This window comes from Staurois parvus, unplaced genomic scaffold (assembly GCF_062004578.1).
Source record: "Staurois parvus isolate SC_StPar_1 unplaced genomic scaffold, SC_StPar_1.0 ptg000818l, whole genome shotgun sequence".
NCBI classification, from domain to species: domain Eukaryota; kingdom Metazoa; phylum Chordata; class Amphibia; order Anura; family Ranidae; genus Staurois; species Staurois parvus.
Window position 1 is genome coordinate 12,498,714 of NW_028318614.1, and position 272,712 is coordinate 12,771,425.

The 272,712-nt window shown below is 43.3% G+C and overlaps 2 protein-coding genes across 5 annotated transcripts; both read right to left on the reverse strand.

Annotated features, from left to right (window-relative positions):
• Nucleotides 1–55,651: 55,651 nt before the first annotated feature.
• On the reverse strand, nt 55,652–133,650 carry INS (insulin). Of its 4 annotated transcripts, XM_089655083.1 has the most exons (5): nt 133,495–133,641; nt 100,367–100,458; nt 61,123–61,363; nt 57,577–57,782; nt 55,652–56,590 (listed from the first exon to the last, which is right to left on the reverse strand). In XM_089655083.1, exons 3-5 carry the CDS (start codon nt 61,200–61,202, stop codon nt 56,454–56,456), a joined length of 423 nt encoding a protein of 140 aa, XP_089511209.1. In that variant the 5' UTR covers nt 61,203–61,363; nt 100,367–100,458; nt 133,495–133,641; the 3' UTR covers nt 55,652–56,453. The 4 variants fall into 4 exon arrangements, with proteins under 4 accessions (XP_089511209.1, XP_089511211.1, XP_089511208.1 ...); XM_089655085.1 differs by lacking the exon at nt 100,367–100,458 and having other exon boundaries at nt 61,236–61,363; nt 133,495–133,650; XM_089655082.1 differs by lacking the exon at nt 100,367–100,458 and having other exon boundaries at nt 133,495–133,650.
• Nucleotides 133,651–149,707: 16,057 nt separating this feature from the next.
• On the reverse strand, nt 149,708–243,011 carry TH (tyrosine hydroxylase). Its single transcript, XM_089654951.1, has 13 exons — nt 242,900–243,011; nt 229,557–229,760; nt 202,213–202,387; nt 201,164–201,252; nt 199,097–199,164; nt 176,070–176,120; nt 173,483–173,628; nt 169,273–169,408; nt 160,256–160,325; nt 159,000–159,056; nt 157,483–157,578; nt 154,390–154,523; nt 149,708–150,100 (listed from the first exon to the last, which is right to left on the reverse strand). The coding sequence occupies exons 1-13, from the start codon at nt 242,987–242,989 to the stop codon at nt 149,941–149,943; spliced, it is 1,476 nt and encodes a 491-aa protein (XP_089511077.1). The 5' UTR covers nt 242,990–243,011; the 3' UTR covers nt 149,708–149,940.
• Nucleotides 243,012–272,712: the final 29,701 nt, after the last annotated feature.

Below are 272,712 nucleotides of genomic sequence, written 5' to 3' on the forward strand. Positions count from 1 at the left end.
TGGCACTCACCAACTGGTAAGTAGGGAGTTTAAAAAGAAAACAATGATGGGGGAGGGTGAAAATCCGCTTTAAGATTCACCTGTCTAAAAAAAAAATATACCTACAAAGTTCATTCATAGATGAAAAGCACAAAAATTGTAATCTGTGGAGCAGGAATATTGATAAACAATCTTTTCTCAAGTTTGTATTTTTATTTTAAGATAATTAAATAATTGTACACAGGGGCGGACTGAAAACTCATGGGGCCCCCGGGCAATAGGGGATCATGGGGCCCCTATGTCCTTGCCTAAATTTAAAAAAGCCTATGAAAAAGGTACCAGGAGAATCTCATGGGGCTCCCTACTGACCCCGGGCCCTCGGGAAGTGCCGAAGTTTCCAAATGGTCAGTCCACCCCTGATTCTACACACTTAGAACTGATTCACACATGTGTGGTTCGGATTGAAGCTCAGGTTTCAAAGATAATTGACACAGTAGTTGTTCACAGGTTCACGTCAGGTTTAGTTCAGGTTCAGGACAGGACTAGCTCAGGATCATATCTTATTCATACATATGCAGTTTAGAAATGGTTCCCATAGAAGTCAATAGCCTGTAGTCCGTACCTGAACCTGACCGCATTGCTCAGAAATCAGACATGACTCTTTTCTGAATCCACACCGCCAGTGCACAGGACATATGTGAACAGGCACAATAGGAATCATTTTTACATCATCCAGCATGTGCCATTCTACAAGGACATTTCTGTGTCATTAGAGCCAATTTTAACTTTCAATGTACCAAAATCTTTATTATTTGGTTCGTGTGTTACAGATGTAAGTCAATTCACCATATCGTATACTAGACTTAATACACAATACTCTATATTGATCAGGTAGAGGGCAGAATGTAGTGTCCCTATCTCAAAATGATTCCATTACCACTGATACAAATCTTGGTAAGAACTAAAACTGCCACAAAAGGTAGGCAAAAAACCCTCAAATCACAGCTTTGTCAAAGCCTATAGTTCCACATGCTAAGAAGGATGCTGGTTTAGATAAATGGCAGTACATCACATGCAGTGGAGCTAATGCACCCCTCCCTCCCTCTCTATTTTAGTGGGGGGGGGGAGATTTTCAAATACCCAGTGGCATGTCCCATGTGATTTGGAAAATGTCACTTCTAAATGAATTGGCTGGGGATCTGTCCTTATGAATTGGACAGAATTTACTTATTGAAATGTGAACTATGTGTGATCATAGCCAAATGAATGAGAAAAATGTAAGTTCTATATCAGTAACTAATTGCACAGCTGCAATGCTATCCATCAACCAGCACTGTTAGAAACCTAATACAGTCTTCATGGGATTTCATTATATGTCACACTGTAATAATCCCATGGTTTGGTGACCAGACAGTACTATATGTATGCAAAAGAAAATAAGACTGCAATCCACATGTATCAGAAAAAGCTGAACTCCAGATAAACAGCTGAATACAGATAGATGAAACACAGTAATACAGAGTATGCAAGCTTTTTTTATCTGTCTAAGGATATGTACAGTATTTCATTTTATCCAGTCCTGAGATTTATACAGTCCTACCACACAACAAAGCCCTGTCTGACTAGGCAGGGCTACCAATTTGATACTGCTGCAGTTATGTAACCTGTATAAGTCTTGTCCCTCCCTCTGCCTGTGACTAGACAGTAGAAGGAGAGGCATCAGACTGATGAGCCCATCTCCCTGTGTCAGGGCTCCGGGTATGACCAGAGGTGTGTGGACTGACACAGGGAAACGCAGGCTTCAGGTATAGAGTAAACTAGACAATTTATTAAAGACTAAACAACACAAATGCAGTGCAAGGTAAACATAACACAGTGCAAACATCCCAACCTCCAACAGATAACCATATATACAAATTAAACATAGTCGGGCAGGCCGGGTCGGTAGCAAACGGGCAAACAGGGTACCAGGAGCAAGCGGAGGAGTGGTCAGGAATAGCCAAGATCAGGACAGGTGGAGTTCGTTCAGAGTCAGGATCAAAGCAGAGTCAGGATCAGGCAGGAAGCAGACAGGATGCATGTACAGGGGCTCATGGGAAACATACACCAAGGCACTGACTGTAGGTCTGACCATTCCTTAAATACACCTCCTGCAATCAGCCTCAGGTGATGGCTGATTGCAGGAGTGAGCTTCTGGTTGCTGAGAGCACCCGCTGGCCAGCCCTGGTACTACAGCCCACACGGCAGATGAGTCCCACCACTAATGGTGAGTCCATTAGTGACACCCTGTTACTTTGCTCTCTCCACCTACATTCTGAGTCAGACAGCGGAGGGGGACATCCAGTGTGCTGAGGACCAGAGCAGCTCTGTGTGGATACAGAAGCAGACCAATAGTGGGACTAAAGTGACTGTATTGCTGAGACTGGTGAGAGGGAACTACTGCCATTAACCTGTTTCTGTTAGTAGAGACTCAGCACACCGGGAAGAGACATTTGGATAGCAGCCTTTACCACTGCATGCAGACTGTACTAGAACTGTAATTATGTGCACCACGAGAAAGATTGGGCCCCAATACTATCCAGCTGAAGAACAAGGACAAAGGACTGTCTCCTTAGATAGCTGCTCTACAAAAACTTCACAGGCTGCCTATAGACAGGGTTACCTCTGCAATAAGGTCTGGGTCTTATCATAGTCATTCATACAGAGTGCACTCTAGCAGTTTAGTATACTGGCCCCAGAAAAGTTATGACAGCACTGATTACCATTGTTGTTAATGTTATCTGTGCCATTGTTTAATGCTTACAGATTGTCAGGTATAGGTTAATCTAACCATATAGGTCCTTAATCTAATCTCCTACAGTATAGTAACTCCTTTGCCTATGGAATTTTGTTTGACTCCCACTCTACATATGTACATATTGCCTTCTGCTTTGATCTGCTACAGTACGACCCATTTCTTTATTCCTAACCAGTCTGGTGTTTGCTTCCTGATACTGAACTGCAGACTGTGCAGGATATGTATACTTGTGCTAGTAATAGTAGTGCACTATCCTCATTGTGTAACCTCGTGTGTGAGAGTGGCTGAAGTCATTTACTGAGTGGAGACAAAGAAAAGAGGACCCAGTTTAGCAAGCTGCTCCTGCTGGGGTAGCACTACACCAGTCACATAGCATAACTTTCAAAAACATTTAAAAGTTGATGCTTACTTTATTAGTTGCTTTTCTTTGCTGAAAAAACTGTAGCTTTCCCGTCTATGAAGCATTAAAATGGGGGCTGTGGGAAATTATGTTTACAATAATTAACCCTATCTGTACTGTGCTGGCAGATTTCACTATCATTTATATTTTTAAGTATGCTCTATGAATAGGAACACGTATCAGGCATACAGTATAGAGTGGGTTTCTCAAATTTCACTGCAAAATTTCAGTTTGGTGGAAATACCTCTGTTTGGTTTTAATTTATGCCTATCTTCCCAGCAGAGAGATTTACCCTCACCTGTCAATGATAGGAAATCATTCCACTTGCAACACACAAAACACTTAGTAGAGTGGGAAAGGTTAGAATTACCTGTAATATTTTTGTTGCTCTCTGCCTTCCTGTTGTGGTGAGGGATAAGAAGTGAGGAAACATCTCCCCAATGGAGCTACAGATAGAAATACATACCTGACAGAAATTGAACTCTTACTGTATTAAAAAAAGAAAACAATTAATGTATCTATACAGGATTACAAAGTAAGGGCACAGTATAAAAAATTAATAAAAGTCCAAGTTGTGCCATATAAAATGTCCTAAACTGGTCTTCCCCATATCTATCAGAGCACAGAGTTTTCTCCTAGGTGGGTGTGTACCTGCCTAAATGTACTTGGCCTCATGGTTCTGAACCAGGCAGGTTCTATTCTGGTTCTGCTGTGGGTTTCTTTTCAACCCGTACACTGGAAAGCCCCTTATCTAGCTGTTGACAGTTCCCACTAATTTTCAATAACATACCAAGGTTTTCAGTATTTGTTTCTTACAGTTTTTGTCCCTGACAATGGCCTTGCTTAATATTTGCCACAAACAAATCTGTTTTTGTTATATGCAACATCAAGAGCAGACCTTGCATGAAAATTTGAAATTCTTACACCATGACTTACATTCTTCCACTCACTATAGTAAGCAAAATGTGTGAAAAAAAATCACTTTTGTGATGATTCTGGGGTAAAGGGCCTTTCTTAACCCATTGTTGCTGATGGTAGTTAATAAAACTCTATGCTGATCTGTTAGCCAGGGTTCCTGGTCTGCTGGTCATGTGATGAGTGGCTAATCTAACTACCCGGATAAGGTGCAGTATGTGTGCAAAAGCTCATTTTATTGTGATTTTCATATTTTTGCATGCATAATTCCTTTACCATATTTTCATAACCATTTTCATATGCAATTCATCCCTTTATTTGCTTGCTGTGTGTCAGGCATCTTATCTGCCAAATGTCTGCTATAAGAAAACTAAATACATGATAACCCAATTTCATATTTTTTTTTCTATACGTCTACTAATAAATATATATCTGCAGAGTTAAGGTGCAATTAAAGGTAGTTCAAGCAGAACCCCATGTGGACAATTCCCTACTTTCCCCAAGGTAATTCAATAAAAAGAAGATGCATGTCTTTAATCCAGCAATTTTCTGGCTAGTCTGATGTCAAGGGTCTTTCCTATTTTCCCACAATGGCTGTGGGTCATCCTTACTGCTGATCAAAATGGAACTGATGCAATCAGGTGTGAGTGCCATTTATTGCAGTAGTACCATAGAACCAGGCCACCATGATGATGCACCCCCAGGAGGTGGGTCCATAACACCCTGGGCTCAAAGGATGCAGCTTTAATGATGCTGGCTACCATTTAACTCAGAAGAAAGGCAACATCTAGTGGCAGAGAAGACTTATTGTCAGGGACAACGCTAGATGAAGGTGCTTATTACAACACTAACTGCTTATTTTGTACTTTAATGGGATTTCAAAGCTGAATTAAAGGCAATCCCAGAAATATCAATGCATAGTAGATGTATTAAATATATTAAATGTATTAAAATGTATTAACAAATCAATAAATGCATTTTTAAATGTGACTACTATAAGACTGTTAAGACTTGTAGACTTAAACAACCCCCACACAACAACATAACATCCCAGTAAGCTTTGTTACAATCTACATGTGCCGTCAGTGAAGCTGCCAACAGGAAGTGAGAGAACAAATATTACCCCACCATCTTAATTGTCTAATCAGACTAAAGGCTGTGTTCTTGATCAATCTGAATTGTTGTAACAGTGGGGTTAAGAACCTGGATGTGTTTTCTAGCTAAGGGGGTGGTTTACAAGATTGGCTGAGCATCTGACAAATGGGGAATAGCCTGTAAACACCATTTCCTGTATTCTGTTTTATGCTGTATAAAATTATGAGATATTCATCCTACTAAACCTTGAGAAAGCCTCACTGTCTTTATTTTGAATACATGGATTAAAAACATGGCCTACAAAACAAAATTAGTAGCCAATCAGGCTATACAGTTAGACTAATGTTAGAAAGCTGCTGCAGGTATGACTTTTGGCAGTCAAGATGATGCGGGACAAATGGTTGATACCTTCTTATTTTACTGGAAACACAACAGAAAGTTCTCAGGCATGTGTACAACATCATCTTGACTGGTAAGTGTCATACCTGCAACAGCTTTCCATCAGGTACAGCCAAAGTACCATATACAGTTGCAAGAAAAAGTATGTGAACCCCTTGGGATTACGTGGAGTTTTGCATGAATTGGGCATAAAATGTGCTCTGAACGTCATCTAAGTCACAACAATAGAAGAACACAGTCTGCTGAACATAATACTACACAAACATTAGATGTTGCCATGGTTTAATTGCACATAACATGTAAACATTCACAGTGCAGGGAGGAAAAAGTATGTGAACCTTTGGACTTAATAACTGGTTGACCCTCCTTTGGCAGCAATAACCTCAACCAAACGTTTCCTGTAGTTGCAGATCAGACCTGCACAACGATCTGGAGTAATTTTGGACCACTCCTCTTCACAAAACTGTTTCAGTGTAGCAATATTCTTGGGATGTCTGGTGTGAATCGCTCTCTTAAGGTCATGCCACAGCATTTCAATCGGGTTGAGGTCAGGACTCTGACTGGGCCACTCCAGAAGGTGTATTCTGTGCTGTTGCAGCCATTGTTTTGTTGAATTACCTGTATGCTTTGGGTCATTGTCCTGTTGCATCACCCATCCTCTGCGGAGCTTCAGTTGGCGGACAGATGGTCGTACGTTTTCCTGCAAAATGTCTTGATAAACTCTGGAATTCATTTTCCCATCAATGACAACAATCCGTCCAGGCCCTGAGGCAGCAAAGCAGCCCCAAACCATGATGCTCCCTCCACCATGTTTTACAGTGGGGATGAGGTTTTGATGTTGGTGTGCTGTGCCTTTTTTCCTCCACACATAGTGTTGTGTGTTCACCCAAACAACTCAATCTTGGTTTCATCTGTCCACAGTATATTTTGCCAGTAGTGCTGTGGAACATCCAGGTGCTCTTTTGCAAACTTCAAACGTGCTGCAATATTCTTTTTGGACAGCAATGGCTTCCTCCGTGGTGTCCTCCCATGTACTCTATTCTTGTTTAATGTTTTCCTTATTGTAGATGTGTCAACAAAAATGTTAGCATGTGCCAGAGATTTCTGTAGGTCTTTAGCTGACACTCTGGGATTCTTCTTTACCTCATGCAGCATTCTGTGCTGTGCTCTTGCAGTCATTTTTATAGGACGACCACGCCTAGGGAGAGTAGCAACAGTGCTAAACTTTCTCCATTTGTAGACAGTCTGTCTTACCGTGGACACATGAACATCAAGGCTTTTGGAGATACCTTTGTAACCCTTTCCAGCTTCATGCAAGTCAACAATTCTTGATGGTAGGTCTTCTGAGAGCTCTTTTCTGCGAGGCATGGTTCACATCAGACAGTGCTTCTTGAAACCAGTAAACCCAAAACAGGTGTGTTTTTTTTAAGGGCAGGACAGCTGTCAGCAACACATCCAATATCATCACACTGATTGGAGTCAAGGTTGGCTCACTCCTGGCTCCAATTAGCTCTGGGAGAAGTCATTAAGCTAGGGCCTCACATACTTTTTCCTCCCTGCACTGTGAATGTTTACATGTTATGTGCAAATAAACCATGGCAACATCTAATGTTTGTGTAGTATTATGTTCAGCAGACTGTGTTCTTCTATTGTTGTGACTTAGATGACGTTCAGAGCACATTTTATGCCCAATTCATGCAAAACTCCACGTAATCCCAAGGGGTTCACATACTTTTTCTTGCAACTGTACTGCTGCAGATACAAATACATTCCTTGAAAAAAAGAAAAAAGACAGAATGCATATATGATGACTATTAACAGAGTTTCATCAACATTTCCAGTTGGTTATTTGCAAACCAGAACAACCAGTCCTGGAAATTTCAAATGAAGATGCTGTGGATAAGAGAGGGTGTATAGAAGTGTATGCAAAAGCCAAGGCCAAACCACCTTCAGATGAATGAACAGAGAAAGATCAAAAAGCTCAAAGTACTATATCCTGAGCATGGACGATGATCAAATTGTGCACATATGCAAGTGTGAAAATGGAAAAGAAATAAGGTAGGAGCTACAGAACAAGAACAAGAAAGAAAATCTTGTGTAAACAAGAAAGAAAATCTTAAAAATAAATTATACTTAAGTAGGAATCTATACCAGATTAATGAAAGATCAGCACATGCAGGACTGAATATATAAGATGTATTTTAAAAATGGGGGAATGTCTGAAGGCTAAAGAAGAAAAAATAAAAGACTTTCATATAGCAGCATTGCTATTTTGTGGTTTCCCTGACAGCTTTGAAACACTTGTTACTCCACTGGATGCTTGCCCAGATAATGAGCTTACCCTGGAATATGTTAAAGGCAAACTTGGCTGTGATAATATTAATGTAATGCTTACCCCCACAGGAGCTGCTGGTGATGATGGGTTCTCTGTTTTTCCATGATTCAGTAAACTGCTCATTCTCCACTGACAAGCTTGGTTATAGCTTGAGGCATATTCACACCTGAGTGACTTAAGCATTGGTATACCTGTACTCTATATTAGCACACAGAAAGCAAGCAACAACAAATGAAAGGTATATTAATTAAAGGTATTATATACAGACAGTTAAACAGTGTATAAATTGGCAAACAAAACAAAACTTCTAAACAGAACGCTTTCAAAGCTGCAAAAGCTAGATAGGTGAACACTAGCCTATAACAGTGAGAGCTAACCAAACTGTGGAACTGTTAAATCAAGTTCAACTGATGTAATTAGAGATGAGCGAATCGAACCAGGCGAACCGGAATTCGAGTCGAATTTCAGGAAATATTCGATTCGCGGCGAAACCGAAATTTTGCCTACTTCGGGTGCGCGAATCGAACATTTCCCAATCAGCCGGCAAAAGTGTCCCTGCAGTGAGCTCCGCTATTTCTGACAGTTCTCTGACAGAAGGAACACATGTTTAGCGGTTGAAACATTGTATCTATTAGTTTACATTTAGGATACAGATGTTTCAACCACTGTACATGTGAAGAAGCTGTGAGAGAACTGTCAGAAATAGAGGAACTCTGCACATACACTTTTTGCCGGCTTGGAATTATTCTTCTTTTCATCCTACTTCTTCTTCTTCTTCATCTTCATCCTCAGAAGAAGAGGATGAGGATGAAGAAGAAGAAGAAGAAGTAGGATGAAAAGAAGAATAATTCCAAGCCGGCAAAAAGTGTATGTGCAGAGTTCCTCTATTTCTGACAGTTCTCTCACAGCTTCTTCACATGTACAGCGGTTGAAACATCTGTATCCTAAATGGAAACTAATAGATACAATTTGTATCTATTAGTTTCCATTTAGGATACAGATGTTTCAACCGCTGTACATGTGAAGAAGCTGTGAGAGAACTGTCAGAAATAGAGGAACTCTGCACATACACTTTATGCCGGCTTGGAATTATTCTTCTTTTCATCCTACTTCTTCTTCTTCTTCTTCTTCTTCTTCATCCTCATCCTCATCCTCTTCTTCTGAGGATGAGGATGAAGAAGAAGAAGAAGCAGTAGGATGAAAATAAGAATAATTCCAAGCCGGCAAAAAGTGTATGTGCAGAGTTCCTCTATTCTGCAGATACACTTAGAGGAGCTCTGCACATACACTTTTTGCCTGTTTGGAATTAATCTTATTTTCATCCTACTTCTTCTTCTTCTTTATCCTCATCCTCAGAAGAAGAAGAAGAGGATGAAGAAGAAGAAGAAGAAGTAGGATGAAAATAAGAATAATTGCAAGCCGGCAAAAAGTGTATGTGCAGAGTTCCTCTATTCTGCAGATACACTTAGAGGAGCTCTGCAGATACACTTAGAGGAGCTCTGCACATACACTTTTTGCCGGCTTGGAATTAATCTTATTTTCATCCTACTTCTTCTTCTTCTTCTTCATCCTCATCCTCATCCTCAGAAGAAGAAGAAGAGGATGAGGATGAGGATGAAGAAGAAGAAGAAGAAGAAGAAGAAGAAGTAGGATGAAAATAAGAATAATTCCAAGCCGGCAAAAAGTGTATGTGCAGAGCTCCTCTAAGTGTATCTGCAGAATAGAGGAACTCTGCACATACACTTTTTGCCGGAAACCGCTGTATGGAGGGAATGTCCCAGAACTGTCATAAATAGTCTATTTCTGACAGTTCTGGGACATTCACTCCATACAGCTGTTTCAACCGCTGTATGGAGGGAATGTCATAGAACTGTCAGAAATAGACTATTAATGACAGTTCTGGGACTGTCCTTCCATACAGCGGTTGAAACATTGTATCTATTTGTTTCCATAAATGGATCCATTTATGGAAACAAATAGATACAATGTTTCAACCGCTGTATGGAAGGACAGTCCCAGAACTGTCATTAATAGTCTATTTCTGACAGTTCTATGACATTCCCTCCATACAGCGGTTGAAACAGCTGTATGGAGTGAATGTCCCAGAACTGTCAGAAATAGACTATTTATGACAGTTCTGGGACATTCACTCCATACAGCGGTTGAAACATTGTATCTATTTTTTTCCATAAATGACATTCTGCAGATACACTTAGAGGAGCGCTGCAGATACACTTTTTGCCGGCTTGGAATTATTCTTATTTTCATCCTACTTCTTCTTTTTCTTCTTATGAGGATGAGGATGAAGAAGAAGAAGTAGGATGAAAATAAGATTAATTCCAAGCTGGCAAAAAGTGTATCTGCAGCGCTCCTCTAAGTGTATTTGCAGAATGTCATTTATGGAAAAAAATAGATACAATGTTTCAACCGCTGTATGGAAGGACAGTCCCAGAACTGTCATAAATAGTCTATTTCTGACAGTTCTGGGACATTCACTCCATACAGCTGTTTCATCCTTCTCCTTCTTCTCATCCTTCTCCTTCTTCTCATTCTTCTCCTTCTCCTTCTTCTCATCCTTCTCCTTCTTCTCATCCTTCTTCTCATCCTTCTCCTCTTCTCATCCTTCTCCTTCTCCTTCTTCTCATCCTTCTCCTTCTCCTTCTTCTCATCCTTCTCCTTCTTCTCATCCTTCTCCTTCTCCTTCTTCTCATCCTTCTCCTTCTCCATCTTCTCATCCTTCTCCTTCTCCTTCTTCTCATCCTTCTCCTTCTCCTTCTTCTCATCCTTCTCCTTCTCCATCTTCTCATCCTTCTCCTTTTCCTTCTTCTCATCCTTCTCCTTCTGCTTCTCCTTCTCCTTCTCCTTCTTCTCATCCTTCTCCTTCTTCTCATCCTTCTCCTTCTTCTCATCCTTCTCCTTCTCCTTCTTCTCATCCTTCTCCTTCTTCTCATCCTTCTCCTTCTTCTCATCCTTCTCCTTCTTCTCATCCTTCTCCTTCTCCTCATCCTTCTCCTTCTTCTCATCCTTCTCCTTCTCCTTCTTCTCATCCTTCTCCTTCTCCTTCTTCTCATCCTTCTCCTTCTCCATCTTCTCATCCTTCTCCTTCTCCTTCTTCTCATCCTTCTCCTTCTTCTCATCCTTCTCCTTCTCCTTCTTCTCATCCTTCTCCTTCTTCTCATCCTTCTCCTTCTCCTCATCCTTCTCCTTCTCCTTCTTCTCATCCTTCTCCTTCTCCTTCTTCTCATCCTTCTCCTTCTTCTCATCCTTCTCCTTCTCCTCATCCTTCTCCTTCTCCTTCTTCTCATCCTTCTCCTTCTCCTTCTTCTCATCCTTCTCCTTCTCCTTCTTCTCATCCTTCTCCTTCTTCTCATCCTTCTCCTTCTTCTCATCCTTCTCCTTCTCCTTCTTCTCATCCTTCTTCTCCTCATCCTTCTCCTTCTTCTCATCCTTCTCCTTCTCCTTCTTCTCATCCTTCTCCTTCTTCTCATCCTTCTCCTTCTTCTCATCCTTCTTCTCATCCTTCTCCTTCTCCTTCTTCTCATCCTTCTCCTTCTCCTTCTTCTCATCCTTCTCCTTCTCCATCTTCCCATCCTTCTCCTTTTCCTTCTTCTCATCCTTCTCCTTCTGCTTCTCCTTCTCCGTCTTCTCATCCTTCTCCTTCTCATCTTTCTCCTTCTTCTCATCCTTCTCCTTCTTCTCATCCTTCTTCTCATCCTTCTCCTTCTTCTCATCCTTCTCCTTCTTCTCATCCTTCTCCTTCTCCTTCTTCTCATCCTTCTCCTTCTTCTCATCCTTCTTCTCATCCTTCTCCTTCTTCTCATCCTTCTTCTCATCCTTCTCCTTCTTCTCATCCTTCTCCTTCTCCTTCTTCTCATCCTTCTCCTTCTTCTCATCCTTCTCCTTCTCCTTCTTCTCATCCTTCTCCTTCTCCTTCTTCTCATCCTTCTCCTTCTTCTCATCCTTCTCCTTCTCCTTCTTCTCATCCTTCTCCTTCTTCTCATCCTTCTTCTCATCCTTCTCCTTCTTCTCATCCTTCTCCTTCTCCTTCTTCTCATCCTTCTCCTTCTCCTTCTTCTCATCTTCTCCTTCTCATCCTTCTCTTTCTTCTCATCCTTCTCCTTTCTTCTCATGCTTCTCCTTCTTCTCATCCTTCTCCTTCTTCTTCTCATCCTTCTTCTCCTCATCCTTCTCCTTCTTCTCATCCTTCTCCTTCTTCTCATCCTTTCTCCTTCTTCTCATCCTTCTCCTTCTCCTTCTTCTCATCCTTCTCCTTCTTCTCATCCTTCTCCTTCTCCTTCTTCTCATCCTTCTCCTTCTTCTCATCCTTCTCCTTCTTCTTCTCATCCTTCTCCTCTTCTTCTCATCCTTCTCCTTCTTCTCATCCTTCTCCTTCTTCTCATCCTTCTCCTTCTTCTCATCCTTCTCCTTCTCCTTCTTCTCATCCTTCTCCTTCTCCTTCTTCTCATCCTTCTCCTTCTCCTTCTTCTCATCCTTCTCCTTCTCCATCTTCTCATCCTTCTCCTTTTCCTTCTTCTCATCCTTCTCCTTCTGCTTCTCCTTCTCCTTCTCCGTCTTCTCATCCTTCTCCTTCTCATCCTTCTCCTTCTTCTCATCCTTCTCCTTCTTCTCATCCTTCTTCTCATCCTTCTCCTTCTTCTCATCCTTTTCCTTCTTCTCATCCTTCTCCTTCTTCTCATCCTTCTCCTTCTTCTCATCCTTCTTCTCATCCTTCTCCTTCTTCTCATCCTTCTCCTTCTCCTTCTTCTCATCCTTCTCCTTCTCCTCTTCTCATCCTTCTCCTTCTTCTCATCCTTCTCCTTCTTCTCATCCTTCTCCTTCTCCTTCTTCTCATCCTTCTCCTTCTTCTCATCCTTCTTCTCATCCTTCTCCTTCTTCTCATCCTTCTCCTTCTCCTTCTTCTCATCCTTCTCCTTCTTCTCATCCTTCTTCTCATCCTTCTCCTTCTTCTCATCCTTCTCCTTCTCCTTCTTCTCATCCTTCTCCTTCTCCTTCTTCTCATCCTTCTCCTTCTCATCCTTCTCTTTCTTCTCATCCTTCTCTTTCTTCTCATCCTTCTCCTTCTTCTCATCCTTCTCCTTCTTCTCATCCTTCTCCTTCTTCTCATCCTTCTCCTTCTCCTTCTTCTCATCCTTCTTCTCCTCATCCTTCTCCTTCTTCTCATCCTTCTCCTTCTCCTTCTTCTCATCCTTCTCCTTCTTCTCATCCTTCTCCTTCTCCTTCTTCTCATCCTTCTCCTTCTCCTTCTTCTCATCCTTCTCCTTCTCCTTCTTCTCATCCTTCTCCTTCTTCTCATCCTTCTCCTTCTCCTTCTCCTTCTCTTTCCTCATCTCCAAGGGCATTTAAATAAAGGTACAGTGTTCTGCACTAATTTAAAGGCTCTCTGAAGCCTAGAAACCCTTTTTATAAGTCATCTTCGTAGCGAAGAAATTCGCATCGAATCGAATTTCACACTGGAATTCGCCGAATCAGCCGAATCGAATTTTTGAGAAATTCGCTCATCTCTAGATGTAATCAGTAACTGGTCAGAATCAGCTAACTCAATAATAGTGATCTTGGGTGCACCCTGAGCTTACAGCGCTTTAATGGATGGGTTCGCAGTGCCTAATAAGGGGTATTCCGTAAGTTGACTAAAGTACAAGGTGCCTGATTAGTCAATAGCAGTCAGCTTTCAGTGGGGCCCTTCTATTGGTGGTGCACTGTCCCTTTAAGAATGTGGGTGATGAGTGACAGATGAGCTGCTAGGTAAGAGTAGTCTCTATAGTTTAAAACTGTGTGCGGAAAGAGTTTAGGATAGTTAAGCGCACCACTCACAATAAGCAGTAGGTCTGGCCCCATGCACTTGGTTGTCAGCTATTCCAGAAGTCCCCATAACCACTCCAGTGAATGCAGTCAATTGATCGCTCAGTTTTCTGGGCACAGCTGCAGAATAACAGCAATATTGCAGCATGGAAGCAAGTATGTAAGTTAGTTTATTTGAAAACCTATTCTCCTTTAAGAAAGGCATGTCTGTGGCATAAAAATTGACCAATGCAGTCAAATAATGAGGTATAAACATTGCATAAATGACTAGGAAATAATTTCCCAAAAGTAGCAACTGCAGATCCCGAGGGCGCCTGGACTTTATTCACTTAGATCTTTGTGACCCTGTAAAAGCTCAGGCCCCAAGAAAGAAAATGCATTTTTTTCACATCAACTGATGACTATTCAAGGTATACTGTTCTCTGCCCCTTACATAGCAAAGATGAAGTCCCAGATACATTTGAACAATATCTTGCCTAAGTAAGCAACACATTTTGCTTCTAAAAAAAAATCAATTTCACAACCCATACATGAATAAATCTATCCCCCACCAACCTAAATTAAACAACTCTCCAAACAACATAAATAGGTAGGAAATGTGAGCGCTCTAAAAATGGTAAAAGCCGCTATGCACAAAGGTAACCAAAATAATCCTTAATAAATACAATATAAAAGGAGGTGCAGCGCTAATTGTATAAAATAAACTAAATATATATATATATATTCAAGTGCGAAGTTCATAAGTGAAAACAGTTCAAAGTGACTCTAGTGCTCTTTAAGTGCTTGTTTTTCTGTTGATTGTGGTGGCTCCTTGCAGAAAGACACCCTGCCATAGGACAAGACCCATTCCTAATCCAGAGAGGGAATCTCTCATCCAGGGAGCAACGCCTGCTTAACCCCTTAAGGAGAACTCTGGTTGATGTGGATCACCATTAAAGCACCAGGATCCTGTTTGATGACCATCCATCCCTTAGTGGGAAGACATCTTAGTTTCTGACTTACCTTGATGACTTCTGGAGTAATATTTACAGGCGCATTTTATATGCGCGTCCGGTGAGTGCGCATTACTTACACAACTATTGCACGGACACCGGTTTCCAGAAAAACAAGGACTTAAAGAGCACTAGAGTCACTTTGAACTGTTTTTACTTATGAATTTCGCACTTGAATATATTTATTTTTAGTTGATTTTATACAATTAGCGCTGCACCTCCTTTTATATTGTAACTCTCCAAACAAGGTAATAGATCAGCACTTTTATTAGCCAGTATGACATACTCGATGCATGGAGGGATCTTAAGAGATTATTCTCATTACCCATATGTCCACAAAAGTAATGTGGTATATCAACCATTCAGAAAGCAACTTGCATTTTAACCAATGAACACAAGGCATTGTCTGATTGGCTGAGGTGAAGAGGCAGGATGAAATTGTCACAAGCTCTGCCTCCTCCAATCAGACAATGCCTTGAATTCAGTGATAAATATACAAGACCGACTGTCATGTGATATCTCAGTCATAGTTATAGGAAGAATAGAGTTATGGTTGAATGACAAGATTTTAACATTTTAACAATTAGGCAGCACATAAAGTAACTTTTCATGGTAAAACGATACACTTGGCCTCCAGAATTGAAAAAGAATGCCTAGCAGCTATTCAACAAAAAGAATATATTGTTTAAGAGAACGTAGCAATACATGTAAGAGGGGAAAATAACAAAAATGGGGGTTTAAGTACCACTTTAAATCACTGCTAAAATTTGCAGAAAATTTATGCGATGCAACAGGCAAAAATGTAATGCCCAAGGAGGTAGGCCAGGTAAACGACTAGTTCGAAAAATTTAATCCTAGGCCTACTAATGCAGCACTTCCCAAACTATGTCTTCCTAATGGAATTCTAACACAAAACCTCCAATCTGTTACCAAAGTATTTTAGATTTTCTACATGATATTTTACTTAAAACCAGAAAAAAATACTACACAATCAGCTGAAAAATGGTTTACACAATTGAATAAACCAGTCGTATCCTCTTCTTATAAATCACTGGTTGATAGTCCATTTACAAATGAAGAAATCAAAACAGCAATAAAACAAAACCTTCCAAAGCTCCAGGATTTTCTGGCACACAGTATGTTATGTACTAGTTATACACCTTTCTGATTACTTCAACAGCTTTAGAAAAGTGAATTCCGTTCATCCAATAGAAAACTTAGTTTATATATACTCTCTTCCAATGAAAAAAGGGATTCAGCATGTTTTCATTACCAGTCTAATTCCCTTATAAACAATGAAATTAAATTAATGACTAAAATATTAGCTAGAAGGATTCATCTTTCTTTACCACGATATTGACATCCAGATCAGATTAGTTTTCTTCCTGGCCACTGAGCATCTAATCAAGCCAAGTGAATATTTGACCTCAAATCTGTTATTCAATCAAATTAGTACAAGGAAAATAATAGACAAGGTATGCTATTATCACTCTACCTACAAAAAACATCTGATTTTATTTCATGGGACTACCCCTTCTTCCCTTTGGAAATTTTTGATTTGGTCCCAAATTTATTACGATTTGAAAATGCCTTTACAGTAATCCCCCGGATATTTTATCCATTAAAGGCCACAATTCTCAAATGAGTTCTATCCAGAGATGTATCTGTCCAGGGTACTATCTCCTATCCTTCCTATACAATACAGGCCAGAGAACTGTTGGCATACATGAGAATCCTAACATGAAAGTATTTGTACAAAAGGCAAGAGCACACATGAGCGTTTTTTGCAGATGGCATCTTGATGCTCCTCACTTCCCCTATGAAATCTATCATAAACGTATTGAAATTATCGAACAAATTATATATCATCTTCAAACTAAGTGAAGTAGAGATTTTAAATCACTTGTAAGGCTGCTAGATAAAAAAAAAATAGTGTTGGTTCCATTGTAGTTAATGTAGCAGTGACTTTATCTAACAAATTACTGGGACTATACTGCCAGTGTGCAATATTGGGGGCTACGCTAGTCCTAAAGCGACTGGGTAGGTACTGTTCATAAATATTCTCCCAAGGAAGTAGGGAACAAAGGGGACCTGCATGATGTTTTTTATTGGAGGGGCAGTCCTTTATGTTGTTCTTCTGCTGGTCATGGTTGGAGCCCTTTAGGAAGTGTTGGTCCATTTAAGGACAGTTTAATAAACCAGCATGCAGTATAAGTGTGGTAAAGATGCAGCATAGGTGCAGTATACCTAATGTCCTGCCACTAGTAACTTACTCCCTACTAGCAGTGTGAACAATGGGCAGTGAGCCTTCTCACCAGTCCCTGTTGTGCAGCTGTGAACTCTTGCTGTAGATGGGAGCCCCCCCTCAGTCTCTCCACAGAATGCCTCTGGTGATATGCAGTTGGAAGTATGGGGTGAGAGGATGCTCTGTTCTCCTTGTGGCAGTGGTGCAGATGTGATCACTGTAGTCTGTGCTGCACTGCCCCAGGTGCCTTCACCTCCAGGTCTCAGTCACTGGCTCTGGTCACTGGTCCCATGGATGATCTGTGTGTACCAGGACTAATGTGCACATCTCAGCTCTCGCGCTGCAAAGAGGAAGAGGTTTCCAGTGCATTCTGGTAAAAGCTGTTCCACCACTCCTTATCCTCCCTAAAGTCCTATGTATTGTATAAGTCCATAAGCCCCATTCTGTGATTGATATTTCAGACTACATTTCCCATGATCCTCAGTGTCCTGCGTAGACTGCCATATGCTTTCCAGGCTATAGTTCTCCCAGTGCTCACTGGAGGGGATAGTGCAACACAACATCCAGCATAGCAGTAGAAAGTGAAGGTAAAACTGACATGTCTCCTCCATGTTTCTGTATTCCATCACCTGTCTACATTTTCAATCCAAACAATTTACATTTACAGTTGCAAGAAAAAGTATGTGAACCCCTTGGGATTACATGGAGTTTTGCATGAATTGGGCATAAAATGTGCTCTGAACGTCATCTAAGTCACAACAATAGAAGAACACAGTCTGCTGAACATAATACTACACAAACATTAGATGTTGCCATGGTTTAATTGCACATAACATGTAAACATTCACAGTGCAGGGAGGAAAAAGTATGTGAGGCCCTAGCTTAATGACTTCTCCCAGAGCTAATTGGAGCCAGGAGTGAGCCAACCTTGACTCCAATCAGTGTGATGATATTGGATGTGTTGCTGACAGCTGTCCTGCCCTTAAAAAACACACACCTGTTTTGGGTTTACTGGTTTCAAGAAGCACTGTCTGATGTGAACCATGCCTCGCAGAAAAGAGCTCTCAGAAGACCTACCATCAAGAATTGTTGACTTGCATGAAGCTGGAAAGGGTTACAAAGGTATCTCCAAAAGCCTTGATGTTCATGTGTCCACGGTAAGACAGACTGTCTACAAATGGAGAAAGTTTAGCACTGTTGCTACTCTCCCTAGGCGTGGTCGTCCTATAAAAATGACTGCAAGAGCACAGCACAGAATGCTGCATGAGGTAAAGAAGAATCCCAGAGTGTCAGCTAAAGACCTACAGAAATCTCTGGCACATGCTAACATTTTTGTTGACACATCTACAATAAGGAAAACATTAAACAAGAATAGAGTACATGGGAGGACACCACGGAGGAAGCCATTGCTGTCCAAAAAGAATATTGCAGCACGTTTGAAGTTTGCAAAAGAGCACCTGGATGTTCCACAGCACTACTGGCAAAATATACTGTGGACAGATGAAACCAAGATTGAGTTGTTTGGGTGAACACACAACACTATGTGTGGAGGAAAAAAGGCACAGCACACCAACATCAAAACCTCATCCCCACTGTAAAACATGGTGGAGGGAGCATCATGGTTTGGGGCTGCTTTGCTGCCTCAGGGCCTGGACGGATTGTTGTCATTGATGGGAAAATGAATTCCAGAGTTTATCAAGACATTTTGCAGGAAAACGTACGACCATCTGTCCGCCAACTGAAGCTCCGCAGAGGATGGGTGATGCAACAGGACAATGACCCAAAGCATACAGGTAATTCAACAAAACAATGGCTGCAACAGCACAGAATACACCTTCTGGAGTGGCCCAGTCAGAGTCCTGACCTCAACCCGATTGAAATGCTGTGGCATGACCTTAAGAGAGCGATTCACACCAGACATCCCAAGAATATTGCTACACTGAAACAGTTTTGTGAAGAGGAGTGGTCCAAAATTACTCCAGATCGTTGTGCAGGTCTGATCTGCAACTACAGGAAACGTTTGGTTGAGGTTATTGCTGCCAAAGGAGGGTCAACCAGTTATTAAGTCCAAAGGTTCACATACTTTTTCCTCCCTGCACTGTGAATGTTTACATGTTATGTGCAATTAAACCATGGCAACATCTAATGTTTGTGTAGTATTATGTTCAGCAGACTGTGTTCTTCTATTGTTGTGACTTAGATGACGTTCAGAGCACATTTTATGCCCAATTCATGCAAAACTCCACGTAATCCCAAGGGGTTCACATACTTTTTCTTGCAACTGTAAATGGGGTAAATTGTAACCGACAGCTAACAGGCTAACCTTATACAGTATACTCTTAAATCTAAAAGAGAACAAGTGGAACACCCTTCCTAAACTTGTTTACCGCTACTAATATATCATCACATAGACCAAGCCTAAGCTTAGACCTCTCTTTCTCAATCTCTTGCATTAGTCCCTTCATTCTTCATTGGCCCTTATACTTTAAAATTCTCATTTTATTTAAGGACGCTGTCTTAGTGAGTTTGAATGGTGGACAAATAAAGGCCTACTAAGAATTGCCACTTTCTACACAGATAGTGTAATATTATTTGATATCTTATAAAATAAATATAAATCACCACAGGAAAAAATGATGATGTAATCAAATTCTAAATTTTATTAATTCACTCTTATCTTGTGATTCAAGGGTAAAAAAGTCTAACTTTGAATATTTAAATAATCTTGACATATTTCTTCCTCCTTTAAAATCTTATCTTCTTCTAATGAAAAATTACCTATATGAATAAGTGGGAATTGAACCTGGAAGAAACTATACTTACTGGCTTGTAATAACAAAAGGAACTTACTCAATATCCATCAGTACTAAAATTATTGAATCTCTAGTTAATTTCGGGTGTTTTATGGTTCCAACTTGCTTAGATAAATGTATAGCAAATGCATCTCTTTATGCTTCAGACAATGCAATCACCCTGGTACAATCTTGGTTGTCTTGTCCAATGAATTCTGGATGAAAATTTAGAAGCTGCTATATTCTCTTCCTAATATATCATTGTCTGAATCAGCTTCTATAGTTACTGCACTATTTCCAGCGTTTCTGAACATTCTGGTAAACTAATTCCCTAAGTCTTCCTTGCAGCCAAAATTACAATAGCTAGGTCATGGATCTCACTGTCAATTATCTTTGACTAGACTGTTTAAAAACTGAACTGGCTAATGATTAATGACCTCTTAGCTATCCTAAATAATAAAAAAATTATTTTTGCAAAGTTTGGGATGCTTGGGATTACGTATACATTCAATTGAGAATTTTGTTTTTTTAGGTTTTTTTTTTACTCATGATAGATAACCATCACAATGATAGATAAGGAATACAATTGCTTTACTTTCCCACTTTATCTTCTTCTTTATCTTATCCCATTATATATTTGTAATAATATTATAATAAGACTATAGCCTTTTGTCACATTTATGTAATACACATTTATTTTTCTCTGTATTTTTACCTGAAATTGTAATAAAAATGATTGAATTTGGAATTATGTTTCAACCTACGGTACTATACAATCCAGAACAAAATGGTGTTTCAGAGAGAATGATGCACACATTATGTGAAAGTGGCAAGCCTTAAAGTGGTTCTAGAGGTTCAAATTTTTCTTATTTAAAAAATAAACACATCGTACTTACCTGCTCTGTGCAATGGCCTTGCACAGAGCAGCCCAAATCCTCCTCTTTTCGGGTCAACGGGAAATGCTTCTGGCCCCTCCCCCTTGCCGAGTGCCCCCAGAGCACTCATGCTTGCTCACTCCTGAGTTGACTCTGTGTATCTATGGGACACTCAGAGCATGACTCAGTCCTCCCCCCTCCCCCGCACTCCCTCCTCACTGGCTGTGGTTGACAGATTGACAGCAGTGGGAGCCAATGGCTTCTGCTGCTGTGTCTCAGCCAGTGAGGAGAGGGAGACCTGGGAGAGCCACTGCTCTCATGCACATCACTAGATCGAGATCAGGCTCAAGTAAGTATTAGGGGGAACTGCACAGGGAGCTTCAAGCATAGTTTTTAGAACCACTTTCAGCATACTGGAGAAAGGTAAATATTGCAGCCTGCTATCTACAAAATTTCTTACCTGAAAAATCTTCATGTGAATTACGGAATGGAAAGAAGCTTGAGCTGAAACACATCAAAATCTTTGGAAACAAATCATTCTTACACATATCAAACAAAAACTCATTCAAAATGGGAAACTTGTGCTAAGGAAGGAATTTTCGTAAGCTACTGTGAGTCTCCTAGTGTAGAATGCTAAGTGAATCTAGTTTTTGGCTCCTTCTGTAATCAAGGAAGCAGTTAACACTTGTTCTGGCCCATCCAGGGTTTCACAGGTTGGGAGTTTGATTGCTTCCCACTGCCTAACCAGCCTGAATATGTATCATGTCCCAGCCAATTCCTGGAGAGGAGTGTCCAGAAGAGGGCTGGAAGGGTAATAAATAGTCTGAGCCGCTGGACAGCTGGGTTCCTTCTCCCCAGGAGGGTTGTAGAGCCTGAGGGGCTGTTGCCTTTAGGCTGCCAATGGACTGTATAGCCATTCCAGTGTCCTTAGCAGTGTCAGAGCTGAGGGCTTGGATGCATCTGCTTAGAAGCTGATTTCAGGACCTTACCTCAAGGCATCTGGTGTGGAGAAGGACTGTGTCTTGGGCGGGTTGGAAGGTGGCAGCTGTGCTGGGGACTTTTGAGTAAAGACCCTAAGCTGATCCCTGTGACTGTTCTGGATATTGCATTGGCTCCCAGTAGTTGTGCATAAAAAAACTTGCCTCATGGTTTTCTGCTGTGAGGCCTTAAATTGCTCAGAAACTTGCCTCATAGTCCCCAGCTGTGAGATCCTAGCCTGTTCAGAAAAGTTACCTCATGTACTTCAGCTGTGGGGGTTTTGATTGTCCAACATTAACATCTACTAAAAGAGAAGATTGTCCTCTAGATACTATGTGTGAATCGTTGTGAAGTATCCTATGCCCTAACCCCTCTCCTGTTAAAGTCTCTTTAAGCAATATTCATTAAAAATACATCAGACTGTGTTATTGGAGCCGATGTGAATGAACTGATGCTTGTGGTGGTGGGCAGCCTCTGTACTTTTAGAGAAAAAACTGCTATCACCAGCGGCCCCCTCAGGGCTAGTGCTACATTAATAAGACACCTATCTCTTAGATTGTAAGCTCCAAGGAGCAGGGCCCTCCTGACACTTTTGTATTGAACTGTATTGTTGCTGTATTGTCTCCCATTTTATATTGTAAAGCGCTGAGCAAACTGTTGGCGCTATATAAATCCTTTATAATAATAATAATAAAATAATAATAATAATGTGTCAAAAATCTCATGAATTGAAACAGTCAGCACTGTCTGAACAACAACCTGAACAAGAAGCCCGGCAGTACTGCACGAACAGGCAGACAACCTCATTGATATTGGGCCCAGTAATTTATCCTCCAAAAAAAAAGAAGCTGAACCGCCTGTGACCTCTGTCAGAAAACCTGCATGACCCAGCATGGACATCCCAGCTAGATGCTCATCATATATGGTTTGTACAGCCCCTCAGTGTGAGCCAGAACCATTTGAAGAAATGTAAAAGCTACCTGTTCATAAGAAGCAATTGTGGATTAAAGCTGCAGATGACAAAGTTACATCTCTCAACAAGCTCCAAGTTTTCAACCGACAAATTGGAAAGGTGTAGGCACACCATTGGAAACAGCTTACCAAAAGTTGGAAGAAGATCTTCTACCTAACAAAGAACAAACAGGCACGCAGTAGAGGCACTTTTATAATTTGCAGCCACTACACATCCTGTAGGAGCTGGCATGTCACTTCTCAAGAGATGTGTAATTAAACCTTGGCAAAGAGACTGGAATGCAATTAAAAGAAGATGGGTCTTACATGAGAAGCAGTTGTTTAATGAGGGTGTTAGCATACTGTATATACAGACATATGTGCAACAACGTTTCCTATATGAATCAGAGTAACTTGCGAGCCACAGGTGTGATAATTACTAGTGGATCACAAACATGAAACACATAACTACAACTGTGTTGGAAATATCTACAAATATATGTTGCGCTCCTAAATACTTCTCAATAAATAATAATTAAATTATTACCATTAAATTAATTCAAATTATGATACAAATAACTAATAAAAGTGTATAAATACCAAAAAATATTTAAATAAATAGTTTCAAATAATCAATCTCCTCCAAATAAATATCAAAATAATTCCACAAGAAATACTCCTCTAAAAAAAATTTTTTACCAAGTGCTCATAAATCATCTATTAGTGACATGATGTACTTACTAATACCCTCAATTTCATTTATATTCATAATACCCTCATTTAATATAATAAAAATAGTAAACCAACTAATAACCCTCAACTAAAACGCATTTAGATGATCCCCCATAAATAAAAATAACCAAATGCTCATAAATAATTAATAGTGATTAGTATGAATCCAAATATCATCAAAATAATAGTCCCATTGAATAAACAATTGTTTATATATAGTGACTTGGTGCTTGTTGTTCTTCAATTTGTGACTTTTGTGAATCCTTCAAATAGTGAAGATGTGCGCTCACCTCCTTTGATTACATTATTACATTACATTACATTGAGTTTATATAGCGCCAAAGGGTTTGCTCAGCGCTGTACAATAGAGGGGGGGACAATACATGAAACATTACAGCAGCTACGAACAGGACACGAGGGGTAAGAGGGCCCTACTCTTTCGAGCTTACAATCTGGGAGGGAGGGGGTAGTGGTACAGGAGGAAGTGGCTGTGGGGGATGGAGTGGTAGGAGGAATGAAGGAGAGCAGCAGTTAGGTGAGGGTGGGGTAGGCTTCCCTGAAGAGGTGGGTTTTCAGGGAGCGCCTGAAGGTGAGGAGGGAAGGTGACAGTCTGATGGATTGGGGTAGTGAGTTCCAGAGGATGGGGGAGGACCTGGAGAAGTCTTGCAGACGTGCGTGTGAGGAGGAGACCAGGGAGCAAGATAGAAGGAGGTCCTGTGAAGAGCGAAGGGTACGGGTAGGGTGGTACTTGGGAATCAGGTCGGTGAGGTAGTTAGGGGCAGTGTTGTGAATGGCTTTGTAGGTCAGAGTGAGTAGTTTGAATTTGATGCGTTGGGCGATAGGGAGCCAGTGGAGGGAGAGGCAGAGGGGGGTGGCAGAGGTGGAGCTGCTGGTGAGGTGGATGAGTCTGGCAGCTGAGTTCAGGATGGTCTGAAGCGGGGATAGTTTGCACTGGGGTAGGCCGGTGAGGAGGGAGTTGCAGTAGTCAAGGCGTGAGATAATCAGGGAGTGCACAAGTAGTTTAGCGGTGTCTGGGGTAAGGAAGGTGCGTATTTTGGCGATATTGCGGAGGTGGAGCCTGCATGTGTTTGTCAGTGATTTGACATGAGGTTGGAAGGAGAGGTTAGAGTCCAGAATGACCCCAAGGACTTTGGCTTGCGGGGCGGGATTGATGGTGGTGATGTTAGTAGTGATGGATAGGATGGGGGGGGGGGCGCGGGCAGGAGGGAAGACGAGAAGCTCGGTTTTGGAGAGGTTGAGTTTGAGGAAATGGAGCGACATCCAGTCAGAGATGTCGTTTAGGAGGTGAGTGATGCGGGCGGAGAAAGTGGAGGTGAGGTGAGGGGTGGAGAGGTAAATTTGAGTGTCATCAGCATAGAGATGGTAGTTGAAGCCGTGGGAGTGTATGAGTTTGCCAAGGGAGGAGGTGTAGATGGAGAAGAGAAGGGGTCCAAGGACAGAGCCCTGGGGGACCCCAACAGAGAGGGGGAGGGAAGGGGAGGTGGCACCATTGTAGGAAACGCTGAAGGAGCGTCGGGATAGGTAAGAGGAGAACCAGGAGAGAGCGGTGTCTCTGACGCCAAGGGAGAATAGTTTATTAAGGAGGAGGGGGTGGTCAACTGTGTTGAAGGCCGCGGAGAGGTCCAGGAGGAGGAGGACAGAGTAGTCTCCTTTGGCTTTGGCGGTAAGTAGGTCGTTGGTGATTTTGAGGAGGGCGGTTTCGGTGGAGTGTAGGGGACGGAAGCCGGACTGTAGTGGATCAAGGAGGTTGTTGTCAGTTAGGTGGGCGCTTAGGCGGTTGTAGACTAAGCGCTCCAGGAGTTTGGAAGTGAGTGGCAGCAGGGAGATGGGTCTGAGGTTGTTTGGGTCAGAGGGGTCCAGGGAGGGCTTTTTGAGTATGGGGGTGATGTGCGCATGCTTTAGGGGGGAGGGGAATACGCCGGTAGAGAGGGAGAGATTGAAGATGTGGGTGAGGGAGCAGATGAGGGAAGAGGGGGGTGACTGGAGGAGTCGAGAGGGGATAGGGTCTAGGGGGCAGGTAGTGAGGCGGGCTTCAGAGAAGACCCTGGTGACTTCCTCAGTGGTAGCGGGACTGAAGGAGTGCAGAGCTGGTGGGGTTACGGTAAGCGGGGTCTTGGGTGTGGAGGGGCGCAGTGCGGTTGCGAGGTCAGAGGAGGGAAGAGATGAGGGGGAGATGGGGGGGGGAGGCTAGGTGGGGAGGTAGATTGCGAGTTGACTATGTCCTGACGGATAGCATCAATTTTATTGTGGAAATGAGTGGCAATCTCGTGGGCGGTGAGTGAGGTACTGAGTGGAGGAGGGGGGGGAGAGAGCAGGGAGTTGAAGGTGGAGAAGAGTCGGCGAGGGCAGGAGGAGAGGGTGTTAATCAGGTTTACGAAGTAAGCCTGCTTGGCGGCGTGGAGGGAGGAGGTGTAAGTGAGGAAGGCAGATTTGTAGAGGGAGAATGAACGGGGGGACCTGGTTTTGCGCCATAGTCTCTCCAGCGCACGACATGCCTGCAATTAGGCTATACAAGCTTTCGGTTCACTTTCCCTGGAACCTGCTAGACATATATATAATTATTATTTGTTTAATGGTATCATTATTTGTTATTTATGCCATTTTTTAATTGGCACACTTATTTTAAATCGTTATATGTATTATTAAAAAGATTGTAATGCATAGTAAAAGAAGAGGTTGTTCAAATCCAGGCAGTCCAATGAGTCATATGCAAAGTATCTTTCCAAGATAGTAGCTTAGTAATTGAAACAAATGTGTCAAAAGGAAGGAGAGTTTGTGCTTCCAATTGACCCCAAAAACATGGCCGCCTCCAGTACATCTACGGGAAAATGGAGGACGGGATATATATAAGCTGGCAATGGATGAGTGATTGACCTATCACAACCCCCTGATGAAGCCACGTGATTGGAGGCGTAACGTGTAGGGGAGGGGCTACGTCATCACTCGGAAAGGAGCCGCACAACACGATAGACGGCAGGTGTATGACTCAGAGGCCAGCAGAGGATTTCCAATGGGATATTGCGTTACTTAAACCTGTGTAATGTGAGTTTAATACTTGGATGGTGGGAATAAAAAGTTTTAAAAGGTAAAGCACTATGTCCTCTATTTCTTCCTGCATGCGGAGTAACACAAGGAGAGGATAATTAAGAGGTCTGAGATAACAAAAGGAGTGTGTAATCCCTGAGGGGATAATCAGCCACCAGAGGATACATCCATTACTCCTAAAGGAAGGATCTCCCTATTTCACCAGAAAAAGTATATGTCTAGCAGGTTCCAGGGAAAGTGAACCGAAAGCGTGTATAGCCTAATTGCAGGCATCAAAGGAGGTGAGCGCACATCTTCACTATTTGAAGGATTCACAAAAGTCACAAATTGAAGAACAACAAGCACCAAGTCACTATATATAAATAATTGTTTATTCAATGGGACTATTATTTTGATGATATTTGGATTCATACTAATCACTATTAATTATTTATGAGCATTTGGTTATTTTTATTTATGGGGGATCATCTAAATGCGTTTTAGTTGAGGGTTATTAGTTGGTTTACTATTTTTATTATATTAAATGAGGGTATTATGAATATAAATGAAATTGAGGGTATTAGTAAGTACATCATGTCACTAATAGATGATTTATGAGCACTTGGTAAAAAAATTTTTTAGAGGAGTATTTCATGTGGAATTATTTTGATATTTATTTGGAGGAGATTGATTAGTTGAAACTATTTATTTAAATATGTTTTGGTATTTATACACTTTTATTAGTTATTTGTATCATAATTTGAATTAATTTAATGGTAATAATTTAATTATTATTTATTGAGAAGTATTTAGGAGCTCAACATATATTTGTAAACGTTTCCTATATATTATGCTATGATCACTGGCTCTGCCACTAGGTAGCAGGGGGAGTTATGTTTAGTCCTAATGTATTTAATGTTCTTTCTGTTGGAACTATATGGTTATGATGTCATTTCCTGTTTCTCTGCAATCCTTCAACTTTCCATTACAACAGACATCTCTGCAAATAGACATTTCTGCAGCAGCTTTCTAACACCAAGGTTAAGATTCGTTGACAATTTTCAAAATTGCCACTTTTCCATTGCTCCAGTTTTTACATGGCGAGGTATGCTACGGATATCATTGTAGATACATATGAGCAGGCAGCTGTCAGCTACATTCAGACGTTGACAGCTGTGTGTGTTTATACAGGCTTTTCTGTGATATTTTTATAGATTAAGTATGTGTATATAAATGTAAGCAATAACATGAGATATTTGGGGGAACCTGGACCAAATTTAAAGAAATTCACTTTTTTGAAATGGTCACATATTCTAAAACTGTTTCTCTGGTGACAAGACAAAACAACATGATAAGTAGCCTTAACCTCTAGTAGTCAGGTACAAGAGACCAGCCAGGTTTTTTTTCTGTGACCACTCTTCTGTCCCCAGCATGTCATGGATAAGTACCAGGAAAGCCGCACAACTCATGATCTAATGGAAAGTTTCATTGGATCTGCTCATGCATAATCTTTGCGTTTATTCAACATATAGGAGTGGATCAAGTACTGGAGTTAAAGTACTGGAGCTTTGCTTTTATACTTTTCCATAGGAGGGGATATAACTAGACACATAACTAAGTTTATTCAGTGATTTCAATTATCGGTTGGGGAGATCCTTTAACACAACGGCTACAATAAGAACAAAGGAGAGGGAGTGCCAGCCTCATGCATTACCATAAAAATGATTTATAAAAATATAACAAATTTCAATATACTGACAAAGGTAGGTACAATCAGGCACATCAATAAAATACAGTACAGCAGCTATTGCTTTCCGTCCTTTCGTTCCCCCAGCACTCCATTCAGCAATGAAAGTAAAATAAAATACCTACAGTTGTGTTCAAAATAATAGCAGTCAGACATCACTAACCTGATCAATCACTGTTTTTGGTAGAAATTATATTTCTACATGGCAAATAATTTACTAGCAGGTGTAGTAGAGTAATAGAAATCCAACAGACCCAACAGTCATGACATGCATGCTGCTGATTCTGTGTAATTGAATCACTAATTGAAAGGGGCATGTTCAAAATAATAGCAGTGTGGAGTTCTATTAGTGAGGTCATTCATTCTTTGAAAAACATTTGGCAATTATTGCCCTTATTTAAGGAAGGAAGGCAGCAAATGTTGTACATGCTGGTTACAGTGCATTTCTCTCTGAAATTCTGAGGAAAATGGGTCGTTCCAGACATTGTTCAGAAGAACAGCGTACCTTGATTAAAAAGTTGATTGGAGAGGGGAAAACATATAAAGAAGTGCAGAAAATGATAGGCTGCTCAACTAAAATGATCGCAAATGCTTTAAAATGGCAACCAAAACCTGAAAGACGTGGAAGAAAGCGAAAAACTACCATTCGAATGGATAGAAGAATAGCCAAAATGGCAAGGACTCAGCCAACAATCAGCTCCAGGAAGATCAAAGAAGGTCTAAAGTTACCTGTGAGTACTGTTACAATTAGAAGACGCCTATGTGAAGCCAAAATATCTACAAGAAGCCCCCGCAAAGTCCCACTGTTAAAAAAAAGACATGTGCTGAAGAGGTTACAATTTGCCAAAGAGCTCATTGACTGGCCTAAAGAGAAATGGCGCAACATTTTGTGGACTGATGAAAGTAAGATTGTTCTTTTTGGGTCTAGTGGGCAGAGACAGTTTGTCAGACGATCCCCAAACACTGAATTCAAGCCACAGTACACTGTGAAGACAGTGAAGCATGGTTGCGCAAGCATCATGATATGGGGATGTTTCTCATACTACGGTGTTGGGCCTATTTATCGCATACCAGGGATCATGGATCAGTTTGAATACATCAGAATACTTGAAGAGGTCATGCTGCCTTATGCTGAAGAGGAAATGCCCTTGAAATGGGTGTTCCAACAAGACAATGACCCCAAACACACCAGTAAACCTGCAACATCTTGGTTCCAGACCAACAAGATTGACGTTATGGAGTGGCCAGCCCAATCCCCGCATCCTAATCCAATAGAAAACTTGTGGGTTGACATCAAAAATGCAGTTTCTGAGGCAAAACCAAGAAATAGAGAGGAACTGTGGAATGTAGTCCAATCATCCTGGGCTGGAATATATGTTCACAGGTGCCAGAAGTTGGTTGACTCCATGCAACACAGATGTACAGCAGTTCTCAGAAACAGTGCTTATACAACTAAATATTAATCTTCAAACATTTTTCAATTTATATAGTGAATGTTTGAGTTTGTAAAGAAGAATACAAACACTGCTATTTTTTTGAACAGTCTAATATTCACTTTTATTCAATTTTTTTAGAGGAACAACACACATTTTATATATTTTTCTTCATGTTTTGATTTGGAATAGAATGTGTAGTGTTCCCAATGTATTTGTGTGTATGGAAATAAAAGCTATTAGAAGGATTTTGAGCTTTGTTCACTTTTTCAACACACTGCCATTATTTTGAACACAACTGTATGTAGCATTCCCTGGCCCATGCTCATTCATAGCTTGATGTCCCATTGAAAGATATGAAATAAAAGTAAATGGAATATAAATAAATGTTTGGTGCATATGAGTAAAACAAACCTGAATAGGCAAAACACAGATTTGCCTAAAAACAGGAGTTTTTGTTTTTATTTGCTCCTTTGTACCTGCTAAAATCATAAAAACAGCTTTTGTCGCAGTACTTGCCTTCTATCAGGAGCTTCCTCCTGCAGTACTTCACCTCTACCACTATGTGCCATTGTCTTCCAGACTGAATGACATACGAAACTATTCCATGGAATTTCTGTGAGCCCAGGCTTTCTTGGAACCGCCTTTTAAGCCAGCATCATGAAGAAGCCTTGACTCACAGAACTTCTAGACTGATCAGTGCTCACATGTTATTACATGAGAGCTGCTCAGCTCAAGAAAAGTGATGAGACAAATATACCCGAGTTTGGTTTAGGTAGAGTTTGCTGATTATTACTGAAGATTGGGTGATGAATCCAAACCACACCGAAGTCAAAGGGAGTTGAATCTCAGAAAACAGTATGGTCCTTTTTTAAGCTAATAGGCAAGGAATTGTCCAACAAATGGCATGGGAGGATGGGTATCACCCTGGGGAACATGTGCCAAAGCAAAAAAAAAAAGTTAAACCTTTTGTTTGGTTGAGAGCAGAAACATTAATAATGCCTAAAGGGAAACATACATACTATAAATACTAAATACCATTCGCAGCCACGGCTGACAATCACAAGGTCCCAGCCACTGATTGCCCGCTGGCACCCGGCGAGTTCCGAGGATACAGATCTCTCCCCTGTCAGCTCCTTCACACTGCTTTGTATGGCTCTGCATAGCAGAGCCATACAAAGCAGTGTGCTTACAGTGAAACACACACACAGCCCCCATAGTAAAACAGCACACAGCACACAGTTAACCCTTTGATCGCCCCATATGTTAACCCCTTTCTGTCCAGTGCCATTAGTACAGTATCAGTGCTTATTATTAGCACTGATCACTGCATTGGTGTTTATGGAGATTTCAGTGACAGTCAGTTCCCCCCCAGTGTCAGAATGCCTGCCGCAGTCCCGCAGTCCCACTATAAGTCACTGATTGCCGCCATTAGTAGTAAAAAAAATATTTTTTTAAAATTCCGTATATATACCGCCATTTCTAAATGCCATAACTATTGCGTAAACCATTTAATTTACACATATTGGAATTTTTTTTTGCAAAGACATGTACCAGAATACATTTTGGACTAAATTTATGACGAAATTTGATTTTTTAAAATTTTTTACTGGACATGTTTAATAGCAAAAAGTAAAAAATATTGTTTTTTCTTACAATTGTTGGTCTTTTTTTTTTAATAGTGCATAAAATAAAAAACGCACAGGTGATCAAATATCACCACGAAGCAAACAGAGGGCACACATGCCCTATTTATTTATGTTGCTGAGCCTGCAGCTACCACCCGGTTACAATAAATCTACTGTGACCAGGCAGCAAGTGGTTAAATTGCTAGTAAATTACAACAATCAGCTGCTTCCTTCTGTTTGTAAACAAAGTAGTGGGGAATTCCTTCTATCTATACCAGACCCTTGTCCTAGATGAGGGTCTTGTATAGATGTTAATGGAGGACCCCACAAAAAATAGGCCCCTAAAATACATACCAGACCTTTATCATTGGTTAGGTCTGTGATAGGTGTCAAGGGGAAACCCACACAATAAAAGAAAACAAAAAAAGTTTGGGGTCCCCTTAAATTACACACCACATCCTTCACGGACCCCACTTAATTCAGCCATTCGCTGAACCTGCAGACAAGCAAAATTAGTTCCAAAATGGGTTTGGACCGAATGGACAGCTTATCCCTACCCAAAAGAAAAGACTGTCCCCTGCTGCCACCGAGGAAGAAAAGGAAGGACCCTTGTGTCACCGTACCTGCTTGAAGACTAAAGAACAGAAATGTTTTTTTTTAAGGGTCTTTAGGGAGCTGAAATGGTAGTGAATACCCAGAATGTTGTTGACCTGAAATGTTTTTGGTTGGATTGGGTGGAAATATTAGGTGGATTATTGGTTCGCTGCACGATAAGACAGCCTGCGCATGGTCGAATTGCCCTAGAAATTCTATGGCTGACCTTAACACATGGGAGTTGATTTACTAAAACTGGACAGTGTAACATCTGGTGCAGCTGTGCATGGTAACCAATCAGCTTCTAACTTCAGCTCTTTTAATTAAGCTTTGGAAAAAAATCTGGAAGCTGATTGGTTCCTATGCAGAGCTGCACCAGATTTTGCACTCTCCAGTTTTAGAAAATCAACCCCAATTTCTTATTGGTTGTCAGACATTGGTGCTGCTACTCATTGTTCCCTGTTTTAACAGGAGATAATTTGTTTTGTCTATGCACATGTTACTTTCACTTTTCATAGTAACTATGTTTTGAATATAAATATCTCTGACCAGCTATAGAAAGATGATGATGTTTTTAAATGTATATTGGCGTGTAATAATCTCAGTTGTTTTACTAACAGTAAATAACCCTATTGCACTCGGGAGATCAGTAATAAAGAATACAGCTGCTGCAGATTCTCTTGGGTTGCATAGTTTTTAATTACGGTTCTGCTTCGTGAGTTTGTAAGGCATGGGTCCAGAAAGCAGAGTATGATGGACAGCTTGCTTCCCCAAGAGATTCTGCTGATATACTCACCCGAGTCATAGTTCAAGAGTGATTCCTAGGCCCTGCCTGTGTAAATAATGGGAAGATTATTGGCTACCTTGGACCAGTTAGAACAATTCTTTCCACCCTGATATAATGCCAGCATAAAAATAACAAAAACACATTTTTTTGTGTGTGGTAAGTTTATGCAAGGACTGACAATCAGGGGATAGACTCTGTTTAACTTGCCAGTATACATTAATTAGTTTCAGGGTTAGAATCTGAGTCACACCAGTATTGTATGGTGAGCCAGTGATGAGTGCAGCCACATTATAGGGTTGGGGTGCAGGACCGGACTCTGGTGAGATTATTATCTTTGAAGTTTTTATATTCTTGCATTTTCTTGATCAGTTTTTCTACAAATTCTCTAATATCTTCCCACGCACTAAGCACATTCTACACATCTTGGTGCAGCTGTTTAAATTGGTAACCCGTCCCAGATGTTTCCACCCTTCTTCTCTTGGTTTTCTAAGGTGAGGATGTAGTAGGGAATCTCTCCAGTTATGTCACAGACAGCAGTAAAAACTTGATAGAAGTTCTTTAGGTCAAAAGGTAGCATTCTGTAGTCCATAGGTTAATCGCAATCTACCTTTTGATCGTGGCTGGGTAGATCGCAACTCCATGTGCCAGCTGACCCTACTTGCCACCTCTCAGACCTCAAATAAGAAAAGCAAGAGGTATTGCAGAGCTGAGGGAAGCCCTAGGCTCCTCCTCAGCTTGGATGTGTCATTTAACAAAGTTGAGGCAAGATCTAGCAGAAATTTTCTCACTTTGCTGGGTCTAGTGAGTAAATTGTACAGGGAGGGGTGGGGGGGACTTGAGCTGTGAGTGATTTTATCTTTGGGGATAAATGTTTGTACTGGAAGAGGGTTATTTTTGGTTGTTGGGGAAATGTGTCTTAGTTACTCCTTACCTCTTCACTGTATGTTACATACTACTGACCTCTGCACTGTGCGTTATACAGTACTGACCTCTGCACTGTGCATTACATACCACTAACCCCTGCACTTTGCATGACATACTACAGACCTCTAAACTCTGTGTTTTCACTACTGACCCCTACATGTTGCATTACTTACTTCTGACCACTGAACTGTGCATTACATACTACTGACCCCTGCATTCTTCATTTGTCCTAAACGAGGGGCGGACTGACAACTCATGGGGCCGCCAGGAAATAGGGGATCATGGGGCCCCTGTGTCCTTGCCCAAACTAAAAAAAGCCTATGAAAGGTACCAGGGGCATCTCATGGGGCCTCCTACTGACCCCGGGCCCTCGGGCAGTGCCCGAGTTTCCAAATGGTTAGTCCGCCCCTGTCCTAAACCCTTCACTATGCATTACATACTACTGACCTCCGCACTCTGTGTTACTTACTGCTGACCCCTGCACTCAGTGTTACAGACTATTGATCTCTCCACTCTGTGTTACATGCTACTGATCTCTGCACTCTGTGTTATTACTCATAACCCCTGCACTCTTACGCCTTAAAGACACAGCTCTATTACTTAATTTTCTTACTTGAGCTTCCTATGAATATGCTGAAGAAAGAAAGAAAAGCCAAATTACCTCATCAGTGTTTTTCTAGCCCTTTATAGTCTAGTTAGTAGGCTGGTAATGGACTGGTGACCAAACTGCATTACCTAACTGCAGAAGAGATAGGTGAGGTCACCATACTAACTATTTTGTCTGGTGGGGAAGTCTAGGTCTCAAGACCGGATAAACAGAAATACTGTACAAATCTTTGTGCAAGTAAGGCACCTCAAATAAATGCAATTCAACTGTGTATTTAGCTTTTTGCCTGGCTTTCACCATTAAATTATTATTGAAGAAGATATTTATCTTGTTTAAGTTCAGTTCATGATCGCTGTGTGGTAATTAGGCTTCAAACTACTCAAAACCGCTGCTCAAAACCAGGGTGAATAATTGTTTGCTAAATGAAGCCTGATGTTACATTATACACATTAGAAACACAAGTCTGGCTCTGTGTTCCGGCATGCAGGTGAATAGAGTCCTGTTGCTTACACTTTGGGGTTGATGCATGGAAGTTTTGCTCAGTGATTTCATTGCAGGCGCCGGGGAAGCCATCACTGAGCTCAGACTTGGGAGAGAAGTGGATCTCCTGGATAAACAATAATGTTTATGCGAATTTAGTTTACATTATGGATAAAAACAATCTCCCTCTGCTTCTCCTCCCCGTCTCTGCTCTCTCCAACATGTGTTGTTTTGGACTTTCAGAGGCTGACAGATGGGATGTGTCACGTTAGGAGGGGTGGGAGGGCATCTTAAGTTTTAAACTTTCTCAATGAAATGAGGAGGTCTCCATCCCAGTGCAATGCACTGAAAAACACATATGATTGTACTATATTAACCATTTCATGGGCAGCGCCCTTTACATCTGCCTGCAAGTGTGCAATCCAAGCGCACTGTTCCTGTGTTAAAAATGGCTGTGTGTTCGATATTAGATATTATATTTGTTCAGGAAACCCATTTTAAACAGGAAGGCTCTTTTCCTTTAGCTTCTAAGAACTTTTCACAGTCATATTCATCTTCTGACCCCTCCGGGAAAGCCAGAGTGGTTATATTGATTCAGAAAAACTGCTCCCTATGGGTCTCCTCCTCCAGGGTTGACCCACTGGGTCGCTACGTTTTATTGGAATGTATGTACGAGGGATCCCCACTTGTCCTTTTGAACCTGTATGCACCTAATTCTGGTAAGCTGACATTTCTCTCTCAAACGCTAGATAAACTATATTTGCTATCCACCCTACACATGATTTTCGGAGGAGATCTTAACTTGATTATGTCTGCTCACAAGGATAGGAAGGTTCTCTTTGCATCTACTCCCTCGAAAAGGCAATGCTCCTCTTCAAAAACTTTCTATAAACTGATATGGGAGCATTGCCTTTTTGACGCCTGGCGGGTTAGGCATCCTCTCCATAGACAGTTCACATTTTACTCTACTCCACATCGCGTATTCTCGCGATTGGATAATTTTTTTGTCACCGCCCTCCTGCTCACCTTTTTGGTTTCTTCCAAGATCAACCCTATGACTTGGTCAGATCATGCTTTTCTAGCGCTTAATCTTCTTTTCCCTACCTCCCCCCCTAAAGTCTGTCACCGGTGCCTCAATGAGAGTTTTCTGCACTCAGACCACCTTCGAGAGGAACTCTCTCAGGGGCTGGATGCATATTTCCAGTGCAATATTGGTTTAATTGCCTCCTCTTCAACCCTTTGGGAGGATCGCAAGGCTGTCTTTAGAGGACTTTATATCTCTATGGGCGCTCGTTTGAAGAAGACCTCGGTAAGCACCAGACAATCTCTTTTAAGACAACTGTCTTTAGCTGAAGGACGGTTCCTAAACAAACAGTCTATCGCTCGGCTTCAGAAAGTAGCCCACCTACGCCACCAAATCAAAGCCCTTGATCTCCATAAAACTGCCCAGTCCCTTGCCTGGGCTAAGCAGAAATTCTATGAATTCTCTAACAAACCACATTGCATGCCTGATTCCCCCCCCCCCCCAACCTCCAGAAGGCAGCTTTTGACGCTTTCTTCGAACCCTTGCGTCTTCCAGGTTTGTCACCAACCGATGTCTTGTCTCTAAATGAGGACATCTCCCCTGAATAATTACTAGATGTTGTCAAACACCTCCCTAGACACAAATCTCCAGGGCCGGATGGTTTTCCTTACTCGTACTACAAGACTTTTATAGGCACCCTGGCCCCCCCATCTTCTGTCCTTGTTCCAAGATCTTTTGAAAGGTTTTCCCCGTATGATGATTTTACACATGCATACATCTCGGTGATTCCTAAGCCAGACAAGGACCTCTCCCTCCCGGATAACTACCGCCCTATAGCTTTATTAAACTCTGACTACAAGATATTCACAAAAATATTGGCTAATAGGTTGGCCAGATGTATATCCAAACTTATACACAGAGACTAGGTGGGTTTTGTACCGGCTAGAGATGCCGCAGATAACACAAGGAGGACTATCGATTTGATCAATCTTGTTAATAAGTCCTTGACTCCCGCTCTCTTGTTGAGCTTGGACACCCAAAAAGCATTTGACCGACTTAGCTGGCCTTATATGTTTCTGGTCCTGGAGAGATTTGGGTTTAGTGGCCCATTTATGGCAGCCCTGAAAGCTTTATATTCCACCCCTACCTCCCAGTTCAAATTAGCATAATGTCAAACGGTACGCGCCAGGGATGCCTGCCTTACCCTCTGCTGTTTATCCTCTGTTTGGAACCCCTGGCCATCGCCATTAGATCCAACCCGGATATACAGGGGATACGCACTCATGACTGTGATTTTAAATTGTCCCTGTTCGCTGATGGTATCTTGCTGACACTGATGGAGCCCCATACTTCCTTACCTGTTTTGCACCGTACTTTACAACTCTTTGGTGCCTTGCCAGGATATAAAGTTAATGCGTTTAAAACTGAAGCACTACCACTCCATATCTCACCTACAGTCCTATCCTCCCTTCAGTTAAACTATCCTTACAGGTGGTGTCCTCACTCCCTGAAATATTTGGGTACCAACCTTACTTCCTCATATCACTCAATTTATGCTGCTAACTTCCCTCCTCTGTTCCATGCAATTTCCCAATCCTTATAATCCTGGGACACCCTTCCCATTTCTTTCCTTGGATGGATCAACATACTGAAAATGACTATATTGCCCAAGCTTCTGTATCTGTTTGAGACACTTCCTGTCCCTATCCCCATGCCCAAATCTTCAGAAGTCGTTTCTCCATTTCATCTGGCATAACAAAACGCTGACATCTCCTCTTACAAACGTTTCCTACTGGGACCCATGCAGTTCACGTTATCTATATGGAGGAGGTGTAGGCTCCAAGTGTTCCCCCATGACCAATGTAATTTTTAATCCAAGCCTCTTGGATAGTCTGGCCATGGCTCGTGTGCGCCATTGGGCCGAGGCTAACCTATTCCAATTGCGACATTTGGTCAATCCAGCAACTCGCAAGCTTAAATCCTTCCCTGACATTCAAAAAGTCACTCATATGCCAACCCACCAGAAATTTTGTTTATCAGATATGTAATTCTTTTTCTCCTGCAAAGCCTCTTCTCTGAGCCTACCCCTTTTAAGAGTATCTGCATCCAAGGCCCATACCAAAGGGGTATAATTTCCTCTGCATATAAACTGCTTTTAGAGTCCTGCCCCCTTTCTATTGATACTCACCTTTATATGCATAAATGGCCCCCGATTCCTCCAATGCGATATTGGTTTGGATCAATGGAACAGGATTTGGGAAGTCGCCTCTAAATCTTCTATATGTGTAGAATATAAAGAAAATACTTATAAAATCCTGATGTTTTGGTAAAGGACCCCTGAGGTTCTCCATGCTCGTAACCCAAATGTTTCTTCTGTCTGCTGGCATTGTGGCAAGGAAACTGGCACTCTTTTCCACATTTTCTGGGATTGCTGGTCCATTGCGTCATTTTGGAGAGAGGTCCTTATCCTATTGCGGTTACTTTTGCAGGCTCCTGTCCCTTTTGAGTTCATTTACTTTTTGCGGGGCCTACGTTTTTCGGGCCTCTCCAAATATGCACAGAAACTTTCCACTCACATTTTAACAGCAGCCAGAAGAACCATTCCCATACACTGGCTTTCTTCTATACCCCCCACGTTGCTGGAATTGATGAAGGGTATAGCAGAGATTAGAAGGATGAAGTACCTAACTGCTTTACACGCTGATTCTGTTCCTGCGTTTGAGGCAGTTTGGGACCCATGGGACACTTATAACACTGACATGTCTGCTCAGATTGTTTGTGATTGATTGCCATTTCACTGATCTGTATTGATATTGTATGTACTTATGCACCTCTCATCGATGAGCCTGTTTTTTCAGCTTTCTCTCTTTTTCTTCTTTTACTTTATGTTTATCTATGCGACTTGTTTGTTGTAAATGTTTGCAAATCAATAAAAAGTTATTTACAAAAAAAAAAATAGCTGTGTGTATAAGTGGGTGCTACAGCGACCGTTGGCTGGAACTGAACAGAATCTGCAAGGGAGAATGTCACCAGCACACAAAGGATCACCAATATGGGTCCAAACGTTTTAATGAACGATCACATAGTTACAGCAAGGCAACGTTTTGGAGTCTTGCACGACCCTTCATCACATGCCTGATGAAGGGGTCCTGCGAGACTCCAAAATGTTGCCTTGCTGTAACTATGTGATCGTTCATTAAAACTTTTGGACCCATATTGGTGATCCTTTGTGTGCTGGTGACATTCTTCCTTGCTTTACTTCTGCCTTATGCATTCTATGCATTAAACTTCTGTGAGCTGATCCAGCAGCTGCTTTTGATTCCAGCTGAATAAGCCTCATTGCTTGTGGATTTATAGAAATGTCTTTTGCAGAGATTTTTCTCATCCCTGCTGTCAGTACTTTAAGATACACATTTGTATGTGTCTACAGCCTCCATACCTCACTAGTAAACACAAGCTGTTATGCACACAGAAAGCAGGCAATTGTACACAAGCACACATTTGTGCATATTTTGCATGGTGACGAGATGGTCTCTCTTGCTATGACTCATATAACATGTGCATTACAAGTGACATTTACTATAGATGAAAAGGCAAGCTGTTGGCTGGGGAATAAATAGAAATAGTAGTGCTGAAATTAGTTTAGAAGGTCCTTGGAACTAAATACTTACAGATGTAGTGGGGGGAAAAAAAGCACCATTAAAAATTAAAACTGTAGCCAGAATTTATTAAAAAAAAATTCTTGCAAGTGCCTTAAAGTGTAAGTAAACCTACAATATGTGTTTCAGTGTGCTTGACATCATGCCTTGCTGTATACAGTTTAATAAAAGCAGAAATCTGGTCAAAACTTTTATTTTCCCATGCAGTGGGGCTGTGCCCACACTGCATGGGTTAACTGCTCATTTTGTACAAGGGCTTAGGGAAAAGCTGTACTTACCCATTTCTCCGATCCTCCAGAAAACCGCTCTCCCCCATGTCTAGTGTTTCTGCCTCCCTTACATCTTTGTGCATGGGTGTGATGATGTCAGAAACAGCCCATTCACAAGACCGCTAGCGTATGGGTGGGCAGGAGCAGGGGTCTTGCGTTTGGAGGAACAGCAGTTGGGTAAGTATATCTTTGCTTTCCGAGCCCCTAGACAAAAACTAGCATTAAATCTATGCAATGTGGTCACAGCCCCACTGCATGGGAAATAATAATTTTGCCCTGAATTCTTTAAACAAATCATTTTTATTTATTACAGGCATTTAAATAGCTGCAGCAATTTACACAGTCTTTACATACTGTACATTCACACAAGTCCTTTCTCTCAAGGAGCTTACAATGTAAGGTCCCTACCTCACATGCAGACATAGAAAGGCCAATTAAGAAAGCAGTCAATTATTGCAAATAATGCAAACTCCACGTATTTTGGCTGGGATTTGAACTTAGTACCCTAATACCTCAAGTGCACAAGGCAGAAGTGGTCACTAAGTCACTTCTAATTAAACAAATCATTGTTGTGACTGTTTCCTGCCTGTAAATTCTGCCAGTAACATGACTGTTGGACTTGCAGAATGCCGAGGGTAATACTTACCCCTAAGCCATAAAAACCACCACCACCCTTCAAAAACCTTCCCCACCCAAATGACCACGCGACTCTCTTTCTGGTGTAAAAACCGGCCATAGCAGCCATTTATTTAACATAACTCAACATAACACTTCTTACAGTAAACTTAATAATACCTGACAGTAAAATCCCAACCAGGTCCAAGGTCTTCGAAGGCACCATTACTCCCATCACAAACTTGGCTGTATCTGACACCCAATGAAAGGCCCCCAGCCGCTACTACACCGCCTCAGGGACAATACTACAGTTACGTAGTCTCAGATACAGCCAATGAACTCCCACATTACCAACCTGACCTTATAATTGGGAAGGGACACCCATACCTACGATGGGCCCAACCCATAATTCACCAAATTGTCACTCCAACACCGCCTTCAAAGACCCATCGACCCCTGCCGGCTGCCATGACAAAAACAAACAAACGAACACCTCGGGACAGAAACAGCTGTCCTGAACAATGAACAAACTCAATAAACCCACACAAAACAAACACCACGAACAAACCAAAAACCAAACAGCAAAACCAACACCAGGACAAACACAAAGGACAAACCATGACCAACACATCCAACAAAATACAAAAACAGCTCCAGGGAGGGAGGACGGGAGAAACCACCCCGTGATGGCACAAGCTCCGACTGAACTCCGACAAGACCCAACCCCCCTTTTCAAATCCTGGCAAGACCACCCTTCAATGCTGCGTACTCCAATCAAGTAAGCAACCACCCCCCCCCCCCCCCTTTTTCTCTTGCATAGACTCCCACCCAAAATACACGCTCCGCCTCGTCTGCACGCCCCAGTCATGCTGGCCCTCACTTTTAGCTTCGCTCAGTCCAGGCCCTGACTGCACTTGCTGTTTCAGGCTGACAACACTAAGCTGCTGTCTTGCAATCAGCAGCAACGTTGACCAATTATGTGATAGTATTTTGCTATGACAGGTTCTCTTCAATTAGACATTAGGGGTCTGTTAGACCACTGACATCCTTTTTGTCCTCTACTCTGAGTTAATTGAGCACAGATCGTACTCCATTAGCTTCTTTTCCGGCCACAGTGGCCAGGGAAACTAACAGCAGAAACCGGGTTCTTACTAGTTAGTGGTGAACATACATTCGCAGGTCTCTTTCCCCTTACCTGGTGATGCCTGCAGGTGGGATAGCTGAGCCCAGTATACTTGGAGATGACAACACTTTCAGGGGTCCATGGAAGCGATCAGGTGACTGTACAGCCACCAGATTGCTTTCATCTAAAAGCTGACAGTTGGCTTTTCAATTGTATCTGCATTGCTACAACAGCTGTAAAAAAAAAAGATGTGTGTAAAACCTCTACTGATGCTGACAAAAGGCTTATGTCAGTGACAGCAAAAGGGTTAGACATACAATACGGAAACCGACATAACAATAATGCTGGATGCTCTGGCCTTTTCCTGCTTTACTAAGAAAAAAAAACATTTCTGTATCATTCAGTCCGTGTTGTTGAAGGAGATTTACCTTCAGTTTGTGTCTGGTAAAATTTTTTATTCTGTACAAAGTGTACAGAAATCTCTCCATTAGAGAAGCAGTAAAACTCACTGTGTTCTAACCCATCCTTTCTTTATTCAAAACTAAAACTAAAAATCATTTGGTGGGTGTACACTTTAGTTTGGGTTCCTGTCCTACACTTTGAAACTAGATTGTCCAACTATTGACTGGTACTACAAACTATGCCATTTAAGTTCTCAGGGGCACCAATAAGGACATTGAAGGTAAACATATTTAGCCCCCTCCTAGATAGGTGCTAGGATTCGTTAGATTTAGTGCTGGCTCACTGTGCTCAGTGGAACTGCATTTTTGTTTGCTAGGTAAATTTAGCTTGTCTCATTGTTACCAGAGTTGCTGTAATTGGTAAATTTAGCTGTGCTCATTGTAATCAGTGCAGCTGCATGTGATTAGTAAGGTCTGCTCAGTGTTTCAGCTGCTGCTGGTTTACCTGCTCCCTCTGCTTTCTATAGAGCAGTAGAATCCTCTGTAACAGATGTAGAGCAATGAAAATAGAAGTATGAATTTTTATACAGCCCTGGCTTAGGGAGGGTGGCTCTGAAGGCTGTTGGTAGTATATAAATTCTCTGGGATACTGAGCTTCTAGGTCTTTCCCTGCAGGGGTCTTGCTCTGCCCTCGGGGCAGAGCTGCTATGTGCTTGCTGTTTGTGGGGCCTCAGGTGAGCACTGGAGGATGTGGATGCTGACACTACAGAGAGTTGACTGAGGGACTGTCATCTGAAGATCTAGTCTGGTATTACAGAAGAAAGGTGCTGCATGGATGTTGGAAGGAGGCAACCAACTTTCCCTGGACATTTTGTGAGTACAGACTGCTGTGAGAGATCTTAGAGACTTTTGGGCTGCTTCTACCCCTCTTGTGCTAGAGACTCAGCATTTGTTTGTCTAAAGGGGAAATCGGCTGGTGTCCTGAAGAGCTCAGTCTATCTACTACAAAGCCAAGTCCACAGTTTGCTATTGCAAGGACTTCTCCTTCAGTTTTCAGAAGGGAGTTTACTGCCCTCGACCTGTACATAGCTCTCTTTTTGGAGTATCCCACTCAATACCCTCAACTCTATCCCAGCTACTCCAAAATTAAAAACAACAAACATAACACCCCTAGACTTGTTATTGAGGCAAAGAGTGATTGTGATCGTGTGCCTGGCTGTGTGGGCAATCTACAGGGAAAAGAACATGGGCAAATTTCCAGAGGCTCCTTCTGGGGTAGCGCTACAGTAGTGCATTCCTCTCTCACTTCTTACATCATTTACACAGAAATACTGCAAAAGAAAAGGACATTATAGATAGCACACTTAATCCTTACACACTTTTCTTTGTTTCAGCACAAAATTTTTCTTCACTGTATAAAAGTAGAAAATTTAAAAAATGGTGGAAAATAGACAGAGCAGTAAAAAAAACACTGGCCAAATTGAAAAGCTAATTACACTACTAGTACTTCTTTTCCTAGAAGTTTTCATTCATTGACAGTAATGGGTTACACCTAGTTTGGGTAAAGAAAAACATCAGGACTATTTTATGCCTAAAGTACCTGCAAAATACCTTGAGACATGCACAGCAATAAATAAATTAAAGGCAAGTATGCTTGGAGGTAACCCATTTCTAATTAAAGGTACAAAGAAAAACCAGAAGCCCAGCACAGCATAAATGCAGCTGAAGACCTCCAGTGTGTCTCAGCAATCAATAAGTATTTTTTTAAGTAAGAATAATGTTAGTCACTTTGGCTGTGACTGTCACTAACATCCCTAAATAGGCACACTATCCACTCTTGGGACATTTATGCATAGTGCTGGTGGGGGACCTCAGAAGAGGAGGTTCAGGGCCGCTCTGCACAATACCATTGCACAGATCAGGTAAGTATACCATGCTTATTATTTTGATAAGAATAATATATTTTACAACTACTTTAAGTAAACAGAGTTCATGAAAAAGGAGAAGTTGTCCAATGCTTCTTACTTGAAAAGGGGCATCAACTGTCTTCTTGGTATATCTTAAGAACTGGGAAGTTATGAGTAAAAGTCACAGTTAAACCTCCACGTTATGTGTAAAAGAGTGAACATTACAGTTAACCTTTATGGTTAAGAAGAAGTGACCGGAGAGAAGGAGAAGCAGACAGCTGGGAGTGGAAGCAGTAGTGGGTGATGGGGTTTCTGGCAGTGAGCAGTAGCTTGGTACTTCGTGCACATCAATGAGTGGCAGTGTCTCTTATCAATGAGCCTGCTGTGGAGCAGAACCCTCTCAGGGACCAAGCCTGGAAGCCCCAATGTGCAAGGCCTGCGAGATGACGTATGGTGACTTCCCTCTGTACCTTCAGGAAAACTATAGTTTATGGTGCAGTGAAATGAGTCAGGACAAAGTGGTTGAGATAAGTAAGTGCTTTGTGCTACATTCTCAAAACGATTTTGTAGACAGGTAGGAATAGACCATGTCGCCGGCTGAAGAGGAGACGTCCTTCTAGACATGTGCAAAGGGCTCTGAAGTATAATGTGACGTGTGAGTGCCACCAACCCACACTGAAGTGAATTAATGGTGCATTATAATGGCTTGCAGTACTCCTCAGGACCCCCTAGGGCTGATCTGGTTAAACCTGCTAACACACTGGAGGTCTTCATCTGCATTTTGGCTGTGCTGGGCTTCTGGTAATTCTTACCTCCATGCATATCTGCCTACAATTTATTTTTTGCCCTGCATTTTCTGAAATAGGTTTTTTTTTTAGTTAGATGGCTGAGAAGCAGCCTAGGTGATAGTCAGAGGGTCGAATTTGGGTCAGGGCTGAGGGGCTCTGCAGATCAGCTCTCTGATACCTCTCCCAGATCAAGATACTTAGAGCAGTCTCTAGAACTCAGTGGGCTTGGGCAAGGAGGAGCTGGTCAGGACTTTTAAGGCATCCTCACCAATCCCCAAGCAGGAGCCTTGCATAGGGTCAGGACAGTCCTTAAGAGTGGCTGAGCCTGCTGAGAGTCAGGAGAGTTTGGGTGGAAGAGGGAGTGTGAGGAAGAGCTGTAGGAGCCTGGGAGAGGGTTTAGTGGGAAGAGGCCTACCTAGGCAGAAAGCTTGAACGGAGGATCATTCAGACCTCACCGGCCCCCAGAGCAAGGACCACCTGTGCAGCAGGGAAGGAGCCAACCCACCAGCTCACAGGAAACTGAGTGAGTAATCCTAAACCCCCTGGGCTAGTTAAGGGGAAAGGGGCATTTGGGTGGGAAACCTGAATCGCTCTATACCTGTTTCATCTGAAAGTGGCAGGCACTAGATCTCCTTGTCCAGGGATTCCCTCAGGTGGCTGAAGAGGAGATTTCATCTGGGGTCTGGGGAGGTACACCAGGAGAGGCTGGAGAGCTCTCCCAGAAGAGATTGTCTAAAAAACCTGTACATAGTTGTTAAGGAGTTTGTCCTCAGTTCACAGTTCCCTTGGGCATCGCATGCATCCCTCAACCCTATCCAAGTTCAATACCCCTTAATTAAACCTAAAAAAACAGGCTCAAGGACTGTTTACTGTCTCCTGTGTGCAAGATCTCAAGAAAATGCATGCTGCCTGGCTGTGCAGGACTATAGGGGGACCCAAATCTGCAACTCCTACGGGTGTAGTGCTACATTTGCAAAAGTATAAAACTAATGCCTCCATGACATGTGCATTTGCCTGCATACACCGGATTGCAGTGGTAAAAATCAGCAGATTTGTTTGGCTGGAAAGACAAGTGCATGTGAATAGCAGCAGCTGTTCAGCCTGTAAAATGTAATGACAGTCTGAAAGCAGCCATCACTGTAGCCTTTTTCCAAGTGGTTACCTGCATTTAGGGACAGGTGTCCAAGCTTGGAAGGAGTCAGATTCACCCATAACTGCAGGTAACTGCTTGGTGTGCAGCTACATGCAAACAGTGACAGCTGCTGTCAACTTGTCATCATTTTGTACAGGCACCTGTCATTCCAGCTGCAAGAATCTGCTGATTCTTACAGCTGGAATCCAGTGTATGTGGATAAATGCCCATGTGTTTTTAAAGTGATTGTAAATGCAATTTTATTTTTAAATAACAAACAGGTTTAAACTTACCTTCTCTGTGCAATGGAACCTTCTTTTCTTGGGGTCCCCCACCGGCACGTATATTTCCTCCTCTCCGGCAAGTCCACCCATAGGAAGCCACTGCCTATGGGGGCACTGGTGTGGGCTCGCTCTTGAGCTCTGCTGCCTTTCTCTACCCCTTTCTCTTGTCACTGGCTTTGATTGACAGCACCAGGAGTTAATGGCTCCCACTGCCTTAGCAAAGCTTGTGAGACCAGAAAGTGAGGAGAGCTGCAGATGGGCACAGTGCTGGATCGAATGAAGACTCAGGTAAGTATAAGGGGGTGTGAGGGGGGATACTACCTAAATATTTTTTAACTTAATGCAAGAAATGCATTAAGGTAAAAAATGTTAGACTTTATAACCACTTTATTCTCTTGCTGACCATGTTATTTGAGGTGGCAAGTTGGGTGGGCCCCAACACCCACACACCACACATATATGTCCATGGCAGCTGAGGTTTCTGTGCTGAGAGCATGCTTACTGCGAACGCCCAACACAGTGACTGAGATGCCACTAACAGCTTCAGGTCTCTAGTTATGATCGGGAGCCACCAGGACAGGTTCCTGATCCTGTGTCCACTGTGACAGCCAACCACAGTGGCCACATGATAAGGAAGTCCACCACACCCCTCACCTCAAGACCTACTTAAAGGGCATGGCTGCCGAGTGTGATGGAATTCATATTGGAGTGTCTATTTCTTTGATATTACCAATTAAAACGTAACAAACGTTCTTCTAACTGTTCCTCATTTTATAAAAAAAATAAAATGGTTTGCCTGCCATTGGATTTTATTAGACAACAACTTTCATAAAAGCCTTTACCCATGAAAAAAAAACAGCATTTGTATTTAAACGTCACCTCCTAGCATTACTATCAATGGTTAATTTAGTTACGCTTAAAAAAAATTGCTGTTATCCCATCCACAGCACTGCCGACCTGGGGTGATAAAGAGCTTTGCAATGTTCTGCTTATTGTTAATGGCAGTCCACTTAGCTGTCTTCCTCAGAAAAAACAGATGAAAGATCTAGAGAGTGGAGCAGAGGGGATTTGCTGTAGATTTCTGGCTTGATAACTAAAGGAGTTGTCCCAGCACAGTGCAGATCTGTGGAATGGAAGGGGTTCATTGAGTAATGTCTGTCTGTGGTCTCTCTGCATGGTAGGGAAATAGACCTCATCTGAAAGTCAGAAGGAAAGGTCAGACGTAATATAAGGAGGCAAATTCCAGATACATTCTCGCCCCCTCACCCCTGTATTTTTCCCTAAACCTTCCCCAGCTCTACATTTCTCCTCAGCCCAACTACCTCACCCCTGCAGCGCCACCCCCATACTCCATCTCTCCACTACTCCTTACAGGCTCCTCTTAATATAAACAAGAACATTGACTTAACTTAAGAAATCAACAGAATGTGAGCAAATAGAGAGGAGAGAAACTAAGAGACTAGACGATATGTTATTGTATGGCTGAAAAGCAAGATAAGAATGCAGACCAGCTTTGCTTTGCTGTGCTTGCTAGACAACAGAAGGTCCAATATTTTCCTATTCTATGGATGCTTTTTGATCACCAGTAATAAATCTTACTTAGTCCCATGGTATGTTATTATAGGTTTTTTTTTTCAGTCCCTTCGGGCTTTATCCAAAATGATTTGCCAAGGACTTCTAAACCTTGAATAAATTGTTATTCAGCAAGCTAGAGAACCATAGAAAAATGTCTGCTGTGCATAAGTGTGATAGCCCGGTACAGGTGTAGAAGAAGACTTCACGTCAAAGGGATATAACTTTAAGCTTTGATGCCCTCTAGGACTGGAGGTGTCCTGAAGCCATCACAAGAAACTAACAAATAAGGGGGGGACCCTCCTAGGGCAGACACTGAATATACATACAGGGTGACCTTGCTGGTGTCCAAACTGGCTTACACATTTCGAAGGCTGCACCTTCTTTGGCTCTGTTGAAGAAGGTGAAGCCTTTGAAATGCATCAGCAATCATCAAGGTACCCCTGTACTCTGAATTATACTTTGTCTAGAACTTTAGAGCTATGAACAAGTAGCTCGATTAGCGATTTTAATTCACATGTTTATGAGTCTAATTTATAGCAATTTCTTATTAAATGTGGAATAATGCACTAGGTTTATGCTCCCTCTTTTGTTCATTATTCAGCAAGCCAGTAATGCCTCTTTTGTTTTTACGAACCATAATGGTAGCATGTTCTTCGACATTTATAAATACTATACTAGTACTTTGCTAATATAGGTTGGGCTACCACTACATGGGGCAGGTTCCCTACACTAGCATTCTGAAGTGGATCTACTTCAAAGCTTAGCAAAATGTTTTGTCAAGTGGATTTCTAGTTAGACACACTGGGAGTTATTTACTAAAACTGGAGAGTGCAAAATCTGGTGCAACTCTGCACAGAAACCAATCAGCTTCAAGATTTCATTGTCAAAGCTTAATTGAACAAACTAAATTTAGAAGCTGATTGGCACAGCTGCACCAGATTCTGAGTGCACCAGTTTTAGTAAATCCCCCCCCCCCTTAATGTTTCTCCATTGTAGAGCACCTGTGCAATGTAAGACCTAAAAAGTTGGTACAGCCCAATGCAGGCGGTCTCTTAAATAGCTTTCTATTCTTAGCTCCTCAGTCATTTGCAGTGGTTAACAAAACCATGTTAAATAAATAGGGTTTTTGATCATGATAATTGCTGTTTCTGTATTTGCACAATGGTGGAGTGTGGAGGACAAGCACAGAATGTTGCAGGCAACAATAAACCTTGTATTTTTAAAGGCAGATATCCTAAACACTTACTGAATTGTCATATTGTCAAATACGTCTGTAACACCCTGCTGTAATGTCAGCTGCAGGATGTTAGAACCAACACAAGATGGCAGTGTCCTGCAATTCAGTGGCACTCACACTCTGTAGAGTAGCCCCATGGACCTTGTATGCTGAACCGCAGGTCTTTGCTTGGGAGCAGTGTGTCAGAGGACAACTGTTCCGAGAAAAGCTGGTGTGTGGGTGGGGGCAGATACAGGATATACAGAAGCCACACTGGACAGGAAGTGAGAGGGGAAAACATAGCTGGTAGGCCAAGAGAGCAGTCTCTCCAGTGTTGGCACTCAGCAATCTGCACATCATCCTGTTGGCAGTCAATCACGTAACACACAGCATGGTTACCGATTGCAGGATGTTAATTTCCACAAGATGGCAGTGTTCTGCAGTTTTGTTATTATAGACTTGAATCATTTGTGGACCACGACATACCCGTACATCGCTGGACTTCAAGTGGCTATAACGAAGTGATGCCTGCAGGTATCACCCCGCTACTGTTTTTTAGAGACCGTGGTCAGCTCTCTTGTCTAAGCAGTTGGAACACTAACTAGCTGCTCCATTGCTTGTACAAGGAGGAGGAGGGGACGCCCCCCCCTCCTTCCATGGTTCTCTTGGGATCTCCCATTCCATTGGGAGACCTGAGCAACCAGCTGGCACGTCCACCAAAGAAGACAGACAAATAAAGCTGGCTTTGATCAGCTCTCCCTTATAGTAAACCAGAAGCAATGACCTGACATCACTTTCAGTTTACTTGGAAGCTATCAGTGCCATTTTTAAAAAACTGAAAGCATTCAAACACTTATCTCAATATTTTTAATGCTTTCAAGTGCAGAGGAGGGACTTGGGGTCTTACAGACCCCAGATCCCTTCATAAAGAGTACCTGTGATGTGTCTATTGTCACAAGGGATGTTTACATTCCTTGCAATAGCAATAAAGTGATAAATACATAACAGTGCAAAAAAAAATAAAATGCCCCCGTCCCCCTGAACTCAAAGGCGAAAGCGTCAGTCCCACATGCACATAAACAGAGATTGGCCCACACATGGGAGGTATTGCCGTGAACGTCAGATCATGGGCAGTAATTCTAGCACTACACATTCTCTGTAAATCTAAAGTGGTAATATGTAAAGGTTTTTAAATCGTCGCCTGTAAATAGTTACATTTTAGGCCGCTGCATGGGCATGAACAGTTTTAGAGCGTGACATGTTTGGTTTCTATTTGCTCAGTGTAACATCATATTTTATATTTTACAAAAAATGGGTTATGTTTTGTGTTTTTTTTGTACTTAAATTCAAAAAAGTATATTTTTTACCAAAAAAAATTGCATTTGAAAAACCACTGCACAAATACCGTGTGAAATAAAAAAAAAGGCAAAAACCACCAATTTATTCTCTATGGCCCCTGTTTTAAAAAAATAATATATTTGGGAGTTCTAAGACATTTTCTAGCTAAATATTTTAACATGATAGCAGGACTTCTGTACCCGGACAAGTTAAAACAGACTACAATTCCCAGAACAACTGGGAAAAGGGGCAGGTGAGGATATGTGTAAGAAGCTAGTGCAGAACTCAGAGGACCCAGGCCAGATCAGATCACACCAGAAAGCTGGAAAGAGGGTCTACAGATTGTTGGTATTGCCGACAAGCAGGAGAGTTGATCATGCAGACAGGTGGATCGTGGTATCATGAACGTCATTGCATCTTCCTCAGAGGGAATAAGGGCATCCCCAACTGAGAGACCATCCTTCACTCTGCTAAGACTGCAGATCAGGTGAGAGGGTTCCATAACCCAGACCATCACAAGTTACAAGTGATTCTAATGTTTTCAGTTGCTTCAGTTCAGTACACCTTGCATCACAGTTTGCCATTTTGAGACACAGACTTCCTAGCCCGGGTGTCGGCAACCCGCGGCTCCGGAGCCGCATGCGGCTCTTTTTCACCTTTCCTGCGGCTCCGGAGCACACTGCCCACCAGGTGACAGGCAATAGGGTCGGCAAGCCGCGGCTCTTTTAATGCAGATCTTCTGTGTGCCGGGCGCCCGCTGGCAAACATTGGCTGTCAGGATGTAGGCGGGGCAGCCCGGATGTAGGCGGGGCAGCGTGACGAACTCCTCTCCTCTCACAGTCCGCCCTGAAGACCAGAACGGCGCGGGAACCCAGCGAGAGGAACGCGCGGAGCAAAGGTAAATGAATTCACACAATATGGGGAATGAATTACTATGGGGGATGAATTACTATAGGGGGGATGAATTACTATAGGGGGGATGAATTACTATAGGGGGGATGAATTACTATGGGGGATGAATTACTACGGGGGATGAATTACTATAGGGGGGATGAATTACTATGGGGGATGAATTACTATATGGGGTATGAATTACTATAGGGGGGATGAATTACTATGGGGGATGAATTACTATATGAGGGATGAATTACTATATGGGGGATGAATTACTATGGGGGATGAATTACTATGGGGGATGAATTACTATGGGGGATGAATTACTATAGGGGGGATGAATTACTATAGGGGGGATGAATTACTATATGGGGGATGAATTACTATAGGGGGGATGAATTACTATAGGGGGGATGAATTACTATATGGGGGATGAATTACTATATGGGGGATGAATTACTATAGGGGGGATGAATTACTATGGGGGATGAATTACTACGGGGGATGAATTACTATATGGGGGATGAATTACTATATGGGGGATGAATTACTATAGGGGGGATGAATTACTATGGGGGATGAATTACTATATGGGGGATGAATTACTATAGGGGGGATGAATTACTATGGGGGATGAATTACTATATGAGGGATGAATTACTATGGGGGATGAATTACTATATGAGGGATGAATTACTATATGGGGGATGAATTACTATGGGGGATGAATTACTATGGGGGATGAATTACTATATGGGGGATGAATTACTATATGGGGGATGAATTACTATATGGGGGATGTATTTTCAGTTTTAAAAATGTTTCTCTCAAAATAAATTTCAATCGTGGTTTTGGCGAGATTTGGCTCAGTCGAAAAAAAAGGTTGCCCACCACTGACCTAAGGCTATGATTGTGATTATGACGATACACTGTGGCCCTGATTAACCCTTTGCTTACTGGGCCCTTAAACCCCCTTCATGACCAGAGCATTTTTTGCAATATATGCAGTGTCGGATTTGTTTTAAATGTTGCAATGGTTTTGCGGCTCCCAGTCTTTTTTTCCCTCTCGGAAACGGGTCCAAGTGGCTCTTTATGTCTTAAAGGTTGCAGACCCCTGTCCTAGCCCATTCAATACTGTGGCCTACTGTTTTAGTGTCTCCCCCATTGCTCTGAGCACAGGACTTTTGCTGCTGCACGTGTATCCTTGCAACCAGGAATACTGTTAGTATCTCATCTTAAACCTCTTCCAGCTGTTAAACTTTTTTCATCAGGCCAGTTCCCCATTCAATTCCAGTGAAGTCTACTCCCACCCCTTTCTCAACTTTAACAATTCTTGCCTTCATCTTCTGTGTTAAAGGGACCTTCCCCAGTTTCTAACCGTCAGTCTAGGGGGAGCTTTTCCTACTACAGTACCCTTTTTAGGAGAACCTGTTTCCATCCAAAAGAATTCCAATTCTAATGTTTACTGACAAGGGCCCTATTAAGCGCGCAGAAGAATCTGTTCCTATGCTTGGGGCTGATACTAAAAAGGGTGTTATTACATGTAAATCCATTTTGAGAGTTAAACCTGTTTCTAGACATTGAGATCCCATAAGTGACTTAGCCTGACTTCCCGTTCTTCTCTATTTCAGCTCACTTTGGGAAAGAAACATCTCAGTGCTGGAATTAGTGTTTAAACTCCTGCAGATCCTGCAGGACAATTGGGTCTATTTCAGGTGATACTGTATATGTTCCTTTTGACTAAGTTTCCAGAGTGATTATATTTTGTACACACCTAACATTGTTTCTTTTGTGCTTGCAATACTTTTACTCTAACTTCAATACAATCAACACATTGGTTCACTTTAAACTGTGTGATTATTTTGTGTTTCACAGCTAGGGGGTTCTCCTGGTCAAGGGTATACAGTGGTGTCAGCAGGGGTTGTGCTCTAAAATAGGCTCAGAGCAAACAGGGGACCCAAAATACAAAGCGGCTGTTAAAGTGGTAGCACTACACACAGATACTTATGTGTAATAAACATTTCCAGCTTGCTCCTCTGTCCTCCAGTTTCACCTTTACTGACACTATCCCTATATTGGTAGTGCAGTTTTTTTGGTGACATAATAACCTAGCCAGGGGAGGATGCAATTTATGAGTATAAATTGTTAATTGTGTATATACAGTAAATAACTGGCAGGTTCATTTTAAGGTTCCCATAAACACTGGAGGATATGTGCCTGGTTTTCACTTAAATCAACAATTTAAAATGTATGTCCAGCCAAAATGTTTCTTTAAGCGTTGATAGAGAGGTGTAGTTTTAGGAACCCTGTCAGGTTTTTACTGCCATCTCTGGTCCAGTGAAAAAGATTTCCCCTCACTTACTGTCCTGGGTACAACTGTTTCCCAAGAGAGTAAGTCAAGAAAATACTCCAACTGCAAAGCAGATGTAAGTAGGGGAAGGCTAGAACTATCTTTCTGCTTCTCAATGTTACAAATTTTCTCTCACTTTCAAAGCTAAAAAAAAAAAAACGTTTTTGACTGGATTAACATTTTTAAGCACATTTGAACTCTGAATTTAAATCAGGGGTGTCCAACCCACGGGCCACGGGCCACCTGCTGCCTGAGACGGCTATGAATTCAGCCCAACATAAAATTGTAAACTTACTTAAAAATTCCGTTTTTTATTATTTTTTTTGTAAAAATGCATTTACACTTAGTAAACATAAGTGGCCGAAGAAATATTTGACAGTATCGCCTCACTGCACTTTTATAAATGTTATCTTCCGAAAAAAATATCCACTCTTCATAATCATACCTTATCCATGTCATAAGTTTTCGACAGCACCTACATTTCTGAGCAACTATTTTCAAGGATGAAGCAAACAAGGGGAAAATTCGAACCAAAATATCTGATGAGTACCTAAAGAATTCATTAAGAATTGCTACTACATCCATCAAACCAGATACTGATGTGTTCATTTGTCAAAAAGAGTGTCACATATCGCACTAGTTTTATGTTTCCCTCTTTAAAAATGAAGTTTTAATATAAATACCAATTATCACTACCTTGTGGTCTGCCTGACTTTTTTGCTCATAAGCTATCCTTACTCCTCTTCCACAATTCCTCTTCTTTCAATGTGACCCAGGAAAGTCAAAAGGTTGGACACCCCTGCTTTAAATGCACCAAAGGAGCATCAAAATAAAGATATTCAAAGTCATACAGTTATTTCTTTATAAAACAGCTACAGCCTAAGGAAATAATCCTGTCCCCTGCAGAGTATGACCCTTGCTCTCTGTGGGGAAGCAGTAATCTCTCTGTAAAGGTCCGGCATGCCCACTACTGTGTCCGAGCCAGAGATTTCCAATCAGCAGGGAGCATACAGTAAACTTTGCTGATTGCAGATCTCTAGAACTGACTCAGTGGGGGTAGTGGCAGAACTCTGCAGAAAAACCACTGCTTCCACATACAGATCAAGGCTATAACTGCTTTAAAGGTAAAATAAAATATAATTATTGACCCCTTTTGTTTTGATGCAGCTGAAATGCATTTAACTTATTTAAATTGAAAGTTCAATTGGGCTTCAAATTTAGACATCAGTAAACAACCCTGGTTGATAGATTTTGGAGAAAGATCACAAAAGTGACATCAGAGCTGTCAACTATATAGTCAGAACTGTATGATCTTGCAAGATGAGTCTAAATATCTATGAGTCTGATTGTATAGCATTGGGATTGTTTGCAAAGTACTTGCTGTAGTCTGACAGACAGCCTTGCATCTCCAGCATATCTCTGAAATATTAAATATTTTAAAGATCTGCCACATGCTGGTTCACTATACACTGTTTCTACACAGCTGCATTTTATTATTCTTTTATACAAACTCTAAAATATATCATTACTCCAATAAGTAGAGTTTTATCAAGATTTACAAAATATGTTTCTATAAAATAACCCTTGCAGAGTATTGTGTTATTAATCATTTCCTTACCATATGCCGGCAGAAGCATATTTCATATTTCATTAATCAGTTTCCTACAAAGGACAAGCAGAGCACTGCTCTAGTCACCAAATACCTGCAGAACATTGCACTGTTAGCTCTTTCCATCAGAGGCATGCAGAGCGTTCTTCATTAACCCTACTTCGAGGGCCTGCAGAGTGTTGCTCCCCTAACCTTTCAACCCCTCTCCCCCTCCTTCAGCACCAGAGACAAAGCACAGAGCTCCCAGCTGCCTCGGAGCAGGAAGCCCCCCGTCTCGCAGAGAGGGGGGCCATCAGACTGGGGCGTTCAGTCTCAGGGCTTTCCGAAGGGCTCGAGGTTTTCTTTTTTGGAAGAGAGCCAAACAGGGGTTCAGCTCAGGATAAGAACGCGGGGGGCGGAGAGGAATAGGGGGGTTTGGGGGTCTGGGGGTAGGCAACAGCGAGTGGATTCAAGCCAACAGTCAAGACACCCCCTCCCCTTCAAGCCATAACTTCTTCTTTAATAGAAAGCAGCACAGCTTATCTTACAATAGGATATAAGGTCTTTTGGCTTTGTCTACCCCCTTGTCCCCTTATACACCCCTTTGAAAATCCCAGAGATTGCATGCCCTGTTTCACCGCCAAGTTAACCTCCGCTTTGCTGAGTGAAATGCTTGCAATTCTATACATAAGATACTTTAATAGTGGTTTTAGCCTGAAAAAAATGTGAAGTAGCTACGATGTGGATTTTTTTCTCTTTCTTTCTACACAATGTATTTTTCCCTCTCTTATTTCCCGTTGGTTGGATGTAAAAACCGCCAGCTAATCACAGCATCTGGGAGCTTGATGACAGCCTCACAGCATATAAATCTCAACTTAATGCATGTATAAATCAAATGTATTACACACAGTAGCACAAGGAAATAATACAAAGAGAAATGCTTTATCTCTTCCATTTATTTGCATTCAGGCAGGGAGAGAGGATGGATAGGTACAGGACACTTACATTATGAAAAGAGGCTTTGTAGGACATTAAGGGCAATTCACCCCATTCAGTGTCAGGAAAGCACTGGGCACACATAATAGTTCTCACCACTGTATTCTTTCTATGTGCTTTTTCACTGTCACCCTGTTCCCCTTTCTCAGGAAACGTGATACCCTTATATGAACCCACACTACAAAATAAATCACTTTTTTTTTTTAAGTCTTGCCCACCTATCCTTCAGTATTCCACTCATGTCTATTTACAGTCATTGCATAGTAACACTGTGGGGCTTGTTTATTAACACAGTACAAAGAGCAACCAAGAAAAGCACTATGTAGTAATCCAAAGCAACCGATCACCTTTCTTGTTTCATCAGTTAAAAAAAAAGATGACTGCTGATTGGTTGGCACGAGTTACTGCTCCAGAGCATTGACCTTTGCCTTGTTAAAAAAAGCCTGCATCTGCTGTTGCTTAAAAAACTATAGAGTTTAATTTGTTGTACAGTTCAGCAAACAACAGTACAAGATAAAAACCGCAGACAAAATACCATTCTGGGCATACTGGGGGTAACTATACTGTATATATACTGTATGTGTCTATCCCATGCGGGTGTTATTTTGCATGAAGTAAACATATATAGTCATGAAAACAGAGAATAATTTACTTAGAAAGGTCAAGTGGCCTTGATATTGGTTTCATAGATTTGTACAGAAGTCATGTATGTAAGTGCCCTGTTGGCCGTCACAGAGTTGCTTCTTAGTTGCAGTAATTCTCCAGTTCATACAAAGAGCATGTGCTGTGACAGCATTGTTCCACAATGCCTCTCTTCCTCATCTGGTACTCCTGTGATTGGACCTGCATTCCGTCCAGCTCGCTGCCCTGGGGGCCATTTACTGTAGGCAGAGAAAAACAAATATAAAGGTTGTTTACTTCATAACATGTCTATCACCAAACTTGAAGTTGCAATAAAAGAGTGAATGCGAAGGACTGTGAACCTTTAGGCTAGGGGCTAATGCAGCAAGGTGGCCCTTTCACGCCATACACGGATTTCTGTGGCCTAAAGAAAGTGCACAATACAAAGCGTGATATAGTGCTACAGTGATTAGGGGACATGGTGAATGTTGGGTGTTAATAAAGTCATGATTAATTGTGGCATACCTTATTACATCATCCAGAATCAGCTTCTTTTGTGGCCCTTGGTATTTGGTCACATGGCATTGCAGAATCACCAAAGAAGTTGGCGTGGAAGACTCTCCTCTGCCAGACACTAATTGAAGGCCTGAACAGATTGCTATAAAATGCACAGTGTCTATCACTGACTGAAGGTCCTGCCCTGAACAATGTCTAAATGGTGAAGTATCTCCAGAGCCATCAGCAAAAGATATCTTTTTAATTATCCCTAGGTGAGAAATCGTGCCCTTAGGTCTCTTCCAAAAACTGACAGTTCTAAGAGTGTCCATCTCCTGGTCCCATATTAAGGTCAGTGATTCCTCCTCCCACAGACCCCTACATCACTACAGGAAACAATGAGAACAAGAAGGGACTACCTAGAGCAGCAAGAAACTAGGAGATTGACACTCTAGGAAGTGTCAGTTTTTAAAGAGTCTTCATGGGGCAACTTCTCTGTGTTAGAGCAGCATTCAGATGTGTACCAGAAGAGATAAGAATTAGTATTTCCCATGTTATAGCAAAAGTGGACATGTTTTTCCAAATCTAGGCTGTAACAACATTTTCTATATTCATTATATTTTTCATATTCCTGGACAACTTTAATTGGCAATGTCAGGACTGCAAGCAAAGTGTGTGTGACATATTTAAGTATGTCACCTCCTACTATGCAAGACTGAAGGTTTGGCTGAAGATACATTTTAAGGCTTACCTGAAGGCTGCTCCAGATCCCTTCTACTCTTGGGATAGTAGAAGAAGCCTCTCTCTCCACACACCATATACAAGGCTTCCACAAGGTGAGACCCACAGAGGTGTTGGTTGGCTAAGGCTTGAGTGTTGGGAGTGAATAGGCTGAGAAGGATTGCAAGAGGGAGACACTGAATCCACAGGGCCATGATGAGGAGGTGGATGGTAAACCTATGGGCACAGAATACCGGGGGGAATGACATTAGAAACGAATGTATCAGGTAGCTCAAACAAATATGGCAATGTGTTATTTTTGGAGAAAAAAAAGTGACAATCTCAACTGATTTACTAACAACACAACAGTGTACTATAGAGCCGTAAAGATAAAGCAAAACACTAATAAATCACATTTAAAGTAGAAGATAGCGCTAATACAAAATATTCGTAAAAATGTTCCCTCCCCACTCCTCCAACCTTTGCTGCATGTCTTCTATAAAAAAAATTTGTGTACTTATCTATTTTTACTCCAGTTTGATTCGGTCATGTGATACTGCAACGCCGATACCCCTTTGTCAGTGAGCAGCTGCTGCGGGAAGAGAAGGGAGCACTCACAACAGCTGCTCCATGGGAGCCTATGGGTCTCATCCTGGCTCCTGGAATTCACAGCCGTTGTCAAACGCTTCCTTAGGCTAGGTTCACACCTTTGCATGTTGCATTTGAGCCATTTATGCATTGCATTTTGCACCTGTGTTTTTGATGTGGTTTTTTTTCATTTTTTTTTCTTGTTGCTAGTCAGATTTAAAACACAAAACCCAGCAAAAATGCAGCAAAAACACAATACATGCTTTTCAGCAGTGTTTCCATTGAAGTCTATAAAACCCAAAACGTAGACGCGTGAAAAAAAAGTCCCTGACCCTTTCCAGAAAAACACACTGGGTGAAACGCACAGATGTGAACATGTTCCATAGGAAATCATGTTAAATGGACTGTACTGCGTTTCTGCAAAACGCTGCAGAAAACGCTTAGGTGTGAACCTAGAGTTACACAGGGGAGCTAGAGCTTTAGGATCACGTAACTGGCAGGATCATGTGACTGGACAGGACTGGAATAAAAATAGATAAGTACTCTGATCCTTTTTACACAGGATATGCAGGATAGGTGGGAGGAGGGAACATTTTTCAGAACCACTTTACTACCACTTTAAACATAGTAAATCCCCCCAGAATATAAAATATTACAGTTTACCAGTCCTTAGAGTAGATGGCTGCATTTGTTTTCTTTTTCAATCTACTCTTTCTTTATTTCTGTGTAATAATTTTTATTTAATTTTCAGAGGATAACAAGCTTAAGATTGCCAATGCAGGGGACAACACAATTACACAGGATATTAATCAGAGTAGTAAGTAGTAGAAATTCTGAAGTGCACAGAAGATACCTGGAAGGCTGATAACATTGTTTAAGATTTCAGTTCTGTGCACAGGAACTGGACGAGGACACTGAATTTTTGACAGGATCAACCAGAATTTTTCTGTACTTGCAGAAAACATACTCAGCAATCTAGCCATCACATCTAAGGACTGGTAAGCTTCAATATGTAAATATGTTATTTACATATGATAAGGCACAATTCCTCCCCTGATACCAAAGATGGGGCATTTTTCCTCTCACTGACACCAATGATGGAGCAGTATTCCTCCTCCCAGTGACACCAATGATGGGCTACTATTTCTCCCACTGACACCAGCAATGGAACACTGTTCCTCTCCTAGTACCAAAGAATGGGCATTATTTCTCCCAGTGACACCAACAATGGGGCACTATTCCTGCCAATGACACCAATGTTGGGGCACTATTCATCCTAGTGATTACAAGGATGGAGCACTATTCTTCCCAGTGACACCAGCAATGGGGCATGCAGCACTATTCCTCCTCCACTACCAATGATGTGGCACTATTCCTCCCCTAAAACCAAAAATGGGGATTTATTTCTCCCACTGACACTATCGCATTTTCTTCTGACTTGCCACAGCCTGGCCCCTTTAAGGTCTCCATGGACAATAAAAAGGCCCTTTGTTTAGAATGTTTGGAGACCCGGTGGTAGAGGATAGTCTTTGAAGAAGAGAACTCCTCCTGGAGCATGTGGGAGGAATGGGACATGTGGAGGCCTAAGGCCTGGACAGAGCAGCATGGATGGAAATAGTGAGTAGGCATAACAGCACCCTTCCTGTTAGTAGTGGTGAAATCACTTTGGGAATACCTGAACTTTGGAGTTTTCTGCATTGTTAGCAGTAATTGCAAGCTGTGTATGTTGTGTAGGGGGAAGATTATATTAAGATCTGGGCTGTTGCAATCTGTTCAGTAAAGTTAAAAGCATCAAACGACCTTGCCTCATCCTTGTCTCAGCCAAGGGAACAGTATTTATTGGATGTTGTGGGTTTAGCATCTGGCGAAGATGAGTTAATGTGCTATTTACTGGTGTAAGTCTGGTTGACTCTGGAGTGGGTTGTGGTTAGGGAAAAGAAGTCACTGTTCTGGCAATGAGAGAGAACCTCCCTCATGGAACACACACCAGGTGGTCTAGGCCTCAGTTTACCAATGGCTCTTGGTGCTCAGTTGGCCTCCTCTAGCCCCAATCTGGACAACGCCAAAGTACAGGCTTGTGGATGGAGTGTTCTAGATGTTAATGGGTTAACAGGAACTGTGACCAGAAGGATGAGTTATAGTGGCCTCAGGTCAGCATCCTTGCATGTGAACTTGTTGTGAGTTTGGGCTCTGAAACTAATGGGTGGCCCTGAATCTGAATGTCTGTAAGTGGGGGCTCAGGTGCATGTTTAGGCCACATGTATGGAAAATGGGCAGCTTGTCTACAACTGTACCATGAAGACATAAATGCTTCCAAGGCACTTTACTAGTGGGTTGAGTCAGGTTTTTATACTGTAGGTTCTGGTTACTCAAAGAGATTCAGGTTTTATGTGGACATGGACTACTTGGACTGTTTGGACTGTTTCTATCTTGAGACTACTTTTACGATGAAATTTGCATGAATAGCAGTAACAGTCAAGTCAGTTATATTTCTATACTCACAGGGCCATCTATGTGTAAAGTTGGGGTGGCAGTACAGCAAAATAAAACATATTTATATAGAGAGAGAAAAGGTAGATGCACCAAAAGAACATAAAGCAAGGAATCTTTGTGAAAGATCGAATAGCTAAAAAAAAGTAATCATGAGTTTATATAAGCCTTAAAATTCTACTTCTGCAACAGAAATTTCAGATTTTAAATAGTGTGATGGTAGAAATCATGGGTGGTTGAAATCGGAGAAGTATTTACACATGGGTCCCATGAACTCACAGGTCCTAATGGGGGCACTGTCTATACCACCAAATACTGTTGTCGACAGCTAGAAAATGCTATTTTACCTCCTAGATAGATCAAGTATTTAATTAACAAAAAAATAGAGAATTCCTCTCCTGAAAACTGACTTTTGAATTCTAAACCTATTTAATCCAGCAAAGCTGCCAATTTCTACCTAGAGGTCATCTAGCCATTACAAAATTGCTGCTGTACTCACCTGGAGAAGTAGGAAGAGGGACTGTGTGCACAGGAGAGATGACAGATGTCAGAGTGACCGTTATGAGCCTGCTCGCACATTTTATATTTTACAAAATCACCTTAGCTAAGCACCTTGCCAAAATTCTGCCGGCTCATTAGCTGCTCCTCCTCCCAACTCAAAGTACAGGTCTCATCATCAATTTATCTGCTCAGCATCACTTCTTGCTTGTTGATGGCCTGAACACCTGTGCACATTATTCCTGGAAAATCAGAGGCAAAATAAAGTAAAATAAAATTGTGCCATTTCTTTTAAGAAATTACTTAACTTTCCATGTATTAAAAACAATTAACGAAAGGGCAATTCGATTTTCTGTGGAAACTCTAACAAGCAAAACATTTTCACTGAAGCATCTACCAATTAAATGTCATATATCCTGAACATGTATCTCACATGTATAGTGGTGACTGGTGATTAGTGAATAAAGGCTAATGCAAATACAACATAGGCACAGACACCTTATATGTGAAATCTTAAAATACAGTACAGCGCACATAAAAAAAAAATAAAATAATGAAATGCAATATTGATTACAGATAGAAAAAAGAAACGTTAAGAGCAATTTTTCTAAAAGCAGCCTAGGAGCACCTGAAATCTGGAAAATAACCCCCTTCCACAACTAATTATTATGTTATTAAAAATAAAAATTAAGCTAAACCCTTTTTTCCAAACCTAAAGCTGTGGTCATGTAGTGCACCAGATCCTGAGTTTTCTATATTCTCTACTGCAGCAGATTAGGGTCCTTCTTCCAGTTTCACCCAGAAACCAGGTTTCACCAACATCACTGTCTTGGTGACTTAGACATTTCTACACATGTGCATTTTGTTTCGTTACGATTTGTTTTTTTGGACGTAAATGTCATTTTCGGAGATTCAGATGTATACAAATCTCCGAATTGACAAAGTAACAAATGTCAACGAATCTGAAAACAATTTATAATGAAATTAAGACATCCATTTGTTTCATTCATTTCATTCAGACGACATCACATAATGCAATAGTAGGTCGGACCCATGAGTTAACGAATACATTCTTTAATTTGTTTGATAATTCAGATAACAAATGGATACAAATTTTGTTCCATTCGTTAATTCGGATGCACATGACGCCAGTCAATATTGTCCAATTAACTCGTGCCATTTCTGGACTGGTATCCAAAAATATAAAATCCTTACGATTCAAATGGGTCCAATTCGATAATATATTGAATATATAGCAATCTGCCAGAAAACGTGAAAATTTTTTCAAATCCACCCAGAGCAAAGTATATATACGAAACTAATGTCAAAGATACTAAACAAATTCTGAAAACAAATTAGTATAACATAATATGATGAAATTAAATTCTTCAATGAGCAAATGCATTCAAAACTAAATGAAAATTTCCAGAGTGCACATGTCTAGACACTTCCTAATGGCTTAACAGAAGCAGAGTACTCTCAGGTTCCAAAAGACTGCACAGCGTGATGACATCATTAAGAGGCAATCAGTCAGTGATTGCATGGACTGCAGCAATACATCATCAGTCATGGAAGCTGTGCAGGTGAGGGATTTAGGTGAGTAAAGAAAAATCTAGGGAATGGATGGAAGAATAGTAGGAGGGATGAATGCTAGAGGGGAGACCTTTGTCTTGAGATGGGTTTAAAGCAGGGGAGGACTGACAATTCATGGGGCACCCGGGCAATAGGGGATCATAAGGCCCCTGTGTCCTTGCCCAAACTCAGAAAGGTACCAGGGGCATCTCATGGGGCCCCCTACTAACCCCGGGCCCTCGGGCAGTGCCCAAGTTTCCAAATGGTCAGTCCGCCCCTGGTTTAAAGCAAATCTAACTATATGAAAAAAATTTGCTGTCCGGTGTGAAGCACACGCACCTAGAGATACATATACCTGCAGCAATTTTCAATTCCCCATCATTACTCTGATGGAGAATTCTTTACAGATGCAACGTTTAAGAATCTTTGGAATTGGACACTTTCTGGAATGTGGGATGCCTGTGCTTCCCACCAGGTGCCATGATTCTTTCCTTTCACCCCTGGATTCCTAAAGAACTCAGCAGGGATGTAGAGGAAAAACATAGTGAGGGACACTAGCATCTGAAACTCCAGAAAGTGTTGAATGCCAGTCCTACAGAAGCTACAGCTATGGAATGGAGTAGATGTCTTTTGTAATCTGACAGGGTCATTTCAAAGCATTGTTATCAACCTGTTGCTATCTTGAGAGTACTGGTATAAAGGCTCATATTTTTTTTTATTCCATAAAAGTTTATTTAGAAGTGACAACATGTTACAGGAAAATATAAAGAAATGCACACGCAGCATCAATCAGGTCATAGACACAGCTTAAACCAAAATACAGGAAGAAACAACATGGTAGAGTGCGACACTGTGGATAACATAAGCATGGCAAATTACGGCAGAGATATGCCTGTAGTACTCAAGGTTCAAAAATGTACAATATAGAAGGTAATAACAGCTTACTTCCACCAAGTGAATATTGGCGTACTGGCCTAAGCATGGAGGAGATGAACCTTCAGAGCCTAAACCAAAAGCAGTACGCTATCATGAGGCTAAGTGAGCATCGCAGTATAAGAGAAGATGTCGTGAGTACCATTGACTATCCTAGAGGAGATAAGCTAACCATATACCAAGTAATCCTGGATAAAATGAAGACTAAGCCTGATCGAAGACTAAGAGGTTGTCGAGAAAGAAAAGAAAAAAGGGGAATAGAAAGAAAGAAAAGGATAAGAAAAGGAAAGGAATGGGAGTCATAGTAGAGAGAGAGAAGAGAAAGAGGGGGAGAGAAAAAAAAAAAAAGGGGGGGGGGAAGAGTAAGGGGAGAGGGAGAAGGGGGGATAAGAGGCAAAAAAAAAAAAAAAAAAAAAAAAGGGAAGCAAGGGAAGCGAAAGGTCCGGGCTGCGAAGTTTGTGTCAACAGTGTTATTGGAGATCATAAATGAGAGTGTCAAGAATTTAAACACTCACCAAAGCTAAGCAGGCAAATATAAATTACCGGAAAAGAGGTCATAACCACACAGATTATGAGAGAACCAAGGGCATAACCAGAGGTAGGGCTGAGCTCAATCAGGTATCCCGACCCATGAGAGATCCGAATTCAGGGGTAGTTACAAAGTGGGTCCAGCAGGCCCAAACATGTGAGTATTTAGTTGGCAGATCAAGTGCAGTCGCAATCAGTTCCAAAAAAAGGCTCATATTTAACACCTATCATGGTTGGGAAGGATTACCGTGCATCCTGTACAAGCAAATAGAGCCCTTCACATGGGGGTATGCATAGGTACATCCATTCAAATGAGGGTTTATTCAGAGGGTATATGTGCTAGTTCCTCTGTTATTAATATCTTGTGATCTTGGAAAGTCGGTCCAGTGCACAGAGCTTACTAGATCTGATGAGGCTGGCCTCATGCAAATAGTAAAAAGTCCAAAAAATAAAAGATCTAATACAAACGGTATACTAATAGTCAGAGTCCATATAAGCTTTAATTAGTTCATATTGGGGCTCTGTTAAACAGCTTGGATTTTGCTTGAATTTGATATGAGAGCACTCATTTTAGAAAACTATTGAGCAAGATAGCCAGGCTGACACTCGCCAGGTGCTGTTTTATAGTACGTATTAAAGCAGCATATGACAAATAAGTAGCTTAGTTTACACTGAGCAGCAGTTTAACACATCAACATACAAGCATTTATGATGCATTGCAGTGAGTTTTTATGTGAAGTATGGTGTGAAAGCACCAAAATCTAGGACTCATCTGTACACTTGTTTTTGATTCATGCCTCAAACTATTGAACCAAGCCAACATACCATATTTTGCGCTCCATAAAACACACCTAACCATAAGACGCACCTAGGTTTTAGAGGTGAAAAAAAAAATATTCTGAACCAATGGACTGCAGACACAGTACAGATGACCAGAGACTGCAGACACAGTACAGATGACCAGAGACTGCGGACACAGTACAGGAGATGACCAGAGACTGCGGACATAGTACAGGGAATGACCAGAGACTGCGGACACAGTACAGGGAATGACCAGAGACTGCGGACACAGTACAGGAGATGACCAGAGACTGTGGACACAGTACAGGAGATGACCAGAGACTGCGGACATAGTACAGGGAATGACCAGAGACTGCGGACACAGTACAGGGAATGACCAGAGACTGCGGACACAGTACAAGAGATGACCAGAGACTGCGGACACAGTACAGGAGATGACCAGAGACTGCGGACAGTACAGGAGATGACCAGAGACTGCGGACACAGTACAGGAGATGACCAGAGACTGCAGACACAGTACAGGAGATGACCAGAGACTGCGGACACAGTACAGGGAATGACCAGAGACTGCAGACATAGTACAGGAGATGACCAGAGACTGCGGACACAGTACAGTAGATGACCAGCGACTGCGGACACAGTACAGGGGATGACCAGAGACTGCAGACACAGTACAGGAGATGACCAGAGACTGCAGACACAGTACAGGAGATGACCAGAGACTGCGGACATAGTACAGGATTTGACCAGAGACTGCGGAAACAGGACAGGAGATGACCAGAGACTGCGGACACAGTACAGGAGATCACCAGAGACTGCGAACACAGTACAGGGGATGACCAGAGACTGCGGACATACTACAGATGACTGCGGACACAGTACAGGGGATGACCAGAGACTGCGGACACAGTACAGGAGATGACCAGAGACTGCGGACACAGTACAGGAGATGACCAGAGACTGCGGACATAGTACAGGAGATGACCAGAGTCTGTGGATACAGTACAGGGAATGACCAGAGACTGCGGACACAGTACAGGAGATGACCAGAGACTGCGGACACAGTACAGGAGATGACCAGAGTCTGCAGACATAGTACAGGGAATGACCGGAGACTGCGGACATAGTACAGATGACCAGAGACTGCAGACAGTATAGGGGATGACCAGAGACTGCAGACAGTACAGGGGATGACCAGAGACTGTGGACAGTACAGGGGATGACCAAGAGACTGCGGACCTTTGGGGAGGGAGGGGGAGCGGGTACCTGAAGTTGTCCTTTCTTTAGTGTGGGCACGCTGGCTTCTTCCCGCGCCGGCTTCTGTGACAGCCGGGTGCCCACTGCACATGCGCGAGAAGCGCTGTGCTTTTGAATGGCCTGCTGCCTTCTGGGACCTGTCAGGTGTCCCAGAAGTCGCCGGACCATTCACAAAGCGCAGCGCTTCTCACGCATGCGCAGTGGGCACCCGGCTGTCACAGAAGCCGGCGCAGGAAGACTGCACAGCAGTGGACAGAGAAACAGGTAAGGTCCTGCAGGAGAGAAGAGCTAAGCGGCTGGCCCAGTATTCTGACATGGTGGTTGCAGCGGAAATACCGGACCGGCCGCTCCATATTCGCTCCATAAGACGCACTGACATTTTCCCCCCTTTTTTGGGGGGAAAAAAGTGCGTCTTATGGAGCGAAAAATACGGTAATTACACCATAGCGCTCAAAGATACATGAGAAGCCAGCCAAATATATAAAAAGTCATTCACCACTGCTGCCCTCCTGAGATCAGGGAATCTTGAAAACATAAACAGACAAAGGGCGCAAAGGCCTAGTGCATTGCCATTATAATCTATTAAGCTTAAAAACAAAAGATTGCATACTCTCAAATGCCAATGCTTAAAAGCCTAACACAAAACACAGAAACCTTGTTGGTGATCCCGAAGAAGGAACCCACAGGGTGTAGACAGGTAACTACTGACGCTTTTCAAGGGATATGCCCCCTTCCTCAGAGTCATTCCTGTCATTCTATCCCTCTTAAATACAGGACTTTAATCCAGCTCCTCTCATCTAAGGAGAGTTTGAACCTCTTGACCCATTCACCCCCTCCCCACATAACTGATAGTAACATACCCTTTGGACATCCTTCCACATTACATCTTATTCATTGACCCCAGTCTAACCATCAACAGCAATATTAAAATGTCAATGCATAATCAAAAATCAAGGGTCAGAAATCCAAAAGTTAAAAAAAATTCAAAAGTGAAAAAAAAGGCTTCACGCAGACATTGAAAATAGGCAGTTGAGACGCATTTTAACTACTTCCTGACTCAACACCACTCAGAATTGTTAAAATATAGGATGGAGGCCTTGCGGTAAGGTAAACATAATGCTGCTTGCGGGGTGCACATGCGCAGCTGGCAGGATGGACATGTCCCTTTGAAGCTCCGTCTCGCTCGAGGGACGGCAGCCGCCTACATATACAGTGGGGCAAAAAAGTATTTAGTCAGCCACCAATTGTACAAGTTCTCCCACTTAAAAAGATGAGAGAGGCCTGTAATTGGCATCATAGGTAGACCTCAACTATGAGAGACAAAATGAGAAAACAAATCCAGACAATCACATTGGCTGATTTGGAAAGAATTTATTTGCAAATTATGGTGGAAAATAAGTATTTGGTCAATATGAAAAGTTAATCTCAATACTTTGTTATATATCCTTTGTTGGCAATGACAGAGGTCAAACGTTTCCTGTAAGTCTTCACAAGGTTGGCACACACTGTTGCTGATATGTTGGACCATTTCTCCATGCAGATCTCCTTTAGAGCAGTGATGTTGTGGGGCTGTCGCTGGGCAACACAGACTTTCAACTCCCTCCAAAGGTTTTCTATGGGGTTGAGATCTGGAGACTGGCTAAGCCACTCCAAGACCTTGAAATGCTTCTTACGAAGCCACGAAGCGGTATGTTTGGGATCATTGTCATGTTGGAAGACCCAGCCACGTTTCATCCTCAATGCCCTTGCTGATGGAAGGAGGTTTGCACTCAAAATCTCACGATACATGGCCCTATTCATTCTGTCCTGTACATGGATCAGTCATCCTGGTCCCTTTGCGGAGAAACAGCCCCAAAGCATGATGTTGCCACCCCCATGCTTCACAGTAGGTATGGTGTTCTTTGGATGCAACTCAGCATTCTCTCTCCTCCAAACATGAGTTGTGTTTCTACCAAACAGTTCTATTTTGGTTTCATCTGACCATATGACATTCTCCCAATCCTCTTCTGGATCATCCAAATGCTCTCTAGCAAACGTCAGACGGGCCTGGACATGTACTGGCTTAAGCAGGGGGACACGTCTGGCACTGCAGGATCTGAGTCCCTGGCGGCGTAGTGTGTTACTGATGGTAGCCTTTGTTACGTTGGTCCCAGCTCTCTGCAGGTCATTCACTAGGTCCCCCCGTGTGGTCCTGGGATTTTTGCTCACCATTCTTGTGATCATTTTGAGCCCACGGGGTGAGATCTTGCGTGGAGCCCCAGATCGAGGGAGATTATCAGTGGTCTTGTATGTCTTCCATTTTCTAATTATTGCTCCCACAGTTGATTTGTTCACACCAAGCTGCTTGCCTATTGCAGATTCAGTCTTCCCAGCCTGGTGCAGGTCTACAATTTTGTTTCTGGTGTCCTTCGACAGCTCTTTGGTCTTCACCATAGTGGAGTTTGGAGTGTGACTTTTTGAGGTTGTGGACAGGTGTCTTTTATACTGATAACAAGTTCAAATAGGTGCCATTGATACAGGTAATGAGTGCAGGACAGAGGAGCCTCTTAAAGAAGAAGGTACAGGTCTGTGAGAGCCAGAAATCTTGCTTGTTTGTAGGTGACCAAATACTTATTTTCCACCATAATTTGCAAATAAATTCTTTCCAAATCAGCCAATGTGATTGTCTGGATTTTTTTTCTCATTTTTGTCTCTCATAGTTGAGGTCTACCTATGATGCCTATTACAGGCCTCTCTCATCTTTTTAAGTGGGAGAACTTGCACAATTGGTGGCTGACTAAATACTTTTTTGCCCCACTGTAGATCCCGGCCCGCACAATATTATAAGCGGCCACAGTTGCCATAGCGACCCCACTGCACAGATTGGTCAGCGGAGCGTCCGCCACCGAATAAACCGATTAAAGAGGCTCTGGTCCGAGCCTCAACCAAGATGGCCACCACATCACCACAAGGCAGTAAACAACAGGCTCATCCCTATGCAGCCCTGCAGCCAACTCATCCCAGCCCCTCCTGCACATCGGATGGTGAGTCAGATACAGAAATGGGGACCCCCACACATGCTTCCACCTCTGACCTCTCATCTCCTGACCTTCTCATGCGCTTGGAGAATATGCTACATAAAGCCCTGAAACAAACGTCTGACCTCATTACTGACAAGCTATATAAGGAAATTCGTGAGTTGGGGCAACGCACTGCGGACCTGGGACAACAGGTTGACAACCTTGAGGCCTCCTGTCAGATAAAATCAAATGACCTTGACATCTTGCGTGACGAAAATGCGACTTTACAGTCACTCTTTGAGGACTTTGAAAATCGAGCTCGCCGCTCTAATCTACGAATCCACGGCCTCCCGGAAACGATTATAGATGTCCAATCTACCGTCACAGCCCTTTTTCAAGAACTTGCCCCCGCCATCCCAATAGAACGCCTAGAAATGGATAGAGTCCATAGAGCGCTGGCACCACGACGCTCTGATGGCTCACCACGCCAAAGTCCACTTTTTCCCGCGCCGCAGGAACCCTCATATTCCAGGGTCACCCATACCAGCTGTTCCAGGGCTTATGCCCCTCAACCATAACTGAACGCAGGGCTATGAAACCACATTTGCAAATCCTGCAACAACACGGTATACCGTACAAATGGAGATTCCCATTCGTGGTACGCTTCCATTTTCAAGCTCGAGACTACACCTGCAAGACCCCTGGTGACCTGTCAGACACGCTGCGGAATCTCCAACTATAGCCACCAACGACCCCGTCCGATGATTCCCACCGTTGATCAGCGTCTTCTTCCACGCAGAAGTCACATCCTCCACATCTCACCACGGGTCAACTTTACGCCCACAAAAGAGGTCACTTCTCTTCGCCTGCTCTGACCCTTCAGGACTCTATGGATTGAAGTCCACACACCCGTATGGGCTCCCACGCCCATACCACCGAACCATAGCGACTCGCTGACCAGACGCCCTTGGCCTCCACTGTCTCCTGCTCTTCACCCGGCTGAAAACATTTTGTATCCTTGAACTAGCCCTTGTGGCCCTTTTTCTTTTTTGGGGGGAAAAATCTATTTTTCCTTTTTCCCCACCGGTTATATCCTTATATCCTTCTCTCTCGTCTTTTTGCAAAGGTTTTTATACCTCTACAACCTGCTAGTTTCTCATGTTAACAGTTGCATGTTCTTCATCTACACGGGGGCCCCATTCCCGGTCACTACAACAATTAGTCCATGTCAGACTTCATTGTCAGTGCGTGTCGCCCGGAAATGGGGTCTCCCAGTTGCTCCGGTTATTTAACCTCCCTAGCGGTATGATTATTTCAGATTTTTGGTGCTGAAAGCGGTACCATTATTTTGCATGGAAATATGTTGTTTTTTTATTATAGGCTGTAATATTTAGGAATAACTCACTGAAATCTGTCCGAACAAGAGTCTATTAAACATCCCGGGTATGATAAAATTTGAAACACAAAATCATAAATTATAATTTAATAAACAATCATAAAAAATAAGAATATAATAATAATACATTTAATTCAATAATATAATCAAACCAAAAACACTGAAATTTTAAATATAGCGCCAAGTTCGCACATCGCTGAGCAAAGTCGCAAAATTGTTTTCAGTGTCTGATGACGAATTTCTCCACGAATCATTATCACTCAATTCTGCAAGTGGTTCTGATTTACTATCGCTGTTCTCTAGCTGGTCTAAACCCGCTTTTGACCTAAAGGGACACTTTTTGGATGCCATGGACTTTTCTAAGTTTCCAGGCAGAAAGAACAGTCAAAATGCAGACGGGGACAGGACAAAGCACTAGGGACAAAATGTATGTGAAATGGGTTGAAACAGCAATGTTTTACTATGTAAAATCGTTTTGAAAAAAATGAATTTTTTTTTAAATTTTCAACTTTCCCGCCGGCGCCCGTACGTCCCGACGTCACAGGGACCGGAACACAGGAGCCGGATGCCGGCAGCAGCCGGAGGAGATGGCCGGAGACTCTGCAGGGGACACATCGCGGGAGCGAAGGACAAGGTAAGTGCTGCAGGGACTCCCTATGCAGCGCCGCATGGTAAGCCCGAGTGTAACTCGGGGTTACCGCTTTTGGTACAGACATTTTACCCCGAGCTACACTCGGGAATACCTCTAGGGAGGTTAAGTCCCGGCCTGGCTTATGGGATCCTAATATTGTATACATGTTCTTATGCTGCAGTCCCCGCGGCACGTGCACCTGCACACTCGCCTCTAGCCCCAGTAGTATTGTTGTTTTAATACTGCTTGGGCTACTCCTACTCCCTGAGCCACCCCATCACTGGGGGACCTCAGGGATCACCTACTGGGTCAAAATGGCCTGACCTACCCTCCCTCCGACACCAGAACCTAAACCTATTTTATTCCCTCCTCCCCCAACTGACCCCTTAACTCCACTCCTCCACCTCCACTACTGTACCCACCCCCTCCCGAGACTACCGGACTCCCACCCGACTGAGGACTTATTACTATCTACTGTTCCATCCACTCCTCCCATGGGTTCCCTAAACATTCTCACCCTGAATGTTCAGGGCCTAAATGTACCACAGAAACGCAATAAAGTCTTTAGCTCATTTGCGTCTTACAAAGCTCACATAGTATGTCTACAAGAGACACACTTCACTCCCTCATCTACCCCTAAATTCATTGGCCCCCGCTACCCACAAGTTTACACCACCTCTGCTGCCACCAAATGTAGAGGTGTATTTATTGCCTTCCAACGTACAACCCCCTTTACACTGCACAATGAGATAAAAGACCCTGAAGGGTGGTATCTCCTACTAACACGGCTACTACTAGACGCAGATTGCACTATTGTTGCTTACTATGCACCAAACCAAAGTCCGCAACCGAATAAGTATAAATCAGCACACATATATATATATAAAATCCTCAAAAATCCCTTAAAGTCATATCAATATCCTTCCCCTGAAGTACTAATAAAATATATATTCATTGACTTAATCCAAATTAAAAGGTATGCGTTAATAACAAACTTATACAAAAGTGTATGTCATCATCCAAAAAACATTAGTGTTTTAAATAAATTATAGTGTCCAAACATAAATTAGTGTCCAAAAAAATATATATATCTTCAGTGACTTGAACCAATTGTGAGAAATCCACCACCAAAGGAGATTAAATAAACTCACCAGAGCTAATGGCTGGTCAGATTACGTGACGTGACGTTCCCGGAAGTGCTGCGGCAGCCATTTTGGATTCTGGAATCCCTGTGTGTTGGAGGTCTGGAGAGTAACGGTGCACTTCAGGTGTCCCCCAGAGCTACAAAGTGATAGTGCTGGATAGGAGTAGCAAGGGGGAATTACCTGGTGATCGGGAGACCCTCTACACACGGAAAGGGGATCGCATACTGGGCATGAGGAGTTGGATGCTGTCTTGCTGATCTTATCGTTTTTATATGTAAGTGGCTACAATAAATTTTATATATGATTATAATTCACATACTGATTCCTGGTCTGTTTGTGAGGTCCTGAGGAACAAGAGGATACCAATCTAAGGACACTCTGTACATATGTGGTTGATTACAAGCTGGAATTTGTTTGTTTTAGGGTAATTATGCACTTTATATATAGTTTGCAGTGATATTTATAAAATTTAAATATTTTCTTTTTTTTTTTCTCTCACATGAGTGCTGTGACACTGGAGTGGTTTTTTTTTTTTTTTTTGCATGATACACGTGTGGCACTTTAGTTCTGGGATTTAAAAGGTAATATACTATGTTGAGATTTTGTTTTTTGAGGTATTTGAAGAGCACCTGTGATTGATTTGCATCTTCTTCAGTGGAGTAGGAAACGTCTTCCTATCAAGAAATTGATCTTTGTTTGGACACATTATTTGGACACTTTGCATATTGGGACTTTATTTATTTTTGTTCTTTTATATATATTTGATATTTTTTATTTTTTGGGTAATCTCTTTGGGTTTTGATCTTTTCACTATAATTGTGGGTTTTTGGGTTTAAGTCAATGAATATATATTTCAAAGTCCGCAACCGTTCCTCTCCCACCTGTTGTCAGTCATTGACCAACATAAACGCGGTACCCTATTTATCTGTGGGGACTCTAATTGCACTCTGTATCCCTTCCTCGACAAATCCCCCCAACCTACCCTCCCGCCAGCCTCCAAACAAAACCTCCAGACTCTTTTACAACGTCACTCTCTGATTGACACCTGGGAAGAACTAAAATCCGACGAAACATCAATATACACTCTACTCCCACCCACACAAGACATTTTCAAGAATAGATCACATTTTCACGACTGTTAGCTCCTCCGCCCGGCTCGTGTCTTCTGAAATCGTACCCATACCCTGGTCAGAGCACAGCGCTGTACTAACATCCATTGCCTCACTAGTACCTTCTCCCTCTGATCTCTCCTGGGTCATTAATGATAACCTACTATCTCACCCGTCGCACTGTGCAGATATTGAATCTGCCCTTAAAGACTACCTATCTTTAAACAATAACCCTGACATCTCGCCACTCCTTCTTTGGGAAGCACATAAGCCGGTTTTATGCGGGTTCTGCATCAGTAAAGCATCTTTCCTAAACAAAGAAAAAAAACAGCAACGCAGCCGCCTTGAATGGTCCTATAACCAATCACATCTGGCTTTCCAGAAGGAACCTTCCCCCGCCAACCGAAAAACCTTAGAATAATCACGACTAGCTCTAGATCTTCTCCTCACGGACCAGGCAGAACTATCACTTCATAGATCTCGACACAAATATTATACAAAAGCAAACAAACCTGACACGTTTCTGGCCCTCTCACTCCGTAGACTTGATCAAATCACCAAACCCATCAGATTACGTATTTCTCCAGGGAACTTCACTAGCAACCCTGAACGCATCCTACAAGTCTTCCATAAACATCTTTCGCAACTCTACTCTCCCCCTGCACCTTTTGACCCATCCCACGCAGAAACTCTCTTAGCCCCTCTCTCTCTGCTGAAGCTCTCTGATCACCAACTAACGGCCCTAGAAAAACTAATTACTCCAACTGAAACCCTAAACACCATCAAAGATCTGAAAATACGCAAACGCCCAGGTCCGGATGGCTTCTCCGCAACCTATTATAAAAAAATTTCTCATCTTCTCTCCCCTATTTTAACAAATGACTTTAATGCAATCCTCTCAGGTCATCATTTCAACCCCAAAAACGGTAACATCCAACATTTCCATGATCCCGAAACCAAACTCAGACGACACACAATGGTCAAACTACAGACCAATCTCACTCTTCAACATAGACATTAAACATTTGGCAAAAATTCTTTCCACCCACCTTACTTCTTGCATAAGATCCCTAATCCACAATGACCAAGTTGGTTTTATCCCTAGCCGACAAGCTAGGGACAACATCAGAGGCGCAGCTCTCCTTGCTCACATAGCCCGAACCCGCAGCATCCCCACCTGCTTCCTGTCCTTAGACATCAGAAAAGCTTTTGATGCAGTCTCGTGGCCATACCTCGACTATATACTGCACCGCTGTGGCTTCGACCCCCCACTTTCTACCATGGATCTTTTCTCTATATCGTGAGCCTTCGGCTAGAATTCGGTACATGGTATATATATCAGCCCATTTCCCAATCTCCCGCAGAACTCGGCAAGGCTGCTCTCTATCTCCTTTACTCTTCGCCCTAGCCATAGAGCCACTAGCCCTTCTGACCAGAGCTTACCCGGATGCTCGTAGACTCCAGATAGGCAGTTCCCACCGCAAATTATGCCTCTTCTCAGACAACGTCCTGCTCTTTCTCACCTCTCCCTTGACCTCCTCCCCTACTCTCCTTCGGCTTATAGAGGAGTTCGGCTCTATCTCTGGCCACCAGATTAACCCCCAGAAATCGGTCGTACTCAACATATTCCTTCCTCCAAGACCAAGCCCACCTGAAGCAGATCCTCCCATTCTCCTGGGCACCCTTTTCTATCTCATTTCTTGGCATAAAGTTTACCCCTAACCTCTCGGATCACTTTTCGGCTAACTAAGAGCCTATGCTGACCCACCTCACCTCCCTCATGACCAAATGGTCCTCCCTACCTCTGGCCTGGCTGGGCAGGATTTCTGACGTGAAGATGTCGATACTTCCCAAAATACTATACCTATTCAGAGTTCTCCCTTTCCCGGTACCTGCACACTACCTCCGCATCCTACAGCGGCGTGTTTACTTCTATACCTGGGGCCCCGTTCGCTCCCGCATTCCCCGTTCTACTTTACATCATTCAAAACTTAAAGGCGGCCTCAGCCTTCCAGATATCAGTAAATACTACCAAGCGGCACACCTTGCACAGCTGCCTAAATACCATGCTACCCATGAAATTCCCCAATGGGTCATACTTGATTCCATAGAATGTGACCCTCTTTCTACTGCTAATCTCCTATGGCTAAGGCCGTCACCCACTATTAAACTCTATCACATCCCACTACGTTTCTTAATGGGACAAACTGAAATCGTGAAATCTCTTACAATCGCCGCATAGCCCCCTGCTTTCCTACCACTGCAAGCCAGCTTTCCCTCCAGCGTGGTCCTCACCACTCTCCTTTACACACTGGACTTCAGCCAATCTTCTCCGCACCCATCACTTCCTGACAAGAAGAGGGTTTAAATCCTTTGCTTCACTGTGTGAGACGCATGCCCTACCAGCCTCCGAAATATTTAGATATTTACAACTTAAGAATTTTTACGCTCCATACAGCACAACAACCCACCCAGCTAACCCCATGACTCCCTTTGAACGATCCTGCCATAAAGACCTACATAGGCGAGGCCTAATCTCCTGTATATACTCCCTCCTCTCAACCTCTAATCCTACACCATTCCCCCCTTATACCCACAGATGGGAGACAGACCTTGGTCACAGACTAGATCCTTCCGACTGGGACCCTATTTGGTCCAATACCAAATCTTCTTTGCAAAAAATAGTAGCCTTGGAAACCAACTATAAGGTCCTAACCTGATGGTACTTGGTCCCAATGAGGGTCAGTAAATTGACACCAAACTACTCTCCTAATTGTTTTCGGGGTTGTAAGGAGGCAGGAATCCAATACCATCTCTGGTGGACATGTCCGATAGCCAAAGTCTTTTGGGTCAACATCTTCTGCATCTTGTCTAGACTTTTTATGAAAACTCTTACGCTTGACCCATTCATAGTCCTCCTTAACCAACACCCCCCCAATATCACCAAATTATAATTTAAACTTCTGCAAGTCACTGCAGCCGCTAAGCAGATTCTAGCTAAAGCATGGAAATCTCCCTCCTTAAGTATAGCAGCAGTAAAGCACAAAGTCACTCAGGCCATGATCCACGCAAAGTGGAAGCCACAGTCCTAGACGCCATCCCTAAGTTTCTGAGAATCTGGAACCCATCAAATTTCAATGATTCACTTCTTCCCTTACACACCCTTACGCAATATTCAGACTTGACTCTTAGTTAACTGCCAAAACAAAATAACCTATTCCTTACGCTACCATCTAGGGAGTCACACCCCCCGTCCTCCTACCCCTCCTCCAATACCCCCCGCTTTTCCCCTCCTTCCTTCCCCCCCACCTGACCACCTACCCCCCTGACTTACCCTCATTGGTTTAAGTTCTTCCCCCCCGCCCCCCCTGCCAGCTTCCGGGGAGCCCACTCCTACATTTACAATGTATCCATATCATATCCTCCTACACAAGTCTCAGTTATACCTTCTCTCCCCAAAATGTTATGCTTATGTACCTATGTTCTTCTCCCCACCTTCGTAAGGACATCATTTCCATTGTAATCATTACCTCAGTCACTCAATATGTGGAAAGTCCAATTTTTTGTATTTCTTGTCTTCAACCCCTTGTTAAAAAAACAATAAAATTATTTGAACAAAAAACCATAATGCTGCTTGCAGAGTTTGGTAGGCATTGATGCTTTGCAACTGCCTCCTTTTACTTTTATTAACCTCCCTGGTCGTATTCCCAAGTGTAGCTCAGGGTAAAATGTCAGTGCCAAAAGCAGTAACCCCGAGCTACACTCGGGCTTACCATGCGGCGCTGCACAGGGATTCCCTGCACAGCTTACCTTGTCCTTCGCTCCCGCGATGTGTCTCCTGCAGCGTCCCCGGCCATCTCCTCCGGGCCGATGCCGGCATCCGGCTTCTGTGTTCCGGTCCCTGTGACGTTGGGACGTACGGGCGCCGCTGGCGGCGGGAAATTTGAAAATTTTAAAAAATTTAATTTTTTTCAAAACAAATTTTTCATAGTAAAACATTGCTGTTTCAACCCATTTCACATACATATTGTCCCTAGTGCTTTGTCCTGTGCCCTGCCTGCATTTTGTCTGTTCTTTCTGCCTGGAAACTGAGAAACATCCATGGTGTCCAAAAAGTGTCCCTTTAGGTCAAAAGTGGGTTTAGATCAGCTAGGGAACAGCGATTGTAAATCAGAACCACTTGCAGAATTGAGTGATAATGATTCGTGGGGAAATTCGTCATCAGACACTGAAAACGATTTTGCGACTTTGCTCAGCAATGTGCGAACTTGGCGCTATATTTCAAATTTCAGTGTTTTTGGTTTTATTATATTATTGAATTAAATGTATTATTATTATATTATTATTTTTTAAGATTATTTATTAAATTATAATTTATGATTTCGTGTTTCAAATTTTATCATCCCCAGGATGTTTAATAGACTCTTGTTCGGACAGATTTCAGTGAGTTATTCCTAAAAATTACAGCCTACAATAAAAAAACTACATATTTCCATGCAAAATAATGGTACCGCTTTCAGCACCAAAAATCTGAAATAATCAGACCGCTAGGGAGGTTAAAACACATCACAGGTGCACTGCAAACACACAAATGCGCTTATGGAGGTTGCAAAACATCAAAAGTGATCATTTACGTTTTTTGCCATTGAAAAAAAATATAAAACATCTCACAGAGTGTCTGAGGAACATGACGTGACTTGAACATCAGTGCAACACATCTGAAATGCTCGCTATCACTATAGGTGTATTAATGTGCAGTAGAGACTACCTTAAAATTCAACGCCTGTGTGAAAGAACCCATAAAGTGAATATGAAAGCCCGGTAACCAGCATTTGCAGAATGATCATTTGTGAATGGTATCTGTTATGTTTTCTACAAGAAAGGTTCCCTTTAGTGAGAGCAATTTTGCACATGAAGCATCTGAGGAGAGCACTTAACAAGCCCATTTTGTTAAGCTAACACCTCGGAAAGCATGAGACAGCTGATTTAGTAAAGGATTCAATGCAGGTGGAGATAACAGGGCTATTAAACCGTTAACGAGCTTGTTTCCTTCACAGTCAAAATTGTCTGACAGCTGGAGACATGCAAAGTAAATAAATCTGTGAACAACGATTTTCCATTTTGTTGACTAGCCAGTGACTTGGGAGATCTCAGCTGAAAATTTTGGGGAATGATATGGCAGAAAATTGCATGAGTCAGCACAACAGAGAGAATTGGACACGGGGAGGGGGGATACCAAAGAAGGAAGGGAGATTGTTTGCAGTTCTACTCAGTGTAAAGAACAAATTAATGTATATTCATTCTCTTCTCATTTCCTCAGTATGTTGGTGGCATGACTGCAGCTGTTATGAGCCAAGTCTAATCTCCGTATAGCAGCCTGTAAAATACACTGTTTATGCCTCAGTTGGCATTCGTAACAGTATATCCTTGACATTATCTTCCCAATGTACTTTGTTTAATATAGGTAATAGCAACATGATGCAGGCCGAAACTATCAACAACATCCAGAATACGGGGGCTACTGATAAAACATTCCTGAAAGCATCGTCATATTTCTGGCAAAATTTTCATCTGTCCGGGGAATTCTGTAAATGTGGAATCAAGGAAATGAGGTGTGCCCTTAGTAATCAGTCAGATTGTTAAAACAGCAAGTGAAACCTTTCGAAGGTCCCAGGTGGTACTTGTAGTGGACCTCTCATTAACTTTACAAGTCTGCATGAATATATTCCTGACAATATACAGCAATAGTATCATTTTTCAAAAAAATAATTAAAATGTAATCCTTGGGCTCCAGTCCAGCTACTTTGCTTAGACTAAGATTAGGATTGAGGTTGAGCATGTTCAGATCCTAATCTGAACCCATATGAGCGACCCACCAGGAAGCTGCACGGGAGTAACTGAGGCATTCCCATTCCTATGCGACTATGGTGTGGAAATGCCTCGGTCGTTTATGATTGGCAATACGGTGATGGTTTCCTTGTGGGCTTGATCATGTGGGTTCAGAATAGGATTTGAATATGCTTAACCTCAACCCTATTTGAGATGATGTCATCAGTATTCTTCATGTTATCGAATGTACTGAGAATCTTCTTACAAATATTTGTACGAATGTTCATTCTAAAATCTACTAGTGTATGGCCAGCTTAGGTGTTAAAACCGTACTAAAGACAAATTCTTATTTTTTAAAAATAACAAACATGTCATACTTAACTGCTCTGTGCAATGGTTTTCCACAGAACTGCCCAGATCCTCTTCTACTCGGGTCCCCCACTGGTACTTCTGGCTGATTGCCCTTATAGCAAGCCGTTTGCAATGGGGGCACTCATGCATGCTCGCTCCTGAGCCCCCCTCTGAGTGTCCATTAGACACACAGAGTGTGGTTCAGCCCCATCTCCCTCTTCATTGGCTGTTATTGACAGCAGCGGAAGCTATTGGCTTCCGCTGCTGTCTCACAGCCAATGAAGAGGTTGAGATCGGAGAGAGACGCTGCTCTTGGGCACATCACTGAATCGAGTATTAGGGTGGCTGGAGGGGAACTGCACACAGAAGGTTTTTTTACCTTCATGCATAGAAAAAAACTTCAACCTTTACAACTACTTTAAACATGACTAAACATGTCCATGCACTATTGGATTTGTGTTATTCAGTGTGGATGGATGAAACCTTCTGCCAGTCTTTTGTATTCTGTGAGGAAACAGTGATGGTGGTGGCGGCAGCTGTCAGAATACAGCAACCGCATGACTTTGGATATAGACACTGTTTGGCCGACAATTATCTGCCTGAGTCATTCAATTTTTCAGTCAAAGGATGTTGGTGTGGTTGGGTGCAGACAGGAACACCCACTAAGTGAGTTTCATCCAGTTCATCAGGAACCGGACAAAATTCGAACAGTGCATGGTCAGCCTATGCAGGCACTCAAACAGAAATACAGATGCTAGGTTCAGTTCAAGTAATGGACCCAACTTCATAAATTCTGTGTCTATAAGTAGCCAGGTGTATCACTACAATTTATGTTCCTGTTTTTGTTATATCCATCCTTGCAATGTCTGTCTTTAGTGATGAGCAATTGTCTGCAAATCTGTTCCAATCCAGGTCCAATCAGTACAGGAAGTACTATAGGTACCAAACCTGGATAATGACTGTGTTCACTTTTTGTTGAGGAGTTAGAGTGCAGTGTCTGCACATCAGTATGGAGTATAGGCCCTTGAAAGTACTAGTAATAGGTCTATATGACTAGAGATCCCTCACCGCCCGATAGGGTTTGGTCCTCATTTGGGAAAATTAATCCATTTATCATTGAGTGTCTTCCTAAATTCGTAGGTATTGAGATGCTACAACTTCAATTACAATTCCAAAATTCAGAGGTAAAGTATATCCTTATTTAGAATACTAGGAGGAGCTATGCAAACAATTTTCATAATAAAAGTTAATAAAAGGGTCCATTCATGGTAGAAAATTTTTTAAGAAAACAAATCTATATTTTGTAAAAGTATTTAAAAATATATATTACCTTTAAAATAAAATGAAAATGATAGTATAAAATAATAACATATAAATTGTACTATATTTACTATTACTATAATTTATACAATTTTGTTTCTTTGTTTATGAGTTGATCCTTTTTTAACTTTTATAATGGATTATTTTCTTAAAGTTAAGAAAAAAATAAATTAAATTAAAAAGGGAGTTTATAACAAATATAGTAGATTATTTATTTCTTTATATTTATGACTCAACTTTATACCAGACTAACCTGTACAATTCTTTATGTTTCCTATTTAAAGCTGCTGTACTCAGATTTCTTACTCTGATCTCACTGTACACTGTGAGCTTCTAACTGTGTATTTGTAGTTGCAGCAATTTAGATAGAACCCACAACATTTCCTGGCTAGAAGATGTCCAGCATCATCTCGCCCTCAACAATTTTTCTGTCCCTTTCCCTGGATTGCTGCTTTCAATGACTAGATTTCAGTTGTTTCAACCATGGAGGCTCAATGTGGGTGTTACCTAGGGCAGTCTACATGCGACCGCAGCCTACCTAGGAATGCCCTCTTCTCCTACCCATCAGAGCATTTTGATATTGCATATGAATGTAGCAGTACCGCCTTAGGAGTCACTGAGTTTTGGGTCCCCCTACAGCTCTGTATAGCCAGGGAACATGCATTTCCAGCCACACCGGTATGCTGAAGCCAGTAAGCAGTTCTTGAGCTTGGTTTTGATGTTTTATTAAGAGGGTTTTGAATTTTGATGGAGCTGAGGGATGCACAGGATGCCCAAAGGAACTGCATACTTGAGGACAAACTCCTTAGCAGCTATGTACAGATATAGACAAAATAATCTCTCCTCTGACAGCATTCCAGCTCTAGTCTGCCTCCTCAGACCCCAGATAAGTCCTCCTCTTCAGCCAGCTGCCTGAGAGTATCCCTGGAAACTTAGCAAAACAGACCCAGATGAGAAACTAGTTGGGTTTTCCAACTGACTGCCATTTTCCCTTATCCAGCCCAGGGTGCGGCATTACTCACTCTGTCTCTCCTGTGAGGTTGGTGGGTTGGTGGCTGCCTTCAGGCCTTACGCTGGGCTGGCTCCTTCCCTGCTCCACAGGCTGTCCACGCTCTGGGGACAATGAGGCAAAGAGATCCTCCCTTCCAGTTCTTGCCTGTAGGTAGGCTCCTCTTTTAGGCCCCCTCCCAGGCTCCAACCTCCAGCCTTCACTCCATCTTCCATCCGACACACTACTGCCTTGCTTATCAGGCCCTCTCACACTTAAGGGCCTCCCTGACCCCATGTCAAGCCTCCTGCTTTGGGATTGGTCAGAATCCCTTGAGCATGCAGATCAGTCCCTCCTCACCCCCACCCAATGCCTTCCAGAAACTTCTCAAGCTTCTAGAGTAAGGAGAGGTATCAGGAAACTGACCTGAAGAGCCCTCAGCCCTGACCTAAAATAACCTGGCTGACTTACACCCAGGCTCCTAACAAGCCTCTGCTAAAAAATAAAACTAACTAGGTCCCCCTTTTTTGATATGCATAACCTCTTCCATGAGCTAACACACAGAGGACTCTTGAGTGGAGTGCTGAGGCAGGAAGCTGTGATGGCTTCAGGAAGCTATGTACAGCACCCTGCCGGTCCTTCCTACCAGCTATGATCTACGTGCCTGAATGGGAAGTTCAGAAGCCTGGAAATTACATTACTGGGTCTAAAATAAAGTATGTTATGAAAATAGAAATGTTTCATTTAAAAGCATTAACCTCCCTAGTGGTATGATTATGTCCATATTTCTGTGCTGAAAGCGGTACATTTTTTTGCCTGGAAATATGTATTTTTTTTATTATAGGCCTGTAATTTTTAAGGATAACTCACTGAAATCTGTCTGAACAAGAGTCTAGTAAACATTATAGGATAAAACTTGAAACACAAAATCATAAATTATAATTTAATAAATAATCATAAAAATAATAATATAATAATAATAAATTTAATTCAATAATATAATAAAACCAAAAACACTGAAATTGTAAATATAGTGCCAAGTTCACACATCGCTGAGCAAGGTCGCAAAATCGTTTTCAGTGTCTGATGACGAATTTCCTCACAAATCATTATCACTCAATTCTGCAAGTGGTTCTGATTTACTATCGCTGTTCTCTAGCTGGTCTAAAACCGCTTTTGACATAAAGGGACACTTTTTGGACGCCATGGACTTTTCTAAGTTTCCAGGCAGAAAGAACAGTCAAAATACAGGCAGTTCACAGGAGAAAGCACTAGGGACAAATGTATGTGAAATGGTTTGATACAGTAATGTTTTACTATGTCAAATTCATTTCTAAGAAAATGACAGTATCAAAAAATTTTTACATTTGCCGTCGTTCCGGCCTCCATACGTCCCGACGCTCGCAGGGACCGGAACACGGAAGCCGGAGGAGATGGCCGGAGACGCGGCAGGGGACGCATTGCGGGAGCGAAGGACAAGGTAAGCGCTGCAGGGACTCCCGGAGCAACGCCGCATGGTAAGCCCGAGTGTAGCTCGGGGTTACCGCTTTTGGTACTGAAACTTTACCCCGAGCTACACTCGGGAATACCGTTAGGAAGGTTAAAGTATAACTAAAGGCAAAACATTTTTTTTTTTTAGCTTTGGATAGAGTAGAGAGGGACTTGAATCCAAGTCAGTTTTTATTGCTGTCTGTATCCCCGTTAAGGAGATTCATCCTGTCTATTTATCCTGTTTATCGTTATCATTGAAAGTGAAAGTAGAAGAAAATCCCATAGTTTGGGTTGTCCCCAGAAAAGTACTACAGGAGAAATCTTATAATAGGGACACTAGTTCTGGTGACCTGGGGGTCCGTATGGAATTCCCACAATTTGCAGGGATTTCCTCTGACTTGTTTGTTTATGAGACAGGAAGTGAAGGGGAAATCTCCACAATGGGACACAGATGTTGAAAAAAAACAGGAGTTATAACCCTTCCCTTACTCAATCCAAGATTAAAAAAATTTTTTGCCTATACTTCTACTTTAACACATTTATAAGGGAGGAAATGGGGGACCTGTTATTTTTAATAACACTTCGAGATTTTTTTTTTCACAGTCTGGTGTATTGGAAGATATAAGTGTTGAGCTGCATGTCAAGATGCACTCAGGTCACAAGGCAATAGGTAGCGAGGACAGAACAGTTCAATAGCAACCACCCAGCAAGTGGGATAAAGGACACTGATTGCATAGATGTCTGCTATTCTGTCAACACAGCCTTCTGCACACAGCAGTGCATCAGTCTACACAATCAAGCACCCCCACAAGACTACATGTCACAAGGTCAGGCATATTCATATTAGACAAGGTATTAAGTCTTCAAATCCTCTAAACTCTTATCCGCAAATAATGCTCTCACCATTTCCTGCGCAAAAGCTGAAGCCGCGATAGCACAAGCAGCCTTTATTGAACAAAAAATGGAAATGAAAATGAGAAAGCAGGATTAGAGGCAGCAAAATACGGCAGGAGTCATCCTTGATAATGCAGACGGAAAAGTGCATTTAGAGGCCAAGAAAACACAACAAGGGGCCCTCATAGAGGTCACGCTAAACATTGCTGTAGAGAACTCAGCAGCTGCCATAGGTGAAGCAGAAGCTCTAGAGTAGTGTTTTTCAACCTCTTTTCGGTCAAGGCACCCTTTAGAATTCTACAGAATCTTGGGGCAGACCAGGAGGTGCGTCCGAGCATGCGCACTCTTTTGTTAAGCAGTCCCATGTTTTGCAGTGGGCTGTCCTATGCGTATGAAACAAGCAAAGAAGGTTCTAGCTTGCTGCATTTTTTAAAATCACCACTCCCATACACATGGTACTGCATTAACATGCATTTTAACAGGCATGATTGCATGCGCATTTGCTAGATACGGGTCAGCGCCATTAAGAATGAATGCCTGTCTCTGCATGCCTGCTAAAGGCACCTGATCTGAACAAACCCTACATATAGTTTGTGAGGCAGAGTTTAGTAGGCTGTTATGCAGAGTTGCCTTGTAGCTGTAGAAATCAGTGAGCAGTATGTACAGTCAGGATAGGGCAGTGAGCAGTATGGTGGCAGCAGTTTGTGTGCGGTATGGTAGTGTCAGTCAGTGAGCAGTATGGTAGTGTCAGTCAGTGAGCAGTATGGTAGTGTCAGTCAGTGAGCGGTATGGTAGTGTCAGTCAATGAGTAGTATGGTAATGTCAGTCAATGAGCAGTATGGTAGTGTCAGTCAATGAGCAGTATGGTAGTGTCATTCACTGAGCGATATGGTAGTGGCAGTCAGTGAGTGGTTTGGTAGTGGCAGTCAATGAGCAGTATGTAGTGGCAGTCAGTGTGCGGTATGGTAGTGGCAGTTACTAAGCGGTATGGTAGTGGCAGTCACTGAGCAGTTTGTAGTACCAGTCAGGGACTGGTATGTAGTAGCAGTCAGTGAGCAGTGTGTAGTGCCAATCAGTGAATGGTATGTAGTACCAGTCAGTAAGTGGTATGTAGTGCCAGTCAGTGAGTGATATGTAGTGCCAGTCAGTGAGCGGTATGTAATGCCAGTGAGTGAGCGGTATGGTGTTGGCACTTAGTGAGTGGTATTTAGTGCCAGCCAGTGAATGATATGTAGTGCCAGTCAGTGAGAGGTATGTAGTGCCAGTCAGTGAGTGTTATGTAATGCCAGTCAGTGAACAATATGTAATGCCAGTGAGTGAGCGGTATGGTGTAGGCAGTTAGTGAGCGGTATTTAGTGGCAGTCAGTGAGCGGTATGTAGTTCCAGTCAGTGAGTGGTATGTAGTTCCAGTCAGTGAGCAGTATGTAGTTCCAGTCAGTGAGTGGTATGCACTTCCAGTCAGTGAGCGGTATGGTGTTGGCAGATAGTGAGCAGTATTCAGTGGCAGTCAGTGAGCGATATGTAGTGGCAATCAGTGAACGGTATGTAGTTCTAGTCAGTGAACGGTATGTAATGCCAGTGAGTGAGCGGTATGGTGTAGGCAGTTAGTGAGCGGTATTTAGTGGCAGTCAGTGAACGCTATGTAGTGGCAGTCAGTGAATGGTATGTATTGTCAGTCAGTGAGCGGTATGTAGTTCCAGTCAGTGAGCGGTATGGTGTAGGCAGTTAGTGAGCGGTATTTAGTGGCAGTCAGTGAGCGGTATGTAGTGACGCTGGGCAGGCTCCTCCTCCTTAGCAAACGATGACAACATCAGTTGGCAGGACGCAGCCAGCAAAGCACACAGGAGGTTACATTTCCGTTTAGAAGGCACAAGACTAGCACTGCAGTTGTAAAAAGCTTGAGCCAGCAGTAAAAAATGTTTGCCTGCCTTAGTAAGGGCAGTTTTTTCTGCTTTTGCCACAGCACCCCTAAGGACTCTTTGTGGCACCCTGGTTGAGAATTCCTGCTCTAGAGCAGGGGTATCCAGCCCTTTGACTTTCCTGGTCCACATTGCAAGAAGAGGAATTGTCTTGGGCCGCACATAAAATACACTAACAATAAGGATAGCTGATGAGCTTATATAGATAATGTACCTATCTGAATAATACAATTTCATTTTTTGAAAATATTTTTCATTATAAAAGTAAAAGAGAGCAACATGAAACTACTGCAATATTTGACACTGTTTTTGATAAACTAACACATCAATATCTGGTTCAGTGCATGAAGCAGAAATTCTCAATGAATTCTGAAGGTGCTCATCAAACATTTTGGTTCTAATGTTGCTCTTCATGTGCTTCATCTTTGAAAATAGTCATTTACATATGTAGGTGCTGCCAAAAGCTGATAACACGAATTAGACGTGATTGTGAAGAGTGGGATATTTTTCTTGGGGAAGAAAAAGCATATAAAAGTCCAGTAAAGAGACATTGTCAAAGTTTTCTTCAGCTGTATGTGTTCACTAAGTGTAAATGCATTTTAACAAAAAATTCCCCCAAAAATCAACATTTTTAAGTAAGTTTACAATTTTGTGTTGGGCCGCATTCATAACCATCTTGGGCCAAAGGTTGGACACCCCCGCTCTAGAGACAGCTGTATACCCTATCAGCAAAGGCAGTGGACACAGCAATGTACTGTCCACATCCTCTCAAGATTCTCTGCAGTGCACTTCAGAGTACATTTACCAACATTCTAGCCCTGGTAACAACACTCACCTACAAAAGGCAGGAAAAGACACTATTGAAAAGACAACCAAAAGATGCTACACAGCACCACTCTAAGGCTCCATGTACACTGCAGCTGATAAACTCACATTTAGGAGCTTTTCTGCGTTTTTTCAGCAGCCCCTGAACTCTCACTAATGTTTTCCTATGTGTCTAGGTACATAATGTCATTTACAGTTGTTTACAGGCAGTTGAGTTTACGGTCATTTTTTTTAACGCACCAAACTTACGTTCAGGAGTAGATTTTATCAACGTTTGTAAACGTGTGTAAACGCTGCTAACCGCATTTATAAGCGTTTGCGCTTGGAAATTTTTTTAAACTTCCATTTCGGAATGCTGTCCAGAGCCTTTTTTCATCATGAAAAATGCATGGAAAGCGTTTTCCCAATACGCAAATGGACCTGGTACACCATACTTTGAGATTTTGCATGAAAGAAAATATGTTAGACACTGCTGCAATAATTTCTGCACAGAAATGAGCTGGAACACACTCAAACACCAAAAAAAAGACAGCTAATCTCAACAAATAATGCTCTCTCTGCTTCTGCTCTCTCTATTTCTCTCTGAAATAGTTACATTTTTACTGTTTTTCAGTGCATTCTGGACATTTTGGAATGTCTCCGGAGGTTATCTTTAAAAAACGCTTCTAAACACAAACGCTCATAAACGCGTTATGCAAAAGCGGCTAAACAGACTTTTTTTAACCTACATTTTCCAGTAGTCAGTTTCCATCGTTCAGAAGTGTCCCGTGTACATGGAGCCTAAGTTAGCAAACAAGATAACTGCAAGCAGTGACACCTCTCATGACAGATTCCCCATACACAAAGTACCCAAATCTGCAAATTATCCTACAGGATCACCTTTCATGCCAGAATGCAGTTTAAACCAGAGACTCTAAAAAGGTATGATCACACACCACTTTTTCACCAAAGCGTTACACAGCCATATAATCAAGCCATAGCAGATTTTGCCAAGTTCTTTCTATGGTGTGAGTTAGTCAATAAAGGACTTGAAAAGTTTAATGAGTGTCCTAAAAGCTACGGCGCTTGGTGATCTTTGTTCCAAAATGTGATCAATGGATTATATTTGCCATGCAGTTCATGCAGAGATTAACCTCTTAACCCCCCTGATGGTATTCCCGAGTGTAGCTCGGGGTTAATTATCAGTGCCAAAAGTGGTAACCCCGAGCTACAGTCCTGATTGGTCCAACTTAAAGGGAGCTTGCTCCAATTTAGATGTATCACTAAGCTATCCCTCCTCTTCTAGAACCTCTCTCTGCCGCTAGTGCTGTCCCTGACAAACAGGTATGCTGTTCCTACACTAGCCAACTCACAATTGCACACCAAAACCAGAGGGCAAGTACTTAAAAAGACGTTGCACTACCCAAGATGGCCACCAGGGTCATGTGGTTGTAGCATATCCAACCAGAACACTGCCCCAGGGTACTGAGGGAATCTCAGTTTATCCTGACTTCCTCCTGCAGCTGCACTGCCATTCTGGATGGGCACCACTCACGGTGGAGAATCTAGACTGCATCTGCCTAGAAGCTTTTGTACTTCCTCCCATGATGCTGGCTCAGGATGTGGCAGTGTATGAACCATATATGACAAATATGACATCTAGCTGGGATGCCTTTATTGGATCTTGCAGAGTTTCTGACTGAGGTTGCAGGCAGTTCATCTTCTTCCCTTTCAAAGGATAAATCACTTAAACTCATTTAAATTTCAAGAATGTTCTGTTCCTTTTTCTGCAGTACTGTTGGGTCTTCTTAATGTGTTGTACAGACATTGCTGACTGTGTCACTTGATGAGGCTTTTGCCACATAGGTGGTTAACAATTACACTTCTTCTAATTGTTACCTTATTGACATCTGGATGCAGAATTCTGTGGCCCTTTTGAGACTCACTGTAGCTAACAAATATAACTTCCTTATATTACAAAAGGTCCTGTTTTGTATTGTGTTCCCATTTCACTTTTCTTTAGGAACGTGTACATATGCTTCACTTCCAGAGATTTTAATGTGTTTCAGGTCAGGCTTCTTTTGATTCTATAGCTCATACTGAGTTTTCTCTGTTGCTTTGCAAACAACAATGTTCACAAATCAGCATAAAATAGCATGCTTCTGCCATTTTCACATGTAACACCCTCTAGTGTACATAGGTTTTTTAGGTGTATAGTTGGAGGCTTGCTAGCCTGAGTGTGAGTCAGCCTGGGAGTGAGTCAGCGAGGTTACTTCAGGTTAAGGCTGAAGGGCTCTGCAGGTCAGTTCTCTGCTATCTCCTCCCTGCTCTAGAAACTTGAGAAGTTTCTAGAACTCAGTGGGCGGGGTGAGGAGGGGCTGACCTACATACATAGGGGAATCTGGTCAGTCCCCAGGCAGGAGGCCTGGCATGGTGGCTATTCCATCTATTAAATATGACAGAGCCTGGTCAGCAGGGGAGTCAGATGTAAGATGGAGTGAGGAAGTGTTGCTGGTGTGGAGCCTGGGAGGGGGCCCCAGTGAAGGGGGCGTAACAAATGTGCACACAGAGATGGATGCAAACCTCCATTTTAGGCAAAGGATCTTCCATCTTGTATCATTTCTACTCCCAAATCAGCTTTCCCCATCCCCCCTCCATCTCTGTTGAGTGAAATGTGGTCTGTTTGATGCAGATCACAGGCAGCAAACTCATTGTGAGGGTGTCATGTTTGTAAATCCCACACTATCTGGTGCCGCTATGTCTGCAAGACTCTTGCTGGAGAAAGGATCATAAAACCATAAACCAAGCCCTCACTGAGCTTCAAGGACATTCCAGGTAGTCGTAAAAACAGACTTACACTTAAAAACTCACTTTTCCATATAATTTTTATTTCTTCAAATAGGACATAATTACATAAACATGGAGCACATATTCGGACGGCTCACTTTAATACAAGTCGCCTGATATATTACACCCCCTATCTGACATATACAGGAGAGCAGAAAATGATATCTCCTGAACCATCCAAGCAGGTACAGTTGCAAGAAAAAGTATGTGAACCCCTTGGGATTACGTGGAGTTTTGCATGAATTGGGCATAAAATGTGCTCTGAATGTCATCTAAGTCACAACAATAGAAGAACACAGTCTGCTGAACATAATACTACACAAACATTTGATGTTGCCATGGTTTAATTGCACATAACATGTAAACATTCACAGTGCAGGGAGGAAAAAGTATGTGAGGCCCTAGCTTAATGACTTCTCCCAGAGCTAATTGGAGCCAGGAGTGAGCCAACCTTGACTCCAATCAGTGTGATGATATTGGATGTGTTGCTGACAGCTGTCCTGCCCTTAATAAACACACACCTGTTTTGAGTTTACTGGTTTCAAGAAGCACTGTCTGATGTGAACCATGCCCCGCAGAAAAGAGCTCTCAGAAGACCTACGATCAAGAATTGTTGACTTGCATGAAGCTGGAAAGGGTTACAAAAGTATCTCCTTGAGCCTTGATGTTCATGTGTCCACGGTAAGACAGACTGTCTACAAATGGAGAAAGTTTAGCACTGTTGCTACTCTCCCTAGGCGTGGTCGTCCTGTAAAAATGACTGCAAGAGCACAGCGCAGAATGCTGCATGAGGTAAAGAAGAATCCCAGAGTGTCAGCTAAAGACCTACAGAAATCTCTGGCTAACATTTTTGTTGACACATCTACAATCAGGAAAACATGAAACAAGAATGGAGTACATGGGAGGACACCACGGAGGAAGCCATTGCTGTCCAAAAACATAATTGCAGCACGTTTGAAGTTTGCAAAAGAGCACCTGGATGTTCCACAGCACTACTGGCAGAATATACTGAGGACAGATGACACCAAGATTGAGTTGTTTGGGAAGAACACACAACACTATGTGTGGAGAAAAAAAGGCACAGCACACCAACATCAAAACCTCATCCCCACTGTGAAACATGGCGGAGGGAGCATCATGGTTTGGGGCTGCTTTGCTGCCTCAGGGCGGGACGGATTGTTGTCATTGATGGGAAAATGAATTCCAGAGTTTATCAAGACATTTTGCAGGAAAACGTACGACCATCTGTCCGCCAACTGAAGCTCCGCAGAGGATGGGTGATGCAACAGGACAATGACCCAAAGCATACAAGTCATTCAACAAAACAATGGCTGCAACAGCACAGAATACGCCTTCTGGAGTGGCCCAGTCAGAGTCCTAACCTCAACCCCATTGAAATGCTGTGGCATGACCTTAAGAGAGCGATTCACACCAGACATCCCAAGAATATTGCTACACTGAAACAGTTTTGTGAAGAGGAGTGGTCCAAAATGACTCCAGATCGTTGTGCAGGTCTGATCTGCAACTACAGGAAACGTTTGGTTGAGGTTATTGCTGCCAAAGGAGGGTCAACCAGTTATTAAGTCCAAAGATTCACATACTTTTTCCTCTCTGCACTGTGAATGTTTACATGTTATGTGCAATTAAACCATGGCAACATCTAATGTTTGTGTAGTATTATGTTCAGCAGACTGTGTTCTTCTATTGTTGTGACTTAGATGACGTTCAGAGCACATTTTATGCCCAATTCATGCAAAACTCCACAGAATCCCAAGGGGGTCACATACTTTTTCTTGCAACTGTATGTCACATTTCATATCTAACCATTCAGCAGATGCATCTGCATATTACTCTACTAGTGGCCAGGCTGCTAAATGCACCGAGAATAAGTTATGAACTATGACATCAACTGGGAGAGTTTTTGGTCATAGCTTGGGTCTCCGCCTGCAACACCCGCCCAAATGAGGCGATTGTTTCTCTGCTTTAAGGAGATACCCTGCTGAGTTCCTAGAAAAAACTGAGCTAAGCTGAGTTGAAAGTTGTTGAAGATTCTCCATTTTAACATAGGAACTAACTTTGGGAGATAAAGCATCCTTTTGGCTCATGAAACCTAACATTTGGCAAGTACTTTACCTCCCTAAATTTCTTTCCGTTATCTCTTTGCTGTGTTATTGCTCTCTGCATGTTTATATATATATTGTCTACATCTTTTTCTGTAAATATTTTTATTGCACCCTTTTGACCTTTTAGTAATAAAACTTACTTTCTGAAAGTGTTGAACTGTTTCTAAAGCTCTTTAATGCAAACTAAGAACCCCTGCCTCTGAAGAGCGCTACTGTGTGTGTGTTTTAAACTTCGCTATATCTATGCCTGCGGTGACAGTGGTATACCGACGCTTATGCAAACATCATAGTGTTATTGCTGATATTGCTGAGTTTCCTCTTTCTCTGTACAAAAAGGAGGTGGTGGCAGTGTGAAGGGTTAATTGCATAATTAACCTGACCCAGTAACAATCGTTCTCAGGCTGCAGGTACACAGGTTGTGGTCCATTAGCTGAAAAATCTGTGTGCAGGGTGCAGCTGGGCATGGCATTGTTACGCACGTGACAGCACAGTTTTAGATTGGCTAGTCCCTTGGTCACGAGTTTGGTGAGAAGGGCTGGGGTCTGACATCGCGATCGTCGCAGGGGGGTCTGCCCACAGACTGGAAACTGGAAGGAAAGACCTCCACTGTCCCACAGTCTGCTGGAGAGAGACAGCCTGTCAGCAGGGAAGGAGCCAGCCCAACAAAGGGGCCACCAGATCCCTGCCCCCCCATGTGAATGAGTAGGGGTATATAGTACTCATTTACCAAAAAAGCAGTCAAAGTTAGTAAAAACACAGTTTTGACAAGTCATTTATTAACAAAAGCAAAAAAACACCAACTTGCATTAAAAAAAAAAAGCACCTGTCCAGGGACATCCAGGGACATCACTGGGTGACTGGCCCCCATGTCTACCTGTCATTAGGTATGAGTCCCTGGACGGGACATGTTGTGTTTGGCGGGTGGTGGTTTGTTTCTTTTCGTGCGGGTTGGCGTTTTTGTTTTTCTTTATTAATAAAAGAAGTCAAAAACTGTGTGTTTGTACTAACGTTTTGACGAATTTTTTTGTGAGTGAGTAGGGGTACTATGTAACCCATACTCATTCACATGGGGGGGGGGGGGCAGGATCTGGAGCTCCCTTTGTTAAAGGGGGCTTCCAGATTCCGATAACTCCCCTCATACAGATCCCCACAACCACCAGGTAAAGGTTGTGGGGAAGAGGCCCATGTCCCCGTCAACATGGGGACAAAGTGCTTTAGGAGGGAAGCCCCACCTGCCACAAAGCACCCCCCATGATGAGGGTATGTGGCCTGGTATGGGTCGGGGGGCACTCGCTTGTCCTACCCCCCTTTTTTGGCTGCCAGGCTGCATGCTCAGATAAGGGGGGACCCCACGCCATTTTTTTAAATGTTGGCATGGAGTTTCCCTTAAAATCAGCAGCCTCTTCATTTTAAATTATCAGGACAGGTAGTTCTGGTTTGTCATATTAGCAACTGGAAAATTTGATGAAGCATTGTTAGTAGCAAATGTTTCTAAACTGTTCTAAATACTGCAGCAGATTATAGAAAAACAGTCTCTGAAAAAGAATAAAGTAAGAATTTATATAACACTGGCTGTATCTGGGCCCAAACCCTGTTGGAAAGCTGGAGCAGATATGACTCTTGTCAGCAAGATGATGCTGGACACATGTTTGAGCCCTCTTTGTTTATAATGGAAAACAGCAGAAACACAGATAAAAAAAAGAAATTTCATCATAACCATGTAGATCAGTTAGAAAGAACATTATATTATGCAAACAGTAAGCGCTACCAGCTAGTGACAGAACTATTAATTAACAGTACAATATATGAGAATGGTTGTTGCACCTATGTCTGTATAAACAGCATGCTATCGCTTTTGCAGTTTAAGAAATGTAAACATTTGGCCGCATTTGGCCAACACTTTACTACAAGAATTAGACGCACCTAGGTTTTAGAGGCAGAAAACAGGAAAAAAAAATTCTGAACTAATGGACTGCAGACACAGTACAGGAGATGACCAGAGACTGCGGACAGCACAGGGATGACCAGAGACTGCGGACAGCACAGGGATGACCAGAGACTGCAGACAGCACAGGGATGACCAGAGACTGCGGACAGCACAGGGATGATGTTTAGAGACTGCGGACAGCACAGGGATGACCAGAGACTGCGGACAGCACAGGGATGACCAGAGACTGCGGACAGCACAGGGATGACCAGAGACTGCGGACAGTACAGATGATTGCTGACCTTTGGGGAGGTGGGGAGCGGGTACCTGAATTTGACAGGTACCCGCTCTTACTTCCGCGGAGTTTTTGTTTGATCTTACCTGTTCCTCGATCCAGCCGCGCGCTGTCTTCCCGGCTTCTGTAATGGCGCTCGGCATGACAGCCGGGTGCCCAGTGCGCATGAGCGAGAAGCACTTGCGCTTTGTGATTGGTCCGGCGACTTCTGGGATCTGTCATGTGTCCCAGGTACCGCCTTACCATTCACAAAAAGCACCGCTTCTTGCGCATGCGCACTGGGCCCCGGCTGTCATGCCCAGTGCCCACACTACAGAAGCCGGGAAGACAGCACGCCGCTGGATAGAGGAACAGGTAAGGTCCCGCTGCAGAGCTGAGCAGCCGGCCCGGTATTCTGACACGGCCGCGGTGGAAATACCAGACCGGCCACTCCATATTCGCTCCATAAGACGCACTGACATTTCCCCCCCAGTTTTGGGGAAGAAAAAGTGCGTCTTATACGGCGAAAAATACGGTAAGGTGCAGAGGGTACAATATTGTAAAATTGCCAAGCTACGGGACAATTTTAATCAAGGATAATAAGCCTAGCCAGTACATGCCTAACTTTTTTTTATCTTTGAGGATAGGGGGTGTGGGAATGTAAATTATATAATGTGAGGTAGATTAGGTGCACACTGTTCTTACACATAGGTTTTCTTTCTGCAGCAGCGTGCTGCAAAAAAAAGGATGAACAGATGGCCGGGAACACATGATTGTTTAACCTAAAATAAAGGCCATATCAACATAACATAATACATTTTCAAAATAAAAGATAAATTTCACAATACCACCACCCTGAAACAAATGCCAATTTTTTTCAAAGGAAGGCAAAAATAAAGTTTGCCATGGACCTGACATCAGCTTAAAGTAACTGCTGACTTCAGATCAACTACAAATTATAATAAGACAGATAGCATGCAGAGTTACAGTTTCCTAACCAACCCCAATCTCTCCTTGTTAACTATGTCAGCTTTCCCTGTCATTTCCCTACAGCAACTTCCAATACATTGGCATTATCGCTGCTCTGTGTCCCCTCTTTTCTAATGAGAAGGTTGGCTTATCCAGAAGTCCCCTATTGGCCCTTCCAAGTATTTTTGCTATTGTTCATAGGTGATGCGGTGCATTATGTTTTAAAAAAGTTATCACAAACTGTGTCTGACCCAACCAGGACAGGAGCTTTTGAAGGGGACTAGGGGCTAGCCTTCTACCCACTGATTATGGCCCATGGACAGAGCAGATCATTCTCTAATGATTTACAACAATGTGATGATTGCTGAGAGCGACGCTTGGATTAATTGGAGTAAAGAAAATACAGCTTCCTTTTTGGAGTGGACAAAAGATGTAATGTTAATCTTGTACAGATTAATGGTCAGAGGAAATATGGGGCTCTCCTGCAGGCTGGGTTGGAAAAGCTCCTCCACTTGGGACAGAAATATTTATCTACAATCTCCTTCACGAAATCTATGAAGATAGATGAATTCCACATTTTCAGACTGTTGGAATATTGTATGAGTTGATTAGCTTACTGTTAATTAGATCACTATTAGCTGTGGGCTGTAGCGTTTACTGTTTACACTGTTTAGGATAATGTGATCAGGCTCTTACCTAATCAGAGTGGGATGTTTATCCCAATGTTTAATATTTGTTTTATTTTTCATGTGAGGACTGCCCCTGTTTTTGAGTGTATATAAACCTGTATTTCTGTTGAATAAAGGGTTTCAGTTTTGTAAGTGTTGCCTAGTCTTGGGTGTGATGCCCCGCTATAATACCTTGTTCCTGTGTGTGAGACACAGGAACAAGGTATTATAGCGGGGCATCGCATCCAACACTAGGCAACACTAGCCTGTTTGTGTGACAGACCACCTGTCAACCCGATTGGGTGGTTCCATTAGAGAACTGCATCCTCGCAAACATTTGTGCAAATCAGCAGAAAAATTCACAAAACTTGCAGAATTCACCTCAAACCCCTGGTAGCAGCAAAACCAAACCACATCCCTAGTAGTGAGCTGCATTATTTATCTACTTTGGTTTGAAGTTTGATGATAATTCATGTGGGCGCAATATGTACATTATATATTTAATTACTTTTTTGAATAACTAAACATTATGGTCCTTGAATTGCAGCAATGTGCTACACATGCCAATGTCTTTTGGTTTTATATGGTGGAAGGTGCCTTTTGTCTTTTTGTACTAATGTCTTTTAAGATCTTGGCACAGTAAGGACTACTACAGTCTACTGAGATTTGATGCTTTGAATACTCTTCTCGCAGATATTCTATGGAGATACGCCATATATTTTTCAAGATTTGTTTCTGGCTCAGACATTAATTTGCTACTTACACAGAAATTCCCAAAGTTACTATAATGCTCTCTCACACTTCCTAAAATGTGGCTTTTATTACTATATTTGATTTATAGTTCAGTATTTGGCTGTATATTATACAATGTATTTGTAACTAATATTCATAAAATCTTTTGCTGCCTGTATCCTAACTTCAAAGTTTTTTGGTGGAGCTAAATACTTTGCGTCCCTTGTGCTGTTAAGGCCCTTCCAGCTCCCACACCCTAAAAATATAAAAATATATCTATATTAACAACTGAATAGGCTAAAGGTGCTAAACATTAGTGGACAGGGGTTCCAACAAGATCTGTACATACTGGGAGCCAACATGAGGTATGGACTTGTTTGGTTCTTGGCCCTTAAAGTGGTTGCAAATCCTTACATATACCCAGTGAACTCACTGGCTGATGATACAATAAACTGAAACCAATCCTCCTACATACATTATATCTGTCTTTCTGCAGTCTTCTCTTCTCTACCTCCATTCAAAGAGCTGAATTTATAAAGCTTGTTTGAGCTTTAAAAAAAAGGGGGCAGAGAGCTTAAATTACACTCTGCAGAGCTCAGTGAAGAGAGCTCTGAGCGCTGATTGGAGGGAGGAAACACACCCCCCTCCACACAGCACACAGAAACAAATCTGAGGCTGTCAATCTACTGGAGGTCCCTCCCCTGTTACAATTTTTTTCTAAGTGTCAGGAAAACTTGTCAGAAATGATTTATGCAGTGGAACCAACCAGCAGACAGAAATTACACTTAGTGCTCTCGATTGAGACAAATACACAGTATAGAGGGATATGCTTCTTTTCATGTCTGAGGTTTACAACCACTTTAAGAATAACCCATGTGTTACAACTTGAATCAACTCAATTAAAAATGAATTCTCCTGAGTATAAGATGTACAGATGTGCATTGTATGAGCCTGGGGATTACTGGAATGTTATTGGTTCAGGGCTTTTTCTCTCAGAGAATAGGTGCAGGTATCCCCTCCTCTGAGCACCGTCTCTTGTCTCCGCCTCCTACCCACCTCCCAGTATCACCCCATTTAGATAATCTAGAACCAATTATCATTTTGTGGTGCTAAGTAATTTTGTATGAAATTTTTTGTTTGTAATGATACCAAGAAAAGCAGCAAAATAGATCCTCCCCAGCAACAACAAATCCACCCAGAAACAATACCACTATGGCAACAAATGACTCCACCAGCAGCAATAGACCCTCCAGTAACAATAGACGCACTCAAGCAACAATCAACTCCCACCAGCAACAATAGATCCCTGGTAGCCAACACATACATTCAGTGCTGGAGGTGCTGGAAGTGCCGGAACTGTATTACCCCTCGTTCCTGCTGAAAAAAAAGTCTTGGGTTTATTCCAAATAAAAGCTCCCATCGCCGAGTAAAACTGACAGGGGGGAGACCTGCGTGTAAACAACACAGGTCTCTCTCCTGCCAGCAAGCACATGCTGCTGTATATTTCTCTGCACAGCACTTTCATGTAAACCAGTTTATTTACACGTCTTCAGATTTTTTTTCTAGCAAAGACATGTAGCAGAATACATTTTGGCCTAAATTCATGAAGAAATTTAATTTTTAAATTTTTTTTATTGGATATGTTTTATAGCAAAAAGTCAAAAATATTGTTTTTTTTTTTCAAAATTGTTGGTCTTCGTTTATAGCGCAAAAAATAAAAACTGCAGAGGCAATCAAATACCACCAAATAGAAAGCTCTATTTGTGGGAAAAAAGGACATACATTGCATTTATGTACAGCGTTGCATGAGCGCGCAATTGTCAGTTAAAGTAACACAGTGCCGTATCACAAAAAATGGCCTGGTCAGGAAGGTAAATCCTCTGGAGGGCAAGTGGTTAAAGCAGCATCAAACAGCACCCTTTCCACTCCCTACACCAATACGGTTAAAGCTGCACTTCAGGAAAACATAGATAAAATATATATTGCAAGCTTTCACTTGCAAAGAGATTTGTGTTTACTGTATGTCCATCCAGATCTGAGAATTACACATCTCTACCAAAACCACACAGCCCTGCCTGGCAGCGAAGGAGACCTGATTTTTCTCTGCTGCAGTTTAGTAACTGTCACTCCCATCATGTGAATAGACAATGAAAGAAAAAGCAGCATACAACTAAATTAACCACTTGCCCTCCAGAGGATTCCCCCCCCCCCTTCCTGACCAGGCTATTTTTTGAGTTATGGCGCTGCGTTTCTTTAACTGACCATTGCGCAGTCATGCAATGCTGCAACCAAATCATATTTACTTCATTTTTTTCCCCCACGAATTGAGCTTTCTTTCGGTGGTATTCGATCGCCTGTGTATTTTTTATTTTTTGCGCTATAAAAAAAAGGCCGACAATTTTGAGGAAAAAAAACAATATTTTTGAATTTTTGCTATTAAACATGTCCAGTACAAAAAAAAAAAATGATAAATTTAGATAAATTTAGATCAAAATGTATTCTGCTACATGTCTTTGCTAACAAAAATCCCAATATGTGTAAATTAATTGGTTTACGTGAAAGTTATAACGTTTACAAATGGCGGTACATATACTGGGATTTGTTTAAATAATTTTTTTACTAGTAATGGCAGCGATCAGCGACTTATAGCGGAACTGCAGCAGGCATTCTGACACTGGAGGGAACTGACTTGGTGTCACTGACATCCCCAGTGACACCAATACAGTGATCAGTGCTAAAAAAAGCACTGACACTGTACTAATGGCACTGGGCAGAAAGGGGTTTACATGAGAGGCGATCAAAGGATTAACTGTGTGTTCTTTTGCTATGTGCTGTGTCCGTGTGCTTCACTGTAAGCACACTGCTTTGCATGGCTGTGCTGTGCACACCCATCCAAAGCAGTGTGCATGAGCTGACAGGGAGGAGAGCTATTTTGTTTACAAACAGTTCTCCTCCCCGTTGGAGATGCTCAGCAACCCGGTGATTGTCAGCCATGGCCGAGAATGGCGTCGCGGGTAGGGCACGCGCGTCCCCTACCTGGAAATGCAAAATCATGTATATATACGTGATTTTGCGCACCCGTGCTGCAGTGTAGCAGTATTTCTGCTATAGGGCAGTTGAGAAGCCATTAAAGCTGAAGTTTAATTCCCTACAGCATTAGTCATGTCACTTATTTGTAATGAAGTATGGCTCATGTCATGCAAGTACCTGGATCCTGAAGAAATCTTCAGCGCAGGGATGCCTGTCCTCTTCCTCTCTCAGGGCGTTTGGTGCTGCAATGGTTAACAGCTTTAGGTCTACAAGAAGAGCAACAGTACAGATGGTATAATGGAGACACGCCCCCTCCATCCTCCCCTCCAGTGAGAAAAGTTCTTTCATTGATTACACTGCTTGTAACATGATCTGAGAATGGGGGAAGCTGATCAGTCACACAATTCTCTCTTCCATTTGCAGATCATGTTAGAAGCTGTCAGTGAAATACCATTTCTCAATGGAGAAAGAGGAAGGAGGGGGCGTGTCCCGGTTGCACCACCTGTACTGCTGTTCGGCCTCAAGACCTGAAGCTGTTAACCAGTGCAGACCCAGGAAGGTCAGAGACAGGAAGAGGACAGGCATCTCTGCAGTGCAGATTTCTTCCGAATCCAGCTGCCTGCACGACGGGGAAATACTTCATTTCAGATCAGTGATTTGCAGAAAGCTGTAAAGATTTTTTTTTAGGTAAATTTCTACTTTAAGTACCTGAATCTGTCAGGATATCATTTAGTAGTGATCTCATCAGTCTACTGCTGGTCCTTCATTAACCAGTCACAGGCTGGGAACAGGGAGGTAGCCTGTAATATTTAAAGAAAAGAAAACAGAAAGGTCAGGTCACCAAACGGATTGATCTGCATGGCAGAGCTGTTTAATTTACACACAGGATGGAAATACAAATCCTTTAGCAGTTAAAAAATCTCCCATATATGTATAAGGAGCATAAATGAAAAATATAGGACAATTTAGCCGCCTGAGGAAGAATTCAGCCATTCAGCAGGAATCAGACAAAATTTGAGTTGTGAGTGGCCCTGATGGTAACACTTGGCTTGACAAAAGCTGACTTTTCAATCAAGTTTTGTCAGAGGAGCGGGGTGAATATTGTTCACCAAACAGCGACTCCAATCTAATTAGATGTAGTCACTGTTCAGGTATTCTGACAGCCGTAGGTACCAGCTGTCAGAATACTTTAACCAACAGGGGAGATTGCTCTTTATATGCGGTTTAGGATTGACAGAGGAATCTGTTAATAGATATGCGAACCCTTACCTTGTTAAACGAAAAGGCAAAACATTTGTGTATGTGTATAAATACATTATAAACTTTTTTTTTTTCATTAATCACATAACCTCTGTTCTCAGCTGCATAATGGGCTTGGACAGGTGGGGTGGAAAAACAGCAGAATACTGATCTTTCCAGTGAAAGGCTGTGCAGGGGGGTATGCCAGCACAACTCTTGCCCATTGGATGACAGGCAGGTAGTGCTCCCAGCACAGCCACAAAATTGACCATGATGGGAAGGATCAGCTTCTATGTCTAGTTTGGACAGTTTGAAATAGGAAAGCAGGGGGACTGGCAGAATCACCAATTATTTCACAAAAAGGAAGCAACACAAAGAGAACAGGATCATTTTTAACACAAGTACATGATACAACAGACACACATCAGGAACATGAAATGTTGGTGTAACATTTTCTTTAAGTTAGAATCTATTAGTGTTCTGTCCTATTTATATGAAATTTGTCTGTTGCTGTATTGAACAGTATCAGGTTGCTATTGCTTTGTAGTACACTGACATCTAGTGGCAGTTTGTGGTCACTAAAACTTGTTTACTTTGTAATATGGTATTTCCCTCTGCCCTCCCCTCCTGTTTAGTACAAGTCACTTCAGTCCTAGCTTCAGTCCAAGGTCCCCCCAGTCATTGTCTTGACAGAGCTTAGAAAAGCCATTGTCTTCTTACACTTTGAGAGAATGTAAAAACATTCTCCGTACTGCACTTGTGAATGGTTAAATTGCATATGATTCGAAGTAATTGTCTTCTTACACTTTGAGAGAATGTAAAAACATTCTCCGTACTGCTCTTGTGAAAAGTTAAATTGCATATGATTGGACTTCTTATTGTAAAGGTAAGCTGCCTGTGGATGGTGCCAAGTCAGCAGGTGACAGTATTGTCCAGACAATCTAGGTCTATAGAGGTATGTCAATGCATTTAGCAGCATTTGAGACAGAACAATTAGAAATCAATAAATGTATGGGTAGTTTTAAATTATAACAAAATATTTTACTGTTTGCCATTAGTTCACCTTCAAACAAAAGTATTATTATTCTTTAAATAGCAACTCCAGACAAAAAGTTATTATTTATTTTTGGATATAGTGGGTAGGGCAATAACTGTGTGGGACCTCTTTGGAGAGATTTTCCCTTAATCTTTGTCCTTGTGACACCCATAAAAGAAAGTCCTGGTTCACACTGATGCAAATTGTCATGTGATTTGACAATTCCAAATTGCATGACAAGTCCCACCCTATTTGTGGCTATGGAACCGTTCAAATCAGCGTGACTCTGCGGTGCAGCACCGATTTGGGAAAAAGGTTCTGGCACTATATTTTGCGATTTCACGTGAGACTTGCATAGACATCTGTGTATGAAGCCACACAGATGTCAGGCAAGTCGGTCATGAAATTGCATTGACCTGCGGCTTTGAAATTGCGCTACTTTAAGTGAAGAAGCGCAATTTCAACGTTCCATTCAGTGTGCTCCAGGGCTATCAGTTTCGTACAAACCTCAACACACTCATTTTTAAAAAATGAAACTAATCCATTGGATATGCTTTTCTGTACACAGCCTATCTTAAAGAAGAAGGTCAGGTGTATATAATGTATTTAGAGTGCATTGATCAGGGGTATGTCATGTCATATAACACCCAGTGTACAGAGTACAGTGATTAGGAGTATGAAATGTACAATGTAGTGTCCATAGCACAGGGCTCAGGAGTGTGTAACACACAGGGAGCAAGAGGGTTAGAAGTTGATAACATACAGAGTGCAGACCTCAGGAGTGCATAACATATCGAGTGCAAAGCTCGGCAGTGTGTGATAATACATAGTACAGGGCTTAGGAGTATACAACAGAGTGCAGGGGCTAGGAGTACATAATACATAATCTGCCTCATATGGAGAGTGCAGAGCTCAGAAGTGGTTATTGCACAGAGTGCATGAGTAAGGCGAGCATAATGCAGAGTACAGGGTTCAGAAGTAAGTAATGTGTTGGCCAGTGTACAGATTACAAAAAAATGACCCCATTCCCAGTAAAAATCTCCCCAAGTCCACATTCCCCACAGTACAGATCATCCTCAATAGCCCCAAATTCTCTCACATCCCTTTCCCCTAACCACAACACAGGCCCCTTCCCTCCCAGACCAGCCCCTTAGTACAGCCCCAGGGGTCAGAAGTGCTTAACACACTGGGTGCAGGGTTCAGGAGTGTGTAACATACACAGTGCATTGGTCTTGACTGCGTAAAACACAGGATGCCGGGGTCAGGAGTGCATAACACACAGAGTGCAGCAGTCAGCAGTTAGTTATGCACAACGTGCAGGGCTCAGGAGTGTGTCACATATAGTATGCAGGGGTCAGGGGTGTGTAACACACAGGTGCAGGGGCCAGGAGCGCATAACACACAGGTGCAGGGGCAGGAGTGCACACAGTCTTTTCTCAGTTCAGATCACCTCCTTGGTACAGACTTCCCACCACTACAGACCACTTCTCCCCTTTACAACCCGTGAACACTATATATTTTCTAAAAAGAAACGTCTAGAGAATAAAATGGCTGTTGTTGCAATTTTTTATGTCGCGTGAAACTTGTGCAGCCATTTATCAAACACACATTTTCAGGTCAAAATACACTTAAATTATTATTATTATACAGGATTTTAGTGCACACAAACAAAATATAATACCCACATTTTTGATAAAGCATAAATATAATGTTGAGTTGAAAACATTGTTTAAATAGATAGCAAACATGTCAAGATCTAAAATTGCACCTGTAAAATGCCAACAAACGATGGCGCCTAAAATCCACGTGACAGTCTGTTCCTGCTCTTCCTTGCTCCAGTTGGGTCCACAGCAGCCACTCTTTACACTCCAGGCTGTGTGGTCCTTGCGATGGGTCCACTGTTCAGACAGCAAAGCTACACCCTCCTCTACCTCTCCACATGCTCACGCAACTGATCTGCTCAAAGCAGAGCATCACAAGGACCACACAGCCTGGACTGTGAAGAGTGGCTGCTGTGGACCCAACTGGAGCAAGGAGGAGCCGGGACAGACTGTCACTGGGACAGAGAGCTGAGTGGAAATAGCCCAGCCAGAGGAGAGAGATTCAGAGGGAATGTGACGGAGGCCAGAGCCAGCCTAGTCTAAGCGGTCACCTGGAGCAGACTCTGGAGGCAGAGCCAGCCCGCAGTCACCCAGAGCAGTCAGTGGAGGCCAACAGAGGCAGTCTGAGTGGGCAAGCTGACCCAGCCAGAACCAGAAGACACAGGAGCATCACGGGAAATGGTCAAATCCATTTGCTGAATGAAGGTGGAGTCATTTACTCAGTCTTCAATCTTCCATAGCTCACTGGGACTGCTGTAACCCTACAATCTTCCAGAGTTCACAAGAAAAGGTGCTTGATGGGGAAAAGTGGGACTTCAACTGGGGCTTTAAATACTGGAATATCCTCAACAGGAACAGTTTGGAAATGGCCAGGTCCACCACAACTCCTCCCTGAGCCAACGTTCATTCCTAGAGCCCACACCTCATGGCACAGGAGCCATTTCCATTTGCTGACACCAGTCCACCAGTGTAGAGGAGGATGCCAGTTCCAGTGTGAGTTATCTTGCCCATTTACCTAAGAGGCTTCCACGGTGACACCCGGTGATTTATACCAAGGGAGACAACCGTTTGGCTGCCCAATACCAAGAGGGAGGAGAGTCTGTTAAGACTGCCCAGCTCATCCATCCCATCCCATGACAGGGACCTCTGGTTATATCGATTATATGCGTATTGAAAGATATGCATCTGGTGAGTGCGTATTTTTACTATTTATCACCGCGTCACTGGAACGTGAAGTCACTATCAACTCCTGTACCTATCACCTGCCACAAACTGTCACCAGTTTTATTTTATTTTTATTATAATATCATTTTATGGATTTGTGATGTATCTTGATTTTTACTTTTGACCATGATTTGACTATGATTTACACCAGTATTAGTATGTATTTATTTTATTTTTTTTTAGCGGGTCTTTCTGCCTTTAGTTTTGCCTTCAGCAAGTGAAATGCATGCTCAATTAGGTTGAGATCAGGTAACTGACTTGGCTATTGCAGAATATTCCACTTCGTTTCCTGCAAAAGTTCCTGAGTTGCTTTTGCAGTGTGTTTTGGATCATTGTCCATCTGTACTGTGAAGCGCCGTCCAATCAACTTTGCTGCATTTGCTGAATCTGGCCTGACAGTATATCTATAAACACTGCAGAATTCATCTGGCTGCTTCTGTCTTCTGTCACATCATCAGTAAACACCAATGACCCAGTGCCACTGGAAGCCATGCATGCCCATGCCATCACACTGCCTCCACCATGTTTTACAGATGATGTTGTGTGCCTTGGATCATGAGCTGTTCCAAGCCTTCTTCATACTTTTTTCTTCCCGTAATTCTGGTACAGATTCATCTTAGTGTCATCCGTCCAAAGAATGCTTTTCCAGAACTGGTCTGGCTTTTTTAGATGTTTTTGGCAAAGTCTAATCTGGCTTTTCTAGTCTTCAGGCTTATGAATGGTTTGCATCTTGTGGTGAACCCTCTGTATTTGCTCTCGGGAAGTCTTCTCTTGATTGACTTTCACAATCATATGCCCACCTCCTGGATAGTGTCCTTCACTTGTCTGGATGTTGTGAATGAGTTTTTCTTTACCATAGAGATGATCCTGTGATCATCCACCACTGTTGTCTTCCATGGATATCCATGCTTTTTTATGTTGCTGAGCTTCCCAGTGGTTTCTCCTTTCCTCAGAATGTACCAAACTGTTGATTTGACCACTCCTAATGTTCCTGCTATCTCTCTGAGGGATTTGTTTTGTTTTTTGAAGCCTTACAATGGCCTGTTTCTCTTGCATGGACAGCTTCTTTGAATACATGATGTAGGTTCACAGGAATAGATTCCACATGTAAATACCACACTTAGAATCAATTCCAGACCTTTTACCTACTTAATTAATGAAGAAATAACGAAGGAGTAGCCCACACCTGGCCATAAAACAGCTTTTGAGTCAATTGTCAAATTACTTTTGGTCCCTTGAAAACAGACGGATGGCTACGCTTAAGAGCTGTGATTCCTAAACCCTTCCTCTAATATGGATGTACTGTACATACCCTCAAATTAAACCTGAGAGTGTGCACTTCAGCCCATATCCATTATATAACTATAGCTTGAATATGTTTTGGTAAAAAAATCTAAAATTGTGCCTGTGTCCAAATATACAGTATATGTACCTAACTGTATGTACATAATTAGCTATTTACCAGTACACCTTTTTTTCTACAGTAAAATATGTGGCTAATGGTGATATAGAAAGTATTGTCCCAGCATCAGTCAAGGTACAAAATGCCAATATTGGTTGTGTTACTGAAAGGAAGAAATGCCCCTGTTTCAGTGGTGTCACTAGATTGGAAAAAATGTCCCTGAGTCTGAGTGTCATTGAAAAGAAAAAAAAATACTCCTAGGCCAGAGGTGCCACTGGAAGGATACATTTTCCTGTGTTTGTGGTGTCATTGTAAGGAAAAATTTCCCTGCGTTGATGGTGTCATTGTAAAGTAAAATGCCCCTTTGTCCGTGGTGTCATTGAGAGGAAAAATGCCTTTGCATCAGTGATGTCACTGGTAGGAAAAAAATGTCTGTGTCTGTGATATCATTAGAAAGAAATTTAAGAAAAGGGCACTGCATTGGTGGTGTTGATGTTAAGAAAAATGCTCCTGCATCTGTGGTGTCACTGCAAAAAAAAAGGACCTAAGTCTATTGTGTCACTGGATGGAAAAAATGCTCCTGCGTCAGTAGTGTCTCATGACACCTGCCCAGTACAGTTGTCTATGGGAATGTTTTCTGAAAACAGTGGGTCTGTGTACTAGATCAGAAGTTGATCTCTCATGCCTGTGAAAAAAGCGTGGAGCTCACAGTGCCCCACAGCACATTTTGGATGTGGTTCTCATTGCGCTGAATATTGGCTGTGGCTTAAGGGGACACAAAGTGCAGGGTTCAGTAGATGCAAAGAACAGATTTTACCTAACAGTAGGAGGAGCTTAAAGAGGGGTGATTAAACAGAATCTGTGCCTATTTGCTGTATACACACACATATACCGCAGTTCTCATGCCCACAAAATACTGCTACTTACTATGTAACAAGTGACAGTCTCATAAATACACATAAACCTAAGAATGAAGCATATTAAACTTAAATTAAATTAAACTTTTTTCATCACATATGCATTTCTTATCACAGAAATTGATCACTTTGTCTGACTGAGCCTGGACAATAAACACCTTGGTCAGGACTATGTAATGTACAAAATAATGTATAGAGTTCAGAAGTCAGGAGTATGTAACATACAAAACAACATATAGAATGCAGCAGTCAGGATAAACCCCCCTGTTCATATCAGATTCCCCTCTTACATCATAAATCCCCATTAGGATTCCTGCCTACATCAGGTCCCCAGAGTGCCACTCTTAGATCAAAGTCCTCCCCCTTAGGTCACCAGAACCCCCCCCCCAACATTAGGGTCCCCAGAGTCATACCCCTTTCATCATGGTCCCCATAGTCCCCACTCCACCTTTTCATTAGATCCCCAAAGCCCCACTTAAAATCATAGTCCTACCTCTCCTGTTGGGGTCCCCAGAGTCACCCCCCCTTATGTTAGGGTACCCAGAGCCCCCCCTTTCCATCACTGTCCACAGAGTCCCCCCTTATGTCAGGGTCCCCCCCTTAACATCGGGGTCCTCAGAGCCCCCTCTAACATCAGGGTTTTCAGAGCCCCCCTTATGTCAGGGTCCCCAGAGTCCCTTACCCTTAACATCAGGGTCCCCAGAGCCCCCCCAGCATATGGGTCTCCAGAGTCACCCCCCCATTCAACAGGGTCTCCATAGTCCCCACTCCACTTTTATTAGGTCCCCAAAGTCACACTTAAGATCAGAGTTCTCCCCCCTATGTTGAGGTTCCCAGAGTCACACCCCCCCCTTATGTCAGGTCCCCAGAGTCCCCGCCTATCCATCAGGGTCCCCAGAGTCCTCCCCTTTAGTCAGGGTCCACCTATAACATCAGAGTCCCCAGAGTTTCTCCCTAACATCAGGGCTCCGGAGTCCCCCCAACATCAGGGTCCCTAGTGCTCCACCCCAGTTGTGCCATGTGACCTGAGCTAAGAGGAGCTTCCCTTAGCTCTGAACTGCAGCTGTCAGGAGGGCAGAAGTGACACTGCAGTGCAAATGCTATAAGCACTGCAGCACTGCTAAACACGAAAAAACATTTTGGTCAGTTGCAGCCTCAAGATACAGAGCACGTTGCAAAAGATGTGAGGCAGAAGAGCTAGTGATGACTGTGACAAAAATAACTCTAATTAGGTTTATAAATTTCTAGGGCTTTATTTATCAATATGTTTCCAAAGGTTCTCCCAGCTTTCACCCAGGATTTACCCATTTTTCTAAGCACACTACTGGGTGAAAGTTGAGTGAATCTTGAATGAAAACAAACCCCTAGAGGTCTGTTTATAAACCATGTAGCACCCTCCTAGGTACCTAGGGTGAGCAAGATGATGATATTTTAGTTAGAGGCTGTGTAGCAGCCTGGAGGAATAGTCAGAGAGGGTCAAATTTCAGTCAGGGCTGAGAAGCTCTGCATACTAGCTCTCTGGAACTTCCCCCTGACCTAGAGCCTTGGAGAAGTCTCTAGAATTCAGTGGGCAGGAGTGAGGAGTGGCTGGTTTGCACTCTCAAGAGATCTTGGCCAATCTCCAAGCAGGGGGCTTGGCATGGGATCAGGACAGCCGTTTAGAGTGACCAAGCCTGCTCAGCAGCAGGAGAGTTTGTGTGGAAAATGGACTGAGCAGGATATTGTGTGGAGACTGAGAGGTTGTCCAAGAGAGAGGCCTATCTACAGGCAGAGGAGCTGGAAGGGAGGATCTCTCAGCCTTACAGTCCCCTGAGAGAAGACAGCCTGGGAAGCAGGGAAGGAGCCAGCCCAGCATAAGGCCTGATGGCAGCCACAAACCCACAACCTTGCAGAAGAGACTGAGTGAGTAGCCCCCACACCCCCTGGGCTGGATAAGAGGGGCATTCGGGTGGGAAACCTGACTAGTCCCCATCTCAGACTGCTTTCATTTAAGGTGGCAGTTTCTGGGACCTCTTGGCCAGGGATTCCCTCAGGCACCTGGGTGAAGAGGAGATTTCATCTGATGTCTGAGGTGGTACACAAAACGAGAAGAGAAAAACCATTCCTGACTACTTGTACATAGTTCCAGGAAATTGTCCGCAGTTTTACAATTTCTTGGCCATCCCAAGTTCAAGGACTGTTTACTGCCTCTGGATTGCAAGTTTGGAAGGAAATGTGTGTTGCCTGGCTGTGCAGGACTTTAGGGGGACCCAAATCTCTAACGTCTCCTAAGGGGGTAGTGCTACAAACATATTTAGAAAACATTTATTGGATGAATGTCACACACATTTTTGCAAGAAGCACACATTTTTCCAGAATTTCTTCTAATAGTATGACTTTCTATGATCATCTGCGCCATCTAGTGACTAAAATGCATTATATTTTATTTTTAAGGTATTTTAGAAAAATATACCACATTTTGGCAACCATATGGAACTGGGGATCATACGGGGCCACAGTATTAGAATAAATACAGTGAAAATTTGTGAAACCTGGCCAAATGCTTGTGACATTTGTCCAACAAATATTTTATAAATAGACCACTTGTAACTGAAGTTTTCTTTATATACATGACCAACTTTATGTAAACTTTTTTACAACAACGTCAGAAAGACAAGGAAAACTTGACAAGGACACGGCATTGTTGTGTTATGTAATGATTATCTAAACCTAGACTAGTATGACATGTTTCCATTGTTACTTGTCTTCAGCTGCCTTCCAATATGCAACACAGACAACTTTCAAGCACATGGTGTGTTTTCATCTTTATTCATCAGATGCCATCTGTTTTCTTTTGTGACACAGCAAGGGATGAATTTCTTCTTCTTTGTAAATATTTACCAGTGAAGACGCTCACGTGTAGAAGCTTAGTTACATGGATATTAAGAAAGAAAACAAGGAAAACATGAAATAACAATCAGTCATTTAACTCTAAGTTGTAGAGCTCTTGCCTAGGAAAATACTAGTGAAGTAAAAAATGGCTGTAACAGAGGTACTTCTTTTCTACATATGCTTTACGCTTCATGCACACGGGTGCTATTCGGCATACAACTCCGGGCTTATTTCAGCACCAAGATTATACAGCTGCTGTGCATAGCTGCTCATAGTAAGGAATGGTGGTGTACGGGTTTACACCACTACTTGCATAAACCAACGCGTGCATAAAGCCATACACCTCTAGAAGCCGACTGTCTGTGTCCATAGTTGTATATATGTGCCAGTGGGTGAGTTTACGCAAGTAGTAGTGTAAATATACATACTGCTATTTATTACTATGATACATAAGTATATTGCTGCGGCTTCCCTATATATACAGATCAACTAATAAAACTTCTCTACTGTGCAATATAAATTAAATGTAGATATTATAGTATACTGTCCACATACAATTCAAAGAATGTCCATAACAAGTAGTGAATATCCTTAAACTGTATATTGACAGTCATAATGCACACTTAATCTGTGCAGTTCTTTGCAAACTTTTGCTGTATTTCACAGATACATATGTAGTGATACCCATCACCATTCATCACTTAAGATGATGGACCTGTCAATCTCCAGGTCTAAAAACCCTTTTCCCCTTAATAGGATTCCACTCCAATATACAGTACCAACAATATTGACATTCCTGTAGTTCCTGAGTATGGGATCTGTGTATCTCCATGAGCAGTGGTATGGCCCTTTAAATCGCTATCTCCTTCTCTCTACAAAGTGCTCATGCAAGATAGAAGTATCCCATAGTGTAGTTAAAATAAAATTTATTAAATTAATTGCACTTACATCTTCATTTAAAAGTCATGCATATCACATAGACAGCGGGGCTGCAGCTCTTGCATCACTTCCAGTTTTGGCACTTCTGACACCCGGCTTCTTTTACACGTGTATTGTCACACCACGTGACTTCCTCAGTAGGACCTACTGGATCAGCAATGATTACAAAACCTCTGCAGCTGATTAATATAACTTACACCATTAACAACTCCTGCAACTGTTTCTGTCCTGAAAATTGCCATCTCTCTCATTACCATTTTCTTTCACTTCTGCTAGCATGCCACCATCCCTATCTCCTATCACCATCACCAGCTCCCTCCACTGCTGCTGGCCTGCAATAATTACTACTTCCTGTCATTGCTGTTATCCTGCTACCATTACTAGGTCCTGCCACCACTCTTAGCCTGCCACCATTACCAACTCCTTCCATTGCTGCTGGCCTCCCACTATTACCAGGCTTTGTCACCTCTACTGGCCTGTAACCACTACAAGCTCCTTCCACCACTGCTGGCCTGCCATAATTACCCTCTCATGCCACCACCACTGGCCAACCACAATTGCCATCTCGTCATGCCTCTACTGCCCTAAGATGGTTCTTGGGCACTGTAAAGGTGCCATACCAAATTTCTTTGCAGCTGAAACTTAGCTGCAAAATGTATATGTTTTCTGCTGAATCAATCCTGGGTTGTGCCTCAAAATGTGTGAGGTATTCTGGTGACCAGGCACTGTAAATGTGTCACACATAGTGGCTCTGCAACTGGGCCTCACCTGGAAAATTTATAGTATTTTCTGCAAAGTAAATTATGCTGTGTCTCCATGTTTGTGATCTATACCACTGCTCTTTGTATAGATTCAGTACAATATTTTCCTGGTTTATTTTCTGTAAAAGAAACCCCTTTCAGTTTTATTTACCATCTGTGTCCCATTGCAAAGATTTCTCTTCACTTCCTGACCAATAACCAAAACAGTAAGTGAAAGGATCTGCTTCCAAAGTGAGGGAATCCCAAGGTATTACCAGGGTCACCAGAACTAGTGTCCCCATTGGAAGAATTCTCCTATATTACTCTTTTGATGTCAAACCAAAATTTGGGATTTTCTTTTACTTTCATGTTCGATAATAACTGTAAAAATGACAAAAAGAGAGGGTGAATCTCCATGAGAGGGACACAGACAGCAATAAAATCTGACAAAAGTTCTAATCCCTCCCCACTATATCCAAAACTAAAAAAAAAGTTTCCTTTAGTGACAGTTTAAATACTGTGCATATAGTCATTACAATATTTTGGGAGTTTTTTCCAGTGAAATAAATATTCTAATGTTACATTTTTAATCAAACTCTGTTGTCTCTCCTGTTCAAAATGTGAGCTAGTACAAGAGCCTAAATACTATGCATGGACTTAGTACAATATTTTAGAGTTTTTTTTCTGTGAACTAAATACACTCTACAGTTAAAGCTATTGTTTCTCTGGTGCAAAATGTGGACTACTAAAAGTATTAGGTACTTTGTATGGAAAAGGTACACATTTTCAGGCGTTTTTAGTGTGAAATAAATACACTCTAATTTTGAATTGATTTTTTCATTAAAACGTGACTGATGTCTCTCCTTTTCAGAATGCAACCTACTAAAAGTGCATAAATCATGTGTATGGAATCAATACAATAATTAGCTGCATATTTTCAGTTAGTAAAGTAAACTCTAATGTGGAATTGTAGATTAAAAGCTGGCTGGTATTCCTCTGGTCAAAATGTGGCCCAGTAAAAGTGCTTAAATATTGTCTACAGATTCAGTACATTATTTTTGTCTTTTCTGGGAAATATATACATTACCAGAGGTGTATCTACTTCGAGGCAAACAAGGCACTTGCCTAGGGCGGCATCTTTCGGGGGCCAGCACCACCCGCCGCCCCCCCGCCCCAAAGAAGGCACACAGTTGTGAGCGGTCTTCAGAGCAGGGCAGCTCAGCGGCTCCCTAATTGATTTTCCTGCAGCTCCACTGGTTCCCCTGGGCTGGAGAATTGTCACAGCCAAGCTCCATCTTTCCTGAGGATGGCCGGCTCCACTGCGGTCCTCGCTTTTTATCTCTCTCCCTCCTGTCTGTGATCTGCTTGTTGTGGCAGCTCTGCTTCCCAAAGTATAATCCCCCCCACCCCCTCCTCCGTAAGTAAGGGATTGAATGGGAGTGTGAGCAGTGGTGGGTGTAAAAAGTGTATGTAAGTGTCGACACTGGGGGGCTTTACAAGTTATATGTGAGTACGAGCAGTAGGGGAGGTCAAGGTGTATGTGACTGTCGGCATTTGTATACCCCCCAGTGCTCACCTGAGGAGGGGGGGGTTACAAGATGTATGTTAGTATAGGCACTGAGAAGGGGGGATGTACAAGGTGTATGTGATCACAGGGGGGATGAGCAATATGAGCAATATTAGTCTTGCCTAGGACAGCACAAAACCAAGATACACCATTGAATAGTACATTTTAATTTTTAGATAAAAACTGCATGCTGCATATCCTCTTCAAATTATTGCCTATTTGAAGTGTTTAATGCTGGATGGAGTCTGTACAATATTTCTGCCTTTTTTTCTGTGACATATATACACTGTAATGTTGATTTTCAGATTAAAGTTTGTCCGGTGTCTGTTCTTTTAAAAATGCAGCCTACTACAAATGCTAAAATACTGTCTATGGAGTCATACAGTATTTCGGCGGGGGTTTCAGTGAAATATATGCATGCTAGTTTTGAATTTTCAATTAAAAGCTATCTGGCACCTTTCCTTTTCAAAACTGGCCTACTAAAAGTGCTGATGTAGCACCCTCCTACATAGGTTACTGGAAGGGTTGGGTAAACGTGGTTCTTTTTGGCTTCTCTGTATTGAGTGGAGTGATGTGTAATTGCTTTGGACTGTTCTGGACTTCACTGATTTGACAACTACCCGCTGTATCCTGTAGGATTCTATAATGAAGTGGATTGGAAGAGGCTGATCAATGGCCTGAATATTTATGTTGCCTCAGCCAGTCCCTGGGGGGGGGTGCCTAATGGGTGACAGGGGAGGGCCTGGATAAGTGGTTTCTTGTCCAGGAGGAGAAGGTCCCAGTCTAAAAGGCTGCTGCCTTTCTAGGCAGCCCAGTTCTACTTCTACATCAGATCATTGAGGTCCCAGTCATGTTAGAGCTGTGTGGCCTATTCTTCTGAACCTGCGGATTAAAGGATTTCAGTAAGGATCTGGTCTGGGGAGTTCGCAGAAGAATATAGGCTGATGTTGGAAGGAGGCATCCAAGTATCCATGGACATTGTGAGTGCATACCGGAGTGTGTAGAAATCTCGTGACTTTGTGCTGTTACTATCACTTGTGCATCAGTAACAGTTTACTCTAACCGGGACAATTTTTGTGGTGTCTTAGTACTGCTCAATCCTTTAGCTGCTGCTGGAAGAACTGTGCTAGAAAACTTTGACTAAGTGAAGGGTGTCCTCACATTGTTGCATTGTGTTTTTGAAGTATCCCACAGTTCCCTGCACCCTATCCAAGTTCAACTTTCGATAAAGCATCAAAAGATACCCCTAGACTGTTCCCTGGGCCAGAAAAGTGAATGTTACTGTGTACCTGGGTGCCACTGCACTAGTTTGGGAAGAGAACCTGGGGACTGCTCCTTTTGGGAGTGACAGCTACAGTTAAATAATGTATATGGAGTCTCTACAATATTACTGGCTGTTGTCTGTGAAATTAAGCACTTTCATAGTAAAACTAGACAGGTCCCTGTAAAAAGGCTGACATAGGGTGCATAGAGTATGTACAATCTTTCTGGATTTTGTCCCAGAAATAGTATATTCTAAATTTTATTTCACAATGAAACCTGCCTTGTCTCACCTTCTTCAGTCTTGGCCTAGAAAAACTGTTTCCATAACATGCAGCAAGTATGTACAATATTTCTGTTGTAGCTGTTGTAATCTGTTTTCTCTCAAATAATAAACTCTGATTTTTCTTTCACGATAAAACTGCCTCATCTCGCACTCTCACATTGCAACCAATTCAAGCTGCTTATATACTCTCCAGCCACTGTGATATATGTGTGGCTATTGTCTCTGAAATGCAGAACTCTAATTTTTATCTCAGGAAAAAACCTGCCTTATCCTTGGAATGTACAGTTGTAATCCTGAAGTGTTTTGTTGACTCTGTTAGGACATTTTATTAAACTTTGAATACAACAGGACTTTCCTATAGCTGTTAGGTCTATTGTGGCTGCTACTTCCATCAGTCAATTCAGAACTATTACCACTGGGTGAAAAAACAAGTGTAGCAGATAAAACTGCCCAAACAAGACTTTCTGTTTTTTAAAACTGTATTGAATCAGCTTCGGGTGCTGCTGTTGTATTAACTCCAAGCAATTAGGTAACAATAAAAAAAATATATCAAACATCCAAAACGTGATGACAGAATACAGTGTCACTGACACTACCTGTGAGAATTGCATTGTTCTTTAAAACTACAGTATATACAGCCTACAACTGAATTCTGGGAAGTAGGTAAAATGCATCCTTACAGTTGTAGGGCTTTGTATACACTTCCGTGAGACCAGAGTACCAGAACTGTGCTTGTGGGGACCTGGGCACTGGGACTGTGCTTTGAGGATCTGATTGAAAGGACTGAGCCACTAAGGATCTGGTTCCAGAGACCAGAGACAGATGTGGGTCCAGGCCAAGGTTTGCTGGTGAGCAGTTGTGGCTGTGCTTATGCCACCACTGTTAACAGTTCAATACCACAAGAGATTGCTCATTTATTTCATAATCCCAAAACCAACCATTGCATGCAGATTTAAAGGGACCGTAAGTGTACCACTGTACAGATTGGGCAAGCTAAAGTATGTAAACCAGGTGCCAGACACTGTACAACTACCTCTCAGGGGTACCCCTTTCAGCAGCCATATATACACCTACATTTATGGAGATATGCACGAGTGCACTCTGAGACATTCTTTTTGTTCATTTGTTGTAGAGGGGTACTGTGAGACTTTCCCTTATTGTGTATAGGGTACATTGTTTATACAATTTGCTTTTATGCTTTACCAGTGTTGCAGATACTAGATTAGTTTCTTAGTACCATAGTGATAGGTGTTTGCAGCATCTCACTACCTAACCAGGTATTTCAGAGGGGGCAAGCGCTACAGCTGCAGCTGAGCGTGTCATGTGACTCACTATAGGGGACATATACTAAATGTCACAATCAGAGGATAAGACCTCCTGGGACTGTAAACTCAAAATCCAGCGGGCCAGTGGAAACAACTAAACAGGTGTACCTGGGAGCAGTGTGGCCACACGCAAATGGTGGTGTGTCAGAATTGCAGGATCTAAGGAGCCACCCAGTCTTCACCAGAGCCACTGGAGGTGAGGATGTTGCACTGCGTGGCAGCCTTCAGATTTGCTGATGTGCTGGGAAGTTTTGCCGATGTGGGCTAACGTACCTGCACCTCTCACAGACCGTGCACCCCGGAGCCCGGCGATCGGTGTGTCACCCAGACACAGAGAATCACATTATTGCTTTGTCTGGGCGATCACATGGTGTTTAACCAAGTGACTGATGTGCCAATTACAGCACTCACTCACATAGTAAAAAATGGAAAATGAAAGTAAACTCCCTGATCACTGCCATATGGCATACCAGCACCCTGATCATGTCACACCCATACCAGTGCCATGATCACCTCCATACACCATACCAATGCCCTGATCACTGCCATACCCCATACTAGCATTCTGGTCACCACCATACTCCATACCAGCATCCTGATCACCACCATGCCTCATACCAACATCCTGATCACCACCATACCCCGTACCAGCATCCTGATCACCCCATATGCCATACCAGTGTTCTGATCACCGCCGTACCCCATACAACCATTCTGATCACTGCCATACCCCATACCAGCATTCTGATCACCGCCATACCCTATACTAGCATCCTGATCACCACCATACCCCATAACAGCATCCTGATCACCCCCAAATCCCATACCAGCGTCCTGACTACTGCCATACTAGCGTCTTATCACCGCTATACTTCATGTTAACGTCCTGATCACCACCATACCCCATACCAGCATCCTGATCACTGTCATACCCCATACCAGTGTCCTGATCATTGCCACATACCATACCAGAGTCCGGCATTTTAGGATCTCAACTGATCAATTTTTAAATATATATCCCATAGTTTGTAGTCTCTGCAGCTTTCTCACATACTAAATAATATACACTATTTTGGGATATTTTTACCCCAAAAATGTAGCAGAATACATTTTCGCCTAAATTTATGAAAAAAATTTATTTAATTGCAGAGTATTATAACAAAAAGTAAGCAACAAATGATTTTTGTTTACATTGTTTTCATATGGGTATAGTGTTGCATGACTGAGTAACTGTCACAATTTTCAGTGAGATAGTACTGAAAGCTAAAAATTGGCCTGGATTGGAAGGGGGTGAAAGTGTCCAGACTTGAAGCGGCTAAAGCCTGCAACCACAGGGAAAAAAAGTAGCTTGCAGACCAGTAATTTCAACAAATAAAGTCCATACCAAACATGAGGGCCCCTCAGCAGGTCCCGTCTGAGTTTATATGAAATATTTTCAATTTTGAATAGTACTTTTAGTACATTTAAAGTAAATCTAAATCAGAGTACTATTTGGTTTGCTAAAGTACTGTGAACCATAAACAAATGCCATGCCGGTTTTTCCATAAAATACTGTTTTCATCCTTTTTTGCATCTCATTGCTGCTGATCTCCTCTAGCTTTCCTCAGCAGCTTCCTGTCTACATGCATGTGTTTTAGTGTTGCGTGCACATCATTACTCATGGCCAGCTTCCTGATAGTGACAACAGTTGACTATGCCTGCAAAATATGTGTTGCACAACCACTTTTGTTCCGTAGAACAAGGACCTTAATTGCAGAATATTCTTTTAATTAATGATACAGAATTACTTTAACCCTAAGTGTATTTTATTATTCCAGATTCATGTAGTTATCACTGGGTATGTCAAACCAAAGCAAAAAAAATCCACAAATACAACCAAACAAGACACGCTCAGACCACAAGAAATACACCACATTTTATAGTATATGAGAAGAATACCGCTGGGTAAGCCACAAGTATAAGGAGTTGGTCAGCTGTCCGAGTCAAGTCAAGACACAGCTCATAAAACAAAAGGCAATGCAAATTCTCTTTATTAATTTCATCTTGATGTGGAGTCATTGGTCTTATCCGAACAAGTGATAAATCTGTCATAATATAAGCAGGGAGGTAGATTGTCATTTATTTAGGCTGCAATGAGTAGGCGTGATTTACCACCCTGGGAAAAGGAGAAGGTTTCTTTCTATAGCATTTTAAACCAGTTAGATATTTCAGAGATGACCGAGGGCATTATAACCTAACGCATAGTGAAAGATGACCTCCAGAGTCCTTTCCCTTTATCTACTCTGGATTGGAACAATCTGTTTCTTGCAAAGCCCAAGCAATAACTTCATCCAGAATGAGAAGTTTTTATGTTATTAGAGGAACAAGCATTAAGGTTCTTCACCCTCCTGTGTTTGAAGAATTTTTTTCAGTAATAAATCTAAAATCAACACGTGGGACAGTAAAATAGCATAGTATAAATAGGTGCAAGCCGCTTTCTATAAATCTTTTGTTAATTTATGCATATAAAATATCTGTAAAAAATTGCCAGAATAATATATTTAAGGGAAAAAAAACATTAAAGTTGATTCATATTGTTTTCAAACTGGGGTATATTGCAATATTCTTATTGTCTAGAAATTACCTCTTTATTAAACTGCAATTTATTACAGACACATTTTGCTTTTTGAATACCGAACATTTCATATTCAACTTCATTAAAAATGTTGTGATTTTAAATTAGTACTAGTAAGCTGATAAATTTTAACCTAATCTTTGAAATCCTATTTAAAGGAGAAGTATTTCCAAAGCTCTTTTGGCCATACTTCTTGTCGATCACAGGAGTGCACTTCATCCCATATTCAGCCAACAGCAGGCTAAGACCCACTGTCCCCAGACATCACTCATCTGGTCCAGGCTCTAGAGAGATCCTGACTATAATGTCCATGTCCACCCAGATGTCTGGACCGGCAGCTGGCTCAGCCTCTCAGCATATCGCTGAGAGCCTGAGCCAGCCGCTTCCACCCCCTCCACAGCCCGGAGCTCCAGTAAGTGCTGGAGGGGTAGAGCAGAGAGCCTGTGACTGACTGTTCTCTACTCACATCATTGCATTGAGTAGGGAGCCATCTATTGTGCATTCACTGCGATTGCACCCTTTTGCACTTTTGTCAATAAAGAACAGGGGGTGTCTCATGCTACCACTGTACTTCCACTTTAATGTCCAGAAGGACACAGCAGTGAAAGCTTCTTTTATTCCTTTGATACATATATGCCTGTAAGTTCTTTCATTGTGTTTGTCAAAGTCATGTATATATACACTATATTGCCAAAGGTATTGGGATGCCTGCCTTTACACGCACATGAACTTTAATGGCATCCCAATCTTACTCCATAGGGTTCAATATTGAGGTGGCCCACCCTTTGCAGCTATAACAGCTTCAACTCTTCTGGGAAGGCTGTCCACAAGGTTTATGAAGTGTGTCTATGGGACCATTCTTCCAGAAGTGCATTTATGAAGTCAGGCACTGATGTCGAACAAGAAGGCCTGGCTCGCAATCTCTGCTCTAATTCATCCCAAAGGTATAATATCAGGTTGAGGTAAGGACTTTGTGCAGGGCAGTCAAGTTCTTCCAACCTAAACTCACTCATCCATGTCTTCATGGACCTTGCTTTGTGCACTGGTGCGCAGTCATGTTGGAACTGGAAGGGCCATCCCTAAACTGTTCCCACAAAGTTGGGAGCATGAAATTGTCCAAAATGTCTTTATATGTGGACACCTTAAGATTTCACTTCACTGGAACTAAGGGGCCAAGCCCAACACCTGAGAAACAACCCTACACCATAATCCCCCCTCCGCTAAACTTTACACTTGACACAATGCAGTTAGGCAAGTACCGTTCTCCTGGCAACCACCAAACCCAGACACTTCTCCACTTCTCTAGAGTCCAGTGGCGGTGTGCTTTACAACACTTGGATGCAGCTGCTCGGCCATGGAAAGTCATTCCATGAAGCTCTCTATGCACTGTTGTTATGTGAATCTGAAGGCCACATAAAGTTTGGAGGTCTTTAGCTATTGACTCCGCAGACAGTTGGTGATTTCTGTGCTGACTCCGCCCTGCCATTTTATATGACCTACCACTTCCTGGCAGAGTTACTGTTGTTCCCAATTGCTACCACTTTGTTATAATACCACTAACAGTTGACCGTGGAATATTTAGAAAGAAAATGTCACGGATGGACTTATTGCACTGGTGGCAACCTATCACGGTACCACGCTTGAATTCACTGAGCTCCTGAAAGCAACCCACTCTTTCACAAATGTTTGTAAAAGCAGTCTTTATGCCTAGGTACTTGATGTATACACCTGTGGCCATAGAGGTGATTGGAACACCTGAATCCAGTGAGGAGCATCCCAATACTTTTATCAATATAGTGTATATCTAGAGCACATTTCAATATATTTAATTTGATTTGTAGGTAGCTGTCTCTAAGAAATGTGTCCATTGTATGCATTTACAAGAGACACGTTTACAAGCATGCTGTAATTTCAGTTCATGTGATTGTATTGCAAGTTTACAGAACAATTCACAGAAGTAAATTAAGTTTTGGAATGAAACACAATGCTAGTTCTGTCAGTGTTGTTAGCTAGCTGTCAGATAACCGTCAATAGGACATGGGACATAGTAAAAAGACATCTTTTATACAGGTGAAGATAGGGAAGCTTCACAGTCAAAAGGCATCTATATACAAGTGAAGATATAGGAGCTTCACAGTAAAAAGTCATCTGTACACAGGCGAAGATATAGGAGCTTTACAATGGAAAGGAATCTTTATACAGGGGAAGATATAGGAACTCCACAGTAAAAAGGCAGACGTATACAGATGAAGACAAAGTAGCTTAAATTAAAAGTGAAAGACTCCACATAAAAACTGTACTTTGGAGTTTACTCCAGTTTAATTCATACAACATTGATCCAGATAGGAGTGTGGACATTCTGCATCAAACTTCAGAGACCAGGTCTCACATGTCTAACTCAAGAAATTCAGTGCATTCCAGAAGATCATCAGTCAGTTCTGCAGGCCTCAGAGCAAGTGCAAAGGTAGAAGCAGAGTGAGCAGAGGCCTTATATGCTCAAAAAGAAGCTGACTTGATGAGGCTGAAAGCAGAGTTAGAAGCCACCTTCTTGAGGCAGAAAACTGGTTTAGAAGCCAAATCCTTGAGCCAGAAAGCAAAGCTAGAAGCTGGTTTGCATGTGCTGCAGACTCACAGGGTGGCAGCAGTATCAACAGCTGAAGCTGTGGTATACTAAACTGTGATTGATTGTGAAGGAGATCCGCTCCAAGATCTTGAGGAAATAGCAACTCATGATTCAGTGCAAAGGACTCAGAAATATGTACAGAACCATGCTCCAGATCAAGTTATGACAGACTATGCTTCTATCAAGCCTACCTACAACACATTCCCACAGTTTCCTGACTCAACATACCGGCAGCCCTCTTAAAAATTTGCCTGTACTGTCCCCCCGGTTTTCACATTAACCCTGAAACTGTCCCAGTACCAAGGGTACACGTTCAAGAAAGCAAAAACGGTGTTAACCCTCAGCATCCATCACATGACATGGGTTATCATGTAACCTCCTTCGGAAATGGCCTATTAGAAGTCTCAATGACAACTGATCTAGCAAAGCACCTAATTCAGTGAGAATTAGTGAGCACTGGGCTACTAGCATTTGATGATTGCCTTGAGAACTATTGGGAATGGAAGACATCTTTCCAAAGCATCATCAGAGATCTCAGTCTTATGGCTAGAGAGGAGCTAGACCTGCTAACAAAGTGGCTCGGGCCAGAGTCATCTCAACAGTCTAAGAGAATCAGGTCTGTACACATTCATGATCCCGCTGCTGTGGATAAAAGGGTATGGCAGAGATTAAAGGACTGTTATGGCAGCCCTGAAGCTATTGAACGCTCTGTTGAATGAACTGGAAGACTTCCCTAAAATCTCTTGGAGGTCAATGCAGCCAAGAACGAAGGCCCCTTTCAAGGACTGGGATACCTGGACACAGCACGTGGGACTAGACCAATATTCAAAAAGCTCCCATACAGTCTGCAAGATAAGTGGATTTCTTAAGGCTCTAAGTACAAGGAAGATCATTGTGTCTCCTTCCCACCATTCATTGTCTTTACCAGGTTTATTGTCAACCAATGACCCAAGCTTCATATTCTCAACGTGCAGTAATCAAATGTCAGCAAACACAGAGAAGATAGGAACATAGCATGGCAACAGTCTATCAGTATCAGTCAGAAGACTGATGTGTCAGCCACTGATGCAGCTTTACATCTTAACATCTCTGAAAATAAGTCCATGGAACCACACAGCTCATGCCCAATCCATAAAAATCCACGATCACTGTCAAAGTGTTGTGGATTCAGAAGAAAGCAGATTGATGAATATAAAGCTTACCTGATAAAAAATGCTAGTTGCGTCAGATGTTGTGCATCCACCAAACACATGTTGCTAAAGACTGCAAGGTCAATATAAGGTGCAGAGTGCAGTAGTGACCAGCATACCTCGAAATGTGACCTACCGCCTGGCACTCCACTTGAATATGTCCATCAGAGAACTGCTTCCTCGCCGCTGGGACACAGGACCAAGGTATTAAGCAGGGCAATGCACCCAAGAACTTGACAACACTAGCTTAGGTGCAAACTGAAAATACTTTATTGAACAGAAATACAGGTTTACATACACTTCAGAAATACGGACAGTCCCCACATGAACAATAAACACAAATATTACACATTGGGATAAACATCCCACATTGATTAGGTAAGAGCTTGATCACATTATCCTAAACAGTGCAAACAGTAAACAGCTAACAGTGATCTAATTAACAGTAAGCTAATCAACAGCTAACAACTAACATGTAATAGTGATGTAACCCCGAATACACAAAGTACATTGTACATGCTGTCTTTCAGGTATTTGCTTTCACTTGTATAATCTGTCCACCATAAGAAAAGAATCATACAATATTACAACGGTCTGAAGAAGTGAAATTCATCTATCTTCATAGATTTCTTGAGGGGGATTGTTGATAAATATTTCTATCCCAAGTGGAGGAACTTCTCCAACGCAGTCTGCAGGAGAGCCCCATATTTCCTCTGGGCATTAACCTGCATAAGATTAATATTACACATTTCCATCAACTCCAGAAGGAAAGCTTTATTGTCTTTTATTAATACAAGCCTCTCTCTCAGCATTCATCACGTTATTATCCATCATCACAGACTGATCCGCTCTCTCCATGTGATCAGAGGCTGAATTGAGCTCTTTTCCATGCTCTGACCGGGAGAATCAGACAAAACCCCTGGTCTCCTCCATGGGCCATAATCAATGGGTAGAAGGCTAGCCCCTAGTCTCCTCCAAAAGCCCCTTCCCCGGTGGGATCTGTCAAAACCAGCATACCGAAGCACAGCATCCAGGACCAGCCCCTTGAGCAACAGAGACTCCAGGAACCAACAAAGAGCAAGGCGGGGAGAAGGATGAACCTACCCCATCGACTGCTGTATCCAAATGTACAGAGGTATGTGCAGAAGAGACGAGGACCAAATAATGTTCCCAGATTTGTTTTGTGACTGTATACCCCTCTAACAAACCTGAATGCTCTCGGAAAATGTATGCAGTGTTAGATGATCAAAGTAATCGCTCATTAGCCAAGTTAGAATTCTTTAATGTGTTTAACAGTGGTGAAATGTTTTCTTACACACTAAAAACATGCTTAGGTACTATAGAAAAAACAGGGAGTAGGGCATCTAACTTCAATGTTCAGTCTATTGATGAAAGTCAGAAATACCAACCCCTGAGATTACACAACATTTCCCTCATCTGAATTCCTTAACAGATAAGATCCCCGCAAATGACCCTAAAGCCCAAATACTGCTTTTGCTAATGAGATATATTCTCAGGGTGCTCAAGGTGTGTGAGCAGATTAACAGACCCCATAACGTTCTTTATGCACAACATTAAGCTTTAGATTGGGTCATAGTTGGAGAAGTATATTTAGTTAGGGCTCTCACAGAAACAGACATGAACTAATTTAAGACAAACATGCTGCCTAATGGGCGCCTTTATCTATTCAGCCCATGCACAAGCTATATGCAAGTAAGAGAGACCTTTAATGCTTGCAAATTACAGCCATGGACTCCCTCATTGAGCCATTCAGTGACCACAGCTCTTAGCGTGGACATTTTAAGTGACAACGTGTTCACTAGAACTCCAAATGATGAAAGACTTGCTATGTCCATCAAAGATCATATGGTCCTTGATGTAGTTGAAAAGGATGTGTTTGTGGATGAAGAAAACCACTGGGTGCACCCCTGCCATTTTGCTCACCACACCCTAGCCTGCCAAACAAAAGGGAGCAAGCACGGATGAGATTCCTTTTTCTACAGCGCTCTTTTGCAAGAAAACCTGAAATAGAAGAACATTTTGTTAACTTTATGCAAAAGATCTTTGACCGTGACCAAGCAGAACCTGCTCCACAACTGAAACCAGATGAAGAGAGTTGGTACTTACCAATCTTTGGTGTCTATTACCCTCAAAAACCGGGGCAGATCAGAGTAGTTTTTGATTCTAGTGCTCACTATGATGGCATCTCGTTGAATGATGTACTTCTTACTGCCCTGATTTAAATAATATGCTACTAGGTGTTGTAATGCCCTCTAGATTAGATAGTATTTTTGTTAGAGCCTGGGATCAGTCAGCCTGGGAGTGAGGCAGGAGTTCACCTCAGGACAGGCTGGAAGGCTCTACAGGTCTGGGCTTTTGGAGCCCTCCTACCTTTCCAGAAACTCAGAGAACTTTCTGAAAGAGGGGTGGAGCAGGGCAGGACCTTAGCCAATCTCCAGGCAGGAGGCCAGGCATGGTGACCGAGGACAACCCTTAAATTGGACAGAGTCTGAGCAGCAAGGGAGTCCGGTGAAAGATGCACTGAGAGGAAGGCTGGAGCGTTGCGCCTGAGAGGGGGCCACAGGGAGCAGGGCTCACCTACAGGCTGGTTGCTGGACAGAAGGCTCACCACTGTCCCAATGTCTCCTAGGGAAGACAACCTGTCAGCCAGGAAGGGGCCAGCCCAGCAAAAGGTCTGAAAGAAGCTTCAACCCACCAAGATAACAGGACAGGACAGTGTGAGTACTTCTACACCCCCTGGGCCAGATAAGGGGAGAGGGAGGTAAGGCGCAGGACCCAACAAGGTTTCAGCCAGGAATACTTAATTGCTAAATCTTGGAATGCCTTGCCCAGGGATACCCTCAGTGCAGTAGGGTGAGGAGGAAGGATTCATCTGGGGTCTGAGGTACACCAAGGGGACTTTAGAGCTCCCCCCATTTACTCCTAGGCCCCATCCAAGTTGTTAATCCCTTAATAAAAACAACTAAAAACCAGCTTAAGAACTGTTTGCTGGCTCTGAATGTGCAAGTATGGAAAAATGCATGTTTCCTGGCCGTGTAGAGCTTAGGGAGACCCAAAACAAATCCAGAGGCCCTCAAGAGGGAAGTGCTACAGTGTACTTAAACACTTCCGCAAAGAGCAAGTTGCAGTTACTACTGATGTGTAACAAATTTATGGTTTCCTGGTTAGAGAAAATCATCGCAACTACTTAAGGTTCCTTTGGTTTCAAAATAATGACCTCAACAAAGAATTACAGAATTCAGGATGAAAGTACATGGAAATAGTCCTTGCCTTTCATATCCATTTATGGTCTAAGACAAATATCTCAGCAGGGAGCATGAGTATGGAGAAGATGTAAAACTGTTCATCTTAAGAAATTTCTACGTAGGTGACGGACTTACATTTGTGCCTAGTGAAACCAAAGCAGTAAGTCTCCTGCATAGCACTAGGGAGATGCTTGTAGGATTGAATTTTAAGCTAAACAAGGTGGTGCCCAATAGAAGCTCAGTAATGCAAGCATTTCCTGCAGATGACAGAGCTAAAGAGCTAAAAGCCCTTGTTCCAGGTGTCAATCCTCTGCCCCTTCAACAGAGTTTAGTAGTAAGCTGGAATCTCCAGACCAACAGGTTTACCTTTCAAGTGTCCAGAGAGGTGAAGCCATACACACGAAGAGGTATCCTAGCCACAGTAAACAGTTTTTACGACCCACTCGGGTTTGCAGCACCAATCACTATGCAAGGCAAAGCCTTAGTTAGAGAGCTCTCCATAGATCAATGTGACTGGGACTCCCCACTCTCGCCAGAAAGAGATCATGGGCAGAAGACTTGTTACATCTTGAAGATCCCAGTATTCCCAGACCCTATGTGCCAGTGTCGCTAACATCTACAGGGCGAAGAGAAGAATGTGTCTTTTCTGATGCTTCTACTATGGCAATAGCAGCTGTAGCATATCCAGAGCCATCTTTAAGGTGAGGCAAAAGAGGCAGCTGCCCTGGTCCTTGTCATTGTTGTGGGGCCCAACATCCTAACAATTTCTCCTTGACACATAGTGCAGTTGCAGGGAAAGGGAAATAATAAGCCACGGTGCCCATGCCTCACAGCAGAGCCGGCCGAATGGAGGGACACACAATGACAAGTAGTGGCAGGGGCCATAAGAGTGAGGGAGAATTGCAGAGAGGAGACAATGACATTCCTAAGGCGGCATGGATGAGCGGAAAAGCCGGTGGTGTGAAAGTTACAATCTGAATGAGCACATGTACTGGGGTGAGATGAAGTTTTTCACTCTTTCAGCCCTTCTCTACCTCTCTGCATGCTATTAACATTATCAGCGCTGCCTGTAAATAACACTGGTCGGCATGGATGAGCCAACAGCTGGTATGTTTTGTGATTAACAATCTGAATGAGCTAATTTGCTCTACTGAGTTGAACTTTCACTGCTTTAGCCACTAAACTATCACTCATATCTGCCTCTCTGCTTGCTATGATCATTGACAGTACCGTTTTGAATGTAATCCTGGTCAGTGTCATTAACCCTATCTGTTCTGCCAAATGTTAAATTGTGCTGCAATGTACCTGTCAGGGCTCCCAGGTATGACCAGAGGTGTGTGACTGAAGCAGGGAAACGCAGACCTCAGATATGTTATAAACAATATAATTTATTAACACTAACAGTACAAACATAAACGCAGTGCAATACTAAAACTTAATACGGTGCAAACAAACCAAACCAAACCACCCACAGATAACAGTATATACAAGCAAGCGTCGTCAGGCAGGCTGGGTCAATATCAATTGGGCAGGTAGGTACAGGGGGAGCAAGCGGAGAATGGTCGGGGTCACAGGCCAGGTTCAGCAGGTAGCAAGCAGCATAGTACAGAGGGTCAGGCAGAGGGATGGTCCGGGTCACAAGCCAGGGATCAGAACAGGTAGCAAGCAGCGTAGTACAGAGGGTCAGACAGAGGGATGGTCAGGGTCACAAGCCAGGATCAGAGCAGGAGAAGTCAGCAAAGGAACAGAAACAGGATGCAGGACAGATACAGGGCCCAGGACAAACACAACACCAAGGCAGAGTCTGCAAGTCTGGCCATCCCTTAAATACACCAGTATCATCAGTTCCAGGTGTTAGCTGGCTGAAAGGTTGAGTCTCTGATTGCTGGGAGCACCCGCTGGCCAGCCCTGGTACTGCAGATCAAAAGGCAGGTGAGTCCCACCATTGCTGGCCAGTCCATTCCTAACAGTACCCCCCCCTCAAGGAGCGGCCTCAGGACGCTCCAAACAGTCCTAGCTGGGCAAAATGTTCCACCGCCCGGGTCTGGCAACTGGCGGGATATCAAAGACTGGCACACCGGGCAGGACTCCGGGCAGCGGCACACTGGGCTGGACTCCGGGCAGAGGCACATCGAGCAGAGGCACACCGGGCAGAGGCACACCGGGCAGAGGCACATCGGGCAGGACTCCGGGCAGAGGCACATCGGGCAGAGGCACATCGGGCAGGACTCCGGGCAGAGGCACATCGGGCAGGACTCCGGGCAGAGGCACATCGGGCAGGACTCCAGGCAGAGGCACATCGGATTACCAGGCGAAGCAGCAGGCAGCGGGCCACCAGGCGGAGCAGCAGGCACTGGGCCCCCGGGCGGATCAGCAGGCACCGGGCCCCCGGGCGGGGCTACAGGCACCGGGCCCCGGGCGGAGCGGCAGGCACCGGGCCCCCGGGCGGGGCGGCAGGCACCGGGCCCCCGGGCGGGGCGACAGGCACCGGGCCCCCGGGCGGGGCGACAGGCACCGGGCCCCCGGGCGGAGCGGCAGGCACCGGGCCCCCGGGCGGGGCGGCAGGCACCGGGCCCCCGGGCGGGGCGGCAGGCACCGGGCCCCCGGGCGGGGCGGCAGGCACCGGGCCCCCGGGCGGGGCGGCAGGCACCGGGCCCCCAGGCGGGGCGACAGGCACCGGGCCCTCAGGCGGGGCGACAGGCATCGGGCCCCCAAGCGGGGCGACAGGCATCGGGCCCCCAGGAGGGGCGACAGGCATCGGGCCCCCAGGCGGGGCGACGGGCAACGTGCCCCCAGGCGGGGCGACGGGCATCGTGCCCCTAGGCGGGGCGACGGGCATCGTGCCCCCAGGCGGAGCGGCGGGCGCCGGACCTCCAGATGGAGCGACAGGTCTCGGGCCCTCAGGCGGAGCGGCGGGCGCCGGACCCCCAGGTGGAGCGACAGGTCTCGGGCCCTCAGGCAGAGCGGCAGGCGCCGGACCCCCAGGCGGAGCGACAGGTCTCGGGCCCTCAGGCGGAGCGGCGGGCGCCGGACCCCCAGGCGGAGCGACAGGTCTCGGGCCCTCAGGCGGAGCGGCGGGCGCCGGACCCCCAGGTGGAGCGACAGGTCTCGGGCCCTCAGGCGGAGCGGCGGGCGCCGGACCCCCAGGCGGAGCGACAGGTCTCGGGCCCTCAGGCGGAGCGGCGGGCGCCGGACCCCCAGGAGGAGCGACAGGTCTCGGGCCCCCGGGCGGAGCGGCAGGCACCGGGCCCCCGGGCGGGGCGGCAGGCACCGGGCCCCCGGGCGGGGCGGCAGGCACCGGGCCCCCGGGCGGGGCGGCAGGCACCGGGCCCCCAGGCGGGGCGACAGGCACCGGGCCCCCAGGCGGGGCGACAGGCATCGGGCCCCCAAGCGGGGCGACAGGCATCGGGCCCCCAGGAGGGGCGACAGGCATCGGGCCCCCAGGCGGGGCGACGGGCAACGTGCCCCCAGGCGGGGCGACGGGCATCGTGCCCCTAGGCGGGGCGACGGGCATCGTGCCCCCAGGCGGAGCGGCGGGCGCCGGACCTCCAGATGGAGCGACAGGTCTCGGGCCCTCAGGCGGAGCGGCGGGCGCCGGACCCCCAGGTGGAGCGACAGGTCTCGGGCCCTCAGGCGGAGCGGCGGGCGCCGGACCCCCAGGTGGAGCGACAGGTCTCGGGCCCTCAGGCGGAGCGGCGGGCGCCGGACCCCCAGGCGGAGCGACAGGTCTCGGGCCCTCAGGCGGAGCGGCGGGCGCCGGACCCCCAGGAGGAGCGACAGGTCTCGGGCCCTCAGGCGGAGCGGCGGGCGCCGGACCCCCAGATGGAGCGACAGGTCTCGGGCCCTCAGGCGGAGCGGCGGGCGCCGGACCCCCAGGTGGAGCGACAGGTCTCGGGCCCTCAGGCGGAGCGGCAGGCGCCGGACCCCCAGGAGGAGCGACAGGTCTCGGACCCTCAGGCGGAGCGGCGGGCGCCGGACCCCCAGGAGGAGCGACAGGTCTCGGGCCCTCAGGCGGAGCGGCGGGCGCCGGACCCCCAGATGGAGCGACAGGTCTCGGGCCCTCAGGCGGAGCGGCGGGCGCCGGACCCCCAGGTGGAGCGACAGGTCTCGGGCCCTCAGGCGGAGCGACAGGTCTCAGGCCCCCAGGCGGGGCGGCGGGCGCCGGATCCCCAGGCGGAGCGGCGGGCGCTGGACCCCCAAGCGGAGCAACAGGTCTCGGGCCCCCAGGCGGAGCGGCGGGCACCGAGACACCAGGCACGACAGTGGGCTCCGAGTCAACTGGTATGACCGCAGGCACTGGGTCAGACATTGGATGGTCTGGCTGGACAGCGGGCATCGGGTCACCAGGCATCAGGTCATTTGGCTCGACAGCGGGCACCGCGTCATCTGGCAAGGCAGTGGGCTCCGAGTCAACTGGTATGACCGCGGGCACTGGGTCAGACATTGGATCGTCTGACCGGACAGCGGGCATCGGGTCACCAGGCATCAAGTCATTTGGCTCGACAGCGAGCACCGCGTCATCTGGCAAGGCAGTGGGCTCCGAGTCAACTGGTATGACCGCGGGCACTGGGTCAGACATTGGATCGTCTAACTGGACAGCGGGCATCGGGTCACCAGGCATCAGGTCATTTGGCTCGACAGCGGGCACCGCGTCATCTGGCAAGGCAGTGGTCTCCGAGTCAACAGGCACGACAGTGGGCACCGGGTCATCAGGTACCGGATTGTCTGGCTCGACAGCGGGCATCGGGTCATCAGGTATGACAGCGGACACTAGGTCACCAGGCATCAGGTCATTTGGCTTGCCAGCGGGCACCGCGTCATCTGGCAAGGCAGTGGGCACCGAGTCACCAGGTACGACAGCGGGCTCTGAGTCAATTGGCACGACAGCGGGCACCGGATCAGGTACCGGATCATCTGGATCAACAGCGGGCATCGAGTCAACTGGCCTAATAGGATCGTCAGGCTGGATCAGTTCATCATGCTGGGTAGAGGCATTAGGCCGAGTAGAGGCTTCAGGCCGAGTAGAGGCATCAGGCCGAGTAGAGGCTTCAGGCTGAAGAGAGGCATCAGGCCGAGTACAGGCATCAGGCCGAGTACAGGCTTCAGGCCGCGTAGAGGCTTCAGGCTGAGGAGAGGCTTCAGGCCGCGTAGAGGCTTCAGGCCGAGTACAGGCATCAGGCCGAGTACAGGCATCAGGCCGAGTAGAGGCTTCAGGCCGAGGAGAGGCTTCAGGCCGAGGAGAGGCTTCAGGCCGAGGAGAGGCTTCAGGCCGAGTAGAGGCATCAGGCTGCGTACAGGCATCAGTCTGAACCACGGAAGGCAGGCTCACCGGTTTGGATACTGGCAGGATGGTATTGGTTGGAAAGAATTTTCGCTTTTTTCTGGTTTTAACTACTGGAGCACTGCAAGTAAATGCAGGTCTGCAAACGAATGGAGCAGCTGGAGACAGAGAAGAACTGGAGGATGGAACAGGAGAGGGAGCAGTTGCTACAGAGGGCTTTTTTACAGGGTTAAAGGCAGGATAGGTGCAGCGAGTGGGAACAGGGTACTGACATGCGGTAGATAGCCAAGTATACTGGGCTGTAACTGGAGGAGCTGGTGGGAATACAGGAGTAGAGTTAGAAGCAGGACTGGGTCTTTGTAAGCTGACTGAGGCTGGGTGCAACAAATCTGTCCATGTCTGCAGTAGGGGTTGAACAAAGCTGAGCTTACACAAAGTCTGTCTGGTCAATGACTGCACTGCGTTTATACAATCTCTCAGTGTCTGTGGTGAACATGTGGAATAACGCTCCAGAAAGTAACCCACATCATCCTCTAATAACCACACCAGGGACTCTACCTGGTCTGCACTAAATGGTGGCAAAAATTCATCCCTGCATTCGGGGGAACCAGATGAAACCAACTCTGCACAAACCTCAATCAATGGCTGCAGCTCAGAGAACACTGTGCCCTGATCTACTAGAACATGAGCGAGCCGTATACATTCTAGTAGTTGATCCCGGGTATACTCCTTCAGAGTTTGATAAGCATACTCCCTGTCATCAAACACTAGCAGATATAAATACTCAACCTCCTCAAGATCCATCCTTCCCATCAACAAGCCAAGATGGCTTCCCTGTGCAGCCACTTCTGGTCAGGATTGGCCTTGGTGTAATGTCAGGGCTCCCAGGTATGACCAGAGGTGTGTGACTGAAGCAAGGAAACGCAGACCTCAGATATGTTATAAACAATATAATTTATTAACACTAACAGTACAAACATAAACGCAGTGCAATACTAAAACATAATACGGTGCAAACAAACCAAACCAAACCACCCACAGATAACAGTATATACAAGCAAGCGTCGTCAGGCAGGCCGGGTCAATATCAATTGGGCAGGTAGGTACAGGGGGAGCAAGCGGAGAATGGTCGGGGTCACAGGCCAGGTTCAGCAGGTGGCAAGCAGCATAGTACAGAGGGTCAGGCAGAGGGATGGTCCGGGTCACAAGCCAGGGATCAGAACAGGTAGCAAGCAGCGTAGTACAGAGGGTCAGACAGAGGGATGGTCAGGGTCACAAGCCAGGATCAGAGCAGGAGAAGTCAGCAAAGGAACAGAAACAGGATGCAGGACAGATACAGGGCCCAGGACAAACACAACACCAAGGCAGAGTCTGCAAGTCTGGCCATCCCTTAAATACACCAGTATCATCAGTTCCAGGTGTTAGCTGGCTGAAAGGTTGAGTCTCTGATTGCTGGGAGCACCCGCTGGCCAGCCCTGGTACTGCAGATCAAAAGGCAGGTGAGTCCCACCATTGCTGGCCAGTCCATTCCTAACAGTACCATAATCTTTGCAGTAACCTCTAGAAACCAATGGGTGAGCAATAAGGATGTGCAGTAACCTCTAGCAACCAATCACTGAGCGGTAAGGATGTGCAGTAACCTCTAGTAACCAACTGATGAGCATTAAGGATGCGCAGTAACCTCTGGCAACCAATCAGTAAGCAGTAATGATGTGCAGTAACTTCTAGCAACCAGGAGTGGTAAGGATGTGCATAACCTCTAGCAGCCAATGGGTGAGCATTAATGATATGCAGTAACCTCTAGCAACCACTCAGTGAGCGGTAATAATGTGCAGTAACCTCCTAGCAACCAATAAGTGAGCAGTAAGGATGTGTAATAACCTCTAGCAACCTATAAGTGAGCAGTAAGAATGTGCAGTAACCTCTAGCAACCAGTCAGAGAGCAGACATGTTGTGCTGTAACCTCTAGCAACTAATCAGTGAGCCATAATGTGTGCTGCAACCTTTAGCAACGAGTGAGTGAGCTGTAATGATATGTTGTAACCTCTGGAAACCAATCGCAATCGCTGCCTGATCTGCTGCAGTAAACTGATTTTGAGTTTAGCTGCTATTTATTGTATACCTCCGAGCAGATAGAGAGCAAAATTGCATAGGGGCAACTCTAAACTAGCTCCAAGATTAACCCACACAAGCCAACTTAGAGTTATGTGCAGCTCTTTTGTCAGTTGAGCTAGCAGAACTGATTCTTGAAGAAATGGACTTTGAGCCCGATGCATTTAAATGCTACACTGACAACAAAATTGGCTATATTCACAATACCTTCCAAAGAACTTATGTGTGTGTCTCAAACAGGGTTTGAGACATTAGAAAATACACTAAGCCAGATCAGTGGCACTACATTACCACTGGTCAGAACCCAGCAGATCACAGTACCAGACTAATTCAAGCAGCTTACCTGAAACATACCAACTGGTTCTTAGGCCCATAATTTTTATGTTGTGCAGATACAAGCGAGTCACCTTAATCCAAGGTATTTGAGCTCATTGAACCAAAGAGATCAGACCTGAAGTTACAGCCATAATGAATGCTAGGCTATTGGTTTCCATTTCAATAGACCCCGAGAGACTTGAATCCTACGCCAGCAATGCTCTTGACTCAGAAGGTTTGTGCAGTATTAGCACCACCTGGTGAGTTCATTTTAAAAGATCTTTTGCCAGTGGAAGCAGGTTCATGACTGAGGGACATGCAGAATATCGCAGCTAATACTTACCACCTAAATCTTAAAATAACCACCCCTTCAACCTTTCCCACCTAAATAACCACGTGACTCTCCTTTTGGTGTAAAATCGGCCACAGCAGCCCATTTATTTAACATAACTTGTACATAACACTTCTTACAGTACAAATAATAACTGCCAGTAATGATCCCAACCGGGTCCAAGGTCTTCGAAGGCACTGTTACTCACATCAATAACTCGGCTGTATCTGACACCCAATGGAAAGGTCCCCAGCCTCTACTACACCGCCTTGGGGACATACTACAGTTACGTAGTCCCAGATACAGCCAATGAACTCCCACGTTACCAACATGACCTTAGAATTGGGAAGGAACACCCATACCTAAGATGGGCCCAACCCATAATCCACCAAATTATCACTCCAGCACCGCCTTCAAAGAACCAGCGACCCCTGCCGACTGCCATGACAAAACAGAAAACCAGACAAACACCACAGGACACCAAATGCTGAGCAAGAAAAGAAAACAAATCAAGGAACCCACACAAACAAACAACAGGACAAAGACAAAAGGACAAACCAATAACCAAAGCAAACAAAAAAAAACAAAACAACAAACAGCTCCAGGGAGGGAGGGGGGAGAAAGCACACCCCCGTGCTGGCACAAGCTCCGACCAGAGGCGGCCTGACCAGTTGGAAACTCGGGCACTGCTCGAGGGCCCTGGGTTAGTAGGGGGCCCCATGAGATGCCCCTGGTACCTTTTTCATAGGCTTTTTTGAGTTTGGGCAAGGACACAGGGGCCCCATGATCCCCTATTGCCCGGGGTCCCCATGAGTTGTCAGTCCGCCCCTGGCTCCTACTGACCTCCAACAAGTCCCAACCCCTCTCCTCATCCTGGCAAGACCATCCCTCAAGCTCGCTTACTCCAATCAGGTGAGTAACCACCCCCACCTCCTGCATATACTCCCACCCCAATCTATTCTCCACCTCGTCTGCAAGCCCCAGTCATGCTGGCCCTCCCTTTTAGCTTCGCTCAGTCCAGGCCCTGACTGAACCTTGCTGATACCTTTTGGATGATGCAGAGGCTTTGCCCACAACCAGAGCTTCAAAAAGAGGAGGAGAGCACCAGTCAGGTATGTAATGCAGCCTCTTCTGCAGCCTCTTCTGCAACTCCGTAGACCCTTGCGGATGTCAATGGCTCCCACTGCTGCCTTTTTGTCCTGTGAGGAGAGAGAGAGCAGCATCACAGCTCTGGATTGAAATATCTCAGGTAAGCATCATGCTTTTTAGTGCAAGGTCCACTTCAACAGTAAAGCATGTAAAGTAGTCTTGAATGGGCAAGATATCTTGTGAAAACTACTACCTATATACTTTATTATTATTAATATTATTATACAGGATATCGTATATTGTATTGTATTGTTACTGTACTGTCTTGTGTACTGTCTCCCATTATAATGTACAGTGCTGAGCAAACCGTTGGCGCTATATAAATACTGTATAATAATAATATAGCACCAACAGTTTGTGCAGCACTTTACAGCATGAGGGCAGACAGTACAGATTCAATAGAATTCAACACAAGAGGAATCCGAGGATCCTGCTCGTTGGAGCTTACAATCTAAAAGGTTGGGTACTCCATGTTCTATCTTAAAGAAAGAAAGCTACCAAAAAAGAAGAAAGCTACCAAATGGGGATAGACAGCTAAAAAAATGTCAGAGTTTTATATATAAAGAAACTAAAACCTTTGGCTAAAATTGAATTTGAACCCATTTGGCATTTTTTATATCCCTCAGTGGACTCCGTTAGTGAGATTTCTGTGCTAGGTCTGCATAATGGTGGTGGCCATCGTGAGATATTTACACTCTCATTCTTGGATGATTTATTAGTTTATATAATTAAAAAAATGAAATAAGGAGGGCTGGTTTGTGTAATCGGGTGATTATGTCAAATGGAACCATAGTGCATCTCAATGCACTTGACCAGTGTCGGATTTATAGGGGGGCAAAAGGTGCAACTTCCCTAAGCCTCCTTGACAGAAGGAGCCCCCTCTAAACACAAATATTATAAAACAGTATAAAAATTATATAAAACAATACAAAATAAATAATAAAATAGTATAAAACATATAATAAAAAAAAAAATTATTTTTTTTATTAAATGTTACTTAGGAAGTCATGTTTTTCTTGCCATCATCTGTAAAAGTTTTTACTCTGGACTGGTATATTGTTTCACTTTTTAAAATAAATTTTGGCGGCTCAAACGAACCACACATAGAGTGCTTACACTCCTAACTACTTCAATACTGGACACTTTCACCCCCTTCCTGCCGAGGCCAATGTTCAGCCTTCAGCGCTGTCGAACTGACAATTGCATGGTCATGCAACACTTTAACCATGTGAAATTTTTATAATTTTTTTTGACAGATAGAGCTTTCTTTTGGTGGTATTTCACGACTTGCCTACTGGGCACTTATACCCCCTTCCTGCCCCGGCCAATTTTCAGCTTTCAGCGCTGTTGTACTTTGAATGACAATTGCGCAGTCATGCAACACTGTACCCATATGAAATTTTTATCATTTTTTTTCACACAAACAGAGCTTTCTTTTGGTGGTATTTATTCGCCACTGGGTGTTTTATTTTTTGAGCTATAAACAAAAAAAACAGCAAAAAATTAAAGAAAAAACAAACGTTTTTCTTTGTTTCTAGTATAAACTTTTTCAAACAGATAATTTTTCTCCACTGATGTGCGTTGATGAGGTGGCACAGATAGGCAGCACTGATGAGCTGACACTGATGAGGCGGCACTGATGATGCTGCATTGATATGCAACAATGATAGGAACTGATGGGCGGCACTGACTGGCGGCACTGCTGGGCACTTACTGGCGGCACAGATTGGCATTAACTGGTGGCACTGGTGGGCAGCACTGATGGGTGGCACTGCTGGGCACTGGTGGGTGGCACTGCTAGGCACAGGTTGGTGGCACTACTAGGCACTGATGGGCACAGGTGGGTGGCACTGCTGGACACTGATGGGCACAGGTGGGTGGCACTTCTGGGCACTTGTGGGCGGCACTGCTGGGCACAGGTGGGCAGCACTGGTGGGTGGCACTGCTGCGCAATGATCATGATCAGTGCCCTGATGATCGGTGCCAATCCGTCCTCTGACAATTGCCGGTTATCGGCAGTACTTTCCTCACGCTGTGAAAGCGGAAAATGCAGCCGATAACCAGCAACTGCATTTACCGGTGATCTGCTGTGTCATTGGACACAGCTGATCACGTGGTAAAAGGCCAATGTGATTGGCCTTTTACCACATCATGTGATCAGCTGTGGCTGTAGGACACAGCGATCACGGAGATCGCCGGGTGCGCAGCCCCGGGGGCGTGCGGGTGGGTGCGTTCTGGGAGGACGTCATACGCCCTCCCAGGACTGAACAACCACGCTGTAGCCGTCATTCGGCTATAGCGCGGTTGCTAAGTGGTTAATCACCACTGGGTTTTTTCTATTTTTTTGCTAAACAAATGAAAATTTTTGGGTAAAAAAAGTTTTTTTCATTTCTGTTATAACATTTTGCAAATAAGTCATTTTTATACCTCACTTATGTGTGCAGATGAGGCTGCACTGATGGGCATTGATAGGCTGTACTGATGGGGCTGCATTGATGAGGCTGCTCTGATGGGCACTGAGAGGCAGCACTGATGGGCACTGATAAGTGGAAATGATGGGCACTGAAAGGCGGTACTGATGGGCACTGATAGGCAGCACTGATGGGCACTGATTGGCACTGATAAACTGTACTGTTGAGCACTGAGAAGCTGCACTGATGGGCACTGATAATGATCAGTGCCCTGATTATCGGTGCAAACAAAGTTCTGACAGCCCTACACGGTACTGGCTGTCTCTTCCTCAAACAGACAAAACGGCTGCCAATAACCAGTAAGTCTGTTTACATGTGATCAGCTGTGATTGGACACAGTTGATCACATAGTTAAGGGACATCATGACTGGCCCTTTACTGTGATCTGTGATCAGCTGAGTCCAAAGGACACAGTAGTCACAGAGAACGCCCAATGTGCACTCCAGGGGACAGATGGGAGGTGCATTATGGGAGGATACCTAGAGACACCCTACCAGAACAAGAGAACCATGCTGTAGCAGTCTTTCATCTATAGTGTTGTACTAAGGTGGCCTATGACTGCATGTTGTGTCATGCATTTTAAGCACTTGCCTACTGGGCACTTATACCCCCTTCCTGCCCAGGCCAATTTTCAGCTTTCAGCGCTGTCGCACTTTGAATGACAATTGCGCGAACATGCAACATTGTACTCATATGAAATTTTTATCATTTTTTTCTCAAAAATAGAGCTTTCTCTTGGTGGTATTTACTCACCGCTGGGTGTTTCATTTTTTGCGCTATAAACAAAAAAAAGCAAAACATTTGAAAAAAAATGTTTTTCTTTGTTTCTACTATAAAATTTTGTAAACAGGTAATTTTTCTTCTTCACTGATGTGCATTGATGAGGCTGCACTGATGGGCACTGATAGGCAGCATGGATGGGCACTGATAGGCATTGATAGGCAGCACTGATGAGCACTGATAGGCAGCACTGATGGGCATTGATAGGTGGCACTGATAGGCTGCACTAATGAGGTGGCACGGATAGGCAGCACTGATAGGCGGTACTGACTGGTGGTACTGACTGGCGGCACTGAGTGGTGGCACTGCTGGGCTGCACTTATGGGTGTCACTGGTGGGCACAAGTGGGTGGCAGTGGTGGGCACTGCTGGGCACAGGTGGGTGGCACTGATGGGCACTTGTAGGTGGCATTTCTGGGCACTTGTGGGTGGAACTGGTGGGTGGCAATGCTGGGCACCAATCATCAGGGCACTGATCATTAGTGCCCTGATGATCAATGCCGATCTCTGCTCTGACAACTGACAGTTCTCAGCAGTACTTTCCTCATGCTCTGACAGCATGAGGAAAGTGCAGCCGAGAACCAGCAATTGCATTTCCCGGTGATCAGCGTGTCATTGGACACAGCTGATCACATGGTAAAAGGACGCTGTGATTGGCCTTTTACCACATCACGTGATCAGCTGTGTCTGTAAGACACAGCAATCACATAGATCACCAGGTGCGCGCCCCCGGGGGGTGCGCAGGAGAGTGCGTTCTGGGAGGACGTCATATGACGGCCTTCCAGAACTGGCTGGCAGCTGTCATTCGGCTACCTGTGGTCGGCAACTGGTTAAAAACTTGTGACTGTCATTGAGAATGTAAACCAAGCCCCAAACCTGAAGTGACCCAGGCCCACCAAGGTCTAAATCTGGCTCTACACATGACAACAGAAAGTTGATTTGACCTGCTTGCCTGCAATCCAAACTCACCTCAGAGGGCCCTCATGCATCTAAAGAAATGCAATGCAACACAGAGTAGGCCAAGCACAGCCTCTGAACTGTCATCTACACTACTCTAATAAAGTCAATAGGAATCCTCTGACCTGGGTTTGACATCAAATACAGAAGAACAACACCCATGTGCACAAGTTGGCCAGGAACACCCACAACTCCCAGTTGGGCATGAGCAGAATCTGGAATTATGGCAGAGAGATCTCATTTGTGGCGTATCCAAGACATATAGGCGAAGGTCTGACTCAGCCCACCAGACTCCACCTGTAAGTAACTCACCATTTTCGGGTGGTCCCCTTAAACATTTCATATATTTTGCGTACATAAATGTGCGTATGAAGTGTTTGTGTGGCTGCTACAAAACTCTGGGTGTGTCTTAGGTTTAAGTAAGAGCGTGGCCTCATTTGTACTCATGTCCTATGTGCGTGTGCCATGTGTGAATTCATAGTTGTACTTTGCAGCTGTGGCTCTATAATAACCCTCCAAGCTGAGGTAACCCCAATATGTTTGTGTTGTCGATCTCTTAGCTGAAGTATCCACACCCTACCTAAGTCTTTTGCTAACAGCCGTCTGTCAGGTCCCGCTTCTTGCCAAATGGGAAATCCGTCCATGTTCACCGAACGAAAATGATTTGGCAACTTCGAGCCAAATAAAAATGTTACACATCTGCCTGCGCAAATAAGTGGCTGAAAACTTTAACCTTGTGGAAATATGCCCTCCTATGGCCAAGTATATGAAATGCAGGCTTTGTTTGTTACAGGATCATTCCAGGCACAACTTCACATTGAATAAAGGATACCTAAAGTGAAAAGTCACTTACATGTGCATTCATTATGCTTTTGAATAAACAATTTGTAAGATAAAATGTTAAATAAATATTTGACGGCAGAATTGTTTTCTTGGTGCCCTGTTCAAATCATGCATGTGCAGTTCTGTGCGTCAAAATACAGCTTAAAGCACTATTAAACCCAAAAGCAAACATTTATCATATTGCAGCTTTGCAGCTTACCAATTCTTTTTTTTTTTTTTCCAAAAATATTTTATTAATATAAGAATAGACAAGATAGCATATAGAGCATGTAAAGCTATAAAGCACAGTCAGAACAAACACATGACATATTGCTTCTCGTTTCGCAGACAGGACTTAGTGTAAACTGTAATACAAAGCAATGTGGTGTAGAACGATACATCAAGCATACAATTCAGACGCTTACCAATTCTTATATGAGATGGCTGCATTTGTTTTCTTTTTTACGTTTTTAATTTCTTTATGTTCACTTGTTGACCTGGCCAGTAAGTCTGTTGTTTTTCAACAGAACAAGCTATACCTGCAAATGTATCAGTTTAGAGTGTTGAGACAAACAATTTACCACTGACAGGGGGACTAACAATGATCAGCTTTTATTTATCTATGTAAAACCTTTATCCTAAAAGAAAAATAAGAACATAATTGTCACTTTCTTTGAGCTCAGCCATCCATCTATAGGCAGGAAAGTGCTGTCTCCTCTACAGCAACAGATCACTGCAACATTTATATAGTGCTTGCCAAAAAAAGTGAGTAATACAGGTTAATGGTTGCTACACAGGTAAATGGAGGAGGGCTGGATCAGGACCTGTTTGACCTGATCTGGACTTCCCATAATGAGTAAAGATTTGAAAATTTAGTTTTGAAAAAAACTTTTTAATTAGAAATACTTGTACCCTTGTTTGTTCCTTGTGGATCCCTGGGTCACAACAAATGTGATGTATTGAATGACATTTCCATTTACTGCATGGGTTTCAAACACAAGCATGCGCTAAAAATATAAACTGCATTGCAAAACTCAGCTATTCTTTCTGTATTTAATTTGTAAAAAAATACTGCATACAGATATCTCTACTTGAATCCAACCTTCCTAGATGCCTTGCACCACTGCTAGTTTGCTCACAAAGATTGGGGACTTCCCCAATCCTTCTGAGCAACCCAGCAGTGGTGAAACGCATCAAGGAAAGTTGCTTTTATTTGGAGATATCAATGTGTGCAGTCTTTTTTTTTTTTACAAATTAAACACAGAAAGGAGAGCTATGTTTTGCAGTTTATCTTATTTTTTTTATACTTTTGACTGAGTGGAGATGGGCTGTGGTCACCAGCACCCAGGTTCTCTGCGTGGGATGAAAGCAGCAAGTCTGGAGCACAGCCATGGGTTTGGGAATGGGATAGAAGAATGCATTGCCATCATTCTAATTCCTGTCTGACTAAGCCAGACTTGAACACAGACTCATTGCTGGCAGTGGACTGATTCTGAGGTTAGGGTAGTAGCTTGTGACATACACTGGTGATATAGTGGCTGATGAAAATCAGTAGTTGGCAGCCCAGAAGAAGTCAGAATCTTCTAATATTTCTGCTGCCTATAAACAAGCCAACACTGTAAAATTCACAGCGCACAATTTCCAAGTCCGAATGCTCCAGCCATGCCATTTTGGAGTGACACGTACATAGTGTGATGAGTTGAAACCTGCAAAGTTTACAGTCTACCCAGCTTCCCAATTTGATGGTGGGCCCTGGAGATGACAAACACAATCTGGGAGTAACTACATGATCCCTGAACTATTAATCCTGATCTCTGAACTCTCTGTGTTATGTAATCCTGACTCCTGATCTTCAGAGGTAGGATTAAGTAACACAGAAAGTTCAAGGGTTAGGTTTTAGTAACAAAGAATTCAGAGCTTGAATTCTCTGTTTTGCATTACTTAATTCACAGATACATAGGGACACTGATCAGGTCATGGAATCATCTTGAGTGTGCAGAAGATCCAACAAGTCCATCCAAGGTCAAGGTCAGTGTATAAGCTCCCCTTCACTGACAGGAACTACAGCTGAAGTTCAGGAGCTGGTGAGAAGGTTCCTAACCCATCCTTTCCATTGTTTAACAGATACTGACACATAAGTTTACCACAATTTGCTTCTACCATCCCTTCAAGAATCCATCCAGCCAATCAGACCACTTGCAGATAATTTCATTGACTTTGTTAGTTCACCTCCTGAACCTTCATATCAATATAAATCTCCCTTTCTCCTCCCACTTGTTATTTTTTCTTTTACATTGAACTTTCCATACTATTCAAACTGACTTCAGTAATCTGCATAAGCACCTGATAGTTTAATCTGTTTCACAGCCTACTGATTTTAACTATTTTAACTATGAGAGAACCAGTGAAATCCACCAGTTGTGCATCACTGTAAGGGCCCCAACTAAGCTGGCAAATTATAATTGTTGTCCTCTGTCACAATAGGTTTTTTTTTTACTTGTGCCATTTGAATCAATTAAATTCTGGTATCCTTACACAGATAATCTGTTATCAATTGCATTGGGAAAACCTGCCTTGGACTCATATTAGGGGGACTTGGTGACGGCATAGTCAAAAAGGGGTCCTGTTACTACAATCTGGCTGTCACCACTGTGCCCTCAGTGTCCCTGCTAAGCTGATTTAATAGTTGGTAGCAATATCCGTTACCAGTTGTTCATTGCCTCATCTGTTACTGTTAGCGTACTGGGTCTCTGTATAGAATTAGGAGTTTGTACTTTTGCTTTTTCTTGCTGGATTGCTATCCTAGTGTAAGCTGATATTTGTGAATATAATCACAGCTTCACTTAAACTAGTGTCAATAATTCCTTGACAGGGGTGTGTCAGAGTGGCAGACGCAGTAATATTGGACATTTGGGCCCCGGGTCATACTCAGAGTGTGTAATCATTCTGCGGCTCCTATGGTGATGCACTGCATTACAATTTGACGTTGTAGTTGTGACAATATTGCACACGCATGTAGGATGCAGTTTGTTGTAGGTTTGACAATATTGCACATTCATGTTTGATGCACTTTATTGTGTTTGCCATTTAAAGGGATAGCACACCTAATTATTTTATGAAGCAAGGGCTATACTGCCTCCTACAAGAGAATTCAACCACAGGCATACAGTAGTGTGAAGGCCAGATCTCTTGAGGTTTCAACCCCTCCCACACTTCCACCTGCTCAGTTGTTGCAAACAGTCTAATGAGAAAATGAAAGCATATGGGAGGAGGGAGCTGTGTCTCACAGTGGACTGACTCACAGTAGAGAAAACTATTTTATGGGGAGTGTGAAAATCCCATTTCCCCTATTGCCCACTGAGGGACACATCTTTATTTATAACAAGCAACCAAGGGATGTCCAAAAGCAGTCTGATGGATGGACACACATAAAATACAGAGACAAAACAGCCCAACAAGACAAAACCCAAAACAAATGGAAAAACAAGGGCATTTAATAGCTGGTTGCAGAACCTTTTAGCTGGACCTAGCATCTCCAGAGGCAGAAACATTGCCCTTGTCAAACTTAGAGAATGTATTTTATCTTGCAGCTCATAGAACAGCACAACCTGTGGATGTCACTTATAAATAGTGGACTTGGAAGCCTGAGAATCTTTATTAGGACATTCTAAGGTAACAGAATTTGATGGAGGTTTTCGAGCATCAGCTAACTGATGAACAAAGTCTGTGACTTCCGACGTTCCTCAATGAAGACATATGTTCCAAAACACCCCCAGATAAAGAAACCATTTTTTTACATCTAGATGTTATCTGCTGTTAAAATCTGCCTGCCAGTTCTCTACCTTGGGGATGTGCACCATGGAGATTTCTGGAATATGACACTCTCAGGACAAGATAGATTCTACATCCTATACTTCACAACATTCCAGAATGCCGATTTGATATTTGCTGAATGAATGTCCATTAGGCGTCACTGAGACACAGGAAGACATAAGGTGAAAAATTGACAGAGAACAGAGGTGATACAACCTCTCGAACACATGCATTGAGTATACAAGCTTTCCAAATCTCCATGAAAGACATCAGATGTTCCTCCACCTCTGAAGGTGCATACTGAGGTAGATTTATCTGCAGGTTTTGAAATTTTAGTCTGCCAATGACATTTAGACTTCCCTGTGCCAAAGGGAGTGGAAGAAAACTTATGGAAGAAACTGGAACCTGATTTGTAGGGACAATTTTGATGCAGAATAGGAAAGTGTTGACCTGTGCCATTGATACTTATGTTTGCCTAGCTGTGGTAAGTGAGCACCAATTCCCACACCGTTTTATTTTTTGTTTGTTTTTTTTATGATTTCATCCAGCAAACTACCAAAAAGGGTTGTCGTAACAAAGCCTCCTGACATTGCTGCTCTACCTACCAGCATGATCTGCGGATCTGGAGAGAAGAAAGGGTTGCTCAAGCCATTGCCATGTTGCCATACCATGTTGCACATTAAGCTCAACACAGCAGTTATCTGATCAGTGCAGTCAATAAAATAAGGATAGTGATGAGCTGAACACCCCCCTGTCCAGTTTGCTACCGAAAGTTTGACCACGAACTTCGAACTGGGCAATTCACTAAGCGGTATCTTACCTCATCTGATTATGTGGTATGATACCGCACAGCTACTAAGATACCGCATGAGTTATATTATTAAGTCATGAGGTATTTTAGTAGTGAAAACATTCTTTATAGTTTCAGCTGTCAGCTGGGTTCCCCACTGACAGCTGAATGTAAAAAGAATTGCCAGCATTGCCCATCGATTAAAAGTGTTTTTTAAAAACACGTGAGGCCCCCCTCATCCATACCAAGCCCGTCGAGTCTGGTATAGATTTTGATGGGAACCCCCACGACAAAACAAAAAAAATTTGTGTGCCCCCCCCCCCAAAAAAAATTCCTGTCTGACCCTTATCCAAGCATGCAGCCCAGCAGGTCAGTGAACCATACTAGGCCTCATGCCCTCAACATAGGGGAGGGTGCTTTGGGGGGCTACATGTCTTGCAAAAAAAAAAAAATCACAATAACTGTATGTTAGTTGGTTTGTGTGAAAGGTGTGAAAGGTCTTCATCAACATTTTTTGGAAAATGAAGAAATTTAAAAAAATAAAAAAATTCACGATTTTTTTTTAAAATACTGCCATCAACTCCTTTTTGTTCAGCATTGTTGTATTATGCTACACTGTCTTTTTCCAGAGCAGCCTGTATTTCTCTTGAGGTTACCTGTGTGTTTTCTTTGTATCCCGAACAATTCTTCTGGCAGTTGTAACTGCATTCTTTCTTAGTCTTCCTGACCTTGGCTTGGTATCAAGAGATTCCTAAATGTTCTACTTCTTAGTAAGTGATTACACAGTGCTGACTGCCATATTCAAGGCTTTGGATATCTTTTTATATTCTTTTCCATCTTTGTAAAGTTTTGTTACCTTGTTACACAGGTTTTGACAGTTCTTTTCTGCTCCCCATGGCTCAGTATCCAATCTGCTCAGTCCATCCACATGAGAGCTAACAAACTCACTGACTATTTATATACAGACACTAATTGCAATTTAACAAGTCAGAGATGTGGGAAATTAAAATGTAATTGCCATTTTAACCCGTTTGTGTCACCTTGTGTGTCTGTACCAAGGCCAAACATTCCAGGGTATGTAAACTTTTGATCATGGCCATTTGGGTGATTTCTATTATCATTATGATTTGAAAAGGAGCCAAAAAACTATGTGATAATAAACGGCTTCATATGATCACTATCCTTAAATAAAAGACAGTTTTTGATATGGTCAGTTATATTTTCAATTTCAATGCAAAATTTCACAATTTCTGCCAGTGTATGTAAACTTTTCAGCACAACTGTACTACTGAAAGTGTTTTGTTACATCTGTTCCTGTATACAATACCTGTTGATCTGTTGACCATGTCAGTTATTTATAGGTGCCTTTTGTCCTGTTCACTCTCACTGTGTTATCTCAAGAAGTCTAATCAGCCTTCTCAATTCTTATCTTGGACCACACAACAATTCCACCCTGTAGTAGGGATGAGGAGTGCAAGGGGTTGCAGTTTAGCAGAAGACAACTACACAGGCCTGACACAATTTTTTTTTTTTTTTGCAATTTCAGTCCAGAAAAGGCACTGTGTTTTCAGCCCAAAACAGGAAATTATGAGATGAGTGCACTTCTGCCAGATCAACAGGTATTGTTCTATAAGTGCAGAATCTTTAGAGGGATAAAACAAATGTGCATGTATTGCAGTTATGTACTGTTTTGTTTTTAATTTTGCCATGAAATTCACTTTAAAACACTATGTACCAAAGGGTTGTGCTGTCCTAATCATCACACCTGTATAAGCTCTTGGACATCCCATGCCAAAACATTGGACATTTTCATCCATTTTTTCAGCTAGAAAACTCTTCTGGAAAGAGTCTGGCAGTGTCTGTGGGAACTTATGCCCATTAGGTTGAAAGAGAATGTTTAAGTCAGATACTGCTGTGAGACAAGAAGTCCTGGAATGCAATCGGAATTCCAATTCAAACCAAAGATGTTCAATAAGGTTGAGGTCAGGGCCCTGTACAGGTCACTTGAGTTCTTCCAAATACATCAAATTCCTTCATCATAGGCTTGTTTTTTCCCTGAACTGTTATCACAATGTTGAAAGCACACAACATTTTAGAGTTAACAGTACCCATCACCTGAAACACCTTCAGAAACAATATCATTATTCTCCAAAGAATAATCCATACACATTCACCATAGACATCCACTACTTCATTTTCCTATAATCTATTTTTCAGGAAATTGTTTCTTACTATGGTTTTTTTGCCTCCTGGTAACGTCCTCCACAAGCTCCTATACCTTTTGTTTTTTCACATTTTTTCCCATTCCGTTTGTTTGGAATGATCAGTGCACATTTGTAGGCTGGTGTAAACTGCATTTCACTGTTCTGCTGTGTTTTGCCTTTCTTAATTACAGTATTTTTTGGCGTATAAGACTACTTTTTATACTTAAAAATATACCCCAAAAATTGGGGGTCGTCTTATACGCGGGGTATAAAATGTGAACCTTGAGTTTGTTTGGGTCAAGCTGGCTGGATGTGTGGTAATACTGTACATGCAGTATACCGTGCTGAGCCAAACTGGCTCAAAACAAATGTCCCTATGACAGATTGATCTGTCAGCCTACTGGATGTGTGGTATATACAGTATACTGCGCTGAGCCAAGCGGTTTCAAAACGTACTGGTACGTCCCTACTGTAATCAGACCGCTGGATGCGTGTATGTACGGTAGCTGCGGCTACATACAGTATACACTGGGCCAATCACGGTGAGCGATGTATTCTACTAATGAAGTCAGAGAGGTGGGCTGATGATGTTACAACCTCAGCCAATCCGAGCAGGCTTTGTATTCATTAGTAGAATACATCGCTCGCCTTGATTGGCCCAGCGTATACTGTATGTAGCCTCAGCTACTGTACATACACACATCCAGCGATCTGATTACCGCAGGGACGTACCGGTACATTTTGAAACAGCTTGGCTCAGTATACTGTATATACCACACATCCAGCGGGCTGACAGATTAATCTGTCATAGGGAAATTTGTTTTGCGCCGGCTTGGCTCAGCACAGTATACTGTATGTACATTACTGCACATCCAGCGGGCTGTATATATACTGTATACTGTATGTAGCCGAAGCTACCTTATTACCGCACATCCAGCGGGCTGTATATATACTGTATACTGTATGGAGCCGAAGCTACCTTATTACCGCACATCCAGCGGTAACCATCTGATTTGGAATTTGATCCATATGATGACTGTCTTACAAATGTATCACAAGATGTCATTCATGAATTTATGATGTCAGAGGATGAACATGAGGATTTTGAAGGATTTTAAGTACCGGTAAGTCATAACCATTTCAATTAAAAAATCTGATGTTTTTAAATGGTGTTGCCTCGGAAGGGGGGTAGTCTTATACGGCGAGTATAGCCCAAAACCTATGTTTTACCTGGAAAATTAGGGGGTCGTCTTATACACCCAGTCGCTTTATACGCCGGAAAATACGGTACTATGGTGTAATGGCACTTTAAATATTCTGGCTAAATGCTGCAAGGGTTGGGTCATGTGTGACTTCTTGCCCTGCAGATGTGTCATATCCTGTGTCTTGGAGTATAAGTATCTGCAGAGAACCGCCCCAGAAAGAGTCCTATAGGAGTAGAGATGTGAGGACCTCCTGCTGTGATATGATTTCTGCTCTTCATTTCATTTACCCTTCGATGGGCCCATTCTACATGGAATCCAGGATTCATGGATTTTTGTTATTAGGGACATTTAGTCAATGCAGGTATGGGCTGCAATATGTTCCTTATGCACATTATCTTTTGTGAAACTGCTAGGAACAGTTTTATGTTACAGCAGCACAGCCACTGCTACCTCCGCCAACTTATGTGAACTGGTTGCACATGTACATGAAAATTGATGAGAGATATATCTGTATTTTCCACGTGCCCCAGTAAAAATGTTAGTGTTTCTACCTAACATACTGTAAGTACCTAAGGCTGCATTCATACTTGAGCGTAGTGAATTTGAGTGTTTTTTTGCCCACAATTTTGTGTGTGATTTTGCTGGTTTTCATACAGCATCTTTAGGTGTTTTTGAGCTTTGGCTTTTTTTTTTTTTTTTTTAAACAAAAAGGGATCTGAAATTAAATACAGGCAGGCACCTTTTAGACCTAGGTGCATTTGCATTTTTGTTTTTTTAAAAAAGGAACAATGTTTAAATTACAGAAATCCACGGAAGCTATCAGAATGTATCTTTCATTTGAACTCTGTAGACTGTATTCTGCTTACAGTATTTTATTTTCACTTTACTGATGTTAATTGTCCCTAAATAGAACTGCTATGCAGGGGCGTCCCTAGGGTTGGTGTCACCCAGTGCGATTACACAGAATGGATCGGATCTGCGGATTGAGTCTGCGGAGTCCGATCCATTATGCTCCCCAATCCGCAGAACCGATCCATCCTGTGGGGATCGTCGGCATGCAACCTATACAGGGTGACACCGGACCCGCTCCAAGAAAAGGTAAGTTGTAAAGAAAGCCAATGATCCCCGCAAGATGGATCGTATCTGCAGATTGGGGAGCATAAAGGATTGGACTCCGATCCATTATGCTCAATCCGCATATCCGATCCATCCTGCAGGTATCGTCGGCATTCTTTACAACTTACCTTTTGGTGGAGCGGGTCCGGTGTCACCCCATGCGGTAGGTGTCACACGGTGCAGTGCGCACCTCCGCACCTACCTCGGGACGCCACTGCTGCTATGTAACCAGATGTGTCACATTTACCAGCCCCTTCCTTTCCCAAATAAACACAATGAGTGATTGGTACTGACCACTCACTGTGTTCGTTCATAACTGAAGCATAGCTGAAGTATGTTTTTTTTGGGGAAGGGGGGGGGGGCTGTCAGGTCGGCTGTATTGGGCCCCATGGTTTCTAACAGTAGCTCTGACACAGTATATGTCCTTATGATGAAGTTACCTGCATCGACATTAGTCACCCAGTGTCACAGTTCTTTTTGAATCCATCTATATATAATCATTTTTTAATTTTTAAAAATCTCAGAAATCCACAGTAAATACATAATCCTGTATAATGCAAGCAGTGAGAAGGCTGGCACAAGAAGATCATTTTCCACAATTAAATGTCGGCCCATGACTTTATCAGGTCAAACAGATTTACAGTTTGATGTTTTTTTCGTTTCTTGAAAAGATGTGGCTTATTTTATGTACTGAGTAACATAGCTAATGGAAACGTAGAGAAATCTGTACAAACTGGTGGACAGACAGCAGGAAACAATACTGAGAGTGCTGGGAGATTGCAAAGCATGCACTGCTAGGAGGAAGCATATGTGGAAGGTCATGGTGGGTATGGTGTGTTAGGAAAGTATGGTAAGTGCGTTGGTGAGGGTCTGCAGTTCATCTCTTAGATCCTCCAGGGAACTTTGAATCCGACTAGGTCTGTCCAGAACCTCGATGCTCAAAGTATATGGGTTATATCGCACAGCAAAAGGCCTCTTAATACGAGATGCATAATTCCTGTTGCAAGAGAAATAATGTATGTGAATTAAGTCCAGGAATAAATATTGTACTTAAAACAATCACCATAGGCAACAATCTTTTGCAGGAAAATGAATAACACTGAGAATTTGACATATTGCCTCTTCAAGCACTATTGAATAAGTACTGGATTGTTACCTATACCTTGCATGTTAGCTGTTTTATAATCATCACTAGCGCTCGCCTGTATACAACATATGTACATTTTCTCCATTATTGTCTTACTGTGTCCCTTTGTGGAGGTAGCCATCTTGGTGGAGGAACAGAGCTTTGCTTTGTCATATCTGTACAGTCTCTGGCTTTTTTCTATGAAATAATACACTGTAATTTTGATATCCTGATTACAACGTGGCTGGTTTCTCACTCAGAAAATGTGACCTCAATGAATACAAAGCTTCTTCTAAATTGGTTGACGTAGGGATCATGACCTCATTTGCTTGCCTCTTCACCTCAGTCAAATTGAGGAAGCCTTGTATTCATTCAGGAATGAAAAGCTTCCTGTGAATGACTCGATTTTGTTCTGGGAGCAGGACAGGAAGACCCTATTTATTTCAATGAATGGCCACTGTTCACATTTGAGCGTTTTGTCACCTGTAGCAAAACACTTGTTGCCCAAAAAAGTACAGGCTCTATTTTTCAGGCAGATTTGAGTGTTTTTGTCCCCGCATACTTGAATGGAAAATGCCTGAACAGCAAGAAATGAGCATTTTTTAGCGTTTTTTTTTTTAAGTGTTTTTCAGCTCAAACCCCTCCCCTTTTCTAGCATCACTCCACACTTTGTAAACACACATCATGTGATCAAAATGCAGGAGAGTCTGCTTCTGGAAGCAGAAATATTCATTGCTCTCATTCATGATCACCCCTGCATGTATTGTCACAGGCATCCCCATTTTAAGAGCCGGGCAAGAACCACCAGGGCCTGGGAGGAAGTGGGACAGCTTCCTGCCCGAGTGGAACAGCTAAACTGCTCCCCAGATGATGGAGAAAAGTACAGGACTTCCGTGTACTGCAATCATGTGCTTGATTCTGGTTTTCCTGTTGTATGTACCTAGGACACATCTACAGGTTTCTATTGACCACAGCAAAAAATTACTAAATTAAAAACATCTGAAAAAAATGCCTATAATATTTGCAAATCTGCTACAAGTGGATGCAGGATGTTAAAACAAATACAAGATGGCAGTATTCTGCAGAACAGTGCCATTCACACTCTGTATAGCAGCCCCATGGAATTGTATGCTGAACTACAGAACTTTGCTAAGGAACAGTGCAGTAAAGAACTACATTTCCCAGAGGAGCTGGCACGTGGGTGGAGGCGTAGATATATTACATATATATATATATGAAAGCCCGGGAAATTAGACAGAAAGTGAGAGGGGAGAGATCTGGAAATAAGAGTCCACTGACTGCAGGAGGACCTGACCAGGCCGCCGAAAGAGAGAAATCAAGGAGAGTCTGCTGATCGCTGACCTTGCTGCACTGTAGTTAAAGTTAATCAGCTAGCAGGTGACTGGATGGAACACTGGGGGTGGGAGCAGAGAGTGTGTGGAGGCCTTATTGAGAGAGAATGACTACGCCAGATGCTATCCTTCCAGTGAGAGAATCCCAGGGAACACTGACACCTGTTCCACCTTTGCTACTTTCCTGCACACAGATGCGGGCATTGCACATGTTATTAGAAGTTGCGGCCTAGTTTGTTTAGCTGCTATTGTTTACTACACTTATCACAGCCTTATCAGAACTGATAGTAGAACAGACGGTCCACAGGCCAAACAATCGCTGTGTCACCATCATCATCAATTCACTTTGCTAGGGAGGCCTTTTCCCTATTTTGTCAAAAGTCTTGTAGCCCAAAGAAGAGTTGCCCTGTGCCAACAATCACTGTTACCAGATTGGCCACTTGTTGCTTTAGATTCGCTATTGACTAGCGCCTTAAAGGAACATTAAATCTGTAAAATTGCTGCTTGCAGGGGGAGTGTTATTCTTTCTCTTTTTATTACACTGTTCCTCAAAGAGTTACAGTCCACACTTCTCTTCACTGTGCACCAACTGGGCCCCATCACACATGCAGAAGACTCTTCATTGCCTTTAACTAGTAGCCGACCGCAGATAGCCGAATGATGGCTTCACTGCGGCCGGCCAGTTCTGGGTGGACGTCATATGACGTCCCCCCAGAACGCGCTCTCCTGCGCGCCCCAGGGGGTGCGCACCCGGCGATCTCCGTGATCGCTGTGTCCTACGGACACAGCTGATCACGTGATGTGGTAAAAGGCCGATCCCAGCGGCCTTTTACCACTTGATCAGCGGTGTCCAATGACACGCTGATCACAGGGAAATGCAAGTGCCGGTTCTCGGCTGCACTTTCCTCACGCTGTCAGATCGTGAGGAAAGTACTGCCGAGAACCGGCAGTTGTCACAGCGGGGATCGGCACCGATCATCAGGACACTGATGATCGGTGCCCAGCAGTGCCACCCGCAAGTTCCGCCCACCTGTGCCCAGCAGTGCGCCCACTAGCTCCGCCCACCTGTGCCTAGCAGATCACCCACCTGTGCCCAGCAATGCACCCACCTGTGCCCAGCAGTGCACCCACCTGTGCCACTCTGCAGTGTCACACACCTGTGCCCAGAAGTGCCACCTACATGTGCCCAGAAGTGCCACCCACCTGTGCCCACCCACCTGTGCCCACCAGTGCCACCCACCTGTGCCCACCCACCTGTGCCCACCAACCAGTGCTGCCCACCAGTGCCACCCACCAGTGCAGCCCAGCAGTGCTGCCAGTCAGTGCCCAGGGGTTGTGCCAGTCAGTGCCGCCAGTCAGTGCCTAGCAGTGATGCCAGTCAGTGCCGTCTATCAGTACCCATCATCAGTGTCACCTATCAGTGCCGCCTATCAGTGCTGCATATTAGTGCCGCCTATCCGTGACACCTCATTAGTGCTGTCTATCAGTGCCGCCTATCCGTGCCACCTCATTAGTACTGCCTATCAGTGCCCTTTAGTGCTGCCTATCAGTGCCCATCAGTGCCGCCTATCAGTGCCCATCAGTGCTGCCTCATCAACGCACATCAGTGAAGGAGAAAAAATACCTGTTTGAAAAATTTTATAATAGAAACAAAGAAAAAAAATTTTTTTTTTTTAATTTTTTGCACTTTTTTTATTTATAGCGCAAAAAGTAAAGCGCCCAGCCTCACCAAAAGAAAGCTCTATTTGTGAGGAAAAAATGATCAAAATTTCATATGGGTACAATGTTGCATGACCGCGCAATTGTCAATCAAAGTGCGGCAGCGCTGAAAGCTGAAAATTGGCCTGGTAAGGAAGGGGGTATAAGTGCCTGGTAGGCAAGTGGTTAAAGACCATTGGTTGTTTTGGGGTAAAGAGCTCTTTTCCTTAATTCATGCAATCTCCTTGCGATCAGGTCCTGAGAGCCTAAAGTGAGCTAGTCTACCTGTTTGATAGTCCTAGCTACTTACTGGGGACTACAGTATAAGACTATCTCAGGTTGAAGGTATTGGGTTAGTTTCTGAAAAACAGGCGTGTTAATGCTAATTGAGATTCTGTGATAAGTGTTGTCTTTTCCTTACGTTTAAATCAACACAAGTAACAATTGATTTTAGACATCCCAGTTCTGTTCATGCTGTGTAACCAAACCATATTGAAGCTTGCTATAACCTTCTTACTAATTTACTTCAATCCGTGTGTGAATTCACTTTCTGGTTTGTTTCAGTTAAGAGTGTACTGTAGTGTCAGCAGGGGTTGGGCTTTCAGAGTGGGGTCCAGATCCACAGGGAACTCGAAAACAATTCAGCAACTCCTAAGGGGGTAGTGCTACATCAGTGTGAATGTAGCCTCAAGGAATCATCTCAAAGTATGGTCTTTAAATTCAACCTGTCTTAGCTCCCATCTTGGGACATATACTGTATACAGCTATGATATTAGGAGAGACAGCCTACAGCTAAAGGTACAACATTAAACCCGAAGGCCAGAATCACTCAGGACAGCTGGACACCCCCAGTGTGTAATCCAAAAAAGAAAAAAAAATGAAAGCTGGTCAGATGGAAAAAAACACTCTCAGATTTTCACAGCAGTCTTAAATAGTTAGTCACACAAAACAACTTCATGTAATGGATGGTAGATTGCATTGGTTGGTTGAAAAGTAATAGAACCCTCTCAAAACTGCCAAGTAATGGCCAGCATTACACTTTTTTCATATGCAGGAGCCAACTGTGCTGACATATTTAGGAGGACATTGTGACACTCAGCTACTTCTTACCTTAGCTTCTCCTTGGCATCAAAGAAGCTTTCTGAGACAAAATACACTGGCTGGTAATTCTGGTCCTGGTATGGCTGTACGGCTGCTTCATCTGGATTAAAAGGTCGAACTTCCGGCTCATCTGACAAAGAGTGCTGGAAAAGCAAAATGGCAGGTTGGGTCTTTTTTCACACATACAGGCACGGAATAAATTAAAAATAGGTTAAAGTGGAGTCTTAATACACTGTTGAAATGGATAGATCTGGATGAGTTAACTGCCAAAGGATTTGAAATTCTCTACAGCCATTCTTGTGATCTAGTGAAAAGCATTGTAAAAGCAATAACACAAAACTACTGTAAAGTCCACCTGAACATTTAGTGTAAATCAATTAAATACATTTCAGTACAAAATACAGTTTACTTTAGAAAGCAGCTGTAGCCTTAATTAGAAAGAAAAGCCTTGAACAGGCTTACAAGCATGCTGTGGAGAAGGGCCCATGCTCTCTGCATGGAATCAGTGGTCTCTCTGCAGAGGTGCAGCACATCCCTGCTGAGTGACAACTAGAGTTCTTTTTTTCCAGTCAGGCTGTGACTTTTCTGTAAAGAAATGAGCTGCAAGACTCGGCACCATTTTGTTTTGATGTACTGGAATGTATTTAGAGGCTTTTAACTGAAAGTTCAACTGGACTTTAAATTGTATCACAAATCTAAAGAATATTCCTCATTTAGGGCTCGCCTTATGCTAAATGCTCCATTTTAGTGTGCTGGCAGCTGTTAGTTTTGCCCTGTGGTGAGCTGCAGCGAGGAGGCGATGAGATATGTGATTAAGTGCATCATTTATTTATTTATTTTTATTTGTGAAGAGCACAAAGTGACACTACATTCATGTTTCTGAAAAGCAACATGGACTGTTGTGCTGCCATGTGGTAACATGCCACGCCATCCACTGTCTGCAGTTTTTCACATCATACAAGTCTAGTGGTGTGAGTTATATCAGCCCTGGTTCACAATGATGTGGTGCGGAATTCGCAGCATTTTCTTTGCGAATTCCACACTGCATCAGAATCGCACCCTGTTCATGTGAACATGTGTATGTTAAGTTAACAACACTCCAAAAGCGGTCCACAAAAAAACGCAGTGCGATGTGCAAAATCGGATTGCATAGTTGTGAATACCCATGCGATCCGATTCTAGTGCGGACCAAAAAAGGGTCCTGCACCTTTTTGGTGCGGTGCGGTTAGAGCCATACAAAACGTATGGCTCTAATCGCACCACACACAAATCGCATGTACTTGGCAGCACAGTGGCTAAATTGTTAGCACTTCCGTCTGGCAGTACTAGGGTCGTTGGTTCGAATGCCAGCCATGGCACCACCTGCCTGGAGTTTGCATGTTCTCCCTGTGCCTGCGTGGGTTTCCTCCCACACTCCAAAGACATGCTGGTAGATTATTGAATCCTGTCTAAATTGGCCCTTGTATGTGTATGTATGAATGTGAGTTAGGGACTTTAGGTTGTATGCCCCTTGAGGGTTAGGGACTGATGTGAATGTACAACATATATGTAAAGCGCTGTGTAAATTGACGGCACTACATATGTACCTGTAATAATGTGATTGCACAGAAATGCGGTGCGAATCACATGAGATATACCACACCGCATATATGTGAACCCAGGCTAAAGGACAATTGTTTTCAATGTGCCCTTACAGTGACTGGTGCTATGAAGTGTGGATAAACATCAGTCACAGCACTCAGTGGGGTTGAGTTAGTAGAACTGTAGAGTGTGTAGTGCCCTCTAGGTGGGGCTAGTGTAAGGTAAATTTATTTTTGGCTCATGGTAGTGAAGGAGCCTGAATTACTCTGGGTTCGGGGGGAGGTCAAGCTGCATGGCTCGGTAGGTTGGGACTCTATCACCTCCACCTGGTTCTGGAGGTCCATGGAAGCTTCCAGAAGCCAAAGGGTGGAAGGGTGGAGACTTCATTCTGCATATTCAACAAAGTCTGACCAATCCCAGAGAGGAGGCTCTGGTAGTGTGGTAGACCAGCCCATTTATATGAGAGAGCCATGCTAGCACGGGAGTCGTGTGGAAGATGGATTACTGAGAGGTGTTGCTGTATAGCCTGGGAGGGAGTCCCAGTGGAAAGGGGTTCTACTTTCAGGCTGGAAGCTGAGGAGAAGCTGAAAGAGGGAGCTTGTCCACTGGGGAAGGACAGTCTGCAAAGCTTGGAAAAGAACCAGCCCAGCTATAGAGGACTGAAAGTAGTTTTATCCACATCTGCAACGACAAGGACAAGGACAAGGACAGTGTGAGTACTTCTACACCCCCAGGGCCTAGAAGGGAGAGGTCTGCTGGATGCAAATTCTGGCTTCAGGGAACAGTTCATAGCTTACCCAATCCCTTGTGCTGAGATCAGACACTTTAGACAGGTGGGCTGGTATTCTGTGCACTAAGGGGACCAAGAGCTCCTACACATTGTCATGTTGCTAGAAATCCACTCAGGGGACATCAAGCTGCTAGAAGGGGATTACTTTACTAAGGACTGTAATGTTCCAGCTGGGATGCAGTCAACTGTTTGTCGTTCTTTTACTAAGCGTGCCAGAGCAGGAAAGTCCTCATTATTCTGTTTCTTCAATCAAATTGGGCATCCCATAACCACTTTACCCTATCCAAGTTGTTAACCCCTAATAAAACATAAAAAAAAACCCAAGTCCATGGACTGTTTACTGACTTTGGATGCAAGTGTGGAAAATGTGTGTTGCCTGACTTTGCATTGCTTATGAGGGGCCCAAAAACTCAGCGGCCTTCAAGAGGGTAGTGCTATAAATGTATAATTTGGTGCAGCTGTGCATGGTAACCAATCAGCTTCTAACTTCAGCTTGTTCAGGTAAGCTTTGACAATAAAACCTGGAAGCTGATTGGTTTCTATGCAGAGCTGCACCAGATTTTGCACTCTCCAAGTATAGTAAATCAATCCCAGTGTGAATTAGCCCTTAATGATAGAGGTTGGAGCAATGAAAAACTATGTGCCCCAGTGGACAATTGTGCATTCAGATCAGCTGGTTTACAGCACATATAGAAATATACCAAAATATTTAACTTAAAAGCATAACTTACCAATAATTCACCATATGATGACAGCAGACCAGCACCATATGCTTTCATTTCACCATCCTGCTTACACAGGCCAAACTCTACTGTGAACCAGTATAGCTGAAACAAAAAAAAGTATATGGCCATATTAGATAATAGACACACTAACCTTTTAGTTGACATATGCAGAACGGAAAAATTTGTTTAGTTTAGTCTTGGATAGATTTGTTATGTTGCTAATTTCGCTTCGTAGATTAGTTTGGAATTTGTTTAGCTTCGTTTTGTTTATTTTATTCAATTTCTAACGAATTTCAAATTTTCAGAATGATTTGAGTTCTATGTGAAGAATAGCTGGTTATTAAGCAAATGGCCGGGAAGCCAGCTGCAGCGTCCTTAACCGCCGATGACTCATCAGCTGTCAATGGTTTCCCCACTGACAACTGAATGTAAAAAAAAGAATTGGAAGCATCCATGCCAGGCAATTTGGGTCTGGTATGGATTTTAAGGGGAACCCCCATAGCAACATTTTTTTAAAGCGGTGCAGGGTCCCCCCAAAATCCCTACCAGACCCCTATCCAAGCATGCAGCCTGACAGGCCAGGAAAGGGGGGGGACAAGCAAGCGCCCCACCTATACCATACCAGGCCACATGCCCTCAACATAGGGGATGCTTTGGGGTAGGGGGGGCTCCCCCCAAAGCACCTTGTCCCCATGTTAATGGGGAAAAGGGTCTCTTCCCCCCCAACCCTGACCGATGGTTGTGGGGGACTTATCGGAATCTGGAATCCCCTTTAACAAGGGGGCCCCAAGATCTCAGCCTCCTCATGTGAATCAGTAGGGGTACATAGTACCCCTACTCATTCACCAAAAAAATGTAAAAAGTTATAAAAAAACATACCATCAGTTTTTGACATGTCCTTTATTAAAAAATAAAAATAAATATCAGCTGGATTAGATCCATTGACAAGCACAATGAACGTCTCTGGCCACCAACCCAAGGAGAAAAGAGTTCTGCACTTGACAAAGGCTCCTGCCATCTGATACCTCCACAGCCTGATAGTTCTTAAATAACAAAGGGGCGGGGTCACCCAGCGACATCATTGGGTGGCCTTGTCCTTTTGTTATTCAAGAAAGATCAGATGGCGGAGTTGTCAGGCGGCAGGAGCCTTCGTCAGGTGTGAAGCCCTTTTTCTTTTTTTCTTTTTTTTTCTGCGGGTCGGCGGCCAGTGTTCACCGTGATTGACATTGGATCTACTTTGGAGACATTTATTTATTTTTAATAAAAGACGTCAAAAATTGGTGGTGTGTTTTTTCTAACCTTTTACACTTTTTTGGGAGACCCCCACAAGCACCACCCAGGGTTATGGGGAAGAGGCCCTTGTCCTTAACATAGGTGCAAGGTGCTTTTGGGAGGAGCCCCCCCCCCCCCCAGTGTTCAATGCTCTCTGTCAAGCTCTGTAAAAATGTTAGTGCTCTGTCAAGTACAACAAAAACAATGCATTTTTCTTACAAGCATACATACAAACATTTAGCAGCTCTCACCGTGGCCAGTTTCTCTATTTCTTCATCTGTTGCTCCCAGTGACGCTAAGCCAATGTCCTGCATAAAAAAATAATATAAAAAGAGATGCCTAGGTTTGAAGATACACAGCTGGCCCTCAATATTGGCATTACAAAACCAGAACTCTTGCATTTGGGTAAAAAAATAAACTTAAAGGGTTAGTCTCCCCAGAGATAGGAGGGGGCAATTAGTCACTAAATTGTTTTTTTATATCTTTTCAGACTCCCTATATCTCCCTATCATAGCCCCTGCCTTGGTCCCTGCCCACCTTGGAGCTATTTGATGTTCATGTCCACCTTTTGAATGTTTCTATTCCTTCATAATATATAAAATGGAAATACATTAGAAGTAAAACAGTTAGAGCAAGCCCCCCTTTTAATAGTTATAGTGGGTGTGCAAGTCTGATAACTGATGCATAAGTGCAGAGATCCCACTACTGGAGCCCGCAAGTGATATGAGGTCAAATAATGTGGGGCATCTGTCAAAAGCTAAAGTAATAGTGGCTCAGTGTGGTGATCCTGAACCTTTAAGTGCCAAGAAATGTGTTGCCCTCAAATAGGCTATCAACTTTGTTACAAAAATGGTGCTAAGCATTAAATCAAAATTGAATGTCCTTTGCAGAACACTAAGGTAGTCCAAAGTGTTATTATGGATTTTCTTTGAAATGGAAAAATTTGTAAAAAAACACTGTCCATACTGCAGCTGCTGGTGACAACGCACCTCTATTCTTGCCAAGGTCAGAATTCCACTGCATTCTTCTGTATAGGTCAGAAACACATTAGAGAATAATGGCTGTAGTGATTGCAGGACCATTTAGGATGCCAGGGGCCTGGCACATTGTTCTAGCTCTAGACAATATGGATAGAGTAAAAAATGTATTGACTTGGGCTTTATAGGTGCACTTACCCTTTACGTCTCTTAGATTCCCAGTCTGTGACCTCAAATTTGCCCAATAAACAGCATATTCTACAATAAAAGTATACCTCCCTCTTTTCTTGACCCCTGAGATGATATTCTCACCTAGTATATCCTACATTGAGCTGAGCATATCTTTTAGTTAATGTTAGAGTAAGGTATGTTATAATATCTTGTACCGAGCCTGGGTATGCTCAATTTTGTAACTAAACTCTTGAAATTCAAAAAAAGAATTAAAAAAACAACATATCCTACAAAACAACAGATATTTCCTCATATATCATATATTACAACCCTACATCATAACTCAATAGAAGACAAACCTGGGAAAACTGAGCAAATGTTTTATCAGCCAACATAGGAACATGTCCCAGCAGCTCATGACAGCAATCCCTGTGGAATAATGAAAAATAAAAAAAATTGTATCATCTTAATCTTTAATTCTAAAGAGTACTCACAGAGTAATTTTTGCATTTTGCTATACTTTAGTTACCTCAAAAATAGCTCATGATTTCTAGCTTTTCTTAACTTACACCTGTGAATTATAGAAGAACTTTAAGAAAAATAGTAAAAATTTCTAGAGCTCCCTTGTAGCAGGTTAAACCAGTTCCCTTGCTGAAACCTACAGTAAATGTTTTTAATGATTACAGAAGACCCAAAGTATCATCCCTCTGGTTCATTCTACTGTTAGTTTCTTAACTAACAATGGCCCTAAGGCCACGTCAGAAATCACACACTTACATATTCCAAAAACCTTCTATATCTACAATGGTTCTTGGCCAAGTCCACAGGAGGTCCCGCTAAATACCTGAGGAACATAAGCATGGGAAACCAGGTTGCACCTGGGGAACCCTTTCCAACCACTGCCAAGAAAGCCAACCTTGCTCCACTAGGCCACCACTTCCAACCCAAACCAGTTTTAAAATCTCTACTTCCCCACGTATGGGCCATTTTGCATAAGTAGCACTAACCAACTCTTATTAACTTCTTAGCATCAGCACTCAAAAGCCCACATTTATATTTTACATGTCCAAATATTTAGTAAATCAATCCAAAGATATGATACTAGCACAAGGACACTCTTCTTCAGAAACATTAGTCTTCACAGTGCCAGCAATGCAAATGAGGAAAGGTGGCAGTACTAGCAAATTTCAGTTCTCATAAAACACAGGTAACCAAGGATGCATCAGTGCTGTTTCCAATCTAGCCCATCCTAGGGGGCTCGCTCTCCATTTTTCCCCCAAGGTGTAAGAACGCAGTTCTCTGTGATCTTGTCTCCATCTCTGTTTCCAAGAACCCCTTGACTCTTTCGCCCAGGTTATTTTATCTCCTCTTAGGAAGCATGGATAAAAGACATAAGAGCTACCTAGTAACTGTTGAGTGGGACTACCCATTAAAGGATGCTCACATAATTGCGCAAAGGCAAAATGAGAGCAGACAATGACCTCCAATGGTGCCTGCAGGAACTACAATGGACATCCTCCCAGATATGCCAGATGTATACAATAGGGTCCTAACACCCTGTTACAAACTCAAAAGTTTAAATTGGTTAGCAGTACCTTGGATTTGGCTTGCATCTAGAAATAATACAATTTTCCCCTCTTTGCTGTTAACCTGTAATACTGCTTTTTTTAAAAAAAAAAAAAAACCTGACAGCTAAAGACCACACTGCCAAACCACCAGCATCAATCCAGGTTGACAACCCCCTCCTCCTGTTTACTTGTAGAAGGTAAGGAAAGCAAATAGCCATCTGCTTTGCAGAGATATTCATACTATAACTAGACAATACAGTTATTGTATGGAGCTTCCATTTATTGTAGTGGCTAAGACGTTCTGTTGTTGTTCCAAGATTCTCTTGTATTGTCATCACTGCTTACTGAAGTATTCAGGCTTACAGAAAGCTTCTTCATATACAGATGTGTTCTATTGTCTCCTACTTAGACATTGCACATCTGACCACCATCAAACAGGGTGTTCCTTTTTATTTTATCCAGGCAAAAACTGTCTGTGGTTATCCAGCTAAAGTGGAACATGTCCTGACATGCTTGGATACATTTCCAGTAAGAGAATCACATGTAAACAATTTATTGTAATGTGTTTTTATACCCTCCCTTTTATTTAAGTGTACAACAAGCTTCAATTGTTTTATGTTTTTATTTTTTCAAATTTTAGAGAACTGCTTATGATGGGGCTTAACTGGTTTGTGACCAGAGTCCATTAATGCCTAGTTGTCCAGACTAAATATAGCAGTGTCAGTATGCAACTGTTAACTACTTGCAGGTCTGTTCACACCAGGCTGCATCTGCAGTAATGCATGTGTCGCAAAATGCTTTGCTTTTCCTGTGCATTGCTGCATCATTGCAGCTCACTAACCTCTTGGCACCAGCCACGCGCAAATGTGCGACCTCACATTTGCCTGCAATTAAGAAACACATATGTGCTGAGAGCACGCGCCCTGCGCACTCCCAGCTCACGTGTCCTGTACTCATGGAAAGGTTCTGATCTCCTCTTTCAATCAGGACCTTTCCCGATGATGTGACTGCTGTGACGACAAATCATGGCGGTCACATGACCCTAAAACCCCGCCCCACTTCCCGGGGTCTCTGAAACCCTTAAAGGGCCAGGAGGCGCCGGCACCGAGGGGTTAAAATGGAGTTCCAACCAAAAGTGGAAGCTCCACTTATCTGCCTCCACCCCCTACACTGCCACATTTGGCACCTTTTAGGGGGAGTGGGTACCTGGTTTTGACAAGTACCCACTCCCACTTCCAGCTCAGTTTGCCGTGGAAAACTGAGCCAAAAGTTTGGCCCCCTCTCCTTCCTCCCCCCCCCCCCCCCTCACAGGCCTCTGGGACATTTCACAGGTCCCAGAGGACTGCAGCCCATTCACAGAGCACAGTAGGAAACTGACTGTGAAGCCGCAAGGCTACACAGCCGGTTTCCCTTAGTCAAGATCCCAGCTTCAGCACCTGACAGCCGACTGAAGAATTGGCTCGAGGTGAGGACACCACTGGATCCCTGGACAGGTAAGTGCCCTAATATTAAAAGTCAGCAGCTAGAGTATGTAGTATGGGATGGGGGGTCCGGAATTCCTCTTTCACTGTGATTGGGCTTCGAATGCAGGAAAAGTCACTCCTGCTTTATTATTTTTACCCCAGTATGTAGTGATGTAGCGCAGGTGAGTTCTGTACATGCATTGGGTGCTCCTTCCCCCTGAGTAGATTTAATCCACCCACCCCCATCAAAGCTCTATACTTGCCTGGATCTCCAGCTAAGGCCCACATACTTGTTTACATTGCTCTGATTGCTTCTTCACCCAATGTATGTGTGTGTGTAGTTCAGTTCAATACACTCCTATGGGGCTGGTAGACAGACAGGAGTCAAACTGCAGTCACACAAAGAAACTTTGTGTGATTGTTCCCTTACCCTTTAAGAATAGTATTTCTTTCTATATGCACAGCAAGTGCACCCAGAAAGAATAAAATTAAAACAGCTGTTGCTGTCAGTAACAGTAGTTTACAAACAGAGCCACGTGATCAGTGATTGGTTCCTGGCAGCTAGTGTAATCTGGTCTGTATCTGATAACTGTGGAACTTCTTCCTCTGTTGGTGCTGTGTTATCCTTCTGCAGTGTGCATAGGGTTAAACTGAATATTCATTAATGCAGAAGTGCAGCAGCCATCTTTATGTAGACCACTTTGCAATGCTCATTTATGGAGTTTCTCCAGTGCAGGGCACAGCCATCTTGGCTGGGTCTGGATTAATCTGAAAATGCAGGGATGTGGGGAAAAAAAGGGGAGGAGAGGAACAGGTGGGGAGCTGAGAGAGGGGAACAACAAGGTTGCAGGGAGGGGGGACACAGACGGCTGCTCCTTGAGATGTGAACCCATGTGGCAGAAGGACAGAGTGCAAAGACCTGTGTTGCCATACCTTCCAACTGTCCCTGATTTCGAGGGATTGTCCCTGATTTGGAACAAAGTCCCTCTGTCCCTCCTCCTCATTTGTCCCTCATTTTGGTCTGATCTATATAGTTGTATATAGAATGCACTATTTATCTTTCAAAAAGTGTTTCACAGTGCTAAACCTTACATCCAATTTTTAAATGGTTGCATTTTTAAACTTCAAAAACCAGTATAAAGGAATAGTAGTTGTAAAAAAAAAAGCACTTTGGGTTTAACCAATCTTTTTTTTGTATAACTTTCCATTAAGGGGGCATGGTAGGGGGGTGTCTTATGCCTACATATATTTGCTAATAGGTGTCCCTCGTTCCCATCTCAAAAGGTTGGGAGATATGGTGTTGCACCCACCTACATTGAGTACTGAGATCTGTGCTACACCTGTTTGCTGCTGTGTGTTGGAAGCTTGTGTTCCAGAGGCTACCTTTGCTGATCTGGAATGAACTGCTGTGAGCGAAGAGCCAGTGTGCAGGGCTGCTGAGAGACAGACTGCTGCTGAGAGCAAGGATGGAGACACTAGCTGCTTGGACACGTGCTGTAATAGAGACATTCTGTCAATTTGCTACCACCATGGACTGAGCTTTGCTGTTGTGGGACTACATAGCCCAACATTCCAACAGAGACTGGGACTGACTGTGTAGAGTGCTGGGATCTATGCACAAAGGCTCCACCAGAGACTTGTTGTTAGAGACTCCTGAGCTGCTGTTCCAGACCTGAGATATAGAGAGAAACTGCAGCTGAAATGTGGTGAAAGACTAACTGAGATCTGGTGAAAGACTGTTGCTGCGATCCACTGAAAAACCATGGTCCAAGATTTGTGCTTGTGTTGTCCAGACCTGCTGACTGCAAGGAGCAGCTTCAATCCACTGTGTTGCAGAATAGACCAACAACCCAGGCAGGCAGCTGAGGAGTGAGGGGAAGATGGGCTTGCAGTAAGCAGGTATGTGGTAAAGAGACTGAGCTGCTGCTGGATGAATGGATCCCTGCCATAGCTGACCACAATTGGGTGAGGGCTCAGAGAAGTAAAGAGACTGAGAGCCTTCTCCCTGGGAGGGTTGATTTGAATACCTGGTAATATCAGACTGTACCCAAGAGCACTCTCACCACTTGTAAGGAAATAAAAGAGGGAATGTATCAGCAAGACTGAAAGAGAAAGATCACCGAAACGTCTACCTCTGTCTGACGTGAACTGGACTTTTACTGATTTACAGCACATGTAGGCAGACCCTGGAACTTGTAAGGGACTAACCTCATACATTTTAATCTGTTGTCTGCTGGGAACTATTGTCCTTTCTTTGAGGGCCCCAACTTTGCCGGACAACTTTGATGTGTTTTCAGCATTCACTGGCCAGTGTAACAACTCGGACTGTAATAGCCAGTTAGGATTGTCTTTATATACTGTTGCTAGGTCAGTGCAGTTCAGTTCTGTTAATTATGGTTAGTCAGAATAATACAGGTGTTTAACCATATCTCTCAGAGTAATGTTGTCTTATTGCATTTGTATATGTACAATTGCTAATCCTCTTTTCTTTTAGGCTATGCTTGGCATAATAAATTCTTTGAAATTCCCCCAAGGTGTGTTGGTAAGTGCTGGGTAAGCAAGGTATGCCATCTCCAGGTATACAGAGATGACATATCCAGCAGCTACTCAGGTGGTAGCACTACTTTAGTTTTCCCTGGGATCTGTCGCTGAGAGCCACGTTGCTCAAAACAAAATAAAAATTAGCTTTTCTACTGTATGTGGCATCATTCAAGGAAAATCTACACATGCTAAACTGTTAAAGGATAGGTTTGAACAGGTTACATGTTACACCCATGCCAAATCCTCCACCCCCTCCATCCCTCAGCCGCTGTCACATTTTAAGGGCTCATGTACACTGCAGCTGATAAACTCACATTTAGGAGCTGTTCAGTGTTCTTTTCAGCAGCCCCTGAACTCACCCTAATGTTTTCCTATGTGTCCATGTACACATCTTCGTTTACTGTCCTTTACAGGCATTTGAGTTTACAGTCGTGTTTTTGAATACAGAAAACTTGCGTTCAGCAGTCGATTTTATCAGCGTTTCAAACGCAAAATGCTTGTAAACGCGGCAAATCATGTTTATAAAGTGTTTGCATTGGAAAAAATGTTTTAACTCTTCTAGTTGCCGATGCTGTCCAGAGCCTTTTTTCATCATGAAAAATGCATGCAAAGCGTTTTCAAGGTACTCAAATGGACAAAACACTGAACACAGGATGTTCCTACCAAGCTTGTCACACATTGCAAAGACCAATTCACACCTCAGACCTCTCCCACCCTTGGAAACAAAAGATAGATTAATGACAATTAACACTTCAAATTCCTTATGCCAGGTGGCCTTAATGACTCACTCCACCAGACACCTTTCCCACCCTTGGAAACAAAAGAAATGTTAATGAGCAACTCACACCTAAGCTAATTTCAACACATACTGCTGTCTCTGCTTTTACTCTCTCAATTTCTCAGAAACAGTCTGAAATAGTTAATCATTTACCACTTTTCAGTGCATTCTGGGCATTTGTGAGGTTCTCCTGTGCTTATCTTTAAAAAAACGCTTCTAAATGCAAACGCACATAAACGAGTATAAACGTATTATGCAAACGCGACTAAACAGATGTTTTTTAACCTACGTTTTCCAGCAGTCAGTTTCCATCGTTCAGAAGTGTCCTGTGTACATGGGGCCTAAAACTGATGCTGCAGCTGGCCAGCTAAGACCAGTCCTAGGTTGCTAATATGGTTCACATATATGTGTATACCAAACCTGCCAATAACCTCAGTACAGTGTATATGTGCATATGTTAAAGCCAAAAGCAGAATCATTGCTGTAATTTATGTCTTTGATTGTTATATGACATTTATATATTCATTGTGTTAGCAGAAGCAGAAAAGGAAAATATGCCTTTAAGAGTTAGTATAAGCTGAGCCAATCACAGACAGCCTCACACTGTACAGAGCCTTAACCAATCCCAGCCAGTTTCACATTTATGCCCGTGTAAAACTCCCTGCTAGGATTTTCTAGAGACACATGCTCACCAGACAGAAGAGGAAACAGACAGTTCCAATCAGAAGAGCTTTATGGAGACAGAGAAGGCCAAATAGGTATTTAATGCACTTGTGTGTTCCTCTGTTGTTTAGTAATGCAGGTAGATCTGTATGTAAAAACTGTTGTATGTGTTTACTTATAGTTCCACCGAACTTAACGAACTTATCGAACTAACGAATTTACGAATTAAACGAATCAAGTCACTGTAGAGTAATCATAATCTAACGAATTTATCAATCTATTGAATCAACCCAATGTAATACAAATTAAACCATTGTAATATGAAAGAAACAAGCCATTGTAAGCAGTGTTATATGAAGAAGATTGAAGTTATTAAAGAAGTTAACTAAAGTATTCGGTGTGCTCTTTAAACCTACTGCATCCATAGAGCGACATTGGAGGAATTACAGAGTAAAGTCAGTCTAATCAAACAAAGAAACAGCAATTGCATAATTTTTCTAATGCCACAGCGCACTAGGCACCAAAGGGTGCTGCGCCTGCCACAGATGCAGCTGTGGGGGCTCCGCCTGAACAGCTGCATCTTCTTTCACAGCAATCTGCAAATTAATGAACTACAAGTCTTCTACCGCCGCAGATGGCTTGTAGTTCTCAATGGACAATGAGGGTGCTGGTGAGCACCCCTGTAGTTTACTGACACTTCCTGCAACTATCTACCTGTACAGAGGTATAGGCAGAGAGCTGTCAGCAGTGTCTGCAGGAGCTTGACACCGCACCTGTGATTCACGGATCGCAGATGAAATACTTTGCAGGCTGCAGTGTTAAAAAATTTATACATGCTATTTTTTTACCTGCAAAATCATGTGCCTTTGTTTTTTGTTTTTTTTAACTAAAGGTATACTTAGCATTTAAGCAAGAACTTAATCACTTCAACTGCAGGCACTTTTACCCCCTTCCTGCCCAGGCCAATTTTCAGCTTTCAGCTCTGTCGGACTTTGAATGACAATTGGGCGGTCAGGCAACACTGTACCCATATGAAATTTTTATCATTTTTTTCACACAGAGATTTTTTTCTGGTGGTATTTAATCACCACTGACTTTTATTTTTTGCTAAATAAACCAAAAAACACCTGAAACGTTTTGGGGAAAAAACCCGCACTTTTACTGTTATAAAAGTTTGCAAATAAAATTTCTTCATAAAATTAGGTCAAAATGTATTCTGCTACATTTCTTTGGTGAAAATAATAATAATAATAATTGAAATTTATTTTTTTTTCTAATGTTTTTTTTATTTTTTATTACATTTTTTCTTTTATTTTACTATTTTATTTTTCAGCACACTGTGACCAAAGCAATACAATGGAGGGAGGCTCTTTTCCCTCCTAACGTCCAGCTCCAACTGACGCCCCCTCAACTCAACATAACCCCCCACCCTAAGGTGCAGCAGACCCCACCTACACTTTCAACGTATGCCAACCAGAACCCCGGCTATCACATACCAACCCCCTGGAGCTAACCTTAACCCTTTCCGTTCCTCCTTCACCACTCTGGGCCTAGTCATGCATGCCCTGCGCTATTTTCTTTCTTTATTCCTGCTACGGGCATTTCTATACAATGGCACCACAGTAACACTGAACTACTCTGGGCAAGTGATCAGGATTTTTTTTTCCAACACATTATGATTGCTAATACCAATATATTTAATTGATATATGCAATCGTTGTTACTGAATGAAACTGATTAATTCAGTCTTTTGTTGTGATTAGCTGTGATTGGGCAAAGCTGATCACATGATACAGATGGGCTGTGATTGGCCCTGTCTGTATCATGTGACTGCCTTAACCAGTCACAGCTAACATAATTGTATACAATGGATGGCATGACAGGAAGCCATCCATTGTATACAATTGATGTGATCTGCTGTGATTGGTCACAGCAGTCACATGACACTGGCAGTGTGTAGTGATATGTCATCTGCTGTGTCGTGTGGTCATATGACGCCAAGTCACAATGGTGAGTGTCCTGCCCGGCCGTCAATCTGCTATAGGCTGGAGGGGAAGGTGTTTAAACTACTGAATGTGAAACTATTATAACTGTGCAGACATGTGAAAAGGTTATAAAAGATCCATTGGGTAATTTAAAGTGGAATAAAAAAAAAAAAAAAACCCTGATGGGTAGAATTGTTCTGACAGAAGAGTCCCTTCCCTGTCAGTGGTTGTGTACACTATGGCATAAAGCTCCTGGGGTCCTTTTTTTTGCAGGGGTTTAGTTCAGCTTTAACTCTCCAGAATCTATCAAATCTGTCAATGTTGGATGGATTAATCTGGAAGGAAATGCCCATTTTTGCTTGTTTGCTTGATACTTACGGTTCTGGTGAATGCATTGGTGACGATGCGTGTCGAATGTACTGTGTGCACTGGAAAACACGGAAAGCCAAACTGGAGAGAAAATCTCGAGCAGATAACAGCCCGGCCACAGGGCGTAACTGGAAGCCAGTCCTTTCTGTGATGAGCAAAGGCAATTACCAGATATATTAAAGGGAACCTGTCTTCCATTTGAAATAACAATTAAAATTTTGATTGCAAGGAGATATGAAAATGTACCTGCTATTATTTAAGGTCTCACTTTGTTACAAGAGAGCTTGACTTGCCTGATTTTGGCATAAGGCACATCCCACCAGTCATTGCTCTGTCAAATGAGAGTGCCTTAGAGGCCAATAAAAACATTCTCTTCAGACAGAGGATAGAGAGTGGGAGGAGCTTAGGTAAATTATTATTTATTTATTTCAGATACTTATATAGCACCGTCAATTTACGCAGCGCTTTACATATATATATTGTACATTCACATCAGTCCCTAACCCTCAAGGGGTGTACAATCTAAGGTCCCTAATTCACATACTAGGGTCAGTTTAGCCAGGAGCCAATTCACCTACCAGCATGTCTTTGGAGTGTGGGAGGAAACCAGAGTACCCAGAGGAAACCCACGCAGGCACAGCGAGAACATGCAAACTCCAGGCAGGTGGTGCCATGGTTGGGATTTGAACCAACGACCCTAGTACTACCAGGTGGAAGTGCTAACCATTTAGCCACTGTGCTGCCCTTCAATGAAGCTTTAGTAACAAAATGAAAACTGCAGAGGAGCACACGGTGGGGCATTTCTTGACTGATAAAAGTTATGCAGGAGAATCTGGTTAACCTCCCTGGCGGTATTACCAAGTATAGCTCGGGGTTAATTTGCAGTGCCAAAAGCGGTAACCCCGAGCTACACTCAGGATTACCATGCAGCATTGCTCAGGGAGTCCCAGTTTCACTTACCTTGTCCTGCGCTCCCGCGATGTGTCCCCTGCAGCGTCCCCGTCCATCTCCTCTGGCCGATGCCGGCATCCGTTTTCCGGGGTCCGGTCCCTGCGAGCGTCAGGACATACAGGGGCCGGAACCGGTGGGAAATTTTTAAATTTTAAAGTGGCATTCACAAAATACGCTAAAACCACATAGTAAAACACTGTTTCAAAACATTTCACATACATTGTGTCCCTACTGCTTTGTCCTGTGCCCTGCCTACATTGTTACTGTTCTTTCTGCCTTGTAATTGAGAAATGTCCATGGCGTCCAAAAAGCGTCCCTTTATGTCAAAAGCGGTTTTAGACCATTTGTGATTTGTAACTCCCATTTCACTGTGGCTTGCAACTTCATTTACCTGAAGTCAATGCAAGTCACAATGAAATCAGAAAAAAGTGCAGGAACTATTTTTGAAAATGTACTACTTCAGATCGCACTGATTAAGACAGTGCCATAGAAATACATTAGATGCAAGCTCAGGTGTGATTTGTAAATCGCATGCCGCACCTGAAGGTGTAAACCAAGGCTTAAAGTTTAAAATGGCTGAAAGGAGGTAAAGGAAATTTTCTGTAAGGACATAGATTTTGTTCAAAAGTTAGAAAATATTGAAAATGATACAAACAAAAGGTAAAAGCAGTTGTAAAATTGCAGTTTACCAGTTCTTCGATGTGGCAGCTGCATTGTTTTTTTAAACTTTTCTCCCCCTTTATTTTCACTTTGTAATCCTCATTGCCACATTTTCTGCCTAGTATAACATAAGAGATTGTGGCGTTAGCTGCCTGCCTACCTCAGCCAATCGAAGGGAACGTTGTAGTCATTGATAAAAAAAAAAATACAAGGCTTCCTGTGCATGGCTGAGCAGCACTGAGCCTGACTCAATGGGGTTTATTTACTAAAGCTGGAGAGTCCAAAATCAGACTCCCTTCTGCATAGAAACCAATCAGCTTCTAACCTCAGCTTGTTCAATGAAGCTTTGGCAATGAAACCTGGAAGCTGATTGGTTTCTATGCAGAAGGGAGTCTGATTTTGGACTCTCCAGCTTTAGTAAATAAACCCCAATATGTTTCCCTGTACCACTGCAAGAACACAGCTCTGTATACTGTATGTAGCTGGTGTTGCACACAGTATATACAGCACTGACAGAAGGCACATGAGCTTTAAAAGGAGATAGTTAATTTAAGTCAGCTTGGCCCAAACTATTTAAAGTGAATTTAAACATGGAGTCAGGATTTAAAGGTTTGGCTATGGAGTATATTTTTTACAATTATTAACCCTGTCTGTACTGTGCTGGCAGATCTCATTGTTAGTTGTAAAATAGATTTGACCGCTGTCTGTCCTAACAAAGTGTTAAAGTTTTCAAGGCTTGGTGGTACATTGTATGGTTATGCATTTACAAAAAGCTGTTTGTCCTTCTATTTACACTTTGACATATAATAGCTTGCAAGGAGTCTGCAGAGTCCTAAGTATAAACCTTCACCAAAAAAGCTAAAAAAGTAAGAACTTAGTATTATTGTTATTTATTACTATTATTATTTATGTTGTGTGAAATTGAACATCTAGAGCAGCCTTTCTCAACCTTTTCAACACAGAGGAACCCTTGACATAACTTTCCAGTCTCAGGGAACCCCTGCTAAAAATGACTTTAAATACAATTCATGATACAATAGTGTGATAGTCAGTGGGAAGAATGCTCCTTACACTTGTGGTCATTTGGAAGAATTACCCCCTTACAGATTGCTAAAAAGATCAATGGTGTCAGTGGGAACTTACCTGAGAGGCAAAAATTGCTCATTGCTCAAGGAACCCCTAGCAACCCCTGGAGGAACCCTGGTTTAGAAACCCTGATCTAGAGTGTTTTGCAGCTAGGCTGCAACCAGCCTGAGCTGTATTTAATGTATATTTTCTGTGCTGGGTAGGTTTCTCCTAAGCTCTGGGAATTGATTGTTTCTGCCTGCTGATGTTGTGTTGCCTCTAGAAGTTAGTGTGAGAGGTAATAATGTAGGAGTTATGAATATGTATCTATCCTAGCCAATCATTCAGGATTTTGTCCAGTGATGTGATTTGAGGATGTTTAGTGCAAAGCTTTCAGAAGGGGGCTTTGCCTCAGCTGGGAACCTGCGCTCATGGTTTAGGTAATTTAACTTGTCATTCTGGATGGTATATTTAGGGTAAAAGGAGCAGGAGGATGGCTGTCTGTATGAGTCTCTACCTTCAGTGCCGGTTCACAAATATGCGGATTGGATGCAGTTTGAACCGCATCCAATCCGCATGATGTGTGAAATAACATTGCTTATTATGGTGCCTGTTCACATATGTCTGTTGCATTGGTGGTGCAGATTCAGCGCAGTTTGAAAAAGAGTCCTGTATAATTTGTGAGCAGTGACTTCTATGGGAACTATTTCTAAACCACATCTGTGTGAACAGGATAAAATCCTGAGCTAGTCCTGTCCTGAACCTGATATAAACCTGTGAACAACTACTGTATCAATTAGCTGTGAAACCCGAGCTTCAATCCACACCACACATGTGTGAATCAGCTCTTAGAGAAGTATTTTGAGCTGAAGAGTATCCAAGAAAGAGTTGGGTGCCTGTTCCTATAGATTCAAGTACCTAGAATCTACTTAGAGAAAGATCCATTGATCTTGAACAACAGAAAGTGAATGCTCTTATAGAATCTTTGAAATCTGAACTACAACTACTACTACTACTACTCTACTGTGTCCAGTTATGGGCATCATGTGCCCCTAACCATATTTATAGAATCATATTTGCCTTTAATAAATCAGCTGCAATTAAGTGCTCTACACCACAACTGCAAATAAAAAAACGTTTTGAGCCTAGCCTTGAAGTCAGAAATTCATGTGCAAATGTGGATTATTTAAATTTATTTTTTTCATTTTGTGGTAAAATGCAAGAGTATCTCAGGGAAACACCCATGCTGACAAAACAATCTATTAAGTAATCTATTAACAGAATAAACATTTCTTAACTGTGATCACATTTGCCTGTTTACCTATTTTCTGTGGAACAGTAATCCATAAATCAGCACTGCACTGCAAATGAAAAATGTTAATATTTCAGGCAGGGTTCAAGTACATTTAAAAATATATTGGTTATCTTGGTTATGGCACTGCTGCTTAAATACTGTAAAGGTGCACACCCCATGAAAATAATTATCTCTAATCATGATTCTGCCTTCCCAACCTAAGTGTTTACTGTTTCTCACAATTTGTACCTTTTAGAAAGCAGGAGACATCCTGCAGTTGTGGTATGTTGTCCTCGCTGTACCCACAGTGGGTCTCCAGGAGATGGAAGGCGTCTAGGTGCTCCTTACAAGCATGTGTGGGATATAGACTCTTGAGAGTTGAGTAGACCTCCTTCCTGTAAAATATAATATGCCAAACAGGCCAATAATTCAAACATGGGTTGCTTGTATGAGGGGCATACTGTACACTTTTGGTGTACAGAGCTCACTTAGAAATATAATTTTCTCCTTCCAGCCTATTTCTTTTTGTAACACTGGGACTGATCATGTGACTGTAGTAGGAAGATTCTCCTGCTGAGCACATAGGAATTAAAGCTGATCTGCATAAAATGTCCCAATATTTCCTAAACTCCCAACCCATCATGAAAAAAGTTTGGAAAAAAAAACATCTGGATTGCAGTAATGCATTCTCACAGTAAGAATATGTGACTTAACTGGCACTTGGGTAAGGGGACCAGTAATTTTAGTCTAAGGTGGATATCCTTTACTTTTTTCTTAGCATTTTTTTTAGGTTCAACTTAGCAATTTTGCCTGGTGGGTGGGTGGGTGCTAGGAAATAGTGGGACCATGCATTTTTCTATTGAAAGGTCTACATACAGAAGTAGTTGCAGGATGTGAGTTGAATTAGTTTCATTACAAATGGCTATAGCTTGGACTGTGCAATGATGTGCTAAAATCCTTGCAAAAAAAAGTAATGAATTAGATGATTTTTTTTCTAAACACAAGTGGACTTAAATGGTCCCTGTTGCCACTTTATCGAAGAGCAGGGGCGAACTGACCATTCGGGCACTCAGGCACTGCCCGAGGGCTCGGGGTCAGTAGGGGGCCCCATGAGATGCTCCTGGTACCTTTCATTGGCTTTTTCATAGGCTTTTTTTGGGTGTGGGCGAGGACACAAGGGCCCAATTATCCCCTATTGCCCGGGGGCCCCATGAGTTGTCAGTCTGCCCCTGGTGAAGAGTTATGATTCTGTATTCAGGGATATGTAATAGAGCTACACTACATGGCCAAATGTGTGTGAACACCTGGCCATCACACTTAAATGAGCTTCTTGGACATCCCATTCCAAAATCATGGCCACTGGAGTAGCCTCCATTCCGCTGGGAAGTATTTTCACAGAATATGGAGAGTGTCTGTGGGAATTTGTGCCCATTCAACAAAAAAAGAGCATTTGTGATGGCTGGCAATCAGCTTTCCAATTCATTTCAAAGGTTTTTCAGTAGGGTTAAAGTCAGGGCTCTTTGCAGGCCATTTGAGTACCTCCAGACAAAAGTCATCCAAGCATTTCTTTATGAATCTGGTTTTGTGCCCAGGGGGCAGGGGCCCATTCATTCCGAAACAGAAAAGAGCCTTCACCACACTGTTGCTACAAGGTTGGATACAGACATTTGTATGATGTAGAATTAACAGTACTGAAAACACAAACCAAAAAATTGGGAAGAGAGTTCATATACTCTTGGCCAGTTAGTAAAGATCAGGTTCACAAACCTTTGGCCACATAGTGTATACCAGTAAATAATACGTACACTGGTTAGTTACACAGGGATTCCCACTCCCTACACATCAAAAAGCCACTTGTTCCAGTGAAAGTGGGCTTAAGTGCCTGTTATCACCATTTTTTCTGCTGGTTGAACTGGAAGGACTTGTGTCTTTTTTCAACCAGATTAACCATTTTCTGTGTGCCTTTCTGATTCTTGGTGCATACTGTTACTAAATATGCCCATATTAATATGATAGCGTCCTAGTCTGAAACTGATACTGTTTCACTGTTATAAACCTACTGATGAACTGTCAGCCCAGCCATAACTATTTATTAACTATTTATTTCTTAATAGTCAATACGAACGTTCCCACGTAACCTGAGAATTCCTGTTTTTGGCCAACATTGGTCCAAAAGACATCCTGAGATTGTTGGATTATACTTACTAGTCTAGTTATTCTTGAGTTCTATAGCCAGCCAAAAGGTTTACCTTCTCAGAGCCAATCTGTGTCAACCCAAAATCTCACTATCCAGTGATAATTGGATGGCAAAACAAAAAAATCAAGGCTTTAGTTACAATGTATCCAGAGATCAAAGAGGTACACAATAGGATTTTTGGGTAAATAAGTAATAACAGGTGAACTTTTGTGTGAAATTCACCTAATCAGTGAAAATAGCACAAAAAATTGTATTTGTCAAAATGACGTGAACAGCTCTATACTGTATTTGTTCTTCCAAGAGAAAGGCAAAATGCTATAGAAATCAGAATATGCAGTACCTTAATACTGCTAGATAAAGGTAACACATTTACTATATAGACACAATAAATAATGCAATGAGGTTTCTTTTGTGTACTTTGACTTTACTGCTTCAGCTTTAGAAATGACGTTTTCCTTGCAATGCATATGACTAGCCAGGAGAAGACTGTGTTTGATCAACCAACAATTGTGGTAACCGTTTATATTCTTATAACTAAGTTCATAATTAAATCCAGAAAAGCAAAATATCCACCTCCATGATTTGAGCTAATACTTATTTCACAGATAGAAAAACACAATGTGTGATTGTTTATCTTACCAAGTCGCTATTTCCTCTGGCAAGTACTCTACTCTGGGTATTAGATCATCGCTGAAAAAGGGGAAAACAAAATAGTGTATGAACTGAAAATCTGCACAGTTTTTCTTGTTGTTGTTTTTTGGAAGACATGCTTGTATTATGCATGCCTCAACATTCAATAAAAGCCATCCCCAACATTGTCTAATTGCTTCCACTGATCATTCACTCTGATTTTTTGATAGCTGTTCCTGTTTCAGTGGAATCCTTATCACATCACAGGACAGACTGCATTTGGAGGTTCAGTTCATCCAAAACTGATATTTTGATAATTGATGGATGATGGTGAGTAAAAACCTGTTTTTTTCCTTCTCTGAATGACTCCCTAAAATTTCTGCATGACTCTACCAGGGAGATCCCTATGCTTGTCTTCCTTGGTCAGCGTGCCTACTATGGCCATTATAATGGATTCCTACTACCCCTGAATAGAGGGAATACTTGCAGGGAATCTACTGTACATGTTTGATACATTTTGCTGCAAGTGTGTATATAGGAAGTGATTTGTGTAGGTCTTACCTTGCTCATAAAAACAAATCAGAAATGTTCTTTAACCACTTCAATATCGGGCACCTTCAACCCCTTCCTGCCCAGGCCAATTCTCAGCTTTCAGCACTGTCACACTTTGAATGACAGTTGCGTGGTCATGCAACAATGTACCCATATGAAGTTTTTAGAATTTTTTTCATACACATAGAGCTTTCTTTTGTGGTATTTACTCACCACTGGGTTTTGTGTTTTTTGCTAAACAAAGGAAAAAAGGCCAAACATTTTGAAAAAAAAAATGTTTTTCTTCGTACATGCATGCTTCTTTCTCTGCATACAATCATGTCTCCACCCAGAAAACAACCTTTCTTGATGCATTTCACCTCTCCTGGCTTGCTCACACAGACAGGGAAAGTCCTTATCCTTGTTAGATCAGCAATGGCGAACCACATCAAGGAAGGTTGGTTTTTGGGTGGAGACATTATTGTATGAAGACTTTTGTAATAATAAACACAAGAAGAGGAGATAAATTCTGGAGTGCGGCTATACTATATACCAGCTGACTGCAGGGACACTGTTCTCAGTGTGGAAGTGGAAAAAACAATGTAAGTCATAACAAGCAATTCTGACACTGAAAACACTCATTATTGCCCACTTGAGTAGCCCTAGACGGCCCAATCCTCACTCTAAGAATGCATTTGGTCCATCAATAGGGACTGGGATGCAATTGTTAATGACAAATTTTATCAGCTTACTGCTCAAAGCAGTGCTGTGCTGTATCGCTACAAATGAAGCATGATTTGCAAACTAAGCATTATGGATGCTCTTCATATAAAATGTTTCTTCAGCAAATGCATTTCTATAGATGTAATAGAAAAACGTTTGATGGGAAATTATACTGTATTTTCAGGGAATGCATGATGTTTTATTTCAGTGTTTACCTCAAAGTATTTACTGTATGTAGTATTGTGTATGACATAATTTTAAGATTATATACATCAAGCTAATCTCTGTTATGTATATTTCCAACTAAACTTTGAATAGGCTATACATTCGCTTTAAAATGTGCAAGTTTCTAAAACAAGCAAGAAAATTGATCCGAACCATTTTACTTTTTCTTTAAATGCCAAAAACATCTACCTGCTGACTGTCTTGTTGAGCTAAAATAGTATTACAATAGTCCATCTATTTCTCCCTTTGCAGAAGGTAATCATTATTTGAGTGACGCGTGCAATTACCTTTGTCACAGAGCAGTAGCCTAAATCACACTGCTGACCTCCTCATCCATCCTGCAATTATCCTACAAACCTAGCTAACTATGGCCAGTTAGCACTGTGTACTGCTTGCAGTAACATCTTACTATAATAAAGCCTGCCATATGTGGATCGAAATTCATCTAGTCCCTGCTGAACTGGCTGAATTTTAATCCAAGTATGGACAGGCTGATTGTAGCCCAAGTTGATACATCAATCGACTTGGGTACAACCAGCCTGTTGGACTTTTTTAAATGCAATTACTGCCTGCAGCTATAGCCGCTAGCAGTAATCATTGTGTTCTACTGTCCAGGAAGGCTCCCCACGCCCTTTCCCCCCTTCCCGCCAGCAGAACACAATAGCACTGTGGGAGACATTCCCCCATCAATTCTGACTGTGTTGATGGGGGGGATCAAGAAATTTGTTTTCCTTTCCACCCATGGTGGAAGGAAAGAAAATCAAATCATTTATGGGCTGCCTTACTATATAGTTTATTTTTTTATGTAGCACCCTCCTAGTTTAGCTGGGGGAGCTAGACCCTGATAGCTCAAAATAATTATAACCAATAGTGCCACGCTCCCGTGTTAAAACTGTGTAAAAAATGCACCTAATAACAACTGGTGATATCTCCAAAACTTAGGATATATATATATATATATATATATATAAATATATATATATATATAAAATGATAATCAAATTATATAACAGTGCAATTGCCCAATGTGAAATTAAATTAACTAATATCAATAAACCGCATAACCAAAGTCAATATATTTGTAGAAACAGGGTCCTCTTTCAGTTCAGAAAAAAACACTCAAAAATCCAGATGCAGTGTGATATTATTATGCGCTCAACTTATGTTTCGCCTAATAATTTTTAGGCAAAACTCACTTTTTGTCTTCAAAGGACAGATGTAACCATAATTCTCCTGCATGTGATATTCTCCAAATACTTTATGGATGGTTGTAGTTAGGTAATAATCCACCTGGGGTCTCTCCAATCAATTGATCCCTGTGTTAAGGAATGGATGGCTGGATATCTCCCTTTTCCCCTCCAGGGGTCTCCTGCTTCCTTTAGTTATCTCTCTCCAGTATGTCACAGATGGATAGCATAAAGGAAAAAAGAAACCACAGTGCCTTATCCTTTTTAGATTAAAGATTTATTAATGAACGATATTACACTCGCACATGTGCAAATTTCAATGTGCTTAAAAGAGTGGAAGCATAGCCTTCTGTATATGCTATACTCGCCGTTCTGTCTGAGACAACGTTGTTATGTCAGAGCCCCTCCCCTACGCGTTGCGTCACCGGGTCACGTGACTTCAGCAGGGGGATATGATTGAACGTCACATCTCTCATTGCTTTATATATATCTAACGGCCGCCATTTTGTTGTAGTCCGCATGCGCGCAGCCATCTTTCTGGGGTTTGCTGGATGTAATATGACATCCAGTATATGATAATGCTGAGCAGATGACAATATTGATTTTGCACTCTGTCGCTGTGAGGGACCGCCGAGCGGCACCACTAGCACTCCACTGGTCAGGCGTGCCCAGAGCGCGGAGTCTAAGCCCCAGGGTACTTGTTCACCAGAGCCCCTGATGGTGGGGATGGACTTGGAGTACCCCGGGACCAGGTCGCCACTACTGAGCACACCTGTCAGTGGTAGGGGTGTTCGCCAGGGGCTCCAACCAGGGAGAGCCAGATGTGAGGAGGTCGGGTGACCCCGATGGGATGGATGGATGGCTGAGCAAGTGCAAAGTCAGACGGGCCGAGTTGGTAACGGAGAGGACGGTATTGTCAGGAATGGACTGGCCAGCAATGGTGGGACTCACCTGCCTTTTGATCTGCAGTACCAGGGCTGGCCAGCGGGTGCTCCCAGCAATCAGAGACTCAACTTTGCAGCCAGCTAACACCTGGAACTGATTATGCTGGGGTATTTAAGGGATGGACAGACCCGCAGACTCTGCCTTGGTGTTGTGTTTGTCCTGGGCCCTGTATCTGTCCTGCATCCTGTTTCTGTTCCTTTGCTGACCCTGCCTGATCTGAACCGCTGCTGACTTCTCCTGCTCTGATCCCGGCTCGCTCCTGACCATCCCTCTGCCTGACCCTCTGTACTACGCTGCTTGCTACCTGTTCTGATCCCTGGCTTGTGACCCTGACCATCCCTCTGCCTGACCCTCTGTACTACGCTGCTTGCTACCTGCTGAACCTGGCCTTTGACCCCGACCATTCTCCGCTTGCTCCCCCTGTACCTACCTGCCCAATTGATATTGACCCGGCCTGCCTGACGACGCTTGCTTGTATGTACTGTTATCTGTGGGTGGTTGGTTTGGTTTGTTTGCACTGTATTATGTTTAGTATTGCACTGCGTTTATGTTTGTATTGTTAGTGTTAATAAATTATATTGTTTATCTCATATCTGAAGTCTGCGTTTCCCTGCGTCAGTCACACACCTCTGGTCACACCTGGGAGCCCTGACATTACACCAAGGCCAATCCTGACCAGAAGTGGCTGCACAGGGAAGCCATCTTGGTTTGTTGATGGGAAGGATGGATCTGGATGAGGTTGCGTATTTATATCTGCTAGTGTTTGATGACAGGGAGTATGCTTATCAAATTCTGAAGGAGTATCCCCGGGATGAACTGCTAGAATGTATACGGCTCGCTCATGTTCTAGTAGATCAGGGCACAGAGGTCTCTGAGGTGCAGCCATTGATTGAGGTTTGTGCTGAGTTGGTTTCATCTGGTTCCCCCGAATGCAGGGATGAATTTTTGCCACCATTTAGTGCAGACCAGGTAGAGTCCCTGGTGTGGTTATTAGAGGATGATGTGGGTTACTTTCTGGAGCGTTATTCCACATGTTCACCACAGACACTAAGAGATTGTATAAACGCAGTGCAGTCTTTGGTCAGACAGGCTTTGTGTAAGCTCAGCTTTGTTCAACCCATACTGCAGACATGGACAGACTTGTTGCACCCAGCCTCAGTCAGCTTACAAAGACCCAGTCCTGCTTCTAACCTATTTCCTCAAAGCTCTATTCTTGCATTCCCAACAGCTCCTCCTGCCCTGCTATCTACCGCATGTCAGTACCCTGTTCCCACTCGCTGCACCTATCCTGCCTTTAACCCTGTAAAAAAGCCCTCTGTAGCGACTGTTCCTTCCTCTGTTCCATCCTCCAGCTCTTCTCTGTCTCCAGCTGCTCCATTCATTTGCAGACCTGCGTTTACTTGCAGTGCTCCAGTAGTTAAAACCAGAAAAAAGCGAAAATTCTTTCCAACCAGTACCATCCTGCCAGTATCCAAACCCGTGAACCTGCCTTCCGTGGTTCAGCCTGAAGCCTCTACTCAGCCTGATGCCTGTACTCGGCCTGAAGCCTCTACTCGGCCTGAAGCCTCTACTCGGCCTGAAGCCTCTACTCGGCCTGAAGCCCCTACTCGGCCTGAAGCCCCTACTCGGCCTGAAGCCCCTACTCGGCCTGAGGCCCCTGCTCAGCCTGAGGCCCCTGCTCGGCCTGATGCCTGCATTCAGCCTGCTGCCTCTACCCAGCATGATGAACTGATCCAGCCTGACGATCCTATTAGGCCTGGTGACCTGATGCCCGCTGCCAAGCCAGACAATCCGGTACCTGATGACCTGGTGCCCGCTGTCATACCTGGTGACCCGATACCCGCGGTCGAGCCAGACAATCCGGTACCTGATGACCCGGTGCCCGCTGTCGTGCCAATTGACTCAGAGCCCGCTGTCGTACCTGGTGACTCGGTGCCCACTGCCTTGCCAGATGACGCGGTGCCCGCTGGCGAGCCAAATGACCTGATGCCTGGTGACCCAGTGCCCGCTGTCATACCTGGTGACCCGATGCCTGCTGTCGAGCCAGACGATCAAATACCTGATGACCCGGTGCCCGCTGTCGTGCCAATTGACTCAGAGCCCACTGTCGTGCCTGTTGACTCGGAGCCCACTGCCTTGCCAGATGACGCGGTGCCCGCTGTCGAGCCAAATGACCTGATGCCTGGTGACCCGATGCCTGCTGTCCAGCCAGACGATCCAATGTCTGACCCAGTGCCCGCCGCTCCGCCTGAGGGCCCGAGACCTGTCGCTCCACCTGGGGGTCCGGCGCCCGCCGCTCCGCCTGAGGGCCCGAGACCTGTCGCTCCATCTGGGGGTCCGGCGCCCGCCGCTCCGCCTGAGGGCCCGAGACCTGTCGCTCCGCCTGGGGGCCCGAGACCTGTCGCTCCACCTGGGGGTCCGGCGCCCGCCGCTCCGCCTGAGGGCCTGAGACCTGTCGCTCCACCTGGGGGTCCGGCGCCCGCCGCTCCGCCTGAGGGCCCGAGACCTGTCGCTCCATCTGGGGGTCCGGCGCCCGCCGCTCCGCCTGGGGGCCCGAGACCTGTCGCTCCGCCTGGGGGCCCGAGACCTGTCGCTCCACCTGGGGGTCCGGCGCCCGCCGCTCCGCCTGGGGGCCCGAGACCTGTCGCTCCGCCTGGGGGCCCGAGACCCGTCGCTCCACCTGGGGGTCCGGCGCCCGCCGCTCCGCCTACCTGATGACCTGGTGCCCGCTGTCATACCTGGTGACCCGATACCCGCGGTCGAGCCAGACAATCCGGTACCTGATGACCCGGTGCCCGCTGTCGTGCCAATTGACTCAGAGCCCGCTGTCGTACCTGGTGACTCGGTGCCCACTGCCTTGCCAGATGACGCGGTGCCCGCTGGCGAGCCAAATGACCTGATGCCTGGTGACCCAGTGCCCGCTGTCATACCTGGTGACCCGATGCCCGCTGTCGAGCCAGACGATCAAATACCTGATGACCCGGTGCCCGCTGTCATGCCAATTGACTCAGAGCCCACTGTCGTGCCTGTTGACTCGGAGCCCACTGCCTTGCCAGATGACGCGGTGCCCGCTGTCGAGCCAAATGACCTGATGCCTGGTGACCCGATGCCTGCTGTCCAGCCAGACGATCCAATGTCTGACCCAGTGCCAGCGGTCATGCCAGTTGACTCGGAGCCCACTGTCGTGCCTGGTGACTCGGTGCCCGCCGCTTCGCCTGGGGGCCCGAGACCTGTCGCTCCACCTGGGGGTCCGGCGCCCGCCGCTCCGCCTGAGGGCCCGAGACCTGTCCCTCCACCTGGGGGTCCGGCGCCCGCCGCTCCGCCTGGGGGCCCGAGACCTGTCGCTCCATCTGGGGGTCCGGCGCCACCGGCTCCGCCTGAGGGCCCGAGACCTGTCGCTCCGCCTGGGGGCCCGAGACCTGTCGCTCCACCTGGGGGTCCGGCGCCCGCCGCTCCGCCTGAGGGCCCGAGACCTGTCGCTCCACCTGGGGGTCCGGCGCCCGCCGCTCCGCCTGAGGGCCCGAGACCTGTCGCTCCATCTGGGGGTCCGGCGCCCGCCGCTCCGCCTGGGGGCCCGAGACCTGTCGCTCCGCCTGGGGGCCCGAGACCTGTCGCTCCACCTGGGGGTCCGGCGCCCGCCGCTCCGCCTGAGGGCCCGAGACCTGTCGCTCCACTTGCGGGTCCGGCGCCCGCCGCTCCGCCTGAGGGCTTGAGACCTGTCGCTCCACCTGGGGGTCCGGCGCCCGCCGCTCCGCCTGAGGGCCCGAGACCTGTCGCTCCATCTGGGGGTCCGGCACCCGCCGCTCCGCCTGAGGGCCCAAGACCTGTCGCTCCGCCTGGGGGCCCGAGACCTGTCGCTCCACCTGGGGGTCCGGCGCCTGCCGCTCCGCCTGAGGGCCCAAGACCTGTTGCTCCACCTGGGGGTCCGGCGCCCGCCGCTCCGCCTGAGGGCCCGAGACCTGTCGCTCCATCTGGGGGTCCGGCGCCCGCCGCTCCGCCTGAGGGCCCGAGACCTGTCGCTCCGCCTGAGGGCCCGAGACCTGTCGCTCTATCTGGGGGTCCGGCGCCCGCCGCTCCGCCTGAGGGCCCGAGACCTGTCGCTCTATCTGGGGGTCCGGCGCCCGCCGCTCCGCCTGGGGGCCCGATGCCTGTCGCCCCACCTGGGGACCCGATGCCTGTCGCCCCGCCCGGGGGGTCCGATGCCTGTCGCCCCGCCTGGGGGCCCGACGCCTGTCGCCCCGCCTGGGGGCCCGACGCCTGTCGCTCCACCTGGGGGTCCGGCGCCCGCCGCTCCGCCTGAGGGCCCGAGACCTGTCGCTCCACCTGGGGGTCCGGCGCCCGCCGCTCCGCCTGAGGGCCCGAGACCTGTCGCTCCATCTGGGGGTCCGGCGCCCGCCGCTCCGCCTGAGGGCCTGAGACCTGTCGCTCCGCCTGGGGGCCCGAGACCCGTCGCTCCACCTGGGGTCCGGCGCCCGCCGCTCCGCCTGAGGGCCCGAGACCTGTCGCTCTATCTGGGGGTCCGGCCCCTGCCGCTCCGCCTGGGGGCCCGATGCCTGTCGCCCTACCTGGGGGCCTGACGCCTGTCGCCCCGCCTGGGGGCCCGACGCCTGTCGCCCCGCCTGGGGGCCCGACGCCTGTCGCCCCGCCCGGGGGCCCGACGCCTGTCGCCCCGCCCGGGGGCCCGACGCCTGTCGCCCCGCCCGGGGGCCCGACGCCTGTCGCCCCGCCCGGGGGCCCGACGCCTGTCGCCCTGCCCGGGGGCCCGCTGCCTGCTGCTCCGCCTGGTGGCCCGCTGCCTGCTGCTTCGCCTGGTAATCCGATGTGCCTCTGCCCGGAGTCCGGCCCGATGTGCCTCTGCCCGGAGTCCGGCCCGATGTGCCTCTGCCCGGAGTCCGGCCCGATGTGCCTCTGCCCGGAGTCCGGCCCGATGTGCCTCTGCCCGGAGTCCGGCCCGATGTGCCTCTGCCCGGAGTCCGGCCCGATGTGCCTCTGCCCGGAGTCCGGCCCGATGTGCCTCTGCCCGGAGTCCGGCCCGATGTGCCTCTGCCCGGAGTCCGGCCCGATGTGCCTCTGCCCGGAGTCCGGCCCGATGTGCCTCTGCCCGATGTGCCTCTGCCCGGTGTGCCTCTGCCCGGTGTGCCTCTGCCCGGTGTGCCCCTGCCCGGTGTGCCGCTGCCCGGAGTCCTGCCCGGTGTGCCAGTCTTTGATATCCCGCCAGTTACCAGACCCGGGCGGTGGAACATTTTGCCCAGCTGGGACTGTTTGGAGCGTCCTGAGGCCGCTCCTTGAGGGGGGGGGTACTGTCAGGAATGGACTGGCCAGTAATGGTGGGAATCACCTGCCTTTTGATCTGCAGTACCAGGGCTGGCCAGCGGGTGCTCCCAGCAATCAGAGACTCAACTTTGCAGCCAGCTAACACCTGGAACTGATTATGCTGGGGTATTTAAGGGATGGACAGACCCGCAGACTCTGCCTTGGTGTTGTGTTTGTCCTGGGCCCTGTATCTGTCCTGCATCCTGTTTCTGTTCCTTTGGTGACCCTGCCTGATCTGAACCGCTGCTGACTTCTCCTGCTCTGATCCCGGCTCGCTCCTGACCATCCCTCTGCCTTACCCTCTGTACTACGCTGCTTGCTACCTGTTCTGATCCCTGGCTTGTGACCCTGACCATCCCTCTGCCTGACCCATCTGGGGTAGACATGGCTGTGGATGCTCTCATTATCTCGGAGCGAAGGTTCGTCTGGAGGGCCAAGAAGTTTCCTGCAGGCAGAATAGTGTCTGGTACTGGGATCTCCTTGGCGTCCTCGTACATGCGCGACAATGCGTCTGGCTTCGTGTTTTTTGATCCCGGCCTGTATGTGATATGGAAATGGAACCTCGAAAAAAACAATGCCCATCTCGCTTGTCCTGGGCGCAAATGTTTGGCGGTCCTCAGATATTCCAGGTTCTTGTGGTCTGTGAATATCAGGATGGGGTGTGAGGCACCTTCCAGCAGGTACCTCCATTCCTCTAATGCGGTTTTGAAAGCCAGTAATTCTCGATCGCCGATGTCATAATTCTTCTCCGCAGGGGTAAGTTTCCGTGAGAAGAATGCTACTGGGTGAAGTAATTCCTTGGCGCCCTTTCGCTGGGAAAGAATGGAGCCAACCGCGTTCTCTGACGCATCTACTTCTAAGATGTAGGGTAGGGAGGCGTCAGGGTGACCCAGAATGGGTGCCGAGGTGAATAACTTCTTTAATGCTTCAAAAGCTTCCTGTGCCTCTGGCGTCCATCTGAATCGTGTCCCAAGCTTGGTTAACTGAGTGATGGGGGAGACCAGACCCGAGAAGTTCTTGATGAACTTCCGGTAGAAGTTTGCGAACCCAATGAATCGTTGGACGCTTTTCCTGTCCGTGGGTTCAGGCCAATCTAGGATCGCAGAGACTTTCTGAGGGTCCATTGGGACCCCCGCGGCAGAGATAATCAGGCCCAGAAATGTAATGCTAGACTGTTCAAAGCAACATTTCTCTGCTTTAGCGTACAACCCGTGCTGCCGCAACCGCCCCAACACCTTTGCTACATGTACCCTGTGCTCCCCCAGGGAGGATGAGAAAATCAAAATGTCGTCTAAGTAAACGATGACAAAGATATCCAGGAAGTCCCTAAAGATGTCGTTTACAAAGTGCTGGAAGGTGGCCGGTGCATTGCACAACCCGAAAGGCATGACCAGGTATTCGAAATGGCCAAAACGGGTGCGGAAGGCCGTTTTCCACTCATCCCCCTCCCTTATGCAAACCAAGTTGTAGGCTCCCCTTAAATCCAGCTTGGTAAATACTACTGCAGCCTTTAAGCTCTGGAATAATTCCGGTACCAGTGGTAATGGGTAACGATTCTTGATTGTGACCCTAATCAGTTCCCGATAGTCAATACATGGCCCTAAAGTCTTGTCCTTTTTTTCTACAAAAAAGATCCCTGCACCTGCTGGGGAAGTGGAGGGACGGATGAATCCCTTCCGGAGGCTGTCCTCAATATAGTCCTTCATGGGCCCCTAATTCCAGCTCAGAAAGGGGAAAAATTCGTCCAAAGGGAATTTCTGAACCAGGTAACAGGTCAATAGGACAGTCATACGGGCGGTGGGGGGGTAGAGTATCTGCTCCCCGTTCACTGAACACATTGAGAAACTCATGATAGGCTGCAGGAATCACTTGTTTTAGGCTGGCATCCCCTTCAGAGCATAGGAGGACCTGGGGGACCTCCGGGCCCGAAGTTTGGCACAGTTCCCGACAGTATGGGGAAGGGAACCATCAGCCAAAAAGATGTGAAACCCTTTCTCCTTTGGATGGAGGGGGATACCCTGCCGGTGAGCAAAATTGATATCCACAAAACAGCTGCATGCCCCCGAATCAACTATGGCCGTCACCTCCACGGTCCTTTCTGAAAGCTGAAAGGAGAGGGGCACAACTAAGTATTGGAACGGATTCATATTGCCAATAGATAAAGAAGATGAGGTGAACTTACTCAGTTTCTGTGGGCAGGAACGTACCATGTGACCAGCTTCACCGCAGTAGAGACACAGGTTCTGGGAGCGTCTGCGCTGGCGTTCCTCTGGCGGTAGCTTAGGCCGTGCTAGGCCTAGCTGCATGGGTTCAGGAGCATCCTCAGACGGCAGGTTCTGGATGTTTGGCCTAGCAGTTTGACTGGATCCTTGGAATGACCCCCAGGTATTTCAATTTTAATGGTTAGTGCAATCAAGTCCTCTAATGTCTCGGACACCTCCACCCGGGCGAGCTCGTCTTTCAGAGCCTCTGAGAGGCCCATACGGAACTGGTGCAAAAGCGCAAACTCGTTCCAACGAGTGTCCCCCATCCAACGCCTAAAGTCAGAGGCGTATTCCTCAGCCACTCGCCGACCATGTCGGAGTGCGTATAATGTGGCTTCGGCTGAGGCTGCCCGTTGTGGATCATCGTATAAGATGGCCATAGCATTAAAAAAGTTGTCAACTGAAACCAGATGGGGATCATTATTTCCCCTTAGTTGGTGGGCCCAGTCTTGGGGTTCACCCTGCAACAGGGAGATAACAAACCCCACTTTCACCGATTCCGTCAGAAAAGTCCGTGGTTGCAGTTCGAAATAGAGCAGGCAGGAGTCACGGAATGACCGGAAGCGTGTGCGATCCCCGTGGAAGCGCTCGGGTAAGGGTACTCGGGGTTCCGCCATAGGGAGTGATGCGGAAGGCCCGGGAGCCGGCTCATGGGCTGCTGCGACCAGGGGTGCAGGAGCTGAGGCCTGTGAAACAGGAGCAGATGTGGTGCAGGCCTGAAACCGATTCTCAATCTGCAAACATCTGTCCTGTAACATGTTTACTGCTTGCGTCAGGGTAGCCAGGTGTCTGCAAACCTCCTCCATCGGGGAGGGTCCTCCTCGAGGCGCAGTCATGGCCTTCTGGTACTGTGAGGGATCGCCGAGCGGCACCACTAGCACTCCACTAGTCAGGCGTGCCCACAGCGCGGAGTCTAAGCCCCAGGGTACTTGTTCACCAGAGCCCCTGATGGTGGGGATGGACTTGGAGTACCCCGGGACCAGGTCGCCACTACTGAGCACACCTGTCAGTGGTAGGGGTGTTCGCCAGGGGCTCCAACCAGGGAGAGACAGATGTGAGGAGGTCGGGTGACCCCGATGGGATGGATGGATGGATGGCTGAGCAAGTGCAAAGTCAGACGGGCCGAGTTGGTAACGGAGAGGATGGTATGGTACAAGGGAGCGGGCAGAGAATCGTCGGGTCACACGCCAGGTCAGCAACAGTAGGTCAGAACTAATGAGGGGCATTCAGAAAGAGAGGTCAGGCAAAGCAAAGGTCTGGGCAGGAGAAATCAGCAGGTCAAGAGCAATCCGGGTCAATAACTTACTTAGGCACAGGTTCAGAATCACAGGATACAGGTAAGACCAGAAGGCACTGAAATGACAGCTCAGGGACATTTAAATATCCCGCCCTGCGCTGCCATTGGTGCCCAGCGGGCTTCTACTGCGCATGCGCGAACTCGAACGCCGCGGCCGGCCCGGACCTAGTGCCCGTGTCCCTGCACAGTGCGGTGCACTGCGCCTGCGCCGGGACCATCGCGGCGGGGATCGAGGGGATCCCTGACAGTCGCTGGACGCTGATGGACTGACAAGCTATACTAAGCACCACAGGGGTCATGCAATACCACTACATACATCCCTTAAATAATTAAAATTGGATTAAAAAAACTAGATATCGATCCCATTAATGATAATAGGTAAAACATAAATCATGATAAGCCCTTGTTGTTACATATTATGAAATTAAGCACATATTTAAATACTTAACTGACATAAATGATTAACACCATCCCCATTAAACAATATGTATAAATATATAAATATATAAATAAAATTTAATAAAATGTATTAAATAGGGAACTACATTAAAATCTAAAACAGTCTAAATAAATATAATAATATATATATATATATATATATATATATATATATATATAAATACTAACCTAGACTGTATATACCTCTTCCTAAACTATACAATATATGTTAATGCATCTTAAAAATCATACTAAACCTTTATTGTTATTTACTTGTCTCTAAGAGGTGGATCTCAGTATCTACTACCCCTTTAGATAAAAAATAATTTTTATTTTATTTAAAATATATAAAATTTATAAAAGATGTATAAAAAATATATGTTTATATTATAAAATCATTATGTTATAAATAGACCCTATAAAAATATGTATCATTACTATATCCCAACATAATACCTAAAAATTGCTAATAAAGCATGTCAAATCAAACTCTTTATTCAAGCCATTAGGGGCTAGGCAGCCCATTTCATAGATCCACTTAGACTCCTTTTTGCTTTTTTCTCTAATAGTATTGTCCCCCCTCCAATGATGGGTGTGCTTTTCTATACCCCAAAATTCTAATGATCTAGCATCTTTATTATGATATTGTCTAAAATGCTGTCACACATAATGGAATTTATAACCTCTATTAATGTTGTAAACATGTTCCTTTAGGCATTCCTTTAGTAATCTCTTAGTACGCCCTATATATATATTAGGTTGCATGGACATTTCAAGGCATATATTACTCCTTTGGTGTCACAAGAGATGAATTGTCTGATTTTATACTCTTTCCCATTATGTGTATTATTAAATGTGAACCTTCGTCTGGGATTGTGTGTTACTCTAGTACAACTGTAACACCTGTTAAAGGCATAAAAACCAATGCCTTGAAAAAAACTAATATTATTCCTAATAGGAGGTTCTAGTATATTTTTTACAACCTTATCTCTAATAGTGGGGGCTTTTCTATAAATGAATCTAGGTTTTTCTGGGATTACATTTTTTTAATGTTTATCCAGCCTCAATATCTTCCAGTGTCTATTAACCTCCCTGGCGGTATTCCCAAGTGTAGCTCGGGGTAAAGTTTCAGTGCCACAAGCGGTAACCCCAAGCTACACTCGGGCTTACCATGCGGCGCTGCTCCACGATCCCTCGAACACACACCTTGTCCTGCGCTCCTGCGATGTCCCTCCTGCAGTGTTCCCGGCAATGTAATCCAGCGGATGCCGGCATCTGTCATCTGGGTTCCGTCCCCTGCGAGCGTCGGGACATATGGGGGACGGAACAGCGGGAAATTTGAAAATGACAAAAAGTTACATTCACTAAAATCACATAGTATAACATTACTTTATCAAATTTCACATACATTTTGTCCCTAATGCTTTGTCCTGTGCCCTGCCTGCATTTTGACTGTTCTTTCTGCCTGGAAACTTAGAAAAGTCCATGGCGTCTGTAGCGAACTAGCCCATCAGAGTTACACGCGGAGTTCTCCTTTCTCTTTTCTTTTAGTGGAAGTATTCCTCAGTCTTCATTCCCTACCCCCTCCCTTCCAGAGAGGCAAACTTTATCTCCTGACAGATGGTGTGGGTCAGCCCAGGTTAAGACATCCTGAGTCCTGTGCCAGGCAGTCTGCGAGAGTGTAACCTTTCTCACCTATCATAAAACAGATAAGGCAGCTTCTCCTTGGACTTGGAACCTCATAAAACTGACCAGCAGTTAATTGAACATTCCTCAGGTCAACTGTATGTTTCATATCATGGAGTATGAAGCTGTTAGTTTTAATTCAGAGTTCCCCTGACCCCTCCCAAAACAGCATAGTGGCCAGTGTTCAGAGACGCCCCCCCCCCCCCCTGAGAGGGATTTTTTAAAAAGGACAGGCTGCAAGCCTGGAAGCTAAGCTTAACACACATCTCCCAAAAACCATCAAGATACCACCTAGGGAGACCCTTTCGCTCTGCAACTTGGATCTGCTTACAAACCAAGGCCTATTGGCAAGTAACTTAACCCTGTAACTTCCTTCCTATTATCTCTTTGCTGTATCTTTATATACATATATATATATATTCTCGTGACATCTCTTTGTAAATATTTTATTGCACCTGTTTGACTCTTTTAGTAATAAATCTTTCTTTCTGAAAGTGTTAAACTGTTTTTAAGCGCTTACTTGCAATTCACGAATTCCTGCCTTTGAAGAGACACTACTGTTGGTTATGTCTCTGTATAACAGGTCCGCGGGCCGTGCTATATATTTCAATCATTATAGTGTATTTTGAAAGAGTTTCCTTCTTCTCTGCACAAAAGACGGTGGTGGCAGTGTGAAGGGTTAGTTGCGTAATTAACCCGACCCAGTAACAAGCCCATTCAGGCTGCAGGCACAGATTGTAGACCATTAGCTGGGCAATCGCTGTGCTGGGTGCAGCTGGGTGTGACCTTGTTACTCGCGTCACACTGCGGGTTTAGATTGGCCGGTCCTTTGGTCACGAGTTTGAGAAGGTCCGGGGTCTGACGCCGCGGGCGTTACGTATTACTGTTAGTCGCGGTCGTGCGATTGCCGCATGTTGGTGGTGGCGACCGTGCGATCGTGACAGCATCCAAAAAGCGTCCCTTTAGGTCAAAAGCGGTTTTAGACCAGCTAGAGATCAGCGATAGTAAATCAGAACCACTTGCACAATTGAGTGATAATGATTTGTGGGGAAATTCGTCCTCAGACACTGAAAACGATTTTGCGACTTTGCTCAGTAATGTGCAAACTTGGCGCTATATTTAAAATTTCAGTGTTTTTGGTTTGATTATATTATTGAATTAAATTTATTATTATTATATTATTTTTTATGATTATTTATTAAATTATAATTTATGATTTTGTGTTTCAAGTTTTATCCTACCCGGGATGTTTACTAGACTCTTGTTCGGACAAATTTCAGTGAGTTATTCCTAAAAATTATAGCCCTACAATAAAAAAAATACATATTTCCATGCAAAAAAATGTACCGCTTTGAGCACAGAAATACGGACATAATCAGACCGCTAGGGAGGTTAATTATGTTCTGAACCGCTTTATATTGTTTATTATAATGTAACACTACCGATAGTTCCTCATATTTGGTATTCTCCTTCTCTTTGTTGGACAACATATCCATTCTATCCATTAATCACACCTTTTTCCTCTCTTCTATTATCTCTTTATTATATCCTTTGTTAATAAATCTTTTAGACAGTATTAGACTTTGCTCTACATAATCATTATGTCTTGTTCAATTCCTTTTAAGTCTCATAAACTGGCCTCTAGGTCTGTTATTTAGCCATGATTTGTGATGACAACTATTTATCGGAATATAAGCATTCCTATCTGTTGTTTTAAAATAATTTTTTGTATAAAATTGGGATCCTTTAAAAATTTGAATATCCAGAAAATTAATTGATTCTTCATGTATAACCCAACTTAAGCATATATTTTTGTCATTCTTATTCAAATGTTCAGAAAACTCAATGAGACCGGCTTCATCGTCATCCCATAAAATCAATACGTCATCAATATATCTGTTCTATACCAGTATTTCATTTCTAATATTATGGAAGATATTCTTATCTTCCCATTTTGCCATGTACAAATTGGCTATACTAGGAGCGAATTTAGCGCCCATGGCTACTCCTTTAACTTGTAGGTAATATTTGTTATCATACCAAAAATAGTTGTGTGCCAAGCAAAATTTTAAACATTTCACTATAAATCTTTTACGTTTAATAGGAAGATCAGCATATTTATTAAGGGCCCATTTCGCCGCTTCTATTGCTCCTTCATGATCTATGTTGGTATATAATGATGCAACATCTGCTGTGCTCAAAATGGTGTTGGGATTAGCATTAATATTCTGAATAATTTGTATAGCATGTTTGGTATCCTTCAGAAAAGCTTTCGTTTTAGTCATTAATGGTTGTAAATATTTGTCCACATATTCACCCAATCTGGCGGTAAATGAGTCTATTCCATTTATTATGGGTCTGCCTGGAGGATTAACACTGTCTTTGTGTATTTTAGGAACTGAATATATTATTGGTAATCTACACACTGATGGTACCAAATATTTACCTTCTTTCTCATTTAGAACTCCCCTACTACTCCCATATTGTATGAGTTTAGTCAATTCTCTTTTGTATGTTTTAATAGGGTTACCTGCTAGTACCTCATAAGTGTCAATATCACTGAGCATATTAGTCATAATAGACTCATAATATACTTTCGACTGCACCACAATGCCCCCTCCCTTGTCCTCTGGGCGTACTACTATATCCTTTCTCTTTTTGAGGCCGTCAATACCTTTACTTAATATAGATGCTTCTTTATGTTTCTTAATCTGTAGAGAGTTAAGATCTTCTAATACCAATTTTTTTAAAGTGTCTATATATTTATTATCTCCTATGTTGAGATTAAAGACTGATTTGTTTCTTAGGTTGCTGTGTGCTGTATGTTCTGCCTCATGATTATTCTGTGTCATAGGGGCGTTAGCAAAATATTTTTTAAGATTAGGTTTCCTAAATAATTTATGAATACGAACTTAAGTCTCAAATTTGTTTAATCCTTTGTCAGGAACACATTTTAAACCCTTTAGACCCTTATCTAATGCATATATTTCTTCTTCTTTAAGGGGTAAACCACTAAGATTGAATATTCCCTCTCCCTTTATTTAGGAAGGTTCACATTTAATAATACACATAATGGGAAAGAGTATAAAATCAGACAATTCATCTCTTGTGACACCAAAGGAGTAATATATGCCTTAAAATGTCCATGCAACCTAATATATATAGGACTTTCTAAGAGATTAATAAAGGAACGCATAAAGGAACATGTTTACAACATTAATAGAGGTTATAAATACCATTATGTGTCAAAGCATTTTAGAAAATATCATAATAAAGATGCTAGATCATTAGAATTTTAAGTATAGAAAAGCACACCCATCATTGGAGGGGGGACAATAATATTAGAGAAATCAGCAAAAAGGAGTCTAAGTGGATCTATGAAATGGGCTGCCTAGCCCCTAATGGCTTGAATAAAGAGTTTGATTTGACATGCTTTATTAGCAATTTTTAGGTATTATGTTGGGATATAGTAATGAAACATATTTTTATAGGGTCTATTTATAACATAATGATTTTATAATATATACATATATTTTTATACATCTTTTATAAATGTTATATATTTTAAATAAAATAAAAATAAAAATAATTTTTTATCTAAAGGGGTAGTAGATACTGAGATATGTATGCTCAATTTCATAATATGTAACAAGGGCTTATCATGATTTATGTTTTACCTATTATCATTAATGGGATCGATATCTAGTTTTTTTAATCCAATTTTAATTATTTAAGGGATGTATGTAGTGGTGTATGTAGTGCATGGCCCCTGTGGTGCTTATTATAGCTTGTCAGTCCATCAGCGTCCAGCGACAGAGTGCAAAATCAATATTTTCATCTGTTCGGCATTATCATATACTGGATGTCATATTACATCCAGCAGACCCCAGAAAGATGGCCGCGCGCATGCGGACTACAACAAAATGGCGGCTGTTAGATATATATATAAAGCAATGAGAGATGTGACGTCCAATCATATCTCCCTGATGAAGTCATGTGACCAGGTGACGCAACGCATAGGGGCTCTGACATCACAACGTTGTCTCGGACAGAACAGCAAGTATAGCATACACAGCAGGCTATGCTTCCACTCTTTTAAGCACGTTGAAATTTGCACATATGCGAGTGTAATATTGTTCATTAATATTTATTTCAGTTACTTATATAGCGCCGTCAATTTACGCAGCGCTTTACATATATATTGTACATTCACATCAGTCCCTAACCCTCAAGGGGCGTACAATCTAAAGCCCCTAATTCACATTCATACATACACATACTAGGGCCAATTTAGACAGGAGCCAATTAACCTACCAGCATGTCTTTGGAGTGTGGGAGGAAACCGGAGCACCTGGAGGAAACCCACGCAGGCACAGAGAGAACATGCAAACTCCAGGCAGGTGGTGCCATGGTCAGGATTTGAACCAGTAACCCTAGTACTGCCAGGCAGAAGTGCTAACCATTTAGCCACTGTGCCACCCTTAATAAATCTTTAATCTAAAAAGGATAAGGCACTATGGGTTTTTTTTTTCCTTTATGCTATCCATCTGTGACATACTGGAGAGAGGTAACTAAAGGAAGGAGGAGACCTGGAGCGGAAACAGGAGATATCCAGCCATCCATTCCTTAACACAGGGATCAATTGATTGGAGAGACCCCAGGTGGATTATTACCTAATTACAACCATCCATAAAGTATTTGGAGAATATCACATGCAGGAGAATTATGGTTACATCTGTCCTTTGAGGACAAAAAGCGAGTTTTGCCTAAAAATTATTAGGCGAAACATAAGTTGAGCGCATAATAATATCACACTGCATCTGGATTTTGGAGTGTTTTTTTCTGAACTGAAAGAGGACCCTGTTTCTACAAATATATTGACTTTGGTTATGCGGTTTATTGATATTAGTTAATTTGATTTCACATTGGGCAATTGCACTGTTATATAATTTGATTATCAGTTTTTATATATATATATATATATATATATATATATATATATATTTTTTTTTTTATATATATATATATATATATATATATATATATATATATATATATATATATATATATATCCTAAGTTTTGGAGATATTATCACCAGTTGCTATTAGGTGCATTTTTTACACAGTTTTAACACAGGAGTGCGGCACTATTGGTTATAATTATTTTGAGTCACATAACACTATTTAATGGGTTGTGTGTTTATTTATTTAATTAATTGATTATCACAGTCATTGTTTATCATAGTAGCTCACAAGTATATATATATTTTTTTAGACCCTGATAGCTAGTGAGGAGCTGATTAGCAGCTCAGGTGAGATAGTCAGAGGGGTCAAATTTTGGTCAGGACTGAGAGACTCTGCTAGCCAGCCCCTATGGAATTTACCCCTGCTCTGCGGCTTTCGATGGAGGGCCTTGGAGGCAGTGGGTGGATCTGAGGAGTGGTTGGCTGCACCTTTTGAGGGACCTCAGCCAATCCCAAGTGGAGGCTTGGCAGGGGGCTGGACTCCCTAAAAGTTGTAAGAGTCTGCTCAGTAGCAGGAGTGTGGTGGTGGGAGAGGAGTGTGAAGCAGGAAGATGTGAGGCTTGAGGTAGAAGACAGCCAGGAGACCTAGTGGGATGGGGCCTTCCTGGAGCTGGAAAAGAGAAAAACTCAGGACTCATTGGCCCCCTGAGAGAGGACCACCTGTATGGCAGGGAAGGAGCAGCCCAGCAGATAGGCCTGGTAACAGCAGCCATCCCGCAAGCGGTACAGGAGAGGATCTGAGTGAGTACACCTGCAACCCTCCGTGGATAGGGAAAGGAGCACTCTGATAGGAAACCAGATTAGCCCTCTGCTAGTGACTGAACACCTTACTTAGAGGAACGGGAGCCAGATCCCCTGCTCAGGAAGAAAGTCTCCATATTGCTGGGTGAAGAGGAGTTCATCTAGGGTCTGGGGTGGTACAACTGGATGAAGTGGCACTGATGAGCACTGATAGATGGCACTGATAGGGAGGCACTGATAGGCGGAACTGAAGAGCACTGATAGACAGCACTGATGGGGCTGTACTGATAATGAGCAATGCCCTGATTATAAGTGCAAATAAAGTGCTGACAGCCTTGCCAGGTATCGCTTGTTTCTTCCTCACACAGACACAGCATGTGGGGAAAGTACTGCCGATAACCATTAAGTCTGTTTACATTGTAATCAGCTGTGATTGGACACAGCTGATCATGTGGCAAAGAACGTTTGGGATTGGCCCTTTACCATGATATGCGATCATCTGTGTCCAAACAACACAGCGATCACAGTGCATGCCGGGAGAATGCCACATGGGGTGCACGGGGAGGCGTGGTTCCGGGAGGACATTCGAGGGATCCTCCAGGAACATCAACGCTGTCTTTTGGCTATAGCATGGTAAGAAAGCGATTAACCCCTGTGTGCGTGAGGCTTAAAAGTTCCCAGTGCCTCTGAGTGTGTTGATCAGGATCAATAAAAACCTAACAATTGTTCTAATCCCTTTCCATTGTATCCATAATTAAATTAACTAATTTAGCTTTTAGTAATGCTTTAAGGTCTCAACCATTCATTCAGCACATAGAAATAGTGAAATAAAAATACCAGTGGTTAAAAATGTTATTACAAACATCACCCCACCCGCTTTTGCTTACCATTTATTAAAAAACAAGATTCCATAATACAAAAGGGACTTGTAACCACAGTGAATTAATTAATTAATTAATTAATTTAATTAATGAATGAAGAAAGCTAACACTAGAACTAGACTATGGTAATGCCAAAGTATTCCACAATCCATTTACTACTGTGAATCTTTGTAAAGTATCTAGTTGGTGAAATAGGTTGTACATAAACCCCACAGATGTCCACAGCAGATTCATCTGATATCTCACGGTACCAAGCAAGTGCCCTGAGAGAGCAGCCTTTGTTTTAGGTAGGGACCAGCAGTGCACCATGGGGGTAACACGCTTAGGGGTATATTGATAGAGTAAAGAACATGGCATTCAAGAAAACACTGTAGATGAATTAAAGGCTAAGTTCACTTTTAGAAGCATGTTACATGTGACACCCATATTTAGGGTGTAACATGCTCCTATGCACCCTCCTCATGCCTCCCCTCTGACAGTGGGCGGGGAATCTTTTCCACACACCTGCTGTCACAATCTGAAAACAGAGCTGCCCAGAGCTGCAGGCATCATCCTGGTATCTTTTTTTTCATGTGGTGATCGGCTTTCATGTAAAAGTAATCCTAGTGGCTAATTAGTTGCAGGATTGCTTTTACAAGCAGCGGGAGACGATGGCCCCCCTCCCCGCTGCCTTCCATGGCCTTCTTGGGCAGTCCTGTGCCATCGGGGGAACCTGAGAATGCAGCTGGTGTTTCTGCCAGATGACCATAGAGCTGATTGGAGACCGGAATGGTGCCAATCATCTCTATAGTCTAAGAAATCGGAAGCTACGAGCATTTCATCACTTCAGTTTCGCAGGATATAAACAGCGCCATTTGTAAATTGGGAAAGCATCTGATCACACCGATCTTGGTGAGATTAGATAACGTAACGGCAGAGGAGATCTCTAGAGTCTGATAGACCCCATATTTCTAAAAAAAAGAATACATGACAATGCCCATTGAAGTTATAGGGGATATTTGCATTCCCCGTGATAGCATTAAAAGTGATAAAAAAAAAAGAAAGGGACCTTGTGCCAGTATGTAAACAGCGGTTGCACCATGCATGTGAGGTATTGCCGCAAAAGTCAGATCAAGGGCAGTAATTCTAGCACTAGACCTCCTCTGTATATCTAAAATGGTAGTTTGTAAAGGCTTTTAAAGCGTTGCCTATGGATATTAAAAATGTATGCAGTTTCTTGCCATTGCACGAGGCATGCACAGTTTTAAAGCATGTCATGTTTGGTATCTATTTACTCGGCATACCATCATCTTTTATATTTTAACAAATAATTGGCAAATATGTTGTGTTTTTGTGCATTAAAAGTTTGAAAAATCGCTGCATGAGTACTATGTGATATAAAAAAAATTGCAGCACCCACCATTTGTATTCACTAGGGTGTCTGCTTTAAAAATATATATATCATGTTTGGGGTTTCAAAGTAGATTTCTAGCAAAAATACTGATTTTTTTTCATGTGAACAAAAAGTGTCAGAAAAGGTTTGGTCTTCAGATGGTGAGAAGAGTGAATGATGTGTGGCTTAAACTTCTAATGCTGGGCATAAAATGCTCCCTCCCCCAAAAACGACCCCTTTTTGGAAAGTAGCCACCCTAAACTATATGAGGCATGTTGAGCCAATAGAATAATTTATTTTTTTACCACAAGTTTTTGGAAAAAATTTACACACGCACACACTTACACACACACAAACACACACACAGTATATACAATATTTTTTTCCTACAACGTTATCATTGTCTTACTGTTTGTAGCTGAAGGCTATATCAGCAATCATCTTTCTCCTCTTCCGATATTCCTGATCAGAGAAACCCTGTGAAGAGTAATGGGACTGATCAACAAAATCATTGTGCTGATCTTAAAGTGGAACTTCCCAGCAGGGGATGAGGGGTTTTCTCAGCTAAGCACACCCTCCTGTCTGCTTGCCTGAGCTAATAGCAGATAGAATCCAGGAAGGACAATAAATGCTACATGAATTATCAGCCCTTATTCAAGATGGCCACAGCCAGAAATGCTAGGGGGTGTTTTTCAAAGTGATTTCTCAGCAAAATAAACACTGGAGATACGGATGGATGGATGGATGAGTTTACTTTGAATATTAAAAATGAATTAAATAGCATTTGTTGGTTTGTTGTTCTCAAATGCAGTATAGTGCTGCTTTAATACAAAAGGGCAAAGTATTGTATGATAGGTTATATTGCTAGTACTTGTCTATTTATCTAAAGAGGACTATCTATAATAGAATTATGAGATCTGCCTTGTTTTTGAAGATGCAGGCACAAGGTGGTCATCCTGTGTTCCTTGTTCTTTGTGCTAATGGCTACTGTGTTCATTGTAATATTAATTCCTCTGCCCCCCACCATCCCTATACCCCCACAGCTGTGAGATTCCGGTGCTGCAGGGGTTAATATAAGTCACTGGAGCTGTCACAGGCATTTGCCAAATGTGCAGACTATGCCCGTACTTTCTGCGCCCTTCTCCATTCATGAAAACTGTGCTTTTGCTTTCCACAAAGCACTCTATGAATGGAGGAGTCAGTCCTTTCTTTTATCTGCCTGCCCTCCATTCATAGAGCTCTTATCATTGCAGGAAGTGATAGTACAACTTTTAATAATGAAGCAGTGGGGCAGAAAGGACGGGCATAGGCAGAACCTTTGATGAGAGCATGTGAGATATACAATGGCTCTTACTGACCCCCCAAGTGCTGGAAGCTCACAGCTGCAGGGGTATCTGGAGAAACAAAGGAATTATGATTTCACAAGGGACACTTTTCATTTGATGTAAGTATCATCCCTGGTGATGCTAAACAAATATATAGTATTTAACTAAACTTAAAAATTAACTACATGATGCATTATTCTTTATATATGTAGCAAATTCATGGTTAGCCTGCTAGGTACATTTAGTTTTTGGCTCCTTCTGTAGTCAGGGGAGCAGTGTTTGTTTGGTCTGGCCTGTTCAGGTTTTCACAGGCTGGGAGTTTGATTGCATACTCCTGCCTCTGGAAGACGTTTCTGGAACTTAGGGATGGAGAATTAAAAAAAAAAACAGCCTGACTATTGAGCAGGGCCCAGGAGGCTAGGATGTTGGTAAATAGTCTGGAAACCTGAGTCTTTTTCCCTGCTGAGGGAATGGAACTGTGAGCTGAAAGGAGAAGGGCTGTTTGACTGGATGCTGGACTGCTCTACAAGCGGCTGGACCTATGGAGTGGCGTTAAACCTTGGATTGGTGTTAAACCTAATTCATCGTCCCAAGTCATGAACCAATGGACTGTTCCAGTCTGCCTTTACCTGTTCTGCATCCTACTCCATCGTCTTCACCCGTGAACTTGTGGACTGTTCTAGTCTGCCTTTGCATGTTCTCAAACCCAGTTCATGGTCCCCAACCATGAACCCTTTGACTGGTCCAGTCTACCTGTGCTTGTGCTACTGTTACTAAGAGAGAATTGTCCCCTGCTAACAATATCTAAAAGTTTTGGAGCAGCTAAAAAAACATAAAATCGGTGCTTTCAGTGGGATGAATTTTGGACAAATTAATGAGGCTGCACATTGAATGTAACTATGGCATTTATCTGTACCATAATAATGCAAGTAGTAATCAGTACATATATCTCTCCTGTTTAATTTTGTGTGTGAATTGATTAGAATGACAAAGAGGTCACAGTATTGACCGAGAAAGCTGCCACAATAATACAGATGGATGGGACAGTGGAGTAGAAAAGGAGCATAGTACTGTCAAAGGACTAATAACATTCCTTGCCTAATAAAGCCAATTTGATGTGTTGGTACAATGTGTTAAGGCGTACAACTTACCGGGTGATCTAAATCTAAGTCTGGATCAAACTTGGTAACCAAATGGTGACACTTGTTCAATTCTGAAATTTTAGTGGGAAACCAATGAACTGTAAAGCAAAAAGAGGCATTGTTGCAATCAGGTCTGGCAACAGGAAAACCTGGACCTGGAACTTCCAGCCAGGCTAGGGAATAAGATCATTACATGCATACACAGCTACACAACTTATTTTAAGCTTTATAGTGGTATTTAACCCTGGTAGTGTTTTAGTTTAACACAATTTATACCCCAGCACTTGCAGTTTATGGCTTTCAATGCTGTTGGCTCCTGCTCTCTTAGTTCTGCTTCTCTGAACTTCTGGTCTTCACAGGAAAGCATTAACAGTTGACAGTGCAGTCTCAAGGAAATCTTTTAGCTTGAAAAAGGGAGGAGGAGGAGGATGGAGGAGCAGGGGAGTGCCATCAAAGACTACAGGGCTGTGTGTTTCTATTGATACACACAGGGTAGGGAGACAAAACTCTGGTCCCTGCATGCATGGGTAGCTCTATAGCATGCAGCAAGAGAACGTAGCTACCCTGAAACAGGAAACCTGAGGAAACTGGTACTGTAAGAGAGGCAAAGCTTAGATAAAGAAGCTTTATACTCAGCAAATGATTACATTAGCTGTTGAAAGTGCTTAAAAATGAGCATTTGGTTATCATTTTCTGTTCCGTCAGCTGATACTATTTTGCACTGCTATCCACTGAAATCAGGTTTTATCTCTAATAACATAGTGTCAGGGAATGGCTGCAACAATCAGTTATTCACCATCGTAAAACAATCAGACTGGGCACATCTCTGCAAGACAAATGATAGCAGGTAATGATCAGGACAGAACATCTGAACTGCACTTGTCCTCCACTGCGTATTACAAGGGACAAAGGTCCCTGCTACTATACTCCTATTGTTTAAGATCAAAACTGAGGGCTGAAGACTTTCCTTATTGAGCCATGACTCCCTTTCTACATTTCAGAGGTACACATGTGACCCACTGTTAATTTTGTTCAGCCCAGTCTAGACATGTACATACCTTTCATCTCTTTAGTAGTCCTAACATCTTCTGACACTCTTTTGATGGAGCTCATTAGTGTGTTGAGATCGGAGCGATGAACCTCACACCGTACAAAATATTCCACATCTGGGGCTGATGATGATGTTTTCTTTCCAAGTCGAGTCTCCAGGTGCTGTATTTTGGCTTCAAATGTCTGTAATACAAGAAAATTTACAATAAAAACGTGTCAGGGTTTTTTTAGATTTTAAAGGATAAAATATGAAGTTTATTGGTTACAGGGTCACATGAATGTTTATCAACCTCAGGGCTGTAGAACAGGAAAACTGGTTTTGCAAGATACACTATAAAGACTATAAATGTAAATGACATCATATTATCTAAAAGCAAATAAAACGGTGTTGCGCTAATATCAATAGTACTAAGGACACAATAATTCGAAGAGTGGGGAGACAGAAAAAATAACCCCAAAACAAAGGTGATAAGTATAAAGGCCTGAATCCAGACCTAATTAGGTGCAATATGAACTGTGACAAAGACAACGTGAGTAATAATCAGCAAGTGAACATAAATAATACATAAAAATGTAAAGGCCTGAACCCAGACCAAACTAAGTGCAATATAGACTGTGATGAAATACAACGTGAACAATAGTCACCAAGTGAACATAAATAATGTATTCAACATAATAGGACTAACACATTTTAAATAAAAGTGCACAAAAAACTGTGCCAAAATCAAATGGCAAAAAATATGTGCAAAACTAATCATACAAGGTGCATGAAACTATAAATGCATGAAACTATAAATGCATCATGAATGATACATAAAAATGTAAAGGCCTGAAACCAGACCAAACTAAGTGCAATATGGATTGTGATGAAAACAACGTGCACAATAATCAACAAGTGAACATAAATGATGTATTCAACATAATAGGACTAACACATCCTAAATAAAAGGGCACAAAAGGCTCCCTGCAAAGAAAACTGTGACAAAATAAAAAAGCAGAAAAATATATGTTTCAAACTAATCATACAAGGTGCATGAAACTAAAAATGCACCTTATAATCAGGATTGATGCCAGTGAAAAATGCACAGTGGAAATAAATGTGCGTCGATAAGCACAAAAAATAATTAAAGCAACGTGACATCAAAATAAACATAAGTGATCATCAAATCGGCATAAAGTCCATGTAAATAGTTTTTTTTCCTTGTGCTAGTGGTGTCTAGGTCTAGGTGTTTGCAGCTTTTTTCAATAGTCCTATCTATACCTATAGCAGCGCAGAAGATTTTTTTTTATCTAAAAGGAAAATAGGAAAGTGTTGTTTTTACTATTCTATATGGCCCAGGCGTAAGATGGAAAATTATGGTGCAGGATTTATACAGAGATTGTTGGAAAAGTCATAATTAGGTTATGAAATTGATCTCTGGATAAATAACACCTCTATCACAAGTATCACATAATTAAAATTATAGGATACTTAAGATTAGTATTACAAATAATTTCAAACACCCCAGAAGAACATAGCTATACACCCAATAAGTGAAATAACATATTTAAATTAAACTAGGGAAATAAAAAAATATATATCAACTATAAGATTAAATTGAATAAAATCCAAGTTTTATTCCCAGAGGACCTAATATAGGGCTTTCTAGTCTTACAGTGCCATCTGATGGAAAAGTGAATCCAATGACTATGCAAACAATTAACTAATCAGTAATATTTCCCTGAAGGTCCTACTGGGAATGTGGCTCCTAATTCAACACCAATCACTTTCTAGGTAATGTATAATTACCTTGAAAAAAGTAATCTTACTCCTGAATATAACTTACTATAACATATGTCCTTATTTGTGTGTTAAATTTGATTTTACCTGTCACTTACAGTGCCACAATCCCCTAAGAAAAAGGTAATAACACAGCCTGTAGATAGACTTGACCCCTTTTATTCTGCTGCAGAGAAAGAAAAGGGGATGAAATGATAAATGCAGACCAAGTTGTCTGCTAGGTTAGTTATATAATTGGTACTCTGTACCCTTGTTGTGATACCTACAAGTGGACAGCAAATTATTAAATCCATCTTACTGTTAGGCATAAGATTTTAGCTGTATAAATCTTTGTTTTACTTGTGGAATGTACATTTTATGTGTCTGTGTCATACTATTAATCCTGCTGCTATATGTGGTTGTTAGTGACTTAATTGTTAAATAAATCTTCTTTTATTTTTCTATTTCCATAGTCCATACTTTCACACCATTTTATTGTGCTTAAACATATATCTGCATAGAGAACAAAATTACTGATTAATTATTTGGTCAGCATAATTATATTTAACCATATATTTCATAATGGAGACACCCTAATATATCGAACAATTAAACAATAAATATCCCTTACCTAATTAATTGTTGAAGGCACCCTAATATATCGATAGATTAAACAATCGATAATGCTGACTTAATCATTCAAACTTCCTGACTAACAAATATTAAATATAGTTACATTTAAAATGTCAAGAAACCCACATAATTAAAAACTATAAATAAATGCTGGTTTACACACTGTTCATACATACTGAGTCACTATGGGATTCATTTTCTGTATTCTGCAAAAAACCTGGTTGATCCTGCTGTCCTCTATCTCCCCCTTCTGTCCATGTCCCCACTGCAGTTGGGGATTTTGTAGAGCAGTGTTGGCAGCTAGTGCACATGCTCAGTTTTAAGTGTATTTTCTACCTTGAGCATTTCCTCCTTATCATATCTGAGCAACCCATGTGACTATAGAGTCACTCACGTGGGTATATACACACTGGTAAATGACAGTCCACTCTCTCTCTCTCCTCCTCCATGCCCACTAACCAGCTAAACACATTGGGGGCGGGATATTACATCTTAACTGATGATGGCGTCAGCTCCCTGTTTAAGGCACAGGTTGGAGGGTGTAACACAGCTTGTCACTGACAGAAATCCACCCACACCATGTTATTGCTAAAAAAAGAATAACAATTTAACTTCAATTATACAGTGTTTCAAAAAGAATGATCTGGTTTACATTATAGGTAAAGTTGATCCAGGGAATATCTGATTGCTTCTCATGAGATCAGGAAAGAATTTTTTTCCCTGCAGGAGCAAATTAGATCATGCTTTACTGGTTTTTTTTGCCTTCCTCTGAATCAACTGTGGGTATAGGATTATAACTTTTTTTTTTAATGGTTTAACTGGATGTACTTTTGTCTTTTTTCAGCCAGACTAACTACAGTATGTAACTATGTAATTTTAAAACCATATATATCTGTGAAACCATGCATCGCCAATGATTGAAACCTGTACTGCTTGAATGGGCGTGGCCCAGAATTACAAATGATGGTTGCTAGATACCATTACTAGTGCCCAAATCGAAGATAACCTCAGTCATTAACAACATGGCATCTATGCAACAGAAGGCATTTTGTGTTCTCCAGTTTATCAAGACGTGATAACGGTGCAGCGTGCGCATCAACAGCATTTTGGGATTGATCCACCAGTAGCAAAGAACATTCATTGTTGGTATAAACAATTCGAAGAATCAGGGCATTTATGTAAGCGGAAGAGTCAAGGGCAACCATGCACTTTAGAGGAAAATGTACAACAAATTCAAGAGGCTTTTCAGCGAAGCCTGCACAAGTCGTCGTGTTAGCCGAGAACTTTCGATCCCTCAATCAACTGGTGGCGTGTGTTAAGATGACGTTTGTTTCTGAGTTTGGAGCATTTCCCACAACTTAATGAAGACTAAAGATTTCATTTTTCAGCAAGACGCAGCACTCCAGATTAGCACAACCACGTTCATCGGTTTCTAACTGAAGCATTGCCTCAACATTGGATAGGTCGTACTACACTCTTGGCCTCCATGATCTCCAGATGTTGCACCTGGTGACTATTTTTTGTGGGGATATGTAAAATGATGTGTTTATGTTCCACCACTATCCGCTGACTTGGATGAGCTCAAAAGCAGAATCATGGATCTAGTTACTTCTGAGGAAGAAGGCACTCTCAGACACATTGGAGACTAATTCAGCTATCGTCTTTATTATTGGTGCAGCAGGTAGAGGGCACATAGAGCATTTATAGCACAGTAAGTGAAATTTCAGGACATTTATATATAATTTATAGTTTGTTATGTAACTGTATCACATTTTCATTATTAAATATAACTTTTTGAAATCGGGACATTCTTTTCGAAACACACTGTATAATTGTATGACAGTTTAAAACAGTTTATTAATATTATTATTTATTTTTACTCAGTATCCCAAAGATTGGTTTATTTATTTTACATATGTTACCAATAGCAGAAGACTAGAAGCTCCTTCTACCACTGTTTCCCTGCAGCTTTGATAGGGTTGCCCATAGTAATCAGACTCTATTCAGTTTCTAGACCAAGTTTGGAAATAAGAGATATATCCTAAATGGTTGTTTTGTGCAATGCAGATATTCATTTCAAACACTTTTATAAATTAAATCAACTGACCAACACAATGGTTTTAAATGGTCATTGTTTTAAATACACTTAAGAAATTGATTAGCTACCTGTTCCTTGAGCACCATTAAAATCCAATTCTTCTTTTTTAAAAATGTGTTCATAGAAATGTGCTTTCGTTCCTCTGGTCCCCATTAATGCACCTCTCTCTGTGTTGTAGCAGAGGATCAGAATTCACATAGTCATCTAAAGAAGACTGTTATCAGAACTCGAAAGGGAAAATTTTAGTCTTCTTACTTTTTATTAACGTGGTTATAAAGGTTTAAGGATTTTACCTTAATGCATTATCTGCATTAAGGTAAAAAACCTTCTGTGTTTAATTCCCACCCCATCCTAAATACTTACCTGAGCCTGATCTCAATCCAGTGCTGTTGCCGAGAGCAGCGTCTCTCTCTGTTTTCTCCATCCTCACTGGACATGAAGGCAGCATTGGGAGTGATTGGCTCCTGCTGCTGTCAATTAAATGCTGTGATAAGGGAGCAGGGGGCATGGCCATGCCACAATATGTGTGTCTGTGGACACAGACAGTGTAGCTTGGGTTCAAGCCTGTATGAATGCTCCCATAGGAAGAGGCTTACCATAAGGGCACTCACCAAAGAGGAGAAGCCCAAAGTGCCTCCAGCGGACCCCAGAAAAAGGAGGATCAGGGTTGTTCTGTGCAAAACCATTTCACAGAGCAGAAAAGTATAGCATGTTTCTAATTTAAAAAAAAAATGTTTACAATCACTTTAAGGTGTTTTTACTCGTTTTTAAGGATGCAACAGACTTTAAACAGATCCTAAGGATTACAACATCTGCTTTCAACTACCCTGGACCTGTTCTTGTGCCCTTCATTAGCTCACTATTTTCACCATCTCATGAAAGTGAAAAGTCTCGACCAGAGACATACCTGTACATCACTGGACTTCAAGTGGTTATAGCGGGATGATGGCCACAGCTGCAGGCACCATGAAGAGTAAGAAAGCATGGTAAGGTAATCCTTTGGTAAGCCGTAAGTACACCAGCGGTGTGGGTCCTGGTCATTCAGGATGAACGGGGATGGAGCCGTCAGCTGTCAGCTTTGAAAATTTGAAAATGGGGCCAAAACCAGCATGGACCGCAAGGAAGACAGGGACTCGGTGGGTGACCAATGGCAGAGCAGGAAAATGTCAGGTGACGCGTCACCTTCGAAACGCGTCACCTGACATTTTGCTGCTTTGCCATTGGTCACCCGCCGAGTACCTGTCTTCCTTGTGGTTTTGGCGCCATTTTCAAACTCACTGCACTGCTGACAGCTCCATCCCGGTTCATTCTGAACGACCAGGACCCACACCGCTGGTGGACTTGCGGCTTACCAAAGGATTACCTTACCATGCTTTCTCACTCATGTTTGTGAGTAGTTTTAACACCCTATGTTATTCATAAAATAATAACCCTCTACACTTAGATTGGCGCCCCCTTCTGTCTGTTTTCATCTCCTGCAGAGTACTGCTTCGCTCTATGGGGATCTGCCTTCGTCTGCCATACACCACTTAGGATCCCTGGATTGTGGACTTTTATGTCTTGTCTGTCATTTTTTATTGTATTATCTTTTATTGTATCATTATTGATTTTTATTATCATTCTTTACATATAACCGCTATCCCTCCCTCTTTTATATTTTATATTGACCATCCACCATATTTAGAATTTTATTAGTTTGGTCCCCTCCCAGCGGTGATTTGTTCTTTTGTTCTCTATATTGTTATACTGTATACTATATACTATATGATGGCTAGTTTGATAGTGTGCTTGGGATATTCTACTGTGAGTTTATATATACAGTATATAAATATATATTTATATTATATATGGTATCATGGTGATTTGTCTTTTGTGCTGTGTAAAAGCAGAAAAGTGATACTTGTAGTGTGAGATGTCCTGTACTGTCTTTGAGATAGTCAGTGATGTGCCCTCTGGCTGGGATTGGGAGGCAGACAGCAGTAATGTAATTTCCCCGTGTATGTGCCAGCTATCTTGTGCTGTCCTTGCTCTGGTAATGCGATCAGTGCTGTCACATTAGTGGTAATGCATTGATGTGCAGATAAGTGCCACACAAATAAAGCAGGAGGAGCAGCATTGCAGTGCCTCCAGCATACACCTTGTACCAAGCTGTATTAACCCTTCCTTGTGTAGCACCTTATCTCTGCATGTTGTTAAAGTGTATGTTGTCTTAAATATTTATTTTTTTCTATGTGTGTTCACAAATATTTGTATTCAATAAATCATAGTCTCTATCATTTTGATGTACATTTTCTTTCTGAAGTACCTGGTTTATCCTGCCAGTCACCTTTGTTCCTTGTTCTAAACTGACCTCACAAAGCACAGAAGCTGATCTTGTTTTGCGTTGTCAGTTTTCATCCTTTGCCAGGCCATTCAGAGGTACAGGACACTGTGCAGACACACAACATGCCTGTATTGCATAGTTTGTTCAGCCACTACACCCCCTCATTGTGATAGACTGCCTTTTGAACACGCCCCATGCCCAAGCACAGCCTGCATTGTGCCTCCGGCTGAACAGATTATGGAATACAGGCACAGTGTTTGTCTGTACAGTGTCCAGTAACCCCACCCCCCACTATTAAGAAGATAAGATGCATGGTCACATGACAGAACGTTTTTAACCACTTGCCCTCCAGAAGATTTACCCCCTTCCTGACCAGGACATTTTTTGCGATATGGCGCTGCGTTACTTTGATGATTGTGCGGTCATGCAATGCTGCCCCCAAATAAAATGTATGTCCTTTTTTCCTACAAATAGGGCTTTCTTTTGATCACCTCTGCGGTTTTTTTATTTTTTGCGCTATAAACAAAAAAAATTAAAAAATTAAAATTCTTCATAAATTTAGGCCAAAATGTATTCTGTCTATGCTAAAAAAATCACAATAAGTGTAAATTAATTGGTTTACATGAAAGTTATAGTGTCTACAAATGGCGGTATACATTACATACCGAAAAAAAAAAAATTTCATACTAGTAATGGCGGCAATCAGAGACTTATAGCGGGACTGTGGCGGGCATTCTGACACTGGGTGGAAACTGACTAACTGCCACTGACATCTCCAGTGACACTAATACAGTGATCAGTGCTAATAAAAAGGTCCTGTACTGTACTAATGACACAGGCCAGGGAGGGGTTAACATCTGGGACGATCAAAGGGTTAACAGTGTGCTGTGTGCGTTTTACTATGTGTGCTGTGTTGTGTATTACTTGGGAGACATGCTGCTTTGTATCTCTCTGCTGTGCAGAGAGATACAAAGCAGGATGTCTATGCTGACAGAAGAGAGATCTCTGTTCCTGGATGGGAATTGCTGGCCAGAACCCAGTGATTAACATATCCAGCAGCCAAAAGCGGCACAGGTAGAGCGGCACATGCGCGCTCCCCCTACCTAGAAATACAAATTCACTTATTATAACGTGATTTTGCGCAGTGGATCCGCCCTGTAGCAGTAAATCTGCTATGGGGCGTCTCTTAAGTGATTAACCTTGTAAAACAGGTAAGAAAGATCTTTTCTGAAAATAAACAAAATCAGATATGGTGCTTGCATATCTATAACTGTAGGAGAAAGTGTCTATAACATTGTATGTTCACAATTACTTTAACCACTTCCCATCCGCCCTACAGCAGAAGTACTTCTACAGGGTGGCACAGGTGCGCAAAATCACGTACATATACGCGATTTTGTATTTCCCGCCATTCGCGGCCTCGGCTCTCAATCACCTGGTCCTGACCAGTGATTACTCTCCAGTTTCCGGTGATTGCCAAGCATCTCTGAAGGGGGGGGGAGAACTGTTTGCAAGCAAAACAGTTCTCTCCCCTGTCAGATCCTGCACACTGCTTTGCATGGATGTGCATAGCTTACAGTGAAGCATGCAAACACAGCACACAGTAAAACAACACACAGTTAACCCTTTGATCACTTCAGATGTTAACCCCTTCCTGCCCAGTGCCATTAGTACAGTGTCAGTGCTTTTTATTAGCACTGATCACTGTATTGGTGTCACTGGGGATGTCAGTGGCACCAAGTCAGTTCCCCCCAGTGTCAGAATGTCCGCTGCAGTCCTGCTATACTAGTAAAAATAAAAAATAAAAAAATCCCAGTATATATACCGCCATTTTCACATAAACCAATTAATTTACACTTATTGGGATTTTTTTTAAGCAAAGACATGTAACAGAATACATTTTGGCCTAAATGTATGATGAAATTTGATTTTTGAAATTTTTTTTACAGGACATGTTTAATAGTAAAAAGTAATAAATATAATATTTTTTCTCAAAATTGTGAGTCTTTTTTTTTTATAGCGCAAAAAATAAAAACCGCACAGGCGATCAAATATCACCGAAAGAAAGCTCTATTTGTGGGAAAAAAGGACATACATTTCATTTGGGTGCAGTATTGCATGACCACGCAATTGCAATGCAAGCCATACAAAGCAGTGTGCAGGAGCTGACAGGGGAGAGATCTGTGTTGTTTATACACAGGTCTTTCCCGTCGGTAATACTTGGTGATCACCGGGTGCCGGCGAGGAATCACCGACCAGGACCTGGTGATTGACAGCCGAGGCCACGATTGGTCCCCTACCTGGAACTGCAAAATCACATATATATATACACATGATTTTGTGCACCCATGCCACCCTGTAGCACATATAGAGAAAGAGAGAGAGAGTATGAAAAAGTATATGAGTGTATATATAGTATATGAACATCTTACAAAGTATAAACGTAGTCCTAATAAATCATCATATTGGATCTACATCAAAATGGAAAAAACATTTATGAACAGTGTTGAAGGCCTTCAGCAACATCTGTCTTTCACATATAATACAATTGTAGAGCTACCCCGAAGGAGCCGCTGTTGATAATGCGTCCTCTGCTTTACTACAACTGTCTAATCTGCTCAGTCCCAACTGTGGTTTTTAGGGTTAGGCTATTACTCTAAAAATGCACAGGAATGTGGCCACAAATAGTTTGGTAGTAAATCACTTGAATGTAACAAGGCAATTCAGCACAATACTGTGCAAATCAACAAACAGATAAATAGGTAGACAAAAAAGCACCATGATAGAAAATTGGGCAATGTATCCCTAATTTGCACTTAAAATACCTATAGCACTACTAAATAACCTCAATCAGTTCAAAAGAATCAAAAAGGGTCCTGGTGTACACTTTATGCAACCCCAACAGTGGGCGTGTGTATGTGTTCTTAGAGTGGGGTTACCCCTGGAGGTGGTGAAAGTACCTGGCACCTAGTAGTTAAAATTGGCTGGCTTTTTTTTTGTGGGGGGCCCTTCTTTAGGTGGTGCTCTGTCCCTTTAAGAATTTTAATAGGTCACAAAAGCAAAACCACTAAGTAGGAGAAATTTCTGTTTTGGCTAACAGTGTGTGTGCTGGATGGATCTTGACACAGGCCGCAGTCACTCCAATCCTCCAGAAGCAGCAACTCTCTCTCTCAGTATCTGAAGGCAGCTACAATAGGCCCAGGTGCAGGTCCGTACCCTCTCCCTTACGTTGGGGTACAGGCACAGCAACAGCAAGTATAAACCAGTACCCCTTTCAGACTATTCCTCCCATAATCCTTGGCTCTTGTATATTAGTCCTCTCTAAATCTCCTATTCCCTCTACTCCCTCTCCTGCTGTCTAACAGGCTCTGCTCTGCTGTTGCCAGAAGGGAGGCGGGAGTGGAGGATCGAACTTACACCACCCATTCTGCTACTGTGCTGCAATGAAGCTCTGTGAGAGGTGGTGGCTGCATAGACACACAGCTTAGTGATCCTCCCAACATGAGGTGTTCCAGTAGGGGAGTAGACAGGGGGAGGAGGTTGAGCAGGGGGACAGCAGAGTCCACACACACCCACAGCTGCTCAGTTTTCTCTTTCTGCCAGCACAGCTCTGCACACTTGGCAGGGGGTGGTCAAGCAAGGGCAGAATCACACAGAAAGACAGATGCCACCCGGATACACAATTTTAACATCTCTAATATTGACAGTAATTCACAACTTCTGCCATGTGAGTCAAATAATTAAAAACACCTATGCAGACTTCCTGGCCCCAAAGGATGGCGTTATGTAACTAGTTAACATACACACCCGCAGTGGTCCACATAAACGGGGTGCGATTGTGATGTGGTGCAGAATTTGCACAGAAAATGCTGTGAATTCCGCAACGCATCAGTGTAAACCCAGGCTTAAAGAAAACCAAACCCTCCTATTGTGGCAGCACCCAATATTGCAGGGTTCCCCTTTAAACTTTAACATTTCTAACAGTATCTGCTTGCAAAGCAAGGTGTTCAGCTCACTTTCCCCCCTCCCTTATTTCCTGTAAAGTAATGTGTACCAGCCTGTAGCTAGCACCCTTATCTATAGCTGGAATTTAAGGCTATATTCTGCAGAGTTTAGAAAGTCTTTTGAATGTATAGAAAGTGAAAGGGGAAAAATATGCAGTGTGACGTAATTATTGGTATATATGCTTGTAAGAAGTGGATACAACTCACTCGGATTTGCAGGCACGAGCCCGGATGGGTCAAACGGCGCTGTTTTTAATAAATCACTTGTTTTCCTCAAGGTCCGTGTCTGGAGTTTCCTGGTTTTCCAAAATTACTACTACACTATCCTTTTGTAGCCAAACACAGTGCAATCTTAGATCTGAAATTGCCATGGTGCTGCACATACGATCAGATATGACACCAGCCATTTGAGTGACAGTGATCGTCAGAGGAATGCCTTAGGCCCTGTTCACATCTCTCCATTTCGGCTGTCATGCATTTTGGCTTGTGTTTTTTAAGTGTTTTAGTGTGTTTTACATGGGTTTTCATGCTTAGAGCATTTTTGTTGTTAACCAGCGGGCATGCTTCTTAGTGACAGCATGAGGGAATGTGCTTCCTAAACGTACGGAATTGATGAGGCATGGCTGTATTTACACCCCTGTTTGCGGTTTTCATTGTATCTGGCAGGAGATGGTTGTAACCTGTATCCAGGGGAGATGCCTGTAACCATGGGATGACAAGCTGCCGTGTGCTCACCCACAGCAAGTTGAAAATGTATGCAAATTTCATTAAAAAGTACAACATGTGCATTTTTCAAGAGACTCCAATGGTCCAGAAAACACATATAAATGTAAAATTGTACATGTCTCATTCTTAACAAAGCAGTGATCAGATGTGAATGGCATCACTGGGCTTTACAAAAATGCACATAAAAACGCAAGGGTGTGAACAAGGCCAATACACTGCACATGTCCTGGTAAACAGAAAATGTCACATTGATATGATTAATTAATAATTATTAATTTAATTATAATTTAATAACATTTATTGAACATTTCTAACTTTCTTTTGGTAAATACTTAAAGTGGTTGTAAAGGGTGAAGGTTTTTTACCTTCCTGCATTCTATGCTCAAAGGTAAAAAACATTCTATGTGCAGCAGTGCCCCCAGCCCCCTCAATACTTACCCAAGCTTCATTGCGATCCAGCGATGTGAATGAAAGCCTCGGCTGTCCTGTGTCTCTGCCTCCTCAATGGCTCCCGCTACTGTCAATCACAACCAGTCAGCCAATGAGGAGAGAGAGGGGGTGGGGTTAAACCACGGCTGTGTGTGAATAGACACGAGGAGCAGTGGGTGCCCCCATAGCAAGCTGCTTGCTGTGGGGGCACCCAACAGGAGGGAAGGGCCAGAAGAGCCTGTGGGGGACCCAAGAAGAGGAAGATCCAGGCTGCTCTGTGCAAAACCAAAACCACTGCATGCAGTAGGTAAGTATAGACATATTTGTTATCCCAGCAGACTTACTGGCTGGATCCCCAGATGAAAACAGAAGACAGAAAGCATAAAAAAGAAAACAAATGCAGCCATGACATCTAAGAATTGCTAAGCAGCAATATAAGATATGTTTTCTTTTGAGTTTTAGTCACCAGTCACACCACTGCGATTTAAAATCGCACGATTTGTGTGCAATTTCAAGGTGATTTCAGGTGCGATTTCTGAAGAGTTTATTGCTACTTGTGAAGATTTTCAAAAATTTATTGCAGTGCGATTTCCATTATATTCTATGTATGTGAAATTGCAACAAAACTGCAGAAAAAGTAATGCAAGAACTACTTTAGAAATCGCGCTGCAGCAAACTGCAAATGTTAAGACACCGACATTCACATTCATTAGATGCGATTTCAGGTTAATTTCAATTCCCACATTGCACCTGAAATCGCACCGGTATGACCGGGCACTAATACTGCTTTAAATTGTTAAATTATTGAGACCTCAGCAGACATACAACGTTGGTGGGTTCAATGTGCGGGTATCTTTAAGATGAAATACTGCTAGTAAGCCTTTATACATACTAGTAGAATCTGAGTTTTGGTAAAAGAAAAGAAATAGTCATATTGGCAAAGAGCATCTGTGTGTGTTTTCTTCCTTTCATGTAAGGGTGTGCCAGAAACAATTAATTCATGTTTGTCTGTGTCTTTGTAAAAAAGACAAACTCCCCAACATAATTAAAACCTTCAGACTTACGGCATCTCTGAAAATGTCATTTTACCAAGGTCACCGTGACTTCATGACATAACCCTATAGACCAGGCAGGATGTCCGTACCATGACATAATGCAGGCATGAGTCACATCCTCCTGCCTGAGGAATAAAGTATCACTTTTTATTTTAGGAGTCTGAAGTCTATACTGGCGAATGTGATTTGTATCTTAAACATATTGCCAAAGCCATTCAAATCATCTTGAATCACAGGCAGTTCTTCTACTGTTATACTGAACGCTGCAGTTAATGAAGCACATTCCGGCAAATTACTATCCCCAGTATGAATACTTGTACTGTGGTCTACCTGTATATTGGAAAAATAGAAAGAATAGAAATATTGTTTCTAAAGGTTCAGGTGCTGGGAGTGATCCTGCCTTCACTACCTTATGATTCACATACCTGGAACAAGCATGGAGCCAGTAAAATCTGGAAACGAACATCTAACGTACTTATCCCAAAAATTGGAATCATTCTCGAAGACTCACTAGTTAGTGAAATCAGGATCAAGATGACAGCGCCAGAGACTGCCCCCCTATGAGAAAGGCAGTTAATTTTTCTTTTATCTTCACAGACTCTTTTTAACCCCTTGGCGCCGGCGCCTCCCAGCCCTTTAAGGGTTCTAGAAGCCTGGAGACGGGGCAGGGTTTTAGGGTCATGTGACCGCCGTGATTCGCTGTCACGGCGGTCACATGATCAGGAAAGGTCCCAATCGAAAGAGGACATCGGGACCTTTCCGTGAGTACCGAACATGTGGCAGGAGCGCACAGGGTGCACGCTCTCAGCACATATGGTTTTTTTAATAGAACGCAAATGTGAGGCCGCTCAGCGTCTAGGCCCAGATGCCGGGAGGCCGCACATTTGCGCTTTCGGCCAGCGCCAAGAGGTTAAAGAAGAATCCCAGGTATGGATATATTACACTAGTTACATTAGTACAGCTTGAACCAATGTAACTTTCTATATACCATACCTGGCTGATGCCCCAGGAATCTGGAAATCACTGAAGTAGATACGACTACTCCAGTGATCTCCCTTTGCTTCCGGGTGTCATGCTTAACCCTGATGCAGGTGGTCAGATACTATAGCTAGCTTCTGTGTTCTTCCCCTATAGCAGGAGCACTGAATTAAAATTCACGGCGGTCCGGTTGGTAATATTTTCTTTCTGCAGAGGTCCGAAACTCATTTTTCTTCTATGGACTCAGGTCTTTCACATCACAGCCCCCTTTACATTAATGTCCTCAACCCCCCCTTTCCCATCTCAGCCCCCCGTACATCACAACTCCTTTTCACATCAGAGCCCCCCAACAGTGCAGCCCAGCTTACATCACAGCCCCCCTTCACATCACTGTCTTTCCTTGATATCACAGTCCCCCTTGCAATCATAATCCCCCATATCACAGCTCCCCTCTCCTGATATCACAGACCCTTCATATCACAGCTCCCCCTCTAACATCACAGCCCCCCATATCACAGCTCTCCTCACATCACAGCCCCCCATATGACAGCTCTCCTTCTCACATCACAGCCCCCCAGTATTATAGCTCCCCCCTCTCACATCACAACTCCCGCCTATCACAGACTCCCATTTCACAGCTCCCCCCCCTTCACGCCACAGCCCCCCATATCACAGCTCTCCTTCTCACATCACAGCCCCCCAGTATTACAGCTCCCCCCTCTCATATCACAACTCCCTCCTATCACAGCCCCCCATATCACAGCTCCACCCTCATGTCAGAGCCCCCCATATCACAGCTCTCCTCACATCACAGCCCCCCATATCACAGCTCTCCTTCTCACATCACAGCCCTCCAGTATTATAGCTCCCCCCTCTCACATCACAACTCCCTCCTATCACAGACTCCCATTTCACAGCTCCCCCCCTTCACGCCACAGCCCCCCATATCACAGCTCTCCTTCTCACATCACAACCCCCCAGTATTACAGCTCCCCCCTCTCATATCACAACTCCCTCCTATCACAGCCCCCCATTTCACAGCTCCCCCCTCATGTCAGAGCCCCCCATATCACAGCTCCCCCTCTAAAAGCCCCCCCATTTCACAGCTCCCCCCTCTCACTTCTCAGTCCCCATAACACAGCTCCCCCCCTCTCACTTCACAGCCCCCCATATCACAGCTTCCCCTTCGCACTTCACAGCCCCTCATATCACAGCACCCCCCTCATCACAACTTGTACCAACTTGCCGCTGCTGAACTCAGAGCAGAGAGGAGGACGGGAGGCATAGAAGGTTTCCACTGATGGCAGGAGCTCCCATCTCTTCCTGATAAAAAGCGAGTGACCCACATGGTAGGTTGGCTCCCCGCCCCTGCTCCCCTGTAGACCTGCAATGTTTCCCGCCCTCCTCCCTTCTCTGAGTTCAGCAGAGACAAGCCGGTACATTCAGATGAGGAGTCCTTCCTTCCATTTCTCCTGCCCTCTTCCCTATTGGAATTCATCAGTAGCAGCGATGACGGCCGTAGATCCATAGTCAAAAGGCAGGCAGAGTTCATAGAATAGGCTACATCTGACCAGAGGTTGTCAATGAGGAAATCCAAATTAGCAGAGCAGGGCAGACAAACAGAGCTTGCAGCATATGTAACCAGCACTATCACAAGCATGAGACTGCAGGCTTGGCAGGTTTACACCAGGTTTGGGATCCACCCAGAGACTGGCCATATTAATCACCCTGCAGGTGGACAGACAGACATAGATGCATCAAAGTCAAAACCAAGATGCTGGAAAGAGACTGGGAGCCATGATGGAGCAAGAGCGCTAGACACTCCTGACACCGTGTCCCTCACTGAGCTGCTGCCCTTCTGCATTCTGAGCACAAGAGGTCGGCCACTTGGCACAGGCACCATAAATGCAAAGTAATCTCTGTTTGGATGAGGAGGAGAGGCGGTGTGATGACATCACACTCTCCATCTCATCCAATCACAAAATGATTTGCACTCTTTTAAAAAAAGCAAAGTATTTTCTAATAGCCAGTTCACATAAATGCAAATTGGATGTGTTATGAGCCGCATCCAATTCTCATGACATGTGAAAGAATATTGCTTTCTTTTGTGCCTGTTCGCATATGTTTGGTGCGGATTAAAAGAGTCTTGTCACTTTTCTGAGCAGTGCAGTCCGGTTCAGGTTTGAACTCAGGCTCATTGACTTCTATGGGAACCGCTTCTGAATCGTACTGAATGTCATCAGTTTATGAACACAATTTCAGCACGTTTTTCTCTCTTCAAATCCTTTACTGCATCTGAACTGGCCCTAAACTGCTGAACAACTGCTTTGTAATTTGCATGTGAAAAGAGACCTTCAAAACCGCACTGTACATGTGTGATTCCAGCCTAAATGGTGCCTGTATAGAAATGCCCGTAGCAAAAAAGAAAGAAGAAATGGCGCAGGGCATACATGACTAGGCCCAGAGTGGGGAAGGAGGAACAGAAAGGGTTAAGGCAGATCCAAGGGGTTTGTTTTGATAGTGGGGGTATTTGGTTGGTGGAAGTTTGAGAGTAGGTGGGGTTTCCTGCACTTTAGGGTGGGGGGTTTCAGTGAGGGGGCGTCAGTTGAGCTGGAAGTCAGGAGTGTGAGCTTCACTCTCGCCCTCCCTCTTTTTGGTGAGTATTGGGTCCCTCCAGGTGAAGGGGGGTTATGTTGGTTTCTAGGCGATTGTTGGTCTTTGGAGGCGGTTCTTATCTTGGAAGGTAAAAACAATGGTGTGGAACCCATCGGTGGTATGGGATGCCCGGGGACATTCCCAGTTAACCAAGGTTTAACTGGAAGGTGGTGGTGCTGCACTGCGGACGGTATGGTTGTCTCCGAGCTGGTTGGTTGCGGCTGGAGGCCTAGTGTATATGGTTGTCCACAGGTGCATTTCGGATTGTTTGGGGGGTGCCTTCGAAGACCAACAACAATTCTTTGGGTTTCTGTTATAAGTAATGGTTGGTGTGTTTAAATTTGTGTTGTTAATAAAAGGCCATGTTGGCTATTTACTCCAAAATTGGTGTCATGTGTTTTGTAAGTATAATTGGTTAAGGGGAAAGGGGGGTTGTACGGAACAGTCATGGTGGTAATGGGGAGTGGACAAGCCTATCTCTGGTGCAATAGTCATGAGCAGCTGACCTCCTGTGTTCAGAATGCATTAGGGCAGCAGCTCAGCACCGGACCTGAAAGCAAGTGGAGATCACTGGAGTAGTGGTGTAGTGATTTCTCATTTCCAGGAGCATCGGTCAGGTATAGTGTGTGTGTGTGCGTATATATATATATATATATATATAGTGACATTGGTCCAAGCTGAACCAATGTAACTATAAAAAACCTTTCCTGGAATTGATCTTTAAGGGCTCATATACACTTGCTTTGCTCTGTGAAGAACGCTCTGCATTTGGATCATTCTTCAGAGAACTTTAGATGGACAGTGAGGAGGCATTATATAATCTTCTCACCACCTGCTTTAACCCCTAGATACCGGGTAACTGCTGTGCTGGGTGCTGCAGCATGGCCCCATTCACATAAGTGAGTCATGCTCAGAGGGCTCACAGGGGGTACAATTCCTGCCGCCACAGCTGTGGCTTGTGTATAGCCCTTGTTGATGCCTCTGCAGAAAAAGGGGGAGAAATTGAAGGCTGGTAAAAACATGGCTAAACCATTGGGTTTTACTACTGCCTACCCCCCCCCCCCCCATCGCAAGTGTAAACAAGCCCTAAAAGGAATGTAATTATATTAAAGCAGTTATATCGGCAATTTTTAAACATAACAAACATGTTATGCTCACCTCCTCTGTGCAGTGGTATTGCACATAGCGACCCTGAACCTCTTCTTCTGGGGTCCCCCTCCAGCTCTCTTGGCTCCTCCTCTCCTGTTTCTGCCCCATAGCAAGCAGTTTGAAGCAGACATGTGGGCTCACTCTCAAGACAGGCTGTGTATGTACAGTATGTAGACACACACAGTGTGGCTTGGCCCTGCCCCCTTCTTCCTGCTCCCAGGATTTGATTGACAGCAGCAGGGGCCAATGGCTCCTGCTGCTACACAAGCATCCTGTAAGAAGAGAAATACAGAGCAGAGGAACTGTAGATGGCCACAGCGCTGGATCGATACAGGACTAAGGTAAGTGTTTAGTGGGGGGAGTGGCGGCACAGCAAAAGGCAAAAGTTTTTTACCCTAACACAGGGAAAGCATTAAGATAATAAAACATTTTGGCTTTAGAATCACTTAAATGTGTCGTTGAAATCTCACTAAGGACAGATGCTATTTCTCCATAGACACTAATCAGATTCAGACTTTCACTACCTGTACATTAACCCCATTCACTGCCTCCTCCCCCTGTGTATGAGCTATACATTACTGATGCACTCGATCTAGTGCACCATTACCAAGCTCTATGTTTTAACCACTTCAAAACCAGCAAGTTTGTTCATTTCCAAACAATTGTGGTAAAAAAATATCACCTTGGGGTGTCTACTTTCCAACAGGCTGCAATTTTCACATAGTGCTGCAATTTGTATGTTTTATAAAAAAAAAAGTTAAAAAGTAAGGGATACAGGTTGTTTTTCATAATGTCTTTTTTTTCTTCATATAGTAAAAAATACAAAAAACAGTGGTTAACAAAAATCCCACCAAAATGAACCTATCCCTGTCACAAAACAAATCAGTCAAACTAAATGCTCTTGAAGCAGTACAACTGGTTAATTTGCATATGAAGAAGACCTAACTTCCAAAAACCACACATATAACTAAAATGTTACTTCATCTTAGTGCTATAAAAATCACTACAAATAGCCATAGCAACACAAAACTGAAAACTGAAAAATGGTCTAGTACCAAAGGGTTATTAGAGGCTAGTAGTCAACTGGATAAAAATACTTATCAACAAATGTTAAAACAGAACTGGTCTGTTTTTAAAGCAGATCTTTGGTTGCCTCCCCCTCCCCCCCCCCCCCCTTCCTTGGTTTACCAGGTGGTCTGGGTGGCACATTACTGATACTCACCTACCCATAGGAAATACTGTTTTCCCACTGAAATCCTCTTGCATTCTGCCACCTCTCAATCCTGTGCCACCAGGTTGATTGTGACATCATCAAGAGGCCCACCAACTGATTTAGCTGGTGTGCTTTTTGATTGTGTGGTGCTAGGCTCTATACCTCCGGGGATATGTGACATGCATATCCCACGAGGCAAAGGGAGAGCAGTGCAAGTTATTCAGCTAGGCAAATGATCTGCAAGAGGAGGGTGGGACTGCAAATTTTTAATGAAAAAAAAAAAAAACTAAGAAAAAAAAGGCATCCGTATTCTGCCAGCAGAGGGTAGAAGGGGTGGAGGAGAGCAAAGTCTCTCCCAAGTGTGAAGATCGGCTTTAAGTGTGCCCTCCTATTCCATGCCGAAATGCTGTATAAAACTTAAAAACACCTGTTGGGGAAAATAATAATAATCTCTTGAAATTAGAGGGTTTTTTTTTTTAAAGATGAGGACTAAGGCATGTCTCTTCTGCCAGAAATTAGTTTTCTCCTACTACTAGGACTTGTTTTTTTTTGTACTCTGCCTGTGGTACACGTGTATTGTTGTTTGCACCATGGACATGCTGGGAGCTGTGTCACATGCATATGTGCTGGATTTGCATTATCATTGGCTGCCTAATAGGTAAAGTCCAAGAGATAGTGGTAGAGGGGCCCTGGCAGTGGCGTATTTAAGTTTTGTGCAGCCCTAGGCAACACAAAAATGCCCCCCCCCCATACACCACGAAGAGAGTCTGACACCGACCACACCATCTAACCTCCACCCCCCCGGCTGAAAGAGCCTTCCACCGCCCCCCGTACACCCACTACCATGCTGCCCCCCCCCCCACTTGGCGAGAGAGAGAAACACATTCACAGCTCCAGACAACCCCGGGAACAAGAGTTGGGCTCTGCATACACAGTCAAGCAGCCCACAGCCTCCCGTGGAACCCACCTGGTCCTTATGCCACACGTGTCCCTTCTTGTGTCTCTTTTTCCGCTGTCCCCCCCTAAAAATGCTGCCCTAGGCAAATGCCTTGTTTGCCTTGTGGTGAATACGCCCCTGGGCACTGGACATGGATTTTCACAGGCTATCAAAACGTGGACAATGTCATTACCTGACCCAGTTGGCCTGCTCACTACAAAGATGGGGATCCCAAGGAGTGGATGTTCACCCGACCAGAGAAATCTATTTGTAATAGGTCTAAGAGAGAGTCAAATAAAAAATCTATAGGAATTCAAAGTATTGTTCATTTGGTTACTCCAAGCAGAGCTAGGGACATCTACCAGAGGACATCTACCAGAGGATGTTATAAACAATAGTCAGTACTGGTGTCCACAATAGAAGTAGCTTGGGAGCTGGTGTGCTAATGGCAGATTTAAAGAACCCTTTATTCAAATCTGCAAAAAAAGTTTGCACCATTTTCAGTTCTGGATGACCTTTGATGGGTTGCTTCATGCTGCCCCATATGGTTTCTTGAAAGCTCCTGCACCTTCCCCCACCTGCTTCCCACAATCGCGTTACACAATGTCTATGAAAAAAAATTGCAGAAGAAATGAAGTTGATATTTGCACTGTGCACTAGTGCCAAAAATTCCTTTCAGTACTACGCAATGGGGGTTATTTACTAAAGCTGGTTCTCTCAGAATCTTGTGCACTTCTGCATAGAAACCAATCAGGTTTTATTGCCAAAGCGTAATTGAACAAGCTGAAATTAGAAGCCAATTGGCTACCATGCACAGCTGCACCAGATTCTGAGTGCTTCAGCTTTAGTAAATCTCCCCCAATATCTTTCCCAGTCAATGCACTGGGGGCTGCTTGCACGTTTTCATACTATTATCATCATCATTAATCACATTACATTTACTATTTATTAATGATAATTAAAGAGATCCTGTCTCACGACCATTCATTTCAACAGCTATTCTTTCATAAGATTATATTTGCATCTAAAGTATTTTAGCAATGTTATTGACTTATAAAAGCCAATACAATATACCTGTTGTGTAGACATCTTAAAGCCCTGAAACCATTGCTAGGTGCTGCCATATTGGATGCGATGTCAGCAGCCCCACTCAAGTGACACTCTAAAGCCCTGGTGCCCAGCACATGGCCAACTGACACTCTCTATGTGGCCCACTGAGTCCTGTCCTGGACTGAATCTGCCTATTGGACACAGTTAAATAGGTATACATGTCTGCCAATGCATCGGTTGCATGGGAGTAGAGGTAAAAGGCACTGCAATGTACCTGATTGCAGGACCCCTCCATCACTCAGCTGTAATCTTAATACACAGCCAGCAGCAGGGCACAGACTAGCTCACCTGTAAATATGAAAAGGGTTGTGTTCTGTGTGTGCCTGGAGAAGGAGATTTTGTAGTTGATGTGGAGATGCACTGGAGGGAGGTTTGTAGTTGATGTGGAGGTACACAGGGGATGTTTGTAGCTAAAGTGGGGGTACAATGGAGGAATTTGTAGCTGATGGTGGACACACTGAAGGGATTTGTAGCTGATTGGGGGTACACTGGGGGAGATTCTAGCTGATGTGGGGTACACTGGGGGAGATTGTAGCTGATGTGGGGTACATTGTGGGGATTTGTAGCTGAAGTGGGAGCATACTGGGGGAATTTGTGGCTAACATGGGGGAATACTTGGGGCATATATAGCTGGGGGGAGACACTGACTGATAGGGGGAGCAGGGGCAGACTGATTGACAGAGAACGCTGCTGTGATTGATGATTGGATGGAACAGCTGTTACAGGAGGGGGCTGTAATTAGTGGGCAAAGGGGACTTTGATGCCCCATAGAGTAACAAGCGGCTCCAGTTGCACAAACAAACCTCATTCACACTGTATGGGCCAGAGAAACTGTGTGAATGAGCCCTTCATTATGTGGTTTTTAGTTTTTATTTTACAATTTTATTTAATTTTTTAATTTTTTTTGCAATGTTTTTACTTAACAGCCCTGCTGGGGGACTTTGTTAAAATGTCTGAGATCTAAACAGACCCATCATGTCTCACTTTTAAGATAGAGAAAGTGATTGAGGACACTGATCTCTCTCTCTCTCTCTCTCTCTCTCTCTCTCTCTCTCTCTCTCTCTCTCTCTCTCTCTCTCTCTCTCTCTCTCTCTCTCTCTCTCTCTCTCTCTCTCTCTCTCTCTCTCTCTCTCTCTCTCTCTCTCTCTCTCTCTCTCTCTCTCTCTCTCTCTCTCTCTCTCTCTCTCTCTCTCTCTCTCCAAACTGAAGCATAGTGAGTGATCAGTGCCAATCATTCAGGAAAAGGAAGGGGCCGGTAAATTTCCATTCTGAAGCGACCAGGGGAGCACACAGGGGGCCCAGGCAGCAAAAGGAAGGGGAACCAGGTCAGAAGGGGTGGCAGGGGTGGCATTCACTGGAACCGATTCCCTGTAGTTCCTCCTTACAGCAGCTGAAAGCAGCGGGAGGGAGAGGAGGAGAAGCCGGTTTTCAGCTGCTGCAGGGGGGAACTACATGGGATCAGTTCCAGTGAATGCAGCCCCTGCCTCCCTTCCTGTCCAGATTCTCCTTCTTTCTGCTTCTCAGCTGCCTGGGCCCCCATGTTGAACTGATGGGGCCCAGATCCCATACAGGGGGACCGGTGGCACCCCTTAGAGGCAGCCCTAGATGAGGACTTTGGCTATTACTTAGCTCTGGCAGTACAGGTGACTGCAGTATGAGCAGGGTTGCCAACCATTTGTACTTTCATGGACAGTTTGTAAAAAAATACCCTGATTTTTCCCATCTATAACAGACCGTAGACAGGAGAAACTGTCTGTAGAAATACAGTGGCTGGCTGTGGCTTTCACTTCTGTATGTGTTCACACTGTAAGTGGTCCTTTCCTTTAATGAACAGCAACGTTACCTGCATGAACATGATGAAGACCGGATCTGCTCCATCCTATCCTCTGTGCCCACCCCACACTTTTGCCCCCGGTGTGCAATGCATGCCAACACTGCCAGCCAGCTGTAGGTGAGGGCCATACTGTGAGAAGCTTGAGGGTAGCAGGAGAGTGCCCGGAGTTCTCCAATCATCAGTGCGGGATGTTTGTGCACTGGAAGTGTAAGAAATGAGCACCACTGCATTAGTACCATGACCTCCGAAGGAGGGGCTGTCCCCTTGCAGGACACAGGTGAGTGCCTCTGGCTGGGGACCCAGCTGTAGGAATGCCACACTGACTGGAAATAGTGGTGGCATGGACTAGGACATCCAGGAAAGTCTGCATGGCTTTAAGTGGGCACGATAGGACCTGTAGTGCCATCACAAGTGAAAAGCCAAAGGTTTTCCATACCTAGTGTTAGGGGGAGCACATACATACAAAGAGGCACACTGGGACTTGTAGTCCCATGACACCTTGGCAATCCAAAGGTTTCTTATACCTACCTGAGAGCTGTGATAGGCAGGAGGAGGCACATAGGTGGCCCTTCATGGCTGACATCAGTAGAAAATGTGGACAAAGTAGTTCATTGTGAATAGAGGGCTGTGAAAAGAGTTGTCTGAACATTCAGATGGGAGATTTGAAACAGAGCATGCAGCTCTATATTCTGGCCTCTTGCTGCCATGCGGCTGCCTGAGCATAGTGGAGACCAGCCTTTGCCCTGGAGGGGGCATGATTGGTCAGTGGGCATTCTGTACACTGTACACCCCTTCCTGTGAGACTGTCACTGTGGCATAGTCATTAGGAGTATTTTGTGGATACAAGGACTATGTCATAGACATGCAATATATAGAGTGACAAGCCACAGGTTGTGGTTAATTGAGCCACTTCCACTGTTAGACATTCTGGCCATGACCATGATTTTCTACAATGTGCTACCAAGCTGCAGGATCAGTTCTTCTGTTCCATTCCAGGGTTACTCGGGTTTTTCTTAATCCTAGTCATGCTCACATTTTGCCATTGTGGGGTTGAACTGGAGAGTGCAAAATCTGATGCATCTCTGCCTAGAATCCAATCAGCTTCCATTTTTTTTTGTCCAAGCTTAATTGAACACACTGTAGTTAGAATCTGATTGGCTACCATGCAGCTACACCAGATTTTGCACTCTCTAGTTTTAGTAAATCAACTGTACTGTTTTGACTTTTTCATTGTAAAGTCAGGAAAAATACTTGTTATGGGTATTGCTACCATTTACATATTATATAAATTTCATTTATCTCATTTTCGCCGCCTGGCTCCCCTTCTTCCTCTCCTCTGAGCTACCGACCATCATCCTCGGGGACTTCAACATCCCCATCAACGACAACACCCCGGCTACTTCCCAATTCCTCCACCTAACCTCCTCCTTCGCGCTCACACAGCACACTCAATCCTCCACCCACTTCGGAGGGAACACCCTGGACCTTGTCTTCTCCCACCTCTGTACCCTCAACCAGTTCTCGAACACCCCCTTCCCTCTCTCCGACCACCACCTCCTCACCTTCTCCATCTCCCCTTCCCCCAACTCCCCCCCTCAAAAACGCCAAACCATCACCAGCCGCAACCTCTGCAACCTGAACCCGGCCCCCCTCCACTCTGCCGCCGACTGCCTACACGACAGCATCCTCCCACTGTCATGTCCTGACATAGCCACCACCTTGTACAATGACTCACTGTCAACTGCCCTAGACTCTCTGGCACCCCTAACCACACGCATCATCAAACCTAGACCGCTTCAACCATGGCAGACCGACAGCACTAAACGCCTCAAACGTCGCAGTCGCGCACTGGAGAGACTGTGGCGCAAAACCAGGTCCCCTCATACTTTCTCCCTCTACAAATCTGCATTTCTTATCTACACCTCCTCCCTCCACGCCGCCAAGCAGGCCTACTTTGTTAACCTAATAAACACCCTCTCCTCCTGCCCCCGCCGACTCTTCTCCACCTTCAACTCCCTGCTCTCCCCCCCCCTCCTCCACTCAGTACCTCTCTCACCGCCCACGAGATTGCCACCCATTTCCACAACAAGATTGACGCTATCCGTAAGGACATCGTCAACTTGCAATCTACCTCCCCACCTAGCCTCCTCGCCCCGGTCACCCCTTCATCTCCCCCCTCCTCTGCCCTCACAACCGCACTTCCCCCCTCCTCTCCCAATGCCCTGCCCACCATAACCCCCCCCGCACTGCACTCCCTCAGCCCTGTCACTACTGAGGAAGTCGCCAAAGTCCTCTCAAAAGCCCACCTCACTACCTGCCCCCTGGACCCTATCCCCTCTCAACTCTTCCGGTCACCCCCCTCTTCCCTCATCCGCTCCCTCACCCACATCTTCAATCTCTCCCTCTCTATTGGCGTATTCCCCTCCCCCCTAAAGCACGCGCATATCACCCCCATCCTCAAAAAGCCCTCCCTGGATCCCGCGGACCCCAACAACCTCAGACCCATCTCTCTGCTGCCACTCACCTCCAAGCTCCTTGAACGCATAGTCTACGATCGCCTAAGCGCCCACCTTACAGACAATAACCTCCTTGACCCTCTACAGTCCGGCTTCCGTCCCCTACACTCCACTGAAACTGCCCTCCTCAAAATCACTAACGACCTACTCAACGCCAAAGCCAAGGGCGACTACTCTGTCCTCCTTCTCCTGGACCTCTCTGCGGCCTTCGACACAGTTGACTACCCCCTCCTCCTTAATAAACTACTCTCCCTTGGCATCGGAGATACTGCTCTCTCTTGGTTCTCATCCTACCTATCCCGACGCTCCTTCAGTGTCACCTACAATGGTGCCACCTCCCCCTCCCTCCCCCTCTCTGTTGGGGTCCCCCAAGGCTCTGTCCTTGGACCCCTTCTCTTCTCCATCTACACCTCCTCCCTGGGCAAACTCATACAATCTCACGGCTTCAACTATCACCTCTATGCTGACGACACCCAAATCTACCTCTCCACCCCTCACCTCACCCCCACTATCTCCGCCCGCATCACTCACCTCCTAAATGACATCTCAGACTGGATGTCGCTACATTTCCTCAAGCTCAACCTCTCCAATACCGAGCTCCTCATCTTTCCCCCTGCCAACACCCCCCCCCCCATCCTATCCATCATCACCAACAACTCCACTATCACTCCCGCCCCGCAAGCCAAAGTCCTTGGCGTCATTCTTGACGCGAACCTCTCCCTCCAACCGCATGTCAAATCACTCACAAACACATGCAGGCTCCATCTTCGCAACATTGCCAAGATACGTTCCTTCCTCACCCCAGACACCACCAAACTTCTAGTACACTCCCTCATCATCTCACGCCTTGACTACTGCAACTCCCTCCTCACTGGCCTACCCAAGTGCAGGCTCTCCCCGCTCCAGACCATCCTGAACTCAGCTGCCAGACTCATCCACCTCACCACCCGCTCCACCTCTGCCACCCCCCTCTGCCTCTCCCTCCACTGGCTCCCGATTGCCCAACGCATCAAATTTAAACTCCTAACCCTGACCTACAAAGCCGTTCACAACACTGCCCCTGACTACCTCACCAACCTGATCACCAAGTACCACCCTACCCGTACCCTTCGCTCCTCACAGGACCTCCTTCTATCCTGCTCCCTGGTCTCCTCCTCCCATGCACGACTGCAGGACTTCTCCAGGTCCTCCCCCATCCTCTGGAACTCACTGCCCCAATCCATCAGACTGTCGCCTTCCCTATTCACATTCAGGCGCTCCCTCAAAACCCATCTCTTCAGGGAAGCCTACCCCACCCTCACCTAACGGCCATCCTCCCTCATTCCTCCCACCACTTCATCCCCCTCAGCCACTTCCTACTGTACCTTTACCCCCTCCCTCCTAGATTGTAAGCTCGTAAGAGTAGGGCCCTCTTACCCCTCGTACGTTGTTTGTTGTTGTTGTACTGTGCCATGTATTGTCCCCCCTATTGTACAGCGCTGAGCAAACCCTTTGGCGCTATATAAACTCGTAGTAATAATAATAATAATAATAATTTTCCAGTAGAAGTTTCTGTCATACTTCTGGTTGTTATTAAAAATGTACTCTGTCAATAAATTATCCATATTTTGTCAGTAAAAAAGTTATGGAGTGTTGGCTACCCTGAGTTCAAGGACAGGAAATAGAATTTGCACTAATAGCAAAAGCTATAAAGGCATTTGAAAAGAAAAATGATCACAAATTATATAATAGTCAAGGGTACAGGACTATAGAGCAATAAAAATATGTGAGACTTCAATGAGGCATTAAGAAGCAGATCTTTCTTCTGAAAGGAAAATCTTCCTTATGTAAGTCTTTGACATTTTAAGAAGTGTTTAGGAGAAGTGATCCATGGATTTCTTTTGTTCTCTACCCTAATCATAATGCCTGACTTTGACTTCTATCTCCGTCTTACCTCAAACACTTTCAGAGTGCGGGATAGTGAAGTAGGTTTGTTTCCTTTGAGGGAGAAGAGTAGGTTGACAATGGCTTTGCCATCTTTCTCCTCGAATACCAGAGATTCAGTGCATTCCGCTGCCTCTGCTGCCGCTGCCGCTGCTTCCCGTTCCTTCCGAGCATCTTCTATTAAACTCTGCCTCCTGCCCAAGAATCGGGGAGACTGAAAAGGAAAATAAATCACAGGAAATAATAAAATATAGGTAGTAAACAAGAAAAAAAATTGATATAAAAAAATTTGATTCATTAATATACATGCATTACATGCAATATGCATGTAAAAGTTCACATTATGTGTAAACCATAAGAGTAAAATCCAGATAGGTTAAATCAATTAGTAAACTGCTGATGATATCAAGATAAACTTGAAACAGTAGAATAACTGCTCATCTTTCCATCAAAGTAAATGTAAACCTAAACACTTAAATATCATATAAACTTTAACATATGAATACAATTTCAAATGTGATTTCCAATCTGTAGCCTACGTTAAAAGCTCCTTCCTGTTATAGGGTGACAATGCTCCGTCCCTGTTTTCCAATGGTGCTCGTTCATTGTCAACCTGCCACAAGGGCCTCTTGGACTACAAGTGGTTTCATCACACATAACTTTTTTTTTATTATTTAAAGGGTGTATATAAGGTAGTTTTGATTATTTAATTTAATGTTCTTTGTATTTGTGTTTATCCTTTCTGATATTTTTATATGTCATTTCACTTTTCCCTGTCTGTTTTTTTTCTGTGAAAAAGGGAAAATAATATGACTAACGAGGGGGACATCTTTGACACAAAGACTGATCCAAGAAAGTTGAAAGGAGTTTCCGTAACTTTCAGTAGCTCTTTGTTACCAGTTGCTCCTTTAAAACCACCAAAAGCTCTTACGGATTGCAGAAATCACCCAAGTTACACTAACATTTCAGAGAACAGAACAATAATATAATAATGGGAAAAGGAAGCACAACCTTTTCAAACATGGTTTGGGCAACTTCAGCTCTTTTTACACAAAGTGAAAGTGTACTGGATCCCAGCAACAGATGAAACATCCAACAGAGTATGTACAAAATAATACAATAAAAAGAAACCCTTTTCAATAACACAGGTCTGTGACTAAAAAGCTGTTTGATTATTTTCATCTAATTTCCATGTATTTTGGTGTGCTGAAAACAAATAAAATATTGAAAAAACTCCTAGACGTCATGATTTTCCACAAAATGCAAAATTGTCTTCAAATTTATCAAATTTTTTTAATTTTTGGTATTTTTTTTATATTATGGGTTTTTAACCAAATTTAAAGTCCAAATTACTATTAATTAATTCACATAAGTGCATTTAAGATATAAAATGCCAAAAAAACCTTAAAGGGGTTGTCCGAGTTATGTAAAAAAAAATATAGCACTGTAAATCTGATGGTCAGCAATATATACATAAACTAAGCAAGTTTTAGGGAAAAAAAATTCTATTTCCTCATTTCCCTAGTTCTCTTCTGGTCCTTTGTTGTTATTTGCAGGTAAACAATCTCTGCCCCTCCCCCCCTGCAAAGGGGATGAATACAAGTGCTGCTCTGAGTGACATGTCTGACTACTGGGATACTCAGCAGCATGTTGTATGTGTAAGCCTCAGCCCTGAGTCTGTGCTTCTGATGGTAGAAAGGGTTAATCTTTCCTGAAGAATCCAGTGGGTGGGATACCAAATACCCTTGTTTTCTGTGTCTATGGGACAATTGAGACCGACAAAATCACTGGACCAAGAAGAGTTGACAGCCGAGGGTGCTAACAGTCGGTGAAAAAAATGTCCTCCGAGAAACTTTGGTACCTTCCCATAAAGTTCTTCTACCACCTCTCCACATTAAATTGGGATTGATGAAGCAATTCATAAAATCACTTCCAAGAGATGGAGAATGCTTCAAATACTTGGACACCAAGTTTCCAGGCCTGTCGGAGGCAAAATTGAAGAAAGGTGTGTTTGTCGGACCAGACATTAGAAGGCTTATAGTTGATCAAGAGTTTGTCAATACCATGACGGATCCTCAAAAAGAAGGGTGGTTTGCATTTAACGAAGTGGTACAGAAATTTTTAGGCAATAACAAAGATCCTCACTACAAAAAAGATCGTCGAATGCTGAAAGCATTTCAAGCTTTAGGTTGCCTGATGAGTTTGAAAGTGCATTTCCTCCAGTCCCACCTTGACTACTTTCCTGAAAATGTGGGAGCTGTGAGTGAGGAACAAGGTGAACGATTCCACCGAGACATTAAAGAGATGGAAAGGAGATACCAGGGAAAATGGAGCATTACAATGATGGCAGACTACTGTTGGATGCTTCAGAGAGACATTCCAGATGCTACTCACAAGCGTAAATGCACCAAGAGGAGCCTCACAGGGAAGAAGAATCGAGTTTAGTTTGTGTAGGTGAGCTCATTTCAGTTCAAAAAAGGATTTTTATGAAACAATTGTAATAAAACTTTAATTTTATAAGTCTATTTCCATTTATTTTGAGGTATTGCCTTATTTAATATAGTTACCTAAATTGTCAGGAAACGTGATGTCCTATGACAAAATGGAGGTCATTTTCGGATTCAGTGCACCAAAAAACATAAAGATTACGTGGAATAACCAAAACAGCATTTGAAAAAAAATTGTTTGCAGACCTGTGTAATAGGTTTTCTGTTCATATCTTAGCAAGCATCCACACATCCAGCATATACAGTATATTCAATCTATATATGTACCTATGTGTCTTTCCTGCAAGGTCACGTGTCCATGTATACACTATACCTTAGGCCAGGGATCTCCAAACTTTCTAGACAAAGGGCCAGTTTACTGTCCTTCAGACTCTGGGGGGGCCGGACTATAGCCATTGGGAGTAGAAAAGGTCCCACATTCAGTGGGGAAAAGCAATGCCCCATCCTTGGTGTCAGTGGGAAGAATTGTACCCCATCAGTGGGGACATTGGGCCCCATTGTTGGTGTCATTGGGATGAAGTTTGCTTCATCCTTGGTGGCAGTGGGAGAAATTGTGCCACATCATTGGTTTCAGTGGAAGGAATTGTGCCCCATTGTTGGTATCAGTGGACGAAATAGAGCCCCAAGGGCCGGATAAATGCAAGCAAAGGGCCGCATCTGGCCCTTGGGCTGCAGTTTGGAGACCACTGCATTAGGTCATTCCTTCCACCATCTTCTCTTTTAGCAGTTAACGTTTCCTTTATATGCCCATTTGGTATTTATTTGCTAACTTTTTGGTTGATCTTACTTGACAACTGCCTACATAGGTTTTTCCTTGAAAACTTCTGAGATATTTCCTGCATTGTTTAACCACTTGCAAACCACCCACCTGCAATGTACTGCAGACGGGCGGCCCGCACCGGCAAGGCCGTGTACCTGTGTGTCGCTGCCTGCTTCCGGGTTTGGAGGGGGCCCCCCTTCCCCCGCCAGCATGCACTGCGATTGTCCACGGTGGGAGCCTGTCAGCAAGTCCCAGCCAATGATTCACCCCCGACCTGCTAATTGGCTGTGTACAATCACAGCCCAGAGCTCTGTATTGAAAATCAACACAGAGCTCTGTAGAAAGGGAATGATTCTCTTTTTCTCATCTCAGCAAAGCAAGTAAAAATTAGTACATTTTACATATACTAAATTGTTAGGCACACATTTAATGCCTAGATCGTCCTAGATATTAACCCTTTTCTAGCCAGTGTCATTAGTACAGTGACAGTGTATAGTATTATCACTGATCACTGTATTAATGTCACTGGTAATTTGGTAATTTCAGTAGCAGTTAGTCAGTTTCCCCCAGCACATGGTTAGTGTCAAATTGCCCGCCGCACTATTGCAGTCCCATTATAAATAGCTGATCACCGCCATTAGTAGTATAAAAATAAGTTCCAGTATATACAGTCAGGTCCATAAATATTGGGACATCGACACAATTCTAACATTTTTGGCTCTATACACCACCAAAATGGATTTGAAATGAAACAAACAAGATGTGCTTTAACTGCAGACTGTCAGCTTTAATTTGAGGGTATTTACATCCAAATCAAGTGAACTGTGTAGGAATTACAACAGTTTTCATATGTGCCTCCCACTTGTTAAGGGACCAAAAGTAATGGGACAATTGGCTTCTCAGCTGTTCCATGGCCAGGTGTGTGTTATTCCCTCATTATCCCAATTACAATGAGCAGATGAAAGGTCCAGAGTTCATTTCAAGTGTGCCATTTGCATTTGGAATCTGTTGCTGTCAACTCCCAAGATGAGATCCAAAGAGCTGTCACTATCAGTGAAGCAAGCCATCATTAGGCTGAAAAAACAAAACAAACCCATCAGAGAGATAGCAAAAACATTAGGCGTGGCCAAAACAACTGTTTGGAACATTCTTAAAAAAAGGAACGCACTGGTGAGCTCAGCAACACCAAAAGTCCCGGAAGACCATGGAAAACAACAACAATTCTTAACCTAGTGAAGAAAACACCCTTCACAACAGTTGGCCAGATCAAGAACACACAGGACTTGCAACCAAGTATTAAAAAGTGAAAGTTTGATTTATGATTATTTTTCTGTCCCATTACTTTTGGTCCCTTAACAAGTGGGAGGCACATATGCAAACTGTTGTAATTCCTACACCGTTCACCTGATTTGGATGTAAATACCCTCAAATTAAAGCTGACAGTCTGCAGTTAAAGTACATCTTGTTTGTTTAATTTCAAATCTATTGTGGTGGTGTATAGAGCCAAAAATGTTAGAATTGTGTCGATGTCCCAATATTTATGGACCTGACTGTATACCATAGTTTGTAGGCGCTATAAATTTTATGCAGACCAATCAATTTATACTTATTGGGATTTTTCATTGAAGACATGTAGCTCTCAGGAATGGACTCACCACTGGTGGTGCTGTGGCTCACTTGCTCTGTGGGCTGCAGTACCAGCTCCTACCAGAGGGTGCTTTCAGCAGCCAGGGTCTCACTCCTGCAATCAAGCCATCACCTGAGGCTGATTGCAGGAGGTCTATTTAAGCAGGACCAGGCCTGCAATCAGTGCCTTGGTGTTTGTTTCCCATGATCCCCTGTACCTGGTCCTGTGATCTGCCTGCCTGGTTTCTCTGCTTGACCCTGACACTGATCGAACTCCGCCTGCACTGACCCCGGCTATTCCTCACCATTCTCCTGCCTGCTCCTGTTGTACCTTGTCTGCCCGATTGTTCCTGATCCGGCCTGCCTGACCACTCCACCTCTCCAGCCCTGAAGACACTTGTTCTTATTTATATTAGTTTAAGGTTTGGATTTGTTTGCACTGCATTTGTTTATTTTGTTGCGGCTCTTAATAAATTCTATTATTATTTCATTTCTGTAGCCTGCTGTTCCCTGTGTCAGTCCACACATTTCTGGTCATACCTGGATCCCTAACAGTAGCAAAATACTAAATTTATGAAGAAACTTGATTTCTTAAATATTTTTATTGGATACGTTTTGTAGCAGAAAGTAAAAAATATTTTTTTCAAAATGTCTTTGTTTATATCGCAAAAAATAAAAACTCAGTGGTGATCAAATATCACCAAAAGAAAGCTCTATTTGTTTGAAAAATATGGTATAAATTTTGTTCGGGTACATCACTGCATGACTGAGCAATTGCCAGTTAAAGTAGCACAGTGCTAAAAGGAAAAAATGGCCTGATCTTAAAGGGGATAAAATCTTCCAGAGCTTAAGTGGTTAAGGCAAATCACATTTTTTTACCATTGTGAACTTAATACCTAAGGCAATTCCTACGTCTATTTACCGTATTAGATAGGCAAATCACATTTTAAAACCCTTGTATATACTACGTAAACAGATTTCCCTTTGAAACACCTAAAGCAATTTGTATTATAGAAAACAATTTGCCTACAATTACAAACACTATGATCTGCCAGTGCCATTTACTTTATTAGTTTTATTAAAGTTAGGCTTTGCCAAATTAAATTTGTTACCAAATTGCTGTATGTCTGGCCATGTGTATCTATATACAGTGTGCTGTTTGCTGGGGAGGAATCTGCACTACACCACTTTTCCTGTTGCTTCTTGAATATTCCCCCACCCGTCATCAGATCACCAGTCATTGGTAGGGCAGCTCTGACATGAATTTGCTCAAAAGGTCAAAAAAAAATCACCTGAATTATTCAAATCAATTACCTTGACCTTTTTATGGGAATTTACCAATAATTACTAGATGCAGAGGGGATGTGCCTCTTTCACACATGCAAGTATATGATCCAAACGCACACGTTCCTGCGTTAAAAATGGCTGTGTGTATGAGTGGGTGCTGCAGTGACCGTCGGCTGGAACCAAACAGAATCAGCAAGGAAAAAATGTCACCAGCACACCGAGGATCACCAATATGGGTCCAAAGGTTTTAATAAACCATCACATAGTTACAGCAAGGCAACGTTTCGGAGTCTCGCAGGACCCCTTCATCAGGCATGTGACCTTTCACACATGCATCTAACCCACTAGGTTGTAAAATTGTATTTCTAATTTTATTTTATTTTTAGTCTAAAAATGAATATATAAAAAAGAAATAAATAAGAAAAAAAACTTCTATGGCTCAAATTTTGTTTCCTAAAAAGAAAAAAGTTGCAAAAAAGTATCTCAGTTGGCTTCCATTCTGCATAACTATTCTTTTCATATTTAAATTGCCGACATCATCTATCAAAAACTATAACATCCATCTGAGGCTCTGTTAGTCACAATATCCCTCTGGTGTACACCATCTAGTCTATAAAATACAACTTTCCCTGCATTTTCTGAAAGTATCAACAGTAAAGTGAATCAAAGTCCCCAAAACTTAAAATCCCACAGCGCAACATGGTTCACTATTGCTGACCTCTTCAGGGTGAATAATGGGCAACAGATAGAAGATGTAGTCAAAGACAAATGTGTAATGACGGCCATTTGAAAATTGATGTCACTGCGTCACTCACATTTATGTGACAGCATACATTATGCACATGTTATGATGTCATCACGTCACATGTGCGTACCAGCGCCACACATACTGGCGCATATAATGTATTTCCTATTACATTATCATTTTGATTTTTAGCTTGTCCATAATTGGAGTCATAATTATGTAAATAATCATATTCACCAATATTTACATAATTACAGTTTAACAGAATGCATCCAAAAACCAATTCATTGGAATTTATATTTCATATTAGTTGTTTATAAAATATAGGAAGCGGAAACGTTTTCAGAGACTTTTTCACCACTTTTTCCTGTAGTCTCTGTAGAAAGCACAATGTAGCTCAAAGCACAATTTGAGCTACATGAGTTTTCTCTTATATAGTTCTTTTTTTTAAATTCATATTTATAACGAAGTGAAGTTTTAAGACCTAGTGGGTTAGATGCACTGTGAGAGAGGCCGCATCACCTCTGCATTTATTTATTATCTGACATGAGGAAGCAAAGCCCTGCACTAAGATGGCCTCCTGTACACGGAGACAGTTGCGGAACAAGGCATGATAAATCAGTAATAGTGAAAGGGTCAGCTGCAGGGGGCAATACTGGTGACAGCTTCCAGAGTTCAAGTCCTCTTTAAGACCAGGGCACTTGGTTTTTGCTATTCAGCACTGTGCTACTTTAACTGGCAATTGCTTGGTCGTGCAACACTGTATGCAAATTAAATTTTATTATATAAACTAAAAAATGACCAACATGTTTAGGTAAAAAACAGTATTGTTTACTTTCTGTTATAAAACATATCTAATAAAATCAAATTTCTTCATAAATTGTATTCTGCTACATGTTTTGGTTAAAAAAAATCCCAATAAGTGTATTTTAAATGGTTTGTGTGAAAGGTGTAACATCTAGAAACTATGATATATATATATTGGAATTTATGCAGGTATAGACACTATACTTGTAATGGCAGTGATCAGCGACCTATAGTGTGACTGTGATAGTGTGGCAGACAATCTAGCGCTGATACTGGCTGGGAGGGCCACTGACCAACTGACTAACTGGCACTGACATTTCTAGTGGCACTACTACAGTGATCAGTGATAACACTGTAATAATGACACTAATCAGTGAAAGGGGTGATAAGAAGGGCAATCAAGGGGTTAACTGTGTGCCTAACAAGTGTATGTGTGCTGCTTTTACTCCCTGAACTCTTCAAGGAGACAAGGAGAAGAAACAGCCAGATCGCTGTTCTGTGTGTTTGCAAACTGTAATTGTGCTGTAATTGGCCACAGCTGATCAGCAGGTATACAGCCAAAATCATTGGCTACAACCAGCTGACAAACTTGTGCCCTGTCCAATCACAGCATAGGTCAGCAGGGGGCACATGCACACGCGCCCAAAAACCAGGAAGTTCATCGCGTATGTCGCAGTGCCTGGCAATGCCGCCCACTAGCAGTAAATGTACTGTTAGCAGGTGGCAAGTGTTTACTTTCACTTAGCACTTCAAAATCACCAATCATACAAGAACAAAAGCTGTATCAGAGAATAAAAGAAAGAAAAACAAACTAGCAAAAGAAACAATTTTAGGCTTTCAATGCTACTTGTTATATGTGAGTTGGGTGCACTTCAACTGTAAAAAAAGGCATGTTAAAGTGGTTGTCACATACAGTATATCCAGTGAAGTGACTGGCCTCAGGTGATACACAGAGATATAACAAATCCTCCTACATAAGTTGTATCTGTTTATCTACAGAAATTTTTCCCCTAGACCCATTCAAAGTACAGGATCTCTCAGCTCTGAAAAGTAGGGGGCGGAGAGCTGAACACCCCCCTTCACACAGCACACAGGAACAGAGCTGAAGCTGTCAATCTGCTGGAGATTACTCCCCGTCACCATTTTGTTTCTTGGTGTCAGGAAAACCTTTCAGAAGTGATTCATACTGATAGCAGAGGAATGAGGCAGCGGACAGAAATTACACTTAGTGCTTTGGATTGAGACAAGTACACGCTATAGAGGGATATGCTTTGTTCATATTTCATGTCTGAAGTTTACAACCACTTTAAACCTACAGAAGTCATGTACTGTATATGTCAGTTCAAATCCCAACCAGGACACTAATGCCTGGAGATTGCGTGTTCTTCCTGTGTCTGCGTCACTTTCCTCCAGCTACTCTGGTTTTCTTTCACACTCCAAAGACATTCTGGCAGGTTAATTGGCCCCTGTTTGTTGTATGAATGTGAGTTAAAGTGGTTCTAAAGGCTTAAGGTTTTTTTTACCTTCATGCATTCTATGCATGAAGGTAAAAAATCCTTCTCTGTGCAGCAGCCCTCCCTAATACTCACCTAAGCCCCCTCTCAATCCAGCGATGTGCACTGGAGTCTCGGCTATCCTGGGACTGCCTCTTCTCAATGGCTGAGGCAGAAGCAGGAGCCATTGGCTCCCACTGCTGTCAATCACAGCCAGTGAGCCAATGAGAACTGAGAGGGGGTGGGGCCGAGTGTGGCTCCATGTTTGAATGGACACACGGAGCAGTGGGTGCCAGGAAAGCCTGCAGGGACCCAAGAAGAGGAGAATCCAGACTGCTGTGTGTAAAACCACTGCACACAGCAGGTAAGTATAGATATGTTTGTTATTTGTTTTTTAAATGAGCCTTTAGAATCATTTTAAAGATCTTAGATTATAAACTCCTTGAGCGGTGACTAAAGGTACATTTGTTAGGTACATCTTAATGCCCTGTGTGGTCTCAGAGATGGTATTCTGCATACAAGGGTTTTAACAAGTGGTTATTTGAGTTACTGTTGCCTTTTTATAATCTCGAACCAGTCTGCTCATTCTCCTCTGACCTCAACAAGGCATTTTCATCCATACAACTGCCACTCACTGGATATGTTCTTTTTTTCGTACCATTCTCTGTAAACCCTTTGGTTTTACGTGAAATGGTTGTGCTTGAAAGTCCCAGTAGATCAGCAGTTTTGAACTACTCAGACCAGCCCGTCTGGCACCAACAACCATGCCACGTTCAAAGTCACTTAAATCCCCTTTCTTCCCCATGCTTATGTTCGGTTTGAACTTCAGCAAGTTGTCTTCACTACGTCTAGATGCCTAAATGCATTGAGTTGCTGCCATGTGATTGGCTGATTAACAATTTTTTGTTAACAAACAACTGAACAAGTGTACCTAATAACGTGGCCAGAAAGTGCATATGTAAAGCGCTGCATAAATACCTGTAATAAATAATAAATAAATATAATGGTGCTCATATATAGGTAAATTCAGCAAAAGACATGGCATTGTCCTTCCCGTAAAAAGTTATAAACTGTACAGGGCAGTCTGTGCTGTTCAGGAACTATTAGTCCCAGTTTTTACCACAGGTCATCTTAGCTACAATATATGGCTATTAAAATAATTGACAATAATTTTTTACTATTTTATTTTAAAGTTGTGCTAGAAGTAGTGTCCTTATGGACTGGACAGCTACTCTTCAAAGAGAAAGTTCAACCTTTTAATATTTTTCTGCAATATGGACACTGAATGGTCAGGTAAAATGTTTTAATGTTTGCAGGTGTTTAAACTAATCCTTACATTACTTGTATAAAATATTTTAGAAATAAATACTTGATATTTGAAATTGAAAGACCATTCTGGACTTTCTAATATGGCAGCCCAAATTTAGCTATTCATTTATGAACTGGCTATACTATGTACAGATCATATTAAGTAGAGACATGGGAGCTGTACTTCCTCTGACCTTTTCAGCTGTGTGTTTTACAATATTTCATCTCGAAAAAAATGAAAAAACTGTTCAAATTTGTAATCTTGACAATATCCAAAAATACCACCCAAACCTATTAATGTGTATCTATGTTTTAAAACTATGTTTCTATGTATAATCTGCCACTATATTTTATATGTGGTAAACCATAATGGTTTTGACATGCTGATTATTTTAAATTATTACAAATCCATCAAATCTCTGAAGTCTCTAATGACATTAAATAGCCATAATGCCCATTTTAGCCAAAGACTATGGGCCTGACTTCCTAAAGGAATTGAGCATGTTCCCTTTTTATAAGGTAAATGGTCATTTTGTTTAGTGGATGAGGTGAAGCTGATTTCATTTCAATTATTTAATTACTGTATGATTATGTAAAATATTTTTTTTTTATTTGCTTTGCATGTGATTGGGTATTCAACAAAAACACAGCTTCACCTTATTTAATACGGTAAGTTAACAGTCTCTATTCCTTTATCAAATTAACCCAAATGTGCTGTCATATTGGAGAATGGCAGATCATTTTAGAATGGTTACCGTAAGTTACTTTTGTTTGGTCCTCATTTCCACTGCATGCACTAAAGCTGCTCATACACAGTTAGATTTTCGTTCAAACATTTGCACAGAAAATCAGAAATAGTTAATCAGAAAACCCTTTCTGGCCATCATCGAGTTAACTAATTTTTTTTCAAAAGACGTTATTATTTATTTCAGGTACTTGTATAACACTGTCAATTTACACAGCGCTTTACATATATATATTGTACATTCATATTAGTCCCTAACCCTCAAGGGCATACAATCTAAGGTCCCTAACTCACATTCATATACAAGGGCCAATTTAGACAGGATCCAGTTAACCTACCAGCATGTCTTTGGCGTGTGGGAGGAAACCGGAGTACCCGAAGGAAACCCAGGCAGGCACAGGGAGAACATGCAAACTCCAGGCAGGAGGTGCCGTGGCTGGGATTTGAACCGACGATCCTAGTACTGCCAGGCGGAAGTGCTAACCATTTAACCACTGTGCTGTCCATTTAAAACTTAATTTTAATAAAACATATTTCAATTAAAAATGCATGATGTTTCCTAAATGAAAAGCACCTTCACAGTCAAGCCATCCATATATGGATCCAAATGCCGAACCAGCCAAATTTCAATCCATGTATGGGCTACCAGCCTGACAGGCTTTTCCAAAAAGTGCCGCCAGCTAGCCGGCAATACTGACGATTGTATTCTGCCAGCAGGGAAGGCTCTCTTCTGGCAGAATACAATACCTCAGTGGGAGTGATTCCCCCATCCACATCAAATGTGCGGATGGGGGAATCGGTTCATTTTTTTTATTCAACCTGCTGGTTGAACAAATAAAATGTCAATCATGTATGGTTTGCATTAGAATTTTGTTGGTTTGAGAAAAAAATTTCCATCCAGCTCCTTCAGATAAGTATTGGAAAATTGAACGATGTTCTGAAAAAAAATTAAAATAAGGCAAAATTCTATTTGTGGATGACCATCTTAAATCATGCTGTGTGATAGTGAAATGTTTGGGGTGGCTCTAGGATGACTGGTGATCCTATCATAGCAGATGGAGCACTTACAGGAAGTTATTACATCTTTCTCGGTTTGTGATTTACCTTTTTTACAGTGATCACCACACATCAGCATTAACTTCCAATATTTTTTATCTCTTTGACATTGTTCACTTATTATTGTCATTTTATATCATCAATTTATATCCACATTCTCATACTATACCAAAATAGTAATTCTCTAAATCTAAAATATAAGTGCGCTCATTTCAAATGTCAGGGAAAGGAGCAAAAACGACATGCAAAATACAATAACCTATAACAACCAACCAGTAATGAACTTTCATTGATCCTGCAACAGTTAACATAAACCTGAATGGTTGCTTTGGGTTACAACACTTTACACACCATCAATGCTTTATGCACTTCTGAATAAGCTATACAGGTATCATTACTAATACATTTAATTGATATAAATTAGTCTATATATATTATAAACAATTACCCATTTAATTTTTTTTTATAAAAATTAAATAATAATAATAAAGAATATTAAAAATATTGAAATGTTATAAAATGATTTTTTTGTATAAAAATAAAATAATAATAAATAATACTAAAAATATTGAAATGTTATAAAATGAAATGCAAAGCAAAGATAAAGTACGCAGATTGAAACAAAAATGCTAAATATTGTAAATGTTTTGCAGTGCAGAATAAAAAAAAACTTAAGCAAAAGTGCAGAATTGAAAAAAATGTAAAAAGCAAATAAAACTTGACTGGTAGTTCTGGACCCTTGCTCCACTTTTACTTAGTTTTCATTGCAAAATTCTTTTTAAAGCATCTGCTATATTCTTCTTCTTTTCTTTTTTATTATATCCTTTAATTTTATTTGCAATAAAGGTACCTAGATGAATGAACCACTCAAACGGAAAAAAAGATAAATATTAAGCAAAATCAGCATGCATGAACACCAGGTCTAGTCTAAAAAGTATCCATCAGTGCAGGTGTGAGATATATCTGTCTACTGCATAGAAAAAAGAGCCGCAGAGCTTACAGCTAATAAGCCCCCTTACCAGAATGGCCTCAGCTTGTTTAGGGTCGAGTTCAGAAACAGCCCTTCTGAAGCTTTTCCCAGCAGATCCGGAGATATTTGGTGTCGGCATCACTACTCTTTTAGAAGTGTCTTGTGTTGCACCTGCTCTCAGCCCCAGCTATATAGAGCCAGTCTGACGTCACCGCTTCCCCCCACCACAAGCCTGAGGGAGGAGGCTGGACACTGGTCCTCTATCTAGCACATCTCTCCCATACCTTGTGCAACCTGCAGACTATCTCTTTGCCTAACATTTCTGTCAGATCTCTGCAGAGCATTCCTTAAACAGAGCTGTGCAGATCATTCCTCCTGCCAACTTCATAGAAGTGTAGATTTGCACTTGCCCCATGAAGACACAGATGAATCCTCATCTGCACTACACCTCTACTAATACATTTATACTATTATGATGATGATTGTTGCCTGGTTGTTATGTTGATCCTACAGCTTCAGTACTTTCTGCATGCTTGTTCTGCATCAGTGACTTAACCACTTTAGTACAAGCCTGTCATACGTGAACAGCGTCATGCAACCCTATACCCAAATGATCTTTATATCACTTTTTTTAGACATGACTAAAAGAGCAAAATAAATGGATTTTTAAGGTAACCAAGGATTACAGCTAAATTCATAGCAAATTACAAAATAATTTTATTCATATATATTTTTTAAAAAGAGAACAAAAAAGTACAGTCATTAGAGTGCCTCCCCTCCCAGACCAATGTGCATTAACTTTTAGCATTTAGTAGGTGATTCTCATAATCAATCAACATCAAATTGTATTAAGGGACTGATGATAAAGTGGACAGAGGGATCCTTGCTCTTTTATGTGTTTCTCGGATATGCGGAATAAAGAACCTTTTATATTCTTTTTTTTAAATTATATTAATAATTGTTTTTTAATTTTTATATGAATTTGGTTGTAATCCTTGGGTATATTAAAAGTCAGTTTATGTAACTCTTTAATCAGTTCTGTATAACACTAGGATGTGCTTCCTGTAACTTTGCATCCACGTTCTTATTAAAATAATTTTTTACACAGGTAGAGTATGGAGTGGTGGTATTTAAAAGCCACTGGGTTTTTATTTTGTTACTGTATAATGGAAAAAGGAACATAAATTAATAAAGAAAACTGTTCAATACTTTCTGTTATAAAACATACCAAATAAAAATGCAAAGAGTGATACTACATCTACGTTTACATTTTGAGAAGTAGTAATGCCATTGTGATCTAATTGTTTGTCACTTTTTTGTTAATGTGGAAACATATTGAGAGGGGTTAAATATGGGGCTCAGTAGTGGTACACTAGATACATTGAACGTACAGGTAATTCATGGGGGGGGGGGGGGGAGAAGATGAAGGGACTGATGTACAGGTCACATACAGTGGAAGAATGGAGATGAAGGGGTTATTCTACAGATTTGCAAGTAAAAGAAGGTGAAGAGGTTATGGTTATAGGAAGAGGTTTGGGTTTGAATCCCAAACAGGGCACTACCTGCATGGAGTTTGCCTGTTCTTGTGTGATTGTGTGTTTTTCCTCCAAGTCCTTTGGTTTCCTCCCACACTCCAAAGACATACTGGTAGGTTAATTAGCTCCTGTCTAAAGCCGGACATACAGGTGAAACTCAAAAAATTAGAATATCGTGCAAAAGTTAATTTATTTCAGTAATGCAACTTAAAAGGTGAAACTAATATAAGAAATAGACTCATTACATGCAAAGCAAGATAGTTCAAGCCGTGATTTGTCATAATTGTGATGATTATGGCTTACAGCTCATGAAAACCCCAAATCCACAATCTCAGAAAATTAGAATATTACATGCAATCAATAAAACAAGGATTGTACATAGAACAATATCGGACCTCTGAAAAGTATAAGCATGCATACAGTCATGGCCGAAATTGTTGGCACCCTTGATATTTCTCCAGGAAATCATGTATTTCTCACGAAACGTATTGCATTAACACATGTTTTGCTATACACATGTTTATTCCCTTTGTGTGTATTGGGACAAAACAAAAAAAGGGAGGAAAGAAAGCAAATTCGACATAATGTCACACAAACCTCCAAAAATGGGCTGGACAAAAGTATTGGCACCCTTTCACAACTGCGGATAAATAAGAATGTTACAAGCATGTGATGCTCCTGTAAACTCACCTGGGGCAAGTAACAGGTGTGGGCAATATAGAAATCACACCTGAAAGCAGATAAAAAGGAGAGACGTTCACTTAACCTTTGCATTGTGTGTCTGTCTGTGCCACACTAAGCATGGACAACAGAAAGAGGAGACGAGAACTGTCTGAGGACCTGAGAACCAAAATTGTGGCAAAATATCAACAATCTCAAGGTTACAAGTCCATCTCCAGAGAACTAGATTTGCCTTTGTCCACAGTGCGCAACATTATCAAGAAGTTTGCAACCCATGGCACTGTAGCTAATCTCCCTGGTCGTGGACGGATGAGGAAAATTGATGAAAGATTGCAACGCAGAATAGTCCGGATGGTGGATAAGCAGCCCCAAACATGTTCCAAAGACATTCAAGCTGTCCTGCAGGCTCAGGGAGCATCAGTGTCAGCGCGAACTATCCGTCGACATTTAAATGAAATGAAACGCTATGGCAGGAGACCCAGGAGGACCCCACTGCTGACACAGAGACATAAAAAAGCAAGACTACAGTTTGCCAAAATGTACTTGAGTAAGCCAAAAGCCTTCTGGGAAAACGTCTTGTGGACAGATGAGACCAAGATAGAGCTTTTCGGTAAAGCACATCATTCTACTGTTTACCGAAAACGGAATGAGGCCTACAAAGAACAAAACACAGTACCTACGGTAAAATATGGTGGAGGTTCAATGATGTTTTGGGGTTGTTTTGCTGCCTCTGGCACTGGGTGCCTTGACTGTGTGCAAGGCATCATGAAATCTGAGGATTACCAAAGGATTTTGGGTCGCACTGTAGGGCCCAGTGTCAGAAAGCTGGGTTTGCGTCCAAGATCCTGGGTCTTCCAGCAGGACAATGACCCCAAACATACGTCAAAAAGCACTCAGAAATGGATGGCAAAGAAGCGCTGGAGAGTTCTGAAGTGGCCAGCAATGAGCCCAGATCTAAATCCCATTGAACACCTGTGGAGAGATCTTAAAATTGCTGTTGGGAAAAAATGTCCTTCCAATAAGAGAGACCTGGAGCTGTTTGCAAAGGAAGAGTGGTCCAAAATTCCGGGTGAGAGGTGTCAGAAGCTTATTGATGGTTATAGGAAGCGACTGATTTCAGTTATGTTTTCCAAAGGGTGTGCAACCAAATATTAAGTTAAGGGTGCCAATACTTTTGTCCAGCCCATTTTTGGGGTTTTGTGTGACATTATGTCATATTTGCTTTTCTGCCTCTGTTTTATATTTGTTCCAATACATACAAAGGGAATAAACATGTGTATAGCAAAACATGTGTTAATGCAATACCTTTTTTGTGTGAAATACTTGATTTTCAGGAAAAATATCAAGGGTGCCAACAATTTCGGCCATGACTGTATGTACTCGGTACTTGGTTTGGGCCCCTTTTGCAGCAATTACTGCCTCAATGTGGCGTGGCATGGAGGCTATCAGCCTGTGGCACTGCTGAGGTGTTATGGAAGACCAGGATGCTTCAATAGCGGCCTTCAGCTCTTCTGCATTGTTCGGTCTCATGTCTCTCATCTTTCTTTTGGCAATGCCCCATAGATTCTCTATGGGCTTCAGGTCAAGTGAGTTTGCTGGCCAATCAAGCACAGTAATCCCACAGTCATTGAACCAGGTTTTGGTGCTTTTGGCAGTGTGGGCAGGTGCCAAGTCCTGCTGAAAAATGAAGTCAGCATCCCCATAAAGCTCGTCTGCGGAAGGAAGCATGAAATGCTCCAAAATCTCCTGGTAGACGGCTGCATTGACCCTGGACTTAATGACCAACACCAGCAGATGACATGACTCCCCAAATCAACACAGACTGTGGAAACTTCACACTGGACTTCAGGCATCTTGCAGTGTGTGCCTCTCCATTCTTCCTCCATACTCTGGATCCTTGGTTTCCAAATGAGATGCAAAAGTTGCTCTCATCAGAAAAGTGGACTTTGGACCACTGAGCAACAGACCAGGTCTGTTTTTCTTTAGCCCAGGTAAGACACTTCTGACGTTTGTTGTTCCGGAGCTTCTTGACATGAGCAATACGTCATTTGAACCCCATGTCCAGGAATCCGTCTGTGTGTGGTGGCTCTTGATGCACTGACTCCAGCCTCAGTCCACTCCTTGTGAAAGTCCCCAACACTTTTGAATGACCTTTTCCTGACAATCCTCTCCAGGCTGTGGTTATCCCTGCTGCTTGTGCACTTTTTTCTTTCACACTTTTCCCTCCCACATAACTTTCTATTAATGTGCTTTGATACAGCAATTTGGGAACATTGAACTTCTTTTGCAATTACCTTTTGAGGCTTTCCCTCCTTATGGACGGTGTCAATGATGGTTTTCTGCACAACTGTCAGGTCAGCAGTCTTTCCCATGATTGTGATTCCTACTGAACCAGACTGAGAGACCATTTAAGGCTCAGGAACCCTTTGCAGGTGTTATGGCTTAATTAGCTGATCAGAGTGGGACACTTTGAGCCTAGAATATTGCACCTTTTCACAATATTCTAATTTTCTGAGATTGTGGATTTGGGGTTTTCATGCGCTGTAAGCCATAATTATCACAATAATGACAAATCACGGCTTGAACTATCTTGCTTAGCATGTAATGAGTCTATCTCATATATTAGTTTCACCTGTTAAGTTGCATTACTGAAATAAATTAACTTTTGCACAATATTCAAATTTTTTGAGTTTCACCTGTATAATCCAGTGGTTGCCACTGTTGTGCACAGTGAATATTTCATTTTGTCATTTCAATGAGACACAAGTTTGTCTTCAAGAGGGGAATCCCTCCCGCAAAGTTATTGTGTTCTCCTGAACTGCTGTAGCCGCTGGCAATATTCACTAGAAAAATCCGACATGCTGATTCTGTGGTCCCCCAGCCCCTACTATGCCCAACTCCCACAGCTGATGCCCACCCCTCACAACCTTTTCTAAATCTCATCTCCACCACCTGGGAAACAATTCCACTGCTGACGTTCACCCCTCATCTCCTCACGCCAAACCTCACCCTTCAATTTGGGACGTGCACAAACTGGAACTTGCAGCTTGATTACCCTTGGCCACATCTTATCTAACTGAACTCTACCCATCCTGATCCTAAGCACGAGAACTCTAGCTACAGGAAGATTCAACAATGAGATACGCTACTGCACGCTAGACTATCTGCAACCAAGCACCCTGAGAAACTTTCCACCACGCCTCCATATCTAATATAAACTGTGCACTTAAAATATTAAAATATAATAAATTTAATATCAATCATGTGGATATTAACCAATAAAGATGTCCAAAACCAATAATTGTGTTCCCACAAAAAACAATAAATATATAATAAACAAATATATTATTACACCTTCCCTTTAAATGCTATTACACCCGCTACACACTGTGCACAGCAAAAAAAAATATATATATATATATATACCGTATTTTTTGCTCCATAAGACGCACCTGACCATAAGATGCGCCTAGATTTTAGAGGAGAAAAACAAGAAAAAAAATATTCTGAACCAATGGACTGCAAACATAGTACAGGAAATGACCAGAGACTGCAGACACAGTACAGCAGCTGACCAGAGACTGCAGACATAGTTCAGGAGATCACCAGAGACTGCAGACATAGTACAGGAGATCACCAGAGACTGCGACACAGTACAGGGGATGACCAGAGACTGCGGACATAGTACAGTAGATGACCAGAGACTGCGAACACAGTACAGAAGATGACCAGAGACTGCAGACATAGTAAAGGAGATGACCAGAGACTGCGGACATAGTACAGGAGATGACCAGAGACTGAGGACACAGTACAGGAGATGACCAGCGACTGCAGACACAGTACAGGAGATGACCAGAGACTGTGGACACAGTACAGGAGATGACCAGAGACTGCGGACATAGTACAGGAGATGACCAGAGACTGCGAACACAGTACAGGAGATGATCAGAGACTACGGACATAGTACAGGAGATGACTAGAGACAGCGGACACAGTACAGGAGATGACCACAGACTGCAGACATAGTACAGGAGATGACTAGAGACTGCGGACATAGTACAAGAGATGACCAGAGACTGCAGACACAGTACAGATGACCAGAGACTGCAGACACAGTACAGATGACCAGAGACTGCAGACACAGTACAGGGGATGACCAGAGACTGCGGACAGTACAGGGGAGTACCAGAGACTGCAGACAGTACAGGAGATGACCAGAGACTGCAGACAGTACAGGGGATGACCAGAGACTGCAGACAGTACAGGGGATGACCAGAGACTGCAGACAGTACAGGGGATGACCAGAGACTGCAGACAGTACAGGGGATGACCAGAGACTGCAGACAGTACAGGGGATGACCAGAGACTGCAAACAGTACAGGAGATGACCAAGAGACTGCAGACCTTAGGGGAGGGAGGGGGAGTGGGTACCTGAATTTGAAAATTGTCCTCCCTTTAGTGTGGGCACCTGGCTGTGACAGCCGGGTGCCCACAGCGCATGCGCGAGAAGCACTGCGATTTGTGAATGGCCCGGCGTCTTCTGGGATCTATCATGTGTCAGTGCGCAGTGGGCACCCGGCTGCTCCATATTCGCTCCATAAGACGCACTGACATTTTCCCCCATATATATTTGAACACGGGCAAAAATGTTATACTTTTGGCTCTGTATGCCACCAGAATAAATTAAAATGAAACAGTCCAAATGAATTTGAAGTGCAGGCTTTCAGCTTTAATTGAAAGGGTTGAACATAAATATCAAGTACAAATTTTAGGAACTGCAACCATTTTTATATACAGTCCCTCCATTTTCAGGGGCTCAAATATAATTGGATATTGGAATATAATCATAAATAAAATGTTAATTTTTAATATTTTGTTAAGAATCCTTTACTGGCAATGACTGCCTGTAGTCTGGAACCCATGGACATTGACAAAGACTGGGTTTCCTCCTTTCTGATTTTTTGCCAGGATCTAACTGCAGCTGTCTTCAGTTGTTCTTTGTGGGTCTTTCTGCCTTTAGTTTTGCCTTCAGCAAGTGAAATGCATGCTCAATTGGGTTTAGATCAGGTGATTGACTCGGCCATTGCAGAATATTCCATTTCTTTTCCTTCAAAAGCTACTGGGTTGATTATGCAGTGTGGTTTGGATCATTGTCCATCTGTACTGTGAAGCGTCATCAAATGAACTTTGCTGCACTTGCTGAATCTGGGCTGACAGTATATCTCTAAACACTGCAGAATTCCTCCGGCTGCTTCTGTCTTCTGTCACATCATCAATAAACACCAATGACCCAGTGTCACTGGAAGCCATTCATGCCCATGCCATCACACTGCCTCCACCATGTTTTACAGATGATGTTGTGTGCTTTGGATCATGAGCTGTTCCAAGCCTTCTCTGTTCTTTTTTCTTCCCATCATTCTGGTACAGATTAATCTTAGTTTCATCCGTCCAAAGAATGCTTTTCCAGAACTGGTCTGGCTTTTTTAGATTTTATTTTTGGCAAACTCTAATCTGACTTTTCTATTTTTCATGCTTATGAATGGTTTGCACCTTGTGGTGAACCCTCTGTATTTGCTCTCGTGATGTCTTCTCCTGATTGTAGACTTTGACAATGATACATTCACCTCCCTGGAGAGTATCCTTCAGTTGTCTGGATGTTGTGAATGTGTTTTTCTTTATCATAGAGAGGATTTTGCAATCATCCACCACTGTTGTCTTCTGAGGACGTCCATGCCTTTTTATGTTGCTGAGCTCACCAGTGCATTCTTTTTTCATAAGAATGTACCAAACTGTTGATTTAGCCACTCCTAATGTTGCTGCTATCTCTCTAATGGATTTGTTTTGTTTTTGAAGCCTTACAATGGCCTGTTTCACTTGCATGGACAGTTCCTTTACATACATGATGTAGGTTCACATCAATAGATTCCAAATGCAAATAGAATCAACTCTAGACCTTTTACCTGCTTAATTGATGAAGAAATAACAGGAGTAGCCCACACCTGGCCATGAAACAGCGTTTGATTCAACTGTCCAATTACTTTTGGTCCCTTGAAAGAGGGGGGATGGCTGTTCTTAAGAGCTGTAATTCCTAAACCTTTCCTCCAATTTGGATGTACATACCCTCAAATTAAACCTGTGAGTGTGCACTTTCAGCCCATATCCATTATATAACTATAGCTTGAATATGTTTTGGTAAATATCTGAGAAAAACTAAAATTGTGCCTGTGTTCAAATATACTGTATATGGACCTAACTGTATACTGTATATAAATGTCCTTTTTATCAGTCAACCACCATTGTGATAATCCAAATAAACAGTTCTTCCACTTTTTTAAGTCTCTTATGCAATTCCTGTATAATCCCATTCGCGGTGATCTGGCCTACTCTGTCCTACTACGGAAGTCATGTGACGTGATGACACGCGTCTAGGTGGAGCCGGGTGTCGGTACTTGCCAAAAACGGAAGTGACACAGGAGCCGTGGCCCTGCTGTTTCATATGTAAAGTTTGCATTTTTATCTTTAATGTAAGTACAATTTGATTAATAAATGTAAAAAATATGCTACACTATGGAATACTTCTATTCTGCACAAGAGAGATTTAGAGGGAAGAAGTGCACTATTTAAAGGGCCAGTTCACTGCATATGGGAGTTTGCATCTTCTCCCTGTGCCTGCGTGGGTTTCCTCCTGGTACTCCGGTTTCTTCCCACACTCCAAAGACATGCTGGTAGGTTAATTGGATCCTGTCTAAATTGGCCTTAGTATGTGTATGTATGAATGTAAGTTAGGGACCAGGGGCGGACTGACAACTCATGGGGCCCCCGGGCAATAGGGGATCATGGGGCCCCTGTGTCCTTGCCCAGACTCAAAAATGCCTATGAAAAAGGTACCAGGGGCATCTCATGGGGCCCCCTACTGACCCCGGGCCCACGGCAGTGCCCAAGTTTCCAAATGGTCAGTCCGCCCCTGTTAGGGACCTTAGATTGTAAGCCCCTTGAGGGTTAGGGACTGGTGGGAATGTATAATATATAAATTGATGCGTAAATTGATGGCTCTATATAAGTACTTGTAATAAATACAGGAATTGCTTACAGGCAGTAAATGAGCACTGATTCAAGCAGTACGTTGGAGTGGATGTATCTAAAAGAGTCCCTAAAAGGTAAAAAGGTGTTTTAAGACCTGAATCACACAGGTCCATCCAATGAGGTGGGCGCAGTGATGAAAGGTGGGGGGTATTTTCATACACGTATTAAGGAACATAAGAGACTTAAAAACGTGGAAGAACTGTTTATTTGGATTGTTATCATGGTGGTTGAATGATTAAAAGGACATTAAAAAAAATTTTATGTGCCCAGTGTGTAGGGGGTGTAATAGCATTTAAAGGGAAGGCACAACAATATATGTATTATATATATATTACATTATTGCTGGTCCTCATTATTAGAGGTATTACCTTTTGGATCTGAAATCTGATGATTGCTATAAGTTACTTCACAACTGACAACACCATTGATGTTTGTGCCCCCATATTAAATAATTGCACTGTTGTCTGCTGGCATTGTATTACTCATGTTTTATTTTATCATCCTTTTCCCTAGTAAACATAGTCTTTTAATGTTTCCTATTTCAGCTCGGTGCTCTCTTTGCCTAATCTCTGTTCCCCATCCGTGCCTCCTCCTTCTCCCTCCTCTGCTGTCTCTTTCAGTAATTAGACTTTGTCAAACACAGTAATTAACACCGCTTTGCCTTGGTGGCTTTTTTTGCCGTCATGACTCCTTTCATTCACAAAAATACTTTTAATAACCCATAATGACAGGGCACAACTCCTGGAAAACACAGCTTTCCTTTACTGCAGAGGGTCAGCTCTGCAGCCAAGCAATAATCTTCTGAACTTTCAATAATAAGAACTTTCTTTTTTTAAACTGTGAATGAGGCTAAATATACCAGGACCCGCTATTTCAATTACAAAAGATGTTTTACATTTGTGAAGAATACTATAGAAATTGTAAAAAGTAAAATGAAATCTGTATGTTTCAGAATAGTACACTAAATTTTCTGTTTAACAGGTTGGTCCAGCTAAAACAGATATTTTAGTTACTAGTGACTAGGGATGAATAGAAAAAATTCACTTGTTACGAAAAGTGTAGGAAAAAAATAAATTTCGGAGGGGTTACCCTTTGCTTAGTTATGTTTATTGACAGGATGTGTATTTGAGAATTATATTTAGTTTAGTTTATTTAATTTAGTGTAGCACCCTCCTAGCATAGGATGCTGGGCAAAGTTAGTTTTTGACCCCTTCTGTAGTCAAGGCTACAGTAATTGTTTGTTCTGGTCTGTTCAGGGTTTCCTAGGCTGGGAGCATGATTGTTTCCTCTTGCCCCTGGAAGAATCTTCCAGAGCATAGGGAAGGGGATTCAGATGAGCAACCTGAATATTCATCAAGGCCTAGCCAATCCCTGGAGATGAGTGTCCAGAAGGTGGCTGGGGAGATGATAGCCTGAAGCCCTTGAGAGATTGTTCTTTCCTTAGCAGGGAGGGTTCCAAAGCCTTTAGGGTTGCTGCCCCCTTAAGCAGCCTGTGGACTGTAAAGCTGTACTCTGAAGTCTCAGCAGTGGCAGAGTGGATTACCTGAAGTGATAATTCGGAGGAGCTGGCTGTAGGAATTCACCATAAAGGATTGGGTCTGGAGAAGGATTGCCTCCATCACTGGACCTGGAAGCTGGAAGGTGTGTAACTGTCCTGGGGACTAGTGAGTGCTGACCCTGAATTGTGAACCCTGGTGACTGTGTGCTTTTGGGATGTACGTGCTAGAGGTAGCTGTGGATTGAGAGGGATCTCATAGGGACTCAGAATACTGGCCATTCCACTGTCCTCAGCAGAATCCTGGAGTGGGAGCCCAGGGAAGAGTGTCCCCTTGTTACCGTGCAGTGTTTTGGAGTATCCCATGCCCCAACCCCTGTCCTGTTTAATGTTCTGCAAGCAATACATTTCAAAAAGACATCCCCTGGACTAAATTATTGGAGCTGGCGTGCATGGCCAGCTATTACCAGCAGCCCCTGTGGGGGTAACGCTACATAAGCGTTATTTTAATTGTGTTTTTTTCCATTAATTTTCTGAATTTTATCTTTATTTGCATGTTCCTTTTTTTTTAACTTATTTTTGGCACAAGAACAGAATCAGGATAGCTGAAATGTGTTCCACAATTCTCTGTAGCCATTTATATTGTATTTAACCTAGTAAAAAAAAAACAATAATTTCACATTCCCTATTGACTTCAAGGTATCTAGCCAAGATGTCAAAATGTCGCTAGGGCCTCCCATCCCAAAAATTGAGGAAAATGAAAAATCTGTTTTGCTCAGCCTTACTAGTGACTGCTGGTGGTGTGCAGATTCGAACAGTGGCTTCCTATATACTGTAACTGTTGCTGACTCCAGTGACAATATCCCACCACAGTAAAGACTCTCCACCCCATAGCCTCACTCTCCTTGATACATTCCTCTTGAGGTAAAATATGATGAATGAAACATCTGGGCTCCTTTCACATGCTTCTGACTCCTGAACTGTGGTGGAGTGCCTTGTCCACAGCAGCTGGTCCGCGGTTAGCAGGTTAACAGGAGGCAATGTGCCACCTCTGAAAGCATGTTTAAAGAGGGACTTCACGCTGCAAACCCATCCATTAGATGCAGTTGCAACACAGTTGTGGCATGGCCCCATTCACCTCTATGTGGCATATTGGCAGGAAGTACTGCCTACTGAACACGACATGCCCTACTTTTTTTTTTTTGCCATGATGTCAACAAGTTATATGGATGCTGGGCTTTGACAGACGGCTGAGATATGGTAAAATTCCCTCTCAACTGCCTGGTTTTGCTACACCAACAATGCCCATGTGAAAATGGCCTTGGTATTGATAGTCAACTCATAATAAAAATGAACGTTAGGCAGAGCTGGGAACCACCTGATTCACTAGTTAAGCGGATTCCACTACCGATAGCTCTAGTATCAGAAGCTGTTCAATTCAGCCTACCAGCATCTACACAGAATTGAACCTAGAAATTTAGGTAGACTGAGAAGTATTGATTATCTATTTTAGTTATTAGCAGAATAGTTACTCGGGCACATGTGTATAGAAGGCAAGAAGGGCTGAGTGCTGGGGCAATCATTTACCTTTGTTCATTTGCTTGTTTTTAGAAAAGAATGTGTTTTGCTGTATATAAACAAATCCTGAAGAAGAAGCAGAGAGTGCCGGCGGAGGACTTCCAAAGTGGAGGTAAGGGACTGCTCTGAGTAATACCATTGTACAGAGCAGGTAAATATGCCATCTTTTTTATTGTAACTGAAAAAAATGCTTTTAATATTGCTTTAATGAAAAAAATAACTGAGCTGCTTGTCATTTTCTTTGTACATACACATTAGGTCTTCAGCTGTCATGAGTAAATTGGTTTGAGTAATATGTTGCTGCAGCTATAAGGAGCTATGAAGTCATCTCAAGTCAGGCTCAGTTCTAAATGTATTCATTGCACTATAAGTTAACTTGTTGGTTTTCTCATAAATTAAGTAGAAACCACCTTTCCAGAGGCACTTTGATGTGATGTGGGATGTGATCAAAAACTACACTTAGTGGTGTATTTATAAAACAATTTGCATAGCAGTGCACCCAGTGAAAGCTCAAGTACATTTGTTCTATGCCAATAGGACAAAACACAAATGTTATTAGGCCAAATCCTGTGTTTCTGGAATGGTTTTTATTGATTGACAATGGAAAATATTACATGGGGCTACTAGATGGTGCTGGTGGCTAAACACTGTATTTTCCATTTTAAATAAATGAAAAGCATTCAACCAGCACAGGAAAAAGCCTAATAACATTTGTTTTTTGCACTGTTCACACAGAAAGAATGTACATGCACTGTGACTTAGTGTTCCTCTATGTAAAATCTTTTATAAATACACCCCCCAAAGACCAGTACAAGAGGAACAGAGAAATTTTCAATGATAGAATCTGAAATGGGGATGACATAAAGAACTTGTATCTCTGTGTCGTCATACTTCATAGTGCCAAGGTGGAAGAGGATCTCTGAAGCAATAACAGTTATTTTGGCTCCATTCACACTTGTCGCAGCCAATTCTTTTCAATGGCATCCATTCAAATCTGTGCGACTTAAAGTCACAGCAATATTGAAAAGGTGTTTTCACTACTTTGTTGTGACTTTTGATGCGACTTTGGTGCAGAAAAAGTAAAGATGGATCAAAGTCACACCAAAAAGTCGCATTAAAGTTGCATTGGAAATTGTGCAACTCTGGAGAAGCGCTAATTTGCAACCAATGCCTGCTGTGAGGCTCACTTTGTCTGATTTAAAACTTCAAAATGAACTGTCTGTTGAAGAATGAGTTATTGCAATAAGTCACTACTATAACTAACTTGTGTGTGTGTATGTGTGCATATGTGTGTGTAAACTAAAGACTAAACAAAAGGAAGAGTCTGGAAATCTTAAAAAGGATTGTAATGCTCCCTCCGCTGCCTCAAAGGGAGCATGTAAAATACTGATATGTAGTATTTTATATTTACTTGATGAAAAATAACATATATATATATATATATATATATATATATACAGTGCTCAGCATAAATTAATACACTCCTTTTGAAAAGTACAATTTTAATCAATATCTCAATGAACACAAGAACAATTTCCAAAACTTTGACAAAAGTTTTATAGAACATTTGTTTAGCTCATTACATGAAAGTAAGGGTAATATTATAACTTAGATTACAAAATCTTTAGTTTTACTCATATTAGTTGATGCAAAAATGAATACACCCCACAACAAAAACTAATTATCTTATTCCATTCTTCAAGAACGACCTTTTTTAGAGCCTGGATGCTAGATGGAGAGTGATGCTCAACCTGTCTCTTCAGAATTCTCCATAGGTGTTCAATTGGGTTCAGATCAGGAGACATACTTGGCCACTGAATCACTTTCACCCTGTTCTTCTTCAGAAATGCAACATTGGCCTTAGATGTGTGTTTTGGATTATTTTCATGTTGGAAAAGTGCACGGCGACCAAGTGTATGGAGTGATGGTAGCATCTTCTCTTTCAATAGAGAGCAGTACATCTCTGAATTCATGATACTATCAATGAAATGCAGCTCCCCGACACCAGCATCACTCATGCAGCCTCACAAAAGGACACTGCCACCACCATGTTTCACTGTGGGCACCATGCATTCTCAGAATGGAGAAGAAAGGTAATTTACGTGACCGTGGCATGGTTGTTGGTGCCAGACGAGCTGGTCTGAATATATCAAAAACTGCTGATACACTGGGATTTTCATGCACAACCATCTCTAGGATTTAAAGAGAATGGTCCAAAAAAGAGAAAATGTCCAGTGAGCGGCAGTTGTGTGGACAAAAATTCCTTGTTGATGTCAGAGGTCAAAGGAGAATGGGCAGACTGGTTCAATATGATAGAAAGGCAACAGTGACTCGTCAATATGGACCAAAAACTCTGAGGAACATTTCCAACACCTTGTTGAACCTATGCCACGAAAAAATAAGGCAGTTCTGAAGGCAAAATAGGGTCCAACCTGATACTAGCAAGGTGTACCTAATAAAGTGGCTGGTGAGTGTGTGTGTGTATATACAGTGCTCAGCATAAATGAGTACACCCCTTTTGAAAAGTAAGATTTTAATCAATATCTCAATGAACACAAGAACAATTTCCAAATTTTTGACAAAACTGAAATTTAGAGAACATTTGTTTAGCTCCTCACATGAAAGTAAGGTTAGTAATAAAACTTAAATCACAAAATCTTCAGTTTTACTCAAATAAGCTGATGCAAAAATGAATACACCCCACAACAAAAACTACTACATCTAGTATGTTGTATGTATTTTGTATAACCTCATGATTTTGTAAGGACAGCACAAAGTCTTTTCGGCATGGAAGTTGGCAACATATTGCAACATCTATCTTTTTTCCATTCTTCAAGAACGACCTCTTTTAGAGCCTGAATGCTAGATGGAGAGTGACGCTCTTCAGAATTCCCCATAGGTGTTCGATTGGGTTCAGACCAGGAGACATACTTGGCCACTGAATCACTTTCACTCTGTTTTTCAGAAATGCAACAGTGGCCTTAGATGTGTGCTTTGGATCATTGTCATGTTGGAAAAGTGCACAACGACCAAGGGCAGGGAGTGATGGTAGCATCCTCTCTTTCAATATAGAGCAGTACATCTGTGAATTCATGATACTATCAATGAAATGCAGCTTCTCAACACCAGCAGCACTCATTCAGCCTCACAAAAGGACACTGCCACCACCATGTTTCACTGTAGGCACCATGCATTTTTCCTTGTACTCCTCACTTTTGCGAGGCCATACAGTTTTGAAGCCATCCGTTCCAAATCATTTATCTTGGTCTCCTCACTCCAGAGTACAGAATCCCAGTAGTCTTCTTCTTTTTCAGCATGGGCCCTGACAAATTCTAGGCGGGCTTTTTTGTGCATGGGCTTTAGGAGAGGTTTCCTTTGTAGACGAAGCCCATGCATGCCATTCCTCTGCAGTGTATGCTGTATTGCGTGATGTGAAACAATTATTATTATTACAGGTACTTATATAGCGCCATCAATTTACGCAGCGCTTTACATATATATTGTACATTCACATCACAATCACCTCAGTTTGGTTTTCTACTTCTTTAGCTAACTGCAGTGAACTTGCATGGCGATTTTCTTCTACCCTTCTCATCAGAAGACGCTCCTGTTGAGGTGTTACCTTCCATTGGCAGCCTGGACTTCTGTGAGATGGTTGTCCTACGGACACAGCTGATCACGTGATGTGGTAAAAGGCCAATCACAGCGGCCTTTTACCACCTGATCAGCGGTGTCCAATGACACGCTGATCAGAAGGAAATACAAGTGCCGGTTCTCGGCTGCACTTTCCTCACGCTGTCAGATCGTGAGGAAAGTACTGCCGAGAACCGGCAGCTGTCAGAGCGGGGATCGGCACCGATCATCAGGGCACTGATGATCAGTGCCCTGATGATCGGTGCCCAGCAGTGCCACCCGCAAGTTCCGCCCAGCAGTGTGCCCACTAGCTCCGCCCACCTGTGCCCAGCAGTGCACCCACCTGTGCCACTCTGCAGTGCCACCTACCTGTGCCCAGAAGTGCCACCTACATGTGCCCATCAGTGCCACCCACCTGTGCCCACCCACCTGTGCCCGCCAGTGCCACCCACCTGTGCCCACCCACCAGTGCTGCCCACCAGTGCCACCCACCAGTGCAGCCCAGCAGTGCTGCCAGTCAGTACCACCAGTCAGTGCCCAGGGGTTGTGCCAGTCAGTGCCGCCAGTCAGTGCCCAGCAGTGATGCCAGTCAGTGCCGTCTATCAGTACCCATCATCAGTGTCACCTATCAGTGCCACCTATCAGTGCTGCATATTAGTGCCGCCTATCCGTGACACCTCATTAGTGCTGTCTATCAGTGCCGCCTATCCGTGCCACCTCATTAGTGCTGCCTATCAGTGCCCATCAGTGCCGCCTATCAGTGCCCATCAGTGCTGCCCCATCAACGCACATCAGTGAAGGAGAAAAAATGCCTGTTTGAAAAATTTTATAATAGAAACAAAGAAACTTTTTTTTTTTCAAATTTTTTGCACTTTTTTATTTATAGCGCAAAAAGTAAAGCGCCCAGTGGCGATTAAATACCACCAAAAGAAAGCTCTATTTGTGAGAAAAAAATGATCAAAATTTCATATGGGTACAATGTTGCATGACCGCGCAATTGTCAATCAAAGTGCGGCAGCGCTGAAAGCTGAAAATTGGCCTGGTAAGGAAGGGGGTATACGTGCCTGGTAGGCAAGTGGTTAATGAATAATTAGACTCATCCGTAGTTATATTCTTGTTAATTAGGATTTTGTTGTCTAAAATTTAGCTTTGCTCCTAAGACTTTCATTGGGGTGTATTCATTTTTGCAATATGGTCATGAATTAATTTGTTTGGAAAAATACTTTTGTGTGTGTGTATGCAAATTAACAAAACTTGTTTGCAAGCAATGGCCCACATTTTTGGGAGTATTTTGTAGTATAGTGTACCATAGAAAATGTTGATACTGAAAAGTAAAGGATTTCTGACAAATCTGTTGGGGTGTACTCATTTACTTTGAGCACTGTATATCATTGGATTCAGGTGTTCCAATCAGCTCCATGGCCACAGGTGTATAAAATCAAGCACCTAGGCATGCAGACTGCTTCTACGAACATTTGTGAAAGAATGGGTCGCTCTCAGGAGCTCAGTGAATTCAAGTGTGGTACCGTGATAGGTTGCCACCTGTTCAATAAATTCATCTGTGAATTTTCCTTGCTACTAAATATTCCACAGTTGACTGTTAGTGGTATTATAACAAAATGGAAGCAACTGGCAACAACGGCAACTCAGCCACGAAGTGGTAGGCCATGTAAAATGACAGCAGGGGCAGCACAAGCGCACTGTGTGCAGAATTCGCCAACTGTCTGCAGAGTCAATAGCTAAAGATCTCCAACTTCGTGTGGCCTTCAGATTAGCACAACAACAGTGTGTAGAGAGCTTCATGGAATGGGTTTCCATGGCTGAGCAGCTGCATCCAAACCTTACATCACCAAGTGCAATGCAAAGCATTGGATGCAGTGGTGTAAAGCACGCCACCACTGTACTGTAGAGCACTGGAGATGTGTTCTCTGGAGTGACAAATCACGCTTCTCTGTCTGGCAATTTGATGGACATGTCTGGGTTTGGCGGTTGCCAGGAGAATGGTACTTGCCTAATTGCATTGTGCCAAGTTTAAAGTTTGTGGGGGGTTGTGAAGGGAACTCAATGAGTCCTCATACTAAGATATTTTTGACAATTTCATGCCCGCAACTTTGTGGGAACAGTTTGGGGATGGGCCCCTTCCTGTTCCAACATGACTGCGCACCAGTGCCCAAAACAAGGTCCATAAAGACATGGATGAGCAAGTTTGGGGTGGAGGAACTTGACTGGCCTGCACAGAGTCCTGACTTCAACCCGATAGAACACCTTTTGGATGATTTAGAGAGGAGACTGAGAGCCAGACCTTCTCACATTACCTCACAAATGTGCTTCCCGGAAGAATGGTCAAACATTCCCATAGGCACACTTCTAGACCTTGTGGACAGCCTTAATTATTAATTAATAATTATTCTTCAGTTATTTATTAATTAATGGATCACCCACTGGAAGCTACATTAACCACTGAGAAGGGTTGTGATTGTGCAAACATCAACACATATCTATTGATGTAAAAGGAAGGGAACATCATTTGACTGGTGAGGAAGAGAACACCCAACTTAGTCACACATAGGGTTAATTCACACTACATGTGGTGGGACTGTGTTGGAGGGCTACTCCAGCACAGTCCCACCACATGACAAGGCAAAATGCTGTTGAGGCACCCAACAGACAGAAGGAGCCATGAGAGCCTGCGGGGGACCTGAGAAGAGGAGGATCCAGGCTGCTCTGTGCAAAACCAGTGCACAGAGCAGGTATGTATAGACATGTTTGTTATTTTACAAAAAAAACAACAAAAAAAGAACCTTTAGAATCACTTTAAGGAAGCCTGTTCACTTTAATGATGGGAATTGTTTACTGGCAACAGTAGCCAGGTGCCAGCTATATTATTATGCCTTTCAGGGACATTTACAGATGAGACTATCATTAATCCTTTTCCTAGTGGTCAATTCTGGTACTGCTTCATCATTTCCTGTTAGCAGAGTGATCCATTTCTTCTGACAGCAGAGGATCTTGGGACCTGGAGTCCCATAGCCAATACATACCATATTTCTGATTGCTGATTGAGCTACAACTACCAGAGAGCTGGGGGACCAGAAGGTTGCTGGGGAAGCAGATATATTCTACAGGCAGGAACTTTCTCTCTCTCTATTTACAGAATTCTTTGCATTCCATATTGTGATGCCCAGTGGCCCAGAGAGAGCTGATAAGTCAATAAGCCTTTTTTCTCCCCCTCCTGCTGCTGGTGTTGCAGTTGCATAGTTACAACGTACCATTTGTGACCATATAATCTGTGAACTGTTGCTATATGACTATTTGCATTTTATCGGTGTTTTGCTTTTATGTGTTAACTGTGGATGTACCTCCTAAACCTGCATTCTGTGGCCTACTCTTCTGAACAAACCTAATATATTATTATTATTATTATTATACAGTATTTATAAAGCGCCAATAGTTCACTCAGCGCTGTACATTACAAAGGGGGACAGAACATGTGACAGAACAATACCAATACAATGCAAAACATGAGGGGATCGAGGGCCCTGCTCTTTCGAGCTTACAATCTAGAAGGGATGGGATAGTGGTACAGGAGGAGATAGCTGTGGGGGATGGAGTGGTAGGAAGAGTGGAGGAGGTCAGCAAGTTAGCAGGGGGTGAGGTAGGCTTCCCTGAAGAGATGGGTTTTCAGGGTGCGCCTAAAGGAGAGGAGAGTAGGTGATAATCTGATGGGTTGGGGCAGGGAGTTCCAGAGGATGGGTGACACCCTGGAGAAGTCCTGGAGGCGGGCATGGGAGGAGGAGACCAGGGAGCTAGAGAGAAGGAGGTCTTGTGAGGAGCGGAGTGTGCGTGCTGGGTGGTACTTGGATATTAGGTCAGTGATGTAGTTCGGGGCAGTATGGTGGACAGCTTTGTACGTCAGTGTTAGGATTTTAAATTTGATCCGTTGCGCAATCGGAAGCCAGTGGAGGGATTGGCAGAGGGGGGTGGCGGAAACGGAGCGTTTGGAAAGGTGAATGAGTCTGGCAGCCGTATTCAGGATCGACTGAAGCGGGGATAGCCAGCGGCGAGGCAGGCCAGTGAGGAGGGAGTTGCAGTAGTCGAGTCGTGATATGATGAGGGAGTGGATGAGCTGTTTAGTGGTTTCTGGGGTTAGGAACGTGCGGATTTTGGCGATGTTGCGGAGGTGGAGTCTGCACGAGTTTGTTAAAGATTGGACTTGGGGCTGGAAGGATAGGTTGGAGTCCAGAATGACACCAAGTACTCTGGCCTGCAGAGCGGGTTTGATATTGGCGTTGTTGGATGTGATGTAGAAGTCAATGGGGGGTGGGGTTCGGGCTGGGGGGAAGACAAGGAGCTCGGTTTTGGAGAGATTCAGTTTAAGGAAGTGGAGCGACATCCATTCTGATATGTCGCTCAGTAGGTGTGTGATTTGGGCAGAGACCGAGGGGGTGAGGTGGGGGGTTGAGAGATAGATTTGTGTGTCGTCGGCATAGAGGTGGTAGTTGAAGCCGTGAGAGTGTATGAGTTGGCCAAGGGAGGAGGTGTATATGGAGAAGAGAAGGGGCCCAAGGACAGAGCCTTGAGGGACCCCAACAGAGAGGGGGAGTGAGGGGGAGGTGGTAGCATTATAGGTAACGCTGAAAGAGCGTTGTGACAGGTAGGATGAGAGCCAGGAGAGAGCAGAATCTCTGAGGCCGAGGGAGTGTAGTATTTTGAGGAGGAGGGGGTGGTCAACTGTGTCGAAGGCCGCAGAGAGGTCAAGGAGTAGGAGCACTGAATAGTGGCCATTAGCTTTGGCGGTTAGAAGGTCGTTGGAGAGTTTGAGTAAGGCGGTTTCGGTGGAGTGTAGGGGGCGGAAGCCAGACTGTAGGGGATCGAGGAGGTTGTTGTCGTTGAGGTGAGAGCATAGGCGGGTGTAGACGAGGCGCTCGAGGAGTTTAGATGTAAGTGGGAGCAGGGAGATGGGTCTGAGGTTGTTCGGGTCATTGGGGTCCAGGGAGGGCTTTTTAAGTATGGGGGTGATGTGTGCATGCTTCAGTGGGGAGGGGAAAGTGCCGGAGGAGAGGGAGAGATTAAAGATGTGGGTGAGGGAGCGTAGGATGGAGGGGGAGGGAGGTCGTAGGAATTGTGAGGGGATAGGGTCGAGGGGGCAGGTGGTGAGGCGGGCATCAGAGAGGATCTTGGAGACTTCCTCGATGGTAGTAAGGTCAAAGGTGCGGAGTGTTGGGGGAGCTTCAGTATGAGGAATGTAGGGTGGGGTGGGAGAGGAGGTCAGAGCAGTGGTGAGGCCGTGGGAGAGGGGTGAAGAGGGGGTAGCTAAGTGAGGGGGAAGGGGGTTGGAGGGAGTTTGAGCAGCGACGAAGTCCCTGCGGGTAATGTCGAGGGGGAGGGGGGATGATGGGGTAGCTGTGTGAGAGGGGACGGGTTGAGAGGGCGTGTGAGTTGCGGCAATGTCCTTGCGAATTGTGTCAATCTTGTTTTTGAAGTGATTGGCAATCTCAAGGGCGGTGAGTGAGGTGCTGGGTGGAGGTGGGGGTGGAGAGAGTAGAGAGTTGAAGGTGGAGAAGAGTCGGCGAGGATTGGAGGAGAGGGCCTTGATGAGGGTCAGGAAGTAGGCTTGTTTGGCTGCGTGGAGGGAGGAGGTGTAGGTGCGGAAGGCAGATTTGTAGCAGGTGAAAGCTTGTTGGGATTTTGTTTTGCGCCTAGTCGCTCCAGGGCACGACTGCGTCGTTTGAGGGTTTTGGTGTGATCAGTCTGCCAGGGCTGGAGCGGTCGGAGTCTGATGTTGCGTGTGGTTAAAGGCGCTAGTGAGTCAAGGGCTGCTGACAGCGTGTTGTTGTAGGCAATCATAGCCAAGTCGGGGCAGGACAGGGGGAGGATGCGATCGTGGAGTTGATCAGCTGCAGAGTGGAGGGAGGCAGGGTTAAGGTTGCGGAGGTTACGGCTGGTAGTAGTGTGACATTTGGAGGGGTAGGTGTTGGAGGACGAGGAGATAGAGAAGGTGATCAGGTTGTGGTCAGAGAGAGGGAAGGGGGTGTTAGTGAGGTTGTGGGGAGCGCAGCGGTTGGAGAAGACAAGATCAAGGATATTACCGTCGGAGTGGGTGGTGGATTGTATGCACTGTGCAAGTGCAAAGGAGGAGGTTAAGTGGAGGAGACGGGCTGTGTCCGGGTTGTCAAGGTTGACAGGGATGTTGAAATCCCCAAGAATGATGGTGGGTAGCTCAGAGGAGAGGAAGAAGGGTAGCCAGGAGGAGAAGTCTTCCAGGAAGCGGGGTATGGATCCAGGAGGCCGGTATATCACAGCAATCTTCAGGGGGGTTGGGGAGAATAGTCGGACGCAGTGGGCCTCGAAGGAGGAGAAGGATAGGGAGGGGGGGTTTGGGAGGACTCGGAAGGTGCTCTGCGGTGACAGGAGCAGACCAACCCCACCACCTTTACGACCGTTAGGTCTGGGTGAGTGGGTCCAGGTGAGACCTCCATAGGAGAGTGCAGCAGGGGAGGTAGAGTCAGTGGGCTGGATCCAGGTTTCCGTGATCGCCAGGAGGTTGAGGGAGCGGGAAACAAAGAGGTCGTGGATGGCGGTAAGCTTGTTGCACACCGATCGGGCGTTCAGGAGTGCACATGAAAACGGGGGGGAGATTTTAGGGAGCAGGGGGACAGATACTAGGTTGCGGTAGGACATGGAGGCGGGAGGGTGTTGTGCGGGTGAGGGAGGTGGTGGAGGGCCAGGATTTGGGGAGATGTCTCCCGCGGCTAGGAGGAGGAGAAGGGTGAGAAAGGTGGCATGGGAGCGGGATGTGCAGGAGCGTGAGAAACTCCTAGTGGAGGTGTTCGGGTCAGTGGGAGAGTGGAATAATAGGAGGAGGTGGTGGGTGCCATAGAGGGGCGAAGGAAGCAGTAAGGACACAATATACAAATGTTTAGGAGGAGCAGAGGGATATAGTGAATGGATTTTGGGAATGGAGGAGAGGAAAATGAGGAGTAGAAGAGGCATTTTGGGGGTGATGAGGGCAGTAGTAGGGAGATGAAAGTAATGAGGGGGAGATGTGCAAGTTTTGGGGTGGAGCAGAGGGGTAAAGAAGTGAGATCTTGGGAACAGAGGATAGTCGTATGAAGAGGAGTGTATTATATAAAGGTACATAGAGTGGGACTCAGGCATGTAAGAGATGTTTCCCAGGGTGTTTGCTTGCAGTCTGTCCAGCATGCAGTAGAGTTTCTTGCTGTTGTTGTGTCTTTCTCCTGCTTTAGTTCAACTGCTGTGTTTAACTGCTTCGCACTCTTTCGAAGCCGCACCCCCATCAGAGACTGTGCCCCCCATCAGAGATCTCCCCCATGAGCTGATCTGAATTTATAGGGAGATGCTCAAATGAGCATTCAACTCCACCCCAATTAGAAGCTGATAAGGCTCACATGAATGTTGGGGGATGTCTCATAGGAACCAGGCTACAGTCGTAAACTGGGTGCAACTGAAGGTGAGGACTGCTCAACATACACACAAATATAAGTACACCATTTGTTCTGAATATAACAGGAGTGAAAGCGAGTTTGAGTTAGGAGTGGAGGTAGGAGAGGTGCATTTACCCAGGAGAAAAACAGCAGGAGTCAACGCGTTTGAGTTAGGAGTGGAGGTAGGAGAGGTGCATTTACCCAGGAGAAAAACAGCAGGAGTCAATGCATTTGAGTTAGGAGTGGAGGTAGGAGAGGTGCATTTACCTGTGAAAGTAGAGAAGGCGAAATTAGATTGCTGTGTTTAACTGCTTCGCACTCTTTCGAAGCCGCACTCCGTCAGAAGCAGCACCCCCATCAGAGACTGTGCCCCCCATCAGAGATCTCCCCCATGAGCTGATCTGAATTTATAGGGAGATGCTCAAATGAGCATTCAACTCCACCCCAATTAGAAGCTGATAAGTATAATATAGAGGTGTTAATAAAGAATCGTGTCTCTTGCATTATTATTTCATACTGTTGAAATATCTGAACCCAGAGTGTGAGAAGTGTCGGGAGGCTTGCAAGTGAGGGCAACCACTGGGGACAAGCATTATCAAGTGGCCCCTGTGAGGGTAGCGCTATACATGTGAATGAATTTGTTTTTCATAGTGCTTTTATCTAAGACAAGCCATAGATAACTCAATTTTCTTTCTGTCCAACCCCGGTGGAAAGAAAGAAAATTGCTCAGTTCCCCCATGAACACAGTAAGTGTTGATGGAGGAATGACTCCCATAGAGCTCTTGCATTGTGCCACCAGGGAGCCTTCCAGGCTGGCAGAGCTCAATGATTATGGCGGACAGCTATAGCAGCAAGCAGTAATTCCATGTAAAAAATGTGACAGACTGGTTGTACCCAAGTCGATTGATGGATCGACTTGGGTACAAGCAGCCTTCCCATAGTTGGATCAAATCTTGGTTGGCCCCTGCTGAACTGGCCAAGATTTGATCAATCTATAGCTGGCTTAAGATCTACAAGTACAAACCTGAACATCTACTAATTACCCAATCTTATCTTATTACAGTATGGGAGGCATGAGAAGACAGCATTGAGAAACGACTGGAGAAATGGTCTTTTCCAACGACCTTTTCAATACTAGAAAATAGTTTGGTTTACTGCAGTGATCACCAAGAGGAGCAAAACATAACTATCAAGCTGCATTAAAGTAGTATTAAACCCTTAGTATTTTCTAGATTAACACATTGAACACAATAAAATAAACATTCCCTGGCAAACTAGTTGTTACACTTCTTACTCCAGCACTTGCAGTTTACAATTTTCAAATATCTTGTCTCCTGCTCTTTCAGCACTGCTTCCCTGAACTTCCAGTCTTCACAGGAAAGAGTCAAAAGTGGACAGTACATTCTCTAAGCCAATATATTAGCCTAGAGAAAGAAAAGAGTAGGTAGTGCCTTGCCATGCTAGGCTACACGGCTGTGTGTTTTTATTGATACACAAAGTGTAGGAAGACACAATTCTAGTCCTTGCATGCAAGGGTGGCTCCTTAGAACGCTGCAAAAAAAGGAGCCACCCAGAAACAGGAAACCTTGGGCAGTAATCATGACACTGGCTGAAACCAGAGAATAGGCAAGAAATAAAAGATAAATAAGTTGCATACTCAGTAAGTGATTAAATCAGCTGCTGAAAGTGCTTAATAAATGAGGTTGTAATCTCACTTTAATCTAATCTTAAAAGGTGGGAATAAACAATTAGAAAATCGACCGAACGGTCATCCGATGACTGTGAGGCGTTCGTTCGTTGGTCGAAATCGTAGCCCTCATTAACCAATCTAAAAAAAATCGTTCGGCGGGCAATACGTAGAGTTGATGTCTTCCGTACAAGTGGAAGTGAAGCCGTGTGCATGTGACCTTGTAGCCACGCCCTTCTGGCCAGAACGAGCGATATATACACAACAATTAACAGCAATGAGTATAATATAGTTATACTTCATTCGTTTATTACGTTATCTATATACACAAGTAGTGATACATAAAATATATTATGCAGAATTCTGGTTTCAGTATCTCATTGGGCCAATCTACTTTTAACATTTGGATTTTTTGTTCGGGTTTATTATTATTATTATTATTATTATTCAGGATTTATATAGCACCATTAGTTTGCTCAGCGTTTTACATTAATAGTGGGAGACAATACAGTAACAATACAGTTCAATACAAGAGGGATTTGAGGGCCCTGCTCCTTGGAGGATTCCAGGATTAGCAGAGGGCGGAATAGGCTTCCCTGAAGAGATAGGTTTTCAGTGATCACTGAAAGGCAAGTAGAGTAGGTGATAGTCTGATGTGTAGGGAGTTCCAGAGGATGGGTGACGCCCTGGAGAAGTCTTGGAGATGAGCATGGGAGGAGATAAGGGAGCTAGAGAGTAAGAGGTCTTGCGTGGAGTGGAGTGTACGGTTTGGATGATATTTAGAGACAAGATCGGTTATGTAATTTGGGGCAGTCTTATGAACGGCTTTATATGTCATTGTTACAGTTTTGAATTTTATCCGTTGGGCAACTGGGAGCCAGTGGAGGGATTGGCAGAGAGGGGTAGTGGATACAGAACGGTTAGTGAGGTGGATGAGTCTGGCAGCAGCGTTCATGATAGACTGGAGGAAGGATAGCCTGCGATGAGGTAGGCCAATGAGGAGGGAGTTACAGTAGTTGAGGCATGATTTGACAAGGGAGTGAATAAGTTGCTTAGTGGTTTCCGGGGTTAGGAACGGTCGTATCTTGGAGATGTTGCGGAGGTGAAGTCTACATGATTTTGTTAGCGATTGGATCTGGGGCTGGAAGGACAGATGGGAGTCTAGGATTACACCTAGTACCCTGGCATGAGGGGATGGACTGAGGATGGTGTTAGCGATGTTTATGGTGCAGTCAGTGGGGGTAGCATGGGCTGGGGAGAATACTAGGAGCTCAGTTTTGGAAAGGTTGAGTTTGAGGAAGTGGAGTGACATCCAAGCCGATATGTCGCTTAGTAGGCTAGCGATGCGGGTGGAGACTGAAGGGGTGAGGTGAGGGATAGACAGATAGATTTGCGTGTCATCAGCATAGAGATGGTACTTGAAGCCGTGGGAGTTTATCAAGTGACCAAGGGAGGAGGTGTAGATGGAGAAGAGAAGGGGTCCAAGGACAGAACCTTAGGGGACCCCTACAAGGGTTTACGAAGATTCCTTGGACACAAACATCCAGGTAATCTTCTGTTTCCGCTCATGCGTGATAGCGCTTGATAGATTTTTTTCGTATCATACCATCATAACACCGCATAGAAAATCAGTCACTTTTGGTTAAAACATTCTGCTCATCAACGAAGAGAAAACGGTTTGATCGGTGGTTCCGCAAAATCTTCCGGGCTATTTTCTTATCATGTGTACGGGGCATGACGCTCATGGTTGGCTTGTGAAGTGTGTCTCTCCCTGTGAATCTGTTACTTTGAATCTTTACTTGCAGCAAACCTTGCAGGATGTGAGCTTGGTGACTGACAGGTATGGAAAGCTGTGTAAATAGTAAAAAAATGGGTTTCAGTACCTAAAACATGCTCAATGTTAACCATTAGCAAACTGTTGCCATTTGCAAACTATGGCCTGCATAGCCCCTTTAAGGATGTATGGGAATGAAACATTCAGTTTGTATATTCATTTTGTGAGTTTTATAAATAGAAGTTCAGATGGACAGACCAAAGTGTGTGAAGACAGTCTAGGGAATCAGGCATAGATTACATCCTGGGTGGCATTAGACTGAAGTGGCGGTAAAGCATGAAAGGCTGACAACAGAGGATAAAGTGTGATACAGGGAGAGATACCTCCGGATAGCGCAGCCAGTGATAATAAGCAGCAGAGAGGAGATGAGAGCGGGAATATCACGCTGACATTTGTGTGTCCAGAGCTCCCGCATCTCTGATATTTGCTCAGGATTACCAACTATTTCTCCTTTCTCGCTCTCGATCCTGCAGGGCAAAAAGATTAACTCTTAACTGACCTTATGTAAAACACAAGCAACTCCTAAAAACCGAACCTACTGCTGATAAAACAAAATTGTTCTGTGTGTTTCATCTATACGTTAGGCCTTATTCACACGGCCATAAAAAACACAGTTTCAATCATTTTTTATTTATGAATCTGAACGCAGCTTCAAGGAGACATCCACACAGCTGTGTCAACATGCACTGAACCAAAAATCCAAAAATCTGCATCTGAGGGCAAACCTATACACATACACTACTGAGAAAAAGAACATGACAATAAATAACAGATTTAATTACTGATCATTTACGCAGGAACGTTTGTTCCTTGTCTAATGATCTGTACATTTTTTATGTCTGTTACAGCAATGTGAATGTAGCCTTGAGTCTATATGAATTGGTGGGATTTAAAGCATACATGTACTAAATCAACCCCCTTTCCTGTCCCCACAATACAGTAGACCCACATGTACCACCTTCATCACCGATTGTGATTGCCACTAGTGAGTTTTTGAAAATCCTAGTAGTAGGCTGAATGAGAAATCATGCAGGGTATAAAAAGCTAGTTAGTGGTGTCGCACATCGTTCCGCTCCTTAGGACGTTGGATGACGAGACGCGTAGGGCGGAGCCTTGGTAGTGACGTCACCACATACTGGGGAGCGGTCTGAGTATACATAGACCTGTTTGTTTTTTATTTTCCATTGATGTTTGAAGTGTGGGATGCTGGTGTTGGCTGTGACTCTTATCAATGTGAGTAGTTTTATATGAATTTGGATGAATAAAGATTTTGTATGGTTTTATCGCTATGTCGATTCCTTCTTCTTTCTCCTCAGTGTCCCACTCTGAATATATGATGAATTAACTGCCATTGACTTTTTATTGAAAGTATGTATTTGTGATTGGAGCAAGCGCAGAAAGGTTAAAAGAAGCTGTATACTGCAGAGCAGAATTATGGGTTTCAGGTGATTTATTTTGGTACAGGACCACTTTGCACTAACCCAGGGGAAACAATTTACCATCTACCTGCCTTTAATTCTCATCTTGGCAATCTTCTTCTTCAGCTGGCTGGCCTGCTCATTAACTCTCTACAACTACCAACTTCCATATTGTGAGAATCCAGACTGGTGCTAATACAGGCCATTTAGTTCCCAGGTGCCTACCCATATGGAAGAAAAACATATTTGAAATCAAGGGCGGACTGACCATTTGGAAACTCGGGCACTGCCCGAGGGCCCGGGGTCAGTAGGGGGCCCCATGAGATGCCCCTGGTACCTTTTTTCATAGGCCTTTTTGAGCAAGGACACAGGGACCCCATGATCCCCTATTGCCCGGCGGGCCCCATGAGTTGTCAGTCCACCCCTGTTTGAAATGTATTTTAAAACATTCTTCTCAAATATATTGGGATATATTTGAAATGCTACAATGTTTGCAATATTCAATATAATTCAATAAATTATATATATATATATATATATATATATATATATATATATATATATATATATGTCTGAAGAATATGTTTTAAAAAAATATGTTTTTAAAAATATATATTTTTAAAACATATTCTTCAGATTTTTTTACCATTAAAAAAGTCATTTGAACATATATGTTTACATATATTTGTAAATGCATTCCAAAAGTGTGGATTTGTATTTTTAAAGATATACAGTGTATTTGAAATGTATTTTTAAAAGTATTTTTCATATATTTTGTAATAAAAACGCATTTCAACATGCAGTATATACAGTGAAGGAAATAAGTATTTGATCCCTGCTGATTTTGAATCATGATCACTCTAAAAATCTAATGGTAGGTGTATTGTAACACAGAATAGCAACAAAAAATTCAAAAGAAATGCAAGTCTAACAAATTATGCAATGATTTGCATGTTCATGAGGGAAATACTTATCTGATCCCCTATCATTCAGCTGGATTTCTGGCTACCAGGTGTCTTTCATACAGGTAACAAACTGAGATTAGAAGCAGTCTCTTAAAGGGAGTGCTGCTAATCTAATTTTGTTACCTGTATAAAAGACACCTGTCCACAGGAGCAATCAAACAATCAGATTCCAAACTCTCCACCATGGCAAAGACCAAAGAGCTGTCCAAGGATGTCAGGGACAAGATTGTAGACCTACACAAGGCTGGACTGGCCTACCAAACTGTCACCAGGCAGCTTGGTGAGAAGGTGACAACAGTTGGTGCAATCATTCGCAAATGGAAGAAACACAAAACAACTGTAAGTCTCCCTAGGTCTGGTGCACCATGCAAGATCTCACTTCGTGGAGTGTCATTGTCATGCAGTGAGGAATCCCATACCGTGTGTCACCAAGAAGCGCACATATCCAGGCCTGTCTGAAGTTTGCCACTGAACATCTGAATGATGCAGAGGAGGACTGGTTGAAAGT

Coding starts and splice junctions, on each gene's coding strand:
- TH (XM_089654951.1), bottom strand. CDS start 242,989: ATGCCGACACCAAATATCTCCGGATCTGCTGGGAAAAGCTTCAGAAGG. Junction 169,409..173,482: donor TGTCTCCTGCTTTCTAAAAG/GTACAAATTGTG, acceptor TGCTCATCACAG/AAAGGACTGGCTTCCAGTTA. Junction 160,326..169,272: donor CCAATGCATTCACCAGAACC/GTAAGTATCAAG, acceptor ATTATTCCACAG/GGATTGCTGTCATGAGCTGC.
- INS (XM_089655082.1), bottom strand. CDS start 61,202: ATGTGCGAGCAGGCTCATAACGGTCACTCTGACATCTGTCATCTCTCC. Junction 57,783..61,122: donor CCCTCTTCCTACTTCTCCAG/GTGAGTACAGCA, acceptor CTGTGCCCATAG/GTTTACCATCCACCTCCTCA. Junction 56,591..57,576: donor GGATCTGGAGCAGCCTTCAG/GTAAGCCTTAAA, acceptor CTCTGCCTACAG/TAAATGGCCCCCAGGGCAGC.